This window comes from Aulonocara sp. 'chitande type north' Nkhata Bay, linkage group LG8 (assembly GCF_057382095.1).
Source record: "Aulonocara sp. 'chitande type north' Nkhata Bay isolate Kocher_YH1m ecotype deep benthic linkage group LG8, A_spYH_male_GT1.1, whole genome shotgun sequence".
Classification (NCBI taxonomy): domain Eukaryota; kingdom Metazoa; phylum Chordata; class Actinopteri; order Cichliformes; family Cichlidae; genus Aulonocara; species Aulonocara sp. 'chitande type north' Nkhata Bay.
In genome coordinates, this window is record NC_141351.1 from 5,479,644 (window position 1) to 5,693,522 (window position 213,879).

The 213,879-nt window shown below is 41.9% G+C and overlaps 9 protein-coding genes and 1 long non-coding RNA gene across 24 annotated transcripts; 5 read left to right on the top strand and 5 right to left on the bottom strand.

The window, feature by feature from the left end:
- Positions 1-1,524: 1,524 nt before the first annotated feature.
- Positions 1,525-2,918, bottom strand: LOC147322921 (uncharacterized). Its single transcript, XR_015130690.1, has 3 exons — positions 2,585-2,918; positions 2,336-2,423; positions 1,525-1,624 (listed from the first exon to the last, which is right to left on the bottom strand). It is a non-coding gene; the product is annotated as an uncharacterized LOC147322921 (long non-coding RNA).
- A 126-nt stretch (positions 2,919-3,044) lies between these two features.
- LOC147322922 (uncharacterized) lies at positions 3,045-10,620 on the top strand. Its single transcript, XM_086302924.1, has 11 exons — positions 3,045-3,169; positions 4,766-4,865; positions 5,043-5,102; positions 6,480-6,641; positions 7,266-7,460; positions 7,588-7,743; positions 7,859-8,004; positions 8,099-8,294; positions 9,287-9,432; positions 9,531-9,726; positions 10,446-10,620. Exons 2-11 carry the CDS (start codon positions 4,803-4,805, stop codon positions 10,461-10,463), a joined length of 1,338 nt encoding a protein of 445 aa, XP_086159050.1. The 5' UTR covers positions 3,045-3,169; positions 4,766-4,802; the 3' UTR covers positions 10,464-10,620.
- Positions 10,621-23,557: 12,937 nt separating this feature from the next.
- LOC147322923 (uncharacterized) lies at positions 23,558-27,919 on the top strand. The gene is made up of 8 exons (XM_086304873.1): positions 23,558-23,577; positions 23,671-23,866; positions 24,645-24,770; positions 24,886-25,031; positions 25,126-25,321; positions 26,336-26,481; positions 26,576-26,771; positions 27,492-27,919. Exons 1-7 carry the CDS (start codon positions 23,558-23,560, stop codon positions 26,718-26,720), a joined length of 975 nt encoding a protein of 324 aa, XP_086160999.1. The 3' UTR covers positions 26,721-26,771; positions 27,492-27,919.
- Positions 27,920-30,634: 2,715 nt separating this feature from the next.
- LOC147322924 (chondroadherin-like protein) lies at positions 30,635-40,830 on the top strand. Its single transcript, XM_086304724.1, has 11 exons — positions 30,635-30,767; positions 32,300-32,467; positions 32,873-33,067; positions 33,193-33,348; positions 33,465-33,610; positions 35,165-35,446; positions 35,549-35,759; positions 37,881-38,154; positions 38,230-38,642; positions 38,726-38,892; positions 39,125-40,830. Exons 2-11 carry the CDS (start codon positions 32,300-32,302, stop codon positions 39,432-39,434), a joined length of 2,322 nt encoding a protein of 773 aa, XP_086160850.1. The 5' UTR covers positions 30,635-30,767; the 3' UTR covers positions 39,435-40,830.
- Positions 40,831-40,875: 45 nt separating this feature from the next.
- On the bottom strand, positions 40,876-51,751 carry l3mbtl2 (L3MBTL histone methyl-lysine binding protein 2). 3 transcript variants are annotated; one of them, XM_086302927.1, is made up of 18 exons: positions 51,613-51,751; positions 50,270-50,693; positions 50,082-50,187; positions 49,867-50,000; positions 47,770-47,845; positions 47,462-47,541; positions 47,032-47,149; positions 45,812-45,946; positions 44,634-44,722; positions 44,251-44,497; positions 43,786-43,853; positions 43,390-43,494; positions 42,689-42,836; positions 42,508-42,590; positions 42,149-42,383; positions 41,556-41,621; positions 41,329-41,463; positions 40,876-41,237 (listed from the first exon to the last, which is right to left on the bottom strand). In XM_086302927.1, the coding sequence occupies exons 2-18, from the start codon at positions 50,621-50,623 to the stop codon at positions 40,942-40,944; spliced, it is 2,475 nt and encodes an 824-aa protein (XP_086159053.1). In that variant the 5' UTR covers positions 50,624-50,693; positions 51,613-51,751; the 3' UTR covers positions 40,876-40,941. The 3 variants fall into 3 exon arrangements, with proteins under 3 accessions (XP_086159053.1, XP_086159054.1, XP_086159055.1); XM_086302928.1 differs by lacking the exon at positions 41,556-41,621; XM_086302929.1 differs by lacking the exons at positions 49,867-50,000; positions 50,082-50,187; positions 50,270-50,693; positions 51,613-51,751 and adding an exon at positions 48,552-48,982.
- A 14,719-nt stretch (positions 51,752-66,470) lies between these two features.
- ep300a (EP300 lysine acetyltransferase a) lies at positions 66,471-100,404 on the top strand. Of its 4 annotated transcripts, none has more exons than XM_086302930.1 (31): positions 66,471-66,947; positions 69,344-70,011; positions 73,936-74,115; positions 74,568-74,886; positions 75,168-75,287; positions 75,688-75,927; positions 76,310-76,415; positions 76,539-76,661; positions 77,115-77,232; positions 77,522-77,663; positions 77,789-77,860; positions 78,233-78,318; positions 78,512-78,661; positions 83,528-84,019; positions 84,447-84,867; positions 84,977-85,095; positions 85,240-85,303; positions 85,469-85,644; positions 87,258-87,346; positions 90,770-90,880; positions 91,285-91,341; positions 91,437-91,514; positions 91,619-91,686; positions 92,018-92,168; positions 92,612-92,758; positions 92,888-93,001; positions 93,134-93,299; positions 93,405-93,572; positions 93,722-93,883; positions 94,002-94,283; positions 94,453-100,404. In XM_086302930.1, the coding sequence occupies exons 1-31, from the start codon at positions 66,854-66,856 to the stop codon at positions 97,537-97,539; spliced, it is 8,370 nt and encodes a 2,789-aa protein (XP_086159056.1). In that variant the 5' UTR covers positions 66,471-66,853; the 3' UTR covers positions 97,540-100,404. The 4 variants fall into 4 exon arrangements, with proteins under 4 accessions (XP_086159056.1, XP_086159058.1, XP_086159057.1 ...); XM_086302932.1 differs by having other exon boundaries at positions 90,800-90,880; XM_086302931.1 differs by having other exon boundaries at positions 75,168-75,281.
- A 982-nt stretch (positions 100,405-101,386) lies between these two features.
- On the bottom strand, positions 101,387-123,736 carry cbx7b (chromobox homolog 7b). Of its 3 annotated transcripts, XM_086302935.1 has the most exons (7): positions 119,994-122,920; positions 112,737-112,780; positions 109,999-110,064; positions 108,214-108,280; positions 107,753-108,095; positions 105,896-106,126; positions 101,387-105,808 (listed from the first exon to the last, which is right to left on the bottom strand). In XM_086302935.1, exons 1-6 carry the CDS (start codon positions 120,489-120,491, stop codon positions 105,936-105,938), a joined length of 1,209 nt encoding a protein of 402 aa, XP_086159061.1. In that variant the 5' UTR covers positions 120,492-122,920; the 3' UTR covers positions 101,387-105,808; positions 105,896-105,935. The 3 variants fall into 3 exon arrangements, with proteins under 3 accessions (XP_086159061.1, XP_086159062.1, XP_086159060.1); XM_086302936.1 differs by lacking the exon at positions 119,994-122,920 and adding an exon at positions 123,379-123,736 and having other exon boundaries at positions 101,387-106,126; XM_086302934.1 differs by having other exon boundaries at positions 101,387-106,126; positions 119,994-122,919.
- Positions 123,737-124,915: 1,179 nt separating this feature from the next.
- josd1 (Josephin domain containing 1) lies at positions 124,916-139,774 on the bottom strand. Of its 2 annotated transcripts, none has more exons than XM_086302937.1 (5): positions 139,630-139,774; positions 138,213-139,076; positions 137,978-138,106; positions 135,499-135,693; positions 124,916-129,111 (listed from the first exon to the last, which is right to left on the bottom strand). In XM_086302937.1, exons 2-5 carry the CDS (start codon positions 138,581-138,583, stop codon positions 129,012-129,014), a joined length of 795 nt encoding a protein of 264 aa, XP_086159063.1. In that variant the 5' UTR covers positions 138,584-139,076; positions 139,630-139,774; the 3' UTR covers positions 124,916-129,011. The 2 variants fall into 2 exon arrangements, with proteins under 2 accessions (XP_086159063.1, XP_086159064.1); XM_086302938.1 differs by lacking the exon at positions 139,630-139,774 and adding an exon at positions 139,526-139,625.
- Positions 139,775-145,496: 5,722 nt separating this feature from the next.
- On the top strand, positions 145,497-185,420 carry mrtfab (myocardin related transcription factor Ab). Of its 6 annotated transcripts, XM_086302941.1 has the most exons (21): positions 145,497-145,776; positions 146,311-146,325; positions 146,409-146,470; positions 150,026-150,211; positions 170,093-170,158; positions 174,602-174,657; positions 174,986-175,061; positions 175,599-175,760; positions 177,189-177,352; positions 177,461-177,595; positions 177,752-177,820; positions 178,357-178,541; positions 178,906-179,077; positions 180,100-180,495; positions 180,604-181,605; positions 181,707-181,913; positions 182,602-182,694; positions 183,089-183,229; positions 183,410-183,502; positions 183,821-183,884; positions 183,970-185,420. In XM_086302941.1, exons 4-21 carry the CDS (start codon positions 150,049-150,051, stop codon positions 184,515-184,517), a joined length of 3,792 nt encoding a protein of 1,263 aa, XP_086159067.1. In that variant the 5' UTR covers positions 145,497-145,776; positions 146,311-146,325; positions 146,409-146,470; positions 150,026-150,048; the 3' UTR covers positions 184,518-185,420. The 6 variants fall into 6 exon arrangements, with proteins under 6 accessions (XP_086159067.1, XP_086159065.1, XP_086159069.1 ...); XM_086302939.1 differs by lacking the exon at positions 146,311-146,325; XM_086302943.1 differs by lacking the exons at positions 146,311-146,325; positions 183,410-183,502 and having other exon boundaries at positions 145,498-145,776.
- A 23,958-nt stretch (positions 185,421-209,378) lies between these two features.
- On the bottom strand, positions 209,379-211,319 carry LOC147322930 (uncharacterized). Of its 2 annotated transcripts, XM_086304728.1 has the most exons (3): positions 211,005-211,091; positions 210,488-210,770; positions 209,379-210,306 (listed from the first exon to the last, which is right to left on the bottom strand). In XM_086304728.1, the coding sequence occupies exons 1-3, from the start codon at positions 211,088-211,090 to the stop codon at positions 209,662-209,664; spliced, it is 1,014 nt and encodes a 337-aa protein (XP_086160854.1). In that variant the 5' UTR covers position 211,091; the 3' UTR covers positions 209,379-209,661. The 2 variants fall into 2 exon arrangements, with proteins under 2 accessions (XP_086160854.1, XP_086160851.1); XM_086304725.1 differs by having other exon boundaries at positions 210,488-211,319.
- Between the last annotated feature and the right edge of the window lie 2,560 nt (positions 211,320-213,879).

A 213,879-nucleotide genomic window follows, 5' to 3' on the forward strand; every position in this document is an offset into this window, starting at 1 on the left:
CCCCGGTTCTTTTTTATTCCTCGGGCATCCAGAGACGGAAATTGACTCAGTAGTCATTTTCACAAAAAACCTTTATTCATCTTCAGTTAGGCATGCATCTTCTAGAAGGGGGATGTGCAAGGCCGGTGTTCCTCTGCAGATTGTAGCCGCTAAACTGGTGGAACTAAATCTTCACCACCACGTCTATACAAGCAGAAAGGGGAGTGAGTGGGTCAGCGGTCAGAGCACAGAAATTTAGCTGGCTTCAAACACACCATTTATTTTCAGGATAAAACACAGTCAGAACCCCAAATACAAGCTAAAATCCCAGTATACAATAAAAATAGTGTTTACAACCCGCTAAAAACCCTGCCGGCAGGAATGATTAAACGCTAAAAACACAAAGCTAAATGAATGTTTTTCCCGATACTAAAAACTCCCCCCCGGGTCCTAATTCTCCCAGTCCAGCAACACACGGGCAAATTCTCCTGAGCTGAAAGAGACAGGAGAGGAACTCCTCTTCCGGGATGGGGACTCTCGCGCCAGCAGAAGACCAGGGAGGAGGCTCCTATCTCCACCTGACTGTGCGCAATCATGCAGTCCAGCCACTCTCCACCTCCGCGCACGGCCTCCCTCGTAGCTCCGCCCTGAAACAACAGACACGGGCCAGCAACGTTGTCAGCGCAGCCGCTGTTACCCTTCCCCGGCAAAGCTACTCCTAGCGCCCAACAGTGGGAGAGCGATACTCACAGATGCAGGCAGAGGCGTACCCCTGCCCTACTGTGGATTTCACGCTGAGTATTTTAAGCGTGGCTTCACAAATGAGGAGATTCTTGCGTTATTAGCTGAATCACATGGCATTACTATCAGCCTCCGTACACTTGAAAGGATTTTACACAACAACCGACTTTGGCGCAGAAAGAACAAAACAGAGGTGGGAGAGCAGAGGCGGAGCCAGACATTTGAAACACCCGGGGCTTAGCCCTAAAGGGTAGTATGCATGTGGTATTTTTATTTTTTTTTTTTTTTGGGGGGGGGGGGGGGGGGGGGGGGAGGTTAGAAATGACTGAAAGATTAATAGGCTCTGTTTTGAGTTTTGTTCAAAAAAGAATGACTTCATATAGGGAAAAATATATATCACATGTGCAGGACATCTTAAACTACTTTTTTAATTAAGCAGCAAGGCAGAACAAAGTCGGGGCTGTATCAAGACACAGGGACTAAACCCCAATTCAACCAGACCCAGAACTGATCCGGAATTAAAACAGGACTACAACAGTTCAAAATCAGGACTACTGAGGACTTAACCAAGACAGAACTAGATGATAGTAGCACTAAAAATCATCATAGTGCACTACACTTATTTTTTAATTCCACCAAAGTACAATATTTAGATTGAGAAAAGTTTATATAATTATTTATCCTTGTTGTGCAAACAAGCCTGCATAACTTAATAAATATAGAATTTGAAAAATAGCAAACCTAAAAAGAAACACTAGGTACGAGATACATGAGGACCTATGATACGATGATACTTTTGGCAAATGACCATTTGACTAACATGTGTGTCTCACCTGCTCTTGTTCATCTCTGTTCTGTCCTCATTCTCCATCTCCCTCTCTGTTCCTCTCTCTCCCTCTTTGTGCTGACAATCATCAAATATACAGTTGAAACCAGATATTTACAAACTCTTCAGATCAAAACACAAACACTTTTTAATTGTAACATCAAATCGGACTAAATGTTTATTTTTTTAGATTGATAAATATAAAAAACATATTTGTTAACTTTAAGAGTAAAGAGAGAAACTATCTGTATTTCTTAATTGCAAATGGCACCAAATTGTATTCAAACTGAGCCACACTTATGGAGCTCCACAGTTCTTTTCCTGGTGTTTTGGTTGACATCTCTTGATTTTCCCATTTCAAAAAAACAGGCTCTGTGTTTTGCCTTATATGCATCCACAGCTGTGCCACCAGTTTACTCACATGGACTCTACTAACCTATCAGAAGCTTCTTCAGCTCAGAATGGAATCGTCTGGAGTTTCTTACTAATTAACAATAAACTTAATGTATATGTACTCCTAAATTTGATCAAAGTGATAAAAAATAGACAGCTCTGTCTCTCTTTATTCTGACATTTAACTAATTCAAAAGATATTTCAATATTTATCTAAAACAAAAGTTTACTCTAAATTGATGTTGTACAGTAAAAATGTTTTATGTTTTCTCCCTAAAGTGTATGTAAATATCTGGTTACAAATGTGAATATCCTGCTGTGTACTGAAATCCCTCTTGTTTTGCATAGAAATATACTGAACAACATACAAAGCATAATATACAAAATAACATTTACCTGAGTTTTTTCTTTGAAAGAAGCCTCTAATGTCCATTCTTATATTTCAGTACATAACTGAAACCGATTTAGTCGGGGAGGGTAAGAACTGAAAAAATGAAATAAACACACGTAAGCTAAGACTAAAAAAAATAGCATTGTTCGGCTTTTCATTTCGCCATTTGTTGATTCACTTGAAGAGCGAGTAACGTAATATTGGTCAAGTGATCAGTTTGATATCAATCTTTCGTGATGCACCGTCATATTTACATTATTTGTACGGTATGAATGATTTTCTTTGGTAACTGGTCAAACTTAAGCTCTCCTTAGTATGGCTGGCTCCGTTTCTCCAACAGCGGACACAGGCAGCAGCTGCCCCGCCCCCTCGCTCAGTCACTTAGTGCCTGAGCTCGGATCATACCAATATCAGGGGGGATTCACGCACAGTCGTAAATTCCCACAGTGTGCACTATGTGCTTCGAATATTGTGTGTACTTTTTGTTTTATACAGTTGTCAGCCAGACATCTAACTATGAAAAAATTACACTCCAAAAGACCCCGGGCTTCTGACAAAACAACCCGGGCTTAAGCCCAGTAAGCCACCCCCACGCTCCGCCCCTGTGGGAGAGGTGGCAGCTTTTATACAAGCACAATTGGCAACCTCAGGACAGTTTCATGGGTATGAATGGCATTGTTACTGACAGAGAAACCGTTCGTCTTCTGCTCCGTTTATTCGATGGAGAAGGTGTAATATATTCGGTTTTAGAATTCATATTCACTTCTTTAAGTTGCTTGAAGACGTTTTACATCTCATCCAAGAAGCTTCTTCAGTGGAAGAAGTGCCATATTTCGTGAGTAAGTTTGTAAAAAGGATTCTATCATTTAATGTTGGGATATAAAAGTAATACACATATTTAAACGACTAATGTGTCCGGGGAAATGCACGGTTAATAACCGATGCCCAGGTGTTCAGTGCTTTATTTTGGTTTTGCATCAAAAAGGAAATTATATTTTTATAACGAGCAGACGCAGTTTTTGTTGCATCACTCGAGTGATGCAACAAAAACTAGTAAGTATAGGGTATAAAGCGTACAATATAGTCTATAGCACACAGGCAACTGACCAGTTGAAGCAAATGTGTGCGCAACAGCGTGACAAAATGTTACCAGTCCTTTTATTAACTACACAAGTAGTTAATAAAAGGACCCTTACTGGTTAAAGGTGTCATGGGTCTTTTTACCCCATTGTAACACATCAACCTGTTAACTCACGCCTCCAGCCTCATTTTCCTTTCTCCCCAACAGCTCTCATGCAGTCTGCCATCGAATCCTCCATTCATCCTTGAATACTTGATCAGCTTTAAATGTCACTGTTAATTTTATCAATTTATTTATCATTACCTTAACACTAATCCACTGTTTAGTTTTCTTACTTTTAGTTCATGGTTTCTACTTGATCTCTCAACTAATCTACTTTGTCTCTGCGTGCGTGCGTTCTCTCTCTCTCTCTCTCTCTATGAATCTACGGGCATCGAAGAAAAAAGTGGAAGAATGGTCGTAGGTGGGGATTCAAGTTTTCAGTTGATAAAACTAAGACAGTTTTTTTTTTTTTTTTTTTTTTTTAAAACAAGGAAGAGGGTTAATGAGGACATTAAGCTGAAGCTATATGGCACAGGATGAGAAAGAGTGAGGAAATTTATAAGTTTCTGGGGTTGTGGTTTGATGAGAGGTTAACTTGGGGTGCACACGTTCAGGAATTGGTGGATAAGTGTAAAAAAAAGTTTTGAACATTTTGAGGTGTTTGGTTGGGCTCCAAGAAGAAATTGTACATTATGTTACAGATTTTAATATTAATTAATCAGTGTCAATTTGTCCTGTTGTGAAGAGGGAGTGTTCGCCCAGGGCGCCAAACAGGCTAGGACCGCCACAGACTGGCATAACGTCGGGGCAGCACGAGTACGAGCAATTTTTTTTTTTTTCGGTGCCCGTGATGCCGCCCCCCAAGACGATGCCGCCCCGCGCAACCCCCCGTGTGAAAAACCGCTACAGATTATAATTACGATATTTATTTTAAAACCTAACTGTTTTAAATAAAAATACATTAAGAAACAGATATTAGATTTATATTTCAAAATCCAGATTTTACAGCAGCAAAATTATTGTATCTCCACAGTTTAAACATTTAATAAACTTTCTACTTGCACAGTGTGGATAGTCAAATTGAATCATCATAAATCCATTTTATATTTATTTTTATTTTTATTCCTATTACGTTATTATTATAGAACTAGGAATAACAAAGGAAGTAGTCTGGCTCAGCACCATGATGCAAACTTGTGGCTATAGTATATACAGTATTCTAGAGAAGGTATAAAATGTCACTGTATGTGCATGTGTGTGACTTAGGTATAATCTTTTTGGAAATTATTACTCATGATATAACACTGTACAGAACATACCTCAGGAGAAGAGGAGGAAACCGTTACAAAATGAGCTCTGTGAGGCTGCTAAAGGCAGTAGATCCCTCACCAGCTGGATTAAAAACGGCACAGGTAACAATAACACATACTAGTTTTTGCATTGCAAAAGTATTCAAGTATAAAAACAATAATAAACATACCTGCAATGTTTTGGTTTTATAACATTTTTCTGTCATTACTTCGTTATGGATTAGGTGTGGATAATTAAGCAATAGATTAATGCTATACCAAATTTTGCCTCGTTCTCAGATGGACAGCAAGTGGAGTGTGAAAGCTCAGATGTGGAGATGGAAGGAAGAGAGGCAAAGAGTGAGTCACCAGCCGTGGACACCAGACGGTTAAAAACACTCCATTCAATGTCCCCATTTTCAGAGTGCAACAAATCAGCCACCTGTATTGAAATTTAAAAATGCCCTTGGTGTTGATTCAAAAATTATTTTTAAAATCACCCTCACCCATATAACTAAATGACAGTTGTTTGCCCCCACAGTGTCTAAATTAGTGTTAAGATTTTTTTTTTTTTTTTTTTTTTTTTATAAACTCCCTTTGAGAATGACATTCTTATGATTCCACTGAGAGAATGTAGACACTTGAACTATGTTATGTTACACATAAGGATCAAAGAAAAAAAAAAAATTCCTCTTTTGAAGCTGGCCCCACACCAACATAAGCCCAGTGACAACATGGAAACTTATCTCGCTGCAACAGCGGCCTCCTCCTCGCCTTGAAAATGTTACCAGCGCAGGACCGGCAGCACACAGGCTAGAGAGCCCTGCGTAGCTCTCGTAAATTAGAGTCTTGCTCAGGCCGGAGCTCATTTATTTTTGAGCTGCGCAGAGTCCCTCTGGTAGTTCCACAGCAGTGCAAGAACACCATCTACTGACATAATGAGGTATAACCTCGGGATGGCAACGCATAACAGTGTTAGAATAAGTCACAATAAAACCAAAAAAAAAGCGGGGGGGGGGTGATTTTCATACAAAATTAAACATGTAGCGTCTTCCAACCTACTACATAAACAAACAGATACTAACCAGAAACATTGTTTGTGAAGCTGCAACCAGTGAACAACAGTACTCACAAATGCAGGCAGAGGTTCACAGACAACGTGTGTCTGTTGATGACACACGTTGATTCCCACCGGTCGCCTTTTCTGTGGCCGGAATTGGACACCAAGTCGCACCGATCAGCCCGTCTTCACGCAAGCCGTTTCATCTAGCGTCTACATGCTCCTTCCTCCCGGAATCTGGGCCTCTTCCTCATTGAGGTGCTGACCCAGCTTTTCAACAGATCCTTTCAGCAGCTGATAGGCCACATCAGGGCACACCCAACACCTCAACAGGTGCCTGCTATTGACTAATTTGTCCACTGTCCAGTCACTCCATAGTGGATTAAAACAATGTCATACATAAACACTAAAAACATGCATCACAAATATCAAAGTAAAATCATGCAAATAAAATCAGAACCACACATACAAATAAACATTAAAATCAGCATAAAACAGACTATAAAACAAATACAAATTTCCACTGTGTGACAGTAACCAAGCACAGTGTCCAACCTAAAGAATTACTAAACTCTAATCAGCAGTAATTTGTTGGTGTGTTTGCACTTTAAACAATTAATGTTACTGTTTGAAGTATGTAGCAAAACTAAAAGACTGAATGAGTGTTTTCCATGCAGAAGCACCTTCGCCTTACTCGTAGGATTCTGCTGATCAACCTGCTGGTCTTCTGGGTCTCTGCAGTCCAAGCAGCAAAATGCCCACAGGAGTGTTGCTGTGTCCAGCTCAATGTGACCTGTGCCAACAAGAACCTGACCCAGGTTCCTCCTAATGTTGATGAGGTATCTATAAACATATACACTTACTCATCAGTTTGTTAGATACACCTTGCTAGCAACTGGATACGACCAAGAGGATACAACCGCATCCTCTTCTATCTTCAGAACTGCCTTAATTTGTCATGCATAGATTCAACAAGGTCCTAAAACATTCCTCCCAGATTTTGGTCCGTATTAGCATGATAACATCACACAGCTGCCTGCTGCACATCTAAGATGCAAATCTCCTATTCCACCACATTCAAAAGATGCTTTATTGGACTGAGATCTGGTGACTGTGGAGAAAATATGAGTACAGTAATTTCAGTGTCATATTCATGGAACATGTTTGAGATGATTTGAGCTCTGTGGTACGCTATCCTGCTGGAAGCAGCCATCAGAAGTTGAATGCACTGTGGTCATAAAGGGATGGAAATGATTAGCAACAACAGTCGGGTAAGCTGTGGAGTTTAAACAATCCTCAAAAATGGGGCTGTTTAAACAATTCTGTTGAACAGGTGTTTATTTCGAGGCAAATACAAATTTTAATACCCCTGTTAAAGAATGATAAGGCTTCGGCTAAACTTCTCAAGCTGTAGTACCTATTAAATACTTATTATTATCCTCTAATATGTAATCTCCTTATAGAGAACAGTCAAACTGGACCTTCAAGGTAATGACATACAGGAACTCCCCACTGGGGCTTTCAGGCACACCCCCTACCTGACTCACCTGTCGCTGCAGCGCTGTAACATCCACAAGGTGAAGGAGGGGGCGTTCCGTGGCCTCGGTCGCCTGGTCTTCCTCAACCTTTCCAACAACAACATTGACATCCTCTACCAGGTATTCTTAGACTTAAACCACATATATCCCATGATCATTTTCAGTGGTTTTTAAAAAAATAAAAATTAACTTCAAGAAGTCTACCCAACAATTTTTAGTGCAGTCCTTGGTTTTTTTATGATTCTAGGAGTCATTTGACGGTTTGTCCTCACTAAAGCAGCTTATTATTGACCGTAATCATGTGGAAGAGATCCAGCCTGGAGCGTTCTCTCAGCTGGGCTCCCTCAACCTGCTCTCCCTCTCACACAATCAGCTGGTTTACATCCCTAATATGGCATTCCAGGTACTCACACTAAACCGTGTGTACAAAATACTTCAAAATGGAAATTTCAAAGATTTTACAGATATGCACCTGTTGCTGGAGCCTTAAATAAAATGCCAGCTTCCTTTGCTTTCAGGACCTGCAGAATATCAAGAAGCTTCGTCTTAGTAACAACTGTCTAAACTACCTGGACACTGAAGCCTTTGTCGAACTGGTTAACCTAAGACGTCTGTACCTGTCCAGGAATCCAATCCTCTGCAACCGTTGCCTGTGTCCACTAAGGTACGATGGGCTGTTGTTGGTCATGTACTGACAGCTTCAGGAAACCTCAGGAAAGTGATCAGCACGATTTTCTCCCCCCCCCCCCATTCTGCAGAGAGTGGGCTTTGTGTAACAAAGTGAAGCTGGTGGGGACTTGTGGAGGGCCATCCCATCTTTCAGGTGAGAGACTGAACGCTGTCCACCCTCCTAAGCTGAGATGCCAGAGTGAGGAAGAGGAAGCAGCAGGGATCATACCACGACCCACTGAAGAACTGAACAAGGTCAAGTGTCCTGCACACTGTGTCTGTGAGGTGAGTGCCACTAGTTTTTTGTATATTTATATTTCATTTAATGCCTTCAGTCAGTTCCTTCATCATAATTATGCAAATTCTCATAACCACTGATCAATGGCCATGAGTACCATTCACAGAGAGTTGGGTAATGGCTGCAATCACAGCATTGTAAGATGCCAAAAGATGTAACCTTAGGCGGCCTAAGGTTACATCTGTGCGGCAGTGCCAGAGAGAGGCTGAGCTCTGCTTTGGAGAGGAGGTGCCAGGATTAACACTGACTCAGCTGACACAGGGGCACACTCTGCACTCACATTCAATTTTTCAACTTTGAAAAACTAGCAGGGATGTTTTTTGTTTTTTTTGGGGGGGGGTGTTTCTAGTCAAAGGCCAAGTCCAACCACTGATTTCTGCTCCTGACTTTCATTTTCTATGAAGGCTTCACAGAGACTGTCCAAGAATGTCTCAATTTTTATTTTCTACTTGTGCTTGTGACTTATATTTTATAGAAAATAGATACAGATACTTTAAAAAAGAAAAAAAAACTTCACATCAATCAGACTTGAGTTTAATGTGTTTAAAATGATTAATGACTGTAACCTGAGGTGAAGCGAACATCCTACATTTAGTAATTAACTGAGTTAAAATTTACAAATTAAAAAAAGAAGAAGACACAAAACAGGAATTTATTTCAGAAACATGCTTTTATATCTGTGGAAATCTCGGTTTACATGTCATCAGTGTTTCTGAAATAAATTGGGAAATTTGTAGAATAGATCCAACCAGTGTGGCAGGCGCTTATTACTGACCACAATCATGTGAAAGAGATCCAGCCTGGAGCGTTCTCTCAGCTGGGCTCCCTCAACCTGCTCTCCCTCTCACACAATCAGCTTGTTTACATCCCTAATATGGCATTCCAGGTACTCACACTAAACCGTGTGTACAAAATACTTTTACAGAGATGCACCTGTTGCTGGAGCCTTAAATAAAATGCCAGCTTCCTTTGCTTTCAGGGCCTGCAGAATATCAAGAAGCTTCGTCTTAGTAACAACTGTCTAATCTACCTGGACACTGAAGCCTTTGTCGAACTGGTTAACCTAAGACGTCTGAACCTGTCCAGGAATCCAATCCTCTGCAACCGTTGCCTGCGTCCACTAAGGTACGATGGGCTGTTGTTGGTCATGTACTGACAGCTTCAGGAAACCTCAGGAAAGTGATCAGCACGATTTTCTCCCCCCCCCCCCCCCTATTCTGCAGAGAGTGGGCTTTCTATAACAAAGTGAAGCTGGTGGGGACTTGTGGAGGGCCATCCCATCTTTCAGGTGAGAGACTGAACGCTGTCGACCCTCCTAAGCTGAGATGCCAGAGTGAGGAAGAGGAAGCAGCAGGGATCATACCACGACCCACTGAAGAACCGAACAAGGTCAAGTGTCCTGCCAACTGTGTCTGTGAGGTGAGTGTCACTAGTTTTTTGTATATTTATATTTTGTTTAATGCCTACCATATTTTCCAAACTGACTTTAACCTCTTTACCTGCGTTTGCCAATATAGTTACATATATATATAGGATATAGTTGAACACATTGAGGAATACGCTGGATTCTTGATTAGGTTAGAAAATCAATGCCAAGTTTAAGTCTGTAAAAACTACGGCTGATTTGCCGTTTTTCCATGTTTGTCTTTTTAATCTACCAGTTAACAGCCCTCAAGTTCAATGATTGAAAAAGGCTTTAAATTGAGCCAGGTTTGATGTTTTCCTCTACTTTGGATATTAATGTAAGCTACGATGGTTTCAAATTTAACACACATCAGAATGAATCAGTTGTCCTAACTAACTCTTAAGAGGTTCGTATTTGATCAGAAGTAAAGAAACAACACTTTTAAAATCCAAGTTAGTGGTCTGACTTTAGCTCCTCTAATGTGTGACTGCCCCCTACTGCCACTATGCATGTAAGACAGCTGCAAGTCAATAATGTAGTTAAATAGGACTGAAGTTTGGACGCTGAGAGATTCTAATATGTGGAAAAAATGTTTTGCATGTGTGAATGTTTATTACAGGAACAAAACCATTTTCCAAAGATGCATCTTTATCTGTTAAGATTAGCTTTAAGGTCATCATATTATACCATAACTAACACTAGTAACTAATTTGGATCTTTTCTCTTTATCTAGATGGATGGAGAAAGTTAATCTGAAGGTGCGAGCCACCTGTGCCAAATGAAGGGTATTTCCTTCTATATAGTGTCATTTATTTTATTTTTAAGTAATCTTTTGACTTGTATTGTATGCAGCATTTTACTTTTCAAACCATTTATTTGGTGTAAATCAGTTTGTAAATAATGTTATTCCTGTTTCTTTGTTTAGATTGTATCGTTAACCTATTTCTTAATGGTAGAGACTAATGAGGTGCATGTGTGTGTAAAATTCTGTACAAAACAAGTAAGATTTTGACAACCGAGGTTGTTTTAAAATGGTACCAGATGGTGCCAGAAAATAAAGTACATTTGTAAGAAATTTGACCAGTCTGCTGATGCTGTCTACATATCACCTTCCTTACCACTCGCTTTACACTACCTCACAGCCAGCAAAGGCCCCCAAAGCAACCAAACCCAAACCGATTGACCTCAACGGTCATCAGCAGGTCAAGATGCTCAAGGCCAAATCCAAAATTTGTGGGAGTCCAAACACAAAGCAGGGTGCAGCAAAGAAAGCTGCTAAAAAGCACAAATGTGTTTAAAATGATTAATGACTGTAACTTGAAGTGAAGTGAACATCCTACATTTAGTAAGTAATTGAGTTAAAATTTACTAAAAAAAAAAAAGACAAAAAACTGAATTTATTTCAGAAACATGCTTTTAATCTCGGTTTAATTATCATTAGTGTTTCTGAAATAAATTGGGAAATTTGTAGAAGAGATCCCACCGGTGTGGCAGACGTTGATACAACTACTGATTTTTTGTGAAAACCTGGTTCAGGAGTGCTGAGACAGAAGTTGTGATGCAAACATTATTATAATCTATAAGTAAAATAAATAAAAAGGTGTTGTGTTTTTTTTAAATGTATTTGAATAAATTCTTTAAAGGGAAATAAGAGCAACGTTAGGGAGAGTTTGTTTACTCACAGCTGTGATTGTGCTGCTCATAGGGACCAACCCATACTGCAGGATCATCATGATCAGGGACCAGAATCACTTTTATTTGCAGTTTCTTATATGACTTTATGTTGCACAACGTCCTGTGTATTACCTCATATAGCTCTGTGTGTTGGTGGTATGAGAATGGAACGTAGCATTTAGATCACCTGTTTGATTGTGCATCTATTCCTTGAGGATTACTTTAGTTTACCTGATTAGTAATTTGTACCATATGTTCTGTCTTAAATATAGTTCATCTAACAAACCTGACACCCTCTGCGTTTGAGTGTTTTCATAGTCATGTCTGCAACAGCCGCCTTTGAACTCGTTCTAAGAAAATGTAATGGGGTTTTGTTTTTTGTTTTTTTGTTTTTTTGAGTGGTGACGTTTATTAGTATCGGTCCTCAGAAAGCATCCATGTTGAATAAAACAGGTGAGATGAATAATGGAGCATCACATCAAAACACAATGAGTTAAACTTAAGGAATATAATCTGTCCAGTTAGGAAGCAGAAACTGTGATGAGTGTAGTTCACCTGCTTTGGTGTAAATAAAAGTGACAACAGGTGCATGAGAGGCAACAGAATAAACCCTCCTCTCACAGATCATTGATCTTATCCCTCCTGACTGATTCTTGCCACTACTGCATGAGACTGTCCCTGCATCGCACTGAGGCTTCACAGAAAGTCCAACTCCAGGATGACATATCCATAGGTGCTATCACAAGAAGGCACAGACTAAAGTGTGGAGGAGATGTGAGGAGCCGTGGATAGGGCTGTAGAGTAGCATCAACCTAGCAGCAGGACCGGTGGCTGCTCAAGTGTATGAGGAGTGACAAAATGGTGGCTGCAGATGACAAAATGGTGGCTGCAGTGCTGGATGCCTTATTACTCCTCTGACCTTGTTGTTTGTAAATGTGAAGTCTATATTAACTCAAAGATTCTGTTTTTCTAGGCAATTACAGAGCAGATGTGGTGGCGAAACCTGAATCAGAATGACTTTATCCCCAAGGGGCAGTTAACATACAACAGAGCAGCATGACGTTGAAGAGAAGGACATAAACAGGCAATAAGAGATAATAAATACACAGAATATACAGTATATACACAAATTACACAGTTTTGAAATTAAAGTGACTGAAAGGTGAATAAATAACTGAGTAAAGAGTCGGCAGTATAAAAAGAGTCAGTCCTGCAGGAAATGCAGTGGAGGCGTGGCCCAGAGGGGAGCCTTTGAAATGTGGAGTGAAGAATGTGAGGGGGGTCGTTGATGATTTTGGCTGCCTATCTAAGGCAGTCTTTGGCTGCCTGTCTTTGGCTGAAAACCTGTGCAAGAGATCTGACGGGCAGTCCAGTGACTTTAGAGCACACTGATACAGTGACTGGAGTGTTTCCACAGCTGGGGGGGACAGCGTGACTGTCAATTGAGTGTTGAAATAGAGTCCAGAACACACGTCCTACAGTGGGGCAAAAAAGTATTTAGTCAGCCACCGATTGTGCAAGTTCCCCCACCTAAAATGATGACAGAGGTCAGTAATTTGCACCAGAGGTACACTTCAACTGTGAGAGACAGAATGTGAAAAAAAAATCCATGAATTCACATGGTAGGATTTGTAAAGAATTTATTCAACAACAAACAACGACGACAAACGCCATCTCCTAATTTACTATATCAACGACTAAATTTATTGTCTGATCACTGGTTGGTCAAACCAGAATCTTTTTTTTTTTTTCCACAAAAATTAAACTGTTGTCCTGCAACCTAGAGAGTCAATTGTCAGCATTGGATAAATTCAGTATTTGATAACAAGTGTCTGTTAAATTCACACTATTTTAACACTAATGAGAGATAACAAGCTGATCTTCATTGCATGAGTGTTTGTGTTATTAGGCAGGTTTAATGCATGTCTGTGGAGCTGCATCTCCAGCAGGGCATGTTCTTAAAGTTGCCTTTCCTACACACTTCTCTGCTATTATTTGATCATTTCTTAACTAATGTGCTATGAGTCCACTGGTCTTTGCATCACACGAGGTGACTTGGACAAGATGATAAACAGACTCACATGCTTAAGATGTTGTCTAATCTTCATGAGCTCTCTTGTGTTTGTGTTAGTAGGGTTAATGCATGTTGTGCTTGTGTGTGTGATTTTGTATAAGTTTCTTTTTTGCAGTGTTTCAGACTCCTTAATTTTCCAACTTAAGCAGTCAGTTTTCTTTTCCCCTGATTTGCTAACCCAAATTTTGATTTCCCACATTAAATAACAGCACTCCTCTGTGTTCTACTTACTCTCACTCTGTTGTCCTCTCTCACTTCAACAGTAAAATGGGTAAAACCGCAAAGAATTCTGGGAACTCGTGGCAAGAGGTACTAGCGCACGCAGGCTTTCAATTGAAATCAGTTACACAGCGATAAAAAGAAACACAAAAAATGGCAAGAAGCTGTTGTATTATTAACTGCAATAGCCGGTCACATGACAGCCACGGAAAGCCGACAGGTAAAGAGATCGGTTGTTATCGGATTACGTCGTTGAAGAGAAATTGTTCAGCCATGTTTCCGAAGTAACAAAGACGCGACTGGATTGCAGCCATTCAAAGATCAAATATAACGTCCTAGAACACTCCAGCTCACAGGTTAGTCTGCTCCAAGCATTCCCACAAAGGTCAGAGTTTTGTAGTAGTTAATGCGTCATTTTTCTTAACATAATTGGTGATATAGGTTACAAGCAAGTCTGGCGCTGAACAGAAACTGTCGCGCTATGCTCCTTTATTTATTGTGCATAAATAGTGAATTGTCCTGACACAATATTGCGTTTCGCTTCTGTTATTATGGTACATTGACAAAAACATACTTTTATTCACAGGATAAAACAGTTGTTTTGTATCACTAATTGCCCAATGCGATTACAGCATATAATATTATTGTCACTGCTACATTTCTGTACCAGAAATTATTTCCACTACTAATTAATTACCGTTGAGCTCAAAGGTTATATTAATAAACGGTTAACGAATGTGTGTGTTTATGAAGACGATTTGTGAGACTGGTAAACTTATGATACGTACGATGGTCTTTACTTTCTACACGGTGCATTTCAAGGTCCTGTACCCATCCGTCGGTAAACTGTACCTGGGCTTGTTGCAGTGACCTGAAGTTACTAGACTTCAGGAGTGTATGCACTCACTCCAAGAACCGTATAATTATAAATATGAGCGTGGTGAAAGTTGGACAGCACGCTAAAGGATTTTGTCCCTCTGTGTGCTCGTAAGGGTCTGACCCTTTCACTGGTTTGATTTTTTTCCTCGTATCTTTTCTTTGATTTTTCATCAAGTCTGTCTTTGTACGGACCGGCATTGTTCTCCTTCGTTTTGTACATACCTTTTTGGGGGGCAAAGAAAAAGCAAGAATTTATTGGAACCGAAGAATGAACGTTTTGCGGTGCTGCAAATGCTTGCATTTGATGCAGGTACTTGGATTGTTTTGCCACGAGTTCCCGGCATGCAATGCGCAAAAGTCACTTGGTCTGTCAGTCTCTATAGCAGGCAGTTCTCCTTGAGCTTTGTCCTGTGTTCCACTGTCTCTTCTTGCCATTTTCTCCAAAGGTGGCAAATGTCAAACTCCAACAGTCTCCTCAGTTCTCCTCAAACGTTCTTTTCACATGCACAGTGAATTTGCAGCTTGTTGGAAACACAGTGCCATTCATCCGATCAGGCAGGATGATGCTTGATGTTTTTGGTGACCTTGTTAGTCCTCTTGATGACAGGGGCCAGCAGGATGGTGTGGTGGTCTGCTGAGCCGAGAGAGGAGAGGGGTAGGGCTTTAAATGCATCTGGTACAGAGCCATAGCATTTATCCAGAGTCTTCCCCTGACGTGTGCTGCATGAAACATACTGTTGGTATCCTTTAAGCAACTTGTCAGGGGAACAGAGGTTGAAATCACCCAGGATGAATTTGGCAGAGTCTGGTGATAATTGCTCCAGGTTGAACAGAGTTTTGGTGATGTACTCTGTGGCTTTAGTTGCATCAGCTCTGGGGTGGACGTAAACCAAGTTGATGAAAAGCTGTGGGAATTCTCTGGGGAGGTAGTAGGGACGCAGGGAAACAGCCTAGGAGCTCGATGTCTGTAGTGCACAGCTTCTCCCTTACCGGGACTGTAGAGCAACTGCTGCTGTTTACATACAGACACACGCTGCTGCCATGTTGCTTCCCAGTGCGTTCACGGTCTCTGTCCATATGAAGAGGTGGTGAAAAGCCATTCATGTGCAGCGTGCTGTCGTCGTCGCTGTTGTTTAACCACGATTCCGTGAATGCCAGAACAGAGGCAGTTCTGTACTCATGCAGGTGGTTGACACAGGCTTGCAGCTCGTCCAGCGTCCAGACCGCACATTAGCCAGGATAATGGACGGGAGCGCTCGTTGTTTGTGTGTCTCCCTCTTGAGTCTGGCTCTCACCCCACTCTTCTTTAATCTCCTCCTGGTTACCTTGTTATTGTGAGTTTTTCGATTTCCGTGTCCACGGAGTATTTCTTCGGGAAAGTAGTCTGTGGAAGCGGAAAAGCCGGAGGCCTGGGCTGCAGCTGCGGCCACAGCTGGATGAGGGAGTCCCTGTTGTAGGTGAGCGTTGGGGTCATGTCGAGTGTCGAAAACAAGTCTGGGAGGGGAAAGAAAAAACAATTTAGGAAAAGGAACCGGAAGTTAAACAGACTTAACATGAAAACTACACTAATTTGATTTCCTTACAAAGGTTTACAGGCCCAGAGCAAAGCTCCTCCAGTGGAGAAGCACTGATATTGACTAAGAAGTCATGTACCTAACCTTTCTCTTTTCCTCATTCTCCTAATTATGGTGAATTGACACATGGGAAGGACCATACCTCTTAAGGAGGGATTCCAGGTTTACTCTAAAACTATTTGGCGATTTTTCAATATTTTTTTTATGATTTGTGTGATTAACAATTCATGTACAGGTATCAAAACTCTACAGGTGGTACATAATAGATAAGCTTTTGATAAGCCACAAGTAAAGTTCACTGAACAGAATGTAAAATGCTGCTTGATATGGTACACATGGCTTCTGGCCAGTTTTTTCCCCTCTACATAGTCATGTCTTGTGGGCCTGTTGGCAGAGAATGTAATTTGTGCATAATTTGATAAAAAACGTTAACAAACATGTTTCTCTTTCTATTAATTTTTATTTATTTATACTTGTATGTTTTGTCAGTGCCCTTAGGACTATTGGGATGCTGATTCAAAGGTCAGTAAGTCTAAGGCAGATTAAAGCTCCACGTAGGCATTCATTAAGTGATTCCACAACTAACTGTTACTGTAATACTGTACACTTTAATAAAGTGGATGAAACGGGTATACACGAACACAGCACTGCAGGATACTCGATCAGTGGAACCAATTGTGTGCAAAAAGTCAAAAGCCTGCCTGTTAGATTTGTGTTCTCATGAGTAAATATATTAATTTATCTTATGTTGTGAAAGACGTTTTGTGATTGTCATTTTATTTTGGAAAGGATTTTATTTTGGTGATTATGATTACTTCACTTCCTGTTCCTTATGTTCCGAAGCGCGAACTGCTGAAGTAATGTATGCTTTTCCCTCCTGTGTTGCTAACAATAAAAGAAACGGAAAAGTAACCAACCAACCAAGTGTGTGCATTATTAAGAGAACATGGCCGAAGAAGAAGAAAACTCTTCGAGCTCAACACTGCCAAGTATCCTGGAATCATACACGTTACCATCAACAATATCATTGTGAATGTTACACACTTAAAAAAAAAAGTTTACGAGCACGAATGATTGCTTTTGGTACCCAGTCATACTTAAGCTTTCCTATGTCTGCACTTCTGTGTGCTATGTGCTTCGAATATTGTGTGTAGTTTTCGTTTTTATAGAGTTGTCAGCCAGGCATCTAACTATGAAACAAATTACAGCACAGGTGTCGAACTCCAGGCCTCGAGGGCCGGTGTCCTGCAGGTTTTAGATGTGTCCTTGATCCAAGACAGCTGATTCAAATGGCTAAATTACCTCCTCAACATGTCTTGAAGTTCTCCAGAGGCCTGGTAATGAACTGATCACTTGATTCAGGTGTGTTGACCCAGGGTGATATCTAAAACCTGCAGGACACCGGCCCTCGAGGCCTGGAGTTTGACACCCCTGAATTACAGTCTAAAAAATCCCGGGCTTCTCACACAACAACCCAGGTTGACTGCGGACGGGCAGGCACGTCGACGCCCTCTCCTTGAAGTAGCGTTTCTTTATGAGTGTTGCGTAAAGCAGTTTCACCCCGGTTCTTTTTTATTCCTCGGGCATCCAGAGACGGCAATGGACTCAGTCATTTTCACAAAAAACCTTTATTCATCTTCAGTTAGGCATGTATCTTCTAGAAGGGGGATGTGCAAGGCCGGTGTTCCCCTGCAGATTGTAGCCGCCAAACTGGTGGAACTAAATCTTCACCACCACGTCTATACAAGCAGAAAGGGGAGTGAGTGGGTCAGCGCTCAGAGCACAGAAATTTAGCTGGCTTCAAACACACCATTTATTTTCAGGATAAAACACAGTCAGAACCCCAAATACAAGCTAAAAATCCCAGTATACAATAAAAATAGTGTTTACAACCCGCTAAAAACCCTGCCGGCAGGAATGATTAAACGCTAAAAACACCCTGTGACAACAGAAATGTGCAGGAATGGCAGGAATGTTGAGACTCCTCCGCAGAGAAACAACTGCCGAGGTCATAACTTAGGCACTGTAACAGAGAAAGAATGTGATGTTTTGGCTTTTACGACTAGCTGGGGGCCACTAGAGACTATAAAAAGCTGAGCAACCCGTCACCATTTGGAGACATGTGCCTGACCCTCTGGTAGCATCTCTCCCGTCCGGACGTTGTAATGCTCTGACTGTTGAATTGTATGGAAATAAATGATTGTTGATTGAGCATTTATACACCGAGTATTGTCCTTCCTTCAGCCCAAAGATTCAAAGAACTGCGCGTTTTCAACACCCGGCAAAGCTACTCCTAGCGCCCAACAGTGGGAGAGCGATACTCACAGATGCAGGCAGAGGCGTACCCCTGCCCTACTGTGGATTTCACGCGTCGCCTCCCACGGTCGCTATTCTGTCCGTCGGGACTGGATCGTCGGGTTATGCTGGCCGATCGCCGAATGTCTCACAATTTTCCACTGTGTGACAAGATCTTCACTTCTTTGTTTGTTACAACCAGTTTTATAGAAGCGACCCCATCATAAAACCCCCATGGTATTTTGCAAACTCTGTGTTTGTGTATGTATGCGCAAGCACGCGAGTGCCTGTGTGTGCGTGTACCCGTGTGTCTATGTGAGTGCACGTGAGTGACTGGGTACATGTGTGAGTGCACGTGAGTGAGTGCGTGTGGGTTTGTGAGTGTAACAGTTAAAGCACTGTGTGTGTCTGTGACTTCCTGTCGGTCATAAGATCTCACCCAAACTACACCAAATTCTTTTAGAAAACATACAAAACAGAGTTAACAAATTACAAGCACTGAGACACCCACTCTGCATCCACTGGGCCATTGGCCTCTTGTTGTCTTATATTTACAGATAAGCATGTAGAGTCTCCTGCAAACCTACTTCTAAGTTATAACAATGAGCGTTTATTAAAGGTACAAGCACACATCACATTGTAATAATTGTTATCTTGTACTCACATGAGTCAAGCCAAGAATATGGACACAAGTCTCTGGGGCGGAAAAACTCCTCGGACTTCATGAACTGAAGTGGCAAACCGTCCAGGCTTTATGTATATGAGCTACAAGCATACTCTGATGGGCAAAGTTCAGTGGCAAACCATTATACCTACTTAGCTTTGTGCTGGAATTACCCTGTGACAACAGAAATGTGCAGGAATGTTGAAATTCCTCAGTTCCTCTATGCTGCGAACATTCGCAGTCATTTCCGTTCTCGAAGAGAACAAGTGTCAGACTCTTGCCCAGTTTTTAGCTGGAAAGTTTTGGGCTGAACCATTTGTTGTTTGAGGAAGGGGGGGGGGGGGGGTAACACTATGTAATATATTCGGTTTTAGAATTTATATTCAGTGTTAACTGTAGCTAGGTTCAAAGTCTTAATACCATCTAATATAAATAAACAATACTCTCATATGTACAACCAAGGTGGCACAAGGGATAGCAAGCGATCATTTTAGGGTGCCACCCCTTCCAAGAATATGGGATAAACGTCACTGAAACCTAGGACTCCAACAGTCCCCCAGCTGGTGTTTCTTGAGTTTTACATCTCATCCAAGAAGCTTCTTCAGTTCTTTCCTGAAGACGTTTTACATCTCATCCGAGAAGCTTCTTCAGTGGAAGAAGTGCCATATTTCGTGAGTAAGTTTGTAAAAAGGATTCTATCATTTAATGTTGGGATATAAAAGTAATACACATATTTAAACGACTAATGTGTCCGGGGAAATGCACGGTTAATGACCGATGCCCAGGTGTTCAGTGCTTTATTTTGGTTTTGCATCAAAAAGGAAATTATATTTTTTAATAACGAGCAGACGCAGTTTTTGTTGCATCACTCGAGTGATGCAACAAAAACTAGTAAGTATAGGGTATAAAGCGTACAATATAGTCTATAGCACACAGGCAACTGACCAGTTGAAGCAAATGTGTGCGCAACAGCGTGACAAAATGTTACCAGTCCTTTTATTAACTACACAAGTAGTTAATAAAAGGACCCTTACTGGTTTTAACCAGTAAGGGTTAAAAACTTTACTTAGAAATGAAGAAAAACAAAACAGCATGATTTTGCACAATTAAAATGCATACCACTGCACTGTTTCCTGCACTGTCATGGTCTCACTTCCAGCCTCATTTTCCTTTCTCCCCAACAGCTCTCATGCAGTCTGCCATCGAATCCTCCATTCATCCTTGAATACTTGATCAGCTTTAAATGTCACTGTTAATTTTATCAATTTATTTATCATTACCTTAACACTAATCCACTGTTTAGTTTTCTTACTTTTAGTTCATGGTTTCTACTTGATCTCTCAACTAATCTACTTTGTCTCTGCGTGCGTGCGTTCTCTCTCTCAATGAATCTACGGGCATCGAAGAAAAAAGTGGAAGAATGGTCGTAGGTGGGGATTCAAGTTTTCAGTTGATAAAACTAAGACAGTTTTTTTTTTTAAAACAAGGAAGAGGGTTAATGAGGACATTAAGCTGAAGCTATATGGCACAGGATTAGAAAGAGTGAGAAAATTTAAGTTTCTGGGGTTGTGGTTTGATGAGAGGTTAACTTGGGGTGCACACGTTCAGGAATTGGTGGATAAGTGTAAAAAAAGTTTTGAACATTTTGAGGTGTTTGGTTGGGCTCCAAGAAGAAATTGTACATTATGTTACAGATTTTAATATTAATTAATCAGTGTCAATTGTTGATTTGTCCTGTTGTCAAGAGGGAGTGTTCGCCCAGGGCGCCAAACAGGCTAGGACCGCCACAGACTGGCATAACGTCGGGGCAGCACGAGTACGAGCAATTTTTTTTTTTTTTTTTTTTTTTTTCGGTGCCCGTGATGCCGCCCCCCAAGACGATGCCGCCCCGCGCAACCCCCCGTGTGAAAAACCGCTACAGATTATAATTACGATATTTATTTTAAAACCTAACTGTTTTAAATAAAAATACATTAAGAAACAGATATTAGATTTATATTTCAAAATCCAGATTTTACAGCAGCAAAATTATTGTATCTCCACAGTTTAAACATTTAATAAACTTTCTACTTGCACAGTGTGGATAGTCAAATTGAATCATCATAAATCCATTTTATATTTATTTTTATTCCTATTACGTTATTATTATAGAACTAGGAATAACAAAGGAAGTAGTCTGGATCAGCACCATGATGCAAACTTGTGGCTATAGTATATACAGTATTCTGGAGAAGGTATAAAATGTCACTGTATGTGCATGTGTGTGACTTGGGTATAATCTTTTTGGAAATTATTACTCATGATATAACACTGTACAGAACATACCTCAGGAGAAGAGGAGGAAACCGTTACAAAAGGAGCTCTGTGAGGCTGCTAAAGGCAGTAGATCCCTCACCAGCTGGATTAAAAACGGCACAGGTAACAATAACACATACTAGTTTTTGCATTGCAAAAGTATTCAAGTATAAAAACAATAATAAACATACCTGCAATGTTTTGGTTTTATAACTTTTCTGTCATTACTTCGTTATGGATTAGGTGTGGATAATTAAGCAATAGATTAATGCGATACCAAATTTTGCCTCGTTCTCAGATGGACAGCAAGTGGAGTGTGAAAGCTCAGATGTGGAGATGGAAGAAGGAAGAGAGGCAAAGAGTGAGTCACCAGACGGTTAAAAACACTCCATTCAATGTCCCCATTTTCAGAGTGCAACAAATCAGCCACCTGTGTTGAAATTTAAAAATGCCCTTGGTGTTGATTCAAAAATTATTTTTAAAATCACCCTCACCCATATAACTAAATGACAGTTGTTTGCCCCCACAGTGTCTAAATTAGATTTTTTTTTTTTTTAAACTCCCTTTGAGAATGACATTCCTTATGATTCCACTGAGAGAATGTAGACACTTGAACTATGAGCCTAAATGTTACACATAAGGATCAAAGAAAAAAAAAAAAAAATTCCTCTTTTGAAGCTGGCCCCACACCAACATAAGCCCAGTGACAACATGGAAACTTATCTCGCTGCAACAGCGGCCTCCTCCTCGCCTTGAAAATGTTACCAGCGCAGGACCCAGGAGACTCTGGACCGGCAGCACACAGGCTAGAGAGCCCTGCGTAGCTCTCGTAAATTAGAGTCTTGCTCAGGCCGGAGCTCATTTATTTTTGAGCTGCGCAGAGTCCCTCTGGTAGTTCCACAGCAGTGCAAGAACACCATCTACTGACATAATGAGGTATAACCTCGGGATGGCAACGCATAACAGTGTTAGAATAAGTCACAATAAAACCAAAAAAAAAGCGGGGGGGGGGTGATTTTCATACAAAATTAAACATGTAGCGTCTTCCAACCTACTACATAAACAAACAGATACTAACCAGAAACATTGTTTGTGAAGCTGCAACCAGTGAACAACAGTACTCACAAATGCAGGCAGAGGTTCACAGACAACGTGTGTCTGTTGATGACACACGTTGATTCCCACCGGTCGCCTTTTCTGTGGCCGGAATTGGACACCAAGTCGCACCGATCAGCCCGTCTTCACGCAAGCCGTTTCATCTAGCGTCTACATGCTCCTTCCTCCCGGAATCTGGGCCTCTTCCTCATTGAGGTGCTGACCCAGCTTTTCAACAGATCCTTTCAGCAGCTGATAGGCCACATCAGGGCACACCCAACACCTCAACAGGTGCCTGCTATTGACTAATTTGTCCACTGTCCAGTCACTCCATAGTGGATTAAAACAATGTCATACATAAACACTAAAAACATGCATCACAAATATCAAAGTAAAATCATGCAAATAAAATCAGAACCACACATACAAATAGACATTAAAATCAGCATAAAACAGACTATAAAACAAATACAAATTTCCACTGTGTGACAGTAACCAAGCACAGTGTCCAACCTAAAGAATTACTAAACTCTAATCAGCAGTAATTTGTTGGTGTGTTTGCACTTTAAACAATTAATGTTACTGTTTGAAGTATGTAGCAAAACTAAAAGACTGAATGAGTGTTTTCCATGCAGAAGCACCTTCGCCTTACTCGTAGGATTCTGCTGATCAACCTGCTGGTCTTCTGGGTCTCTGCAGTCCAAGCAGCAAAATGCCCACAGGAGTGTTGCTGTGTCCAGCTCAATGTGACCTGTGTCAACAAGAACCTGACCCAGGTTCCTCCTAATGTTGATGAGGTATCTATAAAAATATACACTTACTCATCAGTTTGTTAGATACACCTTGCTAGCAACCGGATAAGATTTTACAGATATGCACCTGTTGCTGGAGCCTTAAATAAAATGCCAGCTTCCTTTGCTTTCAGGGCCTGCAGAATATCAAGACGCTTCGTCTTAGTAACAACTGTCTAATCTACCTGGACACTGAAGCCTTTGTCGAACTGGTTAACCTAAGACGTCTGAACCTGTCCAGGAATCCAATCCTCTGCAACCGTTGCCTGCGTCCACTAAGGTACGATGGGGCTGTTGTTGGTCATGTACTGACAGCTTCAGGAAACCTCAGGAAAGTGATCAGCACGATTCCACCCCACCCCCCCACCCCCCCCCCCCCCCCCACCCCCATTCTGCAGAGTGTGGGCTTTCTATAACAAAGTGAAGCTGGTGGGGACTTGTGGAGGGCCATCCCATCTTTCAGGTGAGAGACTGAACGCTGTCCACCCTCCTAAGCTGAGATGCCAGAGTGAGGAAGAGGAAGCAGCAGGGATCATACCACGACCCACTGAAGAACTGAACAAGGTCAAGTGTCCTGCCAACTGTGTCTGTGAGGTGAGTGCCACTAGTTTTTTGTATATTTATATTTCATTTAATGCCTTCAGTCAGTTCCTTCATCATAATTATGCAAATTCTCATAACCACTGATCAATGGCCATGAGTACCATTCACAGAGAGTTGGGTAATGGCTGCAATCACAGCATTGTAAGATGCCAAAAGATGTAACCTTAGGCGGCCTAAGGTTACATCTGTGCGGCAGTGGCAGAGAGAGGCTGAGCTCTGCTTTGGAGAGGAGGTGCCAGGATTAACACTGACTCAGCTGACACAGGGGCACACTCTGCACTCACATTCAATTTTTCAACTTTGAAAAACTAGCAGGGATGTTTTTTTTTGGGGGGGGGGGGGGGGGGGGTGTTTCTAGTCAAAGGCCAAGTCCAACCACTGATTTCTGCTCCTGACTTTCATTTTCTATGAAGGCTTCACAGAGACTGTCCAAGAATGTCTCAATTTTTATTTTCTACTTGTGCTTGTGACTTATATTTTATAGAAAATAGATACAGATGCTTTAAAAAAGAAAAAAAAACTTCACATCAATCAGACTTGAGTTTAATGTGTTTAAAATGATTAATGACTGTAACCTGAGGTGAAGCGAACATCCTACATTTAGTAATTAACTGAGTTAAAATTTACAAATTAAAAAAAGAAGAAGACACAAAACAGGAATTTATTTCAGAAACATGCTTTTATATCTGTGGAAATCTCGGTTTACATGTCATCAGTGTTTCTGAAATAAATTGGGAAATTTGTAGAATAGATCCAACCAGTGTGGCAGGCGCTTATTATTGACCACAATCATGTGAAAGAGATCCAGCCTGGAGCGTTCTCTCAGCTGGGCTCCCTCAACCTGCTCTCCCTCTCACACAATCAGCTGGTTTACATCCCTAATATGGCATTCCAGGTACTCACACTAAACCGTGTGTACAAAATACTTCAAAATGGAAATTTCAAAGATTTTACAGATATGCACCTGTTGCTGGAGCCTTAAATAAAATGCCAGCTTCCTTTGCTTTCAGGGCCTGCAGAATATCAAGAAGCTTCGTCTTAGTAACAACTGTCTAATCTACCTGGATACTGAAGCCTTTGTCGAACTGGTTAACCTAAGACGTCTGAACCTGTCCAGGAATCCAATCCTCTGCAACCGTTGCCTGCGTCCACTAAGGTACGATGGGCTGTTGTTGGTCATGTACTGACAGCTTCAGGAAACCTCAGGAAAGCGATCAGCACGATTTTCTCCCCCCCCCCCTATTCTGCAGAGTGTGGGCTTTCTATAACAAAGTGAAGCTGGTGGGGACTTGTGGAGGGCCATCCCATCTTTCAGGTGAGAGACTGAACGCTGTCCACCCTCCTAAGCTGAGATGCCAGAGTGAGGAAGAGGAAGCAGCAGGGATCATACCACGACCCACTGAAGAACTGAACAAGGTCAAGTGTCCTGCACACTGTGTCTGTGAGGTGAGTGCCACTAGTTTTTTGTATATTTATATTTCATTTAATGCCTTCAGTCAGTTCCTTCATCATAATTATGCAAATTCTCATAACCACTGATCAATGGCCATGAGTACCATTCACAGAGAGTTGGGTAATGGCTGCAATCACAGCATTGTAAGATGCCAAAAGATGTAACCTTAGGCGGCCTAAGGTTACATCTGTGCGGCAGTGGCAGAGAGAGGCTGAGCTCTGCTTTGGAGAGGAGGTGCCAGGATTAACACTGACTCAGCTGACACAGGGGCACACTCTGCACTCACATTCAATTTGTCAACTTTGAAAAACTAGCAGGGATGTTTTGTTTTTTTTTGGGGGGGGGGTGTTTCTAGTCAAAGGCCAAGTCCAACCACTGATTTCTGCTCCTGACTTTCATTTTCTATGAAGGCTTCACAGAGACTGTCCAAGAATGTCTCAATTTTTATTTTCTACTTGTGCTTGTGACTTATATTTTATAGAAAATAGATACAGATGCTTTAAAAAAGAAAAAAAAACTTCACATCAATCAGACTTGAGTTTAATGTGTTTAAAATGATTAATGACTGTAACCTGAGGTGAAGCGAACATCCTACATTTAGTAATTAACTGAGTTAAAATTTACAAATTAAAAAAAGAAGAAGACACAAAACAGGAATTTATTTCAGAAACATGCTTTTATATCTGTGGAAATCTCGGTTTACATGTCATCAGTGTTTCTGAAATAAATTGGGAAATTTGTAGAATAGATCCAACCAGTGTGGCAGGCGCTTATTATTGACCACAATCATGTGAAAGAGATCCAGCCTGGAGCGTTCTCTCAGCTGGGCTCCCTCAACCTGCTCTCCCTCTCACACAATCAGCTGGTTTACATCCCTAATATGGCATTCCAGGTACTCACACTAAACCGTGTGTACAAAATACTTCAAAATGGAAATTTCAAAGATTTTACAGAGATGCACCTGTTGCTGGAGCCTTAAATAAAATGCCAGCTTCCTTTGCTTTCAGGGCCTGCAGAATATCAAGAAGCTTCGTCTTAGTAACAACTGTCTAATCTACCTGGATACTGAAGCCTTTGTCGAACTGGTTAACCTAAGACGTCTGAACCTGTCCAGGAATCCAATCCTCTGCAACCGTTGCCTGCATCCACTAAGGTACGATGGGCTGTTGTTGGTCATGTACTGACAGCTTCAGGAAACCTCAGGAAAGCGATCAGCACGATTTTCTCCCCCCCCCCCTATTCTGCAGAGTGTGGGCTTTCTTTAACAAAGTGAAGCTGGTGGGGACTTGTGGAGGGCCATCCCATCTTTCAGGTGAGAGACTGAACGCTGTCCACCCTCCTAAGCTGAGATGCCAGAGTGAGGAAGAGGAAGCAGCAGGGATCATGCCATGACCCACTGAAGAACCGAACAAGGTCAAGTGTCCTGCACACTGTGTCTGTGAGGTGAGTGCCACTAGTTTTTTGTATATTTATATTTTGTTTAATGCCTACCATATATTCCAAACTGACTTTAACCTCTTTACCTGCGTTTGCCAATATAGTTACATATATATATAGGATATAGTTGAACACATTGAGGAATACGCTGGATTCTTGATTAGGTTAGAAAATCAATGCCAAGTTTAAGTCTGTAAAAACTACGGCTGATTTGCCGTTTTTCCATGACTTGTGTTTTTAATCTACCAGTTAACAGCCCTCAAGTTCAATGATTGAAAAAGGCTTTAAATTGAGCCAGGTTTGATGTTTTCCTCTACTTTGGATATTAATGTAAGCTACGATGGTTTCAAATTTAACACACATCAGAATGAATCAGTTGTCCTAACTAACTCTTAAGAGGTTCGTATTTGATCAGAAGTAAAGAAACAACACTTTTAAAATCCAAGTTAGTGGTCTGACTTTAGCTCCTCTAATGTGTGACTGCCCCCTACTGCCACTATGCATGTAAGACAGCTGCAAGTCAATAATGTAGTTAAATAGGACTGAAGTTTGGACGCTGAGAGATTCTAATATGTGGAAAAAATGTTTTGCATGTGTGAATGTTTATTACAGGAACAAAACCATTTTCCAAAGATGCATCTTTATCTGTTAAGATTAGCTTTAAGGTCATCATATTATACCATAACTAACACTAGTAACTAATTTGGATCTTTTCTCTTTATCTAGATGGATGGAGAAAGTTAATCTGAAGGTGCGAGCCACCTGTGCCAAATGAAGGGTATTTCCTTCTATATAGTGTCGTTTATTTTATTTTTAAGTAATCTTTTGACTTGTATTGTATGCAGCGTTTTACTTTTCAAACCATTTATTTGTGTAAATGAGTTTGTAAATAATGTTATTCCTGTTTCTTTGTTTAGATTGTATCGTTAACCTATTTCTTAATGGTAGAGACTAATGAGGTGCATGTGTGTGTAAAATTCTGTACAAAACAAGTAAGATTTTGACAACCGAGGTTGTTTTAAAATATTACCAGATGGTGCCAGAAAATAAAGTACATTTGTAAGAAATTTGACCAGTCTGCTGATGCTGTCTACATATCACCTTCCTTACCACTCGCTTTACACTACCTCACAGCCAGCAAAGGCCCCCAAAGCAACCAAACCCAAACCGATTGACCTCAACGGTCATCAGCAGGTCAAGATGCTCAAGGCCAAATCCAAAATTTGTGGGAGTCCAAACACAAAGCAGGGTGCAGCAAAGAAAGCTGCTAAAAAGCACAAATGTGTTTAAAATGATTAATGACTGTAACTTGAAGTGAAGTGAACATCCTACATTTAGTAAGTAATTGAGTTAAAATTTACTAAAAAAAAAAAGACAAAAAACTGAATTTATTTCAGAAACATGCTTTTAATCTCGGTTTAATTATCATTAGTGTTTCTGAAATAAATTGGGAAATTTGTAGAAGAGATCCCACCGGTGTGGCAGACGCTGATACAACTACTGATTTTTTGTGAAAACCTGGTTCAGGAGTGCTGAGACAGAAGTTGTGATGCAAACATTATTATAATCTATAAGTAAAATAAATAAAAAGGTGTTGTCTTTTTTTAAATGTATTTGAATAAATTCTTTAAAGGGAAATAAGAGCAATGTTAGGGAGAGTTTGTTTACTCACAGCTGTCATTGTGCTGCTCATAGGGACCAACCCATACTGCAGGATCATCATGATCAGGGACCAGAATAACTTTTATTTGCAGTTTCTTATATGACTTTATGTTGCACAACGTCCTGTGTATTACCTCATATAGCTCTGTGTGTTGGTGGTATGAGAATGGAACGTAGCATTTAGATCACCTGTTTGATTGTGCATCTATTCCTTGAGGATTACTTTGGTTTGCCTGATTAGTAATTTGTACCATATGTTCTGTCTTAAATATAGTTCATCTAACAAACCTGACACCCTCTGTGTTTGTCTGAGTGTTTTCACAGTCATGTCTGCAACAGCCGCCTTTGAACTCGTTCTAAGAAAATGTAATGGGGTTTTTTTTGTTTTTTTTTTGAGTGGTGACGTTTATTAGCATCAGTCCTCAGAAAGCATCCATGTTGAATAAAACAGGTGAGATGAATAATGGAGCATCACAACAAAACACAAAGAGTTAAACTTAAGGAATACAATCTGTCCAGTTAGGAAGCAGAAACTGTGATGAGTGTAGTTCACCTGCTTTGGTGTAAATAAAAGTGACAACAGGTGCATGAGAGGCAACAGAATAAACCCTCCTCTCACAGATCATTGATCTTATCCCTCCTGACTGATTCTTGCCACTACTGCATGAGACTGTCCCTGCATCGCACTGAGGCTTCACAGAAAGTCCAACTCCAGGATGACATATCCATAGGTGCTATCACAAGAAGGCACAGACTAAAGTGTGGAGGAGATGTGAGGAGCCGTGGATAGGGCTGTAGAATAGCATCAACCTAGCAGCAGGACCAGTGGCTGCTCAAGTGTATGAGGAGTAACAACCCCATAATATCATCTAGCATGACCAGTTTGGCAGTGTGGTAGAGATGGTCTGGGTAGGCATATCCTTGAAGAGAACACAGACCTCGACTTGGTATCCTGACTGCTGTAGGTACCAGAATGAAATCCTCTGACCGCAGCTGCCCCTCTGTTGGTCTTCCTTGGTCTCTTGTGTTCTGGGGGCCTCTGGATGTCTGGAGTTTTGATCTCCTCCATACCTGCTTGATACCATAAAGGACAGGGCTGTGGCTCCCCACACTCCCTAGCAGATCATTACATGGAGAAGCCTTTGGAATGCAAGCATGCTGATCCACACAGGTATGCACACAGGTGTACACATGGGTATTCACAGACGCGGACTACAGCTTTCTTGGCTGCTGCCTCAAAGCACACTGTGCGCTGTCTATCTTGCGTGTTGCACAATATTGTTTATTATTTAGTAACTATTGATATCTACTGCTAGCTAGTTTATTGTGATGGTGCTTTTTTTTCTTCTATTATTATGTTGCTCTTTGTTGTTTGCTGTCTCCTCTGTTGTTTTCTCTCCATACAGGTGACCCAGGAGTTTTGTTTTTTTTTTGTTTTTTTTTTGTTTGTTTGTTTTTCTCTCTTCCCCCCTCCTTCTCACCGTCTCTTCTCCCCTTTGGTTTTCTTTCTTTCTCTCCCCCTCTTTCTTTCATTCTTTCCCCCTGTCCTATCCCACAGTTATGTCTGTCCCGTTTGCAACTGAAAATAAAATAAATTCATAATTATAATAAAGGTCAATCAAATGGACCAATATGGCAAGGCCATGATGATCCACTTGGTAAAATAAATCCGCTTGGCATCTTTCTTGGCCTCAAGACAACAATTCTGATGGCTATAGATCCAAACGGGACAAAAAACAAAAAAAAAGAAATCCTCCGACCAAATGTGGGTGGAGAATAATTCCCAGCCTCATGTGACCAGTGTTTTTATGCTGTTCCTGAACAACAAAGTCAGCAATGCCATTCACCGATCCTCAAAGACCTCTGGGACATTATGGATCACTGCACCTGACACCAAATTACACAAACTGGTTCATTGATCATCTGATCCAGGTCTGGTTCATCTGAGATCTCACAGATCCATTGTAACCAAAGCAGGAGAAAGGGATTCATAATCATTTATGGCTTCTGATTTTAACTGTGTTACACTGTGATCAGAGTTCTTACATATTTTAATTTTTTTAATGTCACTTTCATTTTTAGTGGTGCATATGAAAGTTAGACTTTAGGCTCTGAGGTGACTGATTCTCCTCACTTTGGGCTGAACTAGTCCTTTAATAAACTCTGAGGCGCAGTGAGCAGACTGCAGCAGTGGGGTTGGAGGTGGAGGTAGCCAAGGAGCAGACGTGAAAGAAGGGGATAGACGGAGTTTGTTTTGGATGGGGCGACAAGCAGGGGAAGAGCGGCGGAGTTCGTGACTGAGGGACCAGTAGCGCTCTGCAGCTGGACGGAACCGCCACGGTGAGTTTGTGCGTAAAGGGGTTTCTTATCATTGAATGTCCGGATTTAAAAGTATTACACACATTCAAACGATTGTAATGGTGTCCGGGCAACACTTAAACAGGCCGGAACGGTTGATACCCGATGCTCAGGTATTTAGTCCTGCATTTTGTTTTGCGTCATAAAGGAAAGCATCGTCTTTTAATAACGAACTTTAGTATTTTTTTGTAATAAGCACTTAACTTGAACAAATGTAACCTGATATCTACACAAATCATATTCAGATTTTTTGTAATGATCGTAGTTTAGGCTAAATCAGTGTCTCGGGGCTGTACAGTGCCTGCTATGTCGCACTGCCCGGTGGACAGGCGTGTATTTTCAGGGGAAACGCATTTTGGCACAGCCGCGGCAGAGAAAGACACTGCGCCTTTGTGCACGGCCGGTGCGGCTGCTCCTCCGCGGTTTGGACCTGTTGATCCCGGGGGAACGAAGACAAACAGCCTGAACTGAGGAAATTCCTTCCTCTCTAGTTTCTGGGCCTCTTTCTGTTCAGGTGGGCACTCGAAAATAATATGGCGTGAATAACTATGAAACTAGCAGTTTAATTCTTTTTAAACGTGTGGTACAGCTTCGTTTCCCTGCTGCTTGAGATGACACCAAGTATTTTCAACCTTTTATACCAATCTTATCATTGACTTCAAGTGCACATAGCAAATAAGTTCATGAATATGCCGTTTGTGTTGTGCGATCAATGGTTTCTTTGAGGTCACAGTTTTAACAGAAAAAATTAGCCATAGCATACTGCACGTGTCCACATTTCCAGAGTCCAAACTGTAGAGTGTGGAGCTCTGAAGCTTTTCATGTCCGTTCCTGTGGATCAGCACTGTTGATCCAACATGGGAATGTGGTTTTAAGGCATTCCAGTGAAGACTACGGCAGACCAATCTGACCAAATGGCATTAATCCCCAAAAGTGCAGAAGGATTTTTTTAAACTACCTTCAGCTTTGGAAAGGGAAAAATAACTGAATGACACACAGCTTTTTCTTACGGTGTCCGAATTCAGTGATAATAACATTTTTTAAAACTTCCTCTGAGAACGACATTCCTTATGATTCTAACCAAGGACAGTTTCCAACCTTTTTGCAGGTTAAAAGACTTATTCTTGGTTTAATGAGAATCTATTACAATGACATCTCTTGCATCAATAACACGTTGATGCAAATCTGTCAATAAAAATGTGTTTAAAGTAGCAAGTGTAAAAAACAAAACAAAATACCTCTAAAAGAAGTTGCCCCTGTAACTGATATATTACTACATTAATACATTTTTTTATCCAAATGCATATAAATTAATGTTGAAGCTGCCAACATGAACAGAAAACTGGAAAGCTGTATGCATGAATAAATTTTCTATTACGGTACATCGCCGCTAAAAATAAAAAAAAACGAATCAGCGGTAATTTGTTGGCGTACGTGCACCTTAAACATTTAGCATTGCAGTTTGACATGTTATGTGGCCAAACTAAAAGAGTGAATCAGGGTTTTCCCTACAGATGGACCTTCCCGTTACCTTTTGGATTCTGCTGATCAGCTCGCTGGTCCTCTGCGTCCCTGCAGTCCAAGCAGCAAAATGCCCACAGGAGTGTTTCTGCGACCAAATCCAACTCACTGTGACCTGTGTCAACAAGAACCTGACCCAGGTTCCTCCTGCTGTTGATGAGGTATCTATAAACATATACACTTACTGGTCAGTTTGTTAGGTACACCTTGCCAGCACCAGGTCGTATCCGCTCAGATTCAACAAGGTCCTAAAACATTCCTCACAGATTTTGGTTCATATTAGGATGATAGCATCACACAGCTGCTGCACATTTGTCTGCTGCACATCTAAGAAGTCTAGATGGAAATGATTAGCAACAATACTCAGGTAAGCTGTGGTGTTTAAACAATCCACAAAAATGGGGCTGTTTAAACAATTCTCTGTTGAACAGGTGTTTATTTCCAGGGAAATACAAATTTTAATACCCCTGTTAAAGAATGATAAGGCTTCGGCTAAACTTCCAAAGCTGTGGTACCTTTTAAATACTTATTATTATCCTCTAATATATAATCTGTTTTCCTCATAGATAACAGTGAAACTGGACCTTCGAGGTAATGACATACAGGAACTCCCCACTGGGGCTTTCAGGCACACCCCCTACCTGACTCACCTGTCGCTGCAGCGCTGTAACATCCACAAGGTGAAGGAGGGGACGTTCCGTGGCCTCGGTCGCCTGGTCTTCCTCAACCTTGCCAACAACAACATTGACATCCTCTACCAGGTATTCTTAGACTTAAACCACATATATCCCATGATCATTTTCAGTGGTTTTTAAAAACTAAAATTAACTTCAAGAAGTCTACCCAACCATTCTCAGTGCAGTCCTTTGTTTTTTTATGATTCTAGGAGTCATTTGACGGTCTGTCCTCACTAAAGCAGCTTATTATTGACCGTAATCGTGTGGAAGAGATCCAGCCTGGAGCGTTCTCTCAGCTGGGCTCCCTCAACCTGCTCTCCCTCTCACACAATCAGCTGGTTTACATCCCTAATATGGCATTCCAGGTACTCACACTAAACCGTGTGTACAAAATACTTCGAAATGGAAAATTTCAAATATTTTACAGAGATGCACGTCTTGTTGGAGCCTTAAATAAAATGCCAGCTTCCTTTGCTTTCAGGGCCTGCAGAATATCAAGTGGCTTCGTCTTAGTTACAACTTTCTAAACTACCTGGATACTGAAGCCTTTGCCGGACTGTTCACACTAACTCGTCTCAGCCTGGATCACAACGAGTTACAGTTTTTCCCCACTGAGACCATGACCAGGTGAAGTGAGAGGCACCATCGCTCAGCATTGGAGCTAAACAGGAATCTCACACTGGATGTAAATCTAGAGAAAAATAAAATCCAATGTGACAATTATGACATCATAATTAACAGCAAAGTACAGGCCCGCTGGTTGCTTTACACGTACTAGAGAAAAAGCTTAAGAAAGCTTCTTCTGGCATTCTCGACTTCTGAAGCTGAAAAAATGTCACATCTCTTTCTTTTTTAATCATTGATTACGAATAATTAAAAGAGTCCAATTTGTATCACTTAAAAAAATAGAGAATAGAATTGGCAAGGTCTCCAAAGACTCCACCCCACACTTTGAAAACCACTGTCAAAGACTGTACATTAAAGATGGACATAGCCACTGTGAATCACAGTGGGCTTCAACATTTGATATTTTAGGCATTGCAACGTAGGTTTGTTTCTACTGGATGTGATGATCAATAGGTTGAACTGACTGAAAAACGTAGGACACCGCATGAGTTGTCAGTCACAAGGTGGCCACACCCTAAAGCAATGGATCCCATTCTTTATCCAATGTTCCCCGATAGTCTTGTCAGAGTCAAAAAAGCGCTTTCCTTCACTCTTCAACAGATTCTGTGTTCGTGAGTTCTAATGAACTCCCATTCCTTGATTTGTGTTAGCTAACTGTTTCAGTTGTACATAACAATTAACTTACTTCTTTTAAAATGGTAAGCTAATAGTTATGCACCGCCTTGAGCGGACATTCTTGGACCCGCCTCCAAATTGTAACTTTTAGGGCCTTTTTGGGAAACGTTCCCTGAAGGTTACTGTTTGTTAGGTTTAAGCTTTGGATCAATAAAGTAGTCAATTCCTTTGCTTTAGATAACAAGTTCAACTGATTACCTGTTATGTTTTTGCTGTTCTGTTAATGACATCATGTTTACAGAACGTTAAGCTGCTTATCCATACCAGTAGCCATTAATTTATCAGTTACTTTTACTAAGTTATTTTAATTTGTTTGTTTTGTTTTGTTTCTTTAACTGTTTGACCATTATGTATAAATTAATATTATCTTCTGCAGTGCAGACCGTTGACTCATTAGGAAAGCGTTTTTAGGGAGAGATATGTAGAGTCTCCCCCTGCTGGCCATTACAAAGGATGCAGATTTAAGGTTGTTAGGCCTCAAAGGTGAAGCCTAGTGGGTTCACTCTTCAGTATAACAGCGTCTATCCATCATTTATGTGCTATCTATTAACATTTATAAGTTAAGCTGGTTTATATTGCAATTTAAGTTTTTTTTTAATTAGGCTCTCCTATTTCTAGATAGAGAAGAAAATAGAAAATCCCTAGGTTTTAAATAAAGTGATGAGTTGTGTGATATTAATCAGTAGAAAGAACAAAAGGGATTCCATGTTTTGTCAAATCCCTCTCTCACAGACAGTATAGTCCCTTGTCTGACCAAACTTCAACACAATGGACAGAAAGTCATTTGTTAAACTCAGACACCTGATGTCTGTGTTGACAAAGAGTAATAAGAGTAATAATCATTGTTCTTATTCCTGCCTTGTTCTTTTCTGCATCCAGGCTGCCTGAGGTGACTCGTCTCGATCTCAGCTACAACCCCATGACGTACCTGGGGGAGGAGGCTGTGTCCATGCCCAAGCTGACCCACCTCTTCCTGGACCACATGTCCCTGCAGGACCTGGTGAACACAGCTGTTTCAAAATCCCCCAACCTCATCCACCTGGACATCAGCAATAACCAGCTGCGTGTCATCCAGCCCTTCGCCGAAGGCTCGCCAAAGCTGTCCCGTCTAAACCTGGCCGGAAATCCAATCCTCTGCAACTGTTACCTGCGTCCACTCAGGTACGGCGGGTTTTTGTTGCTCTTGTCCTGACAGCTTCAGGAAACCTCAGGGAAGTGATCAGCACTTTGTTCTTCTTTTCTTTTTTCCCCCCTATTCTGCAGAGAGTGGGCTATCTATAACAAAGTGAAGCTGATGGGAACTTGTGGAGGGCCATCCCATCTTTCAGGTGACAGCCTGGATGCTGTCCACCCTTCTGAGCTGAGATGCCAGAGTCAGGAAGACATCATAAAAGAGGAAGAAGCAGCCAGGATCATGCCACGACCCACTGAAGAACCGAACAAGGTCAAGTGTCCTGCCAACTGTGTCTGTGAGGTGAGTGTCACTACTTTTTTTGTATATTTATATTTCATTTAATGCCTACCATATTTTCCAAGCTGACTTTAACCTCTTTACCTGCATTTGCCAATGATAGTAGGATGTAGTTGAACACATTGAGAAATATGCTGGATTCTTGCTTAGGTTAGAAAATCAATGCCACCTTTAAGTCTGTAAAACTAGCGTTTGATTTGCCTTTTTCCCCCATGTTTGTGTTTTTAGTCTACCAGTTAACAGCCCTCAAGTTCATTGATTGAAAAAGGGCTTTTTGAAGGAGGTCTCCTCTCTCCATGAACTCACTCTGCAGGTGGGGGAGATATACAGTGGCTTGCAAAAGTATTCGGCCTCCTCGAACTTTTCCACATTTTGTCACATTACAGCCACAAACATGAATCAGTTTTATTGGAATTCCACGTGAAAGACCAATACAAAGTGGTGAACACGTGAGAAGTGGAACGAAAATCATACATGATTCCAAACATTTTTTACAAATAAATAACTGAAAAGTGGGGTGTGCATAATTATTCAGCCCCCTGAGTCAATACTTTGTAGAACCACCTTTTGCTGCAATTACAGCTGCCAGTCTTTTAGGGTATGTCTCTACCAGCTTTGCACATCTAGAGACTGAAATCCTTGCCCATTCTTCTTTGCAAAACAGCTCCAGCTCAGTCAGATTAGATGGACAGTGTTTGTGAACAGCAGTTTTCAGATCTTTTTATGTTTAGGGTCGTTGTCCTGCTGGAAGGTGAACCTCCGCCCCAGTCTCAAGTCTTTTGCAGAATCCAAGAGGTTTTCTTCCAAGATTGCCCTGTATTTGGCTCCATCCATCTTCCCATCAACTCTGACCAGCTTCCCTGTCCCTGCTGAAGAGAAGCACCCCCAGAGCATGATGCTGCCACCACCATATTTGACAGTGGGGATGGTGTGTTTAGAGTGATGTGCAGTGTTAGTTTTCTGCCACACATAGCGTTTTGCATTTTGGCCAAAAAGTTCCATTTTGGTCTCATCTGACCAGAGCACCTTCTTCCACATGTTTGCTGTGTCCCCCACATGGCTTGTGGCAAACTGCAAACGGGACTTCTTCTGGTTTTCTGTTAACAATGGCTTTCTTCTTGCCACTCTTCCATAAAGACCAACTTTGTGCAGTGCACCACTAATAGTTGTCCTATGGACAGATTCCCCCACCTGAGCTGTAGATCTCTGCAGCTCGTCCAGAGTCACCATGGGCCTCTTGGCTGCATTTCTGATCAGCGCTCTCCTTGTTCGGCCTGTGAGTTTAGGTGGACGGCCTTGTCTTTGTAGGTTTACAGTTGTGCCATACTCCTTCCATTTCTGAATGATGGCTTGAACAGTGCTCCGTGGGATGTTCAAGGCTTGGGAAATCTTTTTGTAGCCTAAGCCTGCTTTAAATTTCTCACTAACTTTATCCCTGACCTGTCTGGTGTGTTCTTTGTCCTTCACGGGTGCTCACACACACAAACTACACCCTTTTTGGCTCCTACCTCAAATCACACTGTGCACGGTCGATCTTATGTGCTGCACAATAATATTCAATATTTAGTATTTACTGTTATTTACTGTTAGTTTATCGCGATGATGTTGTTTATTATATTGCTCTCTTTTTTTTTTGCTTGTTTTCTCTTTTTTCTTTCTCAACAGGTGATCCAGGTGATTGATATATGTATTTTTTTGTCTGTTTGTTTTGTTGGTTTTTGTTTTTTGCCCTTTATCACCGTTCCTCTTCCCCTACCTCTCTTTCTTTCTCCCTTTTCTTTCCCCCAATCATGTTTGCTTCGTGTGTAGCAAGTGAAAATAAAATAAAATTTTACTTTGGCTATTAATTTAAGCTAAGATGGTTCTTTGCTGGCTGAAGCTTCAAATTTAACACACATCAGAATGAATCGGTCCTTCTAACTCTTAAGAGTTTCGTATTTGATCAGGAGTAAAGAAACAACACTTTTAAAATCCAAGTTACTGTTCTGATTGTAGTTAATCTTTTTATATTAATTTAAGAAGCTGGACAGTTTCATACAAACACACTTTCATAGCGTCAGGAGAGGGACGTGCAAGGTTGAAGTGCTGGTGAGCTCTAAATTTCCTTTACCTACCTGTCTACAGGCAGAGACACACCACTCTTCATGTGAGAACCGTGGTCACACTAAAGTGCCTCGCGGTTTCTCTGCCAGCACACGTCTCCTGGACCTGCGTGGCAACAACTTCCACTACATTCCCAGCAACAGCTTCCCCGGTGTCACCCAGGTTGTGTCCTTGCACCTGCAGCGCTGCAAAATTGTGGATGTAGAGGGAGGGGCTTTCAATGGGATGAAGGGACTGATATACCTGTACCTGTCTGAGAATGAGCTTACCTCCCTGAGCCCAGATGCCTTCAAAGGTCTTTCACTGGCAACGCTACATTTAGAGTAGATGGTCAGACAAGATCCAAACTCACTTGCTTTTTTTCTTTAAGGTCTCCCTAAGCTGACTTACCTCCATTTGGAAAAGAACCGCTTTACCAGTTTCCCCAAAGGTGTCTTCAAACTGGTGCCCAGTCTGCTTGCACTTCATCTGGAGAACAACTCCATCACTAAGCTGGAGCCAGGTATCATGACGGGGGCTGAGGGTTTGAGAGCTCTCTATCTCACCGGGAATGCCATTGTGCATGTGTCGCCCAGGGCTCTTTACCAGGCAAATGACTTGGACATGCTTCACCTGGGAGGGAATAAGCTCAAGGAGGTGCCCACTGAGGCACTGAGCAAGGCTGGGAATCTCCGAGACCTCAGGCTGTCCAGAAATTCAATTCGTTGGATCGGATCGAATGCTTTCAAACCTCTGGGGAGGTCACTTAAAGAGCTGTACCTCAATAACATGGGACTGGAGAAGGTGAGCGGGCTTTGTGCACTCTACAAACGTTTTCATATGTAATGTAGATTTTTTTCAAACCGATGTGATTGCTTTTGCTGCAGATGTCGCAGAGCGCCCTGGCAGGACTGGGTCCTGGGTTGAGGAGTCTTTTCTTGGAGGGCAACCAGCTGGAGGAGGTCCCTGACTTCCACCCACTCACCGCTTTGGAGGTCATCAATCTCGCTGACAATCCTCTAATGTGTGACTGCCCCCTACTGCCACTGCGCATGTAAGACAGCTGCAAGTCAATAATGTAGTTAAATAGGACTGGGGTTTGGACGGTGAGAGATTCTAGTATGCGAAAATGTGTGAATGTTGGTCATTATGGGAACAAAACCATTTCCAAAGACGCATCTTTGTCTGTTAAGATTAGCTTTAAGGTTCACATATTATACCGTTTGGCTCAATAACATTAAATAACTAACAATAGTAACTAATTTGGATCTTTTCTTTTTATCTAGGTGGATTGAGAAAGTTAACCTGAAGGTGCGAGCCACCTGTGCCAATCCACCTGAATTGCGGGGTCGGAGGGTCAAGGATGTCCACGGGTTCAAAGCCTGTCCTGGTGGAGAGAGTCTTCCCTCTGCCCCTGCTGTCACCTCAAAGCCAGCAAAGGCCCCCAAGGCAACCAAACCCAAACCGATGCACCTCAGCGGCCATCGGCAGGTCAAGATGCTCAAGGTCAAATCCAAAATTCGAGGGAGTCCAAACACAAAACAGGGTGCAGCAAAGAAAGCTGCTGAAAGCACAAAGAGACGCAGCATGCCCTGAAACTCCCGCCTTTCGGCGTTGCATCCATTCTGGCGTTCTGTGCTGATGTTTTAAAGTCAGGGCTTCAATGCAAACATCAGCACAGCGCAGAACCAAAGTTTTGAGGTTAAACACTGAACTGAACGGTCCCAGCTGCACTAATCATTCTTGCTGTCTTAGCACAATGTTGAACAACAGTATAAATTCTTTGTACGGTTGGATTAGTAAGCTATATCATGTTGGGCTTTAACTTTTATCACCTTAAAAGTGCTACAGTCAGGTATTTGCACAGTACTAGTAGTTTTGCCACAGTACATTTTCAATCAAGCAATTAAGATTTAAACTTTGATTTAAGGAGTTTATGTTAAAATTGTAAAAATTAACTGGACAAACTAACATCATTTTTAATATAAGGATTGTTTTTAGTACTTGGATGAATATATGTAGCATTTGGCTGATTCTGAACAGAGTATGGGCCTGTATACTCCACATATCATTCTCCTACTTCTGTCAGTGGTCACGTCATCAATAAACACAAGCGACCGCTGCCTGGTTTCCACTGGCAGCCACGTTCATGCCCATACCATCACACTGCCTCCACCATGTTTGACACAGGATGTATTCTTCAGATCATGAGCTATTTCTCTAATTCTCCATACTCTTCCCTTCCTATCATTCTGGTACAAGTTAATCTGTCATATTATGCATATGCACTCTTCTCCAGCAGTCTAATCCAGGGGTGTCAAACTCCAGGCCTTGAAAGCCGGTGTCCTGCAGGTTTTAGATGTATCCTTGATCCAAGACAGCTGATTCAAATGGCTAAATTACCTCCTCAATGTGTCTTGAAGTTCTCCAGAGGCCTGGTCATGAACTAATTATTTGATTCAGGTGTGTTGACCCAGGGTGAGATCTAAAACCTGCAGGACATCGGCCCTCGAGGCCTGGAGTTCCCCACCCCTGGTCTAATCTGTTCTTGCTTTTGACAAATTATTTGGACAGCATTTTGTATTTTTATTCGTGAGGATATCTGTTGATGGTAGGATTCTTGGCTAGGTTAGATGTTATGAAGTAGTTTTTCCTAACCAGTGAAAGAATTCTCCAATTCTCCTTCAGGTATCTTTCGGTGTTGCTGAGGTGGCCAGTAAAGACATTGTTTTTAGGAATGTACCCGATTGTTGTTTTGGCCTTTTATATTTAATAGTACATGTATGATGGAAAATAAGAAAAAAAAAAGAATAAAGCATTGCTTTACCGAGCCTGCAGTTGAGGGTAGTTAACCTTCACTGTAGGCTCACAACATACTCAAAGTTGAAAATCAAATCACATTTAGATAATATATTTTTAAAAATACTGCAATTGACTGTATATTTACAAAAGGATCTATCTGGATATAAAACATTAAAAAAAAAAACTTCATTACAACCCAGGAAAACTTTCAGAGTCAAAATCTTTTTGATAAAGTCTTTTTATTTATTTGTTTAATTCTTTTTTCATTGGAGTGATTCAGCTATATTGGTTCTTTTATTCTCTATGATTCATCCATGGTACTGTCGTCTTCTTGGCTCAACTCCTCTTTGTCCATTCTTTCATTTTCACTCTGATCAGTGTTGCTATCACCGGTACACCGGTCTTCAAGTGATGCATCGTCTTCGGCCACGTCTTTAGTTTTACTTTGCTCCGTCTTCTCCTGTTCTACATTATCCAAGCTGCTTTGCCCTCCCTCTTCTTGTTTGATTATGCACACAGAGTCTTGCTCAAAGTTGTCCGGTGGCCTAATGGGGGTCTCCGTTTCCATTTCCTCCACTTTCACCTTCACTGCAACGACTATTAAGACAAGTAAGTCAGCAAATTTACCAAAATGGGCAACTAGCATGCAAATGAGGAAAAAATGACTCATTTGAGAATTGTCTCTTACTCTCCTGCTCCTCTGGCTCAGTCTTGGGCTGGATGAGTGGCACTTTTGGAGGAGTGCTTTGAGGACTTTCGGTGTGTTGATCAGCACCGTCTTGAGCTTGGTCCTGTGAAAGCCTCTTTTTTGTGTGCTTCTTTTCTACAAAAAGCAAAGAAAAGGAGATCATTCTCATGTGTCAAGTAAGACATTACCGATACAAGACTACATATACTTTTCTGAATAAAACCTACTCTTTCTCCCGAAAGAAAAGCGCCGGCATTTCTTGTTCCGCACCAGCTGCTTTTCAATTAAGTCAGCTAGAAAACAGAATGAAACACCAGTCACTTTGTTTCACACTCAGAAACATCTATGCATCACTCATCAACCAGTCACTTCTGTCTGTGACAGTTTAAGGCTGGAGCTTAGTGAGTGTAGTGAACTGTTGCTGTATTTATAATCAAAATTGAAGTCTAAATGCGGTTAAAGAGCGCCTTTTACGCTAATTTCCAGATTTTCAGACTATTGTTGTGGTACACCACTAGAGGAGTTAGCGTTATTCATAGCCCAAAATAGCTTTGGCGCAGATGTGTCGAGGATATGTGCTTTCTGTGTGACATCACACAGATCCAAGATGAGAAAAAAACTGAAATGCAGCATTTAGAGGCGTCTCAAGCCAAGCTTTTGGCTCATGGGGATTACCTCATCATACTCTGACCTTATCTATTGAAACCTTGGCCATTAATCCCCTTTAATCAGAACGCCTCGGTACTCCTGCATTAACCCACATCACTTCAGTGCTCTACATGTTGATTCAAAACACAGTGTTACAGTCCGCTGTATTTACCGACTCCAGGAGGTGACTGGAGCTGGTAGCCCATGAGCTCACACCAGCCAACTGGGTAGATGTCTGGAGACTGGTGGTCAACCCACTGGTCAAACTCATCCTCCCAGCCGTCAAAGTGGATGAGGAGAAGGCGGCCGACACAGCGCTTCACGGTGGCGACGCACAGGAGCCGTGGCTCCATCAGGTCCACGGCCTCCAGCTTCATGTTGGGGGAGAAGCTGTGACCTGGGTAGTCCTGAAAGAAGTGTCATATTTATTAGTGTTTTTACATCAATAGATACATTTGAAAAGAAGCCATCCTGTCCTATTAATTCAACTTATAAAACATGTGATGGCAAGGTCATCCTACAACATCTTACAGCATTGAACAGTCTCACGGGCGCAGCTTTTGCTTTGGTCTCCTCCAGGTACTTTTCCCAGGTGAAGGTCTGAGCATCGTAACCTGCCAGGAAATGCATAAAGCGACAGGAAATATATGGTGAAGCATTTCAGCACCAGCAGACAAGTTAACCTGCAAACTAAGAAACAGAAAAAACATACCTGGGGGTACAGTGAGAGGGATATTGTTCTTTTTACAGAAGTTAATTGGAAGAATGGCGTGAGAGGAAGCATGGTAACAAAACCAGTCTGAGCCATTGTTTGATATGGTGCCATCAATGCCCACCATCAGGTACCCATCAAACAGCACCTGGGGAAAAAAAGAGGAGTAGAGTCAGAGAGAGGAAAACCAGCAGTAGAGATACGATCTCTACAATCCAGCTGTTAGGTGGAGGAACACACCAACAAGAACCTGCAGCGGGTGGAGAACTGGCTTTTGTAATGCTATGCTGAGCACAACAAGGCTTCAGCAAGAAGTACCAGCTGCAGATCAAGATGAAATCAATTCAAACAGTCCTCTATCAAGGCGCTTTCTATTTTATGGTAAAGACCCTAAAATAATACAGAGAAAACCCCAACTATCAGGAAAGAAGACACGCTGTGGAAGAAAGCAAGATTAATAATTAAATGCAAAGCGCTGTATAAACACAGTGCACGTATGAAGGAGTTAATCCACATGATGAGAGACCCACTAAAGAAGCAGCTGATTATACTGCTGAGTTTACAGAAGATACCCCTGCCATTAGCTCATTTATGAGCTGTTACAGTTACAAGGGCATCTAAATCTCTGGGAAACACCAAACCTAGGTGACAGATGATGAATCACAAACACACATAAACAAAGTCAACAACAGCTACCTCACCTTGTGTACTGTGGCCACACAGATACTTCCCAAGTTGAGCGGGTCAATGGCCTCCAGCTTCATTCCTTCTTCAAAGAAAGTTCCCTCCATGTAGGTGAACCTCAGCTGAGGACAATACATTACATTCATGTGAAACAGTGAAGAGGTAAAGCTTAAACTTGAACTGAAATGAGCATAAGCTTAGTAACGACGATGATTACTTCAGCTATTTTTGAGTTCTGACTCAAACAATCCGCAGCTTTTGGACTTTGGGGGTAAAACATGGAGAAATAAAAAATAAATACATTTAATGAATCCTATGATTTTCTAAACTACACCACAATCAAGTGCAGATTTACTGCTAACCTTATAGTACACTCGACTATGACTTACGTCAGTGTTCATATACTTCCTTACCTTTTTAAAGAGCATGAACGTACTGTCAGAATTGCCCCTCAGACCACTGGAAGACTCCAGATTGTTTGCTATAAAAATAAGAAGGTTTCATATTTTAATCTACAACAAATCTAAGAGGAAAAAGCAAAGTAATCTTCTATCACCAGCACAGTACATGTTACATTTCAGAAAACAGAAATCTTTAAAATCATGTATTTAGTTCAACATCTGTGCAGTTTCAGGTCATAAAAACTTTCACTGTGATTACAAATAAAATGATCCACACTGCTAGTGTTACGCTGAGGTCCAGTATCCTTTTCTAAAGTCCGAGTGTGTCTCCAAATATTTCTTTCCCCTTAAAGTTGATTAATCCTGTTTTTACTGCTGACTGCTTGGTTTCCTACATCAAAGTTAATTTCCTTTTGCAAGTTTTTGTTCTGTACCACACATCTTCAGCTCCAGTGGAGAACCCGTTTTCATACTTACCAGGCGCTTTGATGTCATGACCCACTTTTTTGGACCAGCCTATCGGATGCAGGAGGGGACTCCATATGTGACACCAGAAGTCTGAGATGATGTTCTCAGGGGTGTCACTTTGGTCCGCGTACACCAGGCGTACACGGCCACCGATGTTGGAGTCCACGATGGCCACGCGTGTCCGGCTCACGTATTTGGAGTCCACCACCTCCACGCGCATGCCCGTCCTGAAAGAGTTCTTCATGCTTTCTGCAAGCTGGAACAAAGAAAAGCGGGAGGGCGGCAGAGTGACAGAAAGTTGCTGATTATGTGCTTAATTCAGTGACTTCTATTTCATTTAATCCATTACACTCTTTATGACATACAGGGCAATTCATAACATCAGGCAGTACCTTCAGGTAGAAATCAACAGGCAGAGTTTGGGCCCCCACCAACCTCTTCATCAGATACTCCTTCCAGTCTGGGATGTCCTGCTTCAGATCTACGCAAATCATCAAACAAGAAAAGTCTCTTTGTGGTTTATTCCCCTCTTATTTTTCATATTACATGTTACATAAACATTTTAGTCATAGTGTGTGGTCTCAGGGCTTCATTACACAAAGTTTCAGTGATGAAACTTGGAGAGGCATTCTCCTTTTCTGCTCCATCTCACAGGACTTATAGCTCTCTCAATTAATTTCACTTGCAGACTTTAAAAGAGTACAAATGACCTAGTGAAGTCATCACTGGGAACTTTTTCCTATGACTGTGTACACATTAAAGAATCTTTATTTTTGTTATTTTATTGCTATTTTACTGTTTTTTATTGTTGTAATTTTAATATGTTTGTTAGAAACAGGTCCTTTTTGTAAATGTGACATTGGGACTACCTGTATAAATAAAAAATATAAAAGTATGACATACAAACAACACATTTAACCTGAAACCGTATAAAAGATAAGATCAATTTCTAGTTGTTAACAACAGAAAATGACACATTTGTCACTTTTTATTACTTTAGATTTTTAGGATGTTTTCTGCTGCTCTTTTACCTCTACTAAGTTTTATATCATCCTCCATTTACATTTCTCTGTCTTTTAACGTCTGTTAAGCTACAGGCAACATGTCTTTCTTCCATTTTATCTGTACTTTATATTTTATTTATCTTTTGATCTGCTAGTAGAAAAGTGCATTACAAAGACTTCTCTTCTTCTTACTGAGAAAATTGCCTTTGTATTTAATTTCCTGCCCATTTGCTGCATCAGTTATTTGTTGTCTTGATTTTGCGATATCACCTTAACTGCAAATCGAACCAGTGAAAATACTCAGACAGAAGCTCTTGTCTGTTAGAGTCATTCATATATTCTCTAATCACAGAGCTGATGATCAGCATTCATTTGTCTGGTCAACGACCACTAGTTCACATTATCACTTCAGATAACTCGCTCACCTGCTCTTATTCTTTTGAGGATTTAAAGAATAAACAAAAACACCTTCACCAAGGTCAACCAATACTGGATGAAGCAGTTGATTTAGGACCAAACAGAGCATAGGCGCCATTTTTAAAAGCAAACTGAATGTGAATCCTAACCTTGTGGGGGTACCAGCAGCTTGCTGGTCATTGCGCACCATCCGATCGGGTTGAGCTCTCCTGAAACGAGGCTGCACCAGAAATCATGGCTGCTGTCATGCTCAAAGCCCTCGTATCTCAACAGGGCTTTGTATCCTGCAGACAAGAAAGGACGAGAGTTACCTGCCAATGTTGCTACTTTACCAAAATATATTTCACTGTGTGGAAGTTAACATCCTGAACTGTTCCAGGCAAAAAATTCTAACTGCTAACCTGGATGAGTTCATGAGACAGATGAGTGAACAACCAAACAGAATCGAGCTCACGCCAAGATCAAACTAATTGGCAGTAATAACTGACCCAACTTAGCCCGTTAATGCAACTTTTACAAATAGCATATCACATTTGGATGCATCTGACGCACCAGTGTCAGATGTTTTCTGCAGACACCGGCTGTTTCATCAGAGGAGAACAGCTATGTTAGACAAATACAGATACAAACACCATTTGTTGAGGCACTTTTCACTCTGGTACAAACCATATTGATACCAATTTATTCCCGGTCTTTGGTACAAATCTGTAGACAAAACTAAACTTCAATGGTCACTGAGACTTAAAATCTGCATGAATAGATTCACTAGTCTGATCTGTTTGGCAGCTTTACCCCAACATGCCTCAACAAAGCCTGGTTCATCACGTGTTCTCTTAGCTTGCACAAAATTTCATAACATTAAGGGTTCATTTACGATCAATTCTCATTGGAGCAGAGCTCCGAACAAATGCTACAGTGATTTAAATTATAGATTCAGTCATCTGAGCAAAAAGGTAAGCTGCTATCACAGCGTTAAACCTGAAATGTGCGCTATATGAGTGCAACAACATAAGCGGTTCACACATTTACTGCTGTAAAGAAGATGATGATCTCTCGGGTCAGTGCAACATTTGGTATTACAAAAATCTACCAAAAGATTTCTTTTTAAGATTTTTAAGTGCTCCAGATATCGTCTCCAGTCTCATAGCACAATTTATTCTGGTTATGAATATGCTGCACTTTATATTCAGCACCATGAGAAGTACAGCAAACCAAGTTTTAAGCTTTGCAAGAGGCATTAAGATTTGGGTCTAGCCAAGAGACAAATAAAATTCACTAATGAAAAATAAGAAACTAAATGTAACATTAATATATAAAAATGATTTGTGGTTCATTGGGCTGTTAACTGTTGGCAGAAAGATGCACACACCTGCAATCTGGATAACTGTAGCAATCCAGTAGACTTTACTGGGGAGGATGGCATTCGTGTTCAGCACCTCCACTTTCATCCCCATGGTGATGTCATCCCACTGGGCACAAAGGGGAGCCTGTAGGGGGTGAAGCCAGAAAATTCCTTATGGATCATCTGTGTGAAGCTTTTATGTACTACCATCTTATTTTCCAGCATTTTCAAGAGAAACTCAATTTTCTATTGTTTTCTTCTGCTGATGACGGCATGAAAACAGCAATATAATCCTAATAAGCCATTTGAGTTTCCCTTTATTTGATTATTAAGTCAGTTCCCTTAACTGTTAACATCGATGGTAGAACGAGGTTTCCACAAAGGTTAAGAACAATATGTCGCTATGACGATAATTTCTTAGCTGTAAGTCTTTGTAAGAACTGCAGAACAGACTCACGTGTCTGAAGCAGGAGACAGATGCAGCCAGAGACGTTTCTCTCTCCAAGTATGCGGTCCAGTCGAAAGAAGCAACAGCAGCTACGCAATGGAAGGAGACAGAAAATAATTCTCTTTAAGCCACCTTTTTCTGACTGGCTGCCCCTCGTAAACAGAAGGTGGTCGCCAATATTGCATCTTGTGTCGGTTCATTGGCACCAAATTGGAAATCACATGAAATGTGCCGATTGCAGCAGGTTAAACAGGTTGTGTTAAAAAAAATAAAATAAAAAATTATTTCATGCAAACAAGCGTGCTCGGTGACTTTACCATCAACTCCGGTGGCTGCTGGAGGAGCTTTGTTCACTTTATTCAGCACAGTAGCTTTTTTCGTTGGGGGCTTTCCCTAAAGAAGCAAAGAGGGGGAAAAGAAATATTTCTCAGAGCCTCTTATATCCATAAAGTTGGCATAAACCGTGAGAGAGCATGGTATAAGTCACAATCAGATAAAAAAAAACCAAAAAAACCACTCTGCCTACACTATGCCTCTAATGGCACGCAGAGGTGCTGTCTGTCAGCAAAACTATGCAAAGATTAATTTCATGAGGTTTGGACAAGGATGGATCATGAATTCCAATGAATATTGAGATCACCCTTTGTAACTCAAAACTTCGTACAGGCCTTTACAGAGGATCTGCTCTCCAGGTACCCTTCTCTTCGTCAGTATGAAAGTGAAGACAAGGCTATGTAGCAGCTTTTGGTAGGTCAAACCACATTGAATGGGACATAATGGTCATTTCCAGTTCTGTATTTTTTATTCTTTGGCATCACTAGAGTGGTAATTAAAGAATTCCTTATTTATCTTATTCTAGGGCCTTTGCACATTCATTGTCTAAAAAAAACAAAACAACCTCTCTTCTTAACAACAACTGCTTTAAAGCCACTTTTCTCTGATTGGTTGCCCTTTACAAACAGAAGGTTTGAACGATATGTGGGTGTGGCATCTTCTTCTGCAGAGCCAAGAGAAGAAAAACAACGTCCGGAAACGAGGGCCTTAAGCCTGGGCTGAGAGCCCTGGCATGTGGGGTTTCAGTACAAATGTCCTGCCTCACCTGTCTCTGCAGCCATATATTCGTAGGGTGGTCTTCCTCTGAATAGTGGGCATGTGTGAACTGCGCGGGGACGGCGGTGGGCTTGAGAAGCCGGCCCCGGCGGCTCGGTAGGTTCTGCACGTCGTAGTAGTCGTCCGGCTGAAAATGCTTCTGGCACACGAAGAGTTTGCCGAGGACGTAACGGGGGGTCCTTGGGTCCATGTTCAGGGTAAAGAGCCATTGTCTCAGCTTCTCCTGGTCGCTAAGTGGAAACCGATGAAAGACGATGTTTGGCCTTTTTATGGATAAGCAGGTCTCGACGCAACACTTGTGAACCATTTCAGTTTTTAGGAAACAGAGAGGTCTGTACCGAGTTAGGAAAGACGGACACAGGCTCACACGTCCCCGCAGAGGTATTTAAGTCCAGCGCGGTCTTCTTCTTCTTCTACTTGTTATTTTTCTGCAGCGCTCACAGGTAAACAGCCTTTTTTGCAAATACTGCCACCTTGTGTTCAATATTACTAACTATGGTGAAATAAATTTGCTGAAAAATGCCTTAAAATTACATTTAATACTTTGCAGGCATCTACTCAGGTCTGTAAAGATGTACAAGATATTTCTGAATGGTTTTTATTTCGCTTTGAGTTTTTGTTTTTCACTTTAGTTTCAGTTAGCTTCCAGAGTGCTACCGCGGTCAGCACTGGGTCTTTTGGGTCACTGTCATGCTGGCAAACCCATCTTCAGTGTTCTGTCTGAGAGAAGGAGGTTCACATCCAAGACCTTACGGTACATGCCCCCATCCATTGCTGACTCAATGCAGTGAAGTCGCCCTGTATTCCTTGCAGAAAACCAGGCCCAAAGCACAACAAATCCACTTCAGTGCTTGACTGCGGGGATGGTGTGACCATTCATTTCTTTGGAAATTCAGCAGGGGATCAGATAATCTATCTAGATAACTATAGCGCCAAAATCCCAAATAAAAAAATAAACATTTCATACTTTCAGCTTTTAAAATGAGTGAATTTTTTGCAATTGATTTCAGTAATTTTCAATAATTCATAGATTTGTGACATTGAAAGTAGCGTGCTGAAGCCGTTCATGGATTCACTACAGGATTTCAGATAATCCCACACCTGTCTGAGCTGCTGAGCAACACACTCACGAATGGAAAAACTAGTACATCTCTTTGCCCAATCCGGTGACACTGACTGTGTCAAACTCCCAAAATGGATTATTGAATAAGGCTTGGCAGCTAATTCAAACTGCCCTTCTGGTGGTCCCCAGTGTTCAAAAATACATAAATAAATACATTAGAAAAAGTCAAACTCTTTCTGACCTGCAGACGTGCTAGAATGGATGACTTCTTAGAGTTTGATGAATAAGAACGAGAGCAGGATGTACTGCAGAAGCGCTTAGTCTTTGAATAGAAGTTGTTGATATTCCCGGTTGTTCCACACATCTCACAAACCACTGTGAAAAAAAAGCAATCAAAAAAGTTTTTGTTTAATGTAAAACATTATGAACATTGTTAATAGTGCAGGTGCACCTCACCTGGTCGCTCGTTTAGCACCTTTAACCCTCCTCCTGTCAGATGTCGTTCTTTACCTCTTTCATTAGCATCCTCACGCTCTTTGGGTGCCATTTCATTGTATCCAGCCTATGAAGGAAAAAAAACAAACATCCCACCTGTAAACAGTAGGTGTAAGCCCCCCCAACAGTCCAAAATAATTGCTACTCACACTAATGGTTTGCTCTCTTGGTTCAGCTGAAATGGTCCTGTGTTGGATAGAAGGCAGGCAGCTACCGCAGCCCGCGCCATTGCAGGAAGGACAGTGCGGACGGACAAACACTGTAGGAGCAGCTCCCGGCCTCAGCTTCAGAGGCCCCGCTGCCAGTCTGGGTTCAAAGTACTCCTTGCCAAAATGCTCATTGCAAAGGTAAGAATTGGGTGTGGCAACCCACTGCATGCGGGTGCGCTGGACCTGCTTCTCCCATTTCCGAAACTCTTCAGGGTCCTTGGGGAATTTAAACAGGGTTACGCCATCTTCGGTAGTTTTTCCACATCCATAAGCCACGCAGTGGTAAGGCATCATCGGAGCTTACACCATGAGCGCCTTTCATGGATCCTTTCTTCTTCTCAGTTGTGCTGTTTTGTTCTCTGAGCTGTGCAAAGAAAAGAAATAATTGTATCTTCCAACCGGCAGTTGGCTTTCTAATTTTCACACACAACCATCTCTAGGGTTTACGAGAATGGTCCAAACAAGACGAAATATCCAGTGAGCAGCAGTTCTCTAGGTAAAAATTCTTCTCTGACCCCAGGGGTCAAAGAAAAATTCCCAGAGTGCTATAACCTGGAAATTTTGCAACCAAGGTATGCTGATCATCGCTAAGATGGCACAACCTACCTAAATATTGCTGCTGACCATTTCCACCCCACTGAACAAAGTTTACACATCCTTTGGTCACTGCTTCCAGCAGGATTACAAACCATGTCACAAAACTCAAATCACCTTAAACTGGTTTCTTGAACATGACAATGGGTTCACTGTACTCAAATGGCCTCCGTAATCACAAACCTGCAGTAACTGTGGCGCCATCATGTCAATATGGACCAAAATCTCTGATAAATGTTTCCAGCATTATGAAGAATAAAGGCACTTCTGAAGGCAAAAGAGGGTCCAACCCACTACTAGCAAGGTGTACCTAACAAAGTGGCCGGAGAGTGTGTATTGGCTCTATTTGCCTCATTATAATATTCTCTACATTGAAAAACCTACATTAAAATGACAGGAAGCTTCGCACTTTATTTTATCTGTAATGTCGACATAATGTTTAACAAACACAAGACAGTGAAACATGACAAACAGAAGTTTGTCTTGAAAAGGCGGCCCTTTCGTCAGCGTTATTATTATTTCTAATATCGCCGTTAAAGCACAGTTACAGCTGACTGCTTCATAAGTTGAGTCAAAACGTAAACAATGTAACTACTGTACACCAAAGCTAAGTGATAACAATGCTAAAAGTACTTGTGTGCAGTTATGAAGCTGCACTTTGCTCGTCATGACTTCAAACGTGTACTTACAGGAGGTTAGTGACTGCTGGCACTCAGTAAAATGTCTCTTAGGTGTACAAACTGATTTTGGTATCAAATGTTAATGTATCTTCATAGCTGCCCAGTACTGTAATGTGGTCGCTCACATTTAGCGTCATCTACTTACGCGTGTGCAAGGAATTCTGGGAGTTGATGTTTTTACGACAATTGGAAAAAAGTCGCTCTCCTAGTCACAAATAAGTCATTTTACAGGCATTCAGGTGTTTGCTGGAAAAAAATAGCCTTCTGTCGGTCTATGAAAAAGAAGTTTGCGGACACCTTGCTATTCAATTATTATTAATCTTAGGCCTTTGCACAGTGTAGAAAAATAAATAAACATAACCAATAATGAGGCAAAATATACAAACAAATATTAAGTAAAATATGTTTTGTAATTTAGATTACTTAAAGCAACCGCTGCTGGGGTCAGCACTGACAACAAATGGCAGTATCTCTATGAGGCAGTCATTTTTGTTGTCTCTTAACATGCGAGATTTGTTATGCTCCCCTGCAACTCCTAATGGCTTTGCAGTGGCAGTGTAGACTTTGGGCGTTGCCCGGGCTTAATTGCTAGTTATGAAAAAAGTTACTGACAAGGTGTGGATAAAGGCAGACTTCACGAAGGATGCTGTAATGCTCTCCTGCTTGCAAGTTTCAGCTTTGAATGTGTAATGATTAAAAAATATCCCTGTGTTTCTGAAAAACAAACAAACAAAAAACTCTGGTGTCAGTCTTGATTTTGTGTTGAGTTAGTATTGCTGGGACATAACAGCTTAAAAGTTGATTGGTGAAATTCCTTGACTTCGAGTTGTGTTGCTCCTAAGTAGTGCTGATAGACAGCAAAAAGTATTTTTTGTCTACTGTACTTAGCCATATTTTTGCAAGAACTGCTTAACTAACTAAAGAGAAATGCTGGTCAGCACCTTAGAATGGAAGATCCATCTGTGTTTCTCAGAGCTGAAACATCTCATCATCAGCTTTTTGGAGAAGCACCCTCAGAATCATTCCCCGCGGTGACTGCTCCAAAAGCAACCACTGCTAAACTAAATCAATAAGAAAAATAAAACTCAGAGGAATGGATGTTAGACCATTTGAATGTGATTTGGCAGTAGCTGCTGTGTCTTCATGAGAAGAAGAGTAGATGAAGTGATGGTATTCACATGTGTGGTTCCCAAAAAGAAGTACGGAGGAAGAAGCGGGATCGTGCGGTGCACCTTTACTGGTGACACCTTTTAATTAAGGGAAACTAGTGTGAAGCAAACTGAGACAATGCCAAGAATGTGTAGTTTCTATTAAAGTCAGTTTGAATATATATTAAAATATATTATATAATAATATTTGTATTTATATATATTAAAATACAAATATTACTATTAAAGAGTGACACACATTTACTTCAATCATAATAAACACACAAACAAAATCAAATATATAATGTTTTGTTTCCTAATCTTGAAACTGTCTTCATCAAATGTATTCAGTTAGGGATGTCTTGACAGCAGTTACAGGTACAGCTGCTCTGACACTGATGCTAGATTTAAGTTTTGTGAGGCTTGGAAATATTTAAAATTTCAAATTAAAATTATTTAAATTAATTTGCTTGTATTTACTTATAATTTTGACAGCTGAGAAGTTTTGTTAAACCACATTAAAGCAAAGTCGTGTTAAAAAATAAAGTTTGCTTAGGATTGTATGCAGTCCTGTGAAAAACTAAGTATACCGATACTGCTAATACAGAAATTAACAGGATAAGTAGCAGTTAGGTTTTGCTAATCAACTTCTCAGAAGTGGATGTTGCAGCAAAAAAACAGAGAAACAGCAAAAAATCCCAAGAGCCTCGACAGGCCTCTATAGCATGCTAAATTATAAAGTTTGTTACAGTACAATTAGAAAAACCCTTATTTGGAAGGATTGCCTGCTCTCTAAAAACACATGGCAGCAAGGGTTAGGTTTGCAAAGTTGCATCTGACCAAACCACACAACTCCTGGGACAATGTCTTTGGAACAGACAAGACCAAAATAGAGATATTTGGTCATAATGCACAGAACCATGTTTGACCAAAACTAATCTCAGCATATCAGCACAAACACCTCACACCAGCTGTCAAACATGGGGTGATGATTTAGGCTTATTTTGCAGCCACCAGGACCTGGGCACCTCACAATCACTGAGTCAACCATGAACTCCTCAGTGTACCAAAGTATTCTAGAGTCAAACGTGAGGCCATCTGTGCGACGGCCAGCTTGGCTTGGCTCAAATCGGGTCATGTAACATCACAACGATCCCAAGCACTCCAGCAAATCTACAACAAGAATCAAAGTATTGGAGTGACCGAGTCAAAGGCCAGACTTCAGCCTGACTGTTGCAGAGCAAGTGAGAGAAGAGTGAGCCAAAAATGATTCTGTAACGATGTGAGAAACTGACAAAGTCATACAGAAAGCGAGCATTTCATGTTATTGCTGCTAAAGGTGGCTTTACAAACTGCTGAATCATGAGATGCACTTAATTTTTCACAGAGTGCTGGGAAAATGTTCTATTTCACAAAGGACTGTTTGAGAAAAGAATAAAATTAAATATTTGGAGCAAAGATTTAGAAACGGATATTGCAGCAGAGGACTGAAAATTGTGTTGCAACTCAAACAGTGAATTCACACCTCAGATTAACACACTGTAACTGGTAAATGCAAACATCTATGTAAGTCTTGCAGAGTCTAACCACAATAAAATGACTAAATGCACAAAGACCAAATGTTACACTCTGGATTAGACAAATGATGCCACACCTTCTAGTAGAAAGAACAAACACAAGGAGGTATGAGCAATATCTGAAAAGGTTGAGGGAGCTTTCTTGAGCTTTGTGATCGGTATGTAAGGAAATCAAATTTGTTGTCTAATTATTGTTAAAGAACGAAGAAATCATTAAAAAGTGCAACATTCTGTAATTTTCTTAACAGCTACTATATTTTCTATAGTTGGTATCATCTGCTGAGCGGCATGTCACTGGGGAATTCTTCTTAAAGGACACAATGCAAGTCGTGCAGTGTGTTGACAGTTTTATTTTGGAACAGGATGGTTTGGAAGCTACATCTAAAAAAAGACCAGTGAATTTGGTGACCCTGTGACCTGATCGGGCTAATGAACAATTTGTTTATACTTGATACCAACTGAATGTAATTGGAGGAAAATTTTGGACTTTATTGACTTTTCCACAGAATATTAAACAAGATCTAATCACGTTTTGGTGCACTAATGTAAGTGTACTCAAATTGCTGCTCAGACTTGGTACTTTACCGTACTGTAGTGCCTGTTGTTTTGCTTCATTTTTGATGTGCAATATTATAATCTTTTAATCCCAAACAAAATTTAGGTAATTAAATGTGTAAGATAGCTAACATTAACAGATGGTGATGCCACTAGTTTTGCAGTTATATGAAAAATGATAGAATGACCACACTTGGAGAATATTCATCAGATTTTTGTTGTTGTCGTTTTGCTTTGGGGGCTTTTTAGCAAACAGGCAAACCACAGATCTCAAACTAAACTATTTTTTAATAGCTGAACATACTGACTACATTCTATAACTTGCTTTTTCTTACTTTTTACCTATCATATATGTATACTGCATATTTTGAAAGAACTTTTCTTTTCTTTGCATGGCCACATAGCAAAGAAACAAAGATGACTGATTCTGATCGAACAAACTTAAAATGGCACATTCTGGAATTGCAGAAGAACATTTCAGCTATCAGAACATCTGGCTTACTGTTACCCACACTCTGAGAAATCGCAGGTGTAGTAAAAGTGCATTTCTTTCTTAGTGTGTGCAATTACCAAACACTAGTCATTACTGGACCCTAAAGGTAAGGTAAAACTACTTCCTGAATATGGAATAAATGCACTAATTTTTACCCTTTTTCATATTATTCTTTTTCATAATTACGTGAACCTTTTTGAGGTACAAAAAGATGGTAAGTGGCTTGGTCCTTATATAGCACTCTAAGTGCTTTATACATACCTCATTCACTGCAGCACTTTTTTTGCACCTAAGTGCTTTCTAGCAAACATTCACACACATTCATGCTGTGATGAACGAATCACAGAGCACCTTTGGGTTCAGTATCTTGCCCGAGAGTACCTAAGTATGCAGGCTGGAGACTGGAGCAGCCAGGGATCGACTCACCAACCTTCCAATTAGTAGATGACCAGCTGAGCAATATATAAAGCATAAACCATATAAAGTCTCCAGGTTTACAAAGTACATCTTTACACCATTTCTTCAAGGCATAACATTATGAAACTATCTATGCTTAGTACGATTGAAAAAGAAATTGGGAAAAGTTGTAATTTTACTCTTAGATTTTAAGGACTGGCCTATCTTAAGCTGTTTGGAAAGCCTTCAATGCATTATGATAAGTTTCATTGGACAGTCTATTGCATCAGCATGATGGTGCAGTGGTTAGAGGAGTTGCCTCACAGGAAGAAGGTTTTGGTTTCAAAGCCAAACCTTCCTGGAGTTTTCTGCTCCCTGAGGCTGCTGTTTTTTTTTTGTTTTGTTTTCATCAAAGAGATTTAAAGATCCATCCTATGTTAACTACTGTTTCTAAACATATTATAAACAAAAAAAAAATCTCATCAACTGATATTAAAGACTGGTTCATGTGTATTGTTCATCCTTAGCTCATTGACAAACCATTCTAAGCAGGCCTGGATAGGCAGGGGACCTTGTTAACACTTATCTGTTAGTCTTTAATCTTGTTATTTGATGTTCTGTTTGGTTGCCATAGTTGGTTGTTGTTACTTTTAATTTTTGTAATTATTTCTGCCTGCATTTGAGTCTTCAATTTAGATTATAATTGAATACCACAACCAACAAAATGAAGCCTTTGGACAGCAGCAAGTGGCTCTTTCCTTCTTAAAGGTGACTATTGATCTTAAGCCATAGCTCACTCCTGAGTATGGGCTGGTCTTTAGGGAAACTCCTCTGGACATGTAAACCATAAAAACAAAAAGTGTCACCAGTAAAGTTGTACCACACCTTCCTAGTTCCTCCTTAACTTTGGTCCTTCCTGCTAGCTGGTTGTAGGCTTGCTGCGCAACCAGGTGATCACCCACTTGCTACAATGGCTGCCACATGTTTTCCAGAGCCCACTTCCTCTAGCTCTTCAAAAGGGAAGCATGGTCCTTGCTAATTCCCTTTCTCCTTATCACTTATCAACCTAGTCGCCACCACTCTGTGCAACCAGAGTCATCCTGCCTGGCCAGCTTGAATACACACACTACATTGCCAAAAGAATTTGCTTGTCTGCCTTCACATGCATATGAACTTGAGTGACATCCCATTCCTAATCCGTGGCATTTAATGTGATATTGGCACAACCTTTGCAGCTATAATAACTTCAACTCTTCTGGGAAGACATTCTACAAGAGTGTGTTTATGGGAATTTGTGAACATTCTTGCAGAAAGCACATACATTTGTGAAGTCAGACACTGATGTTCGACAAAAGGCCTGGCTCGCAGTCTATGCTCTAATTCATCCCAACGTTGTTCTATTGAGTTGTAGTCAGGATTCCACACCAGACTAGCTCATCCATGTCTTTATTGGCCTTTCTTGGTGCACTGGTGTGCAGTGATGTTGGGACAGGAAGGAGCCATCCCAAATATGCTCCCATATGGTTGTCCAAAATAACTTGGTGTGTTGAAGCATTAACAATAATTTTCAGGGGGACTAAGGGGCTGAGGCCGGTTTCTGAAAAACAACCCCACACCATAATACCCCTCCACCAAGCTTTGGATGTGGCACTGTACAGTCCCACAAGTACCTTTCTCCTGACATTCACCAAACCCAGACTCGTCCATCTGATTGCCAGACAGAGAAGCTTGATTTGTCGCTCCATTTAACACGTCTCCACTGCTCTAAAGTTCTATGGCAGCATGCTTTACACCATCAGATTAAACGCTTTGCATTGTGCTTTGTGATGTAAGGTTTGGATGCAGCTGCTTGGAAATGGAGACCCATTCCATGAAGCTCTCTAAGGGCTGTTCTTGTGCTAATCTGAAAGCCACATGAAATTTGGAGGTGTGTAGTGACTGACTCTGCAAAAAGTTGGGGACCTCTGTGCTCTTGGCTTTTCAGCATCCACCTGTGATCACTCTGTGATTTTACGAACCCTGCTACTTTGCCACTGACTTGCTGTCATTCCCAATCACTTACTCTTTGTTATAATACCACTAACAGTCAACTGTGGAATAGTGAGTAGTGAGGAAATTTTATGAATGGACTTGTTGCAAAGGTTTCATCCTATCATGGTACCACACTGGAATTCACTGAGCTTTTCTGAGAGCAACCCATTCTTTCACAAGTATTTATAGAAGCAGTCTGTGTGCCTAGGTGCTAGATATTTTATTTTATTTTATTTTATTTTATTTATTTATTCATTTTTTACACGTGGAATTGACTGGAACACCTTATTTCAATGATTTCCATGGGTGAGTGAATACTTTTGGTAATACAGTATAGCTTCATTTGACTCTTTGTTGTGACATATGTATATGTTCCTGTATGTTTCCCTGTGTGCTCATATACTGTCATTATGTTTAGTTTCCCTTCACAAATGGACTTTGGATTCTTTGGACTTTTATAACAGCCTTGCAATTGAATGTTTGCTTTGTATATTTCTGTCTGCAATTGGAATATGCATTTGAGTCCTCAATCTGTGTCGCGGTGTACAAGGTGGACTCACGTGCTGGACTCCGGGGATTGATGCACACAAGAGAATTTATTAATGAACAATGTCCAATGAGTGTATATACAAAAGGTGCAGGGCAGTGCTACCTACAAAGGTGCGGGGCGGTGCTATCTACAAAGGTGCGGGGCAGTGCTATCTACAAAAGGTGAGAGGGGCAGGGCTCCGGGGGAAATCCAGGTGAACACTCTCGTCTCTCTCCAAACAATCCAAACACGAATCCACTCGAACACTCAGGGAACACCAGGGAAAAGAGTCCAGAGGGTCTGCACACAAAGAAACGCTCATTAGATTCCAAACACACAACTACATGGAAAAACACTTGCTAGACGCTCGACTTTCACTGACGCGATTCTCACAACGATCCAGCAAAGAACAGCCGTTGCTTCCTGGCTTAAATGCCATCCACACTGATGAGGCACAGGTGTTTCCTCCTCCGAGGGCGTGGGCCAAGGGCGTGAACCCATAATGAGTTCCGCCCTGGCGAGAGAGAGAGAGATGATCAGCGACCAGCTGAACCTCCAGGCCGTGACAATCTGAAAGATTAGGACAAAGGATTTTGTTAGGTGCTGGACGGAAAACTTTGAGGATCTCTTCAATCCCACTGACACACCTACTGTAGAGGAAGCAGAGTCTGTGGATGAGGGGGATGACTCGGCCATCTTTGTGGTAGTTAACCACACAACAGAGAGTTTTTTAACTCGGGTGGGTGAAATTCACCCTGAGTCCCTACGGGCTCCGGAGGGAAAATCATGCAGAAGTTATAGTGGTCCCTTTTTCCAAGAAATGGAGCCAGAAGCTCATCCTCCATGGGAAGGCCTATTCTTTCGCATGGAGGAAGGTTCTCCACAGACTACCCTGCAGAGGAGAGTCTGCCCATTAGTCAAATGTTAGATTTAGGAGACAATGTGGTTTTTGTCCTGTTCATGTAAGTATGGACCAACTCTTTATTCCCTAAAGGATATTACCGGATGCATAACATTTTGCCCAACCAGTCCACATCTCTGTTGTGGACTTACAGAAAAAATTCCATTGTGTCCCTTGGAAGCTCCTATGAAGGGTGCTTCAGGAGTGTGGTATATTAGTCCCATTGCTCCAGTCCCTGCACAATAGCTGTGAAAGTTTGCTTTGCTTTGCACTTTGTCTGCCTTTTGTCCCCAATTCTGTTCATAACTTTTATGGTCAGAATTTCTAGATGTAGACAATAGGCAGAGGGTGTTGCTTTTGCTGGTCTCGGGATCTGGTCTCTGGTTTTTTCAGATGATATGGTTTTGCTGTCTTCATTAAATAATGATCTCCAGCTTACACTGAAGGGCAGTTTGCAGCAGAGTGTGAAGTGGCTGGGATAAGACTCATCACCTCCAAGTATTAGGCTATGTTTCTCAGCCAGAAAACGGGGGAAAACCCACTTTGGATTGGGAATGAGTTGCTGACCCAACTAGTGTTGTTCATGAGTGAGTGAAGAAAGGGGCAGAACACTGACAGATGGATTGGTGCAGCATCTGCAGCGTTGCAGATGTTGCATGTGTCTGTTGTAGTAAAGAGAGAGCTGAGTGTGAAAGTGAAGCTGTTTATTTACTGGCAAATCTATATTTCTATCTTTTGGGTAATGACCAAAAGAATAAGATTGCAGATAGAAATAAACTTTCTCTGAATGGTGTTTGTGCTCTTTCTTAGAAATAGGGTAGATGAGTCATTCAAGAGGGACTCAGCGTATAAACACTATACTCCTCCTAATCAAAAGGAGCAAGTTGATGTGGTTTGTGCATCAAACTAAGATACTGTCTGGATACCTCCCAGGTGAGGTGCCCAACAGGGAGGAGTCCTCAGGAGGCCCACAAGGAGAACTCAGGACACGGTGGAGACATTACATCTACTGACCGGCTTGGGAATCCTAACCTGGGGATGCTAGCTTGGTAGTGCTTCAGTGTCCCCACATAATTGTACTTTAGCCTTAGTTAGGGCCCGAGCACCGAGAGTGCGAAGGCCCTATTGTATCTTCTTATTACTATTATTCAGGCGAAACAAGGGCCTTTTTGAGGGCCTAAACATGCTCAAAAACTCATGAAATTTTGCACACATGCCAGGTCTGGTGAAAAATTTTGTATTTTAATGGTTTTACATATGAGCACTGGGAAATGGCTCTACAGCGCCACCTATGCCTTGTTAAATGCAGCCCTACGACCACATAGTTTGAGCTACATGTATGAAATCTGGCACACATGTGTATCATGCCGAGTCGAACAAAAAAGTCTGGGGGCCCATTGATGCAAACCCAACAGGAAGTCCGCAATTTAGAAGTGAAGGTGACATTTTGGCTCTAATTTTACCGTTTCCATGCCTCGAACTTTTTCGAACTCCTCCTTGGGATTTGGTCGTATAAGCTTCATCTTTGGACAGTGTCAACTACACCCTTGTGCCATGTTAAATTGCGGAGCTTTTGAGTTTTCCCAATACGGTGAGGCCGTGGCGCCATGGCGAATTTCGATGACTCGCCATGAAAATCTTATTGCCTCTCATTTTGTCATACATTTCCTGACCTTGACCAAAGTGAACACATATGATAAGGCTCCACCCCTGAACATATTTCTACTGCCATATTTGACATCAAGGACAGCGCCACCTAGTGGGAACAGGAAATGTCATGTTTTACACTTTGGGGTACAGTATTGTGATGGGTGACATTTAGAGCCTCAAATTTCTCCAGGAAAGCCTTAAGGAGTTGGTCTTGGGTTACAGTGAAAACTGTGACTTTTAGCAAAAGGGTGTGACCCCAGCAGCATGGCGAACTTTGATGTCTCGCCATGAAGAAACAAATTAGTGTAACTCAATGAAATCCAGTCTGAACAGTACCAGACTTTACAGGCATGATGTCAGACCCACCCTGAACAAATTGATGTGCCCATTGTCAGGAATACGCAGAGCGCCACCTAGTGGGAACAGGAAATGTCATGTCTTACACTTTGTTTTACTGATTTTCACATGTTCATCGTGGCCACCTCAAAAGCGGTGAATATCACCATCAGTCCTTCATGATGCTTCAGTGCGAAAATTGTGACTTTAAACTGAACGGCGCACCCTGGTGGCAACGCTGTTCACCATGAACAATGAAGTGGCTTTTGAGGGGCTTGGAAAGTTTAAAAAGCCTTGAAATTTGGTGCACACCTCCAATGGGACGAAGGCTTTGTTGTTATGTGATCACCTTCCTTGAATAGCGCAAAATGGCTCCACAGCGCCCCCTACAAACTTTCAAATCATCAGCCCCTGCTCTGTGTTTTGTGTATGAGTCTGAAATCTGGGAAGCTTATAGGAGAGATCAAGTTGTACAAAAAAGTCTCTTAGAGCAATATCCCAAATCCAACAGGAAGTCAGCCATTTTAAAATGAATGTGTAATTTCGGCGACATTTTCCCCTCTTTTCAGGCACCGTTCTTTGACGAACTCCTCCAAGGGATTTCATCAGATTGATGCGATTTCCTCTGTGTGGAATCTAAAGACCTTTGTGATGTTAAATTGCGAAGCTTTTTACGTTCAGGGAAACGGGGTGGTCATGGCGGCACCTGGTTTCAATCACTTGCCAAAAAGCAGTAATCTGCTGTCACTCGAAAACAAAATTTGTCCAATCTCTCCCAAACTTCACAGGCTTGATGAGACTCGAGCTCGGAAATGTTTGTTATGCCATTTGTCAGTAATGGTTAGAGCGCCACCTAGTGGGACGACTATAATCATGGTTGAATAAGGTGAAATGTTAGCTGGTGATTAAATGCATGAATTCCATCAATGTGACATCAGATCGGACGTGCTGGTTTTATGTGTTGGGCGTGGCTCGACATGCCGGGGTGCGAGGGCCCTCATAACGCTGCTTGCAGCTTTAATTTTAATTACTTTGCCTCGTTATCCCTATTTTCCCTATTAGCCAACTACAGAGGGGGGTATAGATATCCCTGGCTAGGTTTCTTGCCCACTGAATCCCTGGATAAGTGAATGTGGAAAAGTACATTTTATTACAGAATACTGCTACTGCCCAGCCAAGCTTGACCTCAAATTTGGCAGCACGTGGCACGAGGGCTAAAATGAATTTGACACGACTGCGTTAGAGGCTTCCTCACAAGAGACAAGTTGTTGTACCCTAAAGTTACATTATGATATTTTACAGTGGCTTGCAAAAGTTTTCGGCCCCCTTGAACTTTCCCACATTTTGTCACATTACAGCCACAAACACGAATCAGTTTTATTGGAATTCCATGTGAAAGACCAACACAAAGTGGTGTACACGTGAGAAGTGGAACGAAAATCATACATGATTCCAAACATTTTTTACAAATAAATAACTGCAAAGTGGGGTGTGCGTAATTATTCAGCCCCCTTTGGTCTGAGTGCAGTCAGTTGCCCATAGACATTGCCTGATGAGTGCTAATGACTAAATAGAGTGCACCTGTGTGTAATCTAATGTCAGTACAAATACAGCTGCTCTGTGACGGCCTCAGAGGTTGTTTAAGAGAATATTGGGAGCAACAACACCATGAAGTCCAAAGAACACACCAGACAGGTCAGGGATAAAGTTATTGAGAAATTTAAAGCAGGCTTAGGCTACAAAAAGATTTCGCAAGCCTTGAACATCCCACGGAGCACTGTTCAAGCCATCATTCAGAAATGGAAGGAGTATGGCACAACTGTAAACCTACAAAGACAAGGCCGTCCACCTAAACTCACAGGCCGAACAAGGAGAGTGCTGATCAGAAATGCAGCCAGGAGGCCCATGGTGACTCTGGACGAGCTGCAGAGATCTACAGCTCAGGTGGGGGAATCTGTCCATAGGACAACTATTAGTCGTGCATTGCACAAAGTAGGCCTTTATGGAAGAGTGGCAAGAAGAAAGCCATTGTTAACAGAAAACCAGAAGAAATCCTGTCTTGATGCATTCTCAATCATCCAGGAAAGGAAATCTCCAAAAGTCGATTCTGTTCATCTGGACGTAGCGTTTTGTGGGAGAAACATTTCGTCACTCATCCAAGTGACTTCTTCAGTCTCAGCTGACTGCAGGTTTCCCCAAATCTTATAAACAGTACATTTGCATAATGACTGAAACCAGCTCACTGAAGGAACAATGGGCTGGGAGGTCAGTTCCTTCATCATAATTATGCAAATTCTCATGACCATTGATCAACAACCACTGACCAAAACCCACTGATCAAAGACCACTGATCAATGGTCATGAGTCCCATTCACAGAGAGTTGGGGAATGGCTGCAATCACACCATTGTAAGATGGCGAAATATGTTCTTGATCTTCTTGATGTGCTGTTCTTCTGCCTCCCTGGCCGCTGTGTCAGTGGGGATGGTGTTCGCTCGGTGTTGTAGCGTCCTGATGACACCCAGTTTGTGCTCCAGTGGATGATGAGAGTCAAACCTTAGATACTGATCCGTATGTGTAGGTTTACGGTACACGTCAGCTTTTAGATGTCCCCCATTACTGATGGAAATCTCACAGTCTAAGAAGGCTAACCTGCCACTTTTCATATCCTCCCTGGTGAATTTGATGTGTCGGTCCACTGAGTTAATTTGATCCGTGAAATGTGGTACGTCCTGAGATTTGATTTTCACCCAGGTGTCGTAAACAAATCTGAACCAATGGCTTGGTGGTCTTCCAGGGTAGGATAGCAAAGCCCTCTTTTCCACTTCTTCCATGTACAAATTTGCCACGATGGGTGAAACTGGGAAGCCCGTGGCACACCCATGTTTCTGCCTGTAGAACTGACCCTTGTATGTGAAGTAGGTGGAATGAAGACACAGTTCCAAAAGCAAACACACTTGGTCGATGCTGAGAGTGGTCCTGTTGCTGAGGTTGGTGTCATCCTGTAATCTCTTACGGACTACCTCCAACGCTTCCGTGACTGGGATGCAAGTGAAGAGAGATGTTTGGGGAAACCTGCAGTCAGCTGAGACTGAAGAAGTCACTTGGATGAGTGACGAAACGTTTCTCCCACAAAACGCTACGTCCAGATGAACAGAATCAACTTTTGGAGACATAAGAAGTCCCGTTTGCAGTTTGCCACAAGCCATGTGGGGGACACAGCAAACATGTGGAAGAAGGTGCTCTGGTCAGATGAGACCAAAATGAAACTTTTTGGCCAAAATGCAAAACGCTATGTGTGGCGGAAAACTAACACTGCACATCACTCTGAACACACCATCCGCCCTGTCAAATATGGGGGTGGCAGCATCATGCTCTGGGGGTGCTTCTCTTCAGCAGGGACAGGGAAGCTGGTCAGAGTTGATGGGAAGATGGATGGAGCCAAATACAGGGCAATCTTGGAAGAAAACCTCTTGGAGTCTGCAAAAGACTTGAGACTGGGGCGGAGGTTCACCTTCCAGCAGGACAACGACCCTAAACATAAAGCCAGGGCAACAATGGAGTGGTTTAAAACAAAACATATCCATGTGTTAGAATGGCCCAGTCAAAGTCCAGATCTAAATCCAATCAAGAATCTGTGGCAAGATCTGAAAACTGCTGTTCACAAACGCTGTCCATCTAATCTGACTGAGCTGGAGCTGTTTTGCAAAGAATGGGCAAGGATTTCAGTCTCTAGATGTGCAAAGCTGGTAGAGACATACCCTAAAAGACTGGCAGCTGTAATTGCAGCAAAAGGTGGTTCTACAAAGTATTGACTCATGGGGCTGAATAATTATGCACACCCCACTTTTCAGTTATTTATTTGTAAAAAATGTTTGGAATCATGTATGATTTTTGTTCCACTTCTCACGTGTGCACCACTTTGTGTTGGTCTTTCACGTGGAATTCCAATAAAATTGATTCCTGTTTGTGGCTGTAATGTGACAAAATGTGGAAAAGTTCAAGGGGGCCAAATACTTTTCCAAGCCACTGTATTCTGTGGAAGTGCACAGCATTTGTATAAAGTATTGCTTGAGAGGTGATTGATTGTTGTAATGAAAAACTTAAAAAGAATCAGTATATGCTGAGATACTTGTTAGAGAATGCATCACCAAAAGGCCCAGATTAAATAAGTTTAAAAAGGGCATTTTTTTAGTGTGTTCACTCTTTACTCCAGATCAAGCTGTAAAACATTTACCAGCAGCTAACAGTAAGTTATTCTAGCACAGATCATGTAATTTATAAAAGCAAACTGATTCTGTGTTTCAGAGACACATGTGAAAATTCACATTGGTGGATATAATGGAGCAGTAACTAAATAAAGTGACCTTTGATTAAACTCAGACAGTGCATGTGTGTACCATTACTGTACAGATTTAATGGAACATGCTCATAAACATATTGCAAATGTTAGACAGTTACATTTTGTGCAGTTTTACATCTTTGAATACTTTTACACAGAGAGAGGTTTGAGGGGAAACACCAGGGGGACTGGAAATTAACACGTTAAAACAATCACTGTTCAAACAGGTTCTTTCTTTTCAGTGACATATTTATAAATGTTACTGAAAAGAAAGAACCTGTAGATTGGTTTTGGACAGTTTACTTGGCCTGAAGTGGAGAGTCTGGTGACAAGCTTTTAATGCTTTTCTCAGTGAAACTGGCTTTGGAGCAACCCTGCAGAGTTGCACCATCATCATGGGAAGATTACAAATTTTTGTGGTGTCTCACTGAAAGTTTAGCTATAAATAAAACATTATGTATTTAAATTAGAAAATAATCAGGCTCAGCCAAACCTTTCCACAGAATACAGAGTTTTCAAGCTTCATGAATCAACTTCGGTCTGCTAAATTCCAAGTTATTGCACTATTTTGTTCTTTAAAGCTTCCACTTACAAAATGTTTTAAAACATAAGTTCCCCTTCTTTAACACAGTTCAAAATGAATCTTTGCAACTATAAACCTCAGAAACAGAAGATCACGTTCATCTTGCTGCATAGATGAATCATAACCAACTTTGAGGGTTTTTGGGTCTTTATATGCATAGATAATACGCATTATATTTTGTCAACCATTGCACTTGAATATTTTCAGTTTTATTTTTTTAATTTGCATCCCCGCATCCTCACCCGCTGCCACCAGCAGCACCACCGTCACTTCGCAGGCAAACGAGGCTTTTCTGCCCGACATTATCTTCATCCAGACTCCGCTGGAAAGGAAGCTGAAATGACGGATGCGATCATGGGAGAGGTAGCAGGGGCTAGTTTATTTACATCGGAAGAGGCTCTGTAAGTTTAGAGGGAAGCCGATGCGTGTGTCTCCCTCTACTTTCACGGACCCCCTCCTCCTCCGCTGGCAGAAATTTATAAAGAACAAAAAATCTGACGAGGGAGGGAGGGGGTTGATATACGCCGAGGCTGAAATCGAGAGGCGAACCCAGGGAAAGAGGAGTAATTCGTACCCGTGACTTTCCCCCTCTTAGTCCCCCAAAAGGAGGGGGAAAAGTCGCAATATTGGAAACGGAAAGGAATGAGGTTCTAAAGGTGTGAAAACGACTGCAATTGTGGATACTTTATATATTTTTATTTCGAAAAAATATGGCCGAGAACGTTCTGGACTCTGGCCCGCCTTCAGCCAAGAGGCCTAAACTCTCCTCTCCGGCACTTTCCGCGTCCGCCAGCGATGGAAACGGTAAGTACTGGCTCAGGTTATAATTTGGTTTGGTGTTATTCGTTGAGTTTTTTGTTTTTGAACGGCTTGTGGTTACTTAAAAGAGGAGGGAAACGCGGGATTACGCTTCTGTTTTTGTCGTAGCTTGCTAATGTTAGCGTGCTAGTAGTGAGTGTGTGTACGTGAAGAAACGCTCCCCGTCTAGCTCGCATGCTAACAGCCATTTTAGCCGGAGGTAGCTACTAGCCATTCAGCTAGCGCTAGGCTAGCCCACTTGAACGCGGATCTTGTCTTGACGGTCCCGTGTCTAATGACTACTTTAGCCGGGTTGTTTGTAACCCCATTGCCAGTCAAACTTACGATGAAGTTTCTTGGTGTCATAGAGTTGTCTTAAATTGACAGCCATGTATACGTACTGCTATTCTGTACTCGAGTTTTTAGGCTGCTAGGGTTTAAAACAACCTTGTTTTGCCCCATCATAACTCGGACCCTTTCTTAACTGCCGTAAGCCATCGTTAATGATGTTAGCGAAGACAGAGGTTGCAGACGGTGGTGCTGCTAGCCTGGTGAGAGCTAAATTTAGGCCCACGGGTCCGACTGATTGTTAAGCTCAAACTGCCATTGTTGGTACGTTTTTTTTCTGCGTGTGTGTGGATGGCGTGTGGCAGCAGCTGGAATAGTGGCCCGAGAACGAAACGGTGGAGCATGGACACAGCGCCATGCCTAACCACCGAGCTGCTAACCAGAAAGCCCAGTTAGTGACCGAATACTACTACACGCACGAAATATTCACCCAGATTTCATCACTTAGACATTCACTCAGTCGTTACACCAAAGCCAGCTGCGTCTCTGCCCGCCTGCTCGGCAATAAGAGAGACCATTACGGTTAAATTAGTCAGGCACTGCACACATTTCCGTCACCTTACAAAGTATATATCGATGACAGACGCATTACTGCCAAAAGATAAACACGATTTGAGGATGTAATTAACTGCACTCAAAATTATTCTTCGTGTCACTGCCATGAAGTGTGGTTGTTGCCGAAAGATGCTTCCCGTTGATGTCTCCAGTTGTCTTTAAATCGTAGCATTAATTGAACTGCAGGTTATTTTCATGGATGGTCAGTCTATTTGAAAAAGCATTTGGTCTACAAAACAACAAGAAATGGTAAAGGTGCTACCTAAATGCCTTAGTTAGGTCAGATAGCTCCCGAAACCCAAACTTTAACAATTACAGCAATGCAATACTTAAAACAAACAAGCAAACAAACAAAACTGTTACTCAAATGTCATAGCACTGAACCATTGAACCCGTTGCATTTGTATTTTAAATAAGGCTTAAGTAATTATTTGTCTAATATTTCTGCTTCCTGAGGGGAAAAAGTTAAGTGTGGACAGAATAAAAGCATGTTTCAAATGTTTGTGAGCTGCAGTGAATTTATGTTTAACTTAGTTATGTTTAATTGCTGACTGCCACATTTCTTTGTAATGTGTCAGATAACTAACTGATTGTAATGTGTATGTTACACATTACCTGGTAATGCTACACATTACCATTACTTGGTATAAAAATTGTGTTTGACTGAACGGAATATAGCCTGTTAAGCTTGGATTGCTGTTCTCACTAGAAATAATTTATCCCCGGTCCCTGTGTATCTTACCAATTTTTGTGGCCTTACTTCGATGAAATAGTCCATTCGTCAACCTGTCTGTGCAACACTTTGAATGTCTTTACTGATCAGAGACTCTTTCTGCAAACCTGGGTAGTAAGGTTAGTTTTAAATCACACATCACACTATTGGTTTACTGTTCTTGCTTGGATACAAAGCCTGCCACTAAAAACTTAACTGTCTCTGCAGATAGTAGATCGTACAGTAGATACTACAAATTTTTTTCTCTCTCTTGACTAGAAGTGGTGGTTATTATTGTCCGTCACTTTGCTTCATTCAGCATTGTTGGTTAGCTGCTATACTTTGTCTGTCATGCCATTTTCTCTTTTACAAAATGTGGTAGACTCACAAGATGCATAGTGCGTCAAATGAATATCGTCCTACTTGTGCCACAGCTGAATACACTTTTGGGCATTTCATATGGAGGGAAAAAATGCTTAGACAACACTGTTTTTATTTTATTCATCATATAAGTTTGTCAGGTTGCCCACCTCTAAATCATTTACTGGTTCGGTGCTCAGTGTTGTTGCATTGGATAGTATGTTTTTAATTTCTGATGTGAGAAAATTGGTCATGCATGATCAGCTTTCATAAATTTTTGATGTCAAGCAAGTGATCACATTTTCACTTGGTCATGCTTAAATATGATGGATTATACCAGCTTAACATTGCTGTGGTCCCTGTTGTCGTCCTCCTCGCTCTTTCTCTGCTTTTTTTGCCTTCTTGAACTTGCCTTTCTTCATTTCAGATTTCGGATCTCTTTTTGAATTGGAGCACGACCTCCCAGATGAGCTCATCAGCTCCAATGAACAAGGTCTGGTCAATGGTGGGGACCCTAACCAGCTGCACACCACTCTAGGAGGAGGACCGGCATTGTTGGGTCCTGGAGGCGGTGGTGGAGGGGCAGGAGGATTGGGTCTTGGGCTTGGTCATGGTCCTGGGGGAGTTGGTGGAGGGCAGGATGCAGTGGCCAAGCATAAACAGCTGTCAGAGCTTTTGCGTGCGGGGGCAACACCCTCAACTCAGCCGGGGCACCAAGGAGCCATGGGTAGCCCAGGAGGCCCCGCTGCCATGGGGCAGCACTTAGCGAACATGAAGGCGTCCCCTGGTCAGGGGCCTCAGCAGATGATGGGCCAAGGACAACACCTTTCCCCTCAGCAGCAGGCCAACATGATGCAGCAGCAGAGTGCTGCAGGTGGAATGATCAGGACCATGATGGGAGCACAGCAGAAAGGCAGTAATGGACAGCAGCAGCCAGGCATGATTGGGAACCAGGTGATTAATGGCTCTCCAAGGATGGGTTTCGGCAATCAGGGGATGGTCGGTGGCAGCAACCTTTTGGCTGAGACCCTACAGCAGCCGGGAGCTGGGGGCCAGGCTGGGATAAGAGGCCAGCAGCCTGGAGCAATGAACAAGGTAGGCAGTGCTTCAGATATATATATATATATATATATATATATAAGGGTGCAACGATATTCGTATCGATATTGAACCGTTCAATACAGTGCTTTCGGTTCGGTACGCATATGTATCGAACAATACAACATTTGTAATTTATTTGATCAACTTTCCTTCTGACGATGCTGTCTGTGTTGAGCGCTCAGTGAATCTGCGTTCGACTACTCCGCCTAGGTTGCACTGTCGAGCGCAGATCCACTGAGCGCTCAACACAGACAGCATCGTCAGAAGGAAGAGCGCAGGGCAAGCTAGCAAGACAGAAGTTAAGCTCTCCTTGCAACATGGACCTCCCCCACCCTCATTCAGATCTGGCGTTTGGAATTATTTTGGTTTTCATGTGACGTATGACCCTGAAGGTAAGCGAGTCATGGACTAAAGTAAAACAGTATGTTGGATGTGCCATGCAATGCTCAATTACATTGGTGTGAACTAGTGTGTTAGCGCAGTTAGCTCGTTAACGTGTTGGCTGTCTAGCCCCATGCACGGAGCGATCGGCGGTAGCTCGTTAACGGAGATTTGCCGTGTTGTGGCGTTAAGGTCATTTCAACGAGATTAACCTGAAAGCACTAGTGGGAACACAACGAATATGACTGCACATTTACGCCGACATCATCCTAGTGCAAAGACAAATACAACAAGCATGCTACTAACTTTAGCCGAGTCATTTAGACAGCTGTTAGCACATGATTCTCCTTATGCTGCTGAGAATATAGCCCAGAAGAAGCGGATAGTATAGCTTTTATTTTGGAAAGAGCCATTTCTCTGTAATAAACTCTCTTTTCCAAAGATGAGTGATTCCTCAATCAGATACAGGGCTCGCAATATCGCTAGCCCGACGTCCCGGAGCTAGCGATTTTTTTCAGTCGGGCTACCAAAATCTATCTCTTCCCTGCCCGTCAGGCTATTGTAGGAAAAATATATGTCAATGCTTTTGCATTCTTTCAGAAATGTAGCTGGGTAATTATGTCATTGGCATCGGTGAGCCACTGTCAATATGTGACATATTGAAGTCGCGTTTGAATTTGCGCTTGTTTTTTTGCTTTCACTTTGCAATCGTGCGAACTGTGTATAGAGAGCGACAGCACTGATCTGTGAGTGATGATAATTTGTGCACCAATTCCTCTGACATCGTCTTATTAATCGTTAGCTTACTATGCAAACATGACAAGTGAAATCTCCCGCAGCAAGCTTAAACATGTGAGAGGTTGGTCGCGCAGAGAATCGCTGAGCTTATGTGAGTGCATGTGTAAAAGCATTTCAGTTCTGCTGAGCCAAATAAGACAGGTCAGGGTGAAGAAGTGACAGCCAAAGAAAAGCTTACCACAAAACGGAGAAGTTATGACAAATCAGACTATAAGGCAAAAAGAAAGTGCAGCTTTATGGTTTCATGGACAAAAGAATTTCTGTGGCTGCAATATGATGAGCTAAATAACCAGGGCTGCACATAAGTGGTCCGCAGGTGCGCATTCGCTGTCAAAATAAAAAACACGCACAAGGGTTAGGGTTAAATTTAAAAACTGTACTTTTGAGTTAAAATATATATTTATAATTTTAATAAATGACAAATAAAAAATGCATGAACATTTTTTTTTTGTATCGAAAAAATATCGAACCGTGACACCAAAGTATCAAACCGAACCGAACCGTGAATTTTGTGTATCGTTGCACCCCTAGTATGTATGTATATGTGTGTGTGTATGTATGTGTGTGTGTATGTATGTGTGTGTGTATATATATATATATATATATATATATATATATATATATATATATATATATATATATATATATATATATATATATATATATATTAATTATATTTTTTTTTTAAAGGAAAAAAAATCTACATTTGCAAGAAGCTTGGAATAGTGGAAATTAACCCTTGCACACACTTAGTCTTATTTGCCTTAATAGTAATTTGTTCATCTGTGAGGTAATTTTCTAAATAAGACTGAATTTTCTTCAGCCTTACAATTTCAGAACTTAAGAATTTAAGCAGGCATAGATGTATAATTATGAAAGGTGTTCTCACGTTTCATTGTTAACAAAGTTCTATTTAGAGACACTTAGACTTAAGACATAATGTTTGGGGGCACAAGAAATTCTCAAATCCTGTTTTTATTTCTTAGAATTTCTTATTCTTTGCTGCGGACTTCAGTTTGTTCTCAGATGGTTAAAGGTTCATGGTTGTATTTGTTTATTTTAACAAACGTAAGTAGTGCACTTGGGTTTTTTTTTTTTTTTTGAGTCCATCTGTGTGATTGACAGTCCCACAGGAGTGATGGTAAAATGTTGCAGCTGCAGGTACTGGTGATTAGGGCTGCCACAAACGATTATTTTGATAGTCGACTAGTCACCGATTATTTTTGCGATTAGTCGACTAATCAGATCATCATCCATTGGACGTAAAACTACAGCTTATTGCACCAGCAGCATCTGCTCTTATATAACTATCATTAGCTTACAGCTTTAAGTGTTTAAGGTCTGTGCTAACTAAAAATAAAGACAAGATGATAGTTTATTAAATTTTAATGAAATCTGCAGATTGTTTCGGTGAAGTTTAATCAACTCCTTGCTATCTAAAATATAACGGGACACCGGAGTAAATTTTCCAGCATCTCACACTTCTGATAATCAGCTGTCTGCTTGACGTTTATTCAGCTGTGTAAGAACTATAACTTTAATCTCAGCCAAACCAATTTACTCAGGAACAAATAAAATACTAAAAAAAGCCAAACAATAACATTTTAAGTTATCTAAGTGACTTATATATATTTAACCTGAGTAGCGAAAGACGGCAGTGGGTTTGAAAACGATCTGCCGGGAGTCCGGTGTTCTCACGGCTCTAGTTAGCCTAGCCCCCGGCTCGCTATCGAGCTAGTGGGTAACAGATGTCTCCGAAAACGTCGGAGCGCTTTTGAAAATATGTGGTGTCCTGATAAACTGAGCAGATATTTGAGGTTTACACAGCTACATTCTCGCCTGAAAATATGTTAAACGTTTATTTTGTGACCCAGAAAGAATAATAAGAGTAACATTAAAACTAAGTAGCTGCCGCCATTGTTGGAAACTGGGCTGGGCCGCGCTATGAATTCTGGGACAGAGCTTCTTCTTCTTCGGGGTTTAACGGCAGCTGGCATCCTTGTACATGCAGTGCTGCCATCTTCTGTTTCAGTCCGTTATTACACTCTTAAATCCTACTAATTCCTGCGTCGACTATTAAATTAGTCGTCGACGATTTTGATAGTCGACGTAATCGTGACTAGTCGACTAATCGTGGCAGCCCTACTGGTGATGAAGATGATTCACTGTGGTAGAGCTACTGATGGTTGATGTTTACCCAATCAAATGCAATGAGTGGGATTCCTGGTTAGGAATAGGTTAAAGGAAAAACTCAGATGAGCTTGTGTTGGCCTCCTCAGTGTGGAGGGAGAAAAGAGAATCGCATCAGAATTGCTGTTGCATTCTCTCCTACTGTGAATTGCTGTTTTCGTTTGTTTCAGGTTATATTCTAATGATATGGTTAAAACATGTTCTATCTCCACTACTGTGAGATTTCATTGACTTAGTTGCTCCTTTTTAACTTTCGGTCTTATAAAGTTCGTGGTTTGTGGAAATATCCACAAATCCAGCTTATTTAACAACTGAGACTTGGGTTCTTGAGACTTGATTACACTACAAGATTATTTGGTAAAATAAGAGCACAACGTGCTGGCATGTATAGAGCTCAGATGCTCAACTCATCCTCATATCAGTGACATGCAGTTTAACAAAAAGAAGGCATAGAATAATTTTAAGTCTTGTTTTATCCTTGTCTTCATTATTGACACAAACATTTCTCTTTTTCAAAAAATTAAAATAACTTGTATTTTCATTTGCTAGATGGGGATGATGGGGAATCCAGGGGGGCCCTTTGGAGGCCCATATGGAAGTCAAGGGAATCAAGGTCTGGGAGGCGCAGGGCTGGGCCCTCAGCTCCAGAACAAAGGTTCCATGGCTAATAGCATGGCCCAGTTCAATGTGGACAAGAAGAACCCGCCCATGCAAGGAATGGGCGCCATGGTAAGGAAGAGATGATCAAGAGAATGTTTCCAATAAATAAGTTGTATTCTGATCCGTGTTATGAATTAGTAGATTACTATAAACTCTAGGACAGTACCAGATACTGATGCTGGTTGATAGCCAGTAATGATGAAAATGTTTTGTGTGAGCGTTTAGCAAAAATTGATGTGAAAGAGTCAGACAATACAGATATCTGTCAAATCTATCATTTAATCTCCCAACACAATCAGAAACTAAATTACCTCTTCCTGCTGCATTACCTCTTCATGTCCTGTCATTTGACTTGAGCACTCAGTACTCTAGTATTGCTGTAAACACCATCCTTTTATTTTCTTCCTCCACCTCCTCTTCCATTTTTACTCCCTCTAATCTTCTGCCTTCTCTTTATTCTGTTTCTTTTCTCTTATTTCCTCCGTCTCACCTTGTCTTGTTGTCGCCCACTTTCTTTCCAGGGCACACAGCAGTCACAGACAGGTGTGGGTGGTCCCACAGGTGCACCTGTGGGAGGAGCCCCCGGGATGGTGCCGGGCGCTCAAGCAGTTGGTACCCAGGTTTCTGCAGCATCCGCTGCAGCCGGAGCACCGCCCACAGCCGACCCTGAAAAACGCAAGCTAATCCAGCAGCAACTGGTACTCCTGCTACATGCACACAAGTGCCAGCGGCGGGAGCAGGCCAATGGTGAAGTCTGGCAGTGCAACCTGCCCCACTGCCGGACTATGAAGAATGTCCTCAACCATATGACTCACTGCCAGGCTGGGAAGTCCTGTCAGGGTAAGTAGAAAGGATGCTGCATCCTCCTGGAAACACTGGATAAAATAATCCCTTCTGTAGCTGTCAAGCTGGCAACGTTCCTCGTAATGAAAGTGTATCTCACCTATTAAAATGGTTTAGTGCTTAAGCACATGAAGCTTAATTTTATTATGCTACCTGATTTTTGAGAGTAGTACTTAAGAAAGGAAAAAAAACAGCCCCCCCCTCCCCCCCTCCTTCTCTAATACACCTCCATTTCCCAACTCCTGATTCCATATCTGTTTTGCCTCATTGACCAACAGTTGCTCACTGTGCATCATCGAGGCAGATCATCTCCCACTGGAAGAATTGCACGCGACATGATTGTCCTGTCTGCCTGCCGCTGAAGAATGCCGGGGACAAGAGGAACACGCAGTGTGAGTGTCTGTATCCGACCAAACAAAAGAATATACCTTCCTTCATACCATTGGATAAATTTTTTAGATACTGTGCTGTTATCATTATCAATATATTTACACATTTATATTGTGTAAATGTATTAATAATGACCAAGTTTGATGTTCAGAATCAGAATACTTTATTAATCCCGAAGGAAATTAGGGGTTAACGTTGTAATGCTGATAATGTAAGTATGATTTTGTACTGGGTTTGAAATGACAGCGTTGTTTTGAATATACTAGTCAGTATTATATTATAGCACAAAAATATAATAATTTTTGCTGAATTTTCTATAAGTATTCAGTAAATGATTTTTATTTATTTATTTTTTAATTCTTAGCTTATTTTATTCATTCATAACTTTTGTTTTTTGTGTTCTTACAGCTCTACTTGCAGGGGCTGCTACAGGACTAGGCAGCTCACTTGGTACAATCCCTGGTAGCCAACCAAGTGCTCCCAATCTCAATCAGCCAAGCCAGATTGATCCCAGCTCTATAGAAAGGGCCTATGCTGCTCTGGGCCTCACCTACCAAGGGAACCAAATCCAGGCTCAGACTTCCCAGCCTAACATGCCCAACCAAGGCCTTCAAGGGCAGGCTGGTGTGAGGCCTCTGAACCCAATGGGTGAGTTTAGTTTATTTTCAGTAAAAAGACATTGTCTGAATTGTCTGCTCTTTTACAGCTTAATGCTAAGCATTTCTTTTTTTCAATGCCAGCAAGCGGTTAGGACCTTCAGCTTTCAGAATGAGTGAATTGTATACTTAAAGTGGCTTTTCAAAAGCTGTTTATCGCTGGTGGGAGCTATGAAGATAGCTATATAAAATTGTTTGTCAGATCTCCAGGAAAAATAATCATCTCAAGAATATGTTCCATGCTATGTAGCTTATCTTAACCCCTGGATATGTTGAAAAACATGTCCAGGCAAAAGCTTGTCCATTGTGTCCTACTGTTAGGATGACACTGAGAATAAACATATATAATTTCCTTTCTTTTCTATGCGGTGTAGGTGTGAATCCTATGGGAGTGAATGGAGGTGTGGGTGCTTCCCCTCAGAGCCAGCAAGCTAGTCTGCTGCAAGATACAATGATGCATCTTAATATGAACAACCAGGGGTAAGAGCAAACACAAAGGCTTTATTGTATTTATTTATTTTTTAAAGATTTGGTCAGTTCTACAAGGGTTTTAGGACATTTATTTTAAGAAGCCATTTAAAGGATTCACTCTGTCTCTTCTAGTCTGAATGATGCTGGTGGGGTCGGTTCCATGCCCACAGCAGCCCCTCCCTCCGCCACAGGCATGAGGAAAAGCTGGCATGAGGACATCACACAGGATCTACGAAATCATTTGGTACACAAGCTGTAAGTATTAAAGAGAAAAGCTGCATTATTTATTTAGTTTTGGACTGCACATAGGATCACAATTAGCATTGCTGTGCGAATACATTTAAAAAGGGGGGGGGCTTGTGTTTTCTTTTTCTTTTCTTTTTTTTTTAAGTTCCATTCATCTGCCTGGATATAAAAAATTAGGTGTCATGTATTTCTGTAGTCATAGATAGAAAACATACTGGTGGATTATCATATTAAATATGGTGAATGTTTCAGAAATAGATGGAGGGTTATCTGCTTGGTTTCATCAAGGTTTTTTTCTTCCTTTTTTTCTGGGATCTGAATGATGCCATCGAGACTGGATATCCATGTCATGTTCATCTCAGACACATACCTCTGTCCGCGCTGTAGTTAAAAACTACATAATTTCCACCATTTTTTCCTTCATCCTGTTTTCTGTCCTCCTCTTTACTTGTCCCTCCACAGTGTCCAGGCCATCTTTCCGACTCCAGATCCCGCTGCCCTCAAGGACCGTCGAATGGAGAACCTGGTGGCTTATGCCCGAAAAGTTGAGGGTGACATGTATGAATCAGCTAACAGCAGAGTAAGTTGCTCCTTACACTTGAGAAATCAGTGGTGTCGGTGTTTCAGTATCTATGTCAGTCATTGTGCTGTCATTACTTGTTCATTAAATTTATAGCAGCAGGTGAACCCCTGTCTTTTTTTCCTGTTGTTAACTTGTCTTTTTCCAAGATGAAAGAGAGCCACAGATTTGGTATTACTTGAGTTTCAAAATACTTCTATAATTTTCAAAATAATTTATATTTTTGTGTCCTTTCTGTGTTCAAATTCTTGTTTTCTAATGTCCTTAATCTCTTGTTTTCTTTTGACAGGCTGAGTATTACCATTTGCTGGCAGAGAAGATCTACAAGATCCAGAAGGAATTGGAAGAGAAGAGGAGGACCCGACTGCAGAAGCAAGGTGTGAACATTGGACCTGCTGGCATGGGACAGCCCCCTACTGGGCTGCCTCCAAGTGAGTGAACCTGTTGGGGGCAGGGGAAGAAGTGAAACGTTTTAGTGTTTGTTCAAAGTGTTCTGCTCATGCTTGGTGAACACACGGCAGTTTAACTTCCTTCTTCTCCTCCCCTATGTTTACAGACGGTCCCCTAACTGACCCGGTAATGGTGCGACCAGCAGGACCAAATCAGATGAACAGAACGCAAGGCCCAGGTAAAACATCTGTAGTTGCAGGCTCATCATTTTATGGTGGAATTGAAGCTTACACTGATTTTTTTATTTTTATTTATTCATTTATTTATTTTCTATTTATTTTTTTTATTTATGTTTTACCAAATGTTAACTTGGAGCCGAATGGGCTGAGTGTAATGCCATGATTAATCTCCACTGTGGACATAGACAGCTGGAGTAGCTGCGCGTCTCTAATATCTGCTGTCGTGCTCACTCTGATGACGAAGGCTTTAGAGTTGAGTGTCTTTGCCCTCATGTTGACACAGCCCCCCCCCCCAGTGTTGATTACTTTGAAAAATAAAATCCATGTAAAATATGTTTATGTTGTATATCATAAATTCTGTGTTTTGTCAGGTATGAATCAGTTTAACCAAATGGGAATACAGTCTATGGGCCAGAGGTCAACACCTCCTCTACCCTTGGGACCATCTGGCAACCAGGTGAGTACACACAGTGTTTCAGATATGTAGAAGAACACAGTTTAAAGAGTGGGGGAAATAAAATGAGTAGCTGTTAAATTAATTTGATTTTTTTTTATAACAAACTTCTAAGAAAATATAAAGTTTGGTTTTTTTGAAGACCAGTGCTTTTTTTTTTTTTTTTTTTTTTTTTTTTTTTTTTTTTAAACTTCAGATGGGAATGGTTGGACCCAGGGTGGGGCAGCCCAATGTTAACCAGCTGCCAGCCCCGTATATGTCCCAGGGACAGTTTCCTGGCTCAGGACCTGGAGTTGGAGCTCAGTCTGGGATGACACCACCTGGGGGACCAGGAGGTATGGTGCAGGTAAGAGGGCTCGCACTTCTTTTTGATGTTGCTTAGAAACCCTGATTGTACCTGTAGCAATTCATATTTAGGTCTTTAATAAGGACCTAAATAGTCCTTCCTTTCTTTTCTTTTCTCTTTCATTTTTCCCCCTCCAACTCAAATATAAACTCTGTTGTTAATGTGTTGGGTGTGAGGAGGAGAATTGTAAAGAGTACTGTGCAGGTCATCGTGTTCTGTAAGTACACACTACACTAACCATTAGTTATACATAGGGCTGAACGATTATGGAAAATAATCTAATTGCGATTTTTTGCCCCAATATTGCGATTGCGATGCGATATGCGATTATTTTTTAAGGTCTTTGTCTTCTGTATTATTAAACAAAGACAAGCAATACATCATATAGTATGGCCAATACTATATTACATTAATTTTAAACTGTTCTTTCCTGGAAGACAGACCTCTGTTATGATGACATGAGGTGATGCATGAATTGATGACTGACATTTTTATTTAACTTCTTCAATCACAACAGTATATTTGAACATACACAATAGTTTATTTTTAGCTTACAAACATCTGAGCATAAAGTGCTGACAAGGAACCCTGGTGTAAACATTAAAATGAAAGTCAGTACAATGTGCAGATTGCAGAAATATACATAAAAAAAATCAGTGGCTTTACCACACTCAGTTTTTCGACATCTGTGAACTACTAGACAGTCATTCAATTAAAAAATAATATTAAATAAATAAAACTAATAAATAAAAAATACACACATCTTACTGATCTCTGCAGTCAGTAACATTACACATAAAGTGCAAACATAATAGCAATTGTATAAACACACACACAAACACGCCTTTAAAGTTTAAAGGCGTGAAATTGGACGGTCTAGCCTTCTGATTAGCTAATCAGAAGGCTAGTTCTGATTAGCGTCACCGCTGTCTCGGTGGAGTTTAATAAACTCGGCCGTCTGCTTCTTGCTATCTAAAATATAACCAGACACTGGTGTAAATTCTCGACTGTCTCATACTTCTGTTTAATAAGTTTTCTGTTTGACGTTTAGTCAGCTGTGTGAAAACCAAGGAGGAACCCACCCGGGGGATTAATAAAGTTTTATTTTATCTAATCTAATAACTTTAATCTCAGCCAAACCGATTTACTCACGAACAAACAAAACACTGAAAAAAGCCCAACAATAACATTTTTAGGTTGTCTAAGTGACTTATATATTACGTTTAACCCGAGCAGCGAAACTCCGCGGTGATCTGAAAATGATGTGCCGGGAGTTGTGCCGTTCTCGGCCGCATCAGTAATCCTCGAGCTCCCGGCTAGCTGTCGAGCTGGTGGGTAGCAGACGCCTCTGAAAACGTCGAAGCACTTTTGCAAATATGGGATATCTTGATAAACCGAGCAGATATTTGATGTTTACACAACTACTTTCTCGCCTGAAAATATGTTAAAAGTTTATTTTGTGACCCAGAAAGATTAGTATGAGTAATTTTAAAACTTAGTAGCGGCCGCCATTGCTGGAAACTGGAGTTTGGCTGGGCCGCGCTATGAATTCTGGGATATGGTAGTAATTTGGACAGCCTTATAATCGCAGTATAATCGCAGCCTTTGCGGTTAGAAAATTGCACTTGATCATGTCGCGATATTATCGCAAATGCGATATATCGTTCAGCCCTAGTTATACATGTAAATCTAGGGATGCACCAACCCTTTGGATCAGATATATTTCCAGTTGTAACTTGGTTCATTTCTATGTTGTTCTGTGTTATTCTGTCATATACCAGTAGAAGTACATATAGCTTCCTCTAAGCTATAACAGGAAAAGGCCTGTACATTTTACTCAACCACATACTGTGGTCAAGTGAGTTGACATGATTGAAAAGCTCCAACCATCCTTTCCCTGCGTGTCTGTTTATTTCTCTCTCGGTTGTTGGGAAGCTTTTGCTGCACTTACAGTAATAAAAGTGTTGTCGCCAATTTAATTAATATTGACTTCAATTGTCTCTTGCTAGCTTCACTCTACATGAGAGGTGTGTATATCTGTGTGCACTCGCTGTGAGTCAAGGGGAGGTGAAACTAGTGCGAGTGTAAATAACAACAGTATAAAGTAACCTAATGATGTTCACGCTGAGGTGAAAGTGTAATTTTTAAGCCCACCGGAGCAGGCACTATTTTTAAGTGACGTCATTTTTCATAGGAAACGTAGTTTTTTTTAACTCTACAGGGCCTTTCAAAAGTTTACTGGTGTTTCTGTAGTTTCTGGAATGCATAGAAATTAAATTGCACTGTTGGAAATAGTTAATTTGATGCACGTTGTGTTTTTTTTTTTTTTTTTTTTTTTTTGTTTATATTTTTTTTGGTCGTTGTGCACAACAGTATTTTTGTTTTTCCTGCAGTTTACGAAAACTAGTGCATCTTAAAAGTGAAACTATGAAGACACTCAAATTTCCTATGGTTGAAAACTATTTTATGCAACTTTCTTGCATTTAGTTTTGAGGGATATACCTCTGAAACTTCTGTAACTAGAACTCGGGTCAGTTTGGCACGCCTCAACATAGTTTTTAGGGTTTTCCATTAGGTCATAGTACCAGGTACTTTTTAGTAGTTACTCGACTGTGGGTTCCAAGGCAAACCAAAAATGTCACGCCAACAGACTGCATACTACCGATTGACTAGTCAGTGACACTCGATGAGTCGTGAGAGCGTCTCCTTTATTAAAATGAAAACTGCCAATTTTGAAAACTATGGCAGTTTTCAAAATTGGCAGGGAAATGGCCGCACAGAAACAACACTGTTGTCCCCGAGTCTGACAAAAAGTAAAGTCATGTTTTAGTACGACTTTGGTAAGCTATGAAGGCGCACCGCTTGATGGATTGCCGGAGCATTACGGCTGCCGTAGTCAGGAGCCTTTTGGAGTAATCTGGGTCCAAAACTCCGTCTTCTTCAGGTCCCACTGCGGCATCACTGAGAGTTAAAAACTGTCTAAATTCTTTCATCTTTAATAAAATGATAGGCGTTGCTGCTTTACCAGGTGTAACAATTAAGTTTAACATCCAGGCATCCATGAAAACAGAATTTAGTAAATTCAACTGAGTTAGAAGTTAGCAGGAAGTTAGCTCGCTAGTTTCCACCTAAACATGATATAGCATGTTCTGACTGAGAGATTTCTGAAAAAATTCAAACGTACAGCTCTGCTATCACTTCCAACATAAATGAAGACAGAAAATTAAACAGCAGTGACGTTTGTAGGGTTACTGAAGTTGGACTAGCTGGTATATAATGATGTGCTACGTGATCGCTAGCAAAACAGCTACGTTAGCATAATATTAGCACAGTGAAGCTGAAGGATGAACGCTAACACTTTTCCACTTGATAAAAGTTAACGTGAGGGTTTCTGGGGGTTAGGGACAAATGCAATCACATGGCAGGATGCTATAAACGGGCCAAACTTCAGTCAGGAGAACAACTGAGATAATCCATCCACAATACAAGGTTAGTCATTAATATACTGCAACAACACGGGAATAGAGCAGTTGCGAGAGAATTCAGCATTAATGAATCAATGGTACGGAAGTGGAGGAAGCTCAGTTTTTGGCTTTCCCCATATTCCAAAAGTGCTTCGTCTCTTTGCTATGACTGTCGCCCGGCATAATTTGCAGATGATGTTGTTTGCAGCTGCTGCAATGCTTTCAACCCAAAACAGGCGCAGATTGATGACACCATCAACATGCGCTATCGCGGTAGAATGGTATAGTCAAAATCTCTACCGTTGGCCAAATTTATATAGTTTCTACCGTATACAGTTTATATCGCCCACCTCTGATTTAAATTTGTCTGAAGGAGAAGACACTAGATATGTATTTTCATACATAGGCTTTCTCCAGTTGTAAGACATAACCTTCACCAACAAAGGAAAGAAAATGCCACTGACATCTTCACAAAATGTTATCTTCTTTCTTAACATCTTAAGCTTCATCTCCTGAACTGAAGTCAGGTCTCTGACACAGGAAAACATGCATAAACATGCTTATTTATTCCAGATATCGTCACAGTAATTAATGTCAGCAGATTAGACACATGACCCTCCCATCTCAGAACAGCTGACAAGGAGCCAGCTAAACAACGTCGACAGCTGGTTATACGCTAACATTGTGACAGCTAATGTGGACTGTCAAGTAACTGAGTCCAAGAATGTTAGTGAAACTGTCTTTTGAGTGGATCTAAAGCCAGCTAACAGATGCTAAAACAGCAGCGCTTATCAGCAGTTCAACTTACCCTCAATAATTCATCTCCGCATCACTGAGACATGGAGTGTAAAGTCATGGTGAGCGGGCGTTTTTATTGTTTTTGATCTCTTGGCTAATTTAAACATGTTTTACCTGAAGGAGCCACTGTAGCTAGTGCACTTGAATTCGGGGGGGGGGGGTGTTAACTCTAATCTGCAATCCAGTCTACTGACATCTAACAGTGAAATTTATGCACACTGTAACTTTAAACTAACATAAGCACTGATACTCTGTACTGGCAGATATCTAAACCGGATTGGTGCATCCCCATTTAAAATGTAGCAAACTAAAATTTAAACCTGAAGAAGAGAAAACACACTCCAATAATTCCTGGATCATCAGATAGAACTGCAATATTCTGGGTTAATATAAAACTTTATGCGGTAAAATGTAAACGTAGGAGATGAGTAACCTCTTCATTCTTGCCATCCTCGGGCAGTATTGTTACAATTTCCTTATAGCGTGATGTTAAGAAACATGGATAGAATATAAAGCATCCTGATGTGATCTGATCACATACATTCTTAGGTTACCCAAAGAACAACATTTTCTGTCTCTTAACCAACTCTACCTCTGTCTTCAGACGCAGATGGGCACTCCTCCCCCCCTCTCAGTTGCGAGTCCTCTAGCACAGCCGGGTTCAGCTGGCACTCCCAGTGGTGTCCCTCCAGTAGGGCCAATGGGGCCTCAAAGCGTGGGTGGTGGAGGTCCCAACTCAGCTGTTGGAGCCCCTGCCTCATCAATGACTCCATCTAACACAAACCAACAACCCAACTCCAACCCTCATTTGGGGCCCATGCGTGGCAGCTCACCCTCTCCTGCTCACAGCCGATCACCTACTCCCCACCAGACGCCCCCCAGGCTTGCTGGGTCGCAGACGCCACAACCACACACCCCTAATGCATCACATTTGGTGCCACCCCCAGCTCCTCAGCAGAACCAGCTTGGTCAGGGTCCTGGCTCCAACAAGCCCCTCCAGCAGCAACACATGGGGCCTGCTGGTTCAACCACTCCATCTCATCCTGGAATGGCCTCAAGTTCAACACCGCATGGCAGTCAGCTGCCACGTACTCCGGTCAGTGTCCCTTATTATTAAAAACTGGCATTTATTTTTAATTCATGAGTTAGAAACTTTAAAAAATATTTTTTTTAAATCAGGTCTTTTAAGTTTGAAAAGTTTTAGACAACAATAAAATACTTTAAAGAGAAAATACTTTATAAATAATAGCACAAATATCTGAATCAGATCATCATCATGATATCAGTGATTTGCTGTGGGCATGCTTTGCCTCAAAGGTAAATTTACACAGTTCATCAAAGTTCTTTACAGATTTGATGCTCCAAGCAACTGCCAGAAGGATTAAGCTATGTCGCATTGCCCTTTCTGTTAATGTAACACCAAACTATGAGCAGTTTGTTCAGTTTTACTTGCATGTTCCCCTGTCGTGCACCACTTGCATATTTACTACTTGTATGCATCTAATTTGTGCATCTCTCTTCAGTTATCCCAGAAGGGTTCGTTCCCAGCCGACAGTCAGGCCCCGACCCCAGCTTCTGTCAGCAGTCTAGACACCTCGTCCCAGCAACCGGCGTCAAACACTTCAGCCACCAATGTGGACATAAAGATGGAGGTCAAACATCAGGATGAGGAGGACGAGAGCGATGCTGGGAGCTGCTCCAAAGGAGGGAAACTCGGCAACCTCAAAATGGAGGAAAAGCCTGTGAAATCCGAATTTAAAAAAGAAGAGTGTTCTGGAGAAGGCGGTAAAGGAGTTCCTATGGAAATGTCGACTACAACACAGGGGTCAGGAGTAAAGATGGAAGACAGAAAACCGGAGGTGAAGAAAGAGGTGAAGAAAGAGGTGAAAGATGAAGAGGAGAGCTCGGAGGCAGTCGTGTCGCAGGCCCCAGTGAAAAAGAAGAGTAAGTCAAAAATAAATTTTTACCAGCTGTTTTACACCTGCTGAAAATGAATCATGTTTTATTAATCCTTTCATCTCACTCTGCCCTCTAATCTCCATCATTCTTACAGTCTTCAAACCGGAGGAGCTTCGTCAGGCCCTGATGCCCACGCTTGAATCGCTCTACAGACAAGATCCAGAGTCTCTGCCATTCAGAATGCCCGTTGATCCTCAACTGCTCTGCATACCTGTATGTACCCCTGCTGAGGTTTAGATTATTTATACTTGCTCAGTTTCACATTTGCAAAAAAGTCTAACTTTTTATCTGCATTTTAACTCGTACAAATTTTAGTAGAGGGCTTAACTGCTCTGTTTTGACGTTGTGATGTTCCAGGATTACTTTGACATTGTGAAGAACCCAATGGACTTATCAACCATCAAGCGAAAGCTAGACACAGGTTAGTATGTGCTGCTGTATTTATGGAAACTTAGTAGACCACAACAAAAAAGCATAGATTTGGGGGTGTTAGAAGTTGATGTGTTAAGAAGGGAGGACTAAAAGTGTAAAAGTTTTTTGATTTCTAGATTGGAAAGTCATCATGGTTTGCGTGTGTTGGTTTTAGGTCAGTACCAGGAGCCCTGGCAGTACGTGGAAGACATCTGGCTGATGTTCAACAATGCCTGGCTGTACAATCGCAAAACCTCACGAGTCTACAAGTACTGCTCCAAGCTGGCTGAGGTTTTCGAACAGGAGATCGACCCTGTGATGCAGAGTCTTGGCTACTGTTGTGGGAGGAAGGTGAGACAAAGTGTGGAATAACTGGCTGAATGGACGAGGTGGAATAGGAGTGGGTACAGGTCACTCTTAAATTGGCAACAGCACTGCATAGGTTAGAGCTGTTCAACAGAGTTCGGTAATGGTTTGAGAGTCATTTGTATGTTCGGCAAGTATTGTGCATGTAAGTGGAAACACAAGCAATCTGCCAGAAAATCTAGTGAAAGTGCATTACATAGACAGACAAATGTCCCAAATGTTTTGTATAGCAGCCCAGAGCTCACACGATTATTAAAAAAATAAATAAAACAACTATTGGTTATTAAACTAACCCTTATCTTAATAAGCTAATTTAGTTTAGCTAAGTGTGTGTTCCTAAATGGCTCTTTCTCATCTGAGCTGCTGTGCAGAAATTTGCAGTATGTATGCGGATTTAAAAAAAAAAAAAAAAGAAAGAAAGAAGCAAAGCATTATTAATGCACTGGATTGGTATCGCGTTCCCAAGTTGTAGGACGTCACTTACACTGCTCAAGTTAAGGTGCTAAGTTGGTAACAACACCAAAGGTGAAGAAGCCCAATCCTGACACGGTGTGAAGACCTGAGTGCACGTTTGCATTGGTTCAAATTATCCCGGCCAATTAACTCATCAAAGTATTTACAAATGAACTTGAACCAGAGTCTAAGTAAACCAGGGCTTAGTGTATCTGGCTAAATATTAAGGAGTGATGCCGATAAAGTCTTACACTTTTATACTTTATAGAGGTTTTGTTTCAACACGTGAACCAATCCATGGAACCTAAAACTATTACGGTTTTATAAAACGCAGGTTGAAGATGTGTGTTTGAATTCCTTGACCATGTTTCAGACCTGAAAACAGAAGCAAGTGAAGTGGGTTCATAGCTAAAATTGGCCTTGAGCATGCCACTGCGATATCACATTTCAGCTCTCATTAGACTCTGCTATTTTTGGTTTTGCAGACAAATAACAAAACTGATTGCCCCTCTATTATTAAAAGCTGGCTGAAGGTATAGTACAGTGTGACAAATCGAAGTAGAACTTGACTTAATCAGTAAAGTTTTTTTTCTCAGATAAAATAAAAACCTAAACAGAACTTGGGAAATGTTGTCTCCTGTGAGTTTTTTTCAGGTTCAGGTTTTGTTTCTGGTTCCTCAAGTCAAGTACAAACATTTTTCTTGAAATTGTGTATATATCTTTGCCACTGTCACAGTGTGATTAAACTGAAGGTCAGTTTTAAGAAGTGCTTAGACTTGATAATAGTACTGTTGTGTGGTGTGGGGTTGTTAACTCGGGCAGCTGTCCCAGCAAGAGTGCGGGGGTGCTGTGCAATTTAACGTTGCACTTGACTGAAGTAGCACTATCCAGCAGCTTCAATGCTAATCGTATGACATAGATGGAATAGCTGCCTAGGTCGAACTCCCCACATACAGGTCCAGGGACATAAAAGTAAGACTCGGGGAGTTTATTTCATTACTTTTATAAGTATCGTAGGCTATACCAGTGAGAGGGCACTGATGAGTTTGCCTCATTCACATGATGCTGAGTGGCTAAAGATTCAGTTGTTGATGGTCAAGAGGTTAACGAGTTGTTTATCATTTTTCTTTGCTTCTCTCCATCAGCTGGAGTTCTCTCCTCAGACGTTGTGCTGCTATGGAAAGCAGCTGTGCACTATCCCCCGAGACGCTGCATACTTCAGCTACCAGAACAGGTATGGGGGGAGAAGGGAAGAGCAATAAAGAAATGAAGGGTAATAGGAAGAATGGATAGTAAAAAAGGAAGAGATTATAGAAGAGAGCCATTAAGAAGAGTTTTAGCAGTGGGCCAGTATTCAGAGAATATGAGGTAAATGCCAAATAATTATCTGATTAATTTTGTTTCCCTAAACACTTCCCTTCACTTCATGTTCTCCTTTTTTTTTTTTTTTTGGTATTAAATATTTCCATGTGGTGCCTAATGCACTGGCATTTTAACAGTCAGTCCTCTGATCACATTCTTTTAGAAGTGTGTGTGTGTGTGTGTGTGTGAGAGAGATTTTTTTAAAGAAAGCTTAGAATATTTAAACACCAGTGCAAAGCAGACAAGGCTTTGCACTGGTGTTTAAATTGACCGGACCTCATACCACAGGCTGTACCCAGGGGAGTCTACACCAAGTCTGTATGGTTTACCGAAAATACATAAACAGGGTGCTCCTTTAAGACCGATTGTCTGCATGATCGACTCTGTCACCTACTATAACATCTCCAAGTTTCTGGCTTCGATCCTCAAGCTGGTGGGCAGCTCTGAACACCACATCCAGAACACCCTGGATTTTGTTGAGAAGGTGAGAGATGTCATTATGGAGGCAGATGAAACCATGGTCTCGTACGACGTTACATCTCTCTTCACTTGCATCCCAGTCACGGAAGCGTTGGAGGTAGTTCGTAAGAGATTACAGGATGACACCAACCTCAGCAACAGGACCACTCTCAGCATCGACCAAGTGTGTTTGCTGTTGGAACTGTGTCTTCATTCCACCTACTTCACATACAAGGGTCAGTTCTACAGGCAGAAACATGGGTGTGCCATGGGCTCCCCAGTTTCACCCATCGTGGCCAATTTGTACATGGAAGAAGTGGAAAAGAGGGCTTTGCTATCCTACCCTGGAACACCACCAAGCCATTGGCTCAGATATGTGGATGACACCTGGGTGAAAATCAAATCTCAGGACGTACCACATTTCACGGATCACATTAACTCGGTGGACCGACACATCAAATTCACCAGGGAGGATATGAAAAGTGGCAGGTTAGCCTTCTTAGACTGTGAGATTTCCATCAGTAATGGGGGACATCTAAAAGCTGACGTGTAACGTAAACCTACACATACGGATCAGTATCTAAGGTTTGACTCTCATCATCCACTGAAGCACAAACTGGGTGTCATCAGGACGCTACAACACAGAGCGAACACCATCCCCACTGACACAGCGGCCAGGGAGGCAAAAGAACAGCACATCAAGAAGGCCCTGAGTAAATGTGGTTATCCCAGCTGGACTTTTTCAAAGCTGGAAAGGCGCCTAAAAAAAGCTCCAGCTGATCCATGAGAGAAGGACAACCGCTGCCCAAGCAAAAACCTGTAGTGATCCCATATGTGTCAGGAGTATCGGAGCAGTTGAGACACATTTTTTCTAAACACCGGGTCTCTGTGGCTTTTAGGTCCCCCGACACAAACAGAGTAACATAGTGTACGCTGTTAAGTGCCAGGAGGATTGCCAGGATTTATACATCGGGGAAACCAAACAACCTTTGGCGAAGCAGATGGCACAACACAGAAGAGCTACCTCGTCAGGCCAGGACTCTGCAGTCTATTTACAGCTACAGGCCAGTGGACACTCTTTCAAGGATGGGGATGTACACATCCTGGACAGGGAGGAACGCTGGTTTGAGCGCGGAGTCAAGGAGGCCATTTACGTGAAAAGGGAAAGACCATCTCTGAATCGAGGAGGGGGCCTAAGGGTACATCTTTCACCATCTTACAATGCTGTGATTGCAGCCATTCCCCAACTCTCTGTGAATGGTACTCATGGCCATTGATCAGTGGTCTTTGATCAGTGGTCTTTGATCAGTGGGTTTTGGTCAGTGGGTTTTGGTCAGTGGTTGTTGATCAATGGTCATGAGAATTTGCATAATTAAGATTAAGGAACTGACCTCCCAGCCCATTGTTCCTTCAGTGGGCTGGTTTCAGTCATTATGCAAATGTACTGTTTATAAGATTGGGGAAACCTGCAGTCAGCTGAGACTGAAGAAGTCACTTGGATGAGTGACGAAACGTTTCTCCCACAAAACGCTACGTCCAGATGAACAGAATCGGCTTTTGGAGATTTAAACACCAGTACTAGATTTTATCTGTGTGGTAGCGAGGCAGGAAACCCATGAACAACTGCAAACGAACACTCCCTCGCTTCCTAAAATGGTTAATAAATAAATAGCATTTATATTTTGTGACAATGATCAAAGAGGCTCAATCATCTGCCTTCCTTAGTAAGTTCTCTACCCAGTGGACGGACTCCTGATTTGTCACCTTTGACTCCAGGTGCCGAATTTTATTTTTTATTTTTTTCTACAGCATAGCGAGACATAACTCTCCACCCTGCTGCAGGTTCTGGTTAGGGTGGCTCTCCACAACCAATCAAAACTGGCATCACAGGCTGTAGTCAGAGACTGTCAAGTAAAGTCTGTTCCACCAAAGGACAAGGGACTTGAGACAGGTGAAGGATATTGAGGACTAGCCTACTTGTAGGGAAATGAGATGGTGAGGAATGAAACTAGTTGGCAGTGACAGACTTTTCAAAATAACTGTGGTGGATTGGTTACTAGTAAATCAATAATGTTAAATGTAATTAAAAGTAATGGGTGACTCGCCAAAGCAAAATGGAACTGTGGGGAAACTATGCTAACGCAAATTGAAGTAGGAAGAAACTGGACAATAAAGGCCACACTTTCAAAATCTTCCCTTGATCATTTTTAAAAATTATTTCTATTATCATCATCATCATCATCATTATTAAGTCCAGTCATGCAAACTTTAGCGGAATGTGAAAGGACCGACTTTAAAATGAACTTCCTGAATGAACAGCTGAGCAGTTGTCTGTGCTTGTTCATTATCTGTTGAGTGTTTGTATTACGTCCTGTGCCACAGCTTCCTGCTCCCATTTAGCTCCTGTTGATTCTGCTCCTGCTCTGTTAGCTGTGGTGGTGGTTGTTGTTGCTGTTGTTGCTCATCCTCTCATGTCCAAATTGCTAATCTGTGCTTTGCCTCGGCTCTCTGCTGTGTGTTGTCCTGGATGTTTGTCTCGTCTTGTTCCCATACGACGTGTCTGTCTCCCCTCCTCAAATGATTGTGATATCAACATTGGCTTGCATTTGCCTTGCCCCACCATGTACCACCAACCCCCCCTCCACCTCATTCCCTCACCCCTTACAATCATGACTGGCTGTTGCGGTGACGACTTCCCTGCTGTCCTGCGTTCCTCCTTCCTGCACTTCCTGCTTGCTTGGCTTGTGGCACCCTGCCTTGCCCATGTCCTATACCATTTGGTGACTGCCCTCCCATGCGCTGTCTGTGGTTGACTGTGCTGTGGGGAATGGTGTAGTTCACCAAAATTTGGGCTTCTTGCTAACAGGTACCACTACTGCGAAAAGTGTTTCAACGAGATCCAGGGAGAGACCGTTTCCCTGGGTGACGACCCCACCCAGCCACAGACGTGAGTATTAGTTAATAAAATGTGATTTTTGAACTTAAATGTCACCTTTCAGCATGCTAGATGCTTTTTAATGCTTTCCAGTTAATCTCTTGTGTGAGTCTACACTGTTCATTTCTATTATAGGAAAAAAAGAAACTGCAATAGGTGTGCTTAAATCATATTTCATGGTGTAAACTTTACCAGCAAAGCCATGGGATGTAGACTCCACACCTAATATTTGATTTAGCAGATTTTAATACGTCAACGAGAAAAGAAAATGAACATTTCTGCATTCCACTCAATTTCTAATCAAAATTAATTTCCTCAGCATGCCCCTGAAAGAGATTTTATTAAGTGTTTTGCAATAATTTTTTTTCAATTTCCACCTGCTGCAGTTTTACAGTATCCCTCTTTGTTGGTTTTAGATCAATAAGCAAGGATCAGTTTGAGAAGAAGAAGAACGACACACTGGACCCTGAGCTGTAAGTCTGCCTTTTGTCGTGGGCAAATTTAATTTTTGTGGTGGGGTGAAGAGATTTGGTCTAAGCTGTGTCCTCCCCTCTGTCCCTTTCGTCAGGTTTGTTGAATGTATGGATTGTGGTCGGAAGATGCATCAGATATGCGTCTTGCACAATGACACAATCTGGCCAGAAGGGTAAATAGCCTTTTTGTTTCCATTTGTTTGATTTCTGTGAAAGTCCAGCTGGTGTTTGGTAAAAACTGATTTTGGTTTTTATCCATCTTGTTTCTGTTTTATAGTTTTGTATGTGATGGCTGCTTAAAGAAGTCGAATAAGGCGAGGAAGGAAAACAAGTATTCTGCCAAAAGTAAGTGGACATTTGTGAGCTCACTTTTGTAATTGTGCAGCTTTTAGTGTTTCACACAGATCAGTTTGTCGTTGGTGCAATGTGGGTGTATATGCATAAAATTATACCTGAATTAACTTTGGCTATATGTTGCTCATATAACCATTTGACCAAACTCTGACATAAAATAATAATTACAGCTAAAGTTTGTGTTGGCTTTCCTCCAGCTTGATGTCTTTCCCTGCAGTTGTTCAGAGTGTGTTAGACGTACACTTACCAACAGAAGTTTTTATATTTGTCATTTCGTGCTGGCTGTTTTATACAGTTGTTGACTAACTTAACTGTCCCACAGGGTTGCCCCAAACGAAGTTGGGGGTTTTTCTGGAGCAAAGGGTGAACGACTTCTTAAAGCGACAGGCCCACCCAGAGTCTGGAGAGGTCTTCATTCGTGTTGTTCATGTATCTGATAAAGTCGTGGAGGTCAAACCAGGCATGAAGTCCAGGTACAACACTCTTCATCCAGAGCTGGAGCTAGGTTTTACCTACATCCGCTCTTGTGTGTCAACTAGATCAAGGCGTTTTGGGAATTCAAGTTGAAATCTTACGTCTGGTAAAACCTGCAACATTTCATTAATTGAGATAAGGAAAGGTGTCAGTGTTTATTTGTGAATTAATTTTTCGATTTACTGAATTGTAAAGAACGGAGTAATGGATAGTTAAAGCTATAAATGCTTTTAAAACAAAAGATTTTGCCTTTAATTTAAAATTTCCTGATTAAAATAGTGTTGAAATGGAAGCTAACAGTGATTAAGCTAATAATTATGATGAAATAAATGCAATCTAGCTATCAGCTTGTTGCAGACGTCTGTGAGTATAGGCTTTCATTTGATTTGTACAGATTCACATTATTCACAGCTCCTGTATTAACTCGTGTTTTTGTCTCCAGATTTGTGGACAGCGGCGAGATGTCAGAGTCATTCCCATACAGGACTAAAGCCCTTTTTGCATTCGAGGACATTGATGGAGCAGACGTCTGTTTCTTTGGTATGCATGTTCAGGAGTATGGATCTGACTGCCCTCAGCCCAACCAGAGGTAAAGATATCACCATATTGTTAAACTTTTACCAAGTACTTTGTGTTTTTCTATGTTGGAATCATTTAAAATGCAGTTTTGACACAATGTTTTTTTAAAGTTACATTTTTTCTTCTTTCATCCACTCAGGCGAGTGTACATCTCCTACCTGGATAGCGTACACTTCTTTCGGCCGCGCTGTCTAAGAACAGCAGTTTACCATGAAATACTCATTGGCTACTTGGAGTATGTGAAGAAATTGGGGTGAGTGCTGCTACAAGAAAAAAAACATTTTTTGTTCCGGGCTACACAAATTCTTATAAAAAGTTGTTATTTTGATATAGTTTAATTTGTCCAGTAGGTGTTTGATTTGTGTTCTCTTGTTTGAACTCGTAGCTACACCACCGGCCACATCTGGGCCTGCCCACCTAGCGAAGGCGACGACTACATCTTCCACTGTCACCCTGCAGATCAGAAGATCCCGAAGCCCAAACGCCTTCAGGAGTGGTACAAGAAAATGCTGGATAAAGCTGTGGCAGAACGGATAGTGCATGACTACAAGGTAAAGAGGCATTCTTTGACCTCTGGAGGGTTTAGAACAGGAGTAAAGATAAACTTTATTGTATAATACATGCGTAATAACAATACTGTCTGTTTACCCCAAAAGGATATATTCAAGCAGGCGACAGAGGATCGTTTGACCAGTGCCAAGGAATTGCCTTACTTTGAGGGGGACTTTTGGCCTAATGTGCTGGAGGAGAGCATCAAGGAGCTGGAGCAGGAGGAGGAGGAGAGGAAAAGGGAGGAGAACAGCACTTCCAATGAGAGTGTTGATGTAAGAATTAACGACTCAATGTAGTTCTTGAATCTAAATGCACTGATTGAAAGAGGGGTGAATAAGGGTTAGCATTGCAAACGTCAGTTTCTCATCAGTGTGATTGTTTTGTTTTAAACCACTTTTTTTTTTTTTTTTTTTTGGTGCAGGACACAAAAGGAGACAGCAAAAATGCAAAGAAGAAGAACAACAAAAAGACTAGTAAGAACAAGAGCAGCCTGAGCCGAGCCAATAAGAAGAAGCCTGGGATGCCTAATGTGTCCAATGACCTATCACAGAAACTCTATGCCACTATGGAAAAACACAAAGAGGTATGTGGGGTGGGGGATTTTGAGGTTTTGCCATTTTTGGGGGATGAGCTGCTGGCAAAAACGTGAAACTGTTTTAAAGACTACGTTTCATCTGATCTCCTCTCTTTTCCTCTCCTAGGTGTTCTTTGTGATTCGGCTGATTGCAGGCCCAATGGCAAATGCCTTGCCCCCTATTGCTGACCCAGATCCCCTGATGGCATGTGACCTCATGGATGGTCGTGATGCTTTCCTGACACTGGCCCGAGACAAGCACCTTGAATTCAGTTCGCTGAGGAGGTCCATGTGGAGCTCAACGTGCATGTTGGTGGAGTTGCACAACCAAAGCCAGGACCGCTTCGTTTACACGTGCAATGAGTGCAAACACCACGTGGAGACTCGCTTCCACTGTACTGTTTGTGAGGTGAGTTGGAAAGAGAAGTGAGGTGTGTTTGGTTTGTCTGATTTGTCCCAGGGCAAAATAGGTGGCATTTGGGTTTATTATTATTACTGTTATTATTATTTTTATTATTGTAATTGTTCAAAAACCTCCAAGTTACACTTCTAACTGTCTCTATTGTCATCTGTTTTAGGATTACGACCTCTGCATCACATGCTACAACACTAAGGGACATGAGCACAAGATGGAGAAGTTAGGCCTCGGCTTGGATGATGAGAGCAGCAATCAGTCTGCCGCTGCCACTCAGAGTCCCGGAGATTCCCGTCGCCTCAGCATCCAGCGCTGTATCCAGTCGCTCGTCCACGCATGCCAGTGCCGAAATGCCAATTGCTCTCTGCCGTCCTGCCAGAAGATGAAACGTGTCGTTCAGCACACAAAAGGATGCAAGAGAAAAACCAACGGTGGCTGCCCCATCTGCAAGCAGCTTATCGCATTGTGTTGTTATCATGCTAAGCACTGTCAGGAAAACAAGTGCCCAGTCCCCTTCTGTCTAAATATCAAGCACAAGCTTCGCCAGCAGCAGCTGCAGCACAGGCTTCAGCAAGCTCAGATGCTGAGAAGGAGAATGGCCAGCATGCAGAGAGTGGGCCAGCCCGCTGCAGGAGGAGCACCTGGGGGAAATGGACAACCCTCTCCCGGAGCCAACAATGGAGCTACTGGTCCTGGTACCCCTACATCGGGAACGCAGCCCCCTACCCCACAGACACCTACCCAGGGTAACATGTCTGCACCTTCTCAGCAGCAGGGGGTTGGGATGGGTGGTATGGGAACTCCAGGTGAGCAACAGCAAGGTGGTGGCATCCCCCCTCAACACCATCTCCACCAGTTTCCGTCAGCAGGTGGAGGGGGGATGATGAATTCTCCTCAGCAGCAGATGGTACCTCAGCTTCAGCAGCAGCCACCAAATCTCCAGCAGCTCCAGCAGCAGCAGCAGCAGCATCCTGGTAGTTTGCCTCCATACAACCCCAGACCAGCTGGAGTCCCTGCTCTTCATCAGCCCCTTGGGAAACCTGGAATGGGTCCAGCAACCCCTCCTCAGCAACAACCACCACCCAATCAAGGCCAGGGGTCCATGGGTGTCCAAGGCCAGCAACAAGGGCCACCCCTGGCTGCTGTAGAGACGGCACTAAAAATCCAGCGCCTGGCAGAGACCCAGAGACAGATGGCTCACGCCCAAGCACACATGCGTGGCTTGGGACAGGGGGGCATGATACCTCCACATCCTCACCATCAGAACAACCAGGCCCAGATGAGAATGCCCCACATTGGGGCCCAGGGCATGCCGCTCCAGGCTCAGGGAGTTGATGGAAGGACTATGTTAGATCCACAGCAACCAGGAACGCTAGCAGGGATGCAACAGGGTGGTCCTCCGTCACAATTGCCGCCTCAAGTTCAGCAGCAGGTCCAGCCAGGTGGACAGCTTCAGCCAACAAACCAGCAGTGGGGTGCTGGGGGACCAACCATGAACCAACAACAACGGCCAAACATGATGGGTCATATGACACCACAGCAGCAGCCAGCAGTTCCCCAACCACAGCAACAAATGCTGAATCAGCAGCAGCCTCAACCAGGAAACCGAGGGCTGATGCAGGCAATTGGAGGAGCAGGGGGGGTACCTGCTTCATTAGTAGCTGGATCGGGGAACTTGCCACAGGCAGCACTACAAGATCTCCTGCGAGCGCTACGCTCCCCAAGCTCAGTCTTGCAACAGCAGCAAGTCCTCAACATCCTTCGTTCCAACCCAACGCTCATGGCTGCTTTTATTCGGCAGAGAGCAGCCAGGTATCAAGGTGCTCAGGGTGGCCCTGGAGGAGCAGGCGGGCCTCCGCAAGGAGGTCCTGGAGGTGTGCGTTTCCAAGGAGCTGCTGGAGGTCTGCCTGGTGTAGGAGCGCCTGGAGCCAACCAGCTTGCCAATATGGATGGACAACAGCAGGTTAATGTGAACCAGGCAGGCCAGCCAGGGATGAACATCCCTCAGGGTGGAGCAGGGGGAGGAAATATGCCCACCATGGCTCAGCTTCAGCAGTTACAGCAGCGCCCGATGTTGCCAGGAAACTTACAGCAACAACAGCAAATGGCCACTTTGCAGCAGCAGCAGCAGCAGCAACAACAGCAGCAGCCACAGGGAGCAATGCAACCAGGTCAGCAAGGGAACATCGCCAATATGACACCACAGTTCAGAGAGATGTTTTTGAGAAGACTGCAGCAACAGCAACAGCAACAAATGGGGAACCACGGCCAGTTCCAGCAGCCTCAAGGACTCCAGCAGCAACAAGGCCAGCAAAGCTTCATGCAGCCTGGCCAGGGACAGCCAGGGATACCCCCATCTTCTCAACCCCAACCTGGGGGTGGTGTAGGGGTTCCCCAGCAGCAAGGACCACCACCAGGTGGGCCAGGACAGTTAGGCCAGCAAGGCTACCAGATGTCACAAGTAGCTGCAGTGCTCCAGCACAGGCTGATGCAGCAGCAGCAGCAGCAGCAAAATCAAATGGGTGGTCTTCAAGGACAAGATGTAGGCCCCAGTGGAGGCCCTGGAGGACCTCCACTCCAGCCTGGACAAGGTGGATCAGGGCCAGGGCAACAACCGCAGAGTGGTGCAGGTGGTGGCCCCCAAATGCCACAGACGTCCCAAGCCATGCTTGCCCAAAATATCCAGCAGAGGCTCCTGCAGCAGCAGCAACAGCAGCACCTTGGAGGGGGTTCTCCAGCCCACCATAGCAGTCCTATGAGTCCCCAGCAGCAGATGGCCCAGTCCCCCCATCACCACCTACAGGGACAAGGAGGACTCGGTCCAGCTGGATCGCTCAGCAGTCAGGTCCGGTCCCCTCAGCCCTCACCAAGGCCACAGTCGCAGCCTCCACGCTCCAGCCCGTCCCCACGCATGCAGCCTTCCTCCCAGCCTCAGCCCTCACCTCACCGCATCTCCCCTCAGACCCAGAGTGGGTCGCCCCACCCAGGGCATCTCGGTCAACATTACTCCAACATGGCACCACCCCAACCTCCACAACCCCAGCAACAGCAGCCAGGTAGTTCTGTAGATCCTAGTCAGTACAATTCGGACCAGAACTCTATTATGTCTCAGCTGAGTGGGATGACGGGGATGCACGGTGGACAAGGGGGGCAATCAGACATGTTGGGTGGGAACAACAACAGCGGCGGCGGCGGCAGCAACAACAACAACCAGGAGCTGGGAACGAACATTAACCACAACCTGATGTAGCCTTGACTCTGTACTGTCTCTCTCCGTCGTGATGCTCTGATCTGTTGCCCCAAATGACAAACTGCCATGAAAGGAGAGCGGGGCAGCTTTGGGGTTTTAGAAGTTTTTATTTTTTATTTAAATATTTTTCTGATGTATAAATATGAACTGAAAGCTTCCTTCCTATGGGAGATGCAACATCAATCTTAGAAGTCAATAATTGAATAAATTAAAACAATGGTAAGTTATTGCTGTTAATAAATATCTATATATTTTTGCCAATTGTGTACAAAAAAGGTGGAAGGTCAGTGTTTCAGGTTGAAGATATTACTTCTTTAAGTATATGACAATATTTTTGGGGACTGAGAATTTTTGCCTTTTTATGAATATTTTTAAGATTTCAAATGTTGCTAAAAATGAGAGTTGACATGATGTACTTTTTTTTTCTTATTCTTTTATTTTTTCTCCTCAAATACCCATCATGATTGTATCTATTTTGCAGAGTACGTTTATTTTATTTCTATATTATTATAATTATTATTATTTCGTGCCCTCGGCGATTCGTTAATCAGGCATCAACATATCTTCCGTTACCCGACCCTTCTTCTGGACACACAAACGTAGATTTTTTTTCCAGTGACTGCAGCGATTCAGAAGTATATTTATTGGGTTTGTGGGTGGTTAGGAAGGTGTGTTCAATGCAGTTTGATTTATTTTTTAAATTTTTTTGACAGCTATCCCAGGTTTGTCTTCGTCAGGGTTTCTATAATTTGAATTAAACCGTAAGATCTTTTGTTTTTGTTTTTTTTCCCTTATGGGGCCGCCTCTTCGCACTTCTCCTGTGAATGTGCACACTTTCTTCATCCTAACTTCTCCTGCTCCACAACCTGCGTACTATATACCTGTATTATAGCTGTTGAAGCTCGCTGATGATTTAAAAAAAGAAAAAGAAAAAAAAAGGTTGTGTGTACATATATTACAGCTGCATTTATGAACAGTAACCTGGAGAAGAGGTCGCTAAAATCCCGCCTTTATCCCGAACCCCAACAGTTTTCCTTACATCCTTATCCTCCCCCCGTCCCACACCCTCACGACTGCCTCTCAGCCACAAGGTTTAATTCACTGTTAGTACTGTACAAATTAAGAAATGGTGGACTTGGATACTTTTTGTTTGTTTTTTCTTTTGTAATGAAAGTGAAAGATGTAAAATAAGTGTACATACTTTAAAATCTTATGAGCAGAGACATTTTCTGCTGTTGTTTCCTCTTGTTTGATTGAATATTTGCTTGTATGTGTTTGGAAAAAAAAGTGCTCCTGAGCTACTGTACAGTATTGTTTTGTTTTGTTTTCTATAATGTACAGTATGGGGTGTAGTCGGTCACAAGCACCAATGCGCCTTTTTCTGTGTAAGGTTTTAGGGAGGCTATAGCAACCGAGTCACACACCTAAACAATCTCAGCAGTTAAGACAGGAAACCTGTACGACGATGAGCCGAAGCTGGGGTCGGTTAGAGGTGTGACTTAAGAGTTCAAATTTGGTCATTTAGCTTTTTATGGAGAGGACTGAAGACACAATATTCACATGCTCACTATTTTTCTTAAAGGTCGGGCTTGCTGGGTATGGGGAAGGGAACGCATCAGAAACCAGGTGGCAATATATCTTGAGACTTATTTTATAAGAAAAAAAAAAACAAGGAAAAACTGTCTTTTATAAATAGATATATTATTTAATTTTATTTTTTGGAAATAAAACTTGAAGCTACAGGAATTAATAGATAAAACATGCTTTGTTTTTGTATTAAAGATGTTATGGTGATGCAAAAAGAACCTGCAGACAGTCTTTCAGTTCGCCTGGGGAGGCCTTGGAGTATATTATACCATCCTTTTTTTTTTTTTTTTTTTTTCTTTTCTTTTTGGTTGTTTTGAAGAAATGTTTCATGTACATGAATATAGTTGTAAACATACTGAATCACTGTACAAACTGATGGCAACTGAACAAATAGTTTTGTTATCATTTCTTTTTCCTAAAGAGACTGGAAGTAAGACTATTTAAATATTTGTTTAGTATTCAAATGGAATCTTTGACCACTCTCTTCTTTTCTTTTTTGTTCTTGTTAACAGTTTTGGTGCTTGCTGAGAGAAAGCAAAAATAACTGTTGCTCCATTTTCATTAGTTTCTTTTAAGTTATTTCGGTGGTCTGATTGTTTTTGTTTTTGCCAATAAATTAATTGTACAATAAAGTATGTTTGTACCATTGGGGAAAAAAAACTTTTTTTTTTTTTTTCTCTGTCAGTTATTAATGACAATATGATGCATCTGCGCATCAGTCAGAAGCCTGTGCCATTTGAAGATGGACAGTAAATAAGTCTAAAAAAATTCCACATTTAAGCGATGAAGAGGTTTAAAGGGTTTTTGCCAGAGGACACTGAAAATTGTTTTGTCATCCTGTGGGGACGAGTTTGTTCAGCTCTAGCATTTTAGAAAGAAGTTGTGTCAGCATGTTTTCTGTTAAAAGATCAGATATTATGAGATATTTTTCAAACTCTCAAACACGTGTATATAGTCCTTAAAATTTACTATATCTTGTACGAAGTGCCAAACTGGAGTTCTTGAATTGTCATTTGAAGCTGCCTTCAGAAAAACGATTCTGTCCGAGTTTTAAGCCTGAGATTTGTTTTTTCCAAGTTCCTTCCTTACAGACCACAACTGTGTAGTTAAGAATAATGTATTTACTTATGGTTTAAAGTTAAGCATCTTAGGGGAATGACTGTTTTTAATGGCTTTTTTATCACAGTGTTGTGCAAAGTGATGCAAATGCATCAGCTGTTCCAAGTTCTCCAGTAAGGAGTTTTGTTTTTACTAGCCTAAATTAGCATCACAGTAAGTTCAAATAAAATGCAGTAAATTAAAGATGCAATTTGCTGATTAAGCTGTCTAAACTGTGCTAAGATTAGCTGATAAATCTCCAGCTCTACCCTCTCAGTCAAATATGGACATGCATACCAAAAAAAAAAAAAAACAACAACCCAAAAACAAATATGGAGATGGGGGGGAAAAAATGCTAAACCTGCGCTTTCATCATTCTCCACAAACCAACAATGGACTGATGGCTGCATCCATCATTTATATACAGTCAATGGTCTAAATATGTGAAAACTATCAAGTCAAAGAAACAAAGTTTAAACTTGAAATCTGCTTTTAAAAAACCTCTGCGTTAATATTTTTTCGAACGTCCCCCCACGTTATTCCTAAACATGGCATTAGAGATATTACAGACCATGTCTGCAGTAGAAAAGTATGACCATTTAAGTCAATGTAATATGACTGTAAATTAAGTACAACGATTTAGGTTTTTCTAAGAAAAGAATAGGACATAAATATATATTTAATGGTACACTGAGTAAAATTTCACCACTAGATAGCAGTAGATTGCAGTCATGTGAATTCTGTTCTGCCAATTCAAGTAGGTAATCCCAGCTGCACCTGCAGTGAGTCTACGCTGTCAGTCTGCTGTGTATATTTACTCTGGAACAGGCTGTAAAACTTTGTGAAATGAGTCCAATACAATATGTCTTTCTTTAGTCTTTTCACTTGTTAGCTGAAGGGGAGCCATTCTCAGATGATAAAATATAAAACTTCATATCTTGAGTCTGAAGTTGCAGACACATTAAAATTTGCCTCTTTTTTGCCTTTTACATGCAAGCCATGGAGGCTCTCTGACAGCTTTACCTCACATTCAGTTCTTCAGTTCACTTAAAGTGACACCACATGTCGACCCACTGTAGATCTGTTATAACCTTTAGACACAAAACTGCACCTGGAAAAAGTCACTCGTGTCACTGTAAATAATCAAGAGGCTGACTTCAAATGATATTAAACATGAGCAACATTTATTTTAGTAGTACCATAGAAATAGTTTATACACGATGACACTTCATAAACCGGAGCATGTAATCTGTAGGGTTACATCACAATAAAGTGCAAGGTTCTTCGCTCAGTGGTGGACGAAAGCAGCGCGAGCAACCACGTCAGGCAACGTCAAATCCAAGGTGCTTTTTACGTCATGTCAGCAACACTGAAGTATGGCATGAGCTCAGTGGTTATCACAAACTGTATAAAAAACTATCCTTGTTGGTCATCGAAGTGACAAATACACCCTCAAAGAATAAATATACATTCAGGTCAATGTAGAAAAATAACCACCAAAAAATACACGTTTCCTCTCCGGCTTCCTCCTCGCGTCGCCTTGTTTTTCAAGTCTTAGTAACATCATTGAAGGATGGTGAAATCCAGACATACAGAAACAAAACAAAACAAAAACAGCCAAACAAAAAACTGGGACGGGAAAGGTGTGTTAATGTGTGTGTGTAAAAGGGAAGTATTAGCCCTAAAAGCTCCACAGACAAAAGAAAAAAAAGGCAACATCAGGCACTTCCATTCCCTGCAGCTCGTTGTCACACAGAGACAGTTTGAAGATCATGAGAGGCTGACCCATCAATCCTCAGTGTGATATAAACAACATGTGGACCAATGCGATGCCTCTGTGGGAGATTCCATAGATGTGACACATCACATCGGCTCCTGCGTCCCCAGTGGAAGCCTGTGGAGTCAGACTGACCTGCTGGGTCCAGAGTTAGGCTTTACTTCTTAGTTTGTTTTGAATTTGTAATACTGATCATTCAGTGTCGCTCCCTGATAACTCAAACCTTCCACTTTTGATTAACACATCGCAATCATTTGTCAAGGTTTCCATTTATTTGAGCCGCTGGCTGCTCAGCTGTCATGGAATTGATCATTTTGAACGTTGATATCTTTAATCGTTTTTAAATGATTTGGATTTCTGTGATTTTCATCTCTCGGTGTTCTGAAACCTTTTTAGCAGAACTGAAGCGAGGTGGTGTTTTAAAGTTTAGTTTAAAGTCATGTATGAACTGCAAAAACTCAACTTTTTCAGTCAACGTTAGAAGAAATGTTCATGGAAATGCAGACGAAAGAAGGAATCTCTAAGCAAAACCCGGTGATGAAACTAATGTAAAATAATAAGCCAAACCTACTCGGGTGACCAGAAGCCCGTCCTTATGTGGGACCGTGCAGCACTTTGATTCCTTGTCCAATCTATGCAATGATGCAAACAGAACTACTGGAATAACAGAGACATAAAAAAGAAAAATACAGGAGTATATAAAGCCCATCACATCATAGCATAAGAACAAACTAGAGCTTTCTTTTTCAGTAGTGTATTTACTTACTGGGAGAGTTGGAACATGAACAATTTATTGTATTTTTATTTTGTGGTTGGATATGAACGTTTCAGACTACCTCTCAGCATCGCTGACGTGTCCCTCACATTCAGTTTCTTGGGATCTGGTCACCCTAGCTATAGGTTAGCCTGGTCCAAAATGACCTTTTACTCATAATTACTGTGAATATATCATGTTACAGATACTTATGTTATGAGATAACCAATTATAGGTTGCTAGAGATCAGTTGGCGGCCCCTCAGACACCACCGGTCCCTCTGGAAAAATGTGCATTCTTCTACGCACATTACTTTGGGTTCCTATTGGTCTTTAGGCTGGTGTGACTGGGGATTTATACAGTTTGGAAAAGTGTTTTATAAAGCCTGCTACAGCTTCCAACATAAGAGACTCTACATGTAGTTACACAGTTTCAAATTTTAAAGTATAGACTCTCGTCCAGTTTTACATGTTAATGTCCACGTTAGTCCCTCTTTGTTTTCAGAGACCATTTGTTTAAAACTGAAAGGTTTTCCTGCATTATTAAATGACATTATCACTGGCTAAGAGCCTTAGCCGGCTGTTAGATGATGGGTTACTAATATTATCTGTTTTATTAGCCGAAAAGCACATTTTCTGAAAGTTGTGCTGGAACGCTACACGGTTGACAAAACTAAATGCATTAGCTCGGCTTTTTAGCCTTTTGGTAATTGACTTAATGAGGCATTTCCAGTTTTAAAAGAATCACATTAATGGATAAGGACAGTGCAAATGATATGATTAAAAGGGACTGAATATTGGTGCGAAACATCAGCTGGTAGCAGCTTTAAAACTTTGCCTTTGAAATTCTACCCATCAGTCTTTGCAAAGAGAGCCTCCCGGTGGACACACAAACCTCTATGATGCTAATACAGTGCAATTCCTTAATACATTCTCTCATTTAGTTTCTACTTGTGGTACAAATTTGTCACTTGTATGGTGGGCTATATGTGCGGAGATGAAGAGCTAGTTGAACAGAGAAGACTACACCGTCTTTATATCGCTATAGTAACTGTACTGGAGGAGAAAGGCATGCAGGCGGATCAAATCTTCTCTCGGAGGATTTTGAAACGCATACAAGACTAAAGCCAGGTGTTGTACAGCAGTAACACTCTATGAGTTTACAGGTTACAGGTACAGCACTGTGTGTTAGTATGGGTCTGATACCTAAGCCCACCTCACTGAGTATGTACAAAATGTTTGAGTCCAGTCAGGCTGGCTTAGTGTGGCTCCGTTTACATGCACAGAGAACTCCTCCCTTCTCTTCCTCACATGTTTACTAATGTAGCCTGTGTGCTTCAATGACCAGGAGAGCTGTGCCAGTGGGAGCAGAGGCTCCTGGTAGGGATACCCAGGTTGAACAGGTCAAAGGGTAGAGGCCAGACAAATTTGAACCACCTCTAAAGCTAACATGTCTAAAGCAAAAAACAAAAACAAAAGCCCATAACTATTACACAAACATAAATGGCAAACTCAGATCACGCTGGTGGGGAGTTGTCAGTGGATTTTGCTCGTCATGGGGCAAATGGGCTTAGAGGAAAAAGACGATCTAATGTAAGGTCAAACATTTAGCCAAGAAATTTGCTCAGGCGCTAATGAAAAGTGCAATATCAAAGGAATTGGCTGTTTGACTTTCCAGTTTTGTGCTACTTTAAACTGTGAAACTACTACATATACTTCATCGCTGCAGTTCAAAAATAAAGACTCTGCATGAAAGGTAAGATCCTCTCGATTCACAGTGTTCAGTCATAACTTGGGATCCACGTAAAGTACGGAGCTCTGTGTTTCCATCACTAAAACCATGGAATTGCCTGCGGGAGCGCTACTTTACTTGTTTTCCATCATTGTCTGAATGCCTCCGGGATCAACATTTATGCAATTTCAAACAGTTACAGGGATTTTAAATCCACATGGGTCAATAATTTGGACATTTGGGACATCAAGGAGAAGAAATACTTCATTCTCAAAGCAACTAAGTTTTTGGTTTCACGGTGCCTGTCAGTACTGTCAGGTAGCCATAACCAATGACCCACCACTGACAGCTTGGATGGATTGGTGCGATCTGGCCGCTCTGCCAAACCTGGTAAACTAACTATGAAGCAGGTGACTTTTCAAATGGTTTGTCGTGGCAGAAATGTGTTTTGCATCTTTATTATACCTTAGGGTAACAAAGAAAACCCCTATCCACTACTGTGCGACTGTAGTTGTGTTTCTTTGAAAGACATCTCTAGAGGAGAACTTTACTTTGGACATCTATGCATTAAGCAATGCCAACAATACAAGTAAACTCTGAGCCATTTTACCTCCACACATTTCCAGCTGTTTGATTCCAGATGTCTGGACATTCTTCACATTTGATCTGTCAGTGTTTCTGACTGTACCTTGGTCATGATTAGCTGAAATACTTAATGTGGCCCAGTCTTTGCTCCAGTGGCAAAGGAAAGAACAGATACCAAAATGATTTTGCCAGTATTCAATGCCTTCACAGATATTCAGTACTGTCTTTTCATCACGTTTGTGTTGGACCTGTGTTTGGATAACCTGATCTCTCTCTCTGGAGATGTAGCTTTCCATGTTTTTCTGTTGTCTTGGTTGTCATAAAAAATGAAAATTCACTTAGAAAAATGGAGCAGAGCAAGATTTTTGCAGTTGTCCACATGACGTACCACGTGGACTTCTTCTGTGGCTGATCCACTTATTTAATGCATGAGAATGCTACGCAAGTTGTATGGTGGCCATTTTTTAAGTTTTGGTCAGAAGGTCCTTACTGTGGCCATCACTTTATAAGCCTCTCATTCTACTGGAACCACAAAATAACTTCCTTTCAGGATTTACTCAAGTTTTAAATCCTGTTCTTAATATAAACATTGATGTAATGCTCTTCTTATTCAAGGCAACTCAGTCTGATTGTAGGAAAAGTGTCAAGAACAATGAAAATAACACTTTACCTGGAGATCAGCTTATATTCAGGTGACTCTGTGCATGTAAATGTACCACTCAGAAAGTTGGGAGAGGCTGGCAATGAGACAAGCAGAGAGAGAGTGAAAACACCTACTGTGGCACCTTTTACCTACTGTGTCGGTGCCTTCAGCTCCCTCTCACCATGCCTCCACTGCTAACCGGCCAACCCCATTTCCAGAATTCAGACTTTCAGGCCCCAGTCTCTGAAGAAGCCTTTGGCCACTCTTGACTCTCGGAAAGTCACTGTGAGGGATTTCAGGGTGATGTCTGTGACAGTTATTTCTCCCGGACATATGACGGGTCTCCAGATATTTTCTGATGTAGTGCCCTCGTCTGGTCCCGTGGAGCTCCAGCCGTCTGTCCTCTCATGTCCTGGTTGAGGCAGGGACACAGAGGGAGAAAGGCAGAAGGTGAAAAGTGTACATTTACACTAAGACAACTACTGCATCAAGGCTGCCACTCGAGTTCTGAGTTAGCTTGCCTTGACTGATCTGTTTTGATGCATGTTATAACATGCATCAAAACAGAGTGCACGTGGCTGCTTATGTTTCCCAGAAAACAGAAGAGCACACTACGGTTGGGATTACTGCACGATCATGCAGAACAGTGAATATCAACAAGACCGCTCCCTGTTACTGAACTAGGAGAGGAGGCAATCCCCGTTAAATTCAATTCAAATAGCACCAAATCACAACAAGAGTCACCTCAAGGTGCTTTATATTGTCAGGTACAGACCTTACAATAATACAGAACACCCCATCAATCACACAATCTCCTTTGACCAAGCACTTGGCGAAAGTGGGAAAGAAAAACTCCCTTTTCACAGAAAGGGGAAAAGGTGAGGGTAGAAAGAAGACAGTTTTTGGAGAGACAACAAAAGACACAAGAGAGATTAATATTAACTAATGATCACTAATTACTATAATAACTAATGACTCATAGTGAGTAAATGACAAATCAATCATCCCAAACCATCTCTCTTTATCGGGGCAAAACAATATTTATCAAATATAAACAATTTATCCATCCAGTTTCTTCCACTTATTCAAGCTTGGATCAGGGTTGCAGCAGGATAAACAGGGTATTCCAGATGTCTTTTCCCCTATTGTTTTCCACTTCTCTGTGGGGGTTTAAAGATACATACTCTCTCCAGCGAGTGCTGGGTCTACCCTGTGTATGTGTTATTGCAGCTGGGTGGGGAGGAGCCCAGGAGATAGCCTGAGTAGATGTGTGAAAATTTGTAACACAAACAATTGTGCATTCACAGACTTACACTGTGGCCTGGACACCCTTCTGGATAACACTAGCATTAAGAGAACAGCATGATAGTCTGCTGACAGCTGGGAGATGCTCTGTCACTACAATACATTTACAGAACAGAGAGATGGAGGATGAAGAACAAAGACTAGAGTTACACTAGAAGTGCTGAAAGGTGGTGTAGCCCATCTTCCAGCCTATGATGGGTGGGAGAGGTGACCTTGATATGGATCAGCAGAAGAAAATGGACGGATGGTATCTCATATTGAAAAACAACTGCACGTGGATGGGACTTATTGTTGATCAGAAGGACAGCAAGGTAGAAACAACAGGAACTGCTACAACAGACATGTATAGTAGGTGATTCTCAGCCACCCAGAGGTGTAAACGTGAGTGTGTGGTTGCTCTTCTCTCTGTGTTAGTCACTTGATTGATGGGCTTAAGCCCCTCTCCCCCTGACTCGGGTCTTTGCACTCCAAACAGCAGAACAAGCTACTTAAAACCTTAGAAAAGGACTAGTCAGTGAGGGTTGACTGGGACAAAAACAACCCGGTGTCAATGCTCGTATCAAGTTAATGTAGTCAGTTAATTAAAAAAAGCAATAACAAAGATAGACAAGTCATTCTTTTTATCTATTAAATACAGTTGCTTGTTTATTAACTGGCCCCTGACCTCATGAGAGCATCCCAGAGGCAAACGCAGCTGATTAGAGTCCACTGGCTGACCAAGTGACACACATACCATTTAAAATGCCATCGCTCTCCTTTGCTGTGTTCTTCTGAGTCTCCTCTTGCTCCTCCTCCCTGTCCTCATCATCTTCCATGCTGTTCTCTTCCTCTTCCTCGTCCTCCTCCTCCTCCTCGTCTTCCTCTCCATGCTCTTCCCAGTTCTCTTTTCTTGGACTTGGAGGGTTTGAGTTAAAGCATCTGAACTCCTTCGTCCTCAGTCTGTGTTGTGATTCCTGTCTGTATGGCTGATGGTCATCCTCGGGGAGCAGAGAGCGTGTCAGAGACAGACGCAGGCGCGATGCAGGCTTTTCGGGAATCTTGTGAGCGCTGCGGAGATCCATGGTGTAGACAGTATTCTGAATCAAGATCAAAGAGAAAAAGAAAAAAAGAGTAACGTCATTGTCAGGCCCCAATGAGAGAAACACAGTTTGAATTTTATATATATATAATTTTTAATCAAATTCCAAACTTTACCTGCAGAAGGATTCTTTTGGATTTGGCTCCTTTCCTTCTGGGACCCAGAGCTCGTTCTCTCTGTTCTCTGGAAAAACCAAGCAGACCTTTGTCAGGCAGGAAAAGCATCCAAGCCAAATTGTGCGTTCTGACTCGGGGTCAGAAAGTCTGAAAAGAGCTGTACTGTAATGTTGGGAAGCTTTGAGGTACTACATTAGACAACAACCACTCAAACTACGCCATGTGTGCCATCATACATAGGGACACTGTGCATTAACAACAACACAACTGTTGCTCACCACCGAACAACTTTGGCCCCTCCCTAATTAATTCAAGCTGAAAGGTTGCGATTGTGACATTTTGGAATCACTGCAGACGTACAAATGTAAATGGTCAGAGAGGGGCTTTCAAGGAGGCTTCTAAAAATAGTCTTCCAGTGTTGCCCAAGGAGACTACCTACATGCTTTACTTCAATATTCGTCCAAAAATTATATAAAAAATTATATATGTGTGTTGTTTAGCAATTCTCCTTTCAGAAATCACCAACATATATATGATTATAGAACCAAGTACCAATTTAGAGGTTATACAAACAAATAAGAAGAAATCTTATGTCGTATTTCAAATGTCATAGTTAAATGCAAATTTCTGTCTATGTTTCTATATGTGCTTTTTGATGATTTATAATGATTTGTAAATCCAAATAACTGAATTCTACATGTGTATAAAATCAAGCTCCTCGGCATGCAGACTGCTTTTACAAACATTGAAAGAATGGGTCGCTCTCAGTGAATTCCAGGATCGTACTGTGATAGGATGAAACCTGTGCAACGAGTCCAGTCGTGGAATTTTCTTGCTATTAAATGTTCCACAGTCAACTGTTAGTGTTATTATAACAAAGTGGAAGCGACTGGAGGAAACGATGACAACTCAGCCAAGAAAAATCAGCAGTGCGGTAGCAGTGCGGTCAGCAGATGCTGAGGCACATACTGCGCAGAGATCACCTACTTTCTGCAGAGTCAGTCGCTACAGACCTCTAAACTTCATGTGGCCTTTAGATTAGCTCAAGAACAGTGTGTAGAGAGCTTCATGGAATGGTTTTCCAGGGTCAAGCAGATACATCCAAGCCTTACATCACCAAGCCCAATGCAAAGCGTTGAATAAGGATGTGTAAAGCACGCTGCCACTGGACTCTAGAGCAGCCCAGACCCTTTGCATCTCTAAATCCCTCTTCTCTGTCTAGTAAACCAATGGACAAGTCTGGGTTTGGTGACTGCCTGGAGATCAGTACTTTGTGCATTGCGCCAAGTGACAACGTCCAGGCCTTCTCTTCCAGCATCATTGTCTGATCTCACAAATGCCCTTCTGGAAGAATTATCAAACATTCCTATAAACACGCTCATAAAACTTGTGGAAAGCCATCCCAGAAGATCTGAAGCTGTTGAAGCTACAGAGGGTGGGCAAACATCATATTAAACCCTATAGATTAAGAATGGGATGTGAGTCAAGTTTATATGTGCGTGAAGGCAGATGAACAAATACTAGGAAAACTGCTGGATTATCAGATTCAGAGTGTATGCAACTGCCAACTTGACCCCATTCAAGTGCAGACAGATATCAGACTGATAACACACTGCCTCCAAGGGGAAACCCTAAAAATATAATATAATTTGTATCTATATACGTATATATATGCACACATTTATAAACAAAAATTAGACTCTGCATGTCAGTTTGTGTTAAATAAAGGAGCAAAGTACAAAGTTGAAAAAATAAATGACAAATGGTGGCTGAAGGCAGCCTTACTTCTCTTCGTAGGCCTGAACCAAGCGCCGGTCCAGAATGTGTTCCTCAGGTTCCCAAGTGCTGTACCTGTAGGAGGATGCAAAACATATATAAAAGCTTTCTTCGTTTTTCAATGACCTCCATAAATAATTTATTATTATAATCATTTAGGTAATTAAAATCAGTCTGTTGATTCATTTAAAAACAAGGCCAAAGTGCTGACACAGTGTATTTATTGTATTTCTAAATCAGAAAAACAAACTTTAGAACTCCAGTTAAAATAAATTCTTGCCCTGGTGTAACTTTTCAAAACTGCATTTCTATATTTTTTAGTATGTTGATATTTACAACATTAAAACCACTGACAGCTTAAGTGAAAAACACTGATCGTCTGCATACAATAAAAAGTTCTTCTGGGAACCCTTAGATTTTAACATTCATGTGGATGTCACCTGACACACACCACCCACGTAAATATTGCTCCATGGTAACTACACTCCCTGATGATAGCGGCTTACCCCGGGAGAATAATGTGCCCGTGCACACTGCAAAAATTGCTCAGGAATGACTCGAGGAACACGACAAAGATCCCAAAGCGTTGACCCGACCTCCATGCTCCCGAGATCTCAATACAATCGAACAAGAGGACCTACCCTACAACCCAAACAGGGCCCAAAGAAGGACACTCCCAGAGATCCTGTGTCCATGCCCCAATGGGTGGCAGCACCAAGGGGACCTACAGAGTATCAGGCAGGTGGTTTTAATGCTGTCGTGGGTCAGAGTATACACAACCCCATTCCCACAAAGTCAATACACAAAAAAAATCCCATTTAAAACCTGTATTTAAGTTGAAATAAAACAAGGACGACATATTGAATGTTTAATTGATCGAGATTTATTATTATAAAAACGAATTCTCATTTTAAATTCATGCATGGTGTCAGTAACATATTTCAATAAAAGCTGGATCATAAGGATGAGCACCACTGTGTTCTTTTAACAACACTAACTGTTTAGGGACTGAGAAAAGCAGCTGCTGTAGTCAAGAAAGGAAAGTATTTACCCACTGTTGCTTGATATATAACTCCTTCCTCTTGCTTTTTAATGTCTCTATGGCTCTTTAATAATGATGGCTCTTTATTAGAAACTGATTCTGCTGTAATACATGTCAAAACAGTTTGTTACTCTCTTCTACAATAAAACAGCCCGTACCTGAAGAAGTAGTGGTCTGGATGGTAGTATACATAGATTGCTCCAAAATCTATAGTATGGTTCAGCATTAATGGTGCCTTAGCAGAAGTGCAGATTAAATGTGCCACTGTACATCTTGTTGTGCTCATAACAAACCGAACAGTGCCTCTACCTCTTAGCCTGGAGGACACAGCATCCATAATTTCAAGAAAGAATTTTAAATTCTGCCTTATCAGACCGTAAAACAAATTTTCCCTTTGCCTCAGTCCATCCAAAGTGAGTTTACGTCAGAGAAAGTGACAGTGTAAAGATTTTCACAATAAAACTGTGTCAATCTTTAATCCAGAGCTATCTAAGAGCCTGATAACTATGGTCATTCAATACAGGTTCTCCCCTGCATAGCTTCTCTCTGAATACCATCCATCCATTCTTTTCTGCTTATCCTTGTCAGGGTCGTAGGGGGTGGAGCCTATCCCAGGTCCCATAGAGCAAGAGGGAGGGTACACCCTGGACAGGTCGCCAGTCCGTCACAGGGTTAACACATAGAGAGAGAGAGACAATCATTCCCACCTATGGGCACTTTAGAATCATTAATTAACCTAACCCCACTAACTGCGTTCTTAGGAAGGCAGAGTACCCAGGGAGAACATGCAAACTCCACACAGGAAGGCCCGAGCCAGATGGTAGCCTGGTGGAATGGAACTCAGGACCTTCTTGCTGTGAGGCTACAGTGCTAATCACCACGCCACACCATATGTGATGAAATCCTCTAATTCTCTGAAATTTTGCTCTGACAAACATTCTTACAGTGTCAAACTGCCAAAGCACAGACCTCGCCTATAGGATGTCCTATTATCCAATCATACTGCTACTGTACATTAACTGATTTGTCATGAGATCATCCTGTTTTTTTTGTCCCTGTTTCAACTTTTCTGAAAGATGCAGCTTGCATCCAATTGAAAATGGGCATGTTTTTCAACAAATTACTACATTTCTAATTTCACAACATCTGATGCATTGTTTATATACTTTTAAAAAGATAAATATGATTGATTGCAATGTTGAACAGTGTGTTTATGTGGAGAGTAAATCTTGGCCCAACTGGCATTTCTTCATATTTTGCTAGGAATATGAGAAACAGGTGATGGAAATTATTGTAACATGTGCAACAATGCACAGAAATTCAGTCTGTAGTCAAAATCTAAGTTTGCACACTTTTAACAAGCCATAAGGTCCATATATAATATGACCAACTTTATTCTTCATATAGTTTGAAGTGTTTTGGGCAAGCTTTCTTGTAATGTTTTAAACTTTAGGAATAGCTCTCCGGGGTTCTTGAAGGATACTCCAAAGCTCTTTTTTGGATGCTAGTTGTGTTTTACCTTCAGAAAGCCAAAGGACTACTGTTCAAAACCACTTTCAAAAAGTTACAGGCAAAACTGGGTCCTGTTAAGTACAATATTTTTAAAAAAATGAGGGGTGGCTCAAGACTTTTGCAGACCACTCTGTGAGTCACATTCAGTTCCATTTCATGTTATCCATCCTATTCTTCTAATCTACATACTCACTTTGGAGGCCATCCTTTCCACTTCAGCAGATACTCCACATTCCCCTGTGGAGACAAAGTTTCAGAGCAGCTTCAGATAGAGAGTAGTGTTTGTCCCCCCCGTTTTGAACTGTTTAAGTAATTGAAGAAACAAATTACAAGCCAAAAAAAACAAACCAGACAAAAAAAAACAAAAAACAAACCAAAACAAAACTTTCTGCTCCTCTCTTCTCTTTTTTCCTCCACTCAGTGGATCTTGTGACCTACTGTGAGTGCTTTCACCTCCAGGTTGGGAACCACTGCCAAGCACAATGAAATCAGCCCATCAACAATTACCTCATCTCTCAGACGCACAATGTCTCATTTTGATGCAACTTAAGGGAGTGCATCGCTATTCTGTGCAGCATTTTCACATTTAAACTGATTTAACTGCCTGGATGTGATATCGCGGGGCCAGGCAGTTAGATTTGATGGTATCAGGTTGTTCAGGTCACTTCCATCAAATATGAATTCTGCAAACATTAATCTCCTGCTAAAACCAGGCAAAGACCCTGTATATCCCTCAAGCTATCGTCCAATATCCCTTATAAATGTAGACCTTAAAATAATCTGCAAAGCTCTCTCAAAGAGACTGGAGAAAATAACCCCCCTCTTAATTCATCCTGACCAAACTGGTTTCATAAAAGGTAGGCACTCATCAACAAATACACGTAGATTACTTAATTTGATAGACTACTCATACAGTAAAAACCTAGAAACTACAATATTCTCTTTAGACGCAGAAAAAGCATTTGACAGAGTTAACTGGAAATTTCTATTTGCAACTTTACACAAATTTGGTTTTGGATCCTCTTTCATAAACTGGTTAAAAATATTATATAATTCCCCAACAGCTTCTGTTAGAACAAATGACCAGACATCCTCCAGCTTCTGTCTCTTGAGGGGCACCAGGCAGGGATGCCCACTCTCCCCTTCACTATTTGCAATTTTTATTGAACCACTAGCAGCAGCAATTAGACAGAATTCAGTAATTAAGGGCATAAAATGCAAGAACGTGGAACATAAAATCAGCCTTTATGCGGATGATGTGTTACTCTTTCTCCAAAATTCACAAACCAATATCTCTGGGGTGATTGAATTGATAAACTCTTTTGCAAGAATATCAGATTACTCAATTAACTGGTCAAAATCTACAGTCCTACCGATTAATTGCTCTTTCCATAATTCCTCTTCTACACCACTGCAAGCGGGAAATATAAAATATTTAGGTATTAATGTTTCTCCCAAGCTTGCAGATCTAACTAAATTAAACCATATCCCACTTTTAAAGAAGGTAGAAGATGATCTGGCTAGATGGAAATGTCTACCCATATCACTCATGGGAAGGGTTGCCGCTATAAAAATGATGGTCTTACCAAAAATAAATTATTTATTCTCAATGATCCCAACTAAACCGCCACAAGATTGGTTCAGATCTCTAGATTCATGTATGTCCAAATTCCTTTGGAAAAATAAACCCCCACGTATAAGCTTAAAAACACTACAAAAGACCAAGGATAAAGGAGGACTAGAACTGCCTAACTTTCAGCACTACTTCTTAGCCAACAGGCTTCAGTTTATCTCAGGATGGCTAAAACACACCCTCTTAGATGAACCTTGGCTAGATGTAGAACAACCACTCTGCAATAATCTAGAGATCTCAGACCTACCATTTATCAGCTCAAACATCCAACGACATGAATGCTTTAAAAGCATCAACATCAGCTCTTCTCTGACAGCATGGTGGGAGTTTCTAAAATTGACGGCGTCTTCATTAATCCCATGCAAACGTACACCTATCTGGAACAACCCTGACATATTACAAAACAATAATATGATAAACTTTTCAGATTGGAGTGATAAAGGAATCAAATATTTAGAACATATACTAGAAGGAACAGAATTTATTTCATTTGACGGACTAGTTACACAATATGGGATCAACAAGAAAAGATTTTTAGAATATCAACAAATTAAATCCATAGTAAAAAAGAAATTTAAACCGGGTCAAGTTGAACTACAAACACCACCAAGTGTGGTTCAATTTCTTACTCTTAAACCCCCCAAATTACTTTCCAAAATATACAGAATGCTTTCTAAAACAGATGAATCAATATCACTTCCTATTGCAAAATGGGAAGCGGATTTATCAGTTAACTTAGACCTAAACTTCTGGTCTCAGATTTGCTTAAAAACCTTTCATCTAATTAGAAATCCCAGTCTTCAATTAATTCAATACAAAATATTACATAGAGTGCACTATACAGGTCATCGGATGTTCAAGATGGGCTTTACGTCTACCAACAACTGCTCACACTGCCAAACCAATTCACCGGACAATTATATCCACGCTCTTTGGTTCTGTCCACCAGTTCAGAAGTTTTGGCGCGAGATATGTGAAGACTTATCGAAGTGTCTGAAATGTAACATTCCAACTTCCCCCTTAGTGTGTTTGTTGGGCAGCTTAGATAATGTCACTTCAGAAAAGAATATAGCCCATATGGTTTTCACTGCCCTATGCATAGCCAAGAAAACAGTCATGAACTGGAAAAATAAAAATAATCTTAACTCTAACCAATATAGAAATTATCTATTAGATTACATTAGTCTTGATACAGCCTCTGCCACCACATCAGATCAATTGCTCTGGGCTCCTTTGATCAGCTCCATCACCTAGTGGGGGTGGGGGGTCATAGTTTGGTCCCGCCTTCACTGTTGTGATTGGTGTGGGGGTAGGGACAGGCTTAGGGCGTCGGGGGGTTCCCCGGAGGCATCTTCCTTGGGGGGCTCAACCCGGGGTAGCGGTCATGTCCGGTTAGGGGCTCTGTTGGCTCTCAGGTGACTGTTTCCTCGCGGCTGCGTGCAGCGGGGCTAGGGGAGGGTCTGTGCTGACGGACGTGGGTTACTGACCTGGTAGCCTGGCTGCCCCTGGGTGGGTCCGGGATGGGCGTGAGGTTCTGGGGGCGCTCCGTCTCTGGGCTGGGACCCGGACCGGGCCTCGGGGGCTTGGGTCCTGGTTGGTGTGTTGCCGGGGTTGTGGGCGGGTGGGTGCATGGGGGCCCAGCCCTGGAGCAGGGTGCCGCCGGTGCGTCGAGCCACCTGAGGGGCTCTTCAACTGGTGGGGGAGATTGTCACATCTTGCAGGAGCTTTCCTCTCCTCAGGAGCTCCCTCTGCAGGAGGGGGAGATACAGGAGAGGTGGAGGAAGATCTCAGCCTGGGTGTTTATTGTCTTATGTAGTCTGGAAGATGAGTGGATGGTGGGATGGGTGCAGTTTTCTCTGTGGTGGGGTTGGGTGGACTGTCCCGGGCTCTGTGGGGCCGGGCGGCGCTGCTGCACTGGGCCCCGGTCTGGATGGGCCTGGGCCCCCTTTCCCTGGCGGGTCGCGGAGTATGGGGGTGCCTACTGGGGTCAGCGGAGGAGCTGGCCCCAGGGAGGGGTCACTTGCCCCTCCCTTCCTTCCCTCCCCATCTCCAGCTGCCTCCCTCTTCCCGCTCCACCACAACCACCCACACATGCAGGGCCTTGGAGTAGGGGTATGTCACCAGGGTGCAGAGGAGGCTACCCCCCCCTCTGTCCCCTTCTGGCTGCCTCTGCCTCAATTTTATCCCACAACTTAGACATTCACATTACTCACACTCTCATTACACATACATATAGGATCTTGGGGGTGGGCACGATACACGGAGTCCAAAGTACCATCAGGGTGTACAACCCACCCCTGGCATCGTTGCCCACCTCTCAATTTTAAATACACGTAGACATTGAGGGCTAGCAGGAGGGACCATGCGCTTACCTGCTGCTCTCTGGCAGGTAGCTCCAAGCCCTCCTGGGTTTTAAATGCACCTTAGAACACACATGCATCAACACTACAATGAGCGGGTGGAGGGAGGTTTGGAGTCTTCTCTCACCCCCATTCTCTGCAACCTGCTGGAGCAGGGGGGCTAGGAGGAGGAGTTGGCCGTCCGACTGCGGTCTGGAGTGTGGAGCCTTCCTGCTGCTGCGGAGTCGGGGCGGTCTGCCTCCCCCCACCGCAGGGAAAAGGGAAACACCACCTGGGTCTGGGTGCAGTTCCCCCCTCCAGGGGCGGGGGCACCTAGACCCGGTTTGTAGAGTACGCTTGGGGAGTGTGATCGTGTGTACAACGTCTCTTTATGTCTGTCTCCACGTTGGTTGAGTGTGGAGTAAGTGCATATGAGAGCATGAGGGTGGGAATGGATGTTTGTATCTGTGTGTGCCTGTATGTCTGTGTCTATATGTCAGGTTGGGTGTCAGGCGCCACCTCTCTGGGGACATCTCAGGCCCTCCAAGGTTTGGAGGCCTATCTCCCCCTACCACCACTTCCCCTGCCAGTGGCGGACCCCCTCAGACATCGGTGCGTTGGTGGTTCTTTGTGTCCGGGGATGGGCGTCCAGGTACACACCGGCTCACTCCTTGGCGGCCGCTTATCGGGGCCTGGAGCCTGGGGCTCGCTCGGGCCACTTCGGAGGTGGGGTGCCCCCGGCCTCTCGGCCTGGGGCTTGGTCACTCAGGCGCAGCTGGCTGCCGGCGGAGCTCACGGGCGCGTCACTGCAACTCCCCCTGGCTTCTGCTCCGCGGCTGCTGAGTGAGCCCTCATCTGGGACTCTCCTCAGCTCTTTCCGGGACAGTGGCGCAGCTGCCCCTCTGTTGGTCTTCCTTGGTCTCTTGTGTTCTGGGGGCCTCTGGATGTCTGGAGTTTTGATCTCCTCCACACCTGCTTCATGCCCTGGAGGACGGGGCTGTGGCCCCCCCACACCCTCTAGCAGATCATTACATGAAGGAACCTTTTAAAAAACAAAAAACAAGCGCGTCCATGCTCACAGGTGTACACACGGGTGATCACACCCACAAACTACACCCTTTTTGGCTCCTACCTCAAAGCACACTGTGTTCTGTTGATCTTATGTGCTGCACAATAATGTTTAACATTTAGTATTTACTGTCATATTCCCATATATCATTGTGATGTTGTTTATTCTATTACTCTTGTTCTCTTCTGCTTGCTTTCTTTTTTCTTTCTCAGCAGGTGATCCAGGTGATTGATATATGCATTTTTTTTTTCTCTGCCCGTTCTGTTGGTTTTTGTCTTTTGCCCTTCTCCCCCGTCCCTCTTCTCAGCTTTTTCTCTTTCCCTCTTTCTTTCTCCCCTTCTTTCCCCCAGTCAAGTCTGTCCCGTATTCAGTAAGTGAAAATAAAATAAACAATAAAAGGTGAATCAAATGGACCATTACGGCAAGGCTGGGATGGTCAGTTTGGTAAAGTAAATCCATTGGGCATCTTTCTTTGTCTTTAGACAACAATTCTGAGGGCAAAAGAGCCAAACGGGACAGGCAAAAAAAAAAAAAAAAAAAAAAAAAAAAAAAAAGGTTGTTCAGGTCAAAATGTCAAACACATAAAGGTTGTAACTGTCAGGGCTCTGTGTGCAGGCGGATGGAGAGGAGGATCCAAATGCGAGACTCGGACACTGAATACAACTCAAAACCTCAGCTTTATTGCTGGCATGAAGACAAAACATGAAGTGACTGCTGAATACTGAGAACAGAAACCCACAGGCATAATCTGATGGTACGACGCGACACTGAGCACAGGAAAACACAGGACTAATATACACAGGGTGGTAATCAGGGAATGGGCAACAAGAGGGAGACACAGCTGGGAGAAATTGGACTATACGAGGCAGGGGAGCAGTAGAACTGAACACACTCACATGAGACAGACCTTCACAATAAAACAGGAAACCACTAAAGAAGGACGCAGACAGAATATAACACATGCAACAACAAATCCTTAAACACCGATAAACAGAAACATGTAACTCTAATAATAATAATAATAATCATCGAAACAAAACAATCATTCAAAAATAAACCAAAAGAACTCAAAATGCTGGGTCGAACCTGACCCAGAACCGTGACAGTAACCCCCCTCCAAGGGCTGTCTCCCGACAGCCCAAAAAAACCCCCCCAAAAAAAATAATGAGCACAAGAGTCCAATAACCGGAGTCCATGAAAAGTTCAGGGGGTCAACCCGGAGGTCGACAGCACAAGGGCCAAAACAGTTCAGGGGACCGACCGTGCCCGACCGGCCCTCCAGCTGACGAGGCACGAGGCTGGACGGGCGCCTTGGGCTCTCCAGCTGGAGCAGATGCAGGGCCAGAGCCATTTGGGACCCCTGGCTGAGGGTGAAGATGAGTGGCTGACTGAATGGGTGAAAGCACTGGGGCCTGAACTGATGACAAAGTTAATGATTCCTCTACCAGCTGAGCTACTGACTGGGCTGTGGACTGTAACAAAGTTTGTAGTAAGTCTGGTTTTGGTAATGACTGAGCTATGGGTAGCAGGGCTGAATGTGGTGGAGGTGGAGACTGAGCTAGGGACTGCAATAGAGGTTGTAGTGACGGTGGTTGTGAAGGTGACTGAGCTAATCCTCCTGAGCCTTCTGAACATGAGAACAACTGCTGGACGGGCTCACCTGAGCCTCCAGCCGACACAGGAACAGGTGCTGGCAACAGCTGAACACCGGCCCCTCCCACCCGAGGTACTGAAATGGGTGGAGGGGAACGCTGGGCCCGAGCTACCCTGGGAGCAGGAACAGGAGGAGAGAGAAGCTCAGGAACGACCTCAAAATGCACAATATTGCCAACTGGGTCTGGGCATATAGTCTTTGCAGAGTGGGCAACCTCAGACACATCCAGCAGGGATACAGAACAGTCCCTAGGAGGAGCCACAGTCTTAATAGATTGTAGAAAGGGGCAACTAGAGTCCTTAAATGTCCTTGGGGAGCAGACAGCCTCTTCCTTCAGAGAGCCCAAGTTACAGCCTGCAATCTCAGTCCCTACCAACTGCCTGTGCCCTTGATGAAAAGTACATGGCTGAAAAGCTGACTTAGAAACATTAACCACCTCCCTTTCCGCTGACTTGAAAACAGAACTTGCAGCCTCCAGAAATTTCACAGCAGTCCGAAAATTTCTCCCCCCAGATTCAAGTAAAGTAGTCTTAGTCATTTTAACACTGGGTTCAGATTGTGCCGAATGAAAACCGGTTCTTAAATCCTCAGAGCAGGAGTTCACAGAGTTAACAAACACAGACTCAACTACCTCTAAGTTAGCAGATTTAGATTCACTTGCATGGCAGGTAGCCTTCAGGGTCTTAGGGGTGGATTTATTGTTCGTTACATTCATGAGTTCAGGAGGAGCATGAGAAAAACAGTCTGTTGCTCACCACTGCTGATTGTCCAGAGGCAGCGGAGCGACGGCTGCGTGAGCGTCGCTCACTCTGGGAGGAGGGAGGTAAGCCAGACTGCGAATCCTCCTGCAGACCGGACCGAAAGTCTTTCGGTGGGCCGGGCTGGGACGAAGAAGCGGGAAGTTTGTGTAGCTCCGAACGTGGAAGTCCCCAAAAAACAAAGCAAAGGACTGCAGTTGTCATGGTCCTGGGCCATGTGGGCCCAGTATTCTTAGTTCCTTGTATTTTTGTATTTTGTTCCTTGCTTAGGCCATGTTTTCTGAGTTGCCCTGTTGTGTTGTTCCCTAAGTGTTTTCCCTTCATGGCTTTTACCCCCTGTGTGCCCCTCTGTGTATCTGTGAGCCCTCGTCTCTCCTTATGTTTTATTCCATGTTTCCCCTGCCCATTATGTCTAAGTTCTCCCCGTGCTCTCTCTCCCCCCTGTGTGCCCTCTATGTATTTATGAGCCCTCGTCTCCCTTTGTGGTTGTTTCATGTTTCCCCAGCCCGTTATGTCTGTGTTTTCCCCGTGCTCTCTCTCCTCCTGTCTGAACCTCTGTGCACTTCCTGTTTACTTTGTGACTCTCACGCCTGTACATGTCATGTTCAGTTCACCCCGCCCTGTCTCGTTATGATTATCAGTGTCACCTGTGTTCCCCGTGTGTTCCCACTTTCCTCGTTTACCCTCTGTGTATTTCTGTCTGAGTCTCCCTCTGTTCGGCGTCGCGTTCTCCCTCATGTTGTGTGGATCTCCCTGTGTCTACCTTCGAGTATTAGTTTACGTTTTTCCGGTTTAGTTTTGCATGTCCTGTATTCTGTCCTGCCAGCATTAAAGCTGTGTTTCTTAAGTTCATCCCCGTGTTTGTGAATATTGCTATTGGGTCCTCCTCCTGCCTGCCACACGGTCGTACCATGACAGCAGTGGAGTAAGCCCAGTGTCTTCCACCACATAATCCTTCTTTCGCCACTGCTTGCCCCTCCTGCAGGGCCTGAATTCTAAGAGCAGCGGCGGAGTGACACCAGAAAACTGAGGAGCTGCTGCCTTTGAGAGAGAGCACTTGCCCCCTCGCATCCCTGACAGAACAACTGATGGAACGGCGGTAGCCATCGCGGTTTGGAAGCTGCGGGGCCCACCCAGAGCCAAACGAGACCCATCGAAGGGTGACTCGTGCTCCCAGGTACACCTAGCCTCCTGCCTCTCCCTCTCCTTGAGGAAGGTAGAAACTGCGGGTCGCCGATACCGCACGGAGTCCACTGGATCCATTACTGGTCGCGTCGTTCTGCCAGAGCTCTGTGTGCAGGCGGATGGAGAGGAGGATCCAAATGCGAGACTCGGACACTGAATACAACTCAAAACCTCAGCTTTATTGCTGGCATGAAGACAAAACATGAAGTGAATACTGAGAACAGAAACACACAGGCATAATCTGATGGTACGACGCGACACTGAGCACAGGAAAACACAGGGCTAATATACAAAGGGTGGTAATCAGGGAATGGGCAACAGGAGGGAGACACAGCTGGGAGAAATTGGACTATACGAGACAGGGGAGCAGTAGAACTGAACACACTCACATGAGACACAGACCTTCACAATAAAACAGGAAACAAGAAACCACTAAATAAAGACGCAGACAGAGAGGCAGACAGAATATAACACATGCAAATCAAACAATACATGAAACAACAAATCCTTAAACACGGATAAACAAAAAACATGGAACTCTAATAATAATAATCATCATAGCATCAGAGAAACAAAACAATCATTCAAAAATAAACCAAAACATAAGAACTCAAAATGCTGGGTCGAACCTGACCCAGAACCGTGACAGTAACTTTTCCATCAGTGTCTTGGATTTCATTGAAATGTGCCGTTTGCTACAACCAGAGGTGGTTTCTTTTTTTGTGGTACATAGTAAGTTTGTCTCTTTTAAGCTTTTATGTGTGAAACTATATAAACAACATTAGAAATCCTAAATGTAACATATTATACAAGTATATCACATGAAAACACAGTAGCATGACTACAAATCTGAAATGGAACAAATCAAACTTTAAATTAGTTTATTTAATGATTATCTGTTATTTCTTATCTATTTCAGGCCTCGTCGCATTCTCGTTAAATGTGCAGGAAGATGTTGCCATGATGTCATCAGAAGATATCTATAATTAACACAATTCAAAATGTATTGTATGTTTTCCACATACTAGCGAATCTACTCAGATTAGTCATCCTCTGTGACATCATCCAATAATAACTTCCAGGCTCTCAACGGTATTCTCAGTCGGTGAAATCACCGCTTTTCCCCGACTTCATTTTAATCACTAGTTACACATACACAAAAAAAGACTGTATGATTAAAAGCACCTCATATGTTTGACTGTAATAAATACATTTATTACCTATCATTTCTAAACCTTGTAATAAGATCACATAAATATTAGAGCCAATATAGAATTTAAAGACTGATACTGATATTTGATGTTTTAAAAATCTGATATATTGGCCAACATATCAACATACGACTACTATACTAATACTACTACAATATACTACACAAGAAATGACTTTAATGTTAGTCGTTATTTATGAATACAGTTTAAAAATAATCTTGTTTTATTGTCACAACAAGTTGTGGATTATGCATGTGCTGCCCGCCTGATGCACTCAGATCCACTGGTTGCTGGTTGTTGTTATGATGTTGCAGAGAACTCTGTTGGACAAACTATGCAACATTAACAGTTATAACATGGATGAAGGTTCTCTCATCTCTTCTTCACTTTTTACATTTTCATTCCTTGACTGCTATAAATGCTGATTCTGACATATCAGCAAATCGCTAATTTCACTTGGGAAACAAGTATGTAAGTGGATCTTTAGCACTGTATTTATATTCTGTATATTAGTTGTTGACACTGGTGGAAACCACTAGTTTCACCCCCCCCCCCTCCCCTCCCCTCCTGTGCCCTGCGAGTAAACAAATGCGTCGCGCCTACACATGTCAATACAACACGGTAACTTAGACCCAAACACAATTAGCGAGCAAATGGGCCCAAAGGCAGAGTATTTTGGGGTTGATAGCGCGTCCTCCTTCAAGCCTTATAAGCCAAACACCTGACACTTTAAGCTGTAGTACAGGAACAACAGTCTCCGTGTCAAATTAAAGGGACATCCTCCGCTCACCTGCTCCCTCAATACACTCCGCAATTAGATAACCAGCTTAGAAACGCTGCTCTCCTCGTTTAATCTCCAAAGCTTTCATTAGCATCTTTAAAGTAGCATTCTGGTTCACCAAAAGAAAAAAAAAGCGTGTCTCCTTAAAGTGCTGAGAGCTAGAGAAGCTGATAATTTGGCCGCATTTTGTTTTTTACACGCTTACCTTTCTAACTCTTTTCTTGACGATTGATTCCACTGCAAACACTTGCTCTCCGATCGCTGACAGCTCCATCTCTTCGCACGCCGCCGTCCGCTGGCTTTTAACTGTCAAAGTAACGTCCCTCTCCCCGACAAACTAAGCTAACGTTAACTGCGTATGACAGCCCTCCCTCGGATACGTCTTCTTCCACGCGTGTCTCCTTCGGCTGCCTCGTTTTCCTGAAAGTTTAAAGGCCCATTTATCCAGAGCGACTTCCTTTTGCTGGCTCTTTCCATGCGTCCAGTGACTTTACAAAATCTGCGACACATCTGCACACCGCTTCGCGCGCGCCCGCTCTGGCCCAAAGCGCGTTTCCGGCGCGCGCCACCAGCTTCCCCATCATCCTTATTATGCAGCGTGTATACGGATACCAAAGACGGTGATAGTACTTTCCTCCTCTGCTTCACTTAAACCAGCAGCACCGTAGTATAAACAGTCATTCTTTTATTATAATATTTATGATATAATATCGTTATTACATGTATGGAAGCTGCTCATTTTTAAGTATGCACTTAAAGTAAGCCAGCTTTCAAAGGGTTAGTACCTGAGGTGTAGAGGAATAAACGAACATTAGCTTGGATTTCTTGAGTCTGTACTTTTATTGTGACATATCTGATCACAGAATTATGACGTTGATCTTGGTGAGAGGGTCCTTTTAGTGTTTGGTGGAACAACTCAGGTGTCTAACGTGTAAATAGGGGGCCCAACCAAACTTTGCTTTTATGCAGGTCTGGGCTTGCGAAGCAAATGTTTAATGTTTAACTGTAAACCTTCATGTTGGAGAGGAGGTAGGGATACAGCTGTCAGATGGAGTTATCATTTTTTTAAACAACATTATTAGTGCATCTCAGAAAATTAGAATATTGTAAAAATGTTTGTTATGTCCCCACAGGCCTACTTGTTGTTCCTAGAGTATTTAAAAGTAGAATGGGAGGGAGAGCCTTCAGTTTTCAGGCCCCTCTTCTGTGGAACCAGCTTCCAGTTTGGATTCGGGAGACAGACACTATCTCTACTTTTAAGATTAGGCTTAAAACTTTCCTTTTTTCTAAAGCATATAGTTAGGGCTGGACCAGGTGACCCTGAATCCTCCCTTTGTTATGCTGCAATAGATGTAGGCTGCCGGGGGATTCCCATGATGCATTGAGTTTTTCCTTTCCAGTCACCTTTCTCACTCACTATGTATTAATAGACCTCTCTGCATTGAATCATATCTGTTATTAACCTCTGTCTCTCTTCCACACCATGTCTTTATCCTGTCTTCCTTCTCTCACCCCAACCGGTCGCAGCAGATGGCCGCCCCTCCCTGAGCCTGGTTCTGCCGGAGGTTTCTTCCTGTTAAAAGGGAGTTTTTCCTTCCCACTGTCGCCAAAGTGCTTGCTCATAGGGGGTCATATGATTGTTGGGTTTTTCTCTGTATCTATGAAGCGCCTTGAGGCGACTTTTGTTGTGATTTGGCGCTATATAAATAAAATTGAATTGAATTGAATTGAATTTAGTTCAAAAAGGCAAGCTTTCATTTATTATATATGCATTACATGTAAGGTGAAATATATTGTCTTTTCTCTGTTATAATTTATATTATTGCATTTTTTGACTTACAAAAATCTTTTCAGTTTGATGAGTCCGCCAGTATCAATACTGTGTCTAGTTCAGCACATGCAACCACTGTTCAGTAGCTCAGCGATCTTCCCCAATCATGAGGAAGACTGCTGACTTGACAGTTGTCCAGAGCCACAGAAGGTCATTGCTGCATAGATTGTCTGTCGGAAAAAGTGGACAAACAAAAAGGATGACCAGTCTTCAGATGATTGTGTGTTAGAAGAGCTTTGCAATCAGTGGACTGTAGCTGGTGTTAGTGCATTAGGAGGCACCACAAGCAGACATCTTTAGGAATAGCGGGGAACAGTCACACACTAATTTTTTGCACTTCATTTTGAAATTAAGGCGGTAGAGCACACGAGTCACATACAACTCACTTTGATCTTAGGTGCGATGGCGCAGTGACATTACAGGATAAATGTGTAAAATTACAGAAAGAGTTTGGGTAGTTTATTGCCCAGGCTGTCCTGTTTGTTTGTTTTTTAATCATTAATTCACAGAAATGTTTCTTCTGTGAATTATTTTACTGTGGACTCACAGAAAAATAAATAAATAAATGAAAAATTAAAAAAAACTTACATGATTTAATTTAATAATTTGGTGTAGTATTAATGGTATTTATTTTGGGCGGTGGTGAGGTCTTTACCAATAGGAAAAGCTTTCAAACTAAAAGTTCAAAAACTATCCTCCACTTAATGTTTTCCAAAGTCTTTGCTGGGCTGATCCTGCTCCCTGGGCCTTATCGTTGTTTGGAGGAAGAGTGGGAGAGGCACAGAATCCAGTGGGAAGTTTCCACGGTCTGTGATGATGCTGATGTTGTTGGTGGCTGGCCCACTGTGTGTTATGAAGTCCAAAGTCAACACAATCGTCTTCATGGTTCCATCTGCTGACATGCTTTATGGAAACACAGATCTCCTTTTCCAGTAGGACTTAGCATCTACCTCCAGTGCCAGAACTGCTACCGAATGTTGAACACCTTATTGTGTTTCATTGGCCAACCAGCTCCTGACCTGAACCCTGTAGAGAATTCATCTACAGGGTCAAAGCCACCTGGGCTTCAATAACACCTCAGCAGAGCCACGATGCACTAATGCAGCAGTTCTTGGTAAAGGAGTCCAAACAAAAAACTGAGTAGAAGTGAACAAACTTTTCAAGAGAAAAATAGTCGGAAAAACTGGATTTCTGATTTTCATGAGCTTACATGAAGATCATCAAGTTGGGGGGGAAAAAAGATTTGAAATATTTCACTTGAAGTATGACGAATATATAAGGTATGAAGGCTTACATTCTCTGACGCACCACAATTTCCCTGTGAAATGAACAAATGTTCTAAAGGGCAACATGTCATTGTAAAAGTGAGACATACTTTCCACACACTCACTGAGGCTCAGAATAGCAACATTATAATCTACATGTAACCCAACAATGACCCTTTGAAAGCAAATAGACACCCATTTAATACACCCACACACCAGCTTATACATAAAGTGCCAATATAAGCATTTTATTTCTATTGAAAAGAAAATTACAGTGACAATCAGGGTCCTTTAATAGGAAGGGCTAAATGGATTGTCATGGCAAAAAAAAAGAAGAAAAAGGCAAATGCTGAGTGCAAATGTGCCACACTAGTCACGACGTGATTGGGCTGAAAACTCTCCACAAATTACTGACGATTGCTCGGCTTGGATATAACGAGGTGGTGATGGCCAACAGCCTGCGCTGGAGTCACTCTAAAATAAGACATGCACCATTAAAATAAAGTAATCTTTTTTCCTATAAAAGTCATTTCAAACGTTTGAATAGAACATAAAGTCCTTGGCGGCAAAACTGAAAATATCATTACAGATTAGTTTCTTTGCTTACTAGATTTCTCGTCGGTGCTTTGGAATTAACCTCCTGAAGTGGCGCCAAACTGCACAGCCCCCCCGTCAATATTTCAGAGCAACGTATATCTATATGTTTCTTTCAATGTAAACAAGTTAAGGCCAATATTGTCGTCAACAGACAATACATTTATAGTAGCAAACAGTTTTAACAGTTGATAAATACGAAAAGCTACAACAGCAGAATCTCTCATTAGGCTCATTTCACTACACTTTCCCACAGCACGCGTAAAGGCTGGAAATTTGGGACACTTTCCGACTTACACTTTCTTTACCTGACACCTCCTAAAGATCTTCAAGCTTTTTTTTAAGTTTCATTTCCCCTAAGCCACCAACAAAATCTTCCACAGATTGAAACTTCACGCAACAGAAGCAGCTGCGTAAGACTTGGTGGGACAATCGTTGACATTCTCTCAGAGCTGTATTTTGGCAGGATATTTATGAGAGGATACAGAGAAGGAGAATCTCTGCATAGGCTGAGCTCCAGTGCTACTGAGGACTGCTGTGGTGGGGACACTCGCAAGCCAAAGTAAGAGGTAGGGTGGGGGCTACAGTGGGTTGATAACTGTTGTGTCATCTGCGTGAAAGATCACTTTGAAGACGTATAACAAATGTTGGTGGCTCTGAGTAGAAGTCGGTGATGGAGGGAAACAAAATTATTTCCTCATATGCATGATCTCTCGTTAGCTGGCGACATTACAGAGTTTTACACACTCCCATTCTTTTGCCTTTAATACAATGCCATATTGCACCTCAGCAGATCTGAATTAACAACAAAAGCAATTCCTCCTCTAATTTGACACATGTATTTATATGCTGTATATGTATATGTAGAATACATATACATAAAAAAGCAACCCATCAGGAACAAATCGGCCTCTACAAAATATGGTGAAGTTTTTTCATTTTGTAATATGGAACAGGCTTTGCTGGTACACTTTTATCTATCCTTTAGACTTACATTTGAAATGTCACACTAAATTGATTATTATATGTAAAAGAATCCTGCTAAAGGTAAACACCACCTTTTCGGATATGCAAACTTAACTCTGTTGCAGTGATACTCTAACTTTGGGAGCTTATATAAATGTGATTTGGTTTTTTTTTTTTTAGGGAAAATGGACAAACTGAAGGTTGATGACTCTTGTGCTGACCAGTGTTTAAGCTAAATTAAAGCTGGACCCATTATGATTAATGATTGATTTAAAAGGAAAAAACAGTCATGGGGCATTGGCTTCTTAATCAAGGCATGCTATAAGAAGTTTGAGACTTCAGAAAAACTGGATAGGTGATGATGGTATGTCTTGCTTGACTGAAAATTAGGCGAACATCCACTAGAGGGTCTACTTGGCCAGGGTGCTGTTGCATTGCTTTGTTGCCATATAAAAGTGTTGTGTTGGCAGAGCCTCCGCAGCAAAGGCTCTGTCTGTGCCAGAAATGTTTGGGAGGTGTTGAAGTATACAAAGTTGGCAACGTGATCACTCACCGATTCTTACCAGTGACGTGAAAAAGACAGAGATGGAGTCACGCTGAGGCAACGAAGGGCACGCTTTGGTGAAAGTGATACGGACAAAGAGAAAGAGAGCTTTACAACACGAAGGGAAGGACACAAACACAAAGACACATCAGTGAACGTCATGACAGAAGCGGGGAGGATCACTGAAGGAGACAGGCACATGAACATAGCAGTTTTCATAAAGCCTGAACTCGAATGACTTTGGAAACTAGAAAAGTAAAAAGGGAAAAAAACAAAATCAAAAGATCAAAACTGACATTGAAAATATGCATCAATATAAAAAAAATCCACAAGAATAGCAGAAACAGGATAACACTTCAGAAGTCTTAGCTGTGTCGTGAGAAAGAGCTGTGATTCTTTGATTCTCCCTGTATGTAAAGTGTTTGCTTCCTTCATTGCATTGTATCTCGCCAGATAATTGTCCAGCAATGGCTGTGTAAACAAAACCTCCAAAAAAGGTGTGTGTGTGTGTAGTAGATATATATCTGCAAGTGTGCATCAAAGGGGTTTGGCTGAGCACAACAATGCTAGTTCCTCTTCCGTTTATTCTGCGATTGGACTGCTGGCCCAGTTAGAGCTGTGGTAGGCTGGTTAAACCCTTAGCCATCAGATCGCCATGTCTGGTGCGCCTCCACTTCCTCTGAGACGACTAGCAGGAGTTCACAGTTCTTCCCTCGTAGCTGCTGGTGGAGAAACTTCCTGAGAATGTGATAAAAATCAAACAAAGAATGACATTTTTTTAAATTAAAGTGAAAGTGATTAAAGTGAAACAACAACAACAAAATTAACAAGGTGTACGCTGATGTAAAGCTTCAATGAATTATTTTTTAGCCCAGCAGAACAAGTTGTAAACCACAATACAAGTTGTAATTCAAGTTGTTCAGGTTCAGTGAATAGCTTGAAATGAACTGCCAGAGGTTAAAAAAAAGTAAAGGTTACCCAAAACTAAAGAAATAATGCAATTTTTCTTAAATGAATTATACTAAAAGGCCTTTTTCATGGAACATAAAATGGGTTAACAATTTAAACTGTTCTGCAGCAACGGAGGTTTATCAAGCCTTGAAACCTGGTGTTCCAACCCTCTGTCTACATAAACACTGGAACACACTGGATCCATACCCTCTTGAGCATCGGTTGAACAGTATTGCGCTGCATAAAATAGTGTGTTGCTACAAAAATGGTGAGAAAAAGGCAATTAATAATGGAAGATGTCTGGCGCACCCAAAGCCACACCTGAATCAGACGACAAGTTTCTGAGAGTTAACAGCTTGCGTGATAGGCGGCTCAGAGGACAACAGCTTCAAGCACAGCTTAATAGTGGTCGTAGTAAGCAAGTCTCAGTCTGAACTGTGATGAGGAGACTTCGAGCGGACAAGTTGCAGCAAGAAAAATATAGTTAAGACATCAGAATAAGACAAAGAGGTTTGCCTGGCCATGAAACATTGCCAATGGACTATGGGCAGAAATCTGTGCCATCAGAAACTGAATTTGAATAAGTTAAATTTGAATTTGAATTGCTCAGATTGAATCTGAATTGTAACTTGAATAAATGCTTTTGAAAACCGAATTTGAATTAGTCTAATTTGAAATTGAATTTATGGTTTGAAAATGATCATCACTAAATTGAAATTGAATTTTATATTTTGAAAATGAATTGATTTGCTTTGAAACTGCATTTTATCCTTTAAAAATTCAGCTCTCGAATACTTTCAGTTTCACTTCTCACCATTCAGTTTCAGTTCTACAATTCAATTTCAGTTCCAAAATTCAGTTTTTTGGAACTTACATCCGGTTCCGGTTCAAGCGCAGATTAATAGAACTACGTTTTACTAGCGGACCGAAAGTGTTACCGACGGGAATCTACAGCGTCTTGAGCTGAATTAAGACTTCAGAAGTCATTCGTCATGTCGAATGACCAGCGGATAAACTCTCAGGTTGGTAATAAATGTATTACATGTATAAGAACAAGCGTCATGTTAACAAATGATAGCCGTACGGTAACTTTTATGCTTATTGTAGCTGCTAGCTAAAAACGCTAATTTAGCATAGTTTGCCCTGAATTCAGCTTTGACAACAAATATGATCGACTGTTTCTAGTAGAATTCCAAAGTTGTCATCTTGGACCCTCTCAGAGTACCCCCTCTGTATGCTTGCAGAGACCCCTACAGTAGGGAAACATGCAAAACGGTGTCCAAACCTTTGTGTTTTAGCTTTATTTATGTCTTACACAGCATCCCAACTCTTTAGCTAACTTAATAACTTTAGCTAAAGTGAATAGTTAGTCTAATTCATTAGTGCAGCATTACTGGATCACCTCTGTTTGAAGTGATATAATATGATATACAACTTTCACTGTGTTTAACTACCATAATAATTCTACTTAATTAATTTTTTTTTTTAAACATACTGCTCCATTAATATGTTTGACAGGCTGAAGTTGTCGGGTCACCTCCTAAATCGACCATCTTTTACAGGTGTTTTGTGCCAGAAATGGAGTGTCCACTGAAGACTGAAGATACTGAATCTCTACGCCTTGCAATCCATCCCTCTTGTGCCTTCATCTAGACAAGAGACAAACTTAACCACTCTCATATGCTCTGTACCTACATCACCTTCCCTGACAGTCGTAGCTTGGCTCATCTGAGGGTGAAATTATAAGAATGTGTTATTTTGCAAAGTGCTCTCTAGGGTTCCTAAATAAAATATGGCATTGAGGTCTTTTGAATTAATCCCTTCTTCTGAAATATAAGAACCTCTCCTGGTTTTAATGGCACTTTGGATTTCCTTACTTTCTGTTCCACTCCCAACCCCAAATAGATGCTGACAAGCTGCCACAGTAACATGGAAGAGGGAAAGAAGTTGGAAAGGACTACTACAAATAAACCTAATGCCTAACAATGTAAAATAAGAACAATAATAAAGATAAGATGAAGTAACAAGTTTTTAGTTTTTTGTTTATTCCAAATGATCATCCAGATGTCTGTGACATGTGATGACAAACACCATAATGGAAGGCCTTAGTCATCACATGCTTAAACTCATATTTTTGCATATGCTGAACAGGCAGTCAGACATGCTGTAACTGTGGGGTAGAAAACAGCATAAACACCATACGGCAGGGGTCTCAAACTCCAGTCCTCGAGGGCATGGAAAAGTTGCATGACACCGGCCCTCGAGGACTGGAGTTTGAGACCCCTGTCATATGGAATATGACAGGGGTGGTTGAACTGCATGAAGACTCTGAAGTTTCTCTTCTCTTCTGGCAGGACAGGAATGTGGCCTTGTCCTGTGAGCCACTGTAAGGATGTACTTAGAGTAGAACTGGACTGTCACCAGCCTCAGGCTCTTCACCCTTTTCAAAGACAAAGAAGTCATTTAGATAAAATATTAGATATTGTTTACCTGTAAATGCACAAAGTAAATTTAGAAATGTAATTATTGTTAAGAGTGAACAAGCACTGATTGTGTAATCTACAGCTGTGGCCAAACGTTTAGAGAATGAGAAGTGTTGTTTGCTTATTTACAAAGTTTGCTGTTTCAGTGATAGTTGTATATCATATTATATCACTTCAAACAGAGGTGATCCAGTAATGCTGCGCTAATGAATTAGGCTACCTATTCACTTTAGCTAAAGTTATTAAGTTAGCTAAAGAGTTGGGATGCTGTGTAAGACATAAATAAAGCTAAAATACAAAGGTTTGGACACCGTTTTGCATGTTTCCCTACTGTAGGGGTCTCTGCAAGCATACAGAGGGGGTACTCTGAGAGGGTCCAAGATGACAACTTTGGAATTCTACTAGAAACAGTCGATCATATTTGTTGTCAAAGCTGAATTCAGGGCAAACTACGCTAAATTAGCGTTTTTAGCTAGCAGCTGCAATAAGCATAAAAGTTACCGTACGGCTATCATTTGTTAACATGACGCTTGTTCTTATACATGTAGTACATTTATTACCAACCTGAGAGTTTATCCGCTGGTCACTCGACATGACGAATGACTTCTGAAGTCTTAATTCAGCTCAAGACGCTGTAGATTCCCGTCAGTAACACTTTAGGTCCGCTAGTAAAACGTAGTTCTATTAATCTGCGCTTGAACCGGAACCGGATGTAAGTTCCAAAAAACTGAATTTTGGAACTGAAATTGAATTGTAGAACTGAAACTGAATGGTGAGAAGTGAAATTGAAAGTATTCGAGAGCTGAATTTTTAAAGGATAAAATGCAGTTTCAAAGCAAATCAATTCATTTTCAAAATATAAAATTCAATTTCAATTTAGTGATGATCATTTTCAAACCATAAATTCAATTTCAAATTAGACTAATTCAAATTCGGTTTTCAAAAGCATTTATTCAAGTTACAATTCAGATTCAATCTGAGCAATTCAAATTCAAATTTAACTTATTCAAATTCAGTTTCTGATGGCACAGATTTCTGCCCATAATGGACCACTGAAGACTGGAAGATGGTATTATGGACTGGATCAAAATTTGAAATCATCACACAAGATATTTGTACGGCATCAAGTAGGCGAAAGGACAACTGTCAAACATGGAAGAGGAAGTGTGATGGTCTGGAGCTGTTTTGCTGGACCCAGTGTCGGTGACTTGCACAAAGGGTGTTACCACAGCGCCATGCAGTACCCTCTGGTCAGGGGTTCATCCTACAGCAAGATGATGACCCAAAACATAAGTCCAAGCTATACCAGAGCTACCTCAGGAAAAAAGAGCAAGACGGTAAGCTTGAAAACATGGAGTGGCCAGCACAGTCTCCAGACTTAAAGCCCATCAAGCTGGTTTGGGATGAACTGGACAGAAGAGTGAAAGCAAAGCAACCTACTGCCACACATTTATGGGAACTTCTGCAACAGATATTGTAAGAACTTTTCGAAGAATATTTAATTTCTATTGTAGAAAGAATGCCACGGGTGTGTTCAGCTGTTATATCTGCCAATGGTGGCTACTTTGATGAGTCAAAAGTTTAGAATACATTTTGGTCTATAAATTGATTCCATGATTTATTTTTTTTTACTCAAATTGCTTATTTCTACTATGCTTTCATCTTAGAGTGCAATGAGACATTAAACTGCATAATTTTCAATTCTAAAACGTTTGACTGGTAGTGTATGTCTGATTAAACCGTGTCTTTTCCATGCATGCTCAACTTGCACATAGAGGCTCAGGCAAATAGTCTTTTGCACATTTACAACCACATGCTAACATGTTCTTTTTTAACTTTATATTTTCAGTGTACACTGAGGGCCATGGGAGCATTGCGATTTCAAATTCCTGTGTATAACTCTACATATGGTCTTCAACAATAAAGCTGACCTTGATTTGACTTTGTTAGTATGTGTATAGAATGGGCAATGTCACCAAGTTTGTCAGAGTAAACCACGGTGTGCCCACCACGAGACTGCTCGTAACAACAAACCTAATCAAACACTTGAATTACCCTTGACCAGCTGAACATGGACATTTTAAAGAAGCTAACAAAGGAAAAGTGATTAAAGTGAAAGCTATCCAGAGCTTAGAGTCAGCCTTGGTATGATCAGTGAAAAACCCCAAAAAACATTAAAGCAGCCAACAAGGAAAACTTGTTTGGTTAAATGTATAATATATATAAATATTTGTTATTGATATATACATATCAATAACATATCAAATATATCAGGTAAAAGTGGGTGTACAACAACCCATTTTAAGTTGTTTATTAGTTAGTTATTTGTACCTCTTCTTAGTAGCAGGGCTCTTTATTTTTATTGCTTAGGGGAGAGAAGATTCTGCAACGCGTGCACCAGGTATAGCGGAATGGTTCAGTTTGTCCCCAGTATACCTTTTTTGCTTTCTTCTGACCACTACTCATGCTAGGGCCTTCATCTGGGCTGGAATTTTCTCCAGGACGCAGGTCATATTGACTATGTTTTCTTTTAAAATATTTATCTATTGCTATTACACGCTGCATTATCTCACATGACTATTATGTCATTTCTTCTTTATTTTCTTCTGTTTTACTGGCAGTTGGCAGCCCATTTAATTAGAGCAGGAAGTTGTACTGCCCTCTAGTGGAAAAGAATGTACCTGTTCTGCCCGATCGCTTTGAGCAGCGGTCCCCAACCCCCGGGCCTCGGACCGGTACCGGTCCGTGAGTCGTTTGGTACCGGGCCACGAGAGTTGAGGCTCAGGTGTGAAATGTATGGTTTTCAGGGTTTTCAGCGTTATTTTGTTATCGTTTTTATCGTTAACTCGATTTTCCTGGGTCTTTTCACGTGTGTTATGAATAAATCTTCTTTTTTTCGGTACCGGTACTAGTTTTATTTTGTTGTATTTATCCGCGACACCCTAAAGGCCGGTCCGTGAAAATATTGTCGGGCAGAAACCGGTCCGTGGCGCAAAAAAGGTTGGGGACCGCTGGCTTAGAGTACTAATCAGGTGGAACCAGATTATCTTCCACAGCACACCTGATCATTTCTCGCGGCACACAGTGGTTGGGAAACACTGGTCTACAAGACACAGCCCTCTGCCCTGACCTCTGTCTACACTTTCTGATGAGTTTATAATCTCACTCATTCATTTCAGGACATATGTAATAAAACATTAAGACTATATGGTAAAGTTAGGTCATTCTAAGTAAGTAGCATGAGGTTTTATCACTATAATAGATGGCTAGAACATTTTTGTGGATCAACATGGCTGTCTTGGGCCTTTACAGATCCTCGAGTCATCTAGAATCGTTATGAGGTACATTTCGTCATGAGATGATGAGCTTGATGGTCCGTGCGGCTGTCCGCGTGCCTCTATCGTCTACAGATTTTACATTACAATGCAATAACTATGCATGCACCCCAGGCAGCAGACTTCAAAGAACTACAACAGGAATAACTACTCATCTGTGATGCATTAGTTGTCCATGTACATGCAGAGCATCATCAAGGCTTCACACTTACTTCTAACATGGAGCTAACTGTACATTTCTCAGCTAGATCCTCTCCACTGGCACATCTATTAGTTTTTAAAACTTCATGACAACAAAATTATAAAACAACACAGCTGCTGCTGCTACACATGCACACACTCCCCATCCCTCTCACCTGAGCTCATCCGGATTGCCAATTGGTTGAGGGCTACGTAGCTTGGAGTCCAAGTTGTAGTAGACTCCTCCCACCTCTCTGACGCCTATCCAGTGCTGGCGCTTAAGCGGCAACCGGAGGGGCCCCCAGCGCAGATTGGACGGTACGTTCAGGATGAAGCCCTCCACGTTGGACAGTTCAATATTGCCAACATCCCTAAAAAAATATATATTTTTAATAATAACAATAACAACAACAACAATATTAGTAACACTAATAATACATATATATTACATGACTATTTGAAAATATTTGTATTTACTTTTTTTAAAGATTTTTTTTTTTGGCCTTTATTGGATGGAGACAGTGTAGATTGAAAGGAAAGTGGGGATTGAGAGAGGGGAAGACAAAGGGCTGCGGGTCGGACTCGAACCCGGGCCTACTGCTCTCCAGCCATACAGCATTTTTGTTACCTGTCATTATTTGGGCTTGCATTTACTTGAGCAATATATATATATATTTATTTTTACATTGAAACTTTCAGCTATGTTCAGATAAAATGCACTTACAAGTGTAGTCACAACACAAAGGTCCATTCTAAGTCAGGAAGTCCAGAAAAAAAAACCCTGTGATAAACCATCCGCAGTAACAATCACAAGCAAAGCTATTCAGCTATGTACAGGACATCGCAAGAGACTGCGTAGAATACCAGAGAGAAGCATTCTTGCAGCCAGAAGTTTAAACAAACCAGGAAGGCGTATCCATTTTCAAATGAAACAAACAGGTTATATGGCACACATGCTTACGGCACTGCAAAGCACTCTTGATTTTTTATCAGTTCCCATTGATGACTGTAACGAACACTGTGTAACTCAACTGCGCTGACCTTTGTGCAGTTTGTGTAGCGACATGTGTTGCAAACTTTGCATCTGTCAAAATTCAAAACTGTCATTAACTGGCAAACGAAGACTGAAGTGGAGACTGTGAAGTTTTAGTGCTTGAATGCCTGCCACACCTACGCTCCAGTATCAGAGCACACTTCTAAACACAGTTGACTGTACACTGATGATAATACTACACGAGGACAATGATCAACCAATCAGATTTAATAAAAACTCAGAGTTTGTGGGTTTTCTGCTCCAGAAAGAGAGCTAACTTAAACTCGGGGTCTATTATTGGAGTAACAGACTCTGAGACCGCTGGCAGGTTTTCTTCAACAAACTCTGAGCACATACTGAAATGTATTAATTTAAGAAGTTTACAAATATTATAATCCCACTGATATGTTAGCTTAGTATTTGTTCTATTTAACCTGAGTGCTTATAGAATTGATCTTTTCATCTGTGATTCTGTGGACAATAAGTCATCTCTGAGGCTGTCTGGTGAGGGTTCTCGTTGAGGGACATTCACATTTCTGGATTAAAACGAAGGCTCTGCGTTTTCTTTACCCAATGCTGGTACCTTTTTTTTTCATTACACATGCTGAACTGCTAGAAAAAACCTCAAGAGGTTTTTTTAACCTGCTCTGTGGATCAGGGCACCAGATTTCCTTGTCTTATCAATCACTTGTCCTCTCATAAGTGACCTTATTATTTTGCTCCCTTCCAAAAATAAATGATATTTATAAATACTCCAGTTGTGGGTTGGAGCTTTTAAGCACACTTTTTTCACCGTGGTCCAAATACTTAAAAATATCTTGGCTGCAAGTGTTTACCGCATCAAAAATCCCCTGTGAGTAGAGTTATAAAAACAGCCTCAGGTCACAGGAACTTCATAAACATAACCAAAGAATAAAAAGAAGTCATGTCTTCTCTTGTCGAGAAATCCAAAATGAGAGAGCGCTTAAGTGCTAGTCCATTCATCGCGTTGTTTTCTCGCCTCAGTCTCCGGTTAACGTGCCAGCAACCGAATGTTTACAACATGTAAGCATGTAAAGCCTTAGTTACATGCAAAAAAGAGGTGAATCTCCACTGTGTTATGCCAAACAACAACAGCGCGCATCTGCAGAGCTCAAAAAGAGAAAAACAGGAATGGGTTTTATCGATATAGCAAGTCTGTGTTTGGTGCTGCTGTCAACAGTCATGTAAGACTGATAATGAAGGAAGAAGGAATGCTGATAAAACCGACTCAAACTTTATCAACCACAGGAAGCACTGACTAATCACAGGGATCACTCAGGACCCTGCTGATGAGGTGGCTGAGGTGCAGATGAAAACAAGGGGTGCCTCCTTTTTAGTATTGACAATATATGTGCACTCTAGCGAGATAAGAGAGGAACAAGTGTAAACAAGTACAGATAAGCAACAATAGACTGATTGCTTTTCTTTGGTTTGGGTTTCCTCAGCCTAACATTGACTATTTTGGGAAACAATCAGGGGTAGAAGTCATGAGGCAAATTGCAGTTACAACGTAAGCAAATGGAAATAAATCTATTAAATCAATACTAGATTAAATATGATTTATCCATGCTAAGGCTTCTTTTGTTGCTACTCCTACATACCTTCTTTTATCCCACCAAACTGCCTCAAACCCTCGGGTCTGCAGGGCTGCCATAATGACATTGACGTCATAGTTCCCGTTTCCCAGCATGCTCTTTTTGTGAGGCGTCACCATAGTGCTGGGAGAGAGCCTGCAACAAGTCGACAAAAGGGATCGTCCACAGATCACTTAGTCAGATTGTATTTACGAAACATTTTATGCACACCTTAACACTTTTAATCCACATACTGTCTCACCTCTGGTAGATCTCCTGCAGGGTGTCTCGGCTGAAGGCTGTCCCATCCTGGAAGACGTTATTGAGTGCGTGCAGGGCACACAGCTCCCGCCGTTGCTTTTCGTGATAAATGGCCGGAGGCACCAAAGAAGCTTGGGGAGGAGCTGGCGAGGTGAGTGAAGAAGAGGACGATGAGAGATCTTGCTGCTGAGTTTCCCTGGGATCCCTGGACCTCTTCTCCTCTGCTCCCACCACCGCCTCCCCTCCTCCTCCCCCTCCACTTCCTCCACCACCTTTCTGTTTGCTGACCTTCCAGGGCATGCACCCCAGCTCCTGCAGGCTGCCTCGCCCCTTCCCCTTCCACTCACCGGCTGGATACGGAGCACTTCCCATCCCTGGATGTTCACCACCGCCAGCGCTGTCGCCGCCCCCACCTCCACCGGTACCTCCTTCAGCTCCACAACTACTAATGTCAGGACACTACATGAACATCATGACAACCATTTGCGTGATAACCTCTCAGCCACTTGGAAGAGAGGAGCTTGTATCTGGAGGGAGGGTAAATGAGACCTGTGGCTCTCAAACACCGCAAAACCTTCTTTCTGTCTCTTTCCCACTAAAGGACAGATGTGCAGAAAGATCGCTATGAGTGACCAAGTATAACCAGCAAAGATACTCTAGATACTCCAAAATGACAGACTAGTCCTCCAACAGCACAGCGGTGTCATCAATCATAGTGCCGTCACTCTTTGCGTTTTCCACTTCCTCCATCCTCTATGTGCTGACAGCTCTTTCCATCTAAAGCCTATAGCTTAGCAGGTCTTTCCATCCTCCAAGACTTGCTGACGGCAAAGCTACAGTTCCACAGGAACAGAGGAGTCACACACTGTGGAGAAAAATACAGTCAATAAGCAACTGAAATGCAAAAAATAAACACACTGTATTAAAAAGGAAAGGAAGGTCACGTGTTTTTCCTCATAATTTAGCTATTACACATAATAACACAAGTCCCCAAATCACACCTCGGATATGGTTGGTTAAAGAATAGCTGCCAAATCGGCCTAAACAACACGGTGAAGCACCACTGAATACGCTGTTACATTATTTAGAGCTTCAGTTGGTCAGCAGAGCTCAAATGAAGGGAAGGTAAACATTTCGAGCAGCTTTGAACTGGATAGAGGAAGCAAGCTGTTCACTGAGCTAGCAACATTTGACAAGAGCTACACGTTAATGTGAAGCTTACACAGCGTTAAGGAGACATAGCAAATATATTCCCCTAATAGCAGGAAAAGAAGGTTTTAATCCGTGTTAGCAGATATCTGGCGTTGTTCTTACTGCTGCTCTACGTGACTCCGTGTCTCCAGCAAACACAACCACAACGCCTCCTTTTATGATTTATAACTTCATTTTCTCTCGCCGACCACTTCCCCGCCCGTTACCTGCCGCTGGTGTCACAGCTGGGCTGCCGTAAACCGGTCTAAAACCCGAGTCTCCTCTGTCCTTTTCCCCCTAAAGGGTGCTCAGACCTTTGTCTTTGCCACTTTTTTCCTGTTGTGGCTCTCTCCTGTCTCTTTCTCCGTCCGTGCAGTCGCGGACATGCGCAGTAGCGCCTCCCTGGCTCCATATTGCTGTCACCGCCTGCGTCAGTAGACTGGAGCAGATCCTCCCCCGGGACTGCCAAAGCCTACCTTTCCCACTTTGTTCTCACCTGTAGTGCGCTTTTCATCACAATACTGCTGCACAAAGGGTTTAAATACGTATGAAAATATGTTTTACCATAGGAAACATCACCTGCTGTCTTCTTAAAGCAGTTCCAACTCTTAAACTTTACTTCATGAATGGGTCATACAAATGAGGACTGCTTTAGCCTCCTTTAGCTTATTGTTTAGCTTTGTCATTTTTGATTTAGTCTCACAACATAAAATTTGCCAGTCTGTAAATACTTAAGCTGCTTAAAAGTTAGATATTTTCCACTTGGTGGGAACTTAAAAGAAAAAAAAAAGTATTTCAGTTAAACAAACTAATGCCATATGCCTATGTCATTGTTCACTGGTTGAGCAAATTAATAGGACGGCTAAGTTTGAAATTTGTTTTTGGTACAAAATCTTCCCAAGAGGTTGATTCTGTTCATCTGGATGTAGCGTTTTCAGTGGGAGAAACGTCTCAGCTGACTGCAGTTTCCCCCAACCTTATAAACAGTACCTTTTCACAATGACTGCAACTAGCACCACTGAATGAACAATGGGCTGTGAGGTCAGTTCCTTGATCACTGGCTGGGGAAAACTTGCAGTCAGCTGAGACTGAAGAAGTAAAATGAATGAGCGACGAAACGTTTCTCCCACTGAAAACGCTGTCCAGATGAACAGAATCATCTTTTTGGGAATTCCTTACCGGGATGATCAAGCATGCATCAAGATGTTACAAAAACTTGATAAAAAGTATATGCAATATGTGCAACAAATTAACAGGAAACAATTGATGTGAAACACAACACTGCCTCTGAAGCAGTCTTAACATGATGGCCTTCTTGTGTTGTCCTTCATTAAAGAAAAGTGAGAGAACTGTCTCACCCCTTTATTTATTTTACTGACATTTAGAGGGACACAGGAGTTTTCTCTCTTAATTTAGCATTTTGATTTGAAGCTACTCTTTCGCAGTCACCACCAAGCACCAGGCGTCAAACCAACATTTATGATGTTAAACCAGTTCAACTGTACCTCAAAAACCCCACCAAAGGACGCCCTCTCTAAAGTAAAAGCACCGCAGACAGTGTGTTGCATTGTCACAAGAATTTGCATAGTCAGTTGGTGAAGCAGAGGACACCTTAATATATATATTTTCATGCTTCCTCCTGATTTGCATATAAACTGCTGGAATTGCAGCTCACACTACACCCATTAGAAAGCTGATCAGTTCATTTGTATATTTGCTTATCACCGAGAATAGCCAATAAACACAGTTTTCACTTTATACGTGTTGTTTTGTTACTCTTTATAGAATTTTATCAGAATTTTTACAGAATTTTATCATCTGTTCCTCTGATAATGTTTGATTAAAGCGGAGGGCAATCCGTTAAGTTTGTGCTGCAGGAAGAGTGAAATGATGTGTGAAGGAGAAACCCTGAGTTAACAAACAAAGTTTTTTTGTGATAAAATGTTTATTGTGTTTAGAGAAATGTAAAAAAAGAGTAAGGGAAAAAAGAAAGGAGGGGGAGAGGAACAGACAGAGAGGCACTGAGTACAATAAAGACTTCAAATTTTACGCAACATCTTCTTTAGCTTTGTGGGTTCAGGCTGCAGTTCAAGATAAGCAACATCCATGAAAATGAGCAACCACTGCTGCCAAGTGAGCAACTGAAGCTTCCTCCGTGTGGAAATCAACTTTGTAGCAGCTATTAAACCAGCTAAAAACACACTTTTCTGAGCCTCATGCACTCTTAATTGACACAAATCCCTTAAAATTGAAAAAAATGGGGAAATGGAACTGAAATATGTTATAAAGTAGAAAGATTTTCTTAAAACATTTCCAAAACGTGGACACTCCAGGACTTTCCCATGCCATGTCATAAAAGGTGGGTTGGCAAAGTCAGCCTTAAGTTTCATACTATAAAATCTTTGTGAAGTCATATATGTCCTATGTACAAAATAAAGAAATGTATTTGTTGATTATTAGGGTTCCTGGAGGACTGTTTAACGATGTCCCAAACACCGTCCCAGTAAAACTAGTGCTGAGGTCTTAAATATCTGTGCACCATAATGAATCCACTGGCAATGGAAGGTTTGTTCCTTTTCAATTTCATTTGGAAACTCTATGACTGTACCATTGACTTTAACAAATGAAGTCTGGCGACACAGATCAGGTGTCTATGTTGTGAATTAGTAACGGTAATATACTGAGTTCTTCACCTGTAAATACAGACCTCATTGTCTGCTGGGTGAATGACTTGGCATTTACTGTAAAAGTCAGTTTCGAATGTCTGTTTTCGAATTTGCATGTGTACTGTGGAATAACATTTGTGCTTCTCCTCTTGCTTTTTAGCTTTGCTGATTTTGTATTCAGAGAGGATATGAAAATGAGAAATGCTACAAGAGCAAAGAGCAAACAAATTTCCAAGAAGTGTGTACGTGTTATACAGTTTTAAAAGAAATACATACAAATAAATGTAGACTTACAATAGGTAAAGGTTAAGAACTTGAACCTGAGGCACAGGTAAAAATGAAAGACTGAGAAATGTTCGAGAGAAGGAGGGAGGCAGAGTAAGCGACAGCCTCCTCTGCTCTTCAGTTGCCCAAACACTTCTTATTCTTGTGAATCCAGCTCCACAAACCTTAACTGTCATCTTTCTCTTTCTTCTTCAACTCCTTTTCTTTATATTCTTTCTTTTTATTACTATGCATTTTCTCCTTGTGCTCCACCTCCATCTGTTCTATCGCCATTATTTTGAAAACCCTGGAGCATTTTTTTTGGGATGTTCTTTCTTAAGCAGCATTCCTGCAGCTCTTGATTCTTCTGCTCCAGGTTTTCCTTCTCCTTTTCAATTATTTCTTGTCATGCTCACGTTCTTTCTACCGTACGTTCCCGTCTTCATATTTTTGCTGCAGTTCCTTAAACTTTTCTCTCACTTCTTTATTCAGATGCGGTTCTTCTATCTGCCAGACGTTTTTGGACTAACACATTCACGGTCTTCATCCTTTGCTGTAACAAATCCCCTTCTGTGTTTTATATGTATACTTTGGATCACTATCTGCTTGGCCGAATGGCAGCATTTGGCAGAAAGTATTTTGGAAGACATCCAGGTAAATATTTCCATGTACTGCATAGGTGATGAAGCGGACGACACATTGACAGACAGCAACAACATGCTGCAATCTAAAGCCCAAAGACAGGACAATCACATTTAAAATTGACACTGGTGCTGATATGACTGTCATTCCTGACCATGTATTCAATGTGATGTTCACAGATGTAAAACCAGCTCTTTAGAAAGAAAAGATGCCCATACTTGTACAAGGTTTTATACCACTGGGCATGCTAGGGTTCACAAACCTAACACTACAGAAAGGAGAGAAACCAATATTTGTGATCAGTAACCTGCACTCTCCTGCTCAGGGCTAGCGGGCTCAGCTAGTTGCTAGTGGCTAACAGCCCCAAGTCATGAAAATGTATCGGGATGGATGACCAGAGAGCAGATCATTAAAGCTTGGTAAAGCTGCACTGTGCAGATGCCTCCTTTGTTGTGCATGATAACCTCTAGTTAAAAAGAGCATAATTGGTCATTCCTGCAGCTTTAAGAAACAGTGTCCTCAGCAGGCTACATGAGGGGTAGCTAAATGCATGCAGAACATGTGTGAGCCAAAATGAGCCATTGCTCCCAACAAATCTACTGGAGAGACCCAGGTGAGGGCAGACCTGTTTACAATCAAAGGGAAAATGTACTTGCAGGTAGTGGACTGTTGAAATGATATGCTGAAATGGCCAACCTCCACCACATAAAGTTTCCTGATATCACTGTCCATCTGAAATCCATGTTCGGATGTGACGGGGTGCCTGAGATCTTAAGGACTGGCAATGGCCCACAGTTCTCAGCGGATGATATGCCAAACTTTGCTGATACATACAGTTTCAAACATGTGATCAGCAGTGCACAGTACCCACAAACCAACGGGGAGGCTAAACAGGCTGTTCAAAAAGACCAGATCAGTACTTCTGCATATCTTGTCGTCCCACTTACAAATGTGTTTTAGCCCAGCTCAACGTTTGATTTGGTGCCAGCTTGGTTCCACTGTGCTGACCCAGCAGTGCTTCCCGACAGCGCAGCGGTCACTGTAAAGGACAAAGAGAGAATGAATTCACATCAGAGATTCTTCAACAGGCATCACTGTGCACAGGAGTTCAGTTATCCCCCCACGTGGGAACAGGCGTGGTTGAACTGCACTCTAGTTCCTTCCCTACAAAAACCAACACCTGGAACTTTTCCAAATAGCCCCACAGTCATAACCAAGTCAGGCAGAGCAGTTTTGAAACCACAGGACTGGACTGAACTTGTAGACAACTGCGCAAACAAGAGTTTATCCTTAGTTTGAAAGATAGAACTCAGTGGGAAAGCTACTGCATTATGATGAAACTTGGGCTGTTGTTGGGCTGTTGGGCTAAAAAGTTTGTTATCTTCAAAAGAAACAAAAGAACAAAGCAGCGTTCAAGTTAAGAATCTGTTCAACAGTAACCAAATCCAAAGTCAAATATTTTATGTTCTCCTTAAAAAGGGAGCTGGTGAGATGTTGGTTATGTAAGGAGGCCCAGAGGATTTTGGGTAACGTTGTTTTTGTTGTAGTAGGGGGCTCCAGTTCTAGTAGCCTCACATTGCAGGAATGAAGGGAGCCTTATACAGTGAAAACCTATAAAATATAAACTCAAGACTCTGAATCAACTTCATATATTATGTCTGCTTCATTTGTCATGAAATAACAGAACAGTCCTCACCTTTCCATGAAACTGAAGTAATTGTCGTCCAATTACCTATGAACCTCTGAATGTCAATACACACTGAAGGTAAAGTGGAAGAACTTAAAATCCATCTGGGGCCCCTGACTGAAGGGTGTCTCCTGGCCGGGTGGGTACCTAAAGAACAACCTGACTGATCCTGCCAGCAGCATGTGCTTGTCTTTGTTTAAGTACATGTGGTGATTACAGTAAAACTGTGAATGGTGCATAAAATCATTTATGGTTCCTTTGATTTCTCAGCCATTATTTGAATTACAATGGCAATCCGAGGGCTAATAAGTATAAAGTTTAAAGGAAAGCTAGATAGAAATCCAGACTTAGAAATCTAAGTGCACCAAACAGAAAATCCGGGGCTATGTATAAAAATTGACCTATTATTTTTTATTTGGTTTGCAGAACAATCTTTACCATAAAATAAAACACTGAATACTCTACAAATATAAATCCAAATAATCTGAATCAATAACTACATTACACACATCCATAAATACTTTTTTTTATTTACTTTTACCTAAATGCATCTGTTTGTCTTTCAAACTAAGAATTAGCATGTCAGTTTGGCTTTCTTTATTAAAAATCACATAAAACATACTTTATTGGATTAATTATATTACAAAGAAAAAAGACTGTAGTATTGCAAACATCAGACCGAAGTGAAAATCACATAGAAAAACGCGCTTCTTTATTTTGGAGACATACCTAATAATACCTATATAATACCTGTAGCTCCGTGTGTCCTGAAGTACACGCAGTTGAACACTAGAGGGAGACAGAGACTGCGCATGTGTGACAGAAACAGTTCTCAGAAGTGCAAACACATTCTGCACTTCAAGTTAAACAGCATACCTATTTTTGTGGCGAAGGCAGTGTTTTACAGGGATATGCGGGCAAAGCTCCGCTCTTATTTCTCCTGTTACCGAAGCGGGCTGAACCCGTGGGAACGGCGTAGCGAAGGAAGTGGGTCTCTGCGTCCCACGCAGAGGAGGGTTTTCCGGTTAAAGTTTCCTTTGTGATTCGGGGGTGGCGCTGTGATGCCAAAGGCGTTTATCCTCACAGACACAACACACAAATGGCGAACATTATGAGTAAGCATAAAAATACGAATTCATGGTTTGGACTTAGAGCAGCAGCTTAATTTCTATTCAGCGAGAGTAACAGCCTGGCAGATAACTGATCGTAGGCGTTGGCACTTAGGGGTGATGTTGTAATGGCATGCTAACGGTTGCTAGCTAACTTGGGGTGTCTGTGTCTGCAGTCAGCAGGGGAGTCGAAGAGTTTTCAGCTAAAGCCGGTGTCAGCGTTAAATACTTTATTGTTGTAGTTGATAGCGTTTCACGTCCAGTATGTCGCGTGTGTCCGCTTTTCTATAGCAGCCCGACTTTGGCTCGCGTATTGAATGTTTAGGTTCACTCCCACCCAGACAGGCTAACAATAGCTTAGCATGCCTGTGTGTTTTGGACAGTGACAGCTGCAGGCTGCGGCCCCATGACATCTGTGGAAAGGCCTCCTGAAACGTGGATTTCTTTAGCCCATCTTATCAGTTGTCATGAGTCTTGTACTATTGTAGATCTTTTTTCTTTTCTTTTTTCCCTGCACATGCCCTGGTTACTGTGATACAGCTGCTCAGCATCATAGTACGTACAAGTAGTGGATCAGAAGAGCAAAGGGGTATAACAGACTATTTGTACTGAAGCTTTGTTCTTATTTTGCTTTACAGGACCGTTCAAAGCTCTGTCCTCCTGAAATGGGAAAACCCCCCTTCCAGATTTTGTAACACAGGTAAGCAACAAGCCTTGTTCACATCTGGCCTAGTTTATGATAAGCCAGGTTGCAACCACATCCTTTTACCTGTTTGCTGGGGAACTGAAAAGCTCTTGTAATTCTTGGTAGCTGGTTTCCTGTGACTGATGGTGAAACAGCCTTGGCTGTCAGGACGTGTGTGCCTCGCAGTGTGTACCAGTGTAATGATGATGCATATCTGAAAGGCTAGTGTGGGCGTGTAGGGAGGAATGCTTCCAGTGTGTTTCAGCATTTGAATGTACTATTCAGCAGAATAGCACATTATGCATGTTTGAACAGCAGCTGTTTGTTGGGGAAAGTAGGGATGAGGCAACTGTGAAGATCTGTCGTATTCATTTGTGATTTGGAGGTTAATTTAATGTGTGACACTTGATATTTAGGTCACTGGCTGTTATTGTATTAAGCTAGCTTTTGTGTGAGGCATCGACAAAAGCTGCAGACATAACACCTCGCAGTTTTTCTCACCTGTTGTCGAGGAGATAGGCATCTCAGAGTGGTGTACTGAGACAAAGATCACACATCAGATTGAAGAAGCAAGTGCATGCATTATCTTGCTTGTCTCATCATGTTGGCTTACGCTGTTATTGAGCTCATTTAGATACAGCTCTAAATAATTTCTTTATACAATTACAATACAAGATTTAGTCTCAATTATTGAGTTAATGTTATTTTAGCAACATTGTCAAGGTTTTCTGAGTCTTTCTAAACCAGTTTTTGGATTTGTTTTCTCTGGGTGAGCAGTCAGGCTGTCTAGATAGACTAGTTTTGGCTGTTGTCATCTGTAAAATGATTACAAATCTCTTGCGTGATCAGGTCAAAAAATCATTGTTAAATATCAGGTGATTTTGACAGCTGGACAGAATGGTGAAAAAATGCTTATGCAGTTTGATTTCTGTCTGTAACATGTATACACACTGATACAGGGTTATTTGGACCAGCTATATAATTTGTTTAAATAATTGTCATCTTATTAAATCATATTAAATTATAATATTTTGCTAATTTTTAGCTGTATTTTATTAGGTCCATCATTGACTAGTAATGAGAGAATCTGGTTTATAATTTGTAAAAGCGGGTTGTGTTAGCCTCGTGATAGACTGGCGACCTGTTTCTCACCCTTTCACAGCTGGGTTAGACCCTAAAATTGGATGGATGGATGCTCTGCATAAGGTGCAGATACTTACTGAGTAAAAGCCTTGTGCCAGATAAATGACTGAACAATATGTTTAGTTGTTTCTTTAGAGGATCTCTTGTCCATTTGTTGAACCCCCAACTCTACCATCTTGGACAGTAGCTGGCAATGTGAACCCGCTCGTATTCTCAGATGGATAAAAATTTTATTAAAATCAGTTTGTGAGGAAACTCAGCCCCACAGATGAGAGAAGACAGATTTTCAATCCAGTTTTAACAACTCAAAATTATTAGTATTTTCCATAAAAAGTAACACTATTCACATACATTCTGATAGGTTCACATATTTTTTTTATCTCTCTGTTTTAATTGACTTAAAAATAGCATTTGATAGAACACAAATGTTATCTAAATGTTTTATGTCTGTCGCGATCAAACGTGCAGTGATCCAGTGAGATCAAGAGAAACTTTAGTGTCGTGCGGTTAGTGTGTCGCTATTCAGACGTGTGAGCTTGTGTTTGATTGTGAGAGAACGAGAGGAGCAGCATCTCAGACAACACTGCCTCATTGTTTGCAGCCCCGCTGTGCAGTAATGACAGAATCCCCATCCGAACCCCACAGCTAGAAAACACATATTTGCAGAGAGCAAGAGGGAAATCAGCACACAGCACAGCAGCAGGTCCTGCCTTTGTAAACAACCATTAGCGAGTAGCTGTCAAAAGTTACCGGGCCTGCTCAGTCCAGAGGAGTGCTTGAGAAAGGAACCAGTTACACCAGGCTTGTGCCAGCAAATCAGGAAAATCTCTTCCATTACATGGGTTTGAATGGTTTGACTATTCACAGGAAGGTTAGCCTTCAGGCTTCGCTTCTTCACACGCTTAACCAGTTTGTTATAAATGTACCTGCCAGTCAGAAAGCAACAGCGATTTTAAGAATTTTTTTTGCCCCCAGCCAATGAAGTGTTAATCGCATCAAGAGCACATTTTACACAATTGCACCTGTTGCATCACTTTCACACTGTAAACACAGCAATAGTCACCTAAGCTTGATGGAGAACCAGAAATGGAGTAAAGTTATTCAAAAGTCAGTGAGATGTACGACTTTTGGCTCATTACCGAGCAGTTTAATGCTCTGTGTGTTTGTGCTTTGCATAAAATTTCCATGGAAACATTAGAAGATATCCATGCTAATAATATGATAATGAATTGCATTTATATAGTGACACCTGTCACTAAAGCCAAGTAGCCTGAGCTAAACTGAACGCTTATGTTGCTAAAAACAGGTTTAGCTTGTTTAAACCCGCACATTAGTTTAGGTTACATTAGCATTATTCCCATCGCTCATTACAGGTTTACAAGGAGTGGGCAGCCTCAGATAGGGAAGTGTCTTCTGAACTCTTTGTCTCGAGGCTCCATTTAGTCCAAATTGACTATATGGAAGCATTTAAGTTTTTTATACACTTCCTCAACTCAACGTTCAACGTTACTTTAACTCTTCCCAAGGAGGGACTTTGCCTCTCTGCAAGTGCAAGGCAACACACAGCTAGACAGGCACTTTTTTTTCTTTAATAGCTTCCTTTATGAGATACCTCGAGCTCTGATGGCGACTCGTTACCCAGGCTAAATGTATGGAAATCGTGCTGAGGTTGTTAAGAAGTAAAAAACAAAACAAAACATAAGCTGCCTTTTTAGAACAGCGGCCACAGCAACAGTTGTAAAAGCTGAAACATGCAAATTCTTCCGTGATGGCTGATTTAATCCCTGGTCTACAGTCCAGCATTCTTTCTCTTTCCCAAGTTATTTGTGTATGAAAGAGACAGGCAGTCAGACTGAACGGTTTCTGGGACTAGGACTCAGGTTCCTGGAACTATGTTTTCCAGACTTGTCAAAGCCTGTGAACATGTCTGGAGTATTGTTTTGTTTTTATAGCGTGGCATAGTTGAGGGTTCCTCTAACTACATAAAGGACAAGCTGAACACTGGAATTTCTTAAATCCAATTCTTAGTAATTCATTAATAGATTTGTTTTTAATGGGGAAATGAATTGCAATTGGAAGAATGGAGGTCACTGCGGCTTCAGCAATTAGACCAAGGGAATATTATTCATGTTGCAACAGCGCTTCATAGTCAGTATAGCTCAGAAAAGTACAAACTGACTCAGTTATGAGCCACACTTTAATTTGTTTATTCATTTCCTGTGTAGAGCTACATGCTACAAAAAAATGGAAAAAATAGATGTGTGTGTATATATAATCCTGTTTGGTCAATTCCTAAATAAAAACTGCATACATATGCACTAGTTGCAGTAATCACTGTCCCTTTATATGGAGCTTTCTACTCTGTGTCCTCTGATTATTTCACGAGACATTACACTTTCTCTTTCCCTTTTGAAAAAACGATTCCAGGTCTTTCTGTCACCTTGGCATCGATGGACTCACAGAAAGGGGAGGAGCCAAATCCTGGCAGTATGGAAGTTGCCAGTGTGCCAGGCTCGGCCTCGAGCCCCCAGAGCGACGCCGTGACCAGCGAGCTTCAGGAGCTCTCCCTTCAGCCTGCTCCCAATCTGCTGCCTATACAGGAGCGCAAGAATGGTGAGACAGTGACGCGCATGACCTTTGTGTTTTTCAGCCACCACCGCTTCAGTTTGATGCTAGGTTTTGGATAAAGAAACCACAGCAGACATCTTTCACGTGGCACAAATACATCCAAAGCTACGACTGTTATTTTAATTAGACGTTTTTACACATAAGAGCTTGCTCTCCAAAACGATAAAGAAGTTAAAAAGGTTCTAAAATCCAGCTTTTATGAATTGATACCATTTTACCATTCACTGTGCCAGGATGTTTGATTAAATCACACACTAAGTATTTTATCACAGCTGCATGTAAACAGAGTTAAATGCGATTCAGATCTGTAAGATTGTGGTTTAAACACGTCAGTTTCTCTTCATAAACTTACCTCTGCCTGCTCTTTCTGTGCTACAGCCCTGCAGTTTCTGAAACGCCAATTAGTGACATAGTCGATGGAAGCGTTGCTTTGATAGAGTGCAAGATTAAATTTTAGTGAACAGACCCCCCCAGTCATATTGCAGCCACCGCGTCTAACAACTTTTCTGGCGTAAAAACGTGGTATAAACACTTCCTTTGAGCATGTCACACCAGGTTTGCTTCAGTAATTGTGTCCTTCTGTAAAAATTCACGCTTATGTGCAGGGCTGCTTTTCAACATGTATGTTTTCTGCTCATTTTTGATGAAGTAGTATTCTGCCCTACTGCCTGACTCTTGGCTCTCACCACGAGTTTTTGTAAAGCAGTTTTAAAAACACTTTGTCCCTCTGTTGTCTTGTAGCGTCACACTGTTTGTTTGGGCTTTTCTGCCATTAGATGTTTGCCATTATATACATTACTATTATGTCAAAATGAATAAGTGTTGTATTTACAGTTATCCCTGTTGGCTTTTCAGAAATGTCCTTTTTCTAGGATGATGTGTAGGAAACGCTTGACAGCAGCACTCTTGCTTCTGCCCCAAGTTAAGATTTTGTCGAACACTTCTCATGCCTGATAGAAGTGAACATAAAATCCTCCAAGCAAAGAAAAGGTGTGCTTGGGGAATATGTTACGTAAGTTGAGGACACGTGGAAGGTGTGGAAAGCACTTGTCTGGGAGGCAGAAGTTAAATGTCAGATGCGCCTGTACCTCTTGGTCATTAGTCAGTAGAGAGATTAGCTCACCATCGAGGGCGTCTAAAGGCAAGCGAGAGACCGAGATTTAAGTTCTGACGTGGTACTACGTGTATGTAAAAGACTGTGTGCACTGAAGTCTCCAGAAGGAAGGGAGTGAAGAAGCTTCTGTGCCTAATTGGCTTGCTCCTCAGCTTTGACCTCCCGCTACAGTAGATTAGAGTGTGCTGCATGTTTGCTCTGTGGAGTTAACACTCTGTAGACCCTTTTTATGTCTGGAATTAGGATAGAGCTTAGAGTATTTTGTTCTTCTGAGTTACTTGAGCATCTTCCTTTAGTCACAGTGGAAAGGTTACGTTTGCTGGATTAATGTCTTTGATTTGTTTAAGGTCATAATGCTAAATTACAAGTGAAGCAGCGCTTAGTGGCATAGTGTCAAGAAAATGCTTGGTAGCTAAGAGAGCAAAACTTGAGCTGTTTCCAAAAAGGTATAAGTAACATTTTCTAGTGAATTTCTTTAAAAACGTATCCGTTTGTTACAGTTTCAAAAGTAACCAGAAAATACTTAGCAAAAGTCAAAGTTTGTTAAAACATTTTTGTAGCTAAGAGTCATCGACTTCTTCTAGTTTTCATCCATTCTTTCTGCAAAGGGCTTCTGCTCTCTCTTGACCCATCTTGCATGCAGTGCTATTTATGTCCATAGTCCTCAGTGGACTATGAGGGAAATGGCAAAACCTTTAGCTTGCACCTCTTGAAATAGTCCATTGTGGATTTTACTTTGTAAGCGAAGACATGCAGCTGGTCATCTGGTAGGGAGTACGCCTAGACTAGCTGGTGTTTTTTAACCATAAAGTGGGCTTGTGCTCTTGTGGAGGGCAGAATGGAAGCTATGGGGAGAGTTGAAGCCAACTCATCTGAGATCTTGTGGAAGCAAAGGCGGCTGTAGTCAAACACTAATAATCCTTCTGCGTGTTTATCTATGGAAACCTTGTTATGCCTTTTAGAAAGATTTTGCTGACCAAAGACTCATTTTCTGTCATCTTGGCTTGAGCTGAACTAAGCTGTGAGTAAGGTTGAACTTATAGGGATGGCTGTGAGCGCAGGGCTATAAAAGGAAGGAGGAAGTATCTAATTTATAATACAAAACAAAACGAAAGCTATCGGCTGATAGCCCAGCCCTACCTTTGATCATAGAGCCCCACAAAAAATCTATTTCAGCTTCATCAGTCCACAACATTTGTTTCCAGAATGTATTAGAAGGTCAGTCAAACACACTCACACATGCATCTTGCCATATCAGAATTTTCAGCCATATTGGCCATTGTTCCCAGCTGGGCGTTGGTCACCCATTTACTTGGAGGGAAAGTTAGTTGACTTGGTGTTGATTTGTGTGGAGATGAAGGTTAGGCAAGGTTGGATCAGTCAATGATTTATAAATCAACAGTGGGAGAGAACAATGCACAATAACACATACAATAAAAATCTGAGTTACAAAGTACAATGGAAAACAGAGTTAAGGCAGTAGACGGCTAACTTTTAGAGTGCACTGAAAGCAATAAGATAAGAAACTTCGTGTTTCTTGAACATTATTTCAAATATGTTTATGTCGGTACGGAAGTATTTAAGAGTGACTCTGTGGCTGCTTGTCCCAACACCCTGTTTACTTCACCATCTCACAGCCTCAGGCCATCACACAACCCCTGCTCTTCTTGGCCTTCTCCTTACACTTCAGTGTGGTAGCCAGGAGCAAGCATGTTGCTGCAGACACCCCTGCAGCTTATCTAGATGCCTTTACAGCACTGCGTGTGATTGCATGCACATTTCTGCACACGCACATGTGTTGCAGTGGAAGCGCAGAACCTGCATTGGGAAGGTTAGCAAAGCTTTATCTCTGATACCAGGTTGTACAGTATGCTAACTGTACTGGATGAAGGCTGGGACATTTGTTGTTAAACACGGCGTAGAGATAGGTGGCATGTTTTTCAGGATGGTCAGGTCTGTATACATTAATGCTTATGCAAGAGAGAAGAATAGGGAGCCAGCTCTGTTTTTAAGGTGGAAGGCTGATATAAACCAAGACTAGTCTTGAAAGCGTTTTACATTTCCTGCCTTCCCAGTTGCAAACTTGTCTCTGAGGTTTTCTGTGCCAAAAAACCTGGTTATGCTATGATAATGGAATTGAGATCATTTGAAACTTTGAGCTGGAAAAACTTGCTTGAGTGTGGGCTGCGAGAGCAACACGAGAAGGAGGATGGGGATGTCGTAAAGAGCGGGGGGAAGAAGGGAGGTCATGTCTGAAATGGCTGTATTGCATAATTTCCCAGAGAGGGAACAGAAGGATAGTGAAGGAAAGTGGAAAGGAAGAGAAGAGGGGGTGTGTCACTTGGACTTGAGGAGGTGAGGTTTGGAATCGGCTTGTTTTTATTCTTGTTTTAGAGTGCAGAGGAGTGACCAAAAGTTTCCCTTTTCTTTTTAAGAAGAGCTTAAAACTCGTTCACGGAACAGTGTATGGGTGGATCTTGTTCTTATCCAGGGAGCAATAAGACACAGACGCACAGACCTACACACGCCCTTTCTGTTGGGGCGTGCATGCACTTGTAGACAAGACAGTTCAGAGAAAAGGACTGTGAGGTGGAGTACCTGTGGAGTACCAGCTCCCTGTGACAGCATTACTGTGGCTTTTCTGCTGTCGGACTTCTCCTCAGACTCCTGTGTTTTCTCAAATGAACAACGCTGGCTGTCTTTGGAATATGAATCCATAATCTTGCCAGGAAGGTGAAGTCTCCCTTCAGCATGGTGCAGAGGGATATGACTATCCAGTCAGGTAAAGCCCATTTGAGTCTCTAGTCCTCGTGCATTTTGTTTTAAACTTAAGGAAACAATTGAAAGTTTGGTCTACCTTAAGATGGACCTTAAGGTGAAATACATGTGAAATCTTTAATCATGCAAAGTGCCACCTTAGATTTTAGCTGCAACGCTGCAACCTTTTGGATATATATAATCATGTGTATGCAGTACATGTGTGTAAATTAGATCCGCAGGGCACAGAAGCTAGGCGGGGCTGTGAGTCCAGGTTTGTAGAGTGTGCCCTAAGTGGAAGTTAGGGGGTGAGGGAGCTGTGCAGGTTGGAAGAGGGAAGAGGAAGGCTCAGCAGCTGTGAACTGTCCAGCCAGGGCAGCAGTTCTGCCCGAGGAGTGACTGCAGGCAGTGGGCCAGGATCCGGGCGAACTTGGAGAGTCAGAGGTTAGCTGAGAGAGGAGGGATAGAGGCATATGCCGGGCTCACTAATGGAGACTGAGGCTGGGGGGAAATTAGGTTAGAGGCGTCACTGATTTTGCTCTGGATTTAAGCAGAAATGACCTGCTCAGTCAGAACAGATTGTTCCAGATCACAATGTAAACTACGTCTACTGCCACTCAGAGTAGAAAGAGATTTTTAAATGATAAATGGAATGAGACAGTGTCAGCGCTGTCTGCAGCTGACAGCTGATTGAAGAAGCAATATACCTGCAACTACTAGATGCTGCAATGTTTGCTATGAATTTAAAACCTGCAGAATTTTCTGTTACAGGCACAGAGGCGAGTTCAAACTGTCTGATCCAGAAAAAGCCTCCATGTTTTTAAATAACCTCTTGTACTTTCTGGTCACTTAAACCATTTTGACCTTCAGGACTTGACTGCAAATGACCCCTTTACAAACTAGAGGTAGTTGCAGACTAAGAGAGGTTGTCTGCTAAAACATGGTCACGAAAAGGGTGAAATGTAAGAGTGGAGCTGATAGCCTCCTGCTGAAATTCCTTGAAGTGAGATTTTGGATTTGCATCCCCGTGTCATTCAGACTTGTAAACAAAGACAGATAAATATCACATGCTTCTTCATCTTCGACACATGACGGGCTATAGATTACATTGGGATGTAGGGTCTTATTTGCATGAGGCTGAAATGATCAGTGTGAAAAATTAAAAATGTGAATATAATGTGATCCCAGACACTCATGCTTTTGGGTAGTAGTTAGGATATTTATCATTGCTGAGGCTAGCCTAGCCCAGCAGTGATTCAGGGGAGGCTGCTGGTACTGTTATGTAACCTACTGGGATGCTGCCAGCAGCAGAGACCCCAGATCATTCTGTCAAGCTGAGAGTAGGAGTGAAAAGGAGAGGGAAGAATAGGATGGAGGGACTGATAGATGGCGAGAAAGCGAAGGAATAAACGTGGAAAGAAAGAAGAAGAAATGCAGAAAGAACTGAATATTCCAAAAGGTAGAAAAAATATAAAAATTAAAGAGAGGAGGGACGGAAGGAAAAGTTGTTTTACTCTTATCCCTGCAAACAGCTGCAACCGACACAATCCAGCTGCATGTCTTCTTTCTTTTATAACAGTAATTCTTTCATGGCTTTAGGTATTCTCCGTAATTCCCAAAAAATCATTAACACACATGAAATTATACAACATAATTGCAACAACACGCTTTTGGTCATATTTTCCCTGGACATGCTTCATATCTTTATGCATGTGGTGATAGATAGATCTATGCACATTGGAGTTTATGAAACTGCAGCACAAATCTGTGCTTCCTAGCAACACGGCAAAACAGATTGAGTCCAAACAACGGGACACCAAATGTCGTAGCTTTTGGTGAATGTAAACAGCATCCAGTCTAATAAACACACAGGCAGGAGAATATTTATGCAACACAGGCAAGTCCTGCAAGAAGCTTAGATCTTAAGTGTGTCCAGCACACCACGCACACACCCACAGGCTACCCGTGACTCACCCACACACACACACACACACACACACACACACACACACACACACACACACACACACACACACACACACACACACACTTTTCACAACTGGTGTCACTGTCAGAATCTGGACATGCTCTTCTGGGAATTGGTAGGCTTCCATTTTTTCATTAAAAAAATGTTTTTTGACTGTGTGTCCTGAGAGCATGGTATTTGAACAAGCACAGACACACACATACATCTTTGATTTACAATCCTGCAAATTCCTGTTAGATAATGAGAAGTGTGAGAGCATATCCAAAAAAACCTCACTCAGATCTGTTGCCTAAAGCTAAATAAAAGCACTTCGCAGGTCTGCTCGTAGCAACAAGAACACAATGCCTGCACACCCACAGGTACAAGCCCACTCATGTAGCTCAGTGATCTTTAAAGACACACAAGCACACATCTTACAACGTGCAATTCAGTTTCAAAGCTGACAGATGGACACACATTTACCCCAGCTAATATCAGTTTTTTATCACTTGAATGCAACATGCTGTGTACAACATGAAACCTTTTGATATTCTGCTTCACAAACACGGTTATGCTGCGGTGTGTATTTTGAGCACAGCTACAGCACACATTTGCACATTTATAATTGGTGCTGTGAGTAGCAAGACAGAAAATGAAGGCAATAGAGTGCTTTATTAATGAGAATGTGTGCTGCCTTCACATTACTGCAGTAGTTGTGCATTGTATGGCAGGGGTAATTGTAATCATGTATGGGAATAATAGTATTGGAATAATACTATATTACTAACATGGTACCAAACATACTAAACCCAATGTTATCCACTTAAAACTGGAAGTGTAAAATATGGAAACAAGGTAATCCCAGTGCAATGGGAAATAAACTGACTGGCTATCTTATTTATGCAATAATAACTCTGCCATAGACTGGCAACCTGGCCAGGCTGTACCTCGCCTCTTGCCCTGTGGCAGGTGGAACAGGCTCCAGCCTGTCATCGTATACTGGGTAAGCGGTTTAAGACGATGAATGAGTGGATGGACCGTGACAGTCAATCTTGCTGTTTTTCAACGCAGCAGCAAATTCCTAATTTATTTTATCTTTACATCTTTTCTTTTCTTTACGAACTACCACAAAATGGCCTTTTTTTTTTTTTTTTTTTTTAAAAAAAAAAAAGTATTGAATACATTCAGTAAACTGGATGTGAATTAATTAGAAAATAACAATGGAAAACTACTGATTTCAATTTTTATAAGAAAAATCTGGCCTGACAGTTCAGTTCTTGGCCTGTTCAAATTTTCTTTCTAGGAGTTTTAATAAAAGAAAAAGGTTATTTTTCTGCAAATTTATTTTAATTTAAAATCAATCTGAAAAGAATTGCATGCGTCACACTTTAACATGTTTTACATGTCTTTGTCTCTGTAATTACACCTCCTAATATGCTAGATGGCTGTGTTTTGGTTCTTCTTGTATGCAAACAGAGTTGAATGAACCCAGCAGTTCATGCAGAATTAGGAGTAATACATTATATCTTTGCTAAAATGACTGCAATGCAAAGAAGAGACAAGATTTTTGAACAATTTGAGTTTACTCACGACAGACTGAGAAAACTGCTCATGCTACACTGTTAAATTATTGCCTGTTGTGCTACCATCAGCATTATAAGGCAGTCTGGCAGAATTATAGCCAAACCAATGTGAAAAAGTGTATTATTACCAAACAGAATGTGTTGGGTTTTTTGGGTTTTTTTTTTTTTTTTTTTTTGGGAAGGCAAAAGTCAAGTTGGAGTGGAATTGGCACAGAATTGCATAGATTTGAGGCTGACTGGCCCGACACCGATCATGGCCAGTCAGCTGAAAATTGGCAGATTCTGTTCATCAACCAATTGATCAGGGAATCTCTAAAATTATGCTAAGGTTGTGTAGTCCCTCACTTAGAGTTCCAGGCAAGTGCAAAACAAAAAAAAGAAACTGTGAGAGTGAAAACAAACGAAGAAGACGAGGCGAGCACGTAGCTTAGGTCACATTTTCCTCTAATCTATTACATCTAGTACTTCCTGAACAAAGACAGTCTGTTAACCAGCTGCAAGCAGGAGAAATAATTATGATTTTTAAACAATAATTTCTGTCCTACTTGCTACACTTGGATGGAATTGCACATGTACAGATAAATATCTGAACAGTTGCATTGTGTTTTTCAGCCTTTTTATGGTCACCTTCATTTGCATCCACATCTCCTTAGACCTTATATCTAGAGTTGTAATGATAGCAATCCACTCAACATCTTTTATCAATTGTCCTTTTTGAGCCTCTGAAAGTCTGCGCTTCAATCATGCCTTGCTTGATTTAAAATTCACTGTAGTGGTGTACAGAGGTATAAGACAAAAACTGTGTCATGTTTCAAAAACTCCTGCAGCTAACTGAAGGTTTAAGCTCCTGCTGTCACAGGTGCAAGCTGTGGGAACAAGTAGGCCCACAAACAGAAGGCATGTGCTCTATGATCATCACCAACCCGGTGTGCTCTGGTGTTTCTGAATAATAGAAGACCTATTAGCCTGTGACTCACCTGCCAACACCAAATGTGGCGCACTTAGTGTTCGCTGATGAATGTAACAGAGGTCACCGTGAACTGGCAGGACTCCTGTTTCATCAGGATGACTCAGACACGAGTCACAAGAATCAAAAATCAGGGCTGTAGGCTAGGATGTGCCTAGCATACATTATTAAAGCTATATGTGAAACACAAAAAGAAGAACCACCAACGTTTGTCATAACAAATGACAAATCTTAAGTATTTTCTCCCTGACATGTCACCTCTTTGGCTAAATAAACTGTAAAATTGTTTTAAGTTCCAGTAAGTGTGAGAACAGAGTTGTCTTTCTGCACAAACAAGAATATCTGTTGGCAACGCTCGATAACATCAAACCTTTCACCAATCTGCAGAGATTGGGAAACTCTCGTAGAGGTTATGTCACATCTCAAGCATTCCTACACTCGACTAAAAACAAAGCTGTGTGTGGCTGGATTGAATTTCTTGAGTTTGTTCTAGACTTTACAAAGTCATTTGAGGATTCTGCATTTTGACACATTTCTCTCTTGCAGGTTTATATGGTTTTGTGTTATGTCTTTTGCTTTTGCAATGAACGCAAACCACATTTAAAGTTTTGTGTGTCTGTTTAGTCACTGTGTAAAAAATCTGCCTTGTAATAGAACATGATAGATCTTTTTAATCAGCATTGCGACACATCTGCAAATATGTCATGTGACTAATGATAAGTTTCCTTGAAAGCAAAGGTAGAAGAATGTGTAGCACTAGCAGCTAGCTGTCTATGAAGCTCTGTCGTTTCGTACGCTTGGATCTGCACCTGCATGTCACTTAAACTCTTGTAATAAATAGAAACCTGTGTCCCCAAAGGTCTGTGTCTAATAAAAACTCTGCTGAAGCAAATTAAGAGCCAGGCTTTTATTAGATGTTATATACAGTAACAGAAAAAGGAGAGGAGAGGATGAAGCAGAAAGAGCCCCATAAAACTCTAAAGAGCACCTGAAGGAAAGAGACTTGTAAGAATACAATCAGTAAGTATTAAAAAGACTTTCTCAAGCCAGAAAAAAATTCTCTATCAGATGCTTGTGAGCTGTAATGTGCACCCAGTCCAACAGTTTTTTAAATTTGTGTCCACTCTGTCTTTGTTTGCTGACAGCCTGCCCAGGAGTTTGTTGTTGTACATCTGAAGGAAGAAAAAAAGTTGTTTCCTCTGCAACTAGGGCAGGAGGTTAGGGGGTTTGTTACAATAAAAATTATTTTCAGATGTTGGAGTTATGTAACAGTGTTACGAAGCTGTCATCCCAGTACTGGGAGCACCCTTTCTGCTGCTCTTGCTCTCTGTTTTTCCCTCTGTTTCTCTGAAAGTCTCATTTTGCTGAACGCGACCTGAACCCCCACCCCCCGTTCTCCTCCTTACCCAGTCGTTTCTGTTTTACAATAAAGGTTCACAGAACCAGATGCTAACAGCTGCCAGCTGGCTTGTGGGTCTTTCGGTGCTCGCGCACTTATAGATGCTTCTGTTTCCTTCAACAGTATACAATTAGAGCTCGTTTAGACTACTTTTCATTGACATGATGTGACAGAGTGAGGGGTGCTGCTGCAAGCTGGTCAACAAAAGAACCTTTGACTGTGTTTAAAAGGAGTGGGCTTAATTAGTTCCACTGCTTTTAAAAGCAGAATTTATTTTCTCTTTCAGCCTTCTGATGAATAATCATGTGGGGAAATCAAATCAAATAAAGTAGTAGTATTTAAAATAGGCAGGACTTCAAACCTCTGAGCTCCTTAAGTATATGTGAAAAGTCAAAGCTACAAACCAAACCAGCCTGTAAAGATGCAGCTCAGTAGTACAGACTAGTTATGACTTGCTCCAGCTGTGACATTTAAGGATTATCGGTGGTATTTCAGGTAGATCATATTGGGGTTATATCTGATTAGGATCAGGGAAAGGTTTGTGCTTATTTTTTATTATTCTATTTGAACTTGTGCTAATTGAACCAATTAGTATTCTGTGCATTTGGATATCTGACTGTAGCACTTTGCAGTAGAAATAGGCAAATAAGTACGTTGCAAAGTATAACCTGTCTTTGAAGTTTTGTTACCTCTGACAGCTGACAAAAGCACAAAACTTGATTCCTCTTTGGAGTGAAGCTGAAGCTCAGCAGTAGGTCAGTCAGGGATTATGCATCTGATAAACCCGGGACTTGTACTGTTCCCTCATCCCCAAACATGTAAAGAGCTGCCTTTTCCTGTGAGTTTGCTACTTTAATTACAACTATAAAGTAAAGTAAATGATTAAGTTCAGCCTTGTTGGTGCATTTTGGGGTTTGTTAAAAATTCCACGTCTTTTCCTAACGATTACGCACATGGCTACAATGGCTAAAAGTCTCCTCGGTTCAGGATGACGCTGAGTAATCCCCTGCCTGATGTCAGTGTGTCCCAGGAAACAGTGCTGGTAAATTCCACAGAAGAGCGAGTGGGTGGGGGGAGACCAGGAAGTAAAAAGGGAAAAAAATTGCCTGTTTTCCTTGCTGGAATGTTAATGGCTGGTCTGACCTACGGTGGCCTGTCACTTGGCCTGGTTAGTTTCTTGGCAGCTCGGGTTTTGTTGAGTTCATCTGTTTAGTGCATTCTTTGTCCATCTGTAAACTTGCCTTTGACTAGAAAGGCATCAATTCAAACATTCGGACATCGTGAAAAGATACAAGTGAGGAGTTTTGTCTGGCTCAGTGCTGATAATGTTACGCAAGTTTAAATTTACTTGTGGTGCGTCTAGTTTTTATATAACGTTGTAAATCCTTTTGCACTGGACAAATAATCCCAAGCTATTTGATGTGTGTTTGGTGTAAAATGTTGCCTAAATAAAACACTCTGAAGTTAAAAGCAAGCTTAAACAGTGGTGGTCAGGTAGTGAATAAACATGCCAAAACATTCTAGTTAATCCAGTTGACGGCAAATTTGTAAGGTGAGGTCTTTGCCACTTTGTGGAAGAGGCGCTAGTTCCCGAGGATGTATTTATTCAGTCAGAATTCATTAACTCTTATTCGATAATTAACATACTTGGAATCTCGTTGCCTAAAATGATTGCTTTGAAGATGCGGACCAGATCTGCAATCGCCCAGTCAGTTACTGTCTTCAAAGTGAGTTTGAGGCATCAAGGCAGTGATAAGATGGCAATAAAATAGAGTCAGTCTGCTATCAGTCTGCTATCAGTTTGTGATTAATCAACAAGGAGACACAAACCCCTTCTGGATTGTGTCATGAAGGGAATTTGGAATAAAAAGGCTGCTGCAGTGCTAGCTGCTGTGATCAGACTGAAATCAGCTATTTCTATTTAATTAAGAAAGACTTAAAAATACCACAGAGAGGCGGTGTACCGAACGAAAAACACCATGGTGGACAAAGAATAGCGGAAACGGACACGTGTCTTTAAACAAAGGAAGTCCCAGAAATATGAATTACCACTTATAGTTTGAACTTTCAAATAAAAACTTAAATCAGGCTTTGAGATCAGAATTGAAGTAATAGGCTTCAACATTAAACACTCAAGAGTTCAACATTATATTCTTCTTTTAACCTTTAGACCAGATTATCCACTCCTACTAGATAATGTGTTTTCAGGTTTCCCCTCCATTAATTTGTGGACGTCTCTGACTAACTGTGAGACCTTCAAATCATTCTGTCTTCTTCACAAAATGTGTCTCTTTTTCTATTATAAAGTCACAGAAATGTTTTTAGTGAAGGATAAAGGAAAATACCCAAGGCCAAATAACTTCAGTGGAAAGTACTGACGCCCAACAACACCCATCAGGTCAAAGGTTGTAGAGTCCAATACTTTACTCGAGCAGCGGTACAGTTTGGACACAGTTTAAGCTTTCACCTCTCGTTGGAATCAGACCCTTTGGAGTTTGCAGTGCTTTGGTGTTTTTTTGTGCGGTTATAGAGATCCTAGTATCAACTAATTCAAAGTAATTCTAAAGAAGATCATAACTCATCTATTAGTGTGGGTTACTGGTTACTACATAATCCTATTTAGTGGGGTAAATCCTGGGAAACTGTGAAATGTGCCTTCCACACACTGTGGTCAAGCTGATTTAAAACCATAAAATATTTGCCTGCATTACTGGCTCGCTCAGTACTGTTATTACAGGGGAATCGCTGCCCCTGAGGTTTTTAGTTATGTGAAATATACAGCTGGCTGTACTGTAGAGGCAGAAAGCTGGTTACAAATAGTTGAAATGTTAATGTAACGAAGGATTTATGATTTTGAGCTGTGGAGGTGTAAATAAGCCAATATGTGTTTAGCATGCTGTGTCGGTTTGTGATGTGTGCAGTGCTGAGATTCAGCCTACACAGCCATGTCCTAATCCCAGCGTGTGCTGTCTTTTCTGTGTTTCCTGCCCAGACTGTGAATCATAACAGCAGGTGGACTTTAATCTCACACTCATAACACACAGTAATTGTAGTCACCAGACAGGGTTTGTTTAAGGTGTTGTCTGTGTTTTCAGGTGCACTGCTGCCCTGTGTGATATCAGTGTAGTATGCTGTTCATTTCGAATTTGGTGTTTAAACCGGCTGCAGTTGAAGCCTCTCTGTGCTGAATGTATGGTAAAGTCTTCTTTTGTATCATAAAAAACTGATTTAGTTCAAGGAAAAGGGGCTTAAAGTTTTCTTGTATGTGTTTGGAGCTAGAGATGTGCATGCCTGTCTCAGAGTAACCTTACCCTGCGAGTGCACAGGTGATACCAAGCTGTATTTAGCCCCCTTATGGCCAGCTGGCCCTGCTATTTAAAACAGATTGAGGGGGAAGGGAGACTGTGGCCGTGGCGGCGTTTACCGTCAGCAGACAGTTTTGGTCAGTAGTGCTGAACTTCAGAAGAATCTGAACATTTTAAGACCAGGTTAGGACGCATTGGATAAGTCGCTGGTTGCACCAGACCAATTAGACTGTTGTTGCTTTTCTAAAATGTTTTTTCCAGTAAGAGTGCAGATTTGTGTTCGCTGTCTTCCCTGAAGGGCAAACCGTTTGGAAAATCTTTCAGAATTTCGTTTGTGATTGGGTATCAAATCAGCCACTCCAAAAGTCAGCCTGTGACTCATCCTGGTATCAGATTTACTCAAGCATCTTTGGCAAAGGTCGTTTATGGTGCACGGAATCATTTCTACCTGTCTAATAAAAACTGTCCATAGCTTGTCTGAGTCATTGTTTTGTTTAGCCAGAGGAAGTTTTTATGAGCCGATCTTCTGTGTTGTTGCTTTGATTTTGATCAGCTTGCTGTGTTTGGGTTGAACAGGGAGCAGGTTTTCATGTTGGAGCCCCCCTGAGCTTGTAACTGTGAATGAATGGCAACAGCTGAGCAGGAAAACTTTATCAGCAGCCCTCACTGTGTGTGTGTGTGTGTGTGTGTGTGTGTGTGTGTGTGTGTGTGTGTGTGTGCGCGCGTGTGTGTGTGTGTGTGTGTGTGTGTGTCTCCCTGCATGTGTGTGAGATTCAGGAGGAGCTGCAATCAGAGCAGTCTCACTGGGGAATCTCTCTGCTGAGCTCACTGCTGTCCTCCCTTCCTCAGCCGCTGGCCTCTTTTCAGTTTCCTCCCTTTAGCTCTTGTTCTTTCTATCCACGACTCGTCCTGTGGATTTCTTTACCCCGGCTCTCTGGGAAACTGCAGAACAGCGCTGTCGTGACTCGCCGGCTGTCACTGCAAGGAAAGTAGAGCACAGGAGGCAGGAGAGAGAGAGCAAAGCTGAGACAGCCCAATCGATTTCTTTGATACAGAGAAGAAGCACCGGGGATAGAAGGGCAACGGCGGTAGCTGTGCTTTTCTTTGTCATTTTGGTTTAAAAGGAGATATTTGTTTACTTGGAACGGAGTCTTCTGAAGCATTTGAATCACATCTTTCCCTTGAGAAGAGAGGACAGCTTTTGACACGTCAAGGGTGCCCTTCTTCAGGAATACGGTCAAAATCTGGGACTTGGGAGGAAATCTACTTTAAACCGTGGTGTTCAATGTTTACCTAATAATCAATCCCTATTCTGAATGATAATGCTGGACACCAACCATTGCCTGTCCTTTGAACCCTCCTCCCTGGACTCTCCTCCAATGGGAGATGACATGGAGAAGGAAGGACTGAAGATGGATCATGACAGACTTGTGTATCACAGCTTGAAAGAAGGTGGGCAATCTAGTCGGATCTGGAGATCTGTGTTGTGTTTTTGTTCCTGAGTTCACTGTACATTTTCAAAACAGGGCTTTATGGCCTAATACAAATAGCTAATGGGGTGTTGCTAAAGATAAGTGATAGAGTTTACTGGCTTGTGTAAGGTGGAAGGAAGTTGAAGTGGTTTTAGGTTCTTTCTGATAAACCCTTTCAATAGAGCAGACTTGACCACTGTGAATTCAGGAAGTGCTGACAGCCGGGCCTGTGACGTCGGGATAGCTTTGCTCAGTTCTTCAAGGTTAAAGCTTCCAAATAATATTTCAACTTAAAAGGTCAAGTTAATGTTTAAAATTAGTCAGTGTTCACCCCAAAAAATCATGCATATGTTTAAAGAAAGAACTGTGTTGACGTGCGTTCATTCACAAACAGCTTTCCCTAGTGTAGTTTGAATTTGGGAATATTGTAACTGTGGTGCAAATTTACAAACGTCACATAAATGCTCCACACCAGGCATTCATAAAGGTACAGACTTCAAAGGAAGACAGCTATAAAGACACTCTGAGTGTGCGCGCACGCTTATGTCTGTTCAAAAAGTGTGTCTATAACAGGCAGATTGTGGGTTGTAGTTTTCTCTAGAGCCACGCCTCCAAACTCAATGAGCGAGCAACACATTTGTCACAGGAAACCAAAAGCATGAATAAATAACATAAATAATAAATAAATATAACACGTCCAGGTGCCTTTGTGAGTTTCAGCTTGGGTTTTAGACCAACAGTGCAATGAAATGGCTTTTGTTATTTTTTTATAAGTCCTAGAGTCTAGGTTTTAGGGTTTACGTTTAAAAAAATAGATTAAACAAAAGTTTTATAGGATAAGAGGTAGAGTGAGGGTTCAGCACTTATTTGTGATGGTAAAACGTGGAATTTATTAACCTGAGAATGTGTTAATGTGAATGTGAGAGCCAAAAAACATGGCTTTGTGTGGATGTGTGCCCTCCGAACTGCACACGGATTAGGGCAAGTAACTCGAAGGGAAACTCCAGTAACAGATTTTAGCCCAAATATGAGAACTCCACATCCCAATATTGGAAGTTTGAAGTGGATCGTAGAAATGGAGATGCATGCACCTTACTTCACCTACAGTGCAAGTTTCAGCTTTTATCTTTTTACAGTAGTGTCTTATTTCTAAAGTATTTCGGGATGTATTAAATATGACTGTGTGACACTTGTTGCCACTGTGCATGTTTGGGATTTAGATGTGGTGTGCAAAAGGCTCAAAAAAACATGGCGTTCCAAAAAAATGAAGTCATCCAACAGTGACATACTATCAAAAATTAGCCTAATTTGGTATGGTCCGTGCAACAGTAAAAAGGCTTCACTTTGTTTATAACCAGCGTTATGAGCATGGACCAGAGTCTCAGATGACTGGCTGCAGATGAAACAAAACATTCCTGTGAGGTTAGAATGACTGAAGATGGATGGAGTCTAAAGAAAAGCAAAGGGATTAAAAAAAAGCCATCAGTTAAAGATTATTAATCCCGGTGTGCTTTTTGCTTACTCTGAAGTATGAGTGACACAAACTGCAAAAGCTGCAAAAGCCTTTATCCGTCTGTTCTCACTTGAACTTTAAGGATGATTAGTATTCACCGCAACTCTCCGTGTTGTCATCCTGCTTCTCGGCACAGCGCAGCAGAGGAAAGGCAGCGGGAGTGAGTCCAAGGTGTGAATGGCCTTAACCTTGCATTGTTTCTGCCCTTTTAGCTCTCTAGCTTCTTTCCACTCTCACTGATGTGTGAAACATTCGCTGCAGTCATGCGCTGCGTTCCCCTCTCTGTTCAACACATGCAATTGAACGGTGCTACCGTGCGAAAGATGAGAACATCTTTCCCGATTAAAAAACATTTCCAAAGCCAGTGCCAAGCGTAACGTCTGTTCAAAGCGTCTGCAGGGCTCGTCTGTAGGTGGGTATGTGGCATACGCTCTGTGGGCCTGAAGCCTTTTGCCTTCATGTGTGTCACTCGGGTTGGTGCGCGCAGGCTTAGTCGTGCCAAGCCAGGGGTCTTTGGGGACAGTGACGAACTCAGACATGTTTAATCAGATCTACTGACACATGAGCACAGCAGGCTTAGCCCAGTTGGCCACCAGCATCCCAATTCATCCTCGTTCTTCCCTCCAATGTGACTTTTTACCTGTACAGCCTTCTTTTAGACAATTATGATGACTTGAAACTGATCTGATCTTGACATTTAGGAAATAAAAGCTCTATAAGTTCAGGTAAAGATTTCATTATTGGTGATTTGTTATAAAGTTAAGCTTGTGAAAGGTTTAAAGAAAGCCATGACTTTAGTTGCCGGGGAGAAAAAGTGTTTTGTTTTGGGGGGTTTTATGTACACCCACACAGAGATCTTAGAAATAACAAATCAATGTGCAAATCATAGTGTTAGTTCTCTGACGTTTGCAACGACGAGTTTAATCAAAAGATCGAGTAAGCGAATTGTCTTCAAATAAGCCACCTGCTGTCATTTCCTCTGCTTAATCTAAAATCTTCAAACGCTTGCATCTCTGCCGTCTTCCTCTTTCTCCCTTGTCTGCCTTTGCTTTAACTTTTTATGAGTGTAGTAGCAAGCTTTGGCTGTGGCCTAGTATCCCAATAAAACTGTCCTGCCTTTTCATCCATTTTCTTAAATTAACCAGAATGGCCTTCAAACCTGATTTAAGTCCCAGAGCATGTCCTGGTCGCAAAACACAAAGACACATCCCTCCTCTTTTTTCCCAAGCAGTAATCTGCTTACAGTTAACAAAACATCGCTATCCTTGTTGGTTATGTTTTTGTCCACTATCTTATCTTATTATAAGTTCTTGCTGCAGTGCATGTAACCATAGCCACTGTCGTAGTGCAAAAGTTTTCATTTGTCTTTCTGGCACCCATTTAAAGTTTGTTTTGTGGTTAATCCAGAACAAACAGTTCACAGCCTCCAAGTGGTTTTTGTCTGTCTGTTATACTCCTGTCTTTGTTGCTGTGCTGCAAGCAAGCAGTATTTATTTGTGTAGGACTTTAGGAATACTAGAGTCACAAAGTGCTGTACAAAACACATGACAGTTTAGTTCAGCAGACAAAAACTAGGATTAAAAGCACTGCAGCATTGAAAGAAAGGGCACGAAAAAGTTAAAGTAAGGAAAAGTGGAATTAAAGTAGATACAAAATGAGAAGAAAAGTTAAGAAAGAAGACAAAATAACAGGCAGTGGTGCAAACGTGATTATTTTATGCACGTGAATCTACAATTTCAACACTGCTACATTTTTCGCGCCATGATTGTCTGCCAGAGACTTCTGCAATGTTGGGGTTGGAGGTTTATTGATAGCTGACGCTTTATTATTATAGCCAACCATTGGAGCCAGTGTTGCAACTGTACTGAGCTCATCAGCTTGGTGTTTAGGGGGGACAGGAAAGTGAGGGCAGGAGAAAACTGGAGTATCCTGGGGGAGGGATAGAAGATGTGGAGGGGGTTATGGATAGAGGGAAAGTGTAAGAGTCTCTTTCTAAGAATAAACCTTCCTTCCCTGGAAGCCCCGTGTGGCATGGCATCTAATGGCGCATGGCACGGTCAGTCTGTATCAGTGTGTGTCTGTGTGTGCACGTTCCTTTATTGAAAGTGTTTTCCTGTGCGTTTGCTACTGAGACAAAATGAGTGCTGCCAGCTGCTGTACAGGCAAGACCATATAGATCGACTCGCCTAAGTGTGTTTAGGCGTGCGTGTTTATAATGCTAAATGTCAAATGGCAAGTTATTGCTTCTAGAGAGGAGTCGGTAGTGTTAGACTGATACTTTCAGACTTGGAGCATACACACTTGTAAAAACAACAGAGGGGAGCCGGGATCGCCAGCAAGAATTTGGAGCCAAAGAATGACATTTAGTTGCACAGGCTCTGACATTAATTCATGGCTCTTGCGGCGTTCCCGTCTAGGCGAGGATTCCTTGTCATAACACAGAGGCAGCACCGCAGCAGCAACAGCTATATCGTGAGCTAGACTGAGTACCAGTGATGTCACTTTGTTGGCGAGGTAGAACCGGTGCTGCTTGACTGAAGTAGCAAACACAACCCTAGCTAGAAATGCTTGGCAATCTTCAGTGGTTTGCACCACACTGTATACGCACACACACACACACAAATAGATACGTAGCCCTTCAGTAAGGATCGCTGGGACAACTTGAGCAGGAGCGTCAGCTGAATGTTTACATCAGTAGTGAAGTTACTTGGTATAACAACATACTGCTTCCTCTTCTGATACTGTTAATATCTTGGAAATAAAAGATAAACAATGAAATGGAAAGACATCATGCACTGTCACTTACTTACTTGCTTACAAGCTAAAAAAAAATCATTACACACAAGTGTCTGCAGCCATTCTGGGTGTCTTTTTTCATGGGTGGTGTGTTTGTGTGATGTGATGGTTGACTAAATAGTTCAGGTCACTTCCCTAAATTGCTGTCGTGTTGCAACGAAGCCAACATGACAGTGATGAAATGCTGTGTACTTGTGATCTTGCAGGTGTCTATATGTAATTGTTAGTTTGTTATATTTGTGTCTTTGCTTTGTTTAAACGATAGCCCGCTCATTTCTAATTTATTATCCGGTTACAATGATGACGCCAGACTTTCTGGGCTCGTTAAAACTTTAAAAAAGTATCAGGATGAGGACTGTGCCACACAGCACTCAACAACTGACATTTTATTTGTTTAGAAATGTCAGACATAGTCCAACTCTTTCTGTCCAGCTTTGTGTTCCTTACAGTTCTCCCCCACCCCGCCTCTCCATTATGTAACAAGAGCTTCCTGTTTTGAAATGGCGATGCAATCGGCCCATTTAAAAATGAAAAAGGAAAAAAAAGTAATTTAGATTCAAATCGGTGCTTTTATTTTTTCATTTCTTTTAATTTTTTCGTTAATTTCTTATAGCAGCATTATGCCTTAGTGTTCTGTCTCTCTCACTCTTTGATGGATGTTTGCTGCTTTTTCACACATCTGTGCTCAGAAACAGGAAGTCTGTATACACACACACCTTGTACCCGCCTCCTTTGTAACTTCAAAAAAAAAAAAAAAAAAGATGCATGCGAGGCAGGGAGACTGGAGAATGAACCGGTTGCCACAGAGTAAAGGTCCTCGTCGTGTCAGTCATATATGTTCCTTTATGTGCTTATTTATCTAAATATTGTGGATCTGTTGCTGATTGTAAGGCTTTACGGGCACAGAGCTTCACCGCTGCAGTTTCTTAATCTCGCCAGCCGTCACTGACTGTCTTCTCTTCTTTCTCCTCTTACCTCCTGTGTCTCCATGCAGTCCTCCAGCTCAAACTTCAGCAGAGACGCACACGAGAGGAGCTGGTCAGCCAAGGGATCATGCCACGTAAGTCTGCTGAGTGTGTTTTACTTGCTTTTTTGCTTTTTTTTAAGCTCATGAACCAAAGTATATATCGTCAATGTACGGTAGTCTGACTTTAAGTGTGCTTTTAGACTCTCAACTGATCACGTTTTACCCAAAGACAGCACTTCTTTATTGTCTGGAACAGACAGTATCATCTCGTTTTTAGAAACTCGAGCAGAAAACAGGAGCTTTGGCTGTGAGCTGAGGTCAAACTGCTAACCCTTTCCTGTTTCAGGATTACACACCAAATCTTAAACTGTCACACACTAACAAGGTCGCTACCTGATGCTAGACGCTAAACGATACTCACGTATTTTTTGGAATGTCGTTTAATTCACATCCCGCTGACACATTTTGGTTCTCAACAACAGAACCTGGATATGTTGGTAAATAGCGTCTGTCAGTCTGTGCCGTATATGCTGTCATATGATGGGTTGTATAGTGAAGGTCTGGAATGTCGTTTCTTGTTTTTTTGCTGAAAATGTCGTCTCTTATCGGCATTATCAGTATGAGTATGTGTGTTCTGCAAGTGTCATATTTAGCTGTATCTTTGCACCACTTTGTATTATCAAATAGGGCAGCTTCCTCTTTATGTCTATCCACTTCCTGTTTCAGGGTTCCTCACATCACAAGAGTCAGAAATATAGTTTTAAAAGTTTCCCTCCGTTTCTGTGTAGAACCGAAAGCACTCTGCTTTTTCGTTTTTCCAAGAAGACTTTTGGTTTGAATTAAAAGTGTGCAAGCGAGTGTTCGCCCTCATACTGTAGACGTGGTAGCCAACATTCATTCTAACTGAGTAGATTTTCAAATGGAGACTAAATACCTGTTAGATTGCCCAATAGGCCTGTTCAGACATACAAACTTTGACAGATTATGCTAGCTGTGTGTTAAGAAGAGTATCAGGGAAACAAGTAACTGTGAATGGATGGTAACATGTGGCACACCTGTTGTCATATTTTGTTTTTGACAAAAGCAGATGAGATTGAAAAGATACACCATGCAAGCTGCTTTCAGCCTGCAGTGCTGCACATTCAGTTTACATAACAGTTTAAGGGTTAGATACATAAGAGTACCATAAAGTGATGACTGAGCGTTTGTTTTTGTGGGGTGCATGGAGCCTTCCAGTGAACCATTTAAGTAGTCTAGTAAATCGCTCTGTGTCCTCTTTTCTGCAACAGGCCCTGTGCCAGATTGTTGCAGATTTAGGATCAACATGTTTGGATTGACTATTTCGCTTTCCAGCTTCTCCTCTGTGGAGATTCCTAGGGGGAAAAAAAAGTATAGTTGTGGGTTTAAATTAGATTTTAGATTGCTCCTAAGTCGATGACTTTGTTGACTACAGAAATCCTCTTTTAAATTGTTTCTCCGAGATGCAGAAAGATGGGGCAAAGGTTGTTCAGGCATCAGGTCCGCTGTTGTGTTATAGTTCAGTAAAGATCATATGAACCGTTCTCTTCACTTCTCGCTTCATCTTCGATCGATTTTCACGGTAACTGTATCTTGTTGACAGGAACAAACTTTGCCAAGTAGTTCCACATTGCTCCACACCCTGAACACTTTCCAGCAAAGAAAAAATAGTCTTTATATTTCTTAATGACTCTGTAATTACTGTTATTTGCTGGATTTTTGAAACATAAAAAAAACAAAATCTGAAAATTTCACTTACAATGTCACCACATGGTTTGTTTTAGTCAACATAGAACCTTCAAAGGTGACATAAATGATCAGGGGTTTTCTGTCACTTCTCTAATTCTTACATTTAAATGTCCTTTGTGCTGTGTTTTCTGGTACTAAAAAAAGACTTTTATGTCTGAGTGCTGAGGCAGGGTCAGTTCCTCCTGTGGTATCAAATCCTCACACTGGTTTTGCAACTGAAGGTGGTGTGAATGAATAACTTTCCACTTTCAAACACTTTCGTGAGGTTCCTGAACACAGACATTGACTGTCCAGCTGTGAGCAAAAGTCAGTTAATCGTCATTTAAGAATGCCAACAAATATATACTTTTGTAGCATTAACATATTTTGTTGCTCCGCTGTATGAAAAACTGGGCTATGTGTGAAGAAACCACCAATGTTTTTATAATGAAACTGTAGCTAATGGGGTCAGGGAGGTTGTGGTGTTTCACAGGGGAAAGTTCTGAACAGTGTTATGTGCCCAGCTATAAGAATAGGCTTGAAAATGCTGTTTTTGAGCCGAATGTTTTCACTTCCTCCTGGCATGTTCAAATAACTGTTTAGTGTTTTCTTCCCCATGAAGTTTCAGTTTAAAAGTGCTTCAGGAGCAACATCGTGAAAGAAGAACTGTTGATCCAGTAGCTCGTTTTGGGAGTTTAATTTGCACCTAGTTCTATTGGTGTGTGCGTGTTTTGGTGTTTCGAATTCTTTTAATGTTTGAGTATATCCAGTTATAGGTTACATATGCAATGATCATTTACACATCATAAAAAACTACCGGTAGCTGCTTTGGGTCTTTTCTCTTTCCGTTTAAGCTGCTGATTGGCTGCCTCTTGCAAATAGAAGGTTTAAACTGCAGGGGTTACATGAGAAACTGGGACTGGTGGGGACGGCCGCACCAATAAGCACCAATGACAGAAGGGCTCACAGGCCAACAGACTCATTGTCCATTCTTTTATGCATTTGGTGAACATTTATTTTCCAATGAATGCCAGTAAGAGTCTGATATGATTAAAATAAAACCAGCCCAGCCTTCTCTTGCCAATACGCAAGGAAATATTGTTTTCATTGAACATCATATTGAAGCAATTAATCTGTGTTTAAGTAGTTTATGGGCCCGGTTTGTCCTTGTGGTGTTATTATTGTGATCCAGACCACTCGTTGGTCATATTACAACTGGTATTCTTTGAACGCCAGGGGTTGTGACACAAGGAATGCTTCTGACCCCCACCCATCATCTGTGGTGCACACACAGTTGACGCCCTGCTGTAGCCAGAATGTCCAATCTCAAACACCCTTGGCAGGGATTTCACCAACTCTTGACCAATCAGACGATCGCTGTCTTACATCATTATAACTGCCGCTGTCCTCTGAATATCCTTCCCCAAAAACGAAGCGGGCATCTCCCCTGTCCGTTTAGCTTTTCTAAAACCTCGACTTTATATTTGTGGTTAAAAAGAGTTTGATGTCTAGCGCTTTGTTTTTTGGATAGAAATGATCTTCTAGGCTCAAAAAAATCTGTGATGGGAGATGGACTGTAAAACTTTTTGTTTCCTTGCACTGGACCTTTCTGCAAACTGAATAATTATAAAAGTGTAAGATAAAATGCAAAATATATGACGCTCTGGACTCATTTTTCATGTTGACCACCTCTTTCACCTCAAAGGTAATACAGATTTTTTTCTTTTTACACAATTTTATCCAGCTGAAATTGCTTTTATGCATTTCCCTCTTACAAAAATACTGCATAGACGTTCACTCCCCCACCCCATACACTGGTCATGGCTGAGCAATGAAGTGATGAATCTAGACTTTCGCTGGGTGTGCTGCACTCTATTCATCAGTCTCTCTTCTGCTGCTCGCTCCTTTTTAAAGAGCCATTCCAGACTCTGTTCATCAAGAGTTGATGTCCCTCAGCTACAGACCATCTGCCAGACTTATTGCAGATAGTTTGACCTCTGAAATGCAGTTTCTTTAGACTTACCTTTCGTCATGGAAAAACTTAGAACGCACCACAATCTGCAGCACGTTTCTGTGTAAAATACCAATAAAAGTATAATGAAGCTGGGCTATATGTAACCTGTAATCTTTATAAGTGTTTGTATTCCCTTTTTAACACTGTGTAATTCTAAATAACAGATCAAGACAAAGCTGAAAGTGTCTAACGTCAGTTCAAAGTATGAGAAAGAACATTTGGAAACTTTGGAATACGTGGAAAACTCTTGCTGAATAATGAACAGTGTGTTCTCATTTAGGTTAATGAAACTGCTGAGTGAATGTTTGGTACAGTTTGCGCTCATGGTTTTAGTCATATTGTTCCATTAAATCAAGCTCATCTAAACTACTTCACTACCACTGACCACATCGCGACACTTCCTGCAGCTGCCTTGGTGTTTGAGTTGCAATGAGAATAAACGTAACACAACTGATGTGAAAAGCGTAGTAAAAGGCCGAGGAAACGCTGGCAGTAACGGTTTTCTCGGTGATAACCGAGGTGGATGTGCACCACACTCAGCAGCAGAGGCTGATCTGCCTACTGAGTTGTCATCAGAGTGTGTGGTTTAGAATAGCACTCCTGACCTTCTCTGCCAGAAGCCACTTCTGCTTTGAGTCTGTCTTTGGCTGTAGCCGTACAGGTTCTCACATTTTTGCTTGCTGAAAGGAGCATCACGACTTCCTTCACAGTCGGTCTGAACTGCATTAATCTTGGCTTTTTGTTTCTCCTCCTGTTCCCCCTCCCTCTCCATGCAGCACTGAAGAGCCCAGCAGCCTTTCACGAACAGCGGAGGAGTCTGGAGCGAGCAAGGGTGAGAGCCATAAGAACAATGAGTCTCCTGCAGTCTCAGTGGATTTTCTTCAGAGAGGCAAAAAACAAACAAAAAAAAAAACCCACAAGAACCTAACAAATTGAAAGCTTGGACGCCACAGATACAGATTGGTTGTAGTTGGGTTATCGTACAGATAATCTCTGGTTAGTTGACGTTTGTGCAAAATTGTTGTGAGTTGCAGAGCCAGGAAATGATGAAAACAAGTGACATGGAAACAAAAGCATATATTAAACTGACAGAATAATATTTTATGGTGTTGTAGCAATTTGGAGTTCATGTGATTTTTGGCATCTTGTTTTCTTCCCAGACTGAGGACTACCTAAAGAGGAAGATCCGGAGTCGTCCTGAGCGCTCCGAGCTGGTCAGGATGCACATTCTGGAGGGTGCGTGTTTTTTTTTAATTTGTTTTTTTAATCAGCAAGTGCCAGTGTTGTCAAAAAGTCACATTTTAAGCTTTGTAAAATACCTAGACAAAAACAGAACCAAATCTTTATGAAGAGGTTAATGTATAGTTCCTCCTTCATATTTCTGCTTGAAGCAATTCCGTGTTCTTTGAGGGTATTGCTTCTGCATCTTAAAACTCGGTAGCTCGATTCAGGCGCTGTGAAAACTCTTTTATAAAATGTGTTTCGGCATGTTGTCTTCATGAGGCAAGGTGCTTATCTTCACATTTTCACATTCATTTTAAGATATGTTTTTGCGGTTTAAAGTGTTATGTTTGTTATGATTTTTTTGAAGCAGCTGGTTTGACTGTTGGTTTAGTTTCTTTTAAATTAGGTTGAAGTCAAACCGAGGAAGTGTTAAAATAGGCTAAAACCTGCTGTAACGTATTGAACAGATTCACAGAGGATTATATGTGTGTGAATCACTTGATAAATAAATGCACATGTATCCATAACGGCCTGCTGTGCCCTCTGCAGAGACGTCGGCAGAGCCGTCTCTGCAGGCTAAGCAGCTGCAGCTGAAGAGAGCACGACTGGCCGACGACCTCAATGACAAAATCTCTCACAGACCGGGTCCCATTGAGCTGGTCCACAAGAACATCCTGTCTGTTAACTGCCATCTGCAGCACTCACTCCCAGGTAATAACACACACCTCATCAGCATTCACCTGTACTCGTCTCACTCCAGGGACCCGCTCGGGAAAAGAAAATGTCTTCATTGATGGCCTTGCTCTTTCTTTCAAATGTAATCACAAGTTTAAGTCGTTGGGAAGGTTTGATTGCACCTGCGATCAACTTCGTCAACGTTATCGTCGTTTCACCTGTGTTTCATCTGCTGCACTTCCCGTGTGTCAGAACGTGCACCCGCAGTTAAACTGAGAGCAGGAAAAGGAAAAGCTGGGGTGACCTTAAATGACAGTAAAGCACAGTAACGACTCACACTGAGTCGTGTGAAAACGAGTGAAAATAAACGAGCATTGTATAAAAGTCTCTCTCTGAGGAATAATCACTGGCGCAGGATTGGTGCTCGTTATCAGTAGATGCTTAAAGTCCCGAAATACACAAGTTTTACAAATAAATGACTGAAAAAATAAATCTTATCTCACGATAACGATCGTACTGTATGCATTTATTTATGTCTGCATGCAGGCTAGCATCTCCTTAACGAGTAGGCCCACACAACATCGTCACACGTACAGCGATCATTAAGATCTGTATTTTATTTTTTTAAACTGTTCATTCTTTATATGTCTTTATTATTTCATCATCTTGCTGGTAATACAATGTTACAATCTCTGTAAAAATTTGAACCTCTGATGAAACTTTGTCGGACTCGCCTGGAAAAATGAAATGAAGAATTTGAAAAGGTGCCGCAGGCTATTGTTTAAAAGAAAAATTGGGCAATCTTGTATATTTATGACACTTGGTTCAGAGATTTACACACATACACACACACACACAGACTTTTGCACAACGTTGCACAACACTCACAAGCGTACCTGCAGGAATTAGCAAGACTTGTAAATACAGGACAGTGGACAGGTTATGGTGAATTCAGGCTGAGCCTCAGGCATGTGATGAATACAAGTTCAAACACGTCCCCTTCCACTGTTCGCGGTGCTATTGTACCTGTGTTTTGGTGTGCAGTTGCGCCACCTCTACAATTTGATTTCCGTTCAGACTGAACACCTGAGCAGTTACACCATTCACGTATTTACAGTAAGGTGAGTGTGTAAACAAAACAAGCAGCTCTGAAACAGAAGTGACTCAGAAGCTTTGTTTGGACACTGTTTTGAAACATGAGACACGGCACGCGGTGTTGTAACTTCTCTAAAATTGCTTAGTGCCGATTGCTAAAGAGCGGTGACTAACTTTAGAGAAACTTTATTTGAGTGTTAAAATTGCAGGGGAAGCTGGGAATTAAGCTGTCCTTTCCTGTGTTTCCCAGCGGCTCTGGAAATTCCAGACAACGCCAACCCCTTTCGCACCGCTGAACCGCTACACCAGAAGACGCCACCATTAAATAGCGGTTTCATTAAATGTGTGAACGTTTGTGCACTGTCACAGATTCTCCAAAGGGAAACGGAGGAGAGAGCTCATCTTTGGACGAAGACAGCAGTGATGCTCTGTCACCTGACCAGCTAACCAATCAGGACTCTCCCCTGAGCGCTGTCCCTCAGGTCTCCCCCTCAGACGTGCTCACCCAGAACGGAGACCTCTCCCCCACACAGGTATTACTGAGGTGGAACAGAAAGAACTGGACAGAGCAGTTAGTGAAACAAAAGCAAGTGTTTTTCAGCAGGATCATGCAATTAACCACAGTGATATCATCTCACCAGTTTCTCACACAGCCTCCTGCTCCACCTCCACCACCACCTCCGCCGCCCCCTCCCTTGTTGAATGGGTCCGCTTCGTCCCCTCTACCTAAAACGGTGACCTCTGGATCCTCCCGCCATTCTGCTGGACAGGTCAAGGTGCGCCGATCGCTCAAACTTCCTGTTGATTTTCGTGATTTAAAAATAATTCTGACCGTAATCTCTATTTATGGGAACGCTGTAGCTCACCAAAACCCCCTCCTCATCTCTTCATTTCCTTCCCCCCCCCTATTTCTCATGGTTCTCTGACTGCAGTCTCAGGCCAAGACGAGTTCAGACCGCCCTCCACAGAGACCTAAGAAAGCAAAGGACAGCAAACCAAAGGTCAGAGGTCTTTGTTTTGCTTTCATTTTAACTCGCACACCGGCACATGATTTATGGCCAATTTTAAATTGCGACCAGTCACTGGTAAAGGCTGTTTTTTGATGACATCTTGTCTGCAGTAAAGATTTTAAGACTTCAAATTGTGTTTGTCTGGCTTGCTGCTCCCACAGCTGAGCGACAAATATTAAAAGTTACTCCTTAGATTTGAAAGAGCCAATAAAAGTCTTCTTTGTGGTTTTTGCGTCGTCTCTATTAAATCATAGAGCAGGGGCTTCTCTCTAACCTCAGTGCTTTTTTCTGACATTTTACAATCATACTGAGGAGAATTGCTTGTAAAAGAGGAAGAGATACCATTTTATGAAGCCACAGTGGCCTCAGCACATCAGAAATATATACTTGCTTTTCTTAACTGGAAGTGCGTTAGCTTTTACTTCAGTTAAGTTTTTATTAGTATGCATCGTTTGACCTACATGTACAGAATGCCCATGCATCTCACACGTGTCTGTCTCTTAAACATTCCCTCCTGCCGCGTGAAGGTGAAGAAGCTGAAGTACCATCAGTACATCCCCCCCGACCAGAAGGCTGACAAGGAGCGTCCGCCTCAGATGGATTCATCGTATGCGAAGCTGCTCCAGCAGCAGCAGCTCTTCCTGCAGCTGCAGATTCTCAGTCAGCAGCAGCAGCACTACAACTACCACACCATCCTGCCCGCCCCTCCCAAGTGAGTGTCGAACCACTTTTGCGTATGTGTGCGTATGGTTTGGAAGCGAGGATGAGTAATTGCTGTGGGTTTTTGCCGAGAGTCAACAAGTTCAACACCCTTATTTTTTTTTCCTGCATTAAGCTAGTAGTTGCAGTGTAGCTTTACAGTTTGTATTTTTTTCCTTTTTACTTTGAGTATACTTTACAGTTAATATAAAACTTTCATGTTTCATTTTAAAATTCTAGAAAACTTATTTAGAAATTCACAAGTTTCATCTTTAGAGCTGATCTCTCATCATAATTTCCCCCGTGGTCTGCCAGAGAAAAAAAACATGCTCGATAATCTTTATTACCGTACAACTTTGTTGTTTGTCTTCCTTCAGGCCACAAACGGAGCAGCCTCCCACAACCAACTCTGGCCCTTCCCCCTCCCGTACCGTTCACACAACAACCACCACAGCTTCCTCGAGTCAAACGGGGACGGCCCGTCACAGCCAAACCGCAGTGGGAGGAGCCAAACCAGCTACTCTGCCAGCCAACCTGGATGAGTTCAAAGTAATTAACTCAGGACCCAAAAACAAACTTATGAGATCATTACTGCACACAGTGCTGTGGCTCATTTTGTTGGGTAATTCAAATCAAAGATCTAAGTTTGTGCTCAGCAAAACGGCCCCAAACGAAAACATCATTGATCCTGCCCATTCTAAAATAGAGCTCTGATTTTGGTCCTTTCTCAAAGGGAAATCTGTGAAAGTCTGCAGCAGTCTAAGCTGTAAGGATTAGATCTTTGCAGACACCCCTCATATGGTGGTGGACTCTACAGACGTGTAGATGTTCTTATACTTTCTTCATGTATTGTTTGTGCTTTGTCATAACTGCAAAGCCCAATTAAGAAAGATAGTTAAACTCACTCGGCCAGAGAATAAAAGACGTGATCGTTAGACAGTTATTGTGGCGCACTGAGCCACAAGCCAACAAAGTTATGTTTTAAGGCTCCTTCTTTACCCCTTGAAACCTTACTAGGAGTAAGTAACCCTTTAAACTCTTCTCTGCCCTGAGTGCTTTCTATCATATTTCAAGCCTGCTTGTAGAACAAAATCACCTGGTTTGCATTCAAAGTTAGTGAGTGTCATCTCTGTCTGTGCGGGAAAAAGCTGGAAACTATTCAGATGGTAATCAAATCACGTCTTTGTTGATATTTACTGAGGTGTCAAAACTCATTATTAAGGGTACAAGGGAGATGTCTTTTTGGGTGAAAGAGTTGAGCTCTTTATCTTTGCTTTTACTCCTGATTTGCATGCAGTTCTGTGTGTGTGAATGGTTTACACACACTCATTAGTGTTTTGGCTTTAAAATAATGTGTCATCTTATTTGGGTGTCATTTTAAAGAGTCACTTGTCTGAATTTGTCCGAGGCGACCTTTTACATGGCTTTTTTTATCAGTACATCACCACCTATGCACCCTTTAAGGTCCAGCTGTATAAAGTTCCTTTGAGCTGAGCGTTTTAAATTTGAGTCTATTCTCACTTTGAGTCAGTGTTTGTTTTATGAATACCACTTTTGTTTCCATCTTCCAGGTTGCTGAGCTGAAACAAGAACTGAAATTGCGGGGTTTGACCGTCTCAGGCACCAAGAATGATCTAATTGAGAGGCTCCGTAACTACCAAGAACAAAATGGGGGAACCGCAACTGTTTCAAAGAATGGCATTTTGCAGTCCGGCTTGCAGGGCACGACCTCAGCTGCTAGCACCACCACATCTTCTCCCACCACAACTTCCACCTCTGACCACCAGTCAGTAGAGGGTGGGTTTAAGTTGTCTCTGTCCTCACTGGCTCAGGCGGTTCCAGGGCGGGTGATGCGGTTTGGCAGCACCAGCTCGAGCCCTCCGGTGTCGCCGACTCCGTCAGAGAGGTCGTTAGCTGGAATGAGTCCAGATGAGACCAGCTGCAATGGAGACATGTTTGGAGAAATGGTGAAATTTATGTTTCATTTGTTATTGTTAGAAGCACTTTGTCATTTTTGTGTCTACCCAGACATTTTCCTAACATCCTCTCCTTTTTTTAATGTGTGTGTCCTTCAGGTGAGCTCTCCGCTGACCCAGCTCACCTTGCACCCCTCTCCTCAGCACCCAGCAAATGTCTCTCCACTCGCAGTCAAAGATGAGATCCAGAGCTCTTGCAGTCTGTCCAGGTCCTCACCTGCATCTGTCCAAACCCCCGAGCCCGGAGCAGCCATGGACACGTCATCTATGGATAAAGACCAGATGCTCCAGGAGAAGGACAAACAGATCGAGGAGCTCACCAGGATGCTGAGGCAAAAGCAGAGGCTGGTGGAGACTCTCAGGTCCCAGCTGGAGCAAGGCAAGATGGCAGGTGGGATAGTGGTCAAGAGGGAAGGAAGCGATAAGAGCAAAACATCCCCAGAGGTTAAGCTCCAAACGCTAATAAAAGCCTCAGCCATTCAGCCCCCTACGCTCCCTAATGGCATCGTGTTGAAGGTCAAAAAGGAGGTAGAGCCAGAGGAAGGAATGGAGGGAGTAACAGAGGAGGCTCTGTCAAAGAAGCAGGTCCTGACGATGCAGTATTCCCAGGAGACTCTGCTCAGGCTGCAGCAGATTCAGCAGCTGCAGCTCCAACAGTCTGATCAACAAAAACGGCAACCACAACCGAAACAGCAACAAAGTCAGGCGCAGCCGACGAAGGCCGCAGAACCCAAACTGAATCCTCAAAAACAGCATCACCAAAAGAAAGAGGCTCAACTCCTGATCCACCAGCAGCAGCAGCTGCAGCAGCTCATCTTCCAGCAGACCCAACAGAAACAGCTCCAGGCTCAGCAGAAGATAACGCAGCAGAAACTGGCCCAGCAGAAGCAAGTACAGCAAAACCAGCTCAAGCAAACCCAAGGGCAGCAGCAAGCTCAGCAGAAGAACCAGGTTCAGCTAAAGCAGGTTCAGCTGCAGATCCAAAACCAGACGGTGACAAGTCAGAAACCCGCACTGAGCCAAACTCATCAGAGGAAGCAGCTGAAAGCTCAGCACAGGCAGCAGCAGAAACAGCAGACATCAGCAGCCTCAACACAACAGGTAATACTGTGAACTTCAAAGACTGAAAGCACACACGCTGCAGTCTTTACGATGAGTATATAGCATATAATAAAATGCTAACGCAACTTTTCTGTTTCCAGGTGACTCCAGTCATCATCAAGCAACAGAATGGCACACCAGTGCACACTCAGGCCATCTCATTAGACCTCCTTAAGGCCAACGGCACACCTACACTGGTGACAGACACCAACGGGAACCACTACCTAATCGCTCTCACCAGTCACACCACAGATGGACAGAATGGAGTGTCCTCATTGGCCAAAACCAACGGACGCATCACACTGCAGGTACAGGGAACATGGTATTCTGATGATAATGGTAATAATGCTAAGTGTTTCCCTCTAAATTAGACTATTTGTACATTATACAAAAATAATGAATATATACTGTGTAGCAAATAATTCGTTGCACCTTCAGTCAGTATTTTGAACAGCAGCAAGTAAACTTAGCCCTACAATTACTCTGCAGCCTTTGTGCGTTTGTTGTAGTGGCATGTGTAACCGTTCTCCACCTGCTGTGGGTTTTCTTAAGATTTCTTGTCTTAGCTCGTAGAGCTTCCTGAGCAGAACAAGAGCTACTGTCACCAGCTGTAGCCTACAACAGCAGTGTCTTTTTGACGATGTTAGTTCAGTTCTGTCAAAACTCTGAGTGAGTCGCTCATCACACATTGCTTTGAAGCTGACAGCTGGTCACTAGGGTATATTTACTAATTTAGGAAGTTTATCTTATGTCGCCGGTGGGGGTTTTCTTGTTTTGTTTTCTTTTGTCCCCACCCATCGTCACCTGAAGTTGCCAAATGTCATTGACTTACTGTAGTATTTCAACCTTTACTGTCCATGGATGAAAAAATTATAAAATAAAAAATACACTTCAGTAGGATAGGGTTAGTCTTGCATGTACTGTTTATATATGGGAAGCGCGTAATACTAAATGGTTTGACAGAATATGAATGTTTGCGTACTTGTAACGTTTCAGAGATTGAATTCAACTCCAAGTAAACTGCCCAGCACCGACAGCCAATCAAAATGTCAGGCAGAGGCCGAGCCTGTGAGCCAACCAAGCAAAAAGGTACAGCAAAAACTCTTTCTCAGTAAAACATGTAAGCATGGTGTAGATTGTAACTTTCCCAACATTTTTACTTAACTTTTTTCTTCATTTCATTTGTATTGTTGTAAGGTCTTAACCTTAGAGTATATAAAGCGCCCTCAGCCAACTGTTACTGTGGGTTGGCGCTATGTAAATACACGTTGAATTGATCTCTGTTTACTAATTTAGTCCTGAAGACAACAATAGCAACAGATTCCTACCACAAGGTGTCGCCACTGAGACACTGTAAAATCATCCAAGTTAGATTGTGGACTAACAAAGGTTAAAAAACAGCATCTTATCCCAGAATAAGACTTGCATGATTAACATATGCAAGTGTGCCTTCCGTTCTAAACGTGCCACTCTTTGCCCGTAGGGACAAAAAGCGGGGCTGCACTTAGACGCCAAAGGTGATCCACAACCCAGCCAGCCCGTCACCGCTCCACCCAACCTGCAGCCTTTCTTTGACGACATTTCAGACAATGAAAGCCAAAACAACTTAATGTCATCTCTCAAGGTAACGCCAGCAGCAGCACCTCCTCCTTCTCCTCCTCCTCTCCCTCCTCTGCTTCCAGGCAGAGTTACCTTCAGCATGTCATCTCTAATGGTGGTCCTGCTCTCTCCACATGTTCATTAAATTTGTCTTCTTGTTTCTTCTCTCTTCTCATTTCATCACTTCATGGCACCATGCTGACAGAGACAGGAGGCGTGTCCGCCTTACGACCGGCACACGCTGTTCACCCCTCCCTCTCCTAAACCCAACACCTCCCTTTCTTCTCAGCGCTTCAGAGTATGTCCTCCAGCATGTCTTGTCTTTCCATCTGCCTTGCAGTATTGATCTTTCTCCCTGTCTCGACTCCTTTTTTCCATCTTCTCACTTTTTTGGTCTCTAATGTTTTTGCAGAGGAGTGGCAGTGGTGTTGGGTTTGTTAGGACGTAGTGGTAGACTAGATCAGTGTCATCCTATCAGACCCAATTATCTAAAAGAAATCGCCCCTGCAACATTCCAGTGAAGAACACCTGCTGCTGTTTTTTGTGTTAAATAACTACATGATACCTCACTGTTGGCTACATGATGGCTAATGAATACTGTGTTTCTGTTCGACAGCCAGAGAATGGCCTGAACAGCCAGCAGATGGACGACCTATTTGACATCCTGCTCAAAAGTGGAGGTAATGATGAGATCTCAGTTTAATGTGAGAGAGACATCACAGGTCGGTACGTCTTGATGACCTTTATTTCTCTGTCCTCCCCCAGAAATCCCCGGCTTCAAGGCCAACCCGGACCCTTCCCTCCCCCCTCTCCACTCTGACCCACCTTCTCCATCCACTGCCCCATCCCCCCTCCACCTGTCTCCTCCCACCCCCACAGAGGCCTTCATCTCCCCGGAGTCTACGGTGGGAGGGCCCTGCTCAGGCAGCGGGCGTCTGGAGGACTTCTTGGAGAGCACGACGGGCACCCCACTGCTGGGCATAGAGTCCGACGGCGGCCTGGCGCTGATCGACGACCTCCACAGCCAGATGCTGAGCACGCCCAGCATCCTGGACCACCCCCCCTCCCCCATGGACACGTCCGACCTGGGCTTCTCCCCGCATTCTGCGGGGCTGGACTTTGGCGACCCCAACCTGGATAGCATGGACTGGTTGGACATGGTAGGGAGCGCAAGTGGAGGTAGCGAGGGCAATAGAGGAGAGCGAGGAGGTGGAGACGGAGGGACGAGTTTAGCTCCGTTGGCGCCACACACTCCGCAAAGCGTGTTCTCAGCCGACTTTCTGGACAATACGGACCTGCAGCTGCACTGGTAGCCACGTCTGTAGCACCTCACGCAGACGCACACAGATGAACACATGGTCGCTCACACTGTGTACAGGCTCCGTCTTTATTTCATTCACATACTCTATGCTGTCTCTACCACTGCGGGGGGTGTCTGGCACATGCACGCGCACACACACACACTCTCACACATTTACTCAGTTTGTCTTGTCTTTCACTGGCTGTTGCTGTATGCAAGGTGAGGTGGTGTTAAATTCATTGAAATTACTTGGTGGACCTGAAGTGGACTTGTAAAGATTTTAACTCTACAGGGAACCAAAACGGATAAAATCCCATTTCCCGTGTCCTGACCTGCATTAAAGCCAGGTTTAAGTAAACCAGCCGAAAGTTGCAGGTCGCTTTCAACCCATTTCAACCCTCAGTAAACAGCTGGACAGATCAGAGGCGAGAAGGGACTGTCTGTGATGTTTTCCTGGGCTCTTAGAGATAGCAGTGTGTGTCAGTGCCTCCTAAACTTTGCACTTATGCTGAATCTGATTGGTTTAAAGGGTGGGTGTTTAGGTCAACAGCTGAGTGAAAGCCACCTAATGTTACAATGGTCAGCTGAGCCACTGATTGTTTTTGTTTTTTTTAAAAAAGAAAAAAGGCAGCTGCTTGTGGCCTCACCATGCCAACCTAAACCCCACCCACACTAGTCAAAGATACAACCTTCATTGGTTGAGAGTTGCTGTTGAAATGAACCTTATCAGTGGCAACAGTTTGAATTGAAGCCTCATTGGAGGTTGCGTATAATTGGTAACATTATGGTAGACCACTATGTATTGCTGTATATCGGGTGTATATTACAATTTGTCCATATGACTATTTTTCTTTGCTGGTTGCTTTAGAGTCAAGCTAGCCGGCTGGGGGACAGAGGGGGAGGGCGGGGCTTCCAAGAGAACTTGGACCTTGTCATTTTTTTAAAGAAAAAAAAGATTAAAAAAATAAACATACCATTTAAAAAAAACCTCTAAAGATGTGTTTCTTTTTCCTTTTGATTTTTCACATTAACAGATACGTCTCAGCTTTGTGATTTAAGTAAGCCTGGTAATGAAATTAAAGCCACAAGAGGACGATGTTGCTCAAAGAATAAAGAAAGCAGCTTCCATCTGGAACAGGAGGGTATTTTCCAGAAGTTTGCTTACCCTTGTATTTTTTATTTTTCGTAGTGCTAAACAAGACCTGAGCACATTTACCAGTTCTTTGTTTGGTGCTGAAAGCCACGTTCAACTGGATTTTTTTTGTGTGCTAGTTGTCACAAATTTCAAGCTGCATTTCCCCCACAGCTGCTTCTGAATGAAAACACACCCCTGCCTAAACGGATCAACAACTAGGCTTCTCTCAACCACCTGAAAAGTTTACTTTTGATCATCTCGGGCAATTTATTTTGAAGGAACACTATAGATCATTTCTGTGGGACAGTCGGCAGGTTTTTGAATCTTTAAATATGTTTCAGAGTACATGAGAAAAGCCCAGCATCAGCTGTTTAATAAAGGCTTCAACTGTGGCATGTATGGATCTGCAAAAAGTAATGGTGTAAAATTATTGGCATTAATAAAAAGCCACTAGATTACAGTGTAATTTTGACAAATACGTTTTGTCACTTATACAAATACCCTGGGTCAGACTGTAACAGGTGTTTTAAACTGTACTATATATAAAAAATACATAAAATATTGTATTATGATAGAAAATATATAATACTGCTAAGGCGCTCTATATAATGTGCCTCATTCACCCATTCATGCAAGCACTTTTTTCCATGTGTATGCACTTTCTGTCAAAAAATATACCGATGGATGCATCAGAGAGCAACTAGGAGTTAGTATCTTGATCAAGGATATTTGGGAGTCTGGAGCATCCATAAGTTGAACCTTCATCACTTCTTCTTTCTTTTCTCTTTAACTTCTGCCTCTAACGTCCAGTTTGACTCACTCACTATGAGGGGATCCTTGTCAATGACGCTGATGAGCTCTTGGGAGCTCTCGTCCTCTCTCACACACACAGGAACTGCAACACATGCAGATAAACAATGCACAAGATCCAAGCATGAGCCAGCTCAGTGTGCTCTTACAAATTCCTTTCACACTCACACATACACAGGTTGCCGCAGCTCCCCAGAGCAGCATCAGTACCATCTCTCTCTCACCCATATACAGACAGAGCAGATAAAAGTCCCGAGGCCATGCCTCTAATTAGCTACAGTGAGCTCTAAAGGGCTACAGCACCACAAGGACTAAAGATCTCCTCTGTATCCCACATCCCTCTGACAGGAGCCTGCCACCCTGCAGCCAGCCGTCACACAGGATTTTTAGTCACACATTCTCAGAAAGCCTTTTACCACCAAATTATCATAGCTGGTTCTGACATGCCCAAAACTAAACTTTCACTTTTTAAATAGTTTCAGCACAGGCTTTATTAGGTATACCTGTTCAACTGCTCCTTAGCATAAATATCTAGTTAGCCGATCACGTGACGGAAACTACAGTATACATGTAGACATGATCAAGAATACGATGACCCGCTGAAGTTTAAGTGAGCTTAAATGTAGCATGGTTGCTAGTGTCACATGTGCTGATATACTGCCCCACATAAAAACATCTCTATGGTTTACAGACATTTGTCTGAAAAAGAGAAAATGTCCAGTGAGTGCTCTGGGACAAAACGCCTTGTTGATGCCAGAGATCAGACAAGAACGGCCAGACTTCTTCAAGCTGATAAGAACACTTGTTACAACCAAGATATGCAGAAGAGCATCTCTGAAAGCGCAGCACATCAACCATCAAAGGACGTGAGCAGCAGATGACCCCACTAGGTGCCACCTAGTGGCAGCTATAAAAAGAAAACTAAGAACATAACGGTGAGTTCACAGCACTCAAACAACCTCTACAGTCACCACATGTCAGTCCATTAGAGCAGCATTTTCATGTGTTGGAACAGGAAATTTTACACGATGAACGCGAAAGCTGACAAATCTGCAGCAACTGTGCGATGCTATCATGCAAATATAGACAGAAATCTCTGGAATGTTTCTAGAACCTTGTTTAATCTGTGCCATGAAGAATTAAGGCAGTTCTGATGGTAAAAGGGGGGCTAACCTGATGCTTGCATAGGGTATATACTTGCATAGACAGTATATTTGGAGTCTATAACTGACCCCCCGTTATACAGTTGATGAAATTATGTACTGGGAAAACAGCACTTTGCAAAATCACAGTATCACAGAATGGATGTCTGTGTTTCTGTGTGGTGGTGTCACCAGAACAAGGATTTTATTTTCCAGGCGCTTCATGATGATGATGACTTAACATGAAGATTGCCTCTGAAGCGTCCCAGTGCTGCTTCATTACATCACGCTGAGCCACAAAATTACAGAAAACCAAATCACAACACACGTAATGTTGAACCGATCGTGTGTTTCAAACACTTTTTTTTTTTCATTTTTTCATTGTTCCTTTGTCTTCACTTGTTTTCGTGTGAAGCTGGATGATGTGAGAGGAGCAGTCAGGTTTGGGTGGATCCTGCTGCGACTGCAGAGCCTTTGATAGCAGAAGATGTGAGGGCTGACATTTGGGTGGGCAGGGGGAGACGGAGAGGGGATCAGTGAGGAAAATGGGAGGCAGAAAGGTGCTGAGAGAATAGACACACTGTTTTGCTCTACACCTGCTCGTCTGAAGGAAAACGGAGCGTGGAGGCACAAACGACAAGAGAGTGACGCGGTCACAGAGAATGGTTTGCAAACGTTTCAAACTAAAGTCTTCTTTTTGCTGCTTGATATTATTGCTAGCTACACCACAGTATAAAAAAGCCAAAATATAAATAAATGAATAAAATATCTATTTGATCTCTGGCTTTCTTCCACAACTTGTATCCTATCCTCACCCCCCCAACCAGTCGGAGCTGATGGATGCCCCTCTGTGAGCCTGGTTCTGCTGGAGGTTTCTTCCTGTGAAAAGGGAGTTCTTCCTCCCCACTGCCAAGTGCTAACTCAAAGGTCGTGTGATTGTTGGGGTTTTCTCTTTATTATGTAGGGTCTCTACATTACAATTTAAAGCGCCTTAAGGTGACTGCTGTTGTGATTTGGCGCTATATAAATAAAACTGAATTAAATTGAATGGATGACAACCTTTTTCAGTGAAGGTCTTGCTTATTTCAGCAAGACAATCCCAAACCTCATCCTTCGTCTGTCATACATGTAGTGCTGAGTCCAAATCTGCCCCTCCCTAAAAAAATAAGAAAGAAAAAGGAGGTTATTGTGTATTACCTGAAAAAAAAAAAAGATGCTGGAAGATATAACATCTACAGGACAAACTGGCAGTGTTGAGGGAGGCAAAAACTTCTCTAATTCTCAGAGAAAATGTAATCTGACATGATGAATTTAGCAGGATCTGACTGCGCTTTGGGAGGGACAGCTGGGCTCACGGTCCACTGGACATCATATAATCGAGGTCGGTGTCTTTTAACATAGCCTTGGGACAGCTAAACTGTGTGAGGCAGAGTTATGTAATGCACTCACGATGGCCTGGTTTCGATGTTTTTGTCGAACTCCACAGATGTTGGTTTTTACCTCAAAGCATGAATATGAAGGCACGGCCCTCCGCTTTCTCCATCATCGGACCGTCATTAGTATGGACCACAATTGACACAATTGACTTTTCTTTCTTTTTTTAAAAAAAAAGAAAAGCTTGATATTATAGTCCCGAGAAGCACAGTCACTCCACATCAGAACAACACATGCATATATCACAGGTGTCAAATCCATCTAATATTATATTTCTGTTTTTTAATCACAAACATCAGATCACTGTTTGTTTCAGTGATCTGATGCAGGATCAGTGAATAATGCTCAATGGACATGATGAAAGGGCAATATGAAAGCAAGCTTATTACAATGGAAGCATCAATTAATTGACTGGTTGAGCCCAAACAGCCCTAAGCTCTCAGTTTAATTGGAGGGAAGCGCTCGTTCAGATGCTTGGTGAGAGCGAGATTGCAGAGAAGTAATCAGATTGTACTCGGAGTCACTGGCATTCATTAATACAGTGATGTCAGAGGGATGTTGGGTACAGTAGATAACACAGTGTGAGAAAGTAGACAAGATCACCGATCCGTCAGGCAAGGATTCTGTGATGTTTTTGCATCAGAAATCTCACCACAGCAGGTTTTCAGTTTTCTGTTGTGCAAACTGAAGCCTCAGTTTTCTGTTCTTTCCTGACAGCGGTGACTCCTGATGTGCTCTTCTGCTGCTGTTGCCCATCTACTTTAAGGTGCTTGATTCAAAGTCACGCTAATCACTTTCTTCAGCACGTTATCATGACCATGTTAACATGTTTTTAGAGCTCTGTTGTCCTGACAGAGAGTTATAAAGTGGCCACTGCAGTAATTTATGCTTGGTGATAAGGCTTTTTCTGGGAGCTACTCAGCTTTCCAAAGGCATACACCACTGGTCAAAAGTTTGAAAACAACCCAGTTTTTTATCAGAAGTTATGCTTTTAATGTCTCATTGCACTCTGAAATGAAAGCATAGTACAAATACTTAGTAATGGCTTTCTTGCTGCAACTCATCCTGTCAAACCTGTAGCTTGAAGTCTTCTCTTCAGAGTTGAAACTGGGACTTGTTTACTACAAACACTATTAAGCTGTTGTCATGTGAACAGCCTCTCTTCCATTGCCTTTTTCTCACCAATTTTGTAGCAACACACAGTACAGCACTGTTTAGCTGATGCTCACGAGGATATGGTACCACAATGTGTTCCAACACTGCTTTTATGCAGACAGAGGGGGTTCAAGAAAAGTTTGGAACACCTGTAGGAATTAGTAGCACCAGGTTTCAAGGCTTGATCAACCTCCATTGCTGCAGAACAGCTTTAAATTATAATTCTGAAATGTACATTATTTTTCAGTTTGGAGTAACCTTAACTTTTTTTAACCTCTGGCAGTTCACCATCACTTCAAGCTAATGGCAATAGGTCAAAAATGTGAAAACCGCACAAAATGGAGAAGTTGTTGCACAGACAACAGCAACCATGTACTGACTGTGGGAGTTTAAAGGGCGCAACCCTATGCCCCTCCCATTCAGTCACTAATTCACCATCACATCAACAAAGACCAGCAGCTGGATCATCACACAAACTCAACTTTTGAGTTTGTACTTCTGTGCAATAAACTGCAAAATGTATTAAAATGACAAAGATCTGAATCCTACTATCTGTTGCTTTGGACAGACCTGGAGCACATGGAGTCTCTTTTTTGGATCAAAGTAGTGACGATTAATTAAACAAATACTGTAAAACCAACTAACTAATTACCAGCTACGAATGTGTGTAAAATCTAATTCTAAATCCAGCTTTTCAAAAGAAACTGTTCTGTGTATTGGTGGCCTGGGAGTGATACATGCAGCGCAATGACATTCAACCTGAACATCCCAGAGAGGCTCCGGGTGATTAACTGAGAAAAGTGTGTGTGTGTGGGGAAACAGAGCGAAGTGTGAGATGTAAATGAGAAGGATGTGCAGATATAGATCTAAATAAAAACAAGGAGCTGCAGTGAGGAGAAAAAGAGAGCAGAGCCAGAAAAAATAATAAGGGAAGAGCCAGTGGTGACCCCAGAGAGGAGAGAGGAGCTACAGTGCTGTTGTTCAGTGTGATTAACTCCAGAGAAAGCAGCCTGCTGGAGGACTTACTGAAATAGCGAGTCCTTATTAGAGTCAACTACGGCAGCTGCCACTCACCTGCTGCAGTTTAGCATTGCAGATCCACATGACATGACAGTAGCTCACAGCGCCTATGGGAAGCCTGGTGCACTGATTGAACACAGGTAAATGGAAAGGTGACCATGTTTATGTTTAGAATATTGATCTGTCTAAATTCATCTTCTTTTACATCATTGCTGAGAAAAAAACAACAACACTTTTCTGACAAGCCTGTTTTGCCATTTAAGCTGCACTGCACATGGTGAACCACCAAACATGCAGAAAGATGGCCTTTTTTTTTTTTTAGCAGAGTCTACGGCTACGTTCACACTGAAGGTCTTAATGCTCAATTCCGATTTTTTGATCAAATCCGATTTTTTTGTCTGCTCGTTCACACTACAGATAAAATGCGACAGCAAACGCGCTCTAGTGTGAACGCTCAAAGCGGCCCGCATGAGCAAAAGAAGCAAACAGTATTGTTTGACTGATGGCCCTTAATATAAAGACTTCGGACTTTACGTTTCCCAATTTTTGCTTTATTTTGTTATTTACACAATAATGTAGATAACCTAATAATTATCCTTATTGCTGTTTTAGAGAGGAGCGGTCAAACAGCAGTCGCTTTCAAAAACATCGGATATGTATCGGATTCAGTACCACATACGAAAGTGACCCAGATCGGATTTGAAAATATCGGATTTGTGCCGTTCACACTGTCACACCATGATCGGATATGGGTCGCATAGGGTCAAAAAAAAAGGGATTTGATGCGCTTTCGCCTGCAGTGTGAACGTAGCCTAATTGCAGCAGGTAGTGTGTGAAGTGTGAATACAAAAAGTGTTCCCTGTTTTACTTTGATGGTCCCTCAGCTTGCGTGTGTTGTGTTCAGTTTTGCTTCCCTTGGTTCATTTGTTGGATTTTGTTCAGCTGTGTTCCTCAGATGTGTCTCCACTATTTAAGTCCTCAGCTTCCCTCTGTTCTTTTTCATGTTGTTGTCAATTCTTCTGTCAATGTTGTGTTTTCTTTTGCCCTGTGTGTTTAGTGTTTCCTGGTTCCATCTGTGACATTATACCATCTAATACAGTAAAAAGACATTTAATTTTTTTCCCCACGCATTTAGTGGTGGACAGTTCCATCAGTGTTACAAATTTGGTGACCGATAAGTTAAATTTGGGCAACACACGTGGAACGTAAGATGAAACAAACAGAGAGAATAACACAACATTCACAGGCGATGATGATTCTTTTGAAATATATAAATGTTAATACGTGTGATGATGGTCTTGCAAAGTTTTTAGTTTGGCACACCCATTAAAGAGAACATAGAGGTGATTGCTTATACCTTAATGGCAGAGAAAATACATAGTATTAGTTCCAAACCATGAACTATTTTGTGACCAGTAATTCATTTGCGAAGTTTAAAAAGGATATTATGGGTTTTTTTTCTATCGATCCTGCAAACACAGTGTGTAAAATATTTATTTACTACAATATTGCATCCACAGTCTGGTGATAATCACATTTGTCTGACAAACAAAACGTCTTCAGTAAGCTCAACCTTAAGGATCACAAGCCAGTGGGAATAAAGTAGCATTTACTCACTACAGCGTGACATCACTGTGTCTGTGTATCATATTTATCAAATTTTAATAATATACACATCTGAATAATTATTTCTGATCAGCTTTTTATCTGCCATTTCCCACTTTACATTTCTTCATAGCTGCAAACTGATTAACTTGCATTAATTTCATGCTCATTCATGATGCAGTTACTCTGAAAAGTCAAATTAGAGTGCAGGATTAGTTTAGATCTGCTGTGTTCAAAAACTGTGTAAAAATAATGTTGTTATCAATGTATTAGTAATCCTTCTGCAAGAGGAAGCCACGTTATTTCACGTATTCTGATATTTTCTTTCACCGTATGTCTCTAAAAGTCCAAGTCTAAAAGTCAAAAAGCCTTCAATGTGCCAGTAACCTCAGTTATAATGATGTCACGTTCTCCTGGAGCATACATATGCATTAATACTTGCTATAAGAAAAAGGGATTTCAGGGCTTTTTAAGTTATTCTTGTGTTTAGGAGGTAGCACACCAAAATAACCACTGTGGTGTGTATATGCATGAATCTGACTGGATGCTTCCACTAAGCTAAAAAGTGGCCTCGTATAGTCTTTGACTAAAAAAATGTGTGTTTACCAACTATTGCTGAGTGGTGTTACGTGGACAGTTTTTAACAGTGTATCTGCAATGATTTAAAACTACTGATCACTCTCGTGGCACATTAAGTGTTCTCAGATTCAGACAAAATAAACTTGACGACTGTCACATGAAACAGTTTAAGGCAGAGGCAGCAAATCTCTGCTGAAGTGTGTGGCGTTTTTAAGGCTCCTGCCTCTTTTTCATCACAATGTACTCTGTCACACATATATAGGCTTTGCACTCATCCACTAAGCCATCCCTCATTCTTCTGCTGCATTTTCTCTCATACACAGATTACAGATTTTCTCACATCCCTGCCCCGAGTCTCAGTCGGTCGTGCGTTTCTGTTCCATTTACGTGAGAACATGATTAGATAGTCAGTTTAAGATTGTCATTGGGTTAAGTGATTTAGATGAGTGATGGAGATTAACCCCTGATATTCCCCACACTAAAGAATTTGTACACGCTAGGCAGCAGTTTCATGTCAATTTTTTAAATATGTATTTATTAAACTCTCGAGATTAAAACTCTCTACTGCAACTTAGCTTCCACTTCAAATCAGTTCAGATGACAGAAACTGTGTCTTTTCGACAGACTGACACATGATGCCTGAAGCAAAAAAACTGTTCTAAGCTTGGCTGATGTAATGGGAAGTGCTGACACCTTGACCTTTTCCAGCTACAGCCCAGAAAAGTCCTTAGCTGAGTAGAAATCAATGACTTGACACAATTAATGGACTTTATGTCTCATGCGTTGAGTTGTTTATTGAATTGTAAAATTAAACTCCAGAAAATGTTTGAAAGAGAGTGGGCTCTCTTTTACTTCTAAGATTTTAGACATGATGAAAATTATTTGGCCCATCAATCTATGAAGGGTTAGGACTTCATTATACTCTGCTGTGATAAAGGTGGTTTTACAAAGTCCTTAGTATTTCACACTGCCTCTGTATTTCGGATTAAGTTTGGGGAAAAAAGATAACACAATAAATAATTTTAGAATCTGGTAATGACGAGGTGATTTTATTTTAAAATTACATTTGACACATAAAACCTTAGATTTCAAAGATGTGCACTTTTTTTCACATGTTGTGTCTAGTTTAGAAAACAACAGAAAATCAGCATATAGATCATTTTTAAATTATTACAGTCTATGATAAATGTAGTTAATAAATGTTGCACTGTAACAAATATTGCTGCAAAAATTCAGTGGAACATTAATAGGTGCTACATATACTCATCCATGGTTTGAGAGTTGCCTCCTGAGCTGTTAACAGTTACTGAACTATAAATACAGCATTCTGTTATATAATGGGGTTTTACAGTAAAATGCAAGGGATTGTGTTGTCCTACATTTTATACTGTTTTTATATTATGATCTTTACAAGACAACACAGCTACAAGCTAGTTTAAAAAAAAGTTTCCTACAATAGAAATGACCCTGATAATAAACATTGCACGAAAAGTAAGGAAATTTGTATTTGGTTGATTATTTCTTTGTTCTTTGTAACAATGCTTCTTGGCAATAAATATCACACGGTTGGTAAGTTGGTTTATTTCCCCTTAAATGGTGCTACATTTGTAAGGAAAATGAATGTGGCAACCATGAAAAACTTTCCAAATCTTCCTTCCAAACCTTGTTTGGCTCAAGAGTTGGGAGTTCGCCTTGTAATCGGAAGGTTGCCGGTTCAAGCCCCGGCTTGGACAGTCTCGGTCGTTGTGTCCTTGGGCAAGACACTTCACCCGTTGCCTACTGGTGGTGGTCAGAGGGCCCGGTGGCGCCAGTGTCCGGCAGCCTCGCCTCTGTCAGTGCGCCCCAGGGTGGCTGTGGCTACAATGTAGCTTGCCATCACCAGTGTGTGAATGGGTGGATGACAGGTTGTGTAAAGCGCTTTGGGGTCCTTAGGGACTAGTAAAGCGCTATACAAATACAGACCATTTACCATTTATTTTATCAATTTTCCTTCTGACGATGCTGTCTGTGTTGAGCGCTCAGTGAATCTGCGTTCGACTACTCCGCCTAGGCTGCACTGTCCAGCGCAGATCCACTGAGCGCTCAACACAGACAGCATCAGAAGGAAGAGCGCAGGGCAAGCTAGCGAGACAGAAGTTAAGCTCTGCTTGCAACAAGCAAATTGAACCTCATTCAGATCTGGCGTTTGGAATTATTTTGGTTTTCATGTGATGTATGACCCTGAAGGTAAGCGAGTCATGGACTAAAGTAAAACAGTATGTTGGATGTGCCATGCAATGCTCAATTACATTGGTGTGAACTAGTGTGTTAGCGCAGTTAGCTCGTTAACGTGTTGGCCGTCTAGCCCCATGCACGGAGCGATCGGCGGTAGCTCGTTAACGGAGATTTGCCGTGTTGTGGCGTTAAGGTCATTTCAACGAGATTAACCTGAAAGCACTAGTGGGAACACAACGAATATGACTGCACATTTACGCCGACATCATCCTAGTGCAAAGACAAATACAACAAGCATGCTACTAACTTTAGCCGAGTCATTTAGACCGCTGTTAGCACATGATTCTCCTTATGCTGCTGAGAATATAGCCCAGAAGAAGCGGATAGTATAGCTTTTATTTTGGAAAGAGACATTTCTCTGTAATAAACTCTCTTTTCCAAAGATGAGTGATTCCTCAATCAGATACAGGGCTTGCAATATCGCTAGCCCGACGTCCTGGGGCTAGCGATTTTTTCAGTCGGGCTACCAAAATCTATCTCTTCCCTGCCCGTCGGGCTATTGTAGGAAAAATATATGTCAATGCTTTTGCATTCTTTCAGAAATGTAGCTGGGTAATTATGTCATTGGCATCGGTGAGCCACTGTCAATATGTGACATATTGAAGTCGCGTTTGAATTTGCGCTTGTTTTTTTGCTTTCACTTTGCAATCGTGCGAACTGTGTATAGAGAGCGACAGCACTGATCTGTGAGTGACGATAATTTGTGCACCAATTCCTCTGACATCGTCTTATCAATCGTTAGCTTACTATGCAAACATGACAAGTGAAATCTCCCGCAGCTTAAACATGTGAGAGGTTGATCGCGCAGAGAATCACTGAGCTTATGTGAGTGAGTGTGTAAAAGCATTTCAGTTCTGCTGAGCCAAATAAGACAGGTCAGGGTGAAGAAGTGACAGCCAAAGAAAAGCTTACCACAAAACGGAGAAGTTATGACAAATCAGACTATAAGGCAAAAAGAAAGTGCAGCTTTATGGTTTATATGGACAAAAGAATTTCTGTGGCTGCAATATGACGAGCTAAATAACCAGGGCTGCACATAAGTGGTCCGCAGGTGCGCATTCGCTGTCAAAATAAAAAACACGCACAAGGGTTAGGGTTAAATTTAAAAACTGTACTTTTGAGTTAAAATATATATTTATAATTTTAATAAATGACAAATTAAAAATGCATGAACATTTTTTTGTATCGAAAAAATATCGAACCGTGACACCAAAGTATCGAACCGAACTGAACCGTGAATTTTGTGTATCGTTGCACCCCTAATATTTAACAATTTGTTCATTTACCAAACAGGGTCCTTAGTAGCATGTGGAAGAAGAGCCATACACAGCCACAATAGCTTGGCACATCCTCCTCATGCTGTTCACCGGCATCGTCACACACTGCTAAGGGATGGTATCCCTCGTCCATCGTCTCCACTTCCAAATTCTGGAGGTAGTCTGAGATGGAATAGAACAGGATAGCCCTTTATTGTCATTGTACAAGTACAAAGAAATTAACAACAAAAAGGTGATTTTATTTACACAAACTTTCTTAAAATGTGATCTCTGGAAGGAATCATCGTCACCTTGTTTTTCCAGTGAGCAACATCAACACATTGCCTCCACGAAAAGCTATTCCAGCAATCAGCCTCTCTGAATCTTCTCCACACCGTGACCCTATTGTCATGGTCCTGGGTCGGTGACCCAGCGCTTTTAGTTTGTTATCATTTTCTAGATGATTGTTTAGGTTCTGTGTTATATTCGGTCTGCCTCTGAGTCTGCGTCTGTATCTGTCTGTCTATGGTGTCTCCCCATCTGTTTGTGAATCTGTCTGTTTAGTTCAATGTCTTGTCTGGTTCCATGTGTCTGAGTTTCCTGTTTTATTGTGAAGGTCCGTGTCGTATGTGAGTGTGATCAGTTTACGTTTCCCCTGTCCCGTCAGCCCAGATTCCTCCCAGCTGTGTTGCCCTCTTGTCTCGCATCCCCTGATTACTGGTGTGTGTATTTAAGCCCTGTGTGTTCTCCTGCCTGTTGCCGGTTCGTCTGTATTACTCAGTGTCAGTCTGTGTATCCACCATGTCTTCTCCCTGCTGTTCATCGTCATCCTCCTCTGCTCGTTTTCATTCAGGTTTGTGCTCTGTAGTTTAGTTGTTTCCCAGTTTAGTTTAGTTCGAGCCCCGTTTGCTGTTTGTCCACATTCTTTTTGTGTTCAATAAATCACCTTCACTTCTCTACGACTGCCTGCGATTAGATCCTCATTTATTCCACACGGCTCGCCTCGGCAGCCGTGACAGTACGAACCGGCCACTATGGACCCAGCAGCAGTCAACCCGCCCGAGGAGCTCCGGGAGGACATTATTTACTCGGTAGACAAATTAATTAACTTATGGCTCGAGCATGAGGGGAGAGAATTCCGCCAAGGCATAGCTGTTCGGCTACAGCGCTTAGTTTCTGGTCTCCCCTGGTTGCTCAGCTCACTTCACCCGCTCACACAGAATTTCGTTCTGAACAAGCTTCATCTTCTCCCCCCTGCTACCACCCACCCTGCAACTCATGCTTCACTCCCTGACCCGACGGAGAGTGTCCTGCCCGGCCCGTCGGTCCAGCCTTCAAATGGGAAACGGCACTCACGCCGTCGACGCCCCTCGCCACAGTCGGACCCAAGGATATCAGAGCGGCCGACTGTGGTGAGTAAAAAGGATAACAGCTCCAATCTGAACTTTAAGACTTTTTCTTCTGGGGTTGTTCAGGGTGTGTCAGTGGGAGCTAATTCACAAAGCTTACCTACCTTCGTGATAACCGATCTCTCCCAGGTTGGCATTTTTAAGACTTCAGTGAAAGCAAAGGGCTGTTGTTCTTCTGAACCTGTTAAACCCATGTCAGCTAACCCAGGGTCTGCTAAAACTGTGGCATATATCAAATCAAATTCAAATTTTATTTGTCACGTACACAGTCATACACAGTACGATATGTAGTGAAATGCTTGGACAACTGCTCGTGACCTAAAGAGAACAAAAAAGGAAAAGGCTATGAATAAGATAGGAAATAAATATGAAAAATTAAAAAGGGTAAATTTAACTAGGAAGGAATAAAATATAAATTAAGGTTAAAAATGAAATAACTGTACAACACAAATTAGAATGAAGGGTAAATTTAACTGGGAAGAATAAGATAAAGATAAATATATAAATTAAAGTTGAAAATAAAATAACTGTACAACAAAATACACAATATAGAACTATATAAGAATGTATGAAGAAATCTAAATATAAATAAATATATACACAATAACAGCAGCTGTACAAGTATTAACCGGAAATGAAGAATATAGTGACCAGTGTTGTGCACATATCCCAGAGACAATTAACACCAGCTCTGATAATACCAGGACTGTTTATTCTTTTGAACTGCAACCGGATGCTCAGGTAGCCGCCCGGCCTCAAGCTCAGGTAGCCGCCCGGCCTCAAGCTCAGGTAGCCGCCCGGCCTCAAGCTCAGTCTCCAATTCCACCACCTGTTGCCGGTTCGTCTGTATTACTCAGTGTCAGTCTGTGTATCCACCATGTCTTCTCCCTGCTGTTCATCGTCATCCTCCTCTGCTCGTTTTCATTCAGGTTTGTGCTCTGTAGTTTAGTTGTTTCCCAGTTTAGTTTAGTTCGAGCCCCGTTTGCTGTTTGTCCACATTCTTTTTGTGTTCAATAAATCACCTTCACTTCTCTACGACTGCCTGCGATTGGATCCTCATTTATTCCACACGGCTCGCCTCGGCAGCCGTGACACCTATAATCCATCTGCTGTAAGGCAGAATCCGGACTCCTCATTGAACATGACTTTCCTCTGCATGTTCACGTTCTAGTGCACATGTTGCCAATACCGGCGCATATGGAGCTGAGGGTGAATGACAGTCATGCCAGGCTTCTTGGCAGCCCTATGACACTGTAAAGTGGCAAATATGTTAAAGAAACAGGAGTCACAAAGATTTCTAAGTGCTGACAGTATAAGACAACTTACTGTGGTGTCTTCTTTGGGTGTTCAGTTCGTGCCAGAAGCTCAGGGTTATGAAAAAATGTGTTTCATAAGTTTGAAAGGGCATTTGCATTATCTATGGTTCATTTTTACAAGTATCCTGTTTTATTGTGAAAAGTTTTGTAAGAGGAAGTGAGTGGTGTTTTGATCGGAACCCTGAGAGAAGTTGTGATGGAAAATACAAGAAGTTTGTGTTTGTATTGTATTACTACAAGAAGCATGTATGAACTGGACTCTCTGCTTAACAGTCTTTGTCGATTAGCACATTTTGCAAACCGTCTGTGAGAAGCTGGGGGCATTTCTGTTTGAAATCCATGGTGCAGCTGCTCACTTTTGTTTTAGCATCAAGAGCCCGTGCCATCCTGGAGATGGCAGAAACATACCCTCCACTCCCTAAAAACATGAGATTACAGAGCCTACATGTGTAGAAGCATTATAAAAACGATATCTAAAATGAGTCAAACTTTGACTTTGAAAGACATCCCCAACAACCACATTTGATAAATGGAATGATTCTTCTTTAGCACTTTTCTACTCTCCCAGAGCAATCTATACAACATGCCACACTCACTTTCTTCTATGCTTTAAGTGCTTTCTACATAAGCATTTACACACATTCATACTTGGGATTAGTATCTTGCCCAAGGATACTTGGCATGCAGATTGGGATAGCCAGGGCTCAAACCACCAACCTTCCAAATAGCAAGTAGTCTGCATTCCCTCCTGAGCCACAGCCAGCTATTTATTTGGACTATACACAGCCCATACACGGAGGTCCTACCAACGTCAATCCAAGACGTTTAGCAGACGTTGAAAAAAAGACATCCCCTGGCATTACAAACCAACACCTTCTTCCATCCATCATCTTCCTCTTATCCTTGTCAGGGTCTCAGGGGGACTGGAGCCTATCCCAGCTACCATACAGCGAGAGGCAGGGTGTACCCTGGACAGGTTGCCAGTCTTGCCAGTAGGACTAACACAGAGAGACAGACAGACATGCACTCAACTCACATCTAAAGGCAATTTAGAATGACCAATTAACCTAACCCCACAAACGGCATGTCTTTGGACTGTGGGAGGAAGCTGGAGTACCCGGAGAGAACCCACGCAAACACAGCAAGAACATGCAAATTCCACATAAAAAGCCCCTGGCCAGGTGGTGGAACTGAACTTGGGATCTTCTTGCTGTGAGGCAACAGTGGTAACTTGAGTTACAAAACAACCCCTTCAGTAAACCAAAACTGGGGGTCCAAAAATGACTTATAAAAGATGTCACTCCAGCATCACTTTTCACAGTGAAAAAATACAGTTTATAAGGTTCTCTATCTATATATCGAAAGCCTTGTTCTTGGTGTTTTGTGTAGTTATTTTGATTGTCAAGAATCCTGCTTGCCCTGACTAGAGGTTATGCTACACTTACATGTTATTGCGGCCTGTTGGTGGCCTCTGACAGCCCCATTAGTCTTTGAGCTCTGCATTGCAGAACTAGAAGAATCTGAAAAGCAAACCTTATTTTGTAACTACAGTATTTGAACCCTTATTGTAAAAATGCCTCAACATTTCTGTCTTTATGTGTACTGTGTGAAGTAGACGGACTGGTAAGTATGGCTTAAATATTGTGTTAGTAACATTGCAGAGCATTTACAGTATTTACCCTATTTAAGAAGAATGGCAGCAATTTACTAAACTTTATTTCATGCCCTTCCTTCCAGGAACCTGGGCATTTGCTGATCTATTGCATCCATTTTTTCACCCACCTATCTATTCAGTTTTATCAGCTTTTGTCCATTTGTCTGTGACATGACTGATATTCTGCATCAAAGGTGCATGCCACCCACAAATTAAATGCACTTTGTTGGATATACAAACTTAAACAGAATGAACACAGATGTTTATGAATGTGTAAAGTAAAAATGTAGCAAATAATCCAACACTGGTGTTAAAACTATATGAGAGGAAAGAGAAGCAGCGGAGAGAGACGTGAATGCTGTGGGGAAATGAGATTCATTACAATTCTCTCCAGAAATGATGCCAGTAATGGACGCGGCAGCGTCAGGGCTGATTTGTGTCTGTTGAGGAGAGTCGAGGGCTGGGGGCCGAGGCCCTTCAAATTGCTAATCAAAGCAGGCCGTGAAGACTGACAGCTATTCTCACAGGGCGTCTGCACAGAGCTCATTCACTTCTATACGTTTCTGTATGTGCAGTTGTAATAGGCCCAAATGAAGCTGGATATTAGCATCTCCTTTGATTTAGTAAAGGTCACTGCTGACAGGGAGGTCCAGGGGGGTACTGAGGAGAGAGATGTACACAGTACCCTGATTGGACCCAACACTCTCACTCTCTTTGCTGCCCCTGCTTTGTGTCTAAATCATCCAAAAGGAGCCACTGCATCGTTTTCTTTTTCTTTTGGACACCTTGTGCCTTTCCTTTTCAATTAGCATACAGTCTCTTTAAACTGCACGCACTTATCTTTTACATATTTAGTACTTATTTAGCCTCAAGTCTTCCTTTTTACCTTTTGTGAAATTGTGTTCATTCCAGACAGCTTTTTACATCTCATCCTTTCTGCATCCCAAAACACAAAAATCTCCATAACCATCATTTTTTATTATTTTAAAGTCAATAAATAGACAAATCTAATAATAATAATAATAATAATAAGCAATAAAATTCAGAAAAAATTAAAATTTAGAGTTGTTTTAAAATTTTTGTTAATATATCTTAGTGAGGGGAGGCCGCAAAGTCTGTTTACAATAACTAAAGTCATTTGTGTGCGTATTGGGGATGTTGTGGTCATGCGGGCCGATTCAGGCCCTGTGGGCTCTGCTGCCCTCTTTGTCTTTGCTTTTTCTAATTGGCCGACTGTGTGGAGCTGAACATTCAGAGAAATGTCACTAATCGTTCACCTAGTTGACTCTAATAACTTGGCTCTCTTGCTCTCTCTCTCACTCACTGTCCCTCAATAAACACCCTTTTCTGTCTCTTCTGGGATGCTGTTATTTCCATGCTGGAAAACCAGACTTCTGTCTTATCAGAACATAAAATTTCTGAAGATGATGTGGCTGAAAAAGGCCTTCTGAAATACTGTGACAATCAGAGAATGGTCCATGACCTTAAGGACTGCTGGCTAGATCTGATTAAGTACAAGTCTTTATTTAGATCACTTTGGTTTTCTGAATAATCCCTGCCAAAAATATACTTTATTAGCATGTGACTAACAAACCTCTAACTTTACTCTCAGCGAACATAAAAAAAAACAACTTTGACATTCGGACCTTTTTAAATCCATTGAGAAGTGTTTCAGTCTAATTTCAAAAGAGTTTACTCTGCATTTAAACTACCAGTCAAAAGTTTGTACACACATAACTTTCTACACTGTAGTGTCTACATACTGAAGACATCAAATATATGAAGCAAGATATGTGGAATTATGTAATAAAGAAAAAAATTGATAAATATCAGAATCAGAAGACTTTATTTATCCCCAAGAGGCAATTAACAAACAACCAAGCAGCATACGTTGAAGATAAGGACAATAAGAACAGGCAATGGGAGTGAAATAATAAATACACAGAATATACAGTATATACAGTTTTAAAATTAAAGTGACTGAAAGTGAATAAATAACTGCAAGTGGCTTAAAGTGAATAAAGTGTCAGTGGTGTAGGAAGAGTGTAGTTTATGTTTATGGGTGTGGGAAATGTTCTTATCGGCTGGAGTTAAAAAGCAGAGTGGCTTTGAGGACAAAGGTGGCTCTCCTCCTCTCAGTCCTGCAGGAAATGCAGCGGAGGCGTCGCCCAGAGGGGAGCCATTGAAATGCGGAGTGAAGAATGTGAGTGGGGTCGTTGATGATTTTGGCTGCCTGTCTAAGGGCCTGTTGGCTGAAAACCTGTGCAAGAGATCTGACAGGCAGGCCAATGACTTTAGAGCACACTGATGCAGTGTGCTGCAGTCTGTTCCTGTTCTGAAGGCTGAGGGAGTGGAGCCAGCAGGTGATGGAGAAGGTCATGATGCTTTCCAGGAAGGCATAGTAGAAAGTCATCATGATGGGTTTGCTGACTCCAAAGGAGTAGAGTTTCCTAAGGAGGTGTAGCCGTTGGTGGCACCTCCTGAGAATCTCCTCGGTGTTGACAGAGAATTTCAGGAGGTTGTCAAAGATGGTTCCCAGGTATCTGTACTCCTCAACTACCTCCACTGGCTTCCCGTGGATGGTGGTGGTGACTGAAGCAGCCAGATCTCTCTGCTTACTGGAGAAGGTCACCACCATCTCCTTGGTTTTGCTCACGTTCAGTTCAAGTTTGGAGCTGTCACACCACTCTACAAACTCCTGAAGAGCGGGTCCGTGGTGTTGTGAGGGGTCTGACAGCAGTGACAGGGGAACTGTGTCGTCAGCATATTGAACCAGGTGACAGTTGGGCTGTGTGGATCTGCAGTCATCAGTGTAGAGGATGAAGAGGAGGGGGGAGAGCACACAGCCCTGGGAGGAGCCAGTGGAGGTGGAACGGAGACTTGTTGACCCGAACTTTCTGAGTCCTGTTGGTCAAAAAGTCCAATATTCACAGGATTAGCTGATCATCCAGGTGAAATCAGGAGGAAAGTTTAGTGGCCAGGATATGAGGCTGCAGAGTGTTGAACGCTGATGAGAAATCAGCAAACAGAAGTCTGGTGGAGGAGTCAGGGAGCTCCAGATGTTTGTGGATGGAGTCTAAGATTAAGATTTTTGCATCATCAACACCTCTGCGTGCACGGTAAGCAAACTGGAGAGGGTCCATCAGGGGGTCAGTTACTCTTACGATGTGCTGTTTTATGATCTTCTCCATGGCCTTCATCACCAGGGAGGTGAGGGCCACAGGACGAAGATCATTCAGAGACTTTGGGTTGTTTCTTTTGGGGATGGCGATGACTGGAGTGTTTCCACAGCTGGGGGGGACGGTGTGACTGTCAATTGAGTGTTGAAATAGAGTCCAGAACACACGTCCTAGTTGCCCTGCACAGTGCCTCAGAACTCGACTGCTGATGTTGTCAGGGCTGGGTGAGATCCTCTCCCTGGCCCTCCTGAGGGCTCTCACCACGTCCTCAGTCCTGAAGGTGAGCGCAGAGCTGACAGGTTTGAGTGAGGATCTGGACTCCTCAAGCTGGGTGATATTGTCCGTCTCAAACCTGGTGTAGAAAGCGTTGAGGTCGTCGGGGAGGGAGGAGGGGTTGCTGCCCTCCACCTGGATGGTTCTGGGTTTGGTGACCACAGTATTCACAGAGGCCATGGTTTTGAGGCCCTGCCAGGCTGAGTGGAGGTCCCCTGTGGTAGATGGCGAAATACAACAATGAAAAGAGCATTAAAGTATTAAAAGAAGCATCAAAGAAGCCACCCTTTGCTTTGTTGACAGCGCTGCAAACCCTTGGCCTTCTTTTAATGAGCTTCATGATGTAGTCACCTGAAATGGTTTTCACTTCACAGGTGTGCCTTGTCAGGGTTCATTTGTGGAATTTCCTGCTCCTTTGTCAGCCTTTGTCTATGAGCCAGAGAGGTGCAGGTCCATGACACCATGTAAAACTAATTTGAATTTCTAATTTATTTTCCGATATATTTTGAAAATTTACAATTTGAGCATATTTGTTTTGTCTCTCATAAAATGAACCTGACACAGTCAGATTTAAATACCCCAGCGGCATTACCAGAAGAAGGCGATTTGTCCTATCTGAATCCATTCAGGCTACTACCGTATAAGGTGCACCGGATTATAGAGCAGTATGATAAGTCAAACTTTACTCAACTCATTCTTCTTGCTTCCTCCACTTCCGTACCATTAATGTTGAATTCTCTCGCAGCTGCTCTGTTCCCATGTTGTTGCAGTATATTAATGACTAACCTCGTATTGTGGATGGATTATCTCAGTTGTTCTCCTGACTGACGTTTGGTCCGTTTACAGCATCCTGCCATGCGACTGCATTTGTCCCTAACCGGCCCTCCCATTAACATTTATTGAGTGGAAAAAAAGTTAGCATTCATCCAGGTTCCAAGTATTGCTTCAACATGCAACAAGAAGAAATGAGAGTTGCAAACATGAACTCAGTAATGAGTAGCTCCACCGTTATTGTTGATCACTTCAAAAATTTGTTGCGGCGTTCTTAATGCCATTGTTTCTATGAGGTGAACGATGTCAGGTGGGAGTTCCTGGCAGTGAACCCCATAAGGCTGCTGGTCAGACAGAGTACCTGGCAAGGTGCTAAGAGTGAGTGCACACCAGCTCACCCTCAACTTCACCAGAATCTTCAACCTCTCACTACATCAGGCAGCCATCCCATCCGGTCTACAATCAGCTACAATCATCCCAGTGCTGAAGAAGTCTCCCATCACTAGCATGAATGAATATCCCCCAGACCTCGACCCCTACCAGTTTGCATATCGTGCGAACAGATACACAGAAGACACCATCGCCATAGCTCTCCACTCTGTGCTGCGCCTCCTGGAGTAGTGGCCAAGTTACATCAGAATACTTTTTGTGGATTACAGCTCAGCTTTCAATATAATCATCCCGGATATCCTCATCACCAAACTGGCCACTCTTGTCCTCCCCCTCTCACATGTGCCTGGATAAAGGACTTTCTCAGTCACCGCCTCTTGCCTATTTGGTGCATAACGAATGAAACATGCAGCAATGTGTCATCTTAAGTTCTCCTATTAAAGTGCCAGACAAAGAATGACCTTATATGGTCTCTGCTGCGTTAATGTATCAGATGCATCAAAACAAACTGCAACAGATTGACACATTTAAATTATTCTCCAGGCAAACACTATAGAGCCAGAACACTTCCTCACATTACATCCCATGCAAACAAAGCCCAGCACCCTGAGGAGGACTGTGAGGTCTGCAGTGTTTACTCCAGTCAAAACATGCGGAGTGCTAAATGTCTGACAGAGTCTCTGCTGGGTCGTGCAGTTCTACGGCGAAACACGGGTTCAGTCCTGCAGCATCAGAAACATCATACTCACTTATTAGCTTTGTGCTATGAACTCACAGTGTAGGCTGTCAGGTTCACGCACACACAGACACAAATATGTATGCAAATGCAGACTGACTAAGGAGATAAGACAGGAAAGACTGACAGCTGATGCCTGAGTATTTGTGCAAAAGTGAGAGACGATATGAGAATAAATTGCACATGAGAAGTAAACATCACAATGAAGCAGCATCTTCTACAGAGTGGAAGTAATACTATTTCATTTTCTGTATGTTCAGTATGTTTGTCTAAGGATGTGTGCATTTAGGAGCGCACACACTCAGTGCAGTACCTACTGCCCTCACAAGGTGATGTTGATTTTTAATTCCCCTTTTCAGCTCCCTGGAGTTTAAAATCTTTCTAATATAATGTGGACAAATGAGACGTGAACAAATGACATACACACACACACAGTATCCTCAGCTCCAGCATGTGCTCATGACCATATGAATGTAGATAAAGCAATGCCTGAATTAACATATGTAATTCGTATTCATGTAAAGGCCCTCGCGTGAGAGTTTATCTAGCTGAGCTCATTAGAATTGTAAAGCTGTAGCTGTGCTGTTTTACCAAACAGTGATGCGAGCCTTCCGATGCTAAGTTGTTCTGGATTATTTTATAAATACTTTCAGATTTTTTTTATATCCCATGAATGAACAGTTTTTTACACTTTCATAATTTAAGAGCTTCAGGTCAATCATATTATTTTAATTGTGATTTATTTCATTTTTGTTTATGTTATTCTTATATGTGCAATACTATCATTCAGTGTATGTACTGTAAAAATATGTCAATGTATCATTCAGGACTTTCACACAAGCCCTGGTGTGGTTGCATGCACTCTATTAGCCAAGATCAATAAGCTTATGTTTGTGATCAATCACCTTCCTGTTTTAAGTTTTTAGTCAGTCTGTTCGCACTAAAGGAGGTGACCTTATAATTGCCTGACCCAAACCCCTTGGAAGTTGAGAATTAGATCTGACTTTTACAACCCAAATCCAAAAAAGTTTGAACTTTGTGTAAAATTAAATGTTTTAAAAATCCAGCAATTTGAAAGTCGCACACACCTACATTTTATTCATAATAGAACACATAAAACATAGCAAATTGTTAAACTGTTAATTGCTAATAATACACATCTCAAAAATGTTGGGACCGGTATAACAAAAGTGGTGCAAAATAGAAACAACTTGAGGAAAATTTTGCAACTAATTGCAACTTAGAGAGGCAGAGTTTCTCAGAAGTAAGGACGAGCAGAGCTTGACCACTCTCTCGAAGCTGAGGAACAATTTCAAAATGAATGTCCCTCAACATGAAGTTGAGAAGACTTTGAATATATCATCATTTACAGTACATAAATATCATCAAAATAATCTTAAAAACCGTGAGAAATCTCTGTGTGGAAGGGATATATCTGATAATAAATATTAGATATCTGTGATCTTCAAGGCCTTAGGCAGCACTGCATTATAAACAGGTATGATTCTGCCGTGGAAATCTGTGCATGGGTTCAGGAACATTTTCAGAGGACGTGTCTCTGAACACAGTTCACTGTGCCACCCAATGCCGGTTAAAGCTAATAAAGAAAACCGATATGTGACCATGATCCAAAAACAATTGTATTTTTTTTGGAAAGATGGACTGAGACAGAGTGAGAAACTGTTCTTTTGTCAGACAAAGGAAATTTGAAATTGTTCTTCAAGGTAGGCCTTGCATATTTCAGCAACATATTGCTAAATTGCATACTAGATCTATTACAACAGCATGGCTCATAGTGGAAGCGTTTGGGTGCTCAAGTGGCCTGCCTGGAGTTCAGACCTTTCACTGTTGAAAACATTTGGCACATCAAAAAGCCAGGATATCTGAGCAGCTGGAATGCTATATCTCTATATAACTATATATATGTAATGCATATACATTTCTATGATAAAACATTAGCGAAACTAATGTTTGCTTTAGCTCCACAACAGCTAAACCCTGTAAAGGTTACCTAACCTTTAAAAACATCTTGAAAATGGACTCTCAGATATTATGTATGGAATACTGCTGTGCTGTTTATGGAGCCACACTGTAGAAAAAGCCAACTTGTCACAGACCTTTACAAAATCTTAATGTATAACAGCGCATGAAATAAAATTTGATGGCTTGAAAAATCAATGATTGTGGCACAATTCTGGCTAACTCTCTGAATAACCTTTACTCTTAAGGCTGTGTTGATGCACACACATTTAGATTCAGTTGTTTTACTCAAACATCAAGATGCACAATCATTTCTCATGCAATTAAAGCTGGAAAGCTAGAAACAAGTACTGGTCACAGAGACACACACACACACACACACACGGACTGACCTATCGCCTGAAACAGAAGACAACAGAAGCACTCTGAGGCTTTGATATGTGCAGACAGACGAGATCGACACAATCAGGGTTGTGGCGACATTGGGGTAGCGGGCAACTCACAGTAGTACTGGCAGTAGTACTCTTTTCAAAGTGCATTCACTGCATATTACAGTTTTTGCCCACTGCTTGAACACATTTTGCAAAACTCCGCTCTCTGTGCCAAAACTGTACACACAAGTACACATGACACAACACTGGGAAATATACCATTCACATCTGTGCCAAATTGAAACTCCACTCCCAAAACCTAAACTCTGCTGTCAAAACCTAACATTTCTTTCTCAAAATGTAACTCTGTTGACAAAATGACACATACTTGCATCATATGCAAACACTTACAGATCAGGGGGAACACACTAGTCTTCTTTACATAAAACACTGCAGTCCTTGATTTCCATTGTTTATTCAGAAGGCACATTTACAGGAGACACATTTCCAAACAACCAAAAATGCAAATAGACCTACTCAATATTGTACATTGCAGTACCATGAATTCAGATAAAGCAAAAAAAAAAAACAACAACACAATAATACTGCAATAGAAAAAACACTATACTGTAAACACAAAAAACCATGACAATTGTGCATAAGTGGGCTCATGGATCCCGCCGTCTGTTGGGGTCTGGCCACAGGACCTCATCAACATCGCAAGCAATGTCCTCTCCCGCTAGGCACCGGGGAAAATATCCTCTTGCATGTCGAAACCATCCATGGATTGCTGTCACCTGAATGTCGCCGCAGGCCTGTTCCATTGCCTGCAGAAGAGGCATGCGGGCATGTGGTTGGCGGTCATATACTCGCCATCTCCAAGCCGAAAAAAATTCCTCTATAGGGTTTAAAAATGGTGAGTAAGGGGGCAAGTATACCACTTCAAATTGATTGTGGTTGGAGAACCAGGCCTGGACCAGAGCAGCCCGATGGAAACTGACATGATCCCATATCACCACAAACCTGGGCTGATCTGGTCTGTTCTGTACAACTATATCATGGAGAGCATCTAGAAATGTGAGTATGTGTTGGCTATTGTATGGACCTAGTATTGCATGATGGTGCAGAAGCCCTCGAAGGCATATGGCGGCACATAATGTGATGTTTCCCCCGCGCTGCCCTGGGACGTGCACAATTGCCCTTTGGCCAATTACATTACGACCCCGTCGTCTTGTTTTGCTCAGGTCGAATCCAGCTTCATCAATGAAAATGTATTCATGAGGCTGTGCAGCTCCATCCATGGCCAAGATTCTCTGAAAAAAAGGGGAACATATCACTATACTACAGTGCTACACATACAGCACCCTCACCCCATCACACAGGTACCTGTGTAGCTCTCAGAATAGATCCATGTGGTACTGATAAGGTACATATTCAGCTGCTACTGGACTTCACCAATACTCTATTGTAAATGTAAGGGACAGTTACACGTACCCGTACATATTCAGCTCGAAGTCCTTTGACCGTGTCACTGTTCCTCTCGAATGGGACTCTGTAGAGCTGCTTCATGGTGATGCTGTGTTTACCCAAGATGCGTCTGATGGTGGTGATGCTCACATGGTTTATGTTGCTGAACACTCGCCTGTCTGCAAGTATTTTCCGTCGTAGCTGGTGGAGACGGATGGCATTGTCTGCCCTCACTAGGTCCACAACGGCAAGTTCCTGCTGTTGTGTGAACAGGCGTTGCCGTCCTCCCCCAGAAGGTCTTCGGGTCATTCTGGAGGAATACAACCACATATTGTCATCGGTTTGCTTATTTTTCTTACAGTACTTTACTGTATGTACTGTGTCATCCACTGTACAACACTGTACTTCAATATAAGGAATCAGCCACTTTGGCTGCAAAAGGAGCATTAGCACCCCGTACACTTGATATGGTAATGTGATATACTGTAGAACAGTGCTATGAAACCATCTGAGTAGAGCAGAAGGTATGGAGGTGCAGACATACCTGTTTTCTAGTCGGAATGTTCGTATTACAGATGCCACTGTGAAGCGGCTTAGATGTGGGTGGACTCTCTGCCCAGCTTCCCTCATAGTCAGGCCATGGTTGATGACATGGTCCACCAAAGTTGCTCTTATTTCATCAGAAATATGGGTCCGTGCATGGCCTCTTCGGCCTCCTCCTCCTCTTCCTCCTCCTCCTCTACCTCTTCCTCTTCCTCTTGCTCTCCCTCCATCCATGCTTGCAAAGTTCTTGAAATGGCTACGCTGAGGGCTTTTTGTAGTTGGCTAATTGGTGTTCGGTTTTGCAAGTAAGTGCCTTCAGGTGTGTATTTGAGTGGTTGCAATTATCCGATGTGTTTTGTATTTTGGATACATGTGTTTTCCGAATGGCACCCTGAAATTTCATTTTGTGAGCGAAGTGTCTTATGTATGAAATAGAGTGTAGCATGCAGGACCATGTGTGTTGCATAAAGGAGTAGGTGTGTTGCATAATTGGAACTGGGGTGCAAAGCAGCACTTTTGTTTAAGGTATGGGTACATGTGTTTGAGGTATGGTAACAAAAGCTTCAAGTTGTGTTACTTTAGTCTAGGCATGGGTTCATGGTGTTCAAGCAACGGGCAAAAACTGTAACGGTGCCTAGAACACATATGCGGCACACACATACAGTGGGGCAAAAAAGTATTTAGTCAGCCACCGATTGTGCAAGTTCCCCCACTTAAAATGATGACAGAGGTCAGTAATTTGCACCAGAGGTACACTTCAACTGTGAGAGACAGAATGTGAAAAAAAAATCCATGAATTCACATGGTAGGATTTGTAAAGAATTTATCCGTAAATTGGGGTGGAAAATAAGTATTTGGTCACCTCAAACATGGAAAATCTCTGGCTCTCACAGACCTGTAACGTCTTCTGTAAGAAGCTTTTCTGTCCCCACTCGTTACCTGTATGAATGGCACCTGTTTGAACTCATCATCTGTATAAAAGACACCTGTCCACAGCCTCAAACAGTCAGACTCCAAACTCCGCCATGGCCAAGACCAAAGAGCTTTCGAAGGACACCAGGAAAAGTATTGTAGACCTGCACCAGACTGGGAAGAGTGAATCTACAATAGGCAAGCAGCTTGGTGTGAAAAAATCAACTGTGGGAGCAATCATCAGAAAATAGAAGACATGCAAGACCACTGATAATCTCCCTCGATCTGGGGCTCCACGCAAGATCTCATCCCGTGGGGTCAAAATGATCATGAGAATGGTGAGCAAAGATCCCAGAACCACACAGGGGGACCTGGTGAATGACCTGCAGAGAGCTGGGACCAAAGTAACAAAGGTCACCATCAGTAACACACTACAACGGCAGGGAATCAAATCCCGCAGTGCCAGACGTGTTCCGCTGCTGAAGCCAGTGCATGTCCAGGCCCGTCTGAAGTTTGCCAGAGAGCACATGGATGATACAGCAGAGGATTGGGAGAATGTCATGTGGTCAGATGAAACCAAAGTAGAACTTTTTGGTATAAACTCAACTCGTCGTGTTTGGAGGACGAAGAATACTGAGTTGCATCCCAAGAACACCATACCTACTGTGAAGCATGGGGGTGGAAACATCATGCTATGGGGCTGTTTTTCTGCCAAGGGGACAGGACGACTGATCCGTGTTAAGGACAGAATGAATGGGGCCATGTATCGTGAGATTTTGAGCCAAAACCTCCTTCCATCAGTGAGAACTTTGAAGATGAAACGAGGCTGGGTCTTCCAACATGACAATGATCCAAAACACACCGCCCGGGCAACAAAGGAGTGGCTCCGTAAGAAGCATTTGAAAGTCCTGGAGTGGCCTAGCCAGTCTCCAGACCTCAACCCCATAGAAAATCTGTGGCGGGAGTTGAAAGTCCGTGTTGCTCGGCGACAGCCCCAAAACATCACTGCTCTCGAGAAGATCTGCATGGAGGAATGGGCCAAAATACCAGCTACTGTGTGTGCAAACCTGGTAAAGACCTATAGTAAACGTTTGACCTCTGTTATTGCCAACAAAGGTTATGTTACAAAGTATTGAGTTGTATTTTTGTTATTGACCAAATACTTATTTTCCACCCTGATTTACGAATAAATTCTTTACAAATCCTACCATGTGGATTCATGGATTTTTTTTTCACATTCTGTCTCTCACAGTTGAAGTGTACCTCTGGTGCAAATTACTGACCTCTGTCATCATTTTAGGTGGGGGAACTTGCACAATCGGTGGCTGACTAAATACTTTTTTGCCCCACTGTACTACACATTTACAGCATCTAGCAAAGACAGGCACAATGATGACAATAATTGAAGTAAAAAACACACAATCAGAAATATCAGGGTGGCTAAATATACAGTATGTGTGTGTTTTACAGTGTTGGAAAAGAAATGACACCAACTTCCCCCACAGGAGAATTGTAGAAAAGGGGAGAGGCCAAAGGGTTACCTAATATTTATAGGCTTGCACCAAAGAAGAAGAAGAAGAATGAGGAGGTGCTCTAACTGATAATGAACATAACTACAGGCCTGGAAGTCCTAAAAGTCAGGTATGAAAGGAACAGTTTGGGGTCTAGAACACATTTTGTGTAAGTATAACAATATGTGATTTGTGACTCTACACTTGCCGTGTTGTTGCTTCTTCTCATCTCTTCCCTACATGGAGCTTCAGCGCCAGTTCATTCATTTTTTTCTGTCCAAGTGATAAAAACTGACATCAAACAGTAAAGACAACACTAAAAAATGTGATCCAGAGAATGTTTGCCTTCAAAGTGGTGGATTTACAGTCAGTGTACAAACTACAGACAGCTATAGTAGTGATCAAAGCTATTGAAAGGAGGGTACTGGTGCAGCACTGTATACGTCTGTGTGA

Bases quoted from the DNA above. Each gene is read 5' to 3' on its own strand.
- LOC147322922 (XM_086302924.1), top strand. From the start codon at position 4,803: ATGAGCTCTGTGAGGCTGCTAAAGGCAGTAGATCCCTCACCAGCTGGA. The intron at 7,461-7,587 runs GTATTCTTAGAC...TTATGATTCTAG, and splicing joins ACATTGACATCCTCTACCAG to GAGTCATTTGACGGTTTGTC. The intron at 8,295-9,286 runs GTGAGTGCCACT...CTTTGCTTTCAG, and splicing joins CTGCACACTGTGTCTGTGAG to GGCCTGCAGAATATCAAGAA.
- LOC147322923 (XM_086304873.1), top strand. From the start codon at position 23,558: ATGGGGCTGTTGTTGGTCAT. The intron at 25,322-26,335 runs GTGAGTGCCACT...CTTTGCTTTCAG, and splicing joins CTGCACACTGTGTCTGTGAG to GGCCTGCAGAATATCAAGAA. The intron at 26,482-26,575 runs GTACGATGGGCT...CCTATTCTGCAG, and splicing joins CGTTGCCTGCATCCACTAAG to AGTGTGGGCTTTCTTTAACA.
- LOC147322924 (XM_086304724.1), top strand. From the start codon at position 32,300: ATGGACCTTCCCGTTACCTTTTGGATTCTGCTGATCAGCTCGCTGGTC. The intron at 33,611-35,164 runs GTGAAGTGAGAG...TTCTGCATCCAG, and splicing joins CCCACTGAGACCATGACCAG to GCTGCCTGAGGTGACTCGTC. The intron at 35,447-35,548 runs GTACGGCGGGTT...CCTATTCTGCAG, and splicing joins TGTTACCTGCGTCCACTCAG to AGAGTGGGCTATCTATAACA.
- l3mbtl2 (XM_086302927.1), bottom strand. From the start codon at position 50,623: ATGATGCCTTACCACTGCGTGGCTTATGGATGTGGAAAAACTACCGAA. The intron at 50,188-50,269 runs GTGAGTAGCAAT...TTTCCTTCATAG, and splicing joins CAAGAGAGCAAACCATTAGT to GCTGGATACAATGAAATGGC. The intron at 41,622-42,148 runs GTAAATACAGCG...TCTGTTTTCTAG, and splicing joins CCAGTCACCTCCTGGAGTCG to CTGACTTAATTGAAAAGCAG.
- ep300a (XM_086302930.1), top strand. From the start codon at position 66,854: ATGGCCGAGAACGTTCTGGACTCTGGCCCGCCTTCAGCCAAGAGGCCT. The intron at 74,116-74,567 runs GTAAGGAAGAGA...CTTTCTTTCCAG, and splicing joins TGCAAGGAATGGGCGCCATG to GGCACACAGCAGTCACAGAC. The intron at 78,319-78,511 runs GTGAGTACACAC...TTTAAACTTCAG, and splicing joins TGGGACCATCTGGCAACCAG to ATGGGAATGGTTGGACCCAG.
- cbx7b (XM_086302935.1), bottom strand. From the start codon at position 120,491: ATGAAACAACCACAAAGGGAGACGAGGGCTCATAAATACATAGAGGGC. The intron at 110,065-112,736 runs GTGAGTATGTAG...ATCCTCCTACAG, and splicing joins TGGAAAGGATGGCCTCCAAA to GTACAGCACTTGGGAACCTG. The intron at 106,127-107,752 runs GTATGTGTGTCA...TGCCTCAACCAG, and splicing joins GAGCGATGGCATTTTAAATG to GACATGAGAGGACAGACGGC.
- josd1 (XM_086302937.1), bottom strand. From the start codon at position 138,583: ATGGGAAGTGCTCCGTATCCAGCCGGTGAGTGGAAGGGGAAGGGGCGA. The intron at 138,107-138,212 runs GTGAGACAGTAT...GACTTGTTGCAG, and splicing joins CTGCAGGAGATCTACCAGAG to GCTCTCTCCCAGCACTATGG. The intron at 129,112-135,498 runs GTGAGAGGGATG...TCACATTCTCAG, and splicing joins GGCAATCCGGATGAGCTCAG to GAAGTTTCTCCACCAGCAGC.
- mrtfab (XM_086302941.1), top strand. From the start codon at position 150,049: ATGGACTCACAGAAAGGGGAGGAGCCAAATCCTGGCAGTATGGAAGTT. The intron at 150,212-170,092 runs GTGAGACAGTGA...GTCTCCATGCAG, and splicing joins TATACAGGAGCGCAAGAATG to TCCTCCAGCTCAAACTTCAG. The intron at 178,542-178,905 runs GTGAGTGTCGAA...GTCTTCCTTCAG, and splicing joins ATCCTGCCCGCCCCTCCCAA to GCCACAAACGGAGCAGCCTC.
- LOC147322930 (XM_086304725.1), bottom strand. From the start codon at position 211,237: ATGGATGGAGGGAGAGCAAGAGGAAGAGGAAGAGGTAGAGGAGGAGGA. The intron at 210,307-210,487 runs GTACGTGTAACT...CCTTTTTTTCAG, and splicing joins TTCGAGCTGAATATGTACGG to AGAATCTTGGCCATGGATGG.